The following is a 273,141-nucleotide window of genomic DNA, read 5'->3' as shown; positions in this document are numbered from 1 at the left end:
CTGCCTTCTTTTTTTACTTATCTGTTCTTTTGTGTTGACCAATGTCAGCCTGATCTTTCTTGTCTTGGATACCGAGACATAATATGTGTAATCTTCTTTTCCGAAGGTCCTCTACCAGTGAGCAATGTATGTGATACCCTTTGCATCATTTTGACATCATGCACTTTGCAATATGTTGGGTACATCAAGGAATTTGTGATAAAAAAAAAAAACAACAGTACTGTTTAATATTGATATGATTACCCTGTACCTTATTTACAGAACTCCTAGATTTATTTTGAAATTCAGCTGAATAAATAGTTGATAAAAGAAGTAATATCTTAACGTGAACTAACTCCAGAAGGACAATAGGAGAAGCTGAAGTTTTATTTCACTACAGTCTCTCCAGATTGATCTGCATTTTATACTCAGGATTATTAACAATTATTCAGAGAGTCATTGTTGTATTTCATGCTGGTAAAAAGCTTAATCTGAAAAGGCTGAAAATGTGCTCATCTTTTCTGAACCCACCTTGTAAACTTTAATCTAAATGGCTTCCACTAGTATAAAAGTTGAAATGATAGCAGCCAATAATATGGAACAATATTCATCAAAATGTGCCATGAAGATAATTCATTAGATTTTACAGGATAGTGAAAGTCACCAAGAAGTGTGTGTGTGTTTATATGGATAGTGTGCCAAAGCTGAAAAAAAAAACCATGTGTGATGAATGTTTCTTCCTTTGTACCAACCTACCCACTGAGCTGGTAATTATTCTTGTTTTTTATCTAATTATTGTAAGACAGCAAACAATCTTTTCTCCTGCTTCTGTCTCTTTCACAAATTGCAGAAAAGAAAGTCTATGTGTTCTGAATCAATTTTTAATTTCCTTCTATCCTTCACAATTAATTTAAAACATTACATTATATATACAGTAATTAATGCTCTTGAAAAAATAATACTGTTTTTATGAGACAGTTATACCAATTTCTTATTCCTTTATAACTGACAAAAATCTGAGTAAAAATCCATGAAAGTTAAAGTAAAAATCACATTTGTTCAATCTGTCAGAACATTCAGGAAGACAAGAAGAAATAGCTAATCCTTACTTCTCTCAAACACAGCAAGCTGATTATAAAATAACAGAGAAGGGCAATAATGGTAACTCAATTTGGATTCATAACTCTGAAAGACTTAACAAAATATGGCTTTACAAATCACAGTGCTTGAATTTCAAGAGAGCCGAAATACCACTAACACTATAAAATTCCATGTAGAGAATAGAACTTATTGATTTCCCTTTAAAAAATTATCTTTCTTGAATCATTTTGAATGGGCATCATCTATTTATAGATAACAGTATATAAAATCCATGAAACTTTATTTGTGGTATATATAACTGAATGAAATGAATATTAATTCTTTGAAACATAGGCAGCTTTTTTTCCCTGTATACTTGTACAGAGCACAGGGTTACCAGGACATTATGAAACCTTAGTAACAGTAGTAGCAGCACCGTTCATTTAGTATTCCTTGTGGTAAATTATATTCCTTCATAATTTACCTTATATTTTACAAAGTATCATATAAACTGCTTAATAAATGTATTAGAAAAATTCTCTAGCAGTAGTAGTATATATTCCTGTCAGTATATTAGTACTACTGTGTAATAGATTATCATTCTGTTCAAAGGAAAAAATGGATTTGTAGCAGAAAACAGCACATGCTTATTATGACAATATAAAAACCAAATCAGAGGAAAAGCAATGCTGAGAATTGCTTGTAGTTCTATGAATCTGAGTGCTACTGTTATTGAAACACTGACTTAAGATGATGTCCATGCTTGTAGAATATAGTATTTTTTTTTCTTATGATAGTAAAACCAGAATGAGATAGAAGACTGACAACAATCAGTAGCTAGAAATAAAATGAGAAGTAGAGAAATGTTCCAGAGAAGAAGATAGAGTAAAAGAAGAGGAGTATGAAAAAGCAGAGGTGGGAAAAAGTTGGAATGGTAGATGCACAGTAAAGGAAGAAAGCAAAGCCAACACACCAGAATTTTGAATAAAGATTTCTGTCTGAAGTTGCTTTAAGTTGCTCTATTCTTCTTAGGCAGGTACTGAAATCTTGCAGATTGCTACTGCTAGGGTTTTCAAACATCTCTCAGGTTTGTCATGGAGGTTTATGTCTTACCTGTAACCAATCATTATTCCTCCCATAGAAGATTATTATTTTTCTTTAGCTTACATAGAAATCTTACAGTTATCAAATTTGATTTATTCTATGTGAATTGTTTGTGTGTGGAAGATTTTGAAAAAGGCATTTACACAGTCTGCTAATAGCTCTGGCACTATAATATCGTCTCTCCATCAAATCGCTTTAATTCATATTACTAATATTCAAAATTGCCTTGGTACATCTAGATTAAAAGTAAATCAACTAACATCATAATGTCAGTCATCACTTTTGAAGTAGAATTATGAACATTTTGTGATATAATGCATCCAAAACATATACTAAACAAGATGAACAGAATCAAAAGCCAAAATGAAATGAGTCATGTATAAATGCTGGGAAACAACAAAGCAACCAGCATCCAGAACGGAATCCGGAGAAACCACATGGCTTGAAACAAAAGGAAAACAAGCTGGGTAATGGAAGGCATGCTGCGCAGAACAAGCAAATACAAACAGCGTACAGTCATATACAGAAATGACTGAAATAAGATATGAAACACAAGAAAAGAATTAATGAGGCAGGCAGAAAAATGAGGTCCTGAAGTGCCTAATAATAGCACTAAGAAGGGTGAAGGAAATGGAAGAACAGTGTGGCTAAAGCAAACATGCTGGACTGAGCCTATTATAATGTTGTTTTTGCTTGACACTTCTTTAAAACAGTGGAGTTTTTGTATAGGGGCCTAATTGTAGACATAAGGATAAGAAAACAAAATCTCTGCACCCTGATAATCTGTGAAAGAAATCCAAATAGAATATTGAACTCTGATTTTGGGAGCATGTACTCTGTAGAGGTATAGTGGTTTTGTTCTGGATTTTTTAAAATAAATGCTTTCTATTGTCAATGAAGCATCACGATGTCTCTCTGACAGAACAGAAGGGTAGGAAGAAGGAAGGGGAAGGGAAATGAAGGGGAAGGGGAAGGGGAAGGGGAAGGGGAAGGGGAAGGGGAAGGGGAAGGGAAGGGAAGGGAAGGGAAGGGAAGGGAAGGGAAGGGAAGGGAAGGGAAGGGAAGGGAAGGGAAGGGAAGGGAAGGGAAGGGAAGGGAAAAGGAAGGGAAAAGGAAGGGAAAAGGAAGGGAAAAGGAAGGAAAAAGGAAGGAAAAAGGAAGGAAAAAGGAAGGAAAAGAAGGAAAATACATGGGACTTTGCTTTTCTTACCTGTGTCAGTAAGTAAGAGTGGCTCAGCATTGTCTATTACCCTGCCATCTGCTACATAATGAGACACAGTCTGTGATCCAAACCTGTTTGTTTCAGAAATGGAGAAATAAATACTACCTTGTATTCTTTAAGAAAATTTAGATATACAGAGGCCACACTGAGACCTGTTTGCTTTAACTGTAGGGCTGATTAGTAAGTGTCATCTCATAGCAGCAGGTGCAAATAGATCATTTTGTCCAACTACCATCACATGCAAGTACTACCACAGCCATTATCATGGTTGTGCCAAATCTAACTTCCATGAGAGTGAAGTCTCACATAATCAGTAGCAGTCTGCATCTGCTAGTAAAGCTAATCAAAACCAAAAATTCAGTAAAGGAAAAGCTGTTCAATATTGGAAGCATTAATGGGACTAATTTCATGTTTCAATTTCTATAAATTCATTTTAATTTTATTTGCTTCCTGTTAATTGAGATTATACTTATTTATAATATTTGCAAAAAAACTTTGAAGAATTTTTCATTCAACTTAATCAAATATATCACTTGTGTTCTCTTTTATTTTTGGTTTTTTTGTTTTTTTTTGTGGAAACACAATATTTTTTATAAATACCAAACACTCCAAATGCATTGTTGATTCAAGTAAGCACTATGTATCACTCAGCTGTTCAGTTTGTAATACAGGCTCACTACCATACTCATTATTGTGAATTACACAATTTGCCTGGCTGGCCTTCATTAACTATCTGTCACTTAAACACTGATTTGTGTTTATATATAAAGTTAATCTTATAAAAGCACCTGAACCTGCACAGGAAACTTGGATTTATCTGTTTCTGCAAGACTTCAGTGATTGTTATGAAATAATGTTTTGCTTTAACTTTATTATTTTATTAATATATATGGATGACATCACATAATTGTATGCATGCAATAACAGAGATAATTTTTTCCCCTCTTTCTACTGCTTATTAGGTAAAATAATGGCTTTCTATGTCATAGCAAGTGGCTGATTTAATGAGACCTTGAACAGGATCAGCTTTTTAGATCATGCTTTTCACAAAGCAGTAGTTTCGGCCCAGAACTTTAAAGCTTCATTTTATTGCTTCAGGAAAGGTTGCCAGTTTCTTTTATAAGTTGTTTCTGAAACATTCAGGAAAATATATTTCAAAACCTGCAATATTTCAGCAATTTCACTCTAGTGCTCATAAAGCACTAGAGTCTAGTCTGAAAGAATCTGAAGGAGTAATGCGGTTTGAAAATAGATCATTTTTTCTTTTGAATTTTGAGAAATCATTTTTCTTCGTAGGTTTTGATCATTCATAATCTCTGATGGGAACAGAATCACTTGTAATTACTGCATTGTCATTATCAGATATGTGACATCACCAAGGTTTCCAAACAGCCATTTAAAAACATTTCAATGATATCTTACAAAGATTGTACTGTATTAACGGCTTGAAAACCAGTAATGTCAGAATCAGTGTCTCAAACTCTTGGGGAATACATTAAGCTCAGATTACAATGTTTGTACCTTCAAAATGTTTTCGTCTTTTTTCAGCTGTGTACTTACTCAAATTAGTTGGGCCTAGAGACTAGTATTTTTTCAGATTATTTTCCAGCCGAAGAGCTGTTTATCATAGCCTTGCTCTTCTGCTCTATGAAGAAAATTCACCCGACCATTGACTATATACTTTCCCCAGGCCAACAAAATTCTGCATGATGAAACTTGGAGATGAATTGCTCATTCTTGACGCTTTCCATGAAACAGTGCCATGAGCACACTCTGTGAGGCCAAGAAAAGTCACCAATCAATTTAACTTCTTTGGTGCACCGCCTGTTGAACTGAGATACCAGAGCCCTGTGGAGTTTGGGGTGGAGAACAGAGAACCATCTGGGCCATGAGGCAGAGTGGATTCAGATTTGTGTGCCTAAACGTAAAGCTTAGAGGGGGTTTTAAGTACCTTTATCTACAATAAGGATTTTGAAAAGTGATTCTGACTTGCCACCTGATCGTGGACGAGTCTAAATGGCAGAGGTTCTTAGATTCAGACTATTTCACTGATGCCTAAAGCTGTGCCATGACACACTTGGGGCTGCCCTATTTGGAACTGAGCCAGGACAAATGCTCAGAGCCTGTTTCAGAGTATTGTTTTGAAATTAGTCATGGTGGTCCCTTCTGTTTTCATATTAATTTCTGTTCGCCACCACAAAGGATATAAGCGCACATTTTATGGCTTTCTTAAGAGCTTGCCATGTATAGGCTCCTGTGGCTAGAACAGTAGGCTGATCAAGTTGTGCCTTCATGCAAGAGAAAAGGAGAGAGAATGTGCATTGTCCTGTGAATCAGGTGTCTGGAGACCTTGGACAGAAGCATGTCCTCAGGTCTTTCCTCTGAAAAAGGTTTCTCCTGTGCTCCTTCTTTTGACACGGATAAATGTGTAGGTTAAACTCTGCCAGCAGTGGTCCTATAAAAGGCCCATAGCAAAACCCTCTCTCAGCACACACATCTACACATAAACAGCATAAACATGCAGTGATATACCTCCATTCCTAAGGCTGTGCTTAGAGAAGATGAAAGCCTTACTAAGAGATCTCAAGAAGGATCTTCAGGCTCCTTCAGGAGCTAGTTCTAGCTGGAGATGACACCTCTGAAGGACAGGATTTCATCTGCATTAATGACAGAGGGTTACCTGTAGAGCAGCTGGTGGTGATACCCTGGTTGGGACCTCATCTGTTTGTCCCTGTTCCATGAGCAATACAGTATGTTCATGCATAACACTGGATTCTGGACTCATTCCTGGGGCTTTTACTTGTTTGTAAAGGAACAGTTCCAGCACTAAAGGAACTTCTCCACTCCTGCACATCTTTTTTCCCCTTCACTTCCTTTTCTTCTCCCCTTCCATTTCAGTTTCTTATATATCAAACAGGGATGTAGGACAGGCATATGTTTGTAAAGCAAAACGCTATCTTACAAAAAAAGAAGAATGTGAAGACACCAGCATAAAACTCTTGTTGTAATGGTGTGTCAGAGCAGTAGTACAATAGTAAACCATGGACTTGAAGTAGATTAAAATTAGGTGAATTCCAAAGTTCCCAGCAGATAAACTCGCCTTCCCTGCATTTTCCCTTAATTATCCTATCAAGTAAATGTATTAACCATTATTCCACTGGGAACATGCAATTTATCTAGATAGTTCTTGATTATTTTGGCCTGTGACTCCAAGTTAATTGAAGCAGATTTTCAAGCATTTAGCTGACATAGTGAGACTGTCAGTAATATCAATAAGGCTGACTGTAAACTAATCTTAATATAATTAAATCATATACTGCAGACCTCCTGCAAAATCTTCCTTTTAAAGTGAATTATTATTGAGATACCATGTTGGTGTTCACTGCAGGTATGTCTTATTAACCAGGATTAGAACCACTCTAGTGTCATCATGCACTGATAAGACCTACAGGTTAGGTGAGGAACTGTGGACAAATCCATGGCTTTCTGACTCTTGATAAAGATGTCGAGGAGTCTGAGATCCTCAACACCGTATTCACCATCCTCACTGCAATTTTTTTCTAGAAAGGAGAAAGGGTTCTACAAAATCTGTGAGCCTCCTCACGTTTCCAGAATAAACGCTGAATGTACTTCAAACATCTGAATCATATAAGTAAAGCCCTACTCTTTAATCTTCTTCTTCTAATAAAATAAAGCAAATATTTTTCACTAGAGATAATTAGTCTGTGCAGAGACTGCCTGCCTCCTAGGCAATTTATGCAAGGTTTCCATACCTATCCTCTGTTCTCCTAAATTGCATGGGCTGCTGAACAAAGAGGGGATGGGGATGGAGATGGGACTGGGAAAGGGCCAAGGTGTCTGGGCAGCCTCCCTGCTGCAGGGCACCAAGGGCCATCAGGGCATGACTCTGTGCTAGATGTGCTTCTGGTCTCTTTGGAGGCCAAAGCCAGTGATAAACTTGATCCCTCAGGGCTTTTTTTCATGTCGTTGTAAGCTCTCTACATACACAAGAGAACTAGCCTCATTTCTTATTTAAATAATGTAATTTTAACTAATGCTTTCATTATCTCAATTTGAGTTCCCACTTGCTAAATTCTTCCGACAGTAGGAATAGCACAAAGAGCACACTTTCTGGATTCACTGTTAGACAATTATCATTTTAAAAATAAGACCAAATGTGATCACTTCATTGCAATAGATGGAACAGATTTCCATTCATAATAACACATAATGTTTTTTGAGCAATTTGTATTATTTATCAGCTCTTGCTCTGCTTTTAGATTCTCAGAAGTCAGCATTTCAAATAAAGGATTCCTGCTCTTTGTTGCACTATATACAATTAAGCTCATTGGTCTCTGGATTGTGATGGGATCAATTAGCTATTCTTTCAGAAAATTGCTAGAATGATAGAAGTACCATGATAGAAAACAGAAGAATGCTTACTTAAATTAAACTTGCCTTCTAACCTGGTGTTATTATTATCAGTGGTAGCTGTAGCTGTGGAGCAGTTGTGATAAACACTGTAAATGTAGGTGTACTTACTTAATAAGAATAGGAAAATCAGCTTGCATATAATCAATACGCAGTAGCATATGCTTTCAAAGCTGCACAGAGGATAACTTGTAATGAAGATTTCCATAACTGTTACTTTCTGTTTCTCTTAAACCAATACTCATTACTGCTTAAATCTTCTTAAATATAGTATGAATTTTTATATAATCACCACTGAACAATTATTAATTTAAGCACCTTTGAAACATGAACAGCCATTTAGAATAACTATAGCATTTTCCAAAGAATTAAACCTCTAGTATAGACATATATAGAACTTTCAATTACATTTTATAGTGCCTATTGCAAACCATTTTGTTCTATTAGGAAGTCATATTCATTTTTGAGTAGTAGTGTCACTTTTATTGATCTTTATTGCTTTAGTCACTGCTGCCATAGCCTCTCTCCCTTGTTCAACAGAATATATCAGTGTAGTCCTTTCATTTGAATGAAGACATTATATTTTATCAGATGTTAAGGTATAAACAGTTGTTTCTGCTCCTGTAAAACTTACCTCTTTGGAGACTGACCAGTCACGCACAGATTTGTTGGGAAGCATTATGCATACATTTTCCAGGAAATATTGTTACTGCATGGATAATTTCACTATTATGCTATGCAGCTGCACATTATGATTAGGTGATAGAAACCAGTAATCACTGGCTCAACACTACATCATATTTTGGAATATATCTTTTTAGGACAGTTTGAGAATCAAGATAGTAGACATTCTCGGGGAGATACTTTTGACTAGGTGCCTTAGTCACTGCCTTGATTGTTGGTTTGAACAGAACATTGCACACTGTCTTCAACCCTCGAATTCGTGGAGAAAGGCTATTTATATTGTGTACTTTCTGTATACAATGGTGAAGAAGCAATCTCTGGAGAACAGCAGTACTACCATTGCTGAGTGAGATTTGGCTTTGCATAATTATCTGTGTGTGTTTCCTTTTGGATGCCACTTGTTCTGCTTAATCTTGCATTGCTTGCCAGATTGAGGTGAAAGCACAGTTAAGACCAGTGCTGTGTGGCATAATCTCTGTGCTGGCTCTGCAGACTTCCCAGTGAGTCACAAAGCTGTCCGTCAGCATTTTAAAATCTTTTCTTGGCTGTATCACAGCACAAAGAGCTTTTTCTCATGTTCCAAAGGAACATCAAACTGTTCAAAGTCAGGGTGTCAGCTTCTGCCTTCAATTCATAAACATAACTCAAACTGTACCATCTCAGAATTGCATTGGGCTGCAGAATGCGGTCTGTGCAAGCAACAGTTTAGACCATGTCAGCTGTAGGAAAGAATTACAGATTCATTTGAGTTGTAGATAAGTATTTATCATAGCAAGAATAATATCAAAGGTTGCACTGATTCCCTAACCTTTTATCTATTCAGTGAAATATATGTATGGATATGATAATCCATTTTTAATTTAGTATTCCCTTCGTTTTCCTGAATGTAGAGTGATTATAGTGGGCATCATTATCTTCAGACAAAACAGTCCATCTTTTCTGGATATTTGCAAATTACATACATATACTAAATGTACTTTGTCATTATATTACATAAGTTTTTCAACAAATACAGAGCCTGCTGAAGCTAAATTGCATCAGAAAACTTTCTGCTATTACACAGAAAGGACTGTATATTTAGGTATCTCATACATTATAAAATAAATGACTACTCTTGCAGCTCAGTAGATTGGTCTGGCCTTTAAGTTTCATTTACAATGATCCAGAATGCTGGTAATTAACTTGTGGAGCCAGTCCATGAATATACATTTGGAAGTATCTGCTATTTTGAAGAGGCAGATTTAAAGGGAAGAGGGCACAGAAAAGGGCACATTCATTTTTCTGTCGTGTTTTCATAGTCCAGAACATGCAATGAGATTGCTTTTGTATCTGGACAAATACATTTAAGAAAGACTACCATATGGATACTGAACAGCTGAGAAAGGACAGACATCTGGTGATATACTATTTAAAAAGATTTAAAGTTATTTTTTCTTACAAGTGCTATCTCATAGGGATAATATGAAAGAAAAGATATTGAAGACTTCTGAAGTTTTCTCACTTTCAACATTACATTTCTTGAGGTTTACTTCTTTGTATCTGGAAAAAACGTCCTGTGTATGCCAATATCCTACATTTTAACACTTCCATTCCCTTCCCACACTTCTTTAACCCAATTGATCTGTCTAAAAGCTGGTTCCTGCAAGGTACATAACATAGGGACTGTGAACCAAAAAAGTACTTATGCAAGTGCTAAACTGAAGCCAGCAGGATTAAAGTGTGTTCTTTGCCAAGAACCAAGATTCTGTGGAAATAGCACTCATGTACAGTGTTGCTGATAAGCAGTTAATTCCAGCTACTTCTGCTTATACAAGAAGTATATTTATTTACTATATTGCTCTTCCTGCTCCTGTAGGGGAAAAAAAAAAAAAAAAAGTAATTAAAAACTTGCTTTAAATGGTTGCTCAAGTAACAATACAAGTAATGGGAACAGTAAAAAACAAGAGCTACACATATCATTCACTCTAAAGAGCAGAAATGCTAACGAGAAAACTTTGCAACATTGATTGGACATTGTGAAAACGAAATTAAAAAAAAAAGAAAATTGGCACTGAGTTTGGACATTTTCTCTGTGGATAGATGTCACTGACAGAATCCAAAATGTTTTTAAAAATGATAATGATGACAGTGATAATATGCTTTTCTAAATGGCACTGGCAATCATGAATGATAAGCATACGGATCTACTTTTGCTCCAGCGGTCATTTAACAGAGTAAACAATGAAGTGAAGTCTTCGGTCTCCTTACCTACATGTCTGCTGAATAAGGGGTAGATCCAGTGTCAGTGATGGTCCTGGGAGGAAAGCAGTGGGATTGGTTTTTGTAAATTTTCGATCTGGACTGAAATAATGGGTGTAGAGAAAAGAACGAGGAAGGTGTGGGAAAATCTCTGTTACCTGTCACCTAAGGAAAACAGCTTACTGGACATGTCTGTGGAAGATGACCGGCTTCATGAGGGGAAGCTGAAAGAATAATTTACTACTCACAACTTAAAAAAAAAACAGTACTGGAATATACTTCTGTCATGGGCCACTCGATTATAACTCTGTGCTGAAACCACTGAGTAACCGTATCCTGCAAAAGAAAATATTTTATCAGGCTGAAAATTACCAACTCAGTGGAACCCTTTGCTTTGTCATACATTAGAATGTCTCTTCCAAATAATCACCAGCTAATTTCTCACTCTTATCAGGGCCCAGGTAAAACGGGCCTGTTGTCTAGAAATGCTAGCAGAATCACCAAGGTTGGAAAAGACTTTCAAGATCATCCAGTCCAACCTATTATCAATAGTTCTCACTTATCCGTGTCCCTCAATATGTCTTAAAGTTCCTTCAGCGTGTCCAGGGTTGGTGACTCGACCACGTCCCTGGGCAGCCCATTCCAGTGCCTGATCACTCCTTCACAGCCACGGCCTGGGACAACTCTGTTTGCTCCGTGTCATTACACAGTGCTCTCCTCTTCACCTCCTGGTGGAGGATAATTTCACCCTCACTTACAACAGAATCATGAGGACAATGATGTGCAGTGCAGGGACTGCATCTGAGCTGGGAGATGAGCAGTGTGAGGTGGGAAATGTCTCGCACTGAGGGACTGGGACATCGCAGCCATTGGGCACCATTAGCTGCCTGGCACTGCTGCCCAAAGCTGAAATGATCATTGCACCTTTTCCCTTCTTAATAATAAACATTTTTGCAAGCTCTTTTTCTTGCTTTTGTTTTTGCTTTCCTTTTTTTTTTTTCTTTTCTGTTTTTTTTTTCCTTTTCCTCTTTTCCTTTTTCTTTTTCTTTTTCTTTTTTTTAATTATTTTTCTTTTTCTTCTTTTTCTTCCCCCTTTCATTTTTTCCCCTTTTTTTCTCTGGTTTTACATAACTAAAGAATTGATAACAACATTCCCAGCCTGAAAATAATCATATTGTTTCTTTTTTAGACTTGAAGAATGGATTATAAATCTGGTAGCCTGTTTTATTTATTTATTTTTCCAATGGGAACTGTTAGTATAATGTGGGATGTAAGATCTCTGTGCACTCTTTTCCTCATAAAGTCCTAGGGAACTTAAAATTCATTCAGATGCACTTACTGAATTATGAGCATTGTGCCTATAAGACACAGATGGACACTTGCACTGTTTGTTTGCAGAATTATTGGTGTATCTATCTGTGTCAGTTACTGTGCAGACACTATCTGGACTGACAGATGAATAAGCTGAAAAAAATTGTATTGACATTAATAATGTCATGAGCTGTGAAAGCCTGTCACCTTACTGCACTTGCAGACACGTTCCTAAAAACTGACCAACATGGGAATCATAAAGCCATTTGGCCATTTAAACCAGAGATAAACTAGTGCAAACAGTCTATTAAACACATATGTGTTGTAAAACATAAGATCTCAAATGGGGTTAGTTAACACGGTATTATCTGTACATCATAGCTTATGTTTTTATGTGTACTGTAAAAACTAGTTATCCATTTTATTATATGTAATATTACAAATCCTGTACTTCACACAAAGTTGTTATTTTTTGTTATTATTTTTTGTTTGGTGGTGTTTGTTTTTTTTTTTCCCAAAATACCCCCTCAAACCACATCAGTAAATATCTTGATATAGATTTATTGTTAAACAAAAACTAACGGTTCAAAAACATACAGCACATCAAAAAGTGCCCCCCCCTACTTCTATTGTTACATAGTCAAAGCAATATATCTATAAGTCTTCAGGATTTTTGCTAGCAAAGTAGGTATGTAAGCCACGTGCTGAAAGGAGAGCTTGGGATCGTGGAGTTTAGCTCCTGGCTGCACCCAATGCCGTTCACATTTTGAAACCTGTATCCTGGAACATCGTTCAGCATCGTTGAACTGAGCTTGCACCTGAGTCCTTGATCACTGCTCTGAGGAGACTGTCCCATGCCCACCGCCCTGTGGTGCAGAGCCTTTCCCCGATCCCCAGCTGCCCTCCCCTGACACAGCTCCATGCCGTTCCCTCAGGCCCTGTCGCTGTCACACAGCGCTGCCCTCAGCTCCCTGCGAGGAGCTGCAGCTGCCACACGGCCTCCCCTCAGCCTGCTGTGCTTCACGCTGAACACACACAAGTACATAATACGTGTGCTTCCCTACACACTTCTCCATCTTTACAGCCTTCATTTGGAGACTCTGATAATTTGATGTCCTTTTTGTACTGTGACACCCAACCTGCACCCAGTGCTGGAGGTGAGGCTGCACAGCACAGAGCAGAGCAGACAACCCCTCTGTCTCCCGGTGGCAGTGCTGGGCCTGGTGCACCCCAGGGTACAGTTGGCCCTTTGGGCTGCCAGGGCACGCTGCTGACCAAGCCCACAGGTCCCTTTCCAGAGGGCTGCTCTCCAGCCTCTTGCCTTCCAATCTGTACATACAGCCAGGGTAGTCCCATCCCACATGTAGAATCCAGCACATGTTCTTGTTGAAAATCATGCAGTCGGTGATTGCCCAGCCCTCTTACCGGCTGGCTGAGAGTTGCAATTCTCTACAATAACATAATACCAGTTTGAATTACAATTTTTCCATGAATGTGCACAGAACTCAAATATTTGCTCATGCAAATCTAGTAAATCTAGGAGCTGTCTGAGCAAACATGAGCTACATGGGAGTGTTTTTTTAGAAAATCTGCTGAAAGATTCTAATCCAAGTCTCACTTTACTTTACAAAATACTCAAACTTCATGAAAACGAAAAACCAACATTTTCACACTCAGAGGCTAAATAAATAGGTGTTGATAAGTATTTGCCACTGAACTATTTATCAGGTTTAATACATCTTCTTTATTATATATTTATGTATTATAAATTTGTCTTTTTAGTTCACAGGCACATCCTATGAATCTTGCATTGCCCTTCTCCTATCCCTGCCTCTAATCCATCTGTCCCTCTTCTCCAGCTGCATTGAGTCTTGTCCTAATTTTTTTTTCTCTTTTCCTAAGAAATGCTTCAACTACCTTCTGATTCTCCTTCCATTTACAAAAAGGAAGAGATAAAAGTGTGGAAGTTCGAGACTGCACCTGCCTATTTCCATGAAAATATTTACCGCTTCCCTTCCTTTCTTGTCTTCCACCTCTCACACCCTCCTTTCTTCTATTCAATCTTCTCTCCCCTTCTTTTACCATATGGAATCTGGTAACAAATGAAGGCAATATCACTGAATGACCGATACAGATCAATATGCATTACATGTTTAGCAGGCTTTAAACTTGTCGCCAACTTTCTGTGTTGTACAGATAACTAGACCTCCTGAAGCACCAGGTGGAAGGGTACCATGTTCTGAAACAGTGTACCATGCAAAACTCGAGAGCCATTGTGTGTACTAAATGGATACAGAGTACAGATGTGGGGTGATAAATGTGACAGGATATTTTATATACTGCAGACTGACAACATTGCAGCAATGAGGAATGACACGTTTTGAACATCCTCCAGGCTACCTCCCTTCCACTGATTGTCTCAACAAGTGACTTCAACAATTTTTTTTCAAGTAGATAGAAGACCTTGCTGCTGTGAGTCATGAATTTCTGGCAGTTAGATAGTAACTACTCCCTACACTAGTGTTAGCATCAATGTCCGTGGGAGGAGTTCCTTTCTGGGGTGAGGGGATGAAGGAAGAGAATACAGAAGGGAAAACAAAGGCAACGATTTGCATGTTTGTGTGTGTATGTATGCCTGGGGCTGTGCACATAAATGTGTGTGCATATGCACATGACTGTATCCACAGGGATAGCTTTGGTCACTAGAAAATTCTCAAATTTTCAATGTTCAAATTCTGTAAAACACAACATGTTTCATGGAGTGTGTGAAAATTTCTTAACGAACAATGTATGGATTACTGGATGTAAACAGCAATGGAAATTTTTGCTTTTCTTGTTTTTTGAAGAGGTGATTTAGTCATTGAGGTGTTCTCTGTTTGGAAAAAAAAAGAAGTATTTTCTCAAGCATAATAAAAATTGCTCTAGTGTACCTGTTATACTTTTCTGCTATTATATTTGTAAACTATAATATCAGAAATACATCCAACTAAAGATGAAGACTCATGTATTCGGCAGTTCTCCATTATTCATTAAGTCCTTTATTTATGCTGTGCTTTGAATAGCCCTACTACCATTTACAGCACAAGTCCCCGTGATTGTTATGTGCTATAGGCTCACAGTGCTGTTTTGAGTTGCTGTTGGTAAGTCTCTGAAGAAAATTAGTCACTTTTACTACAAAGGTATTTGAACTTGCTTGTAACAATTTTCAAATCTGAATGGAAAGAGACAAGATTAACAGCTGTATCTGAAATTAAAGACATTGCTAAAGTATAGCTTTTTCTCCTCAGCTTCTGATATGCTTGTGGAAGAGCAATTGCTTTAGGTAAATATCACAGACTATTTTAATGGAGATATGAAACATCCAGACGTGCCATGTGTATTTATAGTTATGCATACTATGAAATGTATTTCTCAAGAGCTCATAAAAAAGTGAGAGAAGTAAGTGTGAAATCTGGATGACATCAGCCACGGCTTTTTATCATTTCTTGTTTTATGAATAGGCCAGCTAATAACAGAAATGTTTTAACAAAAATACTGACATGTATAGTCAATATTACTACATACATGTGTGGATATAGATGCATATAAATGTCAAACTACATATGTTTATATATTTGTAAATGTATGCCTGCATACCAAGAGAGAACTATACAGAAGCATAAATGTTTGCATTGTATGTATGGGTCTGCAGTGCTCATTCACACTCAAGTGTTTTGTCTGATCTGTCGACTGTTATACCAGTAACATGGTATAAGGCTTCTGAGTCTTTATTCAGATAATGTGTTTATTTTTAGTTTACACAAAAGCCCAAAAGCCACTTAAAAAAAAAAAAAAAAAAAAAAAAAGCAACATCAAAAAAAAAAAAAAAAAAAAACCTTCTGAAATCCTATGAACATTTTAGAATCTGAGTAATTTTATAATCATGTTTTTGAGTATGATCCGGAAAAACTTTTTTATCTTGAAGTCCTGTGAAGGATTGAATGATAAATATACTGCACCTTGGAGACAAAAGAGCTAGACAAAAGAGCTGTGAACTTTTCAAATGCTTTGGCAGCAAAGTGATTTATCAGAAACAGTAAAGGCCTTAAACATGTCATCCAACTTGAAGCAATTTCTCTCTTGGTGAACTTTTCTAAAAATCACACTATGTCTGTGCTGAATTAATCCATGGGATTTCAAGAACATAACACTGAGTTGAATATATCTCAGTATATCTAAACCTGTGATTTACCCTACACTTACAATCTAAAGGCTCTTACTAAAATTTTAAAGCTCAGAATCTTTCAACTGTGTTTCTGATAACCCAAGGATATATACCTCATGTAAGAGAAAATCTGCATAGAACAAAACTCTCTTCTTGATAGGTGCTTTCCACTAGTTTTTTATCTGGTTTTATAAAAAATATTAAAAATCAGTTCAACAGTGCTGTTTATTTATTTAGGTTGTACCTAACCTTCAGGTATGCTTGATTCTGCATGGGAGAAGATCTCATGCCCTGGAAGACCTACCTGACCTTCAAAGCATTGGAAGCAGGCACCTGTTATTGGGAATTATCACTATCTTATTGTGTTCTTCCCTTCATGTCTGAGTCTAGGATGCAGGCCTGAGACAAAATCCTGGGTCAAAAGGACATGATACTTAGACTGATTCAATATGACTCATTTTATGTTCTCATAGCCTGTTTGAACTCGCCTCAGCCCAAATACATCACTTCAGAGTGTGCTGCAGTTAATTAGTCCATTTTAGCTCAATCTTGGGAAAGCTAGACTTTCTGAAGATAGTATAAATTACTTCTAGAAAAGTACTTAGGAGACCTGCATTCCTCATTACTCTGTCATAGCCATCCTCAAAATGAGACACATGGTCAAGTTACAGGGGTCATGTCCTTCTGAAAAGATATTTGGCTGTATTTGGGAAAGATTTCTACCACTGATGTCTCTTTGGTCTTGTTCAGAAGACTGGATCTTATGAGTCAAAGGGTCCAGTTTAATGTATATGCCCCTTAAGGCTGAAACTCTTCTGAATGATAAAGACTTTACACCCTGAACTGCTGTTGTAAACTGTATGAAATCATGTAAATTTTGTGGTAATCATAAACACATATTAAGGCCTTACATATGGCTTTTGATAAAATGCAAAGATAATTTGGAGTAGGGATTGCTATTCATATGCTTGCACAAATAGAACCAAAACACTCATTACCATCAGGTAGAACAATGGCTAAAAATGTTGGTCAGTCTTGAAGTCTGTCAACAGCAGATATATGAACAAAACCACATGAACAACTGTTCGTGCAGAATAAGTTACTGAAGATGTCATGTGCAAGGTAGGCATTTATGTTGAAGTGCCCACTGGGTATGTATTGATTTGTTTGCTCAAGACTATAATTCTTGTCGTATGTCTACCTGCTGAAAAACTGGTTACTTAAGATTACTTTAGGAGAAAAAAAAAAAAGAAAAAAACACCAAAACCTACTACCTTTTTCCATAGAATCACACATTTAAAGGATGCTCTGCTCTCCACCTCTTGCTTATATTTTTCTGGAAACTTCTTCTTACAATTACAGGATACATTACAGACCCTCTTTAAAATGAACTTTGTCATTCTAACAAAAAGGGGAAGAAGAATAAGTGCTGCTGGGAAATCGTGACTAGCTTGAGAACTAAGTCTACATCTGTGCTGTGTGTTACTCCTATGCCTTAAGACTGTTTAGGCTTGCTTATGGAGATGGCATGAGGACCGTAACCTCCGTATGATGGAATTGAGATGACAGCCTTATCAAGATTATAGTTAGAAACTCACTCTTTTTTCAAGAAGTATTTGACTGTCACAAAGCAGGGAAGAAGACCGAGGAAAAGGAAGAAATTCTTTGTTCTGTTACTATGCATGTCTGAGGACTGCGATATCTCAAATGTTAGGCATTCCTACGCTTTAATAGTAGCTAGTGAGCCAAGTCTTTTATTACCCGTGAAGAGAATACAGGCATGTATAAAATAATGTTTGGACCCTGAGATGTGAAGGGGCTACTGCATCTCACCATGTGTCTCTGTCAAAAAGGGTACCATTGCCTTGCACGCTTTTCTAGTGGACTTATACAAACAGTATCCTGGGAATAGGCTTAAATTCATCTGTAAAACAGATGGAGCTCACAAAAGCATTATTCCTGTGTTTGGGATATTTGTGATCCTGAAAGATCACAATTTCTTTAAATGTGTTTCCTTAGAAGAAATGACTGCGAACTCAAACTGCTCAAGACAAAAACCTCACTGAAATTAATGTGAAACTGCAGTTAAATTGTATTCACATTCAAAACCACAAAGGATTATCAAAGCATTACGCCATGTAGGTGGAAATATTTTACGCATATGGTCTATAGCGTTTTGCTTACTATTACAGTAAAAACAGGTAGATACATAATGATTTCTTACATAAACATGTTACTTTCTGATCATTTGCAGTTGTCTTGCTTGTTTTCTTTCACTGCTATGCATCAGTTGATAAGAACATTTGGGCAACTGGTCATTTCAGAGAGTGAATTCTGCCCTATTAATGAAGTATTCAGTACTTGATAAATCCTTTCTGAAGCTGTTAAAAAATTGAAAAGCAATTATATTGTATATAAAAGGCAGCTTACTACAGTTTCCCAACAGATATATTGTATAAAGCCTGGACTTCAAAAACAAACAAACAAACAAAAAAACCCACAACAACAATAAAAAAAATTACCCACAATATGAACTGTTCTAATAATAATTTCTTGAAGGCACTGGTTACATATGTTTAGAAACCCCATCCTGTAGGAGCTACCTTTAATCCATTGTTTGATGTGGAGTATATTATGCAGATATCTTCAGAACAAACTGATGACAAATACCTTATTCTGAGTTGCTAACCATTATCTTATGCATTATCTATCTAAATTAGAAAAAAATGGGGATGATTATGGCACCTGCTTGCACAGAACTTTCTGCTTCATCAGTTCTTCTTTTTCCTTACTGTAGCTGTAGCAGAAATGCTAAGTCTCAGTTTGAAACAGTGATTGAGCACCTCCTAGGAAGGCAGGGCCAAGCCAGGGGAGCTCAGGTGCAAGCAGTGCACCTGAGTGACTGGACGGGGTGCAGCCAAGATCCACACCATCTCAGACCTCATTTGAGGTTTGGCAGTGGAAATGAGGATATCTTGTGCTGGAGATCCCTGCCTACCTGAGGCCTTCTGAAGTAGTAAGTATCCTTCAATTTTTTCAATGCAAATACAAGAGCACATACCCATTTGCTTAATGCGTTTGTGTAATAATTGCATGATACCGTAGCTAATTGGTTGCTGAAGCAGTTGATAGAAAATAAGATTTTTTGATTCACTGCCATATTTCCTTCTCCCTTCTCTCACCTCCACCCCTCCCCCTAAATTCACTGTAATAATAATTCATAGTAACATGGATTATCTGTAAATTACACCTGTAGGGTTACCATATATGCACATGTAATTCTTTTATATGTGTTTGAATTCATACACTATTGCCTATATTTAAAAGATGTCCTTAAAGACATTCTGGAAATCCTAATCCTGCAAAGGTCATGACAACTACATTTTCTCCTTAAGACATGAACAACAAAATAATAATAACAACTCAATTTATTCATATATAATGGCATTTGTACACAATTTTATAAAATGCCTCTGAAAGACATGAGTAATAGCAAGACAAAACCTTGCAGAAATGACAACAGTAATTTTAATGTAGGTAGAAATTAACAAGGTGAACTGACAGATTAGAAAGAAATGGAAGTTAAAATATAAAAGGGGCAAGCACAAAATCACCAAGGACGGAATAACTCCCTCAACCAATCCTCATAAGGCTTGTGCTTCAGATCCTTTACCAGCTTCATTGCATTTCTCTGAACAGGTTCCAGAGCCTCAATCTCTTTCTGGTAGTGAGGGGCCCAGAACTGAACACAGTACTCTAGGCTCAGCATCACCAGGGCTGAGTTCTGAGGGATGGTCTCTTCCCTGCTCCTGCTGGCAGCACTATTTCTGACATAAGTCAGGATGCCATTGGCCTTGGCCACCTGGGCACACTGCTGGCCCATGCTCAGCCAAGCATCTGTGCTTGGACCCCCAGGTCTGTTTCTTCTACACGGTCTTCAAGATGCTTAGTCCGAGAGCTGCAGAGTTACCCAGGGTTGTGGCCAAAGTGCAGGACTCAGAACTTGCTCTTGTTGACATTTGTTCCATTGCATCAGCCCAGCGACCCAGTCTGTCCAGATCGTTCTGTACATCTTTCCTTCTCTCAGACAGATCAACCATTCCTGCCAACTTGATGTCATCTGCAAACTTACTGAGGGTGCACTCAATGCCTTCTTCCTAGTCATCAATAAAAGTACAGAACAAGACAAGCCCCACTAGCGATTCCTGGGGAACACCACTTGTGAGCAGTTGCCAGCTGGATTTAACTTCATTCCCCAACATTCTCTGGGCCCACCCATCTAGACAGTTCTTTACCCAGCAAAGAGTGTACCTGTCCAAGTCATGGGCTGCCAGTATCTTCAGGACAATATTGCGGGAGACAGTGTTGAAGGCTTTGCCAAAGTCTAGATAGACTATATCCATAGCCTTTCCACCAGGTGGGTTACTTCATCAAAGGAAGAGATCAGGTTGATCAAGCAGGACTTGCCTTTCATGAACCCATGCTGGCTAGGCCTGATCCCCGGTTGTCCTGCACATGTGGTATGATCTTCCTCAAGATGATCTGCCCCATAACCTTTCCTGACACCAGGGTCAGGCTAACGGGCCTGTAGTTCTCAGGATCCTCTTTATGACCCTTCCTGTATATAGCAGTCATGTTGGTAAGACTCCAGTACTCCGGAACCTCTCTGATTGACCAAGAATGCTGATAAATGATGTTTCCATCATCTTGGCTATTATCCTGGATATCTATGACTTGGCTATCATGTCCACCAGCTCCCTCAGCACCCTCAGGTGAATCCCATGCAGCCCCATGAACTTGTGACAGTAGTCCAAGTGGAATAGTAGGTCTGTAATCGCTTCCACCTGAATCACCAGGGATTTATTCTGCTCTCCATCCCAGACTTCCACATCAAGATGTAGAGTACCCCAAGGATAACTGGTCTGGCTTTTAAAGTCAGATGTAAAGAAGGCATTTCCTTACCCTCGGTGGTTTCCCTGCTGCATCCAGTAAAGGCTGGAGATTTTCCTTAGACCTCCTCTTACTGTCAATATATTTGTAAAAATGTTTATTGTTCTCTTTTCTCCCCAGTGGTCAATTTGAGTTTAATCTGGGCTTTTGCCTTTCTAATTTTCTCCCTACACATCCTAATAACATCTTTGTATTCTCCCCCAGTCACCTGTCCTTTCTTCCACAGGAAGTAGATTCTCTTTTTCTCCTGGAGCCTCAGGAAAAGCTCTCTATTCATCCGTGCCTGTCTTCTTCCCTGCTGGCTAATAATACCACCAGGAGTAGTAGTACTAACCATAAAGAACATGTAAAGAAACTTGTGAAGGTGAGCATGGTCTGTGTTTTTTAAACATGAACAGAAGTGAAGGAGAGATTGAAAACAGGAGGTGTCAAAGGGGAATACAACTAATATATGTAGAACCAGATAGCAGGGAGTAGTTCTGCATATTCAAGAGGAAACCAAGAAGAGAACATGACAAGTGAAGTAGCAGCATAAGTCTATCAGTTGCCAGGTTAGGAAGGAGAAATTTTGTAAATGAGGAGGGAAACTTGCATTTGTTGCCATAAAGACTGGAAGACCCCATTGATGCAACGTTCTTCTCTGAAGGAGGATCTGGCTTCATTGTTATGAACACCTTAAAATTAGGGGTTAATGTTCTGAGTGGATTAGGACAGGAAATATTGAAGTATCTGTTTAACCTATGATAACAAAGAATTGCCATTCTTAAAGGAAACTATGTTCAAACATTTGGGACAGAGGAAGAAGAAGGACAGAAGGGCAGAATCACAGCTGTAATCTGTACAAGGAAGTCTCAGAAAATCTTGGCTGGACTAGGAAAACAGGTTAATGCTGTTTCTCCTCTATGTTCTCTATGTGTCCATTTCTCCTATATTCTATCTGTGCTGACAGGTGCAGCCTGCACCATACTGTGTGTTTCTGCCTTAGGGGAGGCTGATCTGGTCAAAGGCTGTCACACAGTAAATACTGACATTCCTCTTATCCTGTGCCCTTGACTCCACAAAGGCGCCAGGTCACCTTTCTTGTTCTCTCTTTAACACCTGTGGTCCTCTTCTTTAAGAAGAGACAGAAAGAGGTGAACCAAGAGCTGTCTGTCTATCTCTGTGCAGGTTTTCAGTCACCACTCCATGAACTTTGCTGACCAAAGCTTGTGGCTGAAATGGTCGTTGTGATTGCATCACACAGCACATGGAAGTTTCTGTCAGAGTGGGTCAGATGAGAAGGGGCCACCACATGCATAATGACACTACTGTAATAACAGAGTGGCAAAAAATATATTGGAAATGGGCAGGGACATAGCAAGAAGAATTTTGAACCTCATGAAGGTCATAAAGAGAAAAAGAATTGTTGCAACTCAGCAGAAATGTATGTTAGAAGAGAAGAAGAAACATCCATGTTCAACGTAAGAGCTACAGAATTTAAGAAAAACAAGACTATCAGAACTGGGAGAGCTGGCCAGGCCTTTACTGTTGGTGTATCATGAAGAGGGAGCTTCAGCAAGTGCTGATTCCTGACCACAAAACTGCATGAGAAGAAGAGGTGAAAATGAAAGATTGTTCTGTATGTCACTTACTTTGGAGAAAGGTAACTAACATTTGTTTATTTGAGTTAGATTATTTTTCTTGTTTTGGCTTTGTTTTACCTAAAATATTGCTACTGGTACTTTGCAGATCTTACATGCTTTTTCCTTTTGGTATGTGGATTTTCTTTTCAAAACTAAGTTAAGGTGTCTCCAACTGATGAAATTGAGTTCTTGAATGCACATACATATTTATGTGTTCACTTATCTGAAATGACTGTGGCTTGCTTTGCAGAACAGAGTAACTGAAGTCCAACCTGTCCATTTCAAATGACTGAATTTGACTAAATGGAATCAAATGAATTCACAAAATAGAAAAACAAAAGCATTCTGTTTCAAAATAATCTCAAAGTACAATGGAACATAGTTTAGATCATTACTCCTTAGTATTTGCAACATACTCTTAAGATGTGTGCAATATTTTGCAAATATAATATTCCAGAACTAGATTGTAATTTCTTCAATTATGTTAATACATTCACTGATTTATGTGATATTCTTCACTAAAGAAGAATAGAACAGACATGCACTAAACAATGCATGTCTGTTCCCCGTTCAAGCTTGTAATTTTTTAAGGTTATGATAGGGTAAAGTGCTTGATATTAAATTCTTACTGACAAATAAGGAGTAAGTTTATTTTATTGACAAAATTGCAATGTGGGCTGATTAATAAAAATATGACTTAGTGGGTTCTATGTCGTGTGTGTATAGGACCAGGGAGAATTTATGCAATTCTACATGGGGGATGCAGCGCACTGAACAAGTTTATGAGTTCTTATCAAGTGGAAATGAACACGATTTATGAGCTTCTCTATCAAGCATTGCTATTTGCAGTAGTAAAAATGGCCAGCTTTCCTGGCTGTGTTTTTCATATCCTTTGCTATGGAGAGTTGGGGAGATAGATAGAACTGCAGGGCTGCCATTGAATAGATACCTGAGTAGACAGCCTGGAGGAAGTGGCAAATTCAAACCTCATGAAATTCAGTAATTCTGTGCCCTCATATACAAGAAAAAAAAAGATCAAATGCAGTAATTCCAACAGAGAGCCACCAAGATAAACAGAGGCTGGAGCACATAACCCATGTAAAGAGGCAAAAGAAACTGGGTTCATCCAGCATCAAGAATAGAAGGCTTTCAGGGGGGCCTAAACACCAACCAACACCTGCAAAGTGTGTTGAGAAGATGAGCAGCAAAATCATGGTGGGAAGATATAATTTTTCCTGATAAACACATTCAAGTAATGGCACAGATCACCCAGAGAGGTTATGCAGTCTATCCTTACAGATTTTCAATACCCAATGGGCAGAAGCCATGGGCAAAATTTTTTACTTCAGAGGTGAACATATTCTGAGAAACTGAACCAGAGATCTGTACTCCCATACTGCCCAAATTATTTTTATCTTATATTATACATATAAGAATGAGCATTGAGTAAGGTGTGTACCTGCATGCCAAGGAATGCCTGTGAGGTACACTAGCAGCAGCAGCTCTTTCTTGCTTGCTTTTTGCCATAAAGAAGGATATAGATCACCTAGTGACTTCATTCCATTGTTTGTCATATGTAAGAGATGAGGTGTGAGAGACATCAATACATCAATTGGTTAGTAGTCATGGCCTTGCCATGCTTGTGTTTCAGCTGACTACATAAAAGGAAGAAAAACTGATGAGGTAGAAAGCTCTGTGCATTTTCAGTGTAAAGGGGAACACTATCTCTCAAAAACTTATCAGTTATGTAAAAATCACAGAGAGTCAACTCTGTCACTCAGTTTGAGAAACATGTAAAACATAGGAATCAGTAGGGATAGGGATAAGATCATAAGCATTCTGAGTCCAAGCCTTCAACCAGTAAAACTTCAACCAGTGACATGAAAGCAATTTGTGTCCTTTCTTTTAACATGTTTATACTCAGCAGCAGATGGGATCACAGAATCACAGGATTGTAGGGGCAAAGAATCCCTGGAGATCATCTAGTTAGACCTCCTGCAAATCCTATAGAAATGTGCAAGCAACCTTGTGCACTGTGAGCAAAGCCAGTGTAAAGATTGCCACCGATTTGTGTTGCATCCAAACAAGAACAGGCAAAAAAAGCATGTCTCTAAGTTTCAGAAAGTATTAACTGTTCATGGAGGATGGATTATTGTGGACTTGGTAAATGTGCAACTTTTATTTTCCCAAATGTGTCACCATTGCAAAGAAAAATCACTGAATGATTGAAGGTGAGGGAGGCCCAGTCTGCTGACTGAATACATGGCAGCCATGGACTGTGAGGTCACTGACCAAGGAGTTATGACAGTGATAGATGACTGTGACCTCACAGACCCTTGCTGTATAAATATGAGCTCTGGCATAGTCAAGTGTGGAATTGTGCTTGAACTCCAGTTAAGATTACCTACGAGACTTGGACCACTGAATGAAGCCTTGATTGGGCTGCGCTATGGGGTTTGGTGCTGCAGTTATTGGTGCCCATCCCACAGCAACAGCAGTGTTTCTGCAGCCCTGTCTGGCTCAGGCAGCTGGGGCCATGCAGGGTGTACTTGCAGCAGTGGAGGTGAGCAGTTCAGGAATGTGGCTCTAGGGCAGCTAGTAGGGAGCAGGTAATGAGGGGGGGTTGTGTTGAGAGATTGGGGTATCCCTGCTGCCTGCCCAGGGGATAGCAAGTGACTGTGGCCTCTATCTCTCAATTTGGAACTTCTTGACACCTCCTGCTCTCTGTAACACCACTGAGGGGAGCCGCTTTCTGACCTCAGATCTCCCCAGCACACCGTACAGCCGGGGGCCACAGAAGTGGCATCAGACTGGACCTGCCCATCTGTGGAAAAGTCAGGATGATGTGGCTAGGGCAGACCACTCTGCCCAGGGCAGAGATTGCTAGCCTGGGGGCTACAAAACACCCTGAAAAGGAAGGCTCACAGCAGCTTCCAGGATATGCCCCCACCCTGCAAATGGTGGCCCCAGCTGCAGCCACTAGACCAGCATCTGCCGGCCAGAGCGCAGGTCGTGGGGCTGGAGGCTCACAGAAACCTCTCACTTTGCTTCTGAGAGAAAACAAAAATTAGAAGTCTCTATTATAGAGAAGACAGTTGGGGTTGCTGTCCCTGCCCATACTGGATTCTCCCTCTTGTATTCCCCAATCAGAAATCAGTAGTCATGACAGTGCTAATAAAACAAACACGGGCCTCAACAAACAAAAGATGGACCTCATGTTCTTCTAATAATATTTCAGTCATCAGGACTAGGCTAATCTCCTCTCATACTGCCAGCTCCAGGACATAAATAATTAACTGCAGAAAAGATGCAATGCTTGTTCTTTTGTTGCTGTTGTTTTAATAAAATAATGAATCCTGACTCACGTGGCTCCTTTTTATTTTGATACCATCTATGCTGTGCAGCGTAAAGTAGGTGAAGGCACAGGTAGGATGACTGTAATTTGAAAAGACCATGGTGACACAGAAATTTACACAAAACAAGAGATCAGAAAGTAATTTGAGAATTGCTAAGCTTACATAGTCTTGAAACATGATCTTGAGTTGTATGTACTTTACACCATGATTCTTTAATGTCATATGCTTGTATTTGGGGAGCTTTCTTGCCTGCTTGGGTGAATGGCATGGCAACTTCCATACATTTTTCCACGGAAAACTGGATCTCACTGGACACACTACAGCAGTGAAAGAAGCGACTTTTCACAATAAAGCTAGAGAACAAATGGCTTATGAAGGCATGAGTATTTTTAGCAGCTGATGTTTCCTCCTGGTTCCTGTCCACATCATTGAACTCATGGCTATTTGCAAGCAGTCAATCAGAATCTGAATGGCTGGTGACAACTTAAATAAAGACCTGAACCAGTATTTAAACACTTAATTGCCCTGGAATTTCTTCTGTGAAAATTACAGTGTTTTTGGTTCTGATGTCCAATTTGTCTTGAACAAGGGGACTGCCCCTGAGGATCTTCCCCCACCCCCCCCTCCTCCCACCTCAAAAAAAAAAAAAAAAAAAAAAGTTTGGAGGCAATAGATAGGACAATTACTTGAGTTGTAAGAAAAAGGTTACAACTAGAAAACTTAAAATCACATTTCAAATGCTCAACTATACCTACTTAGGAAGTACATAGAGAACCATAACCAGGAAGAGGATTACTAATCTTTCTAATACATTTTATTATGTGCTTTTACAATGACAGCTATTTCAAAAGGTAGCTGAGAAATTAAGGGTAGTGCTCAATATTCCAAATGTTACATAAAGATTCCAGTCACCCTACAAAGGGAATCTCCTTACCTAAATCTATGCACTTCACTGAGCAAGTGTGTATTTTCAAAACTTGTACATTCGATTTTCAGGCAGAAGTAATCTTGTCTTCTTATGTTCTGTGGAAGGAGACTCAAAGATTCCAAGAGCTCAGCATGCTTTTCAGAGAGCATGACTGGTCAAATGCTACAAGCACATGTCTGGAGTACCTGCAAATATGGAATATAGAATCATAGAATCACTCAGGTTGGAAAAGACCTTTGAGATCATCGAGTCCAACCACAACCTAATGATACTACCTTAACTCTAACAACCCTCTGCTAAATCATGTCCCTGGGCACCACATCCATATGGGTTTTAAACACACACGAGGATGGTGACTCAGCCACCTCCCTGGGGAGCCTATTCCGGTGCTTAACAACCTTTTCTGTAAAGAAGTTTTTCCTGATATCCAACCTAAACTTACCGTGGTGCAACTTGAGGCCATTTCCCCTCGTCCTGTCACTTGTCACCGTGAGAGGAGACCAAACCCGCTCTCACTGTAAGCACATTTCAGATATTGGAAAAGAGTAATGATGTCTCCCCTCAGCCTCCTTTTCCCCAGACTGAACAGCCCCAGTTCCTTCAGTCTCTCCTCATAGGGATGGGCTCTTCATAGTCAACATTTTTGTCTTATAAACAAGGATTATGATAATCACTTAAAACAATGGCAAAATTCATGCATCCAGGAGCAAGCAAAGTCAAAGAAATGACTATGGCAAATCTTAGCTACATTTCTGAAGAGTTCTTTACCAGCTCAGTGCCAGCAAATACTCACTGGGATCGCTTGAAAGATAACACCATTTTAAAGTTCCATTCCAACAAACAGATTGTGTTGATATTGTCATTGTTATTAACGAAAATCTTGCTTGATGCAGTTTTCAAAAGTGGGTAAAAAAACATTTGGTACAAATGAAAATATACTCTGTAGTGTATTTAGGAGAGTAAGAAACAGTATGGCAACAGACTAGCAGGCAGAGTAAAAAAACTATTAATAACTTCTGATAAATGTTGCTCTCTTAAGTTAGATGTGATTCTTGCTCCAGTGGAGCATTTTTTGGAAAGAAGAAAGTTAATACAATACGATATACCAGAAAGAAAATTATACTGAAATAAGCAGAAAATAATTTAGCAGCAATCCAGCTCCTTAATGATTTTTTATTTTAAAAATAGAATAATCAATTTAAGGAAGATCTTGCTCCATCTTCTTTTACTACAGTTAATGGCTGAGTTAGATCTGTTTTTTATTCATTCTAAATAATACGTCTAAAGACCACTACATTAATGTAATTATACAAAAAGAACTGATTAATTGTGCACCTCTTCCTGCTTTCATAATCTTTGTCAAGTGAATGGAGTAATTTTGCCATTTACGTTTCTTATTACATCGTCATTAGAATGAGGTGCCAGAAGCACTTGGACTGTCTCAGATTTTATGAATTAAAATAGTGTGCCATATTGTAGTGACCTTTTTAACATTCTGCGTTTTTCTCTAGTCCTTGCTGTTTTTCCCTTTCTCCATTCTGTAATGGGGAATGTGAAATGACAAAGTATGAAGATGCACAGAGAACGAAACAGTACGCGTCATGAAAATACTTCAAAGGTGAATATCCCTGTAATGTTGTATCACAAGATGTAGACCTCAGAATGATGCAAGGCTGCAGATATGACAGCATGCTGTAACTAAGGAGTAGAAACCATTGCCATGGGATGCAAAGGATATGTAGAAGTGTTATGCATTTCTACACAAATCATGCCTACAACAAGTTGTACAAATGATTGCTAACAAACATTGGATAGGTGAAAAAATTGCTTTTTTGAGATTTAAATTAGTATCTGGCTGAAAGACATGAGGATGAAATCTTTGGGAAGGTAATTTATTTCACAGGCTCAGCAGAAGGCTCTTCTGCATTGAAATACCTCATGCTTGTCAGTCTTGGAGGCAATACTGAATGGACAAAGTGCAGTTTTAACTCATATTTAATGGCTAACAAAAACAGAGAGCCTATCACTGTATCTGAGTCAAACTGCACACAATCACAGTCCATCCATGACTTTGATGAGAGGAAAAAGATATCACCAAACAGCATAATCAATTATATGATTGCTAATATACAACCAGAAAACTGACAATTTGACTGCTAGCTACTGGTCTCATTCATCCTATCCTTCACAGATGAATGATAATGAAATAATGGTTGCAGAGATCATGAGTATACTTGATAAAATTTAAAGCTTCCTGATGAAAGAAAAAGATCAGCAGACTAACAGCAAATGCTAGCAAATGCTGAGCATTTTCAAGCAGAGACTCAGAATAGGCTTCTCCTACAGTACATATATGACTATGACAAGAGACACAGATCTAATATTTAATGGAAAATGCAAGTAACAGCAAAACTACCAAATGAATTTTATCCCTTTGACAGGGTACTCTCCCTGTTATGACAGCAGAACACTGCAAATGACAGGATCTTGGCTGATGGTGGGTGCAAGGGCAGGACTGGTGGGCAAGAGAAAGGAATGCATTGGACTCTCTTTATCACTGAAGGTGGGAGCAGGGAACTCTGCTGAGTCCATTGATGTCACTCTCTCTTCCTTGCAGATAAACAGTTTGCATTTCTGTTCACATCAAGGATTTTATATGCCGATACTAGCTCACCTTCCCGCTCCACTTCTAATCTCTTCTAGTATTCCAGCATCCTGTTTCATAGTAAATTCACTGAAAGCAAACCAAATAACGTGTTTAAAATACATGTATACATTTTAAAAGAATGTGAATTTAAAATTAAATGCAAAAATATGACAAAACTAAGTCCTATAATGACTATAACCTTGACAATTTATTTTAATAATCAAATTATATTCTACCTCTATGACCTTCCTCAGATAGGAAAGCTAAAGGCTGTATCTATGCACAGAATCAGGAAGCTGGGAAATGGTTTCTGAAATCACTGCAGGACACATGACTACATCCCAGAGCAATACCTTGCACAAGTACCTACAATTTCTGTCAGTCTTTCCAGCACTGCATATGTGGATACTTGGCAAAAATCAAATCTTTTTGTACCTCTGTATGAGGAAAATGTTTTGCCAAGACTTTCACTGCAGTGAACTAACTCATAAGTCATAGAGAATACTCACTTTTTTTCCCCATCTTGTGTAGTTTTTCAAAACCTTAGCATAGGTTGGAAACCGAAGATGCCCAGACTTCTAGTTCTTTGTTTCTCGGTGTTGAACACATAAAAGACTGTTGGATATGCTGGTCACACTCTAGCTGCGAGGGCACACTGCTAACTCCTGCTCAATCTGCTCACCAGCTCCTTTGGTAGAGCTGCTCTCTTGTCAGCTCCAAGTGCTTTTGCATTGTGTTATTCCAAACTTCATGCAAAACTTTGTGATTTTCTTTACTGATAGCCCCCTACGGTTTGGCTTGTAAAATTCTACGGGAAACAGCACAGAAAGTCAGGATAAATGACATCCATGTCTCTCCACCTTTACACAGCACTGGCTATTTCATCACGAAAGGCAATCAAACTGGTAAGGCACAAACTCCCATTTAGAGATCAACACTACCATAATTTTCTCTTCAAAAGGGAAGCAGGTATTCAGTTGTTGCTCCTTCTTCAATTTTCACATTTTTAGAATGTGCCAGTTTCCAGTAGCTTTTCTTAGAATGATTTTAAATGTTCTTTAAATTCTTAGAATGATTTGTACATTCCAAAGGAATTCATATTTCTATGAAAATGTATCGTGATCCAAATTGGTGAATGTAATTTTTAATAAAAAGAAATAAAGAAGAAAATACAAACTCAATAGAAATGAATAAACTGTTGAACATTTTGTAGAACAGTTTAAAAAAAAAGTGTGAACAAATATTTATGAAGCTATAGATTATTTAATTAAATAATTACAAGGTGTAATTTTTAGAAAAGAAAGAAACTAACATAACATTTTTTTCTTCAAATCAGTGTTTCAGTGTTTATATGATTTAATAGGAATGAATGAATACCCAGGAAAATTATTGAAGTATGTGATTCAAATAAAGGTTTTTTGTCTGTGGTTATCAATCAACTTACAATAAATGATTTCAGGTAAACATCTTCACCCGTCTTTTTAGCTGAAGATAACTTCTCTGTAATTTTATTTACCACCTCCTCCTATGTTTGTTTGTACCTTTTCATTTCTCTATCGGTAGCTTCTTATTGTAATGTTGTCCAGAGTAATTACCATGTCCTTCTGATCTAATGCAGTTAATTTACACTTAAGATGTACAAGTGGCTCATTTTTCCTCTTCAATGTGCATTACTGCAGCATTTATCATCACTGAATTCCCACCATTATTTCCAGTCCTCTTCATGAATCCCTGTAAAGTTCCTTGTGGCCTTTTCTGCCACAGCTAAATAAATTAGATACTTGTCTATGTACCGAACAAAACAAGAAATACACACACATCTATTTTTATCTTTGTCATAGTTACTTTGTCACTTCATAATCATTTCCCTTCCTAGCTTTTGTCTGAGACAGTAGGTAATCTTTTATCACCTACCTTTTTATAACATCTGCTTGTGAAGATCTCCTTAATTTACTTTTTAAAAGTTAGGTTCATTACCAGTCTTTTTTTTTTTAATTCATTTTTAATACACTTTTTGGTTTCAGAAGATTGCTGAAAAATCCCTGCCAATAATTAACTTATTCTTATAACACCATCTTACTGCCTACTTCTATATTCCCTTCTTACATTTTTTTAAAGCCATTTACCTCCTGCCTATCCACTGTGTACCTATACACAAGCATGATTTTTTGTATCTTGACCAATCTTGACCATATATTAACGTTGTTACTAATGTAACTTCATTACTATGCATGTATCATAGAGATAGTAATAACTCACCACTTTCTTCCTCATATGTAATGTAAATCTGCCCTCTTTTCATTTAAAGCCAAATCTTTTATTGCTACATTCCCCCCTAGCTTCTCTGTAGGCCACCTTCAAACACAGGAAGACAGCTATAATGCCTCCCCAGATCTTTCTGTTTCTGTTTCTACTAGAAACCCAACTCTTTTGTCCTGTTCTCATAAGAGAGCTCTTTTAGTGCTCTTCATGATCCTCTTGTGGACCCACTCAAAGGTCTAAGTCCTTCTTACACTGAGGGCCCCAGAGCTGCACACAGTACATCAGGTACTGATCTTGTGAGGGCAGAGCAGAGGAAGAAAATTAACCTCCCTCTCCCTACTGGCCAGTCCTCATGTGGTACAGTACAGGATAAGACTGGCTTTCTGGGCTGCAAGTACACACCCTGCTGGCTTATGTTGAGTTTTTCATCAGCAAACATCCCTGAGACTTTCTTCACAGAACTGCTCTCAAATCAACCTCCACCCAGCCTGTTCGTGCTTGGGATTGCCCAAGTGTAGGACCCTGCACTTGTCCTTGCTGAGCTTCATGCGGTTTGTGCAGACAGAATTTTCAAGCCTGACAAGTTCCTGTGGGTGACATTCATTCCCTCCAACCTGCTGACAATGCAACACATCTTAGTATCATCCAAAAGGACTGAGCTTTATTGTTTGTGTACTCTCGGCTGTAGTGGGCCTGATCAACCCACTGCACTTGGACAGAATCACAGAATCACCAAGGTTGAAAAAGACCTCCAAGATCATCAAGTACAACTGTACACATATCAATATTCCCCTCTAAACCATGTCCCTCAGTACAATATCTAAATGTTCCTTGAACGCCTCCCTGGGAGCCTGTTCCAGCATCTGACCACTCTCTCAGAGAAGTAGTATTTCCCAACATTCAAACTGAATCCCTGGTGCAACTTGATGCCATTCCCTCTAGTCTGTTTTTCTCACGGAGCCCCAGGAAAATTTGCCTGTTCATCCACACTGGTCTTCTTTCCCACTGGCTGTTCTTACAGCACAGGAGAATAGGCTGCTCCTGCACCTTTAAGACTTCATTCTTGAGCAGTGATCAGCGTTCCTGGATTCCTTTACTCTTCAGGTCTGAATTTCAAGTATCTCTCCCTACCAGCATCCTTAACAGTTCAGTTCTGCCATCCAGATGTCCAAGGCAGTAGTTTCATTGCCTGCCCTCCTATCTTCACCAAGAATCAAGATCTCTACCATTTTGTGGTTACTCTGCTCAAGACAGCTCCCAACCTTCACATCTCCCACCTCTATTTGCGAACAGCAGGTCTAGTGGGACATCCTCTGGTATGCTCCCTTACAAGTTGTTATCAGGAAGTACACCCTAGAAACCTCCTGGACTGCTTCTTCTGTGCTGCATTTTATTTCCAACATATATCAGGGAATTGAAGTCCCCCATGGGAACAAGGAATGGAGATCACATAACCTCTACCAGCTGTTTGTAGTACACCTCATCTGTCTCTTCATTCTGGTTAGGTGATCTATAACAGACCCTCACAAGATTCCCACCTTATTGACCCTCCCCCTGTTCTTTACCCATAAAGACCCAAACCTTATCATTCTTAGACCAAAGCTCAACAATGTCAAAGCACTCTAACATATGTGAGTGAGAACATATGGCAAGAGAGTCATGCCACCATCCCTCCTGAAGAGCTTATAGCCTTCCACTGCAGCACTCCAATTGTAGGATTGGGCCCATCATGTTTCAGTAATGCCAACTCAGTCATAGTTTGCCCACCACACAATGGCTTCCATTTCCTTCTGTCTGTTGCCCCTTCTGCGTGGATTAGAGTAGATGCACTTCAGCTGAACCCCTTGCCTCACCCCCTGTTCCAACATCATTCTCCTAGGCTCATCTCTAGCAGGCCTGGTTTTATCTCCTTCCCCCTTCAAATATAATTTAAAGCCCTCTGAACAAGCCCTGCCAGCTCCTGGGCTAGGATCCATCTCCCTCTTTGAGACAGGCGAGACGAATGCTCAGCACCAGGGCAGGTGCTCCACATGATCAAATAACCTCAAGTTCTTGTGTTTGTACCAGCCTCTCAGCCATGTATTTATGGGATAGGTTTTCCAGATCTTTTCAATATTCCTGCACTGAAGGGACAGAGGAAAATACGACCTCTATGCCCACTCCATCCAGTAACCATCCCACTCCTCTGAAGTCCTCTTTGAAAATCCTCAGACTTCTCTCAGCAACTTCATTGCTGCTGGCCTGAACTATCAATAAAGGCTAATAATCAGAGGGGCGAATCAGACTAGGAAGTTCCCTAGCAATATCCCTGATGCAGGCCCCAGGGAGGCAGCACATTTCCCTACAGATAGGGTCAGGCCAACACATAGAGCTCTCTGCTCCTCTCAGCAGGCAGTTGTCGAGGACAATCACCCTGCTGTCCCTTTTGGTTGAGGTACAGAGACAACCACCTTGTGCTAGACAACCTCACAGTTGGACCTCTCCCTCAAGTTCTACAGCCTGAAACCTATTACACAGGCACACCTGGGGAACCAAGGTAGGTTGGGATGGGAGTTGCCTGTGTTGCCAAGCTGAAACCCGTTTCCACTCCTCGTTTTCTCTTAAATTGCCTCCCTCTGCTTGAGGGCGGCAGGGCAGGGGGCCCACCACTGCTTAGGAGGTACCACCCTGGTGTCCTTCCCACAGCGTAACAGAATTACTCCACCAATCTATCTCCTGCTCACACTCTGATGCTCCTTAATCTCTCCACCTCCCCCTTGAGCCCTGCCACCACACTGAGCAGATCATCCACCTGCCCACACCTCACGCAGGTGAAATCCCCGCCTCCTTTCACCGGCAGCCACAGGCTCAGGCACTCCGCAACCAGAGACTTGAGCTGCCACACGTTTAGGCAGACGCTCCACTTGAGTCACCGCATTCATTCTTGCCAGAGCTTTCTGCCCAGTGGAGACCACGGCTAGATGTGCTGCCTGGGAGGCAGCCAGTAGGTGAGCGGGCCTGCCAAACGGCAGAGATACCCCGCCCTCCCTGTGCGAGCGCCCGCACTAACGGCCGCTCCACGCCCTCCTGAGGCACCGCGCCCAGTCCCCCGTCCCCTCTGGGTCTCCCCGCTCCCTGGTGGCAGGATTTTCCATAGCAGCTGATCCCGCTGCTGCCTCCGCCCCCGTGACGTCAGAATGCCGCTGCCACGTGGAGGGCAATGGCGGCCGGCAGCTGCTCCCAGACGGGGCTGCTCCCCAGCCACAAGGCAGGTTCTCTCTTCGGCACGGAATGCAGCCGAGTACCTTGCCAAAAAGCCCGGTACCGGCTGTTCTTCTGGGTCTGAACGATGCTATTGCTTAGTTTATTACTTGATTAAACTCATTATTCAAAAGGAGTGCAGATCCTAGCTTTAAACCAAATTGATGCTGTCGGATTTGTATGTGCTTGTATGTATATAGATATATGTGCAAAAAAGAGTCTTTCTGTAGAACTTCACAAAGTAACACTTAAATTTATCTATACTTCATGCATCTTTTCATTTAGCTAGAATTAACTACTTGTAAAAATTAATGCAGCTTGGTTGTAGTCAGGTATACTTCATTTCAGTAACTACAGCTTTACCACAAAACCACCTGTCTGAATTCTTCTGCTTGTAATTCTCTCCAAATAAGCATTCCCAATGACATGCTGAACATGTATCCGGGTTTTCTACATGGCCCAGTGGTCATCTGTACATAAAAATGAATTCCTGCTCTTTCTTCTTACATTCTAACCTACCCATCAGCCATACCCAGCTGTGAATGATGGTGGCAATTAGCATTTGCCCATAATCATGCAACATACTACATCATCTTATGCTTTAAATGAAAAATCCATGAATCTGTGCAGATTGGTTCCCAGTGTATCTGTTCATACTGCAATATTCTGCCCAGTTTACTCAGAGATGAGTATCCAGGTACAAATGCTACTGATCCTAAAGCGGGATTTGTCCCTTGCTAGCTCAGTTCCAGAGCACACATCAGTAAAACAGACCAAATCTGGAATTACTTCAGTTGGATTTACCCATGCCTTTGTAAAACAGTGGCTGAGGAAGGAAGTTAACTGTACTCCTAACTAGCGCAATTAAACAGAGGGGAATAGAAACTCTGCAAGGGGACTCAAAAGTCCCTGATCCTCACTAGGGAGCTTTTAAAATAGTCCAACACTCTTCACACTGTGTGTCTGCTGAGAATGATTTCCCCATTTCTCATTATGTATGAATGCCACTGCACTGTGCAGCTCCAGTGCACTGTTGATTAATAAGGTCAGAATTAAAAATTGAGTGCTTTCCTTTCCTTAGAATCTACTGAGCATTCTCTCACCAAGACTTTTTTTAAGACTTCCAGTGATCTGAAAAATAGAACTTACTGAAACAGAATTTATGTTTCTTAACTTATTAGATCCTGAGCACAGGGTGGTATTTTTATTTTTATTTTTCAGTGAGTATTAGATACTTGTTTTTTATTAGTTTACATGATATCCTATTAAAAAATACAAAATATGACAAAACCATTATTGACTCTCCAGAGAGACACTTATTTCAAAAACATAATCACTGTATATTCAGAAATCATTGTTTGCAGGAAGTATCTTGGCTTTATCCAAATTTTGAAAAAGCAACTCAATATTTTTCAAGTTTCACCATATCATCAACTGGGTGATAATGAAGGTATTTTAGATATTGTGAATAAAACTTCAGATTTCAAAACAGTGCCAAAATTATTTTTGACTGGTTACAAATGATGCAAACTCCTTCCTACCATTACATACAAGATTTTGCTTTTTTTATTCAACTACATTTTAAAGAGAATATTTACGAGCATATTATGGTATGGTTTTCATTAGTTCTTCCAAATAAAATACTGTGCCAATAATTACAAATATATATATATATTTCAGATTCCTGTTTTTTTTTTTTTTTTTTTTTTAACCTGAGGTTATGTAATTCTTAATACTGTGAGACTGAATATACCAGCTTTTAATATAACTAGTTTTGTACTTTCAGTTGTTTCATCTGTAAGTACCTAAGACTTTCAGCTTGAAAATTTCATGAAAAACAGATTGAAAACAGTAGCAGGTTGCTACAGGAGCAGAGAGATAATTGAAGTCTATATTCCTTATCAGCTTTTAAAGAACATCTTCTGAACATGGAGTTTGGGGGAATCACAGACTCAAAGGAAGGGACTTATGGATGTCATCTGGCCTCCTCTTCTGCTTGAAGCAGGATTATGGGAATACAAAAACTGGGCCAGTTTGGGCTTTTCCCTGGTAAATTTTGGAATGAAAATGGGCTTTCCACAGTCTCACTGAGTATTAATGAAGTTCAACCTCATCCCCAATATGAACTTCCAAACCAAAGCAGGATTGTTGCCCCATGTTTCTCCTTGTTTCTACATGAAGAATTTGGTTCAGTCATCTTTAAAGCATCTGCTCAGGTAGTTGTAAGAATATATTAAATAGCTTCTTATCATTCTTGCTAGACTAAATAAGCCCAGTTATCACTACTGCTCCTCCAGTGCCACATGATATTGTCCGTCTTGGTAGACGTCCAGCAGATTTCTTCCAGTTTCTCAACATGTTAATTGTACATAGGGCCAAAAACTGGACACCGACAGCCTTACTTTATCCATGTTGAAGAAGGTTTCTTATTCTAATGACCTGGATAATGGGATTGGGTGTATCTTCAGAAAGCTGATGGCAATAAACTAAGTGGTGAAGTTGTTACAATAGAAGGAAGGGATGATGTCCAAAGGGGCCTTGACAGGCTTGAAAAATGGGCCCACATGAACATGAGATTCCACAAAGCCAAATGCAAGGAACTGTGCTTGGGTCAAGTGCAATCTCAGACTATAAACAGACTGAGAGAAGAACTCATTAAGAACAGCCTTGTGGAGAAGGATGTGGGGGTTCTGGTGAATGAAAAGCTGAACATAAGCCAGCACACCACTTGCAGCCCAGAAGGCCAACTGTATTCTGTGCTGCGTTAAAAGAGAAATGGCCAGTAGGGAGAGGAATGTAACTCTTCCCCTCTCCTCTGCCCTCATAAGGTCTCATCTGGAGTACTGTAATCAGGTTTGGGATCCCCAGCATAAGAGAGCCATAGAACTTTTGGAACAGGTCCAGAGGAGGCACACAAAGATTATCAGTGGGCTAGAACCCCTCTCTTGCTAAGAGAGGTTAAAGGAGGACAGTTTGTTCAGTCTGGAGAGAACTCACTTCCAGTACTTAAATGAGCTTATTATGAATGGGAGAGTGACTGACTTTTTACATGGTCTGATACATACAGGACAAGGGGGAATAGTTTTAAGAGGGGAGATTGCGATTAGATACTAGAAGAATATTTTTTAGTATGAGGATGGTGAGGCATCAGAACAGGCTACCCAGAGAAGCTGTGGATGCCCTATCCCTCCAGGTGTTCAAGACAAGGTTGGATGGGGCCCTGGACCCAAGTGGGTGGCAAACTTGCCCATGGTAGAGGGGTTGGGAATGAATGGTCTTTCAGGTCCCTTCCAACCCAAGCTGTTCTGTGATTTTATGGCTCTATGATAGTGTATCAGGATCTTCTAGACTGTAGCTACATTTTTCTTTCTTTGTGATTAAAGTGCACTGCTGGCACATACTCTGTAATCTTTTCCATCTGGTTTGCTATGCATCCAGTTGATTCCAGTCTGAATAGATGGAAGGGATTTCCTGTTCCAGGTGCAGATTTTGACAGTCTTGTTGTGGAATCAATCTGTTTTCATCCAATCTTTACATTTTTTGGCCCCTCTGGACTAAAGCACTATTATTTGTTGTACCAGACACTCTCTGATATAGAACAGTCCACAGATTTTCTGTGGATGAGTTCTTTTGTGTTACCCAGGTCAAAGATTAAGTTATTGAACAGTATACGCCTCACTACACAAGGCTGAGTAGGTGTTCCAGCCAGATGTTGTGTTACTTCCTTAAGATTCCGGTTGTCCAGCCAATTTTCAGTCTATCTGACAACCTATCTGCCTAGTCTATCTTATCTCAGCTTCTGAATAGGAATGCTATCAAAGGCAGGGTCAAAAGTCTTACCAAATTAAAGCCACATTACAACTATCACCCTTCCCTCACTTATATGGTCAGTCAGTTCATTGTAAAGAACAATCAGCCTGATCAAGCTCTATTTTTCTTTGGCAAATCCATATTGACTTTTTCTGATTGCCTTCTTGTCCTTGTCAAACTAAATTTATCGAATAAACTTTTACTTTTTGATTAAACAGTGACTCAGAAAGACATTTGCAGATGACCAAATCAGCTTTCAGTTTGTGACAGATGAGAGTAGCACCCATTTTTCAATGAATCAGGTGTTTCCAGAGATAAGAGAGTTTCTGTGCTAGTTTGAAAGCCAGCTGTGAAGACTGACCACTGAACTTTGCAACTGATCTTTGAACTATATGAAAACACCTGACGTTCATAGTATAGCAAAGTGCCTGCTAATCACAGTAGTCAGATCATAATGATCTTAAAATAAAAAAGTGGATTGAATCAGCTGCAGAGACACATTACCAAAGCTATATCTCGCATAAATGCTGCACTACAACCTGATGTATGGGCCACTGGTTAACTCCTTGAATCATTTTCTTTGTTACTTCATTTATTATGGCTTTAAAATAAGAAAATCATTTTAATGCACCATTTTATATGCTACAGCCACAGCTATATATTTCTTGGTTGTCTAAAATTAACTGGTTAAACCAGGCAGTCCACAGTTGTTATTAAACTAAAACAAATGTGAATGGGAAATTATTTTACAGTATCACCATCTTGCAGGATTCAGGTAAATGCATAACATTAGAGGGAAAACAACATGATGCAGAACATGCTGTGCTTTATAATACAGCATTTCTGATGGCATATCAGCCACCATTGTCTCTAACGTTAGTAAGAATATTTTCAGAAGAGTAGGAAAACACTTCTCAGTGCTCTTGAATAATTCAGGTTTCTGATTCACATAAATCTGTTTGTAGAATTGACATAGACTGCCTTATCAGAAAATGGTAAATCAGAAAGTTATTTCTTAAATTAGTCACAAAGTCAAGCAAGAAACAAGGCAGAAAGTATGCTTTGCACTGATTCTAACCTCAGAGTTACATAATATCTGTATCTTTTCAGACCTTTCTGGTTATGAATAGCTTCTTCTGAAGATGCTGAGAAAATACTTTCCTCATTTTAATTTATTCATACAGTTCAGCCTTAAGACTAGTTCCACAATTATGAAAGCTACTGGGAATTTAAGAAACAGGCAGGTTTTTTTCCTTTCCTCACCTACATGATGAAAGCAAAAGAAGATAAGACATGCTGGCTTAAAAAAATACTGAGTGGGAATAATGACAGTTTCAGTTCCCTAAATATACATAATAATTTGTTTTCATCACACATCAATTCAAAATACAAACTATTAGGTATCTGTGTTATGTTGCACAGATTGTTTACAATGGTCATTCCAATGATTAATAAATTAACACTTAAAAAAAAAAAAAGACTCCACCTCATGTAGAATGTTTCTATAATTTCTACAGAAATAGATATAAACAAAGAAAAGTTAAGTACTTCATCAGGAAAATAGAGAAGCAGATAAAAATCATGTCAAATTGTAGAGTTGCTTTAACAAACATTACAGATCCTTTTCAGTAGTAAAAATTTTCATATTGGCTGTAAAGTCCATGTTAGCTGTAAACAATCTGTACAATGATTTTACCAGCAAATGAGAATCAGTCTTCCTTTGTAAAAGGAACCAAAAATTACTCATGAAAAACAAGATAATAATGTTCATTAAAGCAAGATTCCCTGCTTACTGTTTTAAATCATGATTAAAATGATTTAAATTCTCCTGCTCCAGTTCTTTCTTTGCAAGATTTTGTCCTTGCCATTGGAAATATGCAGAGAAACAAATGCTGAATACACATAATGTCATACTTTTGTAAGGTTTCCTGGAGACCACTAAAGATCCTAATATATTTCAAATTTAAAATGGCTGATCATTGTTGTAACCAAGGGAAAACACAGAGAAAATGCTTTGTCTTCTGTGATTCCATGATTCTGTGGTTATGGACTCAGCACACATTGATGAAGTAAGAAAAAGATCAACAGCATGGAGTAACATGTTTTTGTTACCAGGTCCTGCCCTTTTGTCTCATTGTGCAATAATGCAATTTCATGGAATTTCATTTCTTGGACACTGTTTTTGTTTTTGTTTTGTTTGTTTTTGTTTTTTTGTTTTCCCCTTCTCTTATTTATTTCAGTTAAGTTCCTTGCTGTTAGATTTTAGCTGATAGGTCAATCTAGCTCTTCAGAAGAAGTCTGAGTTCACTGTTGTGTTATAGGTATTCTCAAAAATTCCATGCTATTCTCTGGGAAATTCAAATGTTGCTTTTATTTACTCTCAGAAAAGCAGCCTACTGAACTTTCTCATTTGCAAGGTGACCAGATCCCATCAAAACAGCTAATGACTGCATATATTAGAATTAAATTCACCTTGGATGTGCTTTTCATTCCAAGTGGTAAGCTAGGTCTTTGCTTTCCCTCAGGGTAAACACATTGTCCTGACTTCCTCTCAGCAAGAAATAACAGTTGCAATTGTTTGGCTTTCATAGCTACTTACAGCAGAATGTGAATGGAATAGACGAGCTACAGGCATGTATATATAAAAATATATATGTGTGTGTATATAAAATATATGTATATATAATATTTAATTATATATATAATAAGTATATAATTTATATATTTAGCAGGTGGGTTCTGCAGAGGCTTCAGCATTGAGGCTACAGGCTTCCCTAAAAATTAGTAAAGTTAGACACATGCAGAAAGCTGGAAGAGTTTCAGGTACCAGCAATTACTGAGATGTCTGACTGAGGAGACCATGTTTTCCAAGGAATGACAAAGAAGTGAAGTGGAGCAAACAGTATAGGCTTCAGTGTAAGCAGAGACATTTGGAGTCACGGCAAACTCCAGAATGGATGTGGGAAGCACAGACTCAGCTCTTCGTGTCTCCAGCCCAATCTTTGAGAAATCCCTCCTAAATACTTGCGGCAAAGGTGTCAGACAAGGGGGCACAAGACCCCATGCACCTTCTACTTCCATTTCAGAGTGAGATGAAAATACCCATGGGCGTTTGACTTTCAGAGGTGGTTTACTTTTCCTGGCATTGATTAAGTAACTGTTAGAGTATAACAGTTAGCTTCTCAGAGTAAATTTACTGTAGGGCCATTATTAACTGTGTGCTATTTAAGTCCTTTGCCTTTAGCTAGCTATTTCTTCACTGGGCTAGAGATCCATTAAAAATCTTCACTGTTGTTAAAGCAAGGTGTTAACCCATAACATTTACTTTATACATGCCAGTCTGCAATGGCTGATGTGTAGCTGAGCAGAAGGAAAGCACTGCCGTTTTAACCTGCAGCTGTGAAAATAAGCAATGAGAACAACTGGTCTTGTAATTTCTCTTATTTTAATGTCCACATTTTAATGTCCTAACCTCTCAGTCTGGCACTTATTAACGTCTACTTCATATATGGATTTTAAAACGTTTAAATAATATTTATTTATAAATAAATATATATATATAAATATATAATATTTATAAATAATGTTCTCATAAATAATATATAAATAATGTTCTCATATAACTCCTCTGTAGGCCAAGTAAAGAACCATTTTACATTTTCTAAGATATGCTCGAGATCATGATGGAATTTCTGTGTCACAGACACTTTTGGATATTTTGCATTTGATTTTTTCTTCTGTATCAGATCTTACAAACTAAAAAGGAATGGAAGTACTGTTTTAAACTTCAAACTTTGGTTGCATTAAAAACATCCGATTCCTCCACCCCCAACAAAGTCTACATAGCTATACATAGACTTAAATAGTTTGGTTGCAAAATACACCAAATAATCTCGTGTGTCTATTTACCCCTTCTATTCATTGCACAGAGAACTAGATAGAATTTTCATTCTCCACTGTGTCATGTCTCTCAGGCATCCGACTAGCCAGGGCATTGTAAGTGTGCATTATCCATGGATGTTTGTTACCATTATGTTAAGCATTTGATTGTGTGGCCATTGCACATGCAGTACAGCACAAAATGCTGCTCTACAGCACGTTATTCTAGGTAACTCCAACTGTGAAAACAGTACAAGCAGTCCCTAAACCATACTGACACGAGTCCAGTTCTCCATAACGTTATATTAAATTAATATTTAAATACTGAATTGATGTTTAGGTGGACAAGCTGATGAACAAGTTATTTAATTTCACTGAATTTGTAAATTAAATGGAGAAATGTGACTACATTACAGTCTCAACTACAAAATCTATTTGACGCGATTTTATTTTTTACAGTGATTGTAATCATAAATCCCTGTGTCTAGTACGAAGCATGATATAAAACATAAGAAAAGAACACTTACTTCACAGAATTACTAAACTATTTTTATAAATTTCAATGGTGTAATATATTAAAAATCAAAATGGAAAAGTGGATAATTGCTTTATATTGCAATATAACCACTTTTATGTTTTCTGAAAGAAATACTGTGGAGAAAAGAACATGTCTGCTAACATTATGAGTTTCATCATTGTCTTTTGTTTGATTTTATTTTATTTCTCTTTTTCAGTTTTCTGGAGAAATTTTCTAGAGTGGCGAACTTTGCGCTGAGTTAAAACTTTGGCAAATTTACTCTCATGTTACCTTTTATCCTACAGGTCTTCACTTTTTGTATTAAGCAATTCTACTCCCAAAAGCTTTGTTTTCAATTTACAAAATTGTAAAGATCAGAATACTTCAGCGTAATATCCATATACATAACACTGTAAGCGAATAAAAGCAAATCAGTATGTCAAAATAATACACTTATTCAAAAGTTGAAAAATGTCAAGGCTGTTTATTAAGATTTTTTTTAATGCCTCCAGTTAAGAACAGGAACTTAAAGCACGTACTTATTTCCACATCATTAGAAAAGAAAAAAATCTTGAAAGAATCACAGAAAAACTCATGTGTTTCCTGAACAGAAGGAAAGTATATGCTCCTAATTTTAGGTACTGGCATAAATAAGTTTCAGTTTTTCTAACAAATCGTTTTTACGAATGATTTGAAATGTAAATATGAACCACTTGTGTACAGGTGTTGTAACTAAAGCTATGACATCTAAATAGCGGTATCATTAGCAGCTGTTGAGTATAGTCATTTTTTAAGAAGTAAAGCACTGTATTTTACTCCTTATGGTATCTACCTATATCTATCAGCTGTATCATTGGACGCTGTTAATTGGGTAATGTTATTAATCAGTTGTTCAGGCATAGAAATATAGCTGACACTAACATGAAGACCGGGTTCTCATTCATATTTATTTCTCGTGTATCTGAATTTCAATGAAAAAAAGATCATATTAAAATATAATAGAATTGAAGAGATTATTTCATGCTTATCTTGTATCAAACAAAATAAATTCAATTCAGGCTTACTTTCAGCCAATTTATTTTCTGTGATCAGTCATAACTATCAACAAGTGTATGCAGGCAAAATCTGAATTAGAGTTTACGAAATTCAATCACTAATTTTTAATTCAAACAATACCCCATGGCATATGTGGGCAATATATCCATTTATAGAGAGAGAGAGAGCAAGAAAGCTAGTCTAATTTTTTTGGTACACAGGTATTAAAATTTTGTAACAGATTTTTCACATGACATCTTGGGTACATTCTTACTGTGAACATCATATACCAAGAGATATGAAAGCGATTAACTAATTTACAGTGCACTAATTCTTTAGCTCCAGGAATTAAAATACATCCTTTCTGAAATGGGCTGAGTTGACAATCCAACTCAGAATTGAAACTTTGCTAGCCAGCTGCAGACGTGCTGTGAGGAAACAGGTAGATGGTTGCTAATGCTTCTAAAAATTGTGTCCTCCTTGGGAACGTTGGGGTTTCTATAAATGTGGTTAGTTATGAAACAGGGTTATATAAATTTGCATGGACTTATTTAGTCATAAAGTAATCACTTGAAACTACTGCAAGCGGGACAGTCCCTGTGTTATGTGCCTCTTGAAAATAACTATCTTAAGAGTATGTGATCAAAGTAGTCCATGAATGTTAGCACAGCACCTGTTTGACAGAAAATTACTCCTGTTCTACACTGTTCATCCTCTCATTTATCTGTTCCTTGTCCCCTCAAAAGAACATTTATTCAGTTTAAATTTAACAGACAACAACAACTAGTACTGTGAAAACATCTACTGGCAACCCCTGTTTAGCTGCACCTAGGCTATCCATACTGCTGCCAACAATCTGGCATCAGTCCATCTCATAGGTCTTGATAAACCTTCCCAGAAGTAGTGTGGAAATGAGAACGTGACAACAAGCTTGATAGGTGCCTGACATCCTGAGTGACAGCAAAGAGTCTGGGAGGCCAGCAAACACAAAGGAAACAGCAGATTGCAATTACCCCCATGTAGTTTGGATGGATGGCCTATCAGATTATGAAGCTGAGGCTGAATCCTTAGATGCAACAAACAACTGCTTTGCAGAGGAGTTAGATGGGGAACATCATCGGTCAAAACAACACCTCAGCTTGTTCTGAGCAGCATGCAAAACACTGTTTATGCAGCTGCATGACATCACAATCCAATGACATCATGTCATAGGATTCTTGCACTTAATGTCCATTGCAGAATCTACATGGGCAAAAAATCTTACATTTTTTTTCAAAGTGACAAAGTTACATAAAAATGAGACTTATTAAGAGAAAATAGAAAAGTCTTTACAAGATAAAAACTAAAAACTCCATAATGAAGATACAGTGCAAACACCAATAATCACAAATACAAAACAAAAGAAAACAATAGAAAATTTCTTGTAGGAAGCATTAAGTTTGCATGCTTGAATGGCAAATGGATTTAATAATCCAATATGGATTAAAAGAAGAAAAAAAAAAGGAAAGGATTGTGATTACTCTTAAATTTAGGATGCGAACTCAAGACAGATCTTAACTGAAGTTGAGAAACAGCAGGCAAAACTAGCAATAGGCACTGGGCTGGTAGATGACATTACAGAACATACAGGAAAAATGGACTAAACTGAACAATAACCAATTGTGAGGACCAGATTGTATTCACTCACCAGGTTTGACAGGGACACAAGGATTTGCCAGACATATAAGCGTAGAATCTTGATTAAAACTGCCTGTGTACTGAAGGACTGGAAGGTAGTTAATTTTCTGCAAACTATAAGATTCTAGCAAAGAGCTGGTGAGCTATAGACCTAACCCACATTACATGTATGAGACAAATGATCAAAAATATATCTAAAGAATAAAATTGGTGTGTGGATGTATCCAACAAATTGAGGAAGAATCAACACAACTTGGTACAGAGAAGCCACACCTCACACTACTACTGGAATTTCCTGAAAAGTTGAGTTCCCTGGTGACTGGAAAAAGGGTCATGTCACTCCCATTTATAAGAAAAGGAAGAAGGAGGACCCAGGGAACTACAGACTGGTGAGTCTCACTTCTGTTCCTGGGAAGATCATGGAGCAGATTCTCCTGGATGACATGCTAAATCACATGAGGAATGAACGTGTGATCTGCGACAGCCAGCACAGCTTCACCAGGGGAAGGTCATGAGTAACCAATCTGGTGGCCTTCTATGATGGGGTGACAGCACTAGTGGACAAGGGGAAGGTGATCAGTGCCATTTACCTGAAAGTGTACAGGGTCTTTGACATGGTCCCCCACCACATCCTTATCTCCAAACTGGAGAGATGTGGACTTGAAGGGTGGACCACCCAGTGGATAGGGAATTTGTTGGAAGGCCGCAGTCAAATGATAGTGATCAGTGTTGCTATGTCCAGATGGAGGCCTATAATGAGCGGTATCGCTCAGGGGACTATCATGGAATCGATGCTCTTTTACATCTTTATCAATGGCATCAGTGATGGAATTGAGTGCACAATCAGAAAGTTTGCTGATGACACCAAGCTGAGTGGTGTGGTTGACACAATGGAAGGATGGAATGCCATTCAGAGGGACCTCAGCACACTTGAAAGGTGGGCCAGGGTGAAAATAATGAGGTTCAACTCAACAAAGTACAAGGTTTTGCGCTTGGGCTGGAGGAATCCCAGGCATATATACAGATTGAGAGGAGCAGTCCTTGAGAGCAGCCCTGCAGAGAAGGACCTGGGGGTCCTTTTGGATGAAAAACTGAACATAAGCCAGCAGTGTGCTCATGCAGCTCAGAAAGCAAATGGTATCCTGGGCTCCATCAGAAGAGGGGTGGCCAGCAGGGAGGTTATTGTCCCTCTCTACTCTGCTCTTGTGAGGCCCCATCTGGAGTACTGTGTCCAGGTGTGGGGCGCCCAATACAAGAAAGACAGCTGTTAGAGAGGGTCCAGAGGAGGACCTCAAAGGTGATCAGAGGGCTAGAGCACCTCTGCTATGAAGACAGGCTGAGAGAGCTGGGCTTGTTCATCCTGGAGAAGAGAAGGCTGCAGGGTGACCTAATTGCAGCCTTCCAGGACCTAAAGGGAGCCTACAAACAGGACAGGAGTCAACTGGGTAGATAATGGCAGGACAAGGGGAAGTGATTTTAAGTTGAAGAAGGGAAGATTTAGGTTGGATATCAGGGGGAAGTTCTTTACAGAGAGAGTGGTGAGGTGCTGGAACAGGCTGCCCAGGGAGGTTGTGGATGCCCTGTCCCTGGAGGTGTTCGAGGCCAGATTGGATGGGGCCCTGGGCAGCCTGGTTTAGTATTAGATATGGAGGTTGGCAGCTCTGCCTGCAGCGGGGGGGTTGGAGCTGATGATCATTGAGGTCCCTTCCAAGCCAGGCAATTCTATGCTTCTATGAATCCACTCCATTCAGCATTGTGTACTCTGTGCAGTTGTTCAACCTGGAATAAAAAAGGCTCTGGGAGAAACTCATCAGTGTTTACAAATGCCTTGAGAGAAGGTGCAAAAAGGATGGAGCCAGCAATGTCCAGGGCCAGGACAAGATGCAGTGGTCACAAACTGGGACACGGGAGGTTTCCTTTGAGCACCAGGAAGCACTTCTGTGTCATGTATGTAATGAAGCACTAGCACAGGCTGCCCAGGGAGACTGTGGGGTCTCCTCCTTGGGGATCTCCAAAAGCCACTTGAACGTTGTTCTGACCTCCCTGTTCTGGGTGCCCCTGCTTCAGCAGGGGCTGGGTCAATTGGATCCAAAGCTTCCCACCAACTTCAGCCATTTTGTGAATCAAAGATCAGAGGGATATGGAAGTTCTAGAAGCAATCTGTCATGACAAAGAATGTGGGACTGCACATATTTAAAAGGTAGAAAAGGAAAGGTTGGTTTATGTACTCAGTTTTCAGACCTACTGAAAAAATGCTTGAAAGACCTCCTTATTACAACACAAACTTCAGCTTGTAGGACTTGCTTCAACACAATATCATGCAGAATGAAACTTTCCATGAATTTAATCAGTAATTCAAAAGATCTTTAATAGTTTGGAGCACTAGCTATTTAAAATAAATCCTTTGTTTTTGAAATACAAATTAGAAGAATTTCCAGTTTTCAAAAATCCTAGTCTTCACATGGGTAGGACTTTCTACATCGTTTGGAGAGGCTGTGTAGTTCAGGAAAATGAAGTATCTGAATATCAGTTTTTTACTGATAGCATCTAGTGCTTAAGACCACTCAGAAAAAAAAAAAAACCACAAAAACTAAGCTTATAATGATCTTTTTATTAATAAGTTTATGAATTCTTTATATCTTTTAAATCAGTTTTCACCTTTATTCAGATATAATTCAGGGAAATTCGGATACAGTTAGAGAAATGTCTTATCTTCCTTGAGCCATCAAAATCACCAATTAAATTTTTGCACCTCTGTGAAGTCAGGACTAGCACTTCAACTTTATGAAAGATCATTTTTTTTCGTGAGAATTCATACTCAACCACTTCTTATTATTGCTGATATTCCGTGATCTTCAAAGAAAGCTGCAGAGGATAAGTAATAACTTACAAAAAATCAAAGGAAAGTTTCAGAGAATCAGAAAGCTGTATGAAGGAGAATCAATCCTGATATGTCTGAATGCAGTTCTGCTTTCTCACTGTATGCACTGAAGCATATTGGTGTCAGGGCTCAAGCTCAGTGAAAGAAGTAGGAGTCACTCGCTGTTTTTGTTTCCATTGAAGGATGGATGCCACCAATGTAAGATTGCTAACCAGCTCATGGTCATCTTAGAGAAAATGATTTAGGAAGCACAGGCTGCTCTCAAATTCAACGACACTGTACATACCATGCTCTAGGAATTTCCACAGCCAATCTTTACATGTAACAAGGAGATATGTCTTTACCTTTCTTCTGTCAGCACTTACAGATTATGGAGATCTATGGGGAAATGAACAAATTTGTTCTTGCAGTTCTTATGGCTCTATCAGCCTACAAAGGATGCTACTTCTGTGTTCATAGAGCTTGCCATGGAGGAAAGACTTACAAGCAAAGGAAAATAATGTGGAATTTATGAGGTATAGCAAGAAGCCTGAAATTTGTGGGATCAAGCAGTAGACTGTATTTGAGAACTAAAACAGTTTAGCCAGTCTTTTTGTATTCCATCAAGATGAAAGATTAATAGCACTCCACTGTAAAGTTAAAAGGATGCAAAAAAAATGTCTTTCTCACTGTTTTTCTACTGAGATTAAATTTAGTGTGCAAGAACAACAGAAGCATGACATCCAATATTCTGAGAACAATGAACTTCATGCTTCCTCATTTGTTCAAGTGCCTAAATCAGTTGCATCAATACTTGAAATGAAAAAAATATCCCGAATCTTAAGCAGGTTTTCACCTAAATTTCAGGTCTCAGAAATATGGATCCAAAGCAAAAAATTGCATCGTGTTTAAATTGATGAATATTGAAAAATGTATAAAGCCCCTGAATTGTTTGCAAAGAGTCAATATCACTCAGGCAAAGAGGCACATAGAAGATTTATGTGGCTTTAATAGGAAATTAAACCAAAATTGATTCAACAAATTACCACATGTAAGAACAAGCTGAATAATTTAAAAAATCAATATGAATAATTTGAGTAATTGGAGAGTACAGAAGAAAATTGTTGCATAGGTTAATGTTTATTGCACATCTGTTTAGTGGCTATCTTGGAGCAACAATTGTTGATTTAAGATATGAATATTAGATAATGTTAAGGTATATGAGATAAGGGAGGTTAAGAAACATGGGAAGATAGTTGCTATCTTGCTAACAGTCTGAGAAACGAATTATACAGTGCGTTACTAATATCAGGAGTAAATTTTTGTGGAACAATGCCTGCAAAACTTATGTACCTTACTACTTTTCCTGCAGTTTCTGTGCAAGAAAAGAAGCTATGTATATAAAAGCTTTAAAATTTTCAGGACCTTATCCTTCAAATGTAAGTTTATCTGAATATTCTACCTATTGGACTTGGAGCAAGTACTACCATTTAGTAGCAAAGATGTACAAAAATAAATTCAAAGAATGAATGCACTCACTTGTTGGGTATTTTTTCAAAAAAAAAAAAAAAATTGTGTACTTTAGAATTTGGCTGCAGAATGGGATAAAATAACAACAAGACCAAGACCAAACAACAAGGATGAGACTCATTTCATATAAACATTCCTTTATTTCCACAGGCACTGAAAATTTATCTGTAATACTTCTAATTATTAAAAAAACATTTAATTGTAAATTATTTGGGATTTCAGAAAAGATATAAAAACTATGGTTTGCTATTGCAAAGTAGTACTTGGGCCTGAACTTCATATTGGCAAGTGATTTCTTCTATTTTTAATTCTTTAGGATTCCACTCAGAAAGAAGTGCTATAGCACATGCTCACAGAAACTTAGAAATACATATATATATTTACTTCTGTAGTCAAACAGCTAATTCAGTGTGGGGTTTCTTGTTTGTTTTTGTTTGTTTTGTATCCTACTACATAACGTATTAAGGCTTAAATCCTCTCTTCTGTCCACCCCACAGAGAGAAGAGAAAATCAAGTTGAATAATCATTTACAGTTTTCTATTATTCTGTGGAGGCAACAGCATGGATTTTTTATGAGCTTAATTTTAGGAAAGAGCCAAGACAAACAGTTAGGAAGGTTATAGGACATTCCCCAAATGCAAGGTGGAGTACGGTGAAAATAATCCATTACAAAGAGCTACAGTGGTGGGCTACAGTAGTTACTTTATTTAATTAAAACTGTGAAAGCCAAGAAAATGACAGGCCGGGGACTTGATTACAGTTTTTGGAAAATAATAGAAACAATGACACAGTCTGAACACCCGACATTAAAAAAAAAAAGCTTCAGATCTGAACAGGGATGTACTAATGCAGATTTTGAGATCTGTGCTGAATGTGATTATATTCAATGCAGATACAGCAGTCCACATTGGCACATCTGTTCATGTACCACTAGGCAGTAATTTATTAATGAACACTCACTACAAATTCCTGAAGGGGGAAAATAGATGTAGTACTGTTGTGCTTGAATACTTTAATTATCTTTCTGATTTAGTGAAAAATGTCTATCTGTATTTCATTAAGGCGCTTGTTTCTGTGCTTAAGAGCATCATCATAGCCACCAAAAATCAGAATACAACATGGAAAGCAAGAACAAGCTGAATTAGCTCTTGCCAATCTTGCTGATCTCAAAGCAAGGCTGCTTACCCCTGTGATGGCTCAGCTGAGAAGAAGTACAGAAGAGCTGCAGCAAGGGTGCAGCTGTGGGGTACACTGGAAGACAGAAAACTGAAGGAAGGCAGTCATAAATATCATCTGGCACAGAGATATTATAGAAAATAGTGTGCTGGCCAAGAATCAGTGTGCTTAAGTTCATCTTCACTCATCATAAACATTTTTTAAAAAGGAATCAAAGAAGTCAAAAGTTGGACAAAAGTTCAGGTTTAACTTGATTCTTTGCTTGTTTATGATATGTATTTTAAAAGAAATTGTGTGAAAATCTACTTTTGAAAGGTGCTTCGGCATATAATTTATTCTGCAGAAAAAGAATACTTCTGCACACACACACACACACACGTACAGTTTTTTTCTAAAGAGCTCACTCAGAATAAGCTTTCCATAAAAAAAGCAGGACAGTCACTTCAGGAGTGCACTCTCACAGCTATTTCCCTGGACACCCATCCCCTTCCTGGAGGGTTTCTTTTTTCATAGAAACATGGCTCAGTTTGGGATCCATTCTTCAAGGTGAAAATATATTCATCTTTAATAACATTCATCTCCCTGAATGTTCTTTTGTTTTGACTTTTTCTCTCTGAAGCTTGGCTAATTTCCACTACTTTTTCCTTTCAGGTCTACCATGCAGGAAAAGGAAAAGATATGCAACAAAGAGGAAGATATGGTATTGTTTTATTTTTTAAAAAATTGGACCTCCTAGATGTCATCATAAAAAAATTATATAGTCAAGTTCTCCCAGAAGTCTTCTGTCATGAAAACATGGCTTTCCAGAGACATGAAAGAACAAAATAAGAGTAAGGACTACCACAAACAAGACCGAAACAAACCACATGCCCTTTTTAAATTAAGCACCACAAAGTGGCACTTGAACAGCTTTATAAGGTATTGTATTTTACTTCTTTTTTTGTAGGACATGCAAGGTACTTTTCAGCTATAAGTGAATTTCATTGCTTTTATTCTATCTTATTATTATTCCTTTATTGCTGGTTTCTTTGTGGACATAACTGACCTTGAAGGTAGTATGTGGTTTCAAATGTACCTAGGTTTGCTGATAATGCTAAACTGGGCTAGACTGGTAAAACAGAGAGACCCAGCTGTTCAAAAATTATCAGATGGATTAGGCTTGGAGGCTAGCATGAGATTTGTAAGATAATGAAGCAAAAAGCGTTCTCAAAACAATCCTAGTTTATATGGACTAAAATAATAGAAGGTTCAGAACTTGGAATAAACAGACACTGTAGAAGAGATTGATGGTAATTAAGACTTGTACTTGTAGTTGTGCATTTTCACATGCTTGTTTTCTGGTCTCTGCAGTTCTTCTGAAAACACATGAAGAACATGAGCCAAAATCATGTCCCACATATAACATTAAAGCAAGGCCTCAACAGAAAACATGGAACTGAAGAGCTTAGGTATCTATTTTGTTCTCAAATTCCAAGCAATTTCTGGATTCATTTGAAACTGCACAACCTCTTCCAGCAGCACTGATTGATTTGCTCTCAAACCTTCACAGAGGGCTTGATCTTACAAAGATGATTAAATAGCTCAATCTAGCAGAAGGACAGGATATTTTTAGTGTACTCAGCATAATTTCTGAGGAACTCCTGAACCTACAAGCATCATGTTTGCTGATGGGCTACAAGAAAGCCACTGCACTCAGCAGTTGTTATTGTTCATACGATAACGTTTAGAACCCTCACTTGAACCAAATCTCACTTTGCAATGCACTAGATGAGCACCTCCAATTGACCCACTTAAAAATATTTGATTTATATGTGTAACTTCCAAGGACAAAGAAAGTCTGAAGATAACTCATCCTCTTGACAAACACGAAGAAGCAGTGCCGCTGCGCAGCTGGTGTTCCACGTCCTAGGCCAAAGTGACACAGGCCAGCTACCATAATTTAAGGCAGGTCTTACGGCCTCCTCCTGCTCCTGCGCTTTGTGTTCCCTCCCTGGCCCTCACAAGGGATCATGTCGCTCTCCAAGGCTGCTTCAGCTCATTGCTCCTGCTGCAAAAAGCCTGGCTTTTCATTACTCCATTTGCTGGATGTTTGGACAGCAAGGCTGGTCTGTCAAAAGGGCAGGGGGGGAAATAGGCCACCTCCCACATCTCCTTCCATTGGCAACCAGCCTGCACGTTGCACAGCCTGCTGGCAGCTTTGCACTTCTGGGCAGAAAAACAAACCTCTGCTCACAGGGTCAAGCGTCAGTGTTTTGTTGGCTGGTTTACAAATCATTATTTGAAATGTTGAGTCAGACAAAAGACTTGATCCATTTCTGCCGATTTGTGAAAGAAAAACCCAGTCTGTCCTTCTTCTCTTCAAGCTGTTAATCTACTTTGGTATCACCTAACTCATATATTTTTAAATATGAGAAATGTTCCGTGTCAGAAGGTATTACATAATTTAATTGGCAGGGTAGCAGAAATTTAAACAAATAGAAATACAATCTTATCTTTGTTAAAACAATACCATCTGGTCTTTCTGCTGTTTGGAGAACTAGCCTTAAAGGGCAGAAAAATGAAAGCCTTCAGTTTTACAAGCAGGGTGAAACTGAAAAATATTAGATGTGGTTGATTTTTTTAGATGATCTGATTTCAACCCTCCTGTCCTTCAATTAATCAGACAAAAAAAAAAAAAAAAGGCTTCTTACTTGCTACTACTGATGTTAATGGAAAACATTTTAAATATTTTGGTTCATGTAAAAGCAGTGAAATGTGATGAAAATAGCTAGGGAAGAAAAGAAATCATTCTTTGAAGAAATAGAGCTGTAAAAATAAATCTTTTTCAAAAGAACAAAAGCAAAAAAAAAATAAAAAATTCCTAAGGAGAATAACATTATCCTTATATTATAAGACACGCATAACCAGGATGTTTCAGTCTCCATACCATTCCCTGGGACCTTCCATTTGTTTGGCCAGTTTGGCCATTTCAATGAAAGATCTCTCACCACTGTAAAACATGACAAGTAGTACAGACAACACATGATTTTTAAAAGATTAAAAATATATTTTTTGAAGTCCAAGCAAAACTCATTTCCTGAATTGTACTGCACCTGTGGCAAGTTCAAATTCTGCTTCACCAGTAAGTGATAAAGACAGGTGAGAATTTACTACCGCGTTAATCTGTCAGATTTCTGATGCTGGATAACAAACAGGAGTACAGTACTAGTTCTTTGACCTGATTCTGAAAGCAACTGACCCAGCACATTCAGTCTAAGTTAGGGAATTGGCTCTAACACTGTTGGACAGGAGCAGGCAAGGCTGTTAACTCTGCTGCTCCATGTAGAAAATTCACAAAAATTGCTTTTCACCCTGAGAGTGAACAATGTTCTGGCTTAGCAACCTTCCTGAAACTGCTTGAGTGTTGGTTACTGTGGAGGCGTCGGATGCTCAGGGCCAGCTCTGCTCCCTGTGGGCCGCAGTAGCAGCTCTGTAGCTGGGACAAGTGTGAGCGAGGACCTGCAGGAGTGACAGACCTGAATAAAAGACACAAGAAGGGAGAGGCAGAAGAGGAGTTTTTACAGGGTAACTCGTTTCTGCCGGGATCATTATACATCTCAGTTTCATTCTCTTCACCTTGCACACTCATATTTAGTAGAATAATAAGAAGAAATAAGACAAATAGGCAAACATACATAGTGTATCTTCAAGTGGTGCTAGTGCACGGTGCACTGAGACATTCAGTACTGGATCTTGGTTTATTGGCAGCTTTATGTTTTCAGGGAAAGGTGGAGAACGATCAAGAGAAAATAACTTTACAGTTTCATTACAAATGCTGAGAAAGGGGAGATAGATCAAAGATTAATTTTGACATACCTTCAAAAGCACTTAAAATAAAGCAAACACTTTTCTAAATATAGTGGAAGGTTTTGTACAAAAATGGAAGAATTCAGTCTAAAGAAGTTTGGTGCCACTCTCTCCCAGAATGAAGATAAAATAACAGTAAATAAATACAGTTAGTAGGTACTGTGTTACAGAGTACTGAGAGACAATAACATATTTTGTCAGTAAAATTGAAATTTTAATTCCAATGAATTTTCATTTTGACATGACTCATCTTACTCATTTCTATCTTTACACTTGCTTAAAATTTATTTTACCATAAAATTTAAAGAAATATTTGATACTTTTTATTCTCTGACACAAAATAAATGCTAATTTAAACCAGAAAATAAAAGAAAATGGCATAAATATGATGTGAAATTCAAATTACAAAAGATAAATCTTCATTAGTGAAGAATGAACCATTTTGGATGAAATCATACTTGCAACATGATTAGTCTCTTCAGTAGTTGCAAACAAAACTTGATCTTCCTGCCCTTGTAGTTCTTGATGACAAAGACTTAGCTGCATTGCAACACTCATAAAACTGCCGTAGCAAATGGCAGTGTAAAGATAGGATAGTATCTCCCAGCACAGGAAATATTCTGGTCCACACTAATAGATCCAGCTCTTCCTCATGAGTACAAGCTGTGGCAAACACTGGTGGAAGAGAGGTATAGAGGCATGGGCAAATATAATAGATAGGGCTCAGCTGGAGCTGTGAGAGGCTCCTTATGCTCATTCGCTGTGCCTCTTTATGGAAAATGGCTCAAGCATGTGGTGCTGCTAGAAGGTGACTGGACAGTGGCACGTGGTTTTGAGAAGATTCTATGCATTCTTACTTATTAGTTATGTTATATGCCACTCAGTCCGTTTGAAGCCAGCACACAGCACATGGTTGTTGCTGAAGGCCAGACTCACAGAGGATAGGCAGTATCTGCCAAGGCTATGTGTATGGACAGGGGGAGGAGAAGCTGGAAAGCAGCCCTGCGCAAAGGGATCTTGGTGCTCAGGCTGATGGCAAATTGGAACTGAACCAGCAGAGTGCTTTGGCAGACCAAAGGGCCAACCGTACCCTGGCCCAGCACTGCCAGCTGGTGAGGGAAACGTTGTTCCACTCTACTCTCCACTGTGTAGCCACCTAGAGCACTGGGTGTGGGTTTGGATGCCACGGTCCATGGACATAAAAATATTAGAGAGCGCCCAAAGATAGGAAGAGGTCCTGACGGCAAAATGTGCGAGGAGCGGCTGAAGTTTCTTAGTTCATTCAGCCTAGAGGAACCTCTTTACATCTAATCTAAATTTCCCCTCTTTTATTTTAAAACCATTTCGTAGAATCATAGAATCACAAGATTGGAAACAACCTGCAAGATCATCCGGTGCAACTGTCCTCCCATTACCACTGCTACCACAAGCACTAAACCAGATCTCACAGCTCCTCATCCAGATGCCTCTTGAACACTGTCAGGGACAGCAACTCCACCACCTCCCTGAGCAGCCATTCCAGTGCCTGACAGCTCTCTGAGAGAAAGCTTTTCCTTATGTATCTAAATCTCCTCTGGTACAACTTGTGGCCATTTCCCCGTGTCCTCTTTGTTGCCGGGGAGAAGAGGCCAAACCCCTCCTCATCACAGCCTCCCTTTAGGAAGTTGTAGAGTGCAGTGAGGTCTCCTCTGAGCCTCCTCTTCTCCAGACTAATTTCCCCTTGCCCTATTACCATCTGCTTGTATAAAGAATTGCTGTTCCTCCTGTTTATAAGCTCCCTGTAAGTACTGGAAGGCAGCATAAGTTATATTAGGGAAACTGATAGAAATATAATTCATAAAAACAATAGAGAATTTTTGGTTATCTGCTTAGATTCTTGTGATGGGTGTTCATTTTTTATGTTAAGCATAATAAATTATTTTTAAACAATTTTAACGAGGACAATATTACAAGCATTGCAAGCAAGAATACATTTTAAAGAAAATCATAAACAAAGGTCTTCTCATTTTCATTTCATTATTTAGTGGGCAATATGCCTGTAGAAGTTTTTCATGTTCAGTAGATCAGCAACCCAAAGAACTGTATTTTTTGGTTAAGACTCACAAAATCTGATGGAGATTTCACTATTTCATCAGTGGAAACCTATCTTACTTGGAAAGTACTGAGTGGGCCTTTCTTTTATTATCTACCCCTTTGCTAAATGGTACTTTTAACAGGACAAAAAGGAAAACAGATGGACAAGATAAATGCAATTCATTAAGCAAAAGCTAGAAAACATACAGACATAACACAGGTCAATGCAATATGCTAGGATATTATTTATCATCTTATAAAGTTACTGTATCTGGATAACATCCAAAAGTCTGAATTGCAAGACTGCCATTTCTGCTGATCTTTTGAAGCACAGTGTAGTTTTCAGAATTCAAAAGTACAAAAGTATCAATCATGATTTATTCTGTTGCAGTGAAAATATAGGCATAGAGGATTATGCTTAGTCAATGAATACAAATATGAAACAGTTCTCTTCTAACTTTTTCTGTACAGTCTCCCCAAACCTTAAATACTAGTATTGACTTTCATCCTGTATCACTTTTCGCAGACAAGTCTTGCTGATTCAAATTCAGCCTCTTAGAATTACCTGGGTGCTAATACATACCTCCTTAGAAAGCTGCTTAGACATTGAGTAAAGTGTGAATCAGGTTTTAACAGCAGCATTTTTGTAAAGTCAAACTTAAGATCTGTTTAGGTTCATCAAATAAGTGATCCCAGAAGGAACACTGCACAATAAATGAAAAATATGTAGGGTGTTTGTCAAGAGCCTAAAAATCACACCTTTTTCCTCACATCAACCAACTTCAATGTTGGTGAAAAGTGCAAGGAATGCTATATTATTATATTCTTTTTCTCAGATTCTTTTTCCCATGCTGCTTGAATAATTCATTTCAGACTAAGAAAAACTTATTTGCTGTCTAGGAGGTTTTACCAGCAGATATGATGAAGCCAGCATCATTCTTCTAGTAGACCGTAATCAGAACTGGTTATCTCTCTCAGATTAATCAGGCCCTGGCAGAAAAGGAACATAGCAAAAGATACATGGCTTTGGGCAAGAATATGTTTGTGTCTCCTAGGAGGACATAGAATACAGTAACCTGTGGATCTTCTTCTCTGAGTTTTAAAATTGTTGTAATATATAGCCTAGCATTGACAAATCTGTCAGAGTACTTGGGCAAAATTCCAAGAAATCCCTCTATTTCCATTCTTTTTAGAGTCATTTATCTTCTTTAACGTATGTTGCTGCTAGTAACATGTATGCCATATTGATCAATGGAACTGTCTCTCATATACTGAAAGACTGATTGAATGGTAGCATTGGGAACGGTCCGGATTTTCAGACTAAAATGTAACTATCAGGTGACTCACTGCAAGGAGTGACATGTGTCTCTGGAAGAGAGAAGGATGGCTGAAGATGGCTTATGCCTAGGACAGTCATTATTGTGAAAAATATCCATCACTCTATTGCTGTGTGATTGCATTTCATAGCATTTGTGAGGCACAGGGGATACTCTAGCTCCGAGGCTAATGGCATGATAATCAATATGCTTGCTGACTTCAAGCAATCTGAGATATGCCAACATTATGCTCTGTGTCCAAAGTAAGCTTTAAGAGAATGGTTTGAGCACAATATTGTACAGTTAAAAAGGAAATTACTGTTTCAGAAAACATACATCTGAGTGTGTCTCAGGGTGAATAAAAACATTTTATTTTTATTTTATTATTTTATATTATTTAGTAATGGCTATCATCACAAAAGACACTGTTCAAGTAGGAAAAGCCAAGCCAAAGGCAAGGCAGGAGTGTGCTCAGCACCCAAGCAAGCTGCCAGCAATCACAGAAATTTAATACAGTAAAACAGGTTCTGAGGTGGCTTATGAGAAAGACATGAAAGAAGCTGAAGGTGGAGACGTGTAGCAGTCACAACTGGTCAGCCAGGAGGCCAAGTGAAGCCCTAGGAAAGGAGCTGCTGCACTTCTGATCTTGATTCATAGTGGCATGCTGAGAAATATATCAGCAGTGGAACTCATGTAGAAACATATCTTAGCATTGATGGCCAGCCTTTAGTACTTAGACAGTTTGGTCAGGTTATCAAGATGTTGGAGACTGGCTTCTGCCAGACTGCTGTCTGCTTTTTAATAGTCCAAGAAGAGCATAATTGCAACTGACAGTAAGTTTATTCATAGCACTTCTTATTGTCTGCCAGAGCTGGATGATAAGTATACTTCTAGGAAGACTGAAAATCTGATGAAGGACTTTACATAACCATGGACAGGAGTAATTTTTTTCTCTATTGTCAAGTGGCTGCTGTGTTGTCAGCCTGCTGATATTTTGATCAATAGTGCACTCTTGACATTTAAGTTTGTTGTTCTAAAAGATGCAAGGTCTCCTTGAGCACTCAGGATCTGTCTTTTCAACCCAAGTTTGACAGTATAAGAGAAGATAACTACTCAGCAAACATCTCCTCAAAATATATCTTATTTTCAACTCTTACCAAGGACTATGTTAAAATGAAAATAAATATCCAAGTTCAAACAAGACAACACATACAGCTGTCATTTTGAGAAGAAGGTGAAAAAAGGATTTTGAAGAAAATAAGCTGTCTATATTCATGAAGCAGACACTTCTCCATTATAGGTACTCAAATTTCCTTTTTACTGTATTTAGAGACGTTCCCAGTCATTTAACTCTTGCTCTCAACATCATTTGCATTTACATCTTTAACATTCTCTCACAAACATCTTTTTAAGGAGATCTCCCTGCCCAGATCAGATAATTGTCCATTATTACTGATAGGGAGGTAGCAGGATTCCAATTCGTCTTGTCAGAATATCTAAAAAAACATAACTCAGCAGGAATATCTCCTGAGAAATGCAATGTAACTGCGACATTTAATCCTACCGAGCAAAACCAGGTCCACACTAACTGAAATGCAGAAAACCCACAGAAGAGTCATGAAGTATTAACTTAAAAAGATAGTCTTATTTAGCCAAACTTCATTTTTCAAACTGGGGATGTTCCCTAAAATATTTCTCTTGCACTACCCTTGCTATTATAAACATAAAAGCTATTCTAAACAGTATTTTAATGCATAGCTTTCTAACTGCCAAGTAATTATGCATTGTTTTGCTGACTGCATCTGGCCTAACTCTTATAAATATATATGTACTTATTTCTAGATAAATGACAAGTTCTTTCCCTGTCAGAAAAATAGTTCTGTTTTGCAAGCCTGAAAATGCAACTATTTCTGAAATTTTTATTGAATTCAAAATAGTGTTTCAATCAAATATTATATGTTTACTGCAAGTGTTGAATAAGTTCACTCTGCTTTATTCATCTAGATTTTGAATCAAATTAAAGCCCTCAGGCTCATTTACGTTAGAAAAAAAAATCAAAGAAAGGAGATGAGGGCAACTACTATCATTTATATAAGGCATGCATGCACACAGTCATTTGATAGAAATTGGGAGTAATAAAAAAAATTGAAAACTGCTGTGGTCACAGCTGTATTCAATCTGCAGCCAAATCTGGATCAAAGGTTTACTCTTACATTCTTTTTTTTTCTTTTTTCCTCTGAGGAAATACTAATGTTTTGGTGGCTGTTTATTCATTTGGGTACTAGATAAAGCCAAAGGCAGCAAGAGGCTCTGTACAGACTTTTATATGTTACCTAAAGAAGCATTTTGATCTATACTTGTTGTTCAGTTGTAACTTGTTGATTTATTAATTAAGTAAAAAAAGCTGTAGCACTTGTTTCTCTCACAGAATTGAAGGTTATTACTCAATATACCTGTTTCTCTTAATGGTTAACCTAATCCCTGCTGGTAGGTAGTAATCCAATTTGAAACTTTTATTTTTATTGATACATTACTCCAAAAACAGTGACAAAAGGAACGTTTTCCTGAGATCTGCCACATTTATCTCTTCTTATTTGTCTCTTCTGAATAGTTTGAGGACATTTTCACAAGCCTGACCTAGGGACGAGCTTAGGAACTGGTCTTTCAGCTGCAAGGTGGAAAGAGAAATAACCAGTTTCTATTTCTTCTATCAGAATTTTTTTTTTTTTAAATGTGTTTTGAATATTTAATTGCATTCCGGGCTGAAGTTCTTTAGAATAGTTTATGTAGTTTCTCTCAATTTCACTAAGTTCTATACTTTTCGGATAATTACTTAGTTGCTTTTAAAACTGCATAAATGCATAAATGCTGTGTGGCTCAGAACTGTTCTGTTGTCTAATGTGATACTCAGTTTCCCTGAATTAATTTTGGAAGCTTTTCAGTGTATTCTATTCCTTTCAAAGAAATACTAATAGTCCAGAAATATATTGCTCTGTTCAACAATTATGACAGCTCGAATTCAGAATTCACATTGTTTCCTGGAAAAGTTGTCCCAGAAGGCAGAAGCTGTCTAGTGAATACCTCAGCTCTGCTGTGGCAGGATATATCAGAAGGACAGAATCATCAATAGCTTTCTATTTGTCATCATCTTACCCTTTAGCCCTTGCTTGTTTGCCAGTTAAAGTGCCTTACATTTTAAAGTGTAGTTTGATATTCAGCTTAAACCAGTATCTTTGTTCTCTTTCTCATGTCAACACAAGCATTACTAAAAAAATGACAGTCAGACTCAGAACACATCTGCCTGAAAACAAATTAATATTTATTTCATAGGTATAAGCTTCCTTCATTGCTTGATTGCATGGTCTGTATACCGTTGTGGTTTCTAGAGCTGCAGCACAGAACAGGTGATGAGAATTCAGGAACTGGATAAACAAAGAGATTGACTCTGTTAACATCTGTGCAGACTTAGGCAGACTTAAAATGTAACACAGGAGGCCAGTTGTCCTGTGCTGTGTGAACTTTATCCAGGAAAGTATAATTAGTTCACACAGCAAAGGACCACCCTTTTGAAATTAAGTAGAGGCGGAGAGGCTAGCCCTTAAATATCAGTTAACATACTGGTTATAATTAGCACTCACAGAAATTAAGTGCAAAATGCAAAGGGAGGATGTGTCTTAAAAAGCAGGGAAATAAAATTGTTCTGTCAAGAAACATAGTACGTAGTCAGGCTTTGCTGCCTCAGCTTAAATGTGAAAGCAATCCTAGAATAAGGCCATACTTTCTTAACTAATAGACGTATTTTTTTAAAACAGAATCCCTACAAACTTCTCTGATGACATTAAAAAGAGAGGCTTTTCTTACTAGGCTGTTAGGACTTCAAAACTGGTAGCACGTTACTACTTTCAGATTCACCACTTTCCTGCTTCCTGGATTAAAAAAAAAAAAAAAAACCAACACATTCAGCAAAACCTATCAAAGCAAACAAAAGAGAAAAAAAATATAAACAAAAACCATGGAAGATTACAGCTACATTATTCAACATAAGATAGTGACAGATTACTTATAGGTTCTTACAACAGAAATTAATATCTTTCAATTTTCTAAATACAAAAGAACCTTCAAGTGTTCACCCTTCTAATTTAGTGCTCATGCAGCTGAAGTAACAGATTAAATCCACCTTAAATCCTAATAAAAGCCTTGATTTTAAACTAAAAAGTGAAATTCCAAGATTACCTCTACACTGTATGCTATAAAATACTCAGATTGATAAGAGAATAGTCTGCTGCATCATTTACCCTTAATAAAACACTATAAGAATAGAAAAATATATTAATGATTTATATAGCTATTAATTTACATATCACACACTTCCATCCAATTACCGCAAATAATGTATTCATTTTCTTGGCATCAGTGAATTTAATCAGTGGCAAAGAGAAATGTGTCCATAGTCTGTAAGACATATAAACTGCAAAGCAAATACAGCAGAATAGTCATAGTCCATAATACACATGGTTTGAAGAGAGCATATAAACGAAAGGGGAACAACTGTTTACAAGGCTGGAGTGTGATAGGACAAGGGGGAATGGTTTTAAACTGAGACAGGGGAGGTTTAGGTTAGATATTAGGAGGAAGTTTTTCACTCAGAGGGTGGTGAGGCACTGGAACAGGTTGCCCAAGGAGGCTGTGGATGCCCCATCCCTGGAGGCATTCAAGGCCAGGCTGGATGTGGCTCTGGGCAGCCTGGTCTGCTGGTTGGAGACCCTGCACATAGCAGGGGTTTGAAACTAGATGATCATTGTGGTCCTTTTCAACGCAGGGCATCAAATGGTTTTATTATTCTGTTGTACAGAAGCAGCGAAATACTGCATGGGACTCCATAACTCAGATGTTGTGTTATTGCCATAAAACTTAAATGCAAAAGTGTAAATATTTATTTAATGGTTATCTGCAATTCCACCACAAGCCACAAATCCCTTCTAATGTGTTCTCATGTAAGCTCGTCCTACACAGCTGTTGAAGTTCTCTCACTATTCTGCGCGTTATTGGCACATAGTTACACTGTTTCTTAGCCAACTGACATACATTGAAATAACATTTCATGGTAAGGGCAGCAATAGTTTTCTAGATTTCCTGAAACCACAGCAGGCATAAACACCTGAAGTCTCATTTGTCAGTATACCAAGCACATTCATCAACAACATTGCTAGCTGTTTCATATGAGTGTATTTTGACTAATGCACCATGTAACATAACAAAAAACCAGACTTTTCTTCATGGAAAAGTTTAGAGCCCACACTCAAACATCCCAGGCAATTCCACTTGTTGTAGAGGCACTCTTTGTTTGGTTTAGAAACCTCGTACATTATCTATGTAGGCATGCTCATATGCTTCTATTCAGTCATTAAACCACTGTAAATGACAAGCTTCCACACCCCCATTTTCTCTGTTCTTTAAGCAAGATTTGCAATCTATGCTATCTGCTTCTAGCATAAAAATATAAAAAGTTTTGAAACACAAAATATACACAAATTTCTTAAAAGCTACATCACTTCTGAAAAACAGAGATATTGTTTTCCTAATAGTTACTATCCTAATAGTTACGGAGGCAAAAATTCATAATCTCAACCAGAGTAACTTCAATGAAATGATTCTTATCAACTTGATATGTTTCCTTCTTAAAGACAGGCATAAACATGCAAATTAAATACAAGACTTGCAAATGCAAGAATAAAATGATCGTGTGAACTTTTGTATGCAGATCAGACACCTGTATCACTTGTCATCACCTGTATCACTTGTCATCACCATGGTGAGTGCCAGTAGAGTCTTGCTGTCATTGGCAATGTGGTCATGGAGCAGACATGGTCATGTTGACAAGCATGTGATTACTTGTGATGCAGTTAGCATGCTGTGAAGAAAAAGCTATAGAATTCAATCCTCTCCCTGTTGCCTCCAGCAGAGAGGAGATTGAGAGATAATTTCCTCCCCATCATTCACACATTTTTGCTCACAGCAGAAAGAAAGAGATGAAAAAAGCTAAGGAGCTAATTAATCACTGCATAGAGAAATGCAACACCACCAGCAGAAAAGCTGAGATACAGTGTCAGGATGTTATCATAACTACTTAGTGATTTCTGTTTAATGCTATTTGATAATGAACTGAGGACTACTGGAGTTGAGGACCGTTGAAGTGTTTGATAGTGAAGATTTTTATTAGTTATTATTTTCAATCTGTTGTGCTGTGGGGGTGGAGGACACTACACTTATTAAATCCTAACATAGCAGAGTGATATTTTCTCAAAAATGTCACTACTTTTCCCTTTCTAGTCAGCTCTTCAAGGAAAAATAGAATTCTGTAATTACAAGGTTACTTGTCCTCACACTTGTATAAAGTTCAGAAATACTGGCAAACATTGATCAAGTACAGCAAAGAAACAAAGATTAAAAAAAAATACAATCCTACAAAATTAATAAAACTGGGCAATCGGGTACAAGACAGGCATCTAATTAAGGTTCCTCTGAAGTTCCATAGAGCTTATCTCCTGTTCCCCACAGGAAAGATAGACCAATAAATGCCACCACTGTGGAAAACAGTGCTTGTTCTTTATTACATGGTATGAAAGAAAAAAAGCAGACAAAATTAAGTCTCATTTGTCCTGCTGCCAACAGAACTTATTTTCATTCTCTACATTTTCCTAGCTTTTATTTATTTTTTTTTTTTTGCTTTCAAATTAAAACTCTGAAGTACTCCAATGTCGGATGCTATGTTGCAAAATTCTTTATTTACCTATCTCCCACAGAAATTATGGCACAAATTATGGCACAAATTATGTAGCACAAATCTTGCTGTAATTTTTTTTTTTTTTTCTTTCTGAATTGTGACATGAAACAGTGGAATAATGCAACCTAGTATTGTGTCTCTGTAAGATGTAGGCCATGTACATTGTCATATAATCAAGTTAGAACATGTTACAACACTCAATAAACTCCAGGTTTGTTCATTTGTTAATTCATTCATTCTCTCTCTCTCTCTCTCCCATTGATTAACACTTAAGCATCTTACAGATTTCTTTATAATCACTCTAAACACAAAAGTATGCTGGTGAAGGAGTGGTAGTAGGCAATTATTCTACAAGACAATGCATATTATTTGTGTTTTCCAATGTGTAGCAGTATTTTCATCTTGTTAATATTTTTTTTCCTATATTATTGTTGTCTTAAGTGCAATATGTTGCATGTGAAAATGCACATATACATTTAAAGCAAAATTTTCTGTTGAAATTTCAACCAGATATAGTGACTGCCATACTTCTTTCAACATCAGACAGCCTAGAGCAGCAACCAGTCATTGTGTAAAGTATTCCTGTTTGTAGACTGTGCTGGAACTGGTGGTGACAGAGTTCATCCTCTTCACTAGCAAACAGTGCCAGGTTTGTTCAGCTGAAATTAATTTTCAGGGCATCTATGAGATAAGCAGCATAAAAGGGAGCTGTTTTAATTTTTGAGGCACATCCAGGATGGCAAAAAGAATCAGTTTAGTCCGAAGAAATGTAACAATAAAAATCTATATTCTTAAGGTAGAATCAGAGTATGGCTTGGGTTGAACGAGACCAGAATCACAGAATAGTTAAAATTGGAAGATTTGGGATCATCTAGTCCAATTTTTTCCCATTTTTTTCCCAATATGCCCTTGGTATCGTTGATGCAGAAGAAGAGAAGAAGAGCAGAGGGTAACAGTTTGATGTGTGGACAAGCCTTGGGAAAGTTCTGAAGATGTCACATGTTCAAGCACCTGGCAGGCAATAAATATCTCCCGACAAGTAGTTCTGCAGATAGGTCCACCTCTTTCCTGCAACAGCAAGTCACCTACCACAATTAATCTTCACTTCTTTCAGGTGTTCCCACAAGGCACTAGGTCAAACTGCACAGCTGCCTCTCCTGAGGCCATGCTGACTTCCTTCTCAGACTGGACAGCACTAAACCCATTTCTCAACTGCAGGTCTACAGGAGGAGAAGCCTTTCTTCTCTTACATGAAGTGACCACGTTTCGGAATTTGTCAATATTTCACATGGCACAAACTTTGCAATAACTTCACTGGTGTGAGGAATTGGATCTCCTGAAGGTGAATAGAGAACAATGTTTCCCACTCATCTTCTCTAACAGTACGTGGTTGAGTTATTTACTCCTGCAACTCCCTGATCCAATGCCATAGTTTATCTAGAATAGCATACTTTCCACAGTACAGCTGACTGACAGGCCGGGCTTCACAGAGAAGCCCCAGGCACTCCATACAGCCTGAGACACATACACCTGAATCAAAAGTGTGTCTCTTTGAGTACAAGCTACTCAATGCAGCAACTCCAGAAGCTACAGGGGAAAGCGTTCTATGGTGCATCTGATGAAGTGTATGCTGCTGGAAATTAATAGAGCAAGTACGATTCCTTCCTGTACCTTCACACACCCTGCTGCATGTCCCCACTGTGCCGACTACTGCACCTGATTGCTGTGATCACTGTCTGTTCACTATACTCTGGGCCTGGCTCTTATATACGCCTCTGCCTAAGACTGACTCACTAGGTGCTTGACCCACCTTAATCAAGGACTGTTAGCAGCAGCTATATCTAGCTAGATCTCCTCCAAGGAGAAGCTAAGTTCTTCTGTAGTTGTCCTTGCCTAGGTCTCCTTTCCAGTTTGCAGTAATCATCCTCTAATTCCTCAGGATTCCCCAGCAAGATTTCACAACTTCCAATGAGATCCTCAGAATTTTTTAGCAGAAATCTGACACTTTTGCACAAACTGTTGTGTCTGCTTGCTGCCTCTTTGAGTTTGTTAAAATCTGCTGTCACCATGCTCATTGTAAATAATTTCTTCCTAATATTTAACCTAAACTATCCTCTTAGTTTAAAACCATTGCCCCTTGTTCTATCACTGCTCTCCCTGCCAAGAAGTCCCTCCCCAGCTTTCCCAAAAGCCCCTTTTAGACACTGCAGTAGATATGCAGCAAAGAGGTCTCCCCGGAGCTTCTCCAGGCTGAATGAACACTGCTACCTCAGTTTCTCTTCATAAGAAAGACTCTAATCATTCTCCTGGCCTTCTCTGGACCAAACTGAGCAGGTCCATGTTTTTGTGCTAGAGATTCCTGACCTGAATGCAGTACTTCAGGTGGGGCCTCATAAGAGAAAAGAAGAAGTAGTCAATTATCTTCCACAACCTGCTGGAAACCCCTCTTTTGATGTAGACCAGGATACATTTAGGTTTCTGGGCTGCAAGCAAGATTGATGGCTCATGCTGAGTTTCTCATCAAACAACACCTTAAAGTCCATCTCCTCTGAATTGCTCTCAATCCATTCTCCATCCAGCCTGCATTCATATTTAGGATTACCCCCACACAGATGGAGAGCCTTGAACATGGCATTGTTGAATCTCATAAAGTTCACACCAGCATACCTCTTGTCCTGTCAAGGTCTGTCCGGATGCTGTTCCTTCCTTCCAGCATGCTGACTGCATCATGTAGCCTGATGTTGCTGGAAAACCTGCTGAGGATATACTCAGTCCCACCATCCATGTCACTAACAAAGATGTTATATATACATGTTGCCAGTCCTCAAGGAATGCCACTTCAACACTGAGCTGCTGACCAAAGTTCTTTGAGTGGAACCATCCCACCAATTCCTTATCTATGACGTGTTCTATATGTCAAATCCATGGCTCTCCGATTTAGAGGCAAGGATATCATGTAAGACAGTGTCAAAAGTTTTACACAAGCCCAGGTAGATGATATCAGTTGATTTTTACATTTTGCCCAATTTTGTTTATCTTCTCCTTTTAAAACTTCATGGACTCTTAAGGATTGGGCTGCCCAACTTCTACTCTTAAATTAATTAATTGATTGATTGATTGATTGATTTTTGTTGCTTTGTACACAGCCTTACAGACAGCAGTTTTTCACAACCGTAAACTTGCCTAAATATTGTTTGATAGTCAAATGGCATAACCAAGAGAAAAATGTACTTCTCAAAGGTGACATTAATTTGTAAGATTCCTTTCCTGACGTGGATTTCAACTGACTTGAAAAGAGATCAAAGGAAAAAATAAGAACCAGAATATCATCAAAAAACATATCAGACTATATTTCTCCAATAGTGAATATTTGTTTTCATAGGCAGTAAACAACAATAAACATTAAATACATATATTTTGTTCCATATTGATGACATTGCTCCAAGAAAAATAGAATTTTTAATACATGTCATGATTTAATTAGTTTGTGCACACAGCAATAGAAGCATCTGACATATCCTTACTGATGTTTGTATTTGAAGTTACAATGAATTATCTCTTCTAATAAGGGCCTACATCTGTAGAAGTTGACAGATTTTCTACTAATGTGGACCATGAAATACGACATATCCATAAACTCACACACGTTCCAAAGCATAGCAAAATATTCAGTCACAGATGTACTCCTTGGCCACACTGGCTACTAGGCTGTTACTGCAGAAGCAATAAGAAGACAGCTGAGGATATGTACAGCTTTTCTCCTACAGCATATAGTTTAAAACTAATGTATTAAAACATTATTAAGGTTCCATAATACTCAGGTTTTTCTGCAGGTAAAAGTTCAAAAATGTATCTAAAAACCACTCTCCACAATCCCATAAGGAAGCCAAGCTCCTGAAAATCCTCATTTAGGGATGATGCATGACTCTAATGCATTTAGTCTTTATGTGAATAAAGAAGTCTATGATGTTTGACTGATTTTTTCTACATTGCAGGCTAAGTAAAATGGTAAAGATCATATTTTGTAACAAATGTATAACAGGAAAACATTAGCTTAGCTTGGCTTATATTAATTTATGTTAGCAGACATACAATGATAAAACATTTTCTGAAGTAAAACACTAATCTCACTTATAACTGGCCTTTTTACAAGTGTGACATTTATGCTCTGAAGAATATTTTTGTCACTGTTTTGTTTTGAATATTCATTAGATATTACTTAATTAAAAAATTTAACTGATGTTTCTATATGACTTCTTAAACTGTAGATATTGCTCTTTGCTTTGATGTTGCTAATGCAGAAAATTATCTCCATCCATTAATTGTTGCCTTATTCTCTTTAAGCTATGCTAATACATAAAGATTTGCAGTTGCCAGAATGGTTTCCCAGTTTTGGGTAATTCTGAGAATAATCAGAATGATGCTATATTCTTTGTCATTCATTAAACATTAACTTCCTATTACATTTTCTAGAGATGATATTTATTATATTTAGTGTATCTGGAGACACAGAAGGCTCCCTCCATCTGTTTTGGAGGTGTAAACTTACTATTATAAAATGCCTTTCATAACTATTTTTCTTGAGGGGAAGTTCTTTACAGAGAGTGATGAGGTGCTGGAACAGGCTGCCCAGAGAGGTTGTGGATGCCCTGTCCCTGGAAGTGTTCAAGGCCAGATTGGATGGGGCCCTGGGCAGCCTGGTCTAGAATTAAATGGGAAGGTTGGTGGCCCTGCATGCAGCATGGGGGTTGGAGATTCATGATCCTTGGGGTCCCTTCCAACCCTGGCAATTCCGTGATTCTGTGAAAAGCCCATGACAAATTTTGTGCTACAATGTTTGTATAGTCTTTCCTTAGCTTAGCTATGTTTTACCTTTAAAACCAATGCTATTTTGGTAATAATAAAGACTTCATTACTTCTGTGCTTCAAGTTTACATTATGTTCAATATGGAGTCAGTACTTACTTTGAGGAAAAAAAAAAAAAGAAGTATAGCTATATATGTATATATAGCTGCAGCAGATACATTCTTCATTTTTTTTCTTGTGTTTTCATTCTACTGTATTTTCAAGAGAATATCCATATAATTAAACAAAAACCTGAGTGAATAAAGAAAAAGCAGATATCAAACTGTAATTAGCAAAGAATGAAAGCACTGCTTGTTTTGTAAAATAAAATAAAATAAATGTTTAATGACTCTATTTCTCACTGATGAAAAAGCTTGCTGAACAATTTTTATTGCTTTTTATGTTTTTGTGTTGACCAGTACTTGTGATTTCTACTATGGAAGAACATCAGTAAGCTTTCATGTGGGTTCATCTGCGTTCATCCACACTCACAGTCCTCTGGAAAGGCAACTTATTGATTTCATCAGGCACCCTCATTCAAGCAACTTCATTGCTAGGTCCCTGAAAATCTAGCTATTCTGCTTCAACTCACAACAGTAGGGCTTAAGTAGTGGATTCAGTTCTCCAGAAGAAAAGGGCTTTGTTATGGCTAGAGGTCAAATTGGTCATCCATTAGGAAAAATGAATTGTATGGTTTATAAAAATCTGGAAGAGAGTAACAGACAGCATATGGTGAGAGGGAACAAACAGTTCTAATCTGACCGGTGAGAATGGTGTGCACTGTTATTAGCAGGTGTCAAGATAGACTAATAAAAATCCTTACACGGATTTGAAAGAGTCCAAACTCTTACATTTAGCCTTGTTTAGTCCTATCTGTTTTCAGTTTACTGAAACCTGACATACATAAATGAGATTAATTACTTAGCCTATCAGAACTACAAAAGTAATTGACTGGTAGCTTCCATGTTAACTTTCTGCCCAGATACAGTCTCTCTGAAACTACAGAATTTAACAAATTTTTTTGATAAAACAAAGGAGTACCACACCATTTTTTCCTCTCCAAATAAGAAAATGTTAAATAAAGACAGAAACTATAAACATATATTTAAAATCATACAGTCTAAGATTAGTTGGAGGCAAATTCAATATGTAAAATGTAAACGTTCTTAATAAAAATCAAATTTCTACATCAATTCTCTTCAGATGTGTTACCAAGAGAATGCCGACAGATTACATTAAATTTCTTCAAAGATATGCATTCTTTGCAAATAGATCTTGAAGAAAAAACAAAAGCAGAAATTTGCATTACAAAAGTATAAAGGACAAACAAAATGTCCTTTTGTTTTGCCCACATTTGCTCTATATTCCTTGTTTGTGTATTAGAACTACAGAAACCACCACAAGTTTAAGCAACTTCCCTACTCATACGTTTTCAACTGTACTTCAGCTGAAATTAGATGAGGCTTCACTAATTCCCCAGGGATCCCCTCAGCTATGCAGTGTATCAAGATCTATACTAGGCCAGTGCAGTCTAATTCTAAAGCCATGAGTTTAGATACAGACACATTTGTTTAAAATTTACATGACTTTGGTCCTTATTTTAATCACATCATCTAATACAGTGTTTAAAAGCCACGTACAAAAAGCAAGAAAAGAAATTTGATGTAGTTGAAAGCAATGCCTTATTTTGCTTCACCAGTTACTAATATTTCTGAAAAGAATAACTTGACTGATTGGAATGCTGATTGATTTTTTGCAGTCTGGAGCTTTACATATTCAATAAATGCAAAGACCAGCAAGTACTTCTACATGATACTAATACCAGGCAATGAGACACTGCAAATCTGTTTTCTGGTAGATTTTTCATTTGGATTTAAATAAAAGTGATCGATCTGACACTCAGGGAACATAAAATGAAAATAAATTAGCTTGACAGGAATGTGAAAGCTTATTGGTTTAAGTAAATAAACAAACACGTACACAAATAAATAAATAAAGGGGAGAAAAAGGAAAAAGGAAGAAAGAGAAGACAGGAAAGGAAAGGGGAAAACTGAAAAAGTGGGGAAGGGGGGAAAGGAAACCTGCCAAGGTAGCCAAATTTCCAAGTTCCTTAAGAAATTCCTAAGACCAATCGAAGTTTTCAAATACAAAATTTGTTGATTACTTGCTGCTTAGTTCAATTATTATGATTTTAAAACACAGTGACACACTTAATGAAGTTACAAGTATTTTAAAATAGACAGGCTAACTCTAAATTTCTTGATTTAAAAGTCATCAACTTGGTGTGGAAACAAATTTCTGTCAGTAAGTGCTTTTGCAGACTTTTGCTGTTTTTTTTTTTTTTTTTTTTTTTACAATCCTGATACCAGCAATAATTATAGCTTCTCTCCTAGAATGGAGTATACTTTTCTTTACCTGAAATTCTGTGATTATTACAAGTATAGAAGTTATCCAACTGGGGGGTACTCACACATCTATATTGCTATATAGAAGCTAAATATGTTGTGGCATGTATAGTGATTCATCTAAGCATGAACATGGAAGTAAAAGTAGTAAGCAGAAATACTTACAGAGATGCTATGAAAGTATGATGAGGTTTCTTAATGCAAGGTTTGTTAATGATTAATGTTTGTCCCTGGTTTCTGATATTACAGTAAAACAAAGCTGAACCTTGTCAGAGGTCACTAAGAATCAAATCAGTTCATCCAAGCTTGTCAGCAGACAGTGATTTTATCTAACCAGTTATGTTTAACCTGGAGGAAATGAGAACTATTGATTACCTTTGCACTGTTGTTTTTACTGTAGGCTACTTACAGTGAGACTTCCAGGATGAAGCATCAGCCTTTCTCCGATCCCACATCCCGAGTGCCACAACCTTTTCTTCTTGGTTTTCATTGTCTGCCTCCTTGTCTCTTCAGCTTGGATGTGGATGTCTGAAGTAGGGAAGCTGCTTCTTGGGCCATTTCCCTTGCAATTCAAAGGAGACATGCAGTAGCTCAAGAATAATTTGTCTGAGTCTGCAAAAGAGTATAATAGTGTTTGCAGGACCTAATGTCAGGGGTACATGTTAAGTAGAGCCTGGCAGTGAAAATTCAGAATCTTGGGGAACTTACTGTAGTTCTAAGACTTTCTTTTTTTTTTTTTCCCAAGAAAATGATACTGTACGGAGAATCCTCAGCTGCTGATTTCAGTGCACTGCCTTCTTACTGGGTATCAAAGGCATTTCAGAAGAGCCCCTCTCAGGCATGTTTTGAGCTGCTACCATCTGTTGGAAAAAATTAAAAGTTTACTGTGAACTATACAGTGCCTTTTTTCACAACGATGGTTTTCACCTATGCCTAACTCTCTTAACTTATTAGTGCCATGCATTTTCCTCCGTGAGTTGCTTTGACTAGGTCTATATTTCTTTGAAGAACTACCTTACTATTATACCAAAAGTTTTATGAAAGCCTAGAGTAAAAAAAGAAAGCAGAGTAGGCAGCACCAAAGGCTTCTTCCCTAGTCACAGACAGGCAGCTGAACCTGTGGCTGTGCCACTGACCAATTTCTGTTTGCTTATGTGGCTCTGAAAGGTCAACCACTGGGATGACAGTGACAGTTTTGTCCCCCCAAGATAAGACTTGGACTTGATGATCCATGTTGGTCAATTCCAGCTCAGGATATTTTATGGCTCTGAGTTAGCATGAAGTTGAAAGGAGTTACAAAAGTTATACCCATGCAATATTTTCATATTTTCTCCCTCCCTCCCTCCCTCCTTCCCTTCCTTCCTTTTCCTTCCTTCCTTTTCCTTCCTTCCTTTTCCTTCCTTCCTTCCTTCCTTCCTTCCTTCCTTCCTTCCTTCCTTCCTTCCTTCCTTCCTTCCTTCCTTCCTTCCTTCCTTCCTTCCTTCCTTCCTCCCTCCCTCCCTCCCTCCCTCCCTCCCTCCCTCCCTCCCTTCCTTCCTTCCTCCCTCCCTTCCTCCCTCCCTCCCTTCCTCCCTCCCTCCCTCCCTCCCTCCCTCCCTCCCTCCCTCCCTCCCTCCCTCCCTCCCTCCTTTCCTTCCTTCCTTCCTTCCTTCCTTCCTTCCTTCCTTCCTTCCTTCCTTCCTTCCTTCCTTCCTTCCTTCCTTCCTTCCTTCCTTCCTTCCTTCCTTCCTTCCTTCCTTCCTTCCTTCCTCCCCCCCTCCATCCCCCTCCCCTCCCTGTAGCAGTTGCTAATGGCTTCAGGCATATCTGTACTTGATAATAAATTTATTTACATGACTGCAATTACTGTCTAGCAGTTTTGCACAGGTCTATCCTAACCTCAGTACCCAGGTTCCCATCTTCCTCTAAATGGACAGATAAAAACACAAGCCTAAGTCTGAAGATACATGTATGTACATCATGATACTGTTGTAGCAGCACTTGAACTAGTCCCCTCAGACATATATACTATTACAGAGCTTTACAGCATAGGACCAGATACTACTTTCAGCACCACCCACGACAGCATTTAACATGATTCAATGCATAGCTTCACCCTCATCTTAAGCTGTGGACTCTCACTACTTGATGCGTACCATCAGAACAGTGAACAGACAGTACAGCTGTTAATTTCCTTACACTTAAGTAATATTCTAAGAAACTGTAATTTATTAAAAGCATTACTACTCTTCTCAAAATGCTTGTGAAGAAAGATTTAAGTTCATTGCTTCCATTAACTTCAGCTCCAAATGTGAGCACTGTGACCACAGGTCTGATCACTTGCATCTTTGGGAAGAACTCTAACAGCAGAGAATCCCTCACCTGCTCTGTGTAGCTGCCTTGGTCTGGGTGACTTAACACAAGAAATAAGCCCTGTAACAGAAATGGGAACAGCATCTGACTGTCTGTGGCACTCCTGTTGTCTCAGCCACCTGACCATTACTGTCTCTCCATGGTGCTCTTGTCTCATTCATCAAACCACTTCTGACCTTTTTAACAAGGGAAATAGAAGGTCTGCTGATGTCTGGTTTGTTCACAGTCCTGTCCTTCCCCATAGGTACCCTGTTCAAAGAATCAACAAACTATGACATGAAATAGATGAGGATATATATCTGATCAAGCAAAAGATGAGCAAAGGCTTCTCTGTGAACCGTAATAATACATATCCCAAATCCTGGAATAAATTTTTTGAAATCTCACGGTTACCCTACTGTAGATTTAAATACAATTTTCCTCTTGGGAAAGATAGATTTGGAGATAACATCTCACACAGATCACGGCAAAGTTGGATTTTTGATATCTGACAGTCAACGGATTATGGGCTGATTTGGCATGCTTCTGTGACTAGTGGGGTGGAGGGATCTGTGGATATGCACCCCGGAAAGGGATAAGGGAAAAGGATAGAGAGATGGGACTGAAACAAAACAGTGGCAACGATCTGAGGAGAAACAAACTAATTTACTAAATAAGATATCAGAATGCAAGATAGCACGCTATAATACAATACAGTACAATGTAATTAGAATTGAAGGTAATAAATCAAATATAATGAGAGAGTGTCTGAAAGCTGAAGGTCTTACACTAATGCTGAGGCGAGACATGTGGTTGGGATGGGCAGAAGGGAGGAGAGCCCAGTCCTGTGACTTTGCCAGGGATTTTCTCCCTTCTCTGAATGCAAAGTCCTCTGGGGTATGTAGTTCTGCTCTTCTGGGACAGGTACCCAGAACTGGAGCAGTAACTCTTTAACTCCCAGTGCACTACGTGATGTTACACCAATAATCAAAAATCATAAAACCATGACGCTGACCCGCACTAACAAATTGACATACGGAAAAAGAAGTGCTTCTATTTATTTTCTGTGTGCGTCTGCCACTAGAGGGGGAATAGAGCAAATGTGAGGAGGTAAGAGCCATGTGTTACTTACAGTCCTTTGCTTAGCAGAATGCTAAGTGTTTCAAAACTCCGGTGTTTTATTCCAGATTCTGCAGGAGACCCACCAGCACTGTCCCTCTGTTAGACTCCTGTACCCTTCCCCCGCTGGCTTTCACTCTCATCTAAACTTGTAGCTGTTCCTGGTCAGCGCTCCGTGCCATTTCTGCGTAGCCCCCACCTTTTCGTCCATCCCCTGTCCTGTCTCCACTGCACAGCTCCACCCTTCAGCCTTTTTTGTCTTCCCCGGCGTTACAAAAAACAGTCCTGAACCGAAACGCAGTCTGTGCGCAAAGCAGCGAGCAGCTCCCTGCTGCCACTCACCCCACGGTGCATTGCACCCCCACCTGTGCTGCAGGAGGACTGCGGTTCAGGGTCTGCACACCCTGAACCACCCAGTGCTGCTGCACAGTGGGAGAAGGGGAGGTGGGTGCTTTGGACGGCTGATCTGGGTCTGCAGGTTCCGTGAGACACTGCAACATGTTCTCGATACGGAAAAACTTAGTGAAGATTTGACCTTCTTGGATCCACTCAGAAGTCTGAATGTTATTGGTCAGATCTACAGTTTTGACAACTTTAGTGGGATTTTTTAATGAAAAAATAAAGAAAAGGAAAAAAAAAACGCCAGTGGCTTTCAGATTTCAGATCATGGGGATGTCAGAGCTGCTTGGCAAGAGCTCACGTACGCATTGCTAGAGCTTTCAGCACTGGTGTGGTTCTCATTAACAGGCAGCGTGTCCCAACTAGTTCCCCAAAGCGTTATTCAGACGCAGACGCTGGGCACGGACGCTTTCAAATCTCACAAAATCACATCCGTCAAAATTAGGAACTAAACATGGCCGCGGTGGAGGACAGGCACCCTCAGCGCTGGGGCCCCCACCGCCGAGCCACGAGGTGCATCTGCCGAAGCTTGTTCGAATGTGGAAAACATCGACCCAATCTGGAACTTGGGGCGATCCCATTCGCCTGCGTAACACTGTACGGGAGGAACAGCGTGAGCACACCGCGCAGCCCTCGTTCTGACAAGTCTCTGCCGAGCACCGGGCTGCCGTCGACCACGGCTACGGGCGAAGAACTCCCTTCCCCGTCCCTCTGCGGGCGGCGCCCCGGGGACAGCCCCCAGCTCCGGCCTTCCGCGCCGCTGCCCTCTGCGGGTAGGGCGCGGTGCCCGCGCGGCGGAGAAACAGCACTTCCACCCCGAAGGCCGCCGCTCGGCCCCAGGGCGGCGCGGTCCATTCCGACCCAACCGAGCCGCGGGGCGGGGAGCGGGGGCGGTGCCGCTCCCGTGACCCGCTCCCGGCACCGCCCACCCGCGCGGGGGCGGAGCGCGGCGCTCCGGCGGCGGCGGGGCCGGGTGGTGGCGGGCGGGGGTTGCTCTCGGCGCGGAGCGTGTGCGCGGCGGCGGCCCGCGGTGCTTCGGCGGCGGCAGCGCTCCGGCCGCGGGGCGGGGGAGGAGGTGCCAGACTCCGGCGCCGCTTGCCGGTGGCGAGGAGGAGCGGAGCGCCGGGAGGAGAAGGAGGAAGGGAAGCGGGGAGTAGCGGCGCTCGCTCGGCCCCGCGGCGTGCCGCCGCCACTTCCCTGCCGGGTGCAGCCCGAACCTGATCCGCTGCCGGAAACTGCCGGCTCGCCTCCGGCCGCGGCGCGGGGCTCCGGCGCGGGGGGCGACTTCTCGCACTTCTCCGGCGAGCGCTCGGGGCTGCCCCGCCGGAGGAGCGCCGTTGCCGCGGTGCCGCCGCCACCCGGCGCGGGGGCAGAACTTTCCCGCGGCTGCACCGTGCGGGGCGGCGGGAGCGCGGCGCGATGAAGCTGAGCCGGCAGTTCACGGTGTTGGGCAGCGCGGTGTTCTGCGTGGTGATCTTCTCCCTCTATCTGATGCTGGACCGGGGACACTTCGACCACCCCAAAAGCCCCCGCCGGGAGGGCACCTTTCCCAAGGTGAGCGCGGCGCCTTCGGGCCGCGGCGGGGCGAGGGCGAACGAGCGCCCTTCACGCCGCGAGGGGAGAGGGCGGAGGGGACGGGGAAGCGAAGCGGGGCGGGGGGGACGCCCGCTTCCTGCCCTCGAGCCGCTGTGCCGGGGGTAGCGGAGAAGGCGGCTGCGCTCCTCGGCGGCGGCGGGCGGGTGGGCCGGGTGGGCCGGCGGGGCAGGACGCGCGGTGCCGCCTCTGGGCGGCGCTGCCGAGCGCGGCGCGGGCAGGGAGGGGCGGCGCTGCCTCCGGCCGCGGCGGGGCCGAGGGGGGCGCGGGCTCCTCGCGAGCCGCGCTGGCAGCCGGGGAGGCTGGTAGCGAAAGGGGAGAACTGGAGGGCAAGGCGTCAACAGGTGGGCTGGGGGGAACGACGAGTTCGCTGGGGCCGCCGTTGTCACTGAGCGTTGGTGTGGAGCCGGAGGTGGCTCGCAGCCGGCAGCGCGGTGAGGCTGTTGGACGGAGCGTGTCCGAACAGCTCGCCTCCTCTTGGTGCCGGCAGGGGTGGAAAGCTAAAAGCAGCGTGGCTGTAGTGTTAAAACAGTTCTGTTTGCAACAGGAATTAAAGTATTTTGGAGAACACGCAGCATGCTGTGCAGGAGGACGGAACTGCTGCTTATAAAGAGTTTTGTGTTCTCGCAGTAGTAGACCCAAATTACAGGAAATTCTGAACTGCAGATACAGTTCATTTTGCTTTCTTGTATTTCTTCTGCTTGGGAAATTAAACTGGAAGTGTCTTAGTACAGCAATGAGGTATCAGGTGGAACTTGGAAGGCATGCCAAAAAAGTAACATCTTATTTTTCTGATGGAGTAACCAGCTTCTCGTCTAGTGCAAAGATAATAACTGACACCATTTTATTTTTGGCCAAGTTAAAAGCCTCGACTTCAGTGTAGGAAAGGACACAGCTCTGTTCAGCCTCTGCTTCTTGGAGTTGCAGTGCAGAGGTCAGCTACTGGCTGTTTTTGGAACTAGGAGAATGGGAGAGAAGCAGTGGAGAAGAAAGACCAGACTCTTGCAGCTGCATGTGCTTGGTCTGTAACTCCAGCAGGAAGGTAATTTGTGTGGTACCTGTAAAAGCTACTGTGAGTGCTGTTTTGGTGATGTGGTCACTGCCAGTATTAGCACAGCATCTCATGTCTTTGTATCACTAGTTGAGTTCAATCCTGGTAAAGAATAGAATAGGAAAGTATATCTTTTTTTATGTCGTGCTTTGGTTTCAAAAACTGAAGTGAATATGGAAGATCTACTGGATATGTTCGGTTTTCCATTGTCAGTATCTTGCAGTTGAAATTCCAACAGTGTAACATTGGTCTGGCGGTGTAGAGTCAGGTAAAGGAAGACATTTTACTGTCTGTCCTCCTTCCTCTCTTCTGACCCCGATTACTTTTTTCTGCCTTTTCCAAACAAATCCGTTTGAAGCTGGTTGCTCTCACTGCAGAATTCTCTGCCAGCACTGTTTCACTCCTTTTGGGTGAATAATTACCCTTTTCCTTCCTACTGCTTTATCCTTTGAGAAGGTTACATGTTAAGCTGATGGAACTTTTTTGCTGCCCTTTGGGTTCTGAATAGAATTTTTTTCACTGTTTTAAAAACTGGAATGCTTCTGAGCCCTATCATGCATCAGCTTAAAGTTGAAATGAAAGGTGAAGAAGGGCAAGGGGAGCTACCAAAAATTGAGAAGAATGTGCGGTTGTAGCTTACAGGAAAACTGTGTCACTGTAGCATTTCCAGAACGCTGTGTTCTGTATGGTAAGTGAAGCTACTCACAGATGTAAAAACTTCAAGCAGTTTTTGTTTGTGGAAAGCTTTGGCAGCAGCGTATTGCATGTTTGTGGATACAGGAGGACGTTTTTTTCATGATGACAAAGGTCAGTTTTTTTCATACTGGTTAGAAAAAGGAATTGAAATTTTTTATGACTTTTTTTGATAGCTTCACTTTATCTTTTTCTGATCTGATAATGTGTTAGTTTTTCAGCTTTGTTACAGCTCTGCCAGGAGACTCTGCATGTCCTGAAGGTTACCCTTCCTGTTTTACGTAACGTCAGAGGACAGAAGTGGGTACCCCTGGAAGCATCCTCTTCTCTAAGCTTATGAGTGTGTGTCTGTCTACACTTCCATTTCTGCCAGGATTAGAGCTGGGATTTTTAGCAGGCAGTGCCTGTTGATCTGCATTACTTAAATAATGTGGTACCTAGTACCAGTGGTAAAATGCTGATAATTACTGGTCAGATTTCATTTTCATAGTTTGTTCCAGATGCTGCTTGTTGCATGATCTCATGATAGTGTGCATCAGACTGAGACTTGTGAACCTGTCTTCTTTCAGCTGCATCTGCTGTTGTTCTCAAGGGCTGCTCTTCCTGAGCTTGATTTCTAGTTTGAGAGTTCAGGTAGTTGTTCAAGCATGCCGACAGAAATAATTGCCAAAATAATTTTGGGAGGAGATCTCCCAAGAAGCATAAATATCCCTAGGCAAATGCTTTTACATGTTCTCTAACTAAAATGCTTGAAAATGCTTTTTGCTGCTGTGTGAAAGAGAATCTGTGGTCTGACTCAGGAGGTGGTGATATCTTCTGTTCAGGGGCTGAATTTGCAAAAGCTCGCTTCAGTAGTCATTTTCAAAGTGAATGTTGTCCATGCACCGTTGTAAAGTGGCATTGTGGCAACTGTAAAAGAGCTTGAACTAATGAGATAATTTATAGCCTTGTCATCACTAATGGTTCATTTAAATCATATCAGAAGATCTGCGTGTTGCCGTATATAGGAAGTCCCTGAGAATTTTGGGAAGATTAGGTACCTACAGTATACAGAGATTAAGATTTGCCTCTCTTCTGATTCCAGCATATAACTTCATGGATCCTGTCTGATTATTGTAAATGTGTCATTCTTAATGTAGCCATATCACAAGCTCTGTCTTTATCTGGTAGATTTTTTGTAGCCACTGTAGGATCTCTTCTTGCTGTAATATACCATGGGCTCTGGTATTCTTCCCCAGGGGTTGTTTCTTTCCTCTCCTGTGCTATTTTTCTTTATTTTCCTTCAGTATCACTCTGATGTGGATCTCCAATGTCCAGAACTGTTACCATGACTGCTTCCCATTAATGCTCTGCTCAGGAAGAGCATTTGGCTTAAAATCTCCTTAGAGAGCTTATCAGCAGTTAATAATGACCTGCTCAAGACAGTTCAGGCATTGCTATGTACTTATTTTAACCTTCTCATTTTAGTCAGTGTTTTTACTATAATGGTTATGCTAGTTATATATGTTCTGGAGAGTAAGAGTAGAATTGCTGCTGCATACCTTTCCCATTTCTCCACTCCTTTAAGTAAACAAATAGAAGCTGCTGGGGAAAGTACCTCCTTTTGGTTAAGGAAAATGTCTGAAAACATCTGTGGCTGTGTGAATGGAGAGGAAAATGCTCCAGCTATCAGTTCTTTGCATTTAGAAAGCTAATGAAAGATCCTGAAAGTGAGAAGGACAAATTGTACAGCTGATTTGCATTCCTACTGTCCTGCCTCGAAATAGGATGCTTCCTGTCTCAAGGCACACAAGGATACTGTGTGTCCTAGCATCCTGTCTCAGGATAGGAATGATGTTTCTACATTGTGCAGAGACAAGCTTGAGGTGAAGGAATAACCTTAGATCCATTTTTGTATTATTGTTGAATCAGTCTGCAGCTCTTACCATTGTGTAAATCACCTAATGGAATTTACAAAGGAAAATTTAAAAAAAGTTACAGTGTATATTGCTTCTGTCTGTAATAACAGAGTTCTCTGAGATATCTTGTGACTGTCTGGTGAGGTTTTGGAACGGTGCTTAGTTCTTTGCTGTCTCTTGTTCTCTGAGTTTCAAGTACAGGGGATTCTTGGGCTAGATTGATACAGCTAAATATAAATTTCATTCAAATCAAGTTTGAAGAGGAGCAGCTTCATTTGAAGATCCAGTGTTACTGTATACAGATGAGTACCAAATACGAATAAGCACATATTAATCTATTTTCTATTTTGGATTCAAATAACTTTAATAAGCCTAACTGCTTATTTTCTCAACTAACTTTACCTTGAGCTAGGGTAAATCCATAAAAGCTGTTCATTTACAGAAGCTGATGGAGTATTTCTTTTGATTCTGAATTTTGCTTGACTTAAGCTTTAGAGAGCATGGTGTACTCTTAAGACAAAGACATACATTAAAAATCCAGTGTTTCTTAAATTAAGTGGAGAATTTATTTGGGGGCAAGAATATTTTTGCTTCAGAAATATGTCCTTGATATGATCTTCACTCTTGTGCCTGTGCAAATCAAAGCAGCAACACAACAGAGCATCCTCTCTTGCTACTTGGATGGTGATGCTCTGAGCTTGGAACGAAGCGGATTTTTTTTCTAATCATTTTCAGATAGCTTGCTTTTGGATTCTATGGGACACGTCCCCACCATGTGCAAAGATGTTTCTGGAAATATGTTTTTGAAACTCAGATCTGCCACAGTTCTGGTTGATAACAGGAATAGGATGAAGTAATTGCTCCTTTTTATCTTAAGTCTTCCCTTAAACTTTATCAGAAGGAAAACAAACGTATAGCAACTTCGATACTTAGTGTTTTGCTGCTTTTTTTTTAAACAGTTATTTGCTGAGTCAAATTCCTTCTGATAAACCCCTCCTATCTCCCAGTGCTTTATTATTTCAAACTTACTCTGATACTGTCATGTATGTGAAATGCTTTTACTGGCTCTGTAGCTGCATTGTCTTGAACAGAGATGATGAATACAGTTCTCTAAAAGCAGTTGGCTTGTTCTTTCATTTCCTATATCCTTCCAGCAAAGGATTAAGGCCTGGCTGTTGATGTTACTTCTAAAGCTTCTCTGCTGGCTTCCTGTTTTCAAAGCATCCACGTGATGCTTCATATATTTTTCAGCAAAAAATACAAGTAGTGATTATTGCACTGTGCAGTGTTATTTCATCTGTGCTTACCAGTTGTTTGGAGGTAATACCACCTGGCTAAAATATAAATCATAGTAGTTAGGAGCAGTAATAGGATGAAATTGGGGCCAAATACATGCCAGAAACACTGGCAGCTCTCTGAGTCTGAGGACTGAACAAAGGCATCTTGTGAGCTTTGCTCTGGAATTACTGGTAGGCTAGGAGTTCCTCTGCTGAAAGGCAGCCTGCCTTCAGTTAGCCTCAGTTTCCTTTAGGTGGCTGTAACTGTAGTGCATCATCAGCTTGTGCTCCATAGTTGCTGTGCCCCTTTTCTGTGCTGTACATACCTCAGCTCCCTTCAGTGTTAGCAAGTCTTTATGCCTTTTGCTTTTGAAATCACAGAATCATAGCATGTGAAGGACTGAAAGGGACTTCATATGCCAGAAATACTCAGCTGTAGTTTTGCTGGACATGTAGCGAAGTGAAATCAGTGGCTTACCTAAACTACAAATAGATACCTTTTGTTGCTTCGTGTTCTTATCATGATCTCGCAAAAATATTACAGCGAGCTCAGTTAGAATGGCTCTCTGAAGGCAGGAGATTTTGCCAAACCAGTCTGGTGGCCTTCTCTGATGGAATGACAGCATTGGTGCACAAAGAAACTGAAGTCATCATCATGGACTTCTGCAAGGCCTTTGACAGGGTCCAGTACCACATCTTTATATCTGAACTGGAGAGAGATGAATTCAAAAGACAGACTATTTGGTGAGTAAAGAAGTGTTTGGAAAGTTGCAGCCAGGGGGTTGTGTTAAATGGCTCTGTGTCCAGGTGGAAGCTGGTGACAAATGGTGTCTGCAAAGGATCCGTCTCAGGACCAGTGTTCTTCAGCAGTGGGAATGAGTGCATCCTGAGAAATTTTGCTGATAACTCTAAGCAGAGTTGTGCAGTTGGTACGATGGAAAGAATGCCATTCAAAAAGACCTGTATAGGCTTGAAAAGTGAGCCCATGTGACCCTAGTGAGGTTTAACAAGATCAAGTGCAAGGTGTTGCACTTGGGTCGTGGCAATCCCAGGTAAGAGTACAGACTGAGAGAAAAACTCATTGTGAGTGGCCCTGCAGAGTACCTGGGGATCCGGTAGACGAGAAACTGACAAGAGCCATAAGTATCCTGGGCTGCATCAAAAGAGGGGTGGCCAGCAGGGAGAAGGAGGTGATTATCTCTTTCTTTTCTGCACCTGTGAGGCCTTATCTGGAGTACTGCATCTAGGCTTGGGGCCCCAAAACAAGGAAGATATGGAGATGTTAGAGATGTCTAAACGAGGCCATGAAGATGATTCGAAGGCTTGAGCACCTTATGAAGAAAAGCTTTGAGAGACCGGTTTTTTACATGTTCTGATAATGATACAATGTGGGGGGAATGGCTTTAAAGTAAAAGAGGAAAGATAGGTTAGATGTTAGGAGGAAATTCTTTACTTAGAGGGAGATGGGGCATTGGCACAGGCTGCCCAGAAAAGCTGTGGATGCCCCATCCCTCGAGGTGTTCAAGGCTAGACTGGATGGGGCCCTGGAGTAGCGGTTAGCGACCCTGTCCATGGGAGTGTGGAACTGGAATGATCTTTAATGCTCCTTCCAACATAAGCCATTGTGTGAAATCGTTAAGAAGGTTATTTAGATAATTTTCACTAATAAAAGTAAGTCTTCTGCTCAGTTTAATAAATGCTATAAACCATCAGGCCTCCATTCAGCATCCGCTGTGGGCTGAACACACCCAGGGACTTCAAGCTGCTCCTCGCACCCCTTGCCCTCCTTCTCCACCTTCAGAGCCCTCCTTTGTATGCTCTCTGATAGTTTTATGTCTGTGGTTTGTGGCATCCAAACCCACACCCAGTGCTCCAGGCGAGGCTACGCAGTGTGGAGTAGAGTGGGGCAACCTTTCCCTCACTGGCGGTGCTGGGCCTGGTGCACCCAAGGGGCTGGTGGGCCCTTGGGGCTGCTGTGGCACACTGCTGGCTCCCGTTCAACTTGCTGTTGATCCTTCATTGCACACAATGTTTCATTGTGTTATTGGACTTACCTCTTTGTGCTGGGTAACAGTGTTCTCCTTTCTGGAGAGGGTCCTTACTACAGTATCAATTACAAATATCCTGGAACAAGTAGGAGACGGTGAGAAAGCAGGCTGTTCTGAAAAGTTTGGGTCTTGAAAAGATTAGAAGCGTGAAGAAATGTCACTCCTTCATACGATGGTAGGAGCAGATTGCTCAGTGCAGGTAATGTACTGATTAATCCACATTTTTTTTATTATTTCCACCCCTTCCCCCACCCCCCAAGTGGGTGGAGAATTAATCTGGGTTATCTTCACATTGGACTGAAACGAAATCTTCCAACCTTGTATAACTTTGGGGATGCTGAAGAGATGAGTGCTCGGGTGGAGCCATTCTACCCGAGCAGCTTTACCTAGCTTCAGTATTGCTAGATTTGTTGGTACTTTGCTCTACATAGAATCATAGAATATCCTGAGTACATGTAGTAGTATTTATCATCACTGTCAAGTGAGAGTTATGTTGCCTTTCTTACTTTTAAGTAAAATCTTTATTTGTATAGCCCTTCAACATTTGAAGATGGTAAAAATGCCTTTCATTTATCTCCAAAACTATTAAAAAGTAGTTGACTGGCTTTATAAGTCAAATGATTCATGTAATTTCACACTGCGTTTCCTTATGTAAAATAAGCATGTAGATTCATAGAGTGGTGTTTAGTTGTCTCCATTTAGACTGAGCAATAGTTATCCAGAAAGCATATTTCCCATTTTCTGTGTGGTTGAGTGTAACTCAAAGTCTTGGAAGAGAACTGCTTCTGTTCGAGGAAGAACTAATGCTGTAAACTCTGGGCAAAATCTGCTGATGCTTATGAATTGTACAGCAATCCATGTTTTGCTGTCAAGTATTTACAAAGCCATTTAGACTGCAGCATTTCAGGTACAATTGAGTAAGATAAATTTAATGCATCTCTGCTCAGTTATTAAAATAAAATAAAACTGTCCTCCACTTCCAATATGGGGAAAACTTTCTAACTTAATCTAGAAAAATACAGCTAGAGTATGATGTTAGTGATCAGTACAGATCCTATGTGTTTTATCTTCTGTTTTATCTTTTAATTAGACTTATCTGGTGCTCTCGTAACATGTTGCTAAACTGTTTTACTACTAGATTGATGTCAATCAACGGGCAACTAGCAAATGGGGCAGTGTAAGTCACTACCTTTCTCTATCAGTGCTGAAGCTGAATTCCATTTGTGTTATTTTCATCGTCTTGAAGATTTATTGTGTTTTTCATATTTATCTCAAATTCTACAGTAATTTCATTATCAAATACTACATTTTAAACATTGTCTACTCCTACCCACTAAAAATGAGTAAGGAGAAAAGGTGAATGTAGACTGGAGGAGGAAAAAAAAAAGCTTTTGGTAAGGGTTCTGTATGAAATTATGAACAAGAGAATGGATTCTTGACACTCTCATTTTTATACTAAATGAAATCTGGGATCCAATTTTAGTTTGTGATACTGCTGTTTCTTAAAGTTAAATCCAATGGCTGATATATTGTATAATGAAAATTGAAAATATCATCCAAATCTACAAAGACTTGGTTACCTGTCACTTTTAAATTGGATACTACATGAGGCTGTAGTTTAAATATTCTCAACTATAGCTTATTATTTGATGTTTTCCCTTCAAGCTGAATGTCCTGTTTGAAATGTTTGTAAAAGAGACGTGATATGTCTCATAGTCTTTGGAAAAGAAAGCAGATAGTTTTTATTAATGTCAGTTGTTAGTTTTCACCATGGGAGGTTAGGTAAAGATTTCTGTCCCTGAAGATGAAATAATTACATCTTAATATTATCATAAAATCACTGTTCTTCAGTGTTCTAGGTAGACTTGAACTCTCCACCTTAAAAATAAATTATTGATGGAAATTTATTATAATACATAAAATCATTACTTGAAGATGGATGGGAAAAAAATTACTATTTCTTTGGACACAAGAAGCAGGGAACTTAGTTTTAAAATATTTTTGCCATATAATACACTAAAATGCTTGAACATATAGATATTTTAGGGTTGAAAGTATAGAAATTTAAGCAAAACGTCTATCTTGTAAGAAACATAACGTGATCTCTGACTTTAGAAGTTTGTGCCAGAAGCTGGCAGTATATGCCAATGGAAGGATGAGTTTAAACACGCATTCAGTGTTATTTTTTTAAATGTTCTGTCTTTGTTGACTGCTTAGAAAGTACACAACTAGATGACATGAGGCAGATTAGTGGTGTAATCAGTGACAGGATAGTTAGTGGCCTGTTGGTAATCACTATAAGGCTCTTCACATGTAGGCATAAGTAAAATATTTCTAAAACATATGTGAATGAGAAGATTTAAACAGTTGCATGTTTTTACAGTTGCAGAAGAAGAGTATATAGTGGTGAGATAGGTGCAGATAACATTTTCACTGCTTAGTCATTTGATAATTTTGAGCTATAATCATATGCAGTAAAACAGGTAATAGCTACAGTAGATGATGGCTATATTTTAACTTTTTAAGAATCTAAATATCAGAGGCTATGTTGGGCAGCCTGTATAGTCTGAATGAGTATTATTTTTATATTGTTCTTTCAGAGTGGCATAACAGGATGTTATCTGAGTGTAGAAACTTTTCGTGTTTTTTTTTTACAGACTTTGAAAGGGAAAATACTGATTTTATAGAATGCGTACCTACATTATTTAATGTAGTTTGTGAAAGATTCGTTGTTTTTTCTGAGCCACTAGGGGGCATGAGACGACACTATTTTTTTTCTTCCTTTCCTGCGTCCTGTCATCTGCATATTGATCTCCTGTTCTTTGTTCATTTTATTTTGTAAGTTTCTAGTATTTGACTTCAGTCTGTCCTTAGATTCTAGGGTCTTTGCCCTACATCTCAGTTAACGTAATCTGGATCTATTGTCAAGATGCATTTTTGTCTTTTGAGAAACAGTAAGGTCTTACATGTGTTGTATTAAAAACTGTTACTGTTTACAGGATGCATAAAACTAAGAACAAAATGAAACAATGAATCAGCCTTTTTTGCACAGCCTGGAAAACGAGGGGGCAAACTTACCAACTGTAAAATTTAACAAAGACTAAAACTTATCTTCTGCATAATTACAAAGAACTGTAGAGATAAAATTACAGAAATGACTAGTAGAGCTCAAGACGATGACTGGTATCTTGTATTAGGGGACTCATTTTCCTACAGACTTCCGAAACTGAGCAGAATTTAAAATACAGTGCTCATCACAATTTTAAAAGAAGGTTTAATCCCTTGCAAATTACAGAAGTTGGAATTAGTTGACTTTTGAACTAGGCAATTTGTACATTAAGCAGAAAATGGAAGGCTCTTAAGTGAATGATTGTCATGGGGGGAAAACGTCTAATACACTGAGGCTATTGCTGATACTATTCTATTCTACTTCCTACTTTCCATAGGAAAGTGTTTAACTTGTCATTAGAAGCATAGATCACAGAACGATTGTCTGCTGAATGACTGTTATTTGTATTTTGTGTTATGGGTGAAACATAAACACTTGAATCAGCAGATGATTTTGTTGCAGTTACAACTTCTTGATGAAACAGCGTCAGACACTGTATATTTTGGGGTCTGGCCACAACTTTAAAAATAGAAAAAAAAAACCACTCAATTCCATTTTATCTTTTATTATTGTTAAGTTGAAATCTTTCTGAGGAAAGAAATAAATTATTATTAAGATTAAATAACCTTAAAAACATGTTAGGTGGTATGGCCTCTTCTGACTGTGGAAAAGCTAACACATTCATTGTTTGAAGAAAAAAAAAAAGCATACCCAAAGTGATTCGGAATGGATGGCTAGTAGGTCAAAGAGCAGTACCATTCTAGACATCTTCCTCGCTTATGCTATCTCTTGTACTCCAGTAGTGTGGTAATTAAATGCCATAAATTGCTTTGTGCTATAGGTCTGCACCTGTCCTTACAAGTTACTTGGGAGCTATGTTGACTTCTTTCAGTGTGTTGATGTTATCCTCTATCCTTCCTTTTGTGGTGTACAGTAGAATCATCTATGGAATCCTGTTCTCCAGCAACTGAATATGGTATTCTAAGTGCAGATGCTATTGGTTTGCTACTGTCTTTTATGGAACAGTATTGATTGTCTAATTATACAGATTATTAGAATATTCAGGCAGCTAAGGATATCTTTTTTTGTGCTTCTGTTAATTTCTCTCCACATTTCACTGAAAATAAAAAACGATATTTATTGAAACATCTCAGTTGTAGAGGAGAAAACATAAAAATGTATTTATGTCCTGTTAATTCCATCATGCGATGACTGTCTAAAAATAATGGCTTTCCCTTTGGTGTTCTGATGTGGTGGCAAGTGAAATTTTTTTTTTTGTATGTCTTTGATAGACATGAAAAATTTGATGTAGGCATATTTGGTACTTGAAACAACATGACCTCTTAGGAATATTTTTGTATCTCTTTTGCTATTTTTTCATGTTCTGAGAGTAGTTTTCTTGTGTTGATTTCTTCTTTATTTTGTCTTCATATAAAATAAAGAATATTTTTGTGATAATGTTACTACTGTGAAATTGATGTAAAATAAAAAATCAAGAATTAGTCTGAGAATTAATTAAATTTGCCTTCTTCTTTATACAGGGCCAGCTTTCAATATTGCAAGAAAAAATAGATCACCTGGAACGTCTTTTGGCAGAAAATAATGAGATTATTTCAAACATACGAGATTCTGTGATCAATCTGAGTGAATCAGTAAAAGATGGTCAAAAAAATCCAGTGGCTATAAACTTCAGTCAAGGTTCCCAGTCAGAGCTCTTTCCTTCTGCTCCCACTCTGCTTTCAGTTGATTCCGAGGATTGTTTGTTTGCTTCAAAAAGTGGAAGTCATAGTTCAGATGTGCAGGTAAGCAGAATGTCTTTCTTATTCTCCTAGCTGCCATTACCTCTTAGAATTCTGAAAACATCTATATACTGATAAAGGCCTGCAACTTAGCCCCCTACCTAAGATGTAATAGAACTGTTCGACTGACTGTTATTGTGTTTAACAGAAAATGTTATGAAACTGTTCCCTTTTATCTTCTCTAAACCGTCTAGAAACAAAATGTGATTATGATGACCCAGCATGTCAGCGTGCTTTAAAATTCTTAAAAGCAAACAATCGAAAATTAATCACTGCTTTTTGTTTATTGTTCAATATCTTCAGAAGTTCTTAGAGGCTCTCAGATTCATTCCTACTTCCTGAAATTCTTGTAAAGCTGATGTAGAATAATCTGGGAATATTAATCTTGATTTAAACAGGTTTTACCTTTTAGTGATAGATGTGTAGGTGGGTCTTGAAAAGAAGATGAAGCTTGATTAACAGCTGATCATTTGCAACAATTTCCAGTATTGTGCTCTATTTTGAATATTATTTGTGTATTTTGGCATTCTTGGGCATCTCCAGTTTGTATAGACGCTTTCCTCAGAAAGGAGGAACGTATCCCCTGTTGACTGGTTAGCTTGAACTGGTCAGGATGGAGTTTTTAAAAGTCAAATTTTTCAAGCTGAGTTTATTTCACTTTCTGGTGCTGCCTGTGAGTTCATTGACTCTTATGTATTCAGTTTTAATGCAGTGTTTCAGGAGTGCTAAGAATACTGTGTGAAGTTTGTGATCTGTACAGTTTTTGAGAATCTTGTGGGAGTGCTATAAATATTCATAGTACTCTAAAGCAAAGATTAAATTTTGAATTCCAGCTTTCTCTCATTCTATAAGTGGAAGTATTTCTATTGTAGGCAAAAGACAGTGGATTTAAGATGAATAAGTTTACACATCTGAACAGTTGTAACCTCTGATTTATCATTTATAACACCTTTCAGCTCTTCAGGGATAGGCATTTCCTTAATATGTCTCTCACGGAGAAAGATTTTTAAGGGTAGTAATATCTAACCTTTTGTGTTTGTACTGCATGTTAAGACTTATGCATTAGCATAACTTGTTTTCAGGACAGTGGATTGTTAACAGGTTGTTCCTCACACAGTCTTTCTTCATATTCAGTTTTTTTAGGTGCATTAGAAATAAGTTAAAGTGAATATGAATGTTTTGAATTTTGAGGTAAAATGTTTAGGCTTCAACTAAATGACCTGTTGACTTCTTATGATTAGAAAGTAAGTATTTTTTAACAGTTTGTTCTATCAAATAGTATTACTGTGCTCTGTGTATCTGTTGTAGCTTCCATGGAGATAAACAGGAGAGTTACTCTTGGAGCTACCTATGTAATTTGCTTTATGATAGTTTTACTCACTTCTAAGTCTATATACATGTATATACATAAGTAGCAGGAAATGTTCTCAATGCTGTTCTGGATTCTTACTTATACAGGCCGAGAATATCAGTGTATTTACCTTATAGTCATGGGGTTAGCAGCCATCTATTATTACGTAATTTTAATACTGCTTTATATGCAGTTTATTGTCTAATTTATTGCTAGTCTGATGTGTATTTCGGTTATCTAAAACCTTGGTGTTAGCAGATTTCTGGTAGCACCAGTTAAGTTAACTAATCTTAAGTTACTGTGTTTGAACAGCTGTATCATTTAATGACTCACCAAAGGTGATACAATCAGCAACCTCAGTTTATTTATTTTCATCTAGATTTTTATAAAGAGTAAGAAATTCTGAGCAGATTATTTGAAGAACATTTTTTTAATATTTTTAATTTTTAAACAGCTTATGAGTGTTAATTATGTGCTGTTAATATTTATGAACTTAGAACTGCAGATTTGGAACTTTATTCTTCTGTGCTTGTCTTCAAAGAGAATATACGACAAAGAAATGAGAGATTAGAAAGAAACGAGAGAACATAAATGAAATTTAATGTTTGGGTAATAATTGCTATAGAGAACGAATGCAGAAGATGCTTCACTGAATAAATCATGGGAATCCATTATAGTTATCCATAATGGACAGGCCATTGGGAGAACAGATTCAAATTTGGATTAAAAACCTGTAATATTTCTACGAGAAATATTACAAGGTTTTGTTATTCCAAGAGGTTTATTTTCTTTGCGTAAACTGGAGGAAACAGTGTACTAAAAACATGAGAAACAAAAAGTTCTTGGATAGTATTGGTGAAGGATGATTTTCAATGGCAAAATTGTAGAACAAGAAATGATACACTTAATAACTTACAACGCCCTTCCTACTTTGTGGTGTAGTAGAGATGGCTGCTGCGAAAAAATCATTCAACTGAGAGTTTAACTGATTGTGAGGTATGTCCTCTTTGTCCCCTTCAACCACTGAACCATCTAATATTGTGCATGGCAATGTTGCTCTGTTTAAAACTGAGCATTAGGTTTTTTGTTTGTTTTTTAAAGAGAAAAAAGTGACCTGAAGAAGCATGAAGAGTGTTTTTATTTTGTTAATTTGTACATTCACAACTTCTCTGGGTAATGTGTTTCAGTGCCTTATCACCCTGTAATTAAAGAATCTGTATATAATGTATAGCATAAATTCTCCCCTTTGTAGTTTAAAACCATTGCCTCTTGCCTTATCGCTGTCAGACAATGTAAAAATTTGTTCTGCCTCCTGTTATAAGCTCCCCTCAAGTAGGATGTAGTGAAGTCTCTCCAGAGCCTTCTCTTCTGCAGGCTGAACAAGCCCAGCTTCCTCCAGCTTTCTTTGCAGGGCAGATGTTCCAGCCCTCATATTCATGGCCCTCCTCTGGACCATGAAGTTCAGGGTCTGTGGTTTTTTTTTTCCCACGACCACATTCCTTAAGATCATGAACTCAATCAGGGCATTTTTGCTTGACTTCTCATTTGTTGAGCTCTTAAGCTTGGAATACGTGATTCTTGAGTATTAACCAGTGTTCTTGGATCCTTCTTCTCTTCAGGGCTTTGTCTGTTGAGACTCTTCCAAGCAAAAAGACTGAGGTCAGCTCTTTCGTAGTCAGGTCTTGTGTTCTTCCTTTTTTACACTTCTCATGACTTTGAACTCTAACGTCTCCACGGTCGTGTTTGACCATCCCCAAAAAGCCCCTCCTTTTTTGTGTGGGTGAGATTCAGCAGAGTACCTCCCATTACAGATTGTGATGGAGGCACTCCAGGAACTTCCTATTTGTTTCTGCCTTACTGTGTTGGTAATTGGCATGGGTGAGCTGCCCTGGGTTCTTGCAGCCTGGGCCTGCAAACATGGCAGTGCTCCCGTCTCTCTGCAGAGGGCCTTATCTGCTGATCTCCTTGTCAGGCAGGCTATACCAGTCACCCACTGCAATGCCATCTTTTCAATCCTTATGGACAGTCTCTCAGTTGGCTCCTTTGTCCATATATAGGCAGAACTCCATGCACTTGAGCTTTCTCATGTAATGGGTAATTCTCCTTCTTTGTCTTCCCAGTCTGTCTTTCCTCAGGAGCTTGTATTCCTTCATTTCAACACTGTAGTTTTCGGAGCCATCTCGCTTTGTCTCACTGTAGGCCCTTTGCTTGTTAACCTTGTCAGTTATTTCCTCCCTCACAGGACTGCTGACAGCTCTTTCTTACCCATCATTCCTAGCAGAAAGCTCTCCCTACCATGGGAGCCATTCTGCAGGCAAAGATCACTTTGTCCTGCCCAGTGAGAAGCATCCAATCTCTTCCAAGCAGAAACTGATCTGCAAACAGGTTCATAGAATCCCAAATCCTGTTGCCAGCACCATTTCTTCACCCAGTTATTGATCTCTGCTATCACATCTTTTCCTCTCAATATCAGGATTGAGAAGAATGCCACTTGGGCCTCCGTGTCCTTGACTACTGCCTCTAGAGCTCTGTATTCACTTCTGATATTATACAGTTTGCCCTTGGCAATATCATTTGTGACCATGGAAGAGCAACAAGGTGTACTAGTCAGGGAGCCGAGCAAGCTTAGAGCTCTGTAACAGCCTGCATCTGGACCCCTGGCAGGAAGCAGACCTCTCTAGATGGCACCCCAGACAGTTATTTCAGAGAACTCCAAGATCTGTTTCCTGAGTTGCAGCTCCCAGCTCTTGAACCATGTGAGCACAGTGTCAAATCCCTTTTTATCTAATATATATATTATATATATATATAGTTATATATCAATATATATTATATATTAATATATGTTATTATTATATATTGAGTATGTTGTGGACTATATGAATCTCGCAGAATGCAGAAACCTTTATGTGAAATTCAGGCATTGCACATGAGAAAGACTCATATGAATGTGTGTGCCTCCATGAATTGTTGCTTTTATAATAAATATATCTTTATGCTTGATACTTCAAAAGAATTTTTCAGTCTTAAGGCCTGTTATTGGTAACTGGCAAATTTGCGAAGTGTGCACTTCATTTTCTATGAAGGATGCATTTCATAGAAGAGTCATAGTTCTTGAAAATCAAATCCTAGAAAAGCAAGGAAATGTTTTTAGCCTAATATCCATATAACCCTTCCTTGTTCTCCTTGAACTGTCAAAACAAAATGTGTGTGCCTACTACTGTTGCACCTGTATTTTCTGTTAAACAATGTTGTTCAAAGGTGGAAGAAATGATGGGACCTCATCTCATGCAACTCAGATATTTAGTCAAGGCCCAGCTGAGGCACTGTTAGTTCTAGGTTTATGGTGGCTTATATTCCAACTTGTGTTTATGTGCATGCACAATCTTAGTCCTGAAAACAGTTTGTACTTTATTTAAATCTTATTTTTCTGAATGTATGCCTTTCCCTTAGATTGTTTTCTCAAACAGAGGTGAGATTTAGTCACTTTTTTTTTTTCTGAAAGCATGTGAAAACTGAGAATTCCAAGTGCTGTGGTTTTTTTGCTGTTAATTTTTCTTCCTAGGTCAGTCACAAAAAGCAGTTGTTTAACTTGAGTTGTTGGATCAGGTGTAGAAGTCTACCAAAAGAATAAAACTCTTTCTTAACTGCTGCTTTCAATTTTGCCTATTTCTTGGGAGTGCTGAGTAAATTTCATGCAGCTGACATTTGTTTTGGGCCCAACTAAGCCTCTGGCTTGATTTGTAAGTAAATAAAAAATTAGTTAAAAATTGCTTTTTTCCCTCTTTTTAATTCTTGACTGACTTGAGTATATTAGAATATAACTTCTAAAATGCATGTTTTTGCCAGATACACTGAATAAAATGAAAGGGGAAAGAAGTGTGGGTGTTGGATCAGTTATGTGCTCCAGCTGTGCAAATAAACAGATAAGAAATATATGGATCTAATCTGTGTTTTGAAAATGCTGAATACAGATTTCTAAAAAGCCTATGTTCTGAAAGCCAAAGGCAAAAGCAAAAAATGTAGTCTGATGGAAGTTGAAGCAGCAATTTTGGTATCTAAAGGAACTGGCTGAAGGTTGGCTTGGGGTAGGTAATCACTGTTTTCAACACTGACATATAGAAGAAACTGCTTAATAACAGAGCTGCTATGTTAACTGTCAAGGTTTTGACTTTCTTACAGTTACTGCTTTGTTGATGTCTTAAGATGTAGTCAGGTAAAAATATCCCATATAATGAGGGTTTTTTTTGGGGAGTTTATACATACTTAAAGTACAAACCCACAACATCTAAAGCTTTTAGAAACTGGAAATTCTTTTATTGTAGTTCATCTTGAAATAACTCGTACCTACCTTTTAGCTGCTGTAAGTGCAGCATTATAATGTGTGGTTAAGCAGTGTGTTTACACTGGCAATCACAAACACTGTATAATGTAGGAAGAAACAGCTTCCAGTGAAAGGCCTGAGATGGCTTCATGCAGAATCTTGTCTTTTTAGGTGGTTACCAAATCAAAATGCCTTACTGTGTTGGAACTTTACCTAAGTAACTTTACCTTACTCTTGTTAGAGTAACGTTTTTGCCTGTATTATCCTTCTCTGGCATTACAAATGTCTAATGCTACTGCATGTATTTTTAGTTCTCATTGGATCCCACATTTCCATTTCTTTTATCCCTAAACAGTAAAGTCAGTTTTTGCTTTACTAAATTCCTCATGTCTTCCACTTGCTCTCCATCCATCTTCCTGCCAGCTGAAATGTTCTTCTTTCAGTCCTTCACTTGCACCTTCTTTAAAGATATCTGCTCTGCTTGGAGGAAACTTCTGTTTGTCTTCTGTGTTTATAAACCCTGCATCAGGGCCAGGTATGAACATATCCTGTCTTCAAGGCAGGAAATTTTCTGTATGAACATTTTTGCACAACAGCTTTAAGCATCGAGGCCACATAGAAAATATGCTAGAATAATTGCTGTCTTAATGATCTTATAATCATAGAATTCTTAAGAGTTGGAAGGTACCTCTGAAGGCCATCTAGTCCAATTCCCCTTCAATGATCAGGCACACCACAGCTGGATCAGGTTGCCCAGGGCTATATCCAGCCTCACCTCAAAGTCTCCTTGTTCTGTCAACACAATCCCTGCTAAAGACTCTGTCCCCTTCTTTCTTGTAGCCCCCTTTAGATACTGAAAAGTAACTATCAGGTCACCTTTTTCTCCACCAGGCTGAACAGCCCTGGCTCTCAGCCTGTCCTCATAGGAGAGATGTTCCATTCTGTGGATCATTTTTGTGGCCTTTCTCTGGATGCACTCCAACAGGTCTATATCTTCCTTTACACAGTTTTGCAGTTTTGTTCTGAGATCGATGTTCTTTCTTAAATAGGAAAATGTAATTTATATCTTCCATGCTGATTCATTTCTCATCTTCTCACAAGGTTGTGAATATCATGAAATTTGTGTGCTGAGGAAAACAACAACAGAAAAAAACCCCAACATTTTATGCTCTTATAATTTCTGCCAACACTGTTGTAGCACAAGTTAAAATACCGTCTTGTTCTTTTTGGGATGGTATAAGATGGCAACTTGAAGTTCTCTTCTGTTCATGTTTTGAGTCTAATATTATGCAGTTCAAATTAACAAATCTGTAGTTTGCTCCGCTACAACTGCTGTGAAATTTAACTGAAATTGTTGAAATCCTTACCTTCTGCAAGTATTTTTTTGGCTTTAGTTATCACTTAAGTGCACAGCTCTGGAACGAACTTCATGGAATGAAACCTGTTGTTATAGATACATTGTGAATTGCTTTCAAGTTGAGGAAGACTATAAGCTAGCTAGCTTTGTAGGTGGCTTTTGTTTTGTTGATTTTTTTTTTTTTTTTTTGCATACTTATTGTGAAAATGCATCTAATTCTGTTTAGATTTTAAAGATGAATTCAAAAGATAATTTTTTGTTCAATTTTGTTGGGGAAAAATGTTAAATGATATCTTTATCTAAAACTGCTTAAATAATTCAAAAATACAAAGCTAATTTTGGAGGTGTGTAAGGAGCTTCATCTTATAATTTATTTCTCCCTTTGTAATGAACAGGCTGATCCAGTATTACTGCTGGTTTTTGAAGAAAAAAGCTTCAGTTTAATAGAATTTTTTAAATGAATTTCTGTTTTGTATTTATCCCTTTTTAGATGTTGGATGTCTATGACATTCTTCCTTTCGATAATCCAGATGGTGGAGTTTGGAAACAAGGATTTGATATTACCTACAATGAAAACGAATGGGATAATGAACCACTTCAAGTTTTTGTTGTGCCTCACTCACATAATGACCCAGGTAATACTTTCTGTTTGGGTATGTAGATGCTTTTGAATTAAGATACATGCTACCATTTCTATTGTAATGTAAGTGTTTTTGAGGCATGCTGCATAACTTGTTGCATCTAAGTTTAGCAAACAGAAATATAATGTTAATGCTGTTGACTTCAGTGAACAGCTTGTTACAGTAGACGTATTTGCATATATTAACTGGAGTTAGAACTTGAGTGCTGTTATTAGAGAAGGTGATGGAGATTTTCTGTGTTTATGTTGCTGATAAACACAGTTTATTCATTGGTGCATCAAATATGTGTTTTTATTTTGATTTCTTAGTGCAACTTGGATATTAAATCCTCAGCTGCTGCTAAAGGAATGTACTTTCTGGAAGATGTTGCACAGTCAAAAACCTCAGACTTGCCATTAAAACTTGCCCTATTCAACTGTCTCTGTCTCCTAGCGTAGGAAAACTATAGTAGGATAATATGAAGTCTGAATTTAAACTGAAATCTGACTAAAGACAGACAGCTAATTTGAATGTAAGTGACTTTGAATACACTAGATGCTCAGGAATAAAACAAAATGAAAGCTGTATTCTGAAGTGAGTGTTATCCAGTTATAACAGCTAAAATAGTCTACTGTAAAGCTACTCAGAGGAAGTCACAATACAAACTCTGATCCACATTCTTGTTGAACTGTCTTTAAACCTGTGTCAATGTGTTTCCTCTCTGGTTGTGCTCCTGAAAACTCTTCCAACAGAAGCTACACTGTGCAGTTGTCTAATTAATGTGAAACTATGCTATAAGAATGTGCAGCACTTTTTAAGTCTCTCAATTCTTTATAAAATGGGTTATGGAGTTTACCTTTCTCCTTTCTTTCTAATGATGCTAATAATATCATATTCTAACTGGAGAGAGTAGATTGGGATCCCATTAGAGGTCAGTTGCTAAGTGTCACCTCTATCTTCAGATGATTTTAGCTAGATTGAAAAAGAATCTCTGCACAAGGAGCTTGATGCTTGGGGGTTACACATAAAAGTTTAAAAGAGCTTTGCTTAAAACTTCTTAAGTGTCCATTCACATCATGAGGTTTGATAAAGGCTCAGTTATACTAATTTATCTTCAAGTGCAGTATATGACAGTGAAGGCTAAGAGCCTGCATTTTGAGTCAGTGTTTTCCTTGACTCTTTTCTATAGGTCAGGAGAAGAGACTTTTTTTGTCACTGAAAATTATCTTCCAGATCACTTATTCTGATGGACTTTTCCATACTTAAGCAGGAGATAGATGCTTGCATGTTCTAATGATAAGTATGCTGTTTTATAACTGCCTAACTAGATGTATAAGAATGCTAGATTCTGTCCTTTTCCTACTTTGAAGTACACTACTCTGTTTACTCTCCATACGAGTTCCATAACAGAGCAGTTTTTAACAAGGTCAGGGTTTTTCCTTGTGTAGATTTTTTTAAAACATAACCCTTGGTTCTTTTTCAACAGGTTTTAGTAATCCTGTTGTCTTTATTTTTATTGTTTTAACCTGTTCTCTAGACACTCCATCTGTAACTGTGTTCTGTGTAAGATCAGATTGGTTCTGATTGATTGTGTAAGATCAGATTGGTAAGGTCATGATTTCATTCTACTACCTGGACTGTCTAATCAATGCTTCATACAGAACTGAACAATTTATTTTGTTATTCTGGAAGGTCTCTTTGGACCTAACCTTCAGCTTTCTAACCTTCATTCTTTTCCTTAATCTTTATATCTACTGATAATAGAGTTATGGAAAGTCTTGGGTTAGAAAAAGCCTTAAAGATCATCTAGTTCCAACTCCCCTGCTGTGGAAAGGCTTGGAATACTCCAGATGGAGCCTCATTAGGGCAGAACAGGTGCAGCCCAGGCTACTGTTGGCCTTTTGGGCTTCAAGTATTTGCTGGTGATTTGTGTCCAGCCGTTTGGCTACCAGGACCTGCAAGTCCTTCTCTGTAGGGCTGTTATCAATGAGTTCTTCTCCCAGTCTGCACACACACATCTGGGATTACTGCAACTCAAGTACAACTCCTTGCACTTGGCTTTGCTGAACCTTATGAGGTCCTCATGAGACCTCAGGCTTGTCCAGAAAGAAGGGATGGCTTCCCTTCTTTCTATTATATCAGCTGCACTATTTGGCTTGATGTCATCTGCAGGCCTTGCTGAGGGTGTACTTGATCCCATTGTCTATGTCATTAATGCTGAAGATGTTAAGGAGTTAGCTGCCCCAGTACAAACCCTTGAGGAATACCAGTTATCACTGGTTCCACTTGGACATACTGCTGTTGGTCACAGCCTTTCAGAAGACTGCAACCATCCAACTAAATAGTCCAGCCTTTGCATTTGTATCTTTCTAACTTAAAGAGAAGGACATGGTGCAGTTCCATGTCAAAGGTCTTGTGAAAGCCAAGGTAGATGACATCCATTGCTTTTCCTTTGTCCACCAGTGCTGTTGTTGTATCATAGAAGGCCACCAGATCAGTCAGGTATGAGCTGCCCTTTAGTGAAGCTAAGCTTGGCTGTCTTGGATGAGCTCCTTGTCTCACGTGTGAGTTAATATAGCGTCCGGGGGATCTGCTCCTAATAAGAATTATTGGCTTGTATTATCCCAGGTCTTCAGAGTTATCTGATATGCTGCTATTTTTTTGGTTCCAGGAGAAAAAAAATGTTGGTAACACGTTGATGTTTGTAGATTTGTAGTTGCAGCTAAGCAGTCCTGTACAAAGCCAAGGCTATTTGCAGTGAAGGGCTCAAGAAGTTGCAAGGAAACAGAATTAGGACAACTGGCTTAAAGGGATATTCCATGCCATATGAGATAAAGCAGAAGGAGTTTTGAAGGAGGTGGGACTGCATCTTGCTCTTTTTCACTGCTCAGAAGGCTAGTTGGGCATTATTTATGGGATGGTTAGTAGTTGCTTGTGCATCATTTGTTATGTACATTTATGTGTGTGTGTATACATATATATAGTCATAATTATTATCCTTTTCCTCTTCTCTGTCTGAGTAAATAGTTTTATTTCAACCCATGAGTTCTACATTTTTCTGTCATGTTTGGATTGTTTGTTGTCTGTGGAGAAAGAAACCAAATGAGAGAGAAGCAAAAACATTTTTGAGTTGCCAGTATTATTAGATTTCTGAGACGGAATTTTGCCAATTCTTTGCCAGAGTTGGTCCTGCCAGCCTTTTCTTGATTAATTTCTTGTGTTGTCACTTACAAAACTTTCTTACCCTGAAAGTATGCAGTGTATCTGTCATTTCTTTAATTTTACATCTGAGTGGTGATGTCTTTTGGTGTGCTTGAAAGTTCAGTTTAATGAAGTTTTATCTGATTCTACCCTGCCTTCTCAGCAGTGCTCTGGACCACTTCCAAACACAGATGCATTGGTCATAATGAATTTTGCTTCTGAGATGGATTACCAGCAGTCAGTTGTTTATTTTGAAGGGAGTCAGTCGTTAAATCTGTAAGGTACTTGTTCTTCCAGCTCTCTGGAAGAAGTCCTCTGTGTGGTTGTCTCTTATATAATAACATTTGAGTAATTCTGTGAAGTTATGAGACCTGTCTCTTATTTCTGTTGTGATTTTTTTATTTTCCTACGTAGGGCATCCCTGAGGACTTGTCCAATATCTTGGCTGACATCAGAGATAACTTTCACCTTTCATCTTACTGGTGTTTTGTTTTGGCTAATACCTTTAATATTAATATCTAAGTGACATATTTCTTTAATATAAAATCTGTATTTAGGAAACCAAGAAATCATCATCTCCTTGTGCTTACAAGTCACAGTCAGATTTCTTAACTGATATAAAATAGCATTAGACTGAGATATAGTAATGGTATGTGTAGTTCCTTCCATCACTACAGGTGTGATTGTGTGACACTGATTATTGTTTGCTTTAGGTAAAGTGTGAAATGCCTTCTGGTGAAAAAGCTATAAGATAATGATGAACCTACATTGTAAAAACAAACATGAAAAATATTTACCAATAAGTAGTGTTGATTGGTAAAGATGTAACTAGAAGCCTATATTGTATTTTCTTATCTGAGAGTACTTTAGCTTTTCACATAACCAGTTATACCTCTGAAATCTGTAGCTGAAAGGCAAAGAAGCTACCCTGAAACAGAATCCTTGAGGAAAGAAAAGGTGGTTTTCAGTTCTGAGCTCTGTTTTTAGAGGCAACACAGACCATGTGTCTGAAACACTTGGAGATTAGATTCTGATAAATCTGGCTTGCCTTCTTCCATGAGAACACAACCAGGACCTGCAAAGTTAGATCTCTGTGATTCTTCCTTCAATGATAATATATGCATTAATTATTGGGAAAATAGGTATGAAAATGAGTACCTCTCATGCTTTGGATGAATTGCAGACATAATTGTGTTTCAGCTACTGGCAATCAATGAAGATCAGAGCACCTTGCTAACATGAAGTCAAAAGACATCAAAGATAACTGTCCAGCCCGTGTAGCATTTATTGCTGTATTGACTATGATCTTGATAATGTTTTTTTCAGTTAGTTATTATAGAATTGAGACTTGTGAACTTTGTAATACGTATGTGTACATATGATTTGAGTATTTGCTGGATGGGTTTGTTTCAGACATAATACAAGCAGCTCTTAACTAGACTTTAAAGCGATTAAAGCATTTCTTTTTCCCCCAGATTTCTGCCTGAGTAAAAAATATATGTGAAAATGTATGTGAATGTATATCAGGCCTAAAACTGCTTTGAGAAACTTCGTTACTATATCATCAGTACCTTTACCTTACTAGCAATCACAATAACTCCTTTTTCTTATTGAAGATTATCTCCATTTCTCAGGTGGCAATCTCTGTAGCTTTAAGAAATGGATTGAAGAATTTAGAAGAAAATTTAAGTGTCAGGTTTTAAAACACGTAGTTTCAGGATTGTTTTCAGTTTACCGGATCTCGATACAGTTTTCAGATGACTTAATTAAAGGCTGACATAGTTTTCCTGACATAATTAAAGGCTAATTAAGACTGCTCTTCTTAGCCATTAAAATATAAGAACAGGGTGATGTAATGGTGAACCAGAAATTAAATACCAGTTGAATAAAATCTGAGTTTATCTGTCAAAGTTTCAGAATGTAGACTGTGAAATTGAAAGTTTACTGATCGATGTGTTCAGGTTGTTTTCAACAGGAAGTTTAAAATACAATCATTTCTGTTCACTTAGACCTTAATAAATGGCCACGATGTTAAACAGGGAACTGTCTGTGGGGATTATGAAAAGATCATACACTATAAACTGAATGGTGAAGGCTTAATATTTCTCTGTGGAGGAGGATGAGGTCTAGGAATAGAAATGGCATTTGCAAAGCTGGGTGTTTATTTGATTTGTTTTGTGATGTTCTGAACTACAGGAATCTCAGTTTTTATTACTGGCTTCTTGGTATTTCTGTGGTTGCATGTAAGGTGGTAGGTAACTTTCAGGTAAAGAGGTTTTCTTTTCATTTTTATGTCAGGACAGTTCCACTGAAAGTTGACAGTACTGTTGCAGAGAGCATGCTTTTGATTAATGATCAGTGTAATTTTTCTTCCCATCTAAGGCACAAGGGCAGCAGATTTGTTATGTACACAGCAGAAATATGCCTTGCACTGTGTAAGCCAAACACGTTATTCTCTCTATACTTTTTTTAAGTACCTCATATTTCATGACAGATTTTGCTTTTGGTAATCAAATAAGTTGTTAGTTATGATTATGAAAGTATATATGTAGCAAGTATGGAATAATTCTTGGAATTTATTGAAGAAAAATCTTTTACAAGCTAAGAATGGTACTGGAAAATAAGAATACTCTTTTACCACTTCAGTATAAGGATTTCTCCTCCTGAACAGTATTACTAGGGAGAATAACTTTGGGTCAAGGTCATGTTCTGCTTATGAATTAGCATAAATGTTGCAGGTAGCTTTGTGTCATTTTCTGGTTTTACACTATGCCAAACACAAAAATGAGAATTAATCTTAAGATTGCTTTAACTTTTTCAGTTAACTTTACCTCAGAGACAACATACTTCATCAAGTTTTCTTTCCCATCCTTAGCCAAGGATTATTCATGGTTATTGGATAGGCACTTTTTTATGAAATTGAGGTCTTTGTGACGAACTTTTTTTTGGGCGGGAAAAAAAAAAGCAAAGCAATAAACTTGTTTACTTGCTTTAGTAAGTTTTGACATGAATGATATGAGATCTCTAAATAAAACGATTGATGCAGACTTTAAGGACTTTTGTTTTTAATTACTGGATTGACAAGCTTTTGGATTTTTTATTTCTAGTATTTGTATTCTTACTGAATGTTCCTGTGTGTGATTAGTTAAAAACATACACCATTTTAAAATTCTTGAAAGCACTGAACTTGTGGCTACGTGTCTGCCACTCTTGTCTTTTGTTCTTTTTTTTTTTTCAAGCTTTCCATGTTACCTAAAGCATGGATATAATGTGAATCTAGACATCCTCCTTCAGCTTTTTGTAATAGCTTTTTGTTTTCCAGGAACTGATTAATTTAGTATTAAACAGAATTATATGAATTAAAAAAAAAAAAACAAAAAACAAAAAATGGCACCAACATTTTTTAAAGTAATTTGAGTGTGCATCTTAAAGTTTCAAGAATTGAAGTTTCACTACTTTGTTGTTTTACAATTCTGGAAAGCTATACAGTGCTAACTGAAACTCAGTGGTTTTACTTAGTTGTGCAGTAAAATTGATAAATCACTCAAACTTCTTTTTTCTTTTTTTTTTTACAAAAAGTTCAGAAATGTGAATTTTAGGCTGATTTAATCTGATCTGCTGTAAATTAAGTTGGCAGTGCAAACTGCCCTCAAAAATGCATTTATCTAGTAACTCTTAGTATTCTAGCCATTCACTAGATACACTTTCATATTTTCAAGGTTGACCTCTGATTCTTAGCATGATGAGGCAAAGTGCTTTTACTTATATAGGTTACTTTTTGCATTATGCTAGCTTGTCTACTTCTGTTCTGATTTTTCTTTTGGAACTTTACCTGTATCTCTACTTGCATGCCCTGAAGTTTCAGGCAGGAATTGAGATGGGAAGTATGGAGAAATGCTTTAGAATTTTTTTGAATGTTATTTGTGTGATTTTGGGACATGACTCTTGGATTCTGTCAACCAGAAAAAAATGTGTAAACGTTAGGAAAAGTGGAAATAGAGGAAGTAAAACCCCAGCTAGATTATAATTTGTGGTAAGTGAAGAAAGCTGAATTTTTTTCACTTAAGTGGACAAATACAAGTGAGGCAATCCAAGGCTCTCTATTCCTCTATTCTTATGTCATATGCTTGCAGAAAAGAAAGTAACTGGCAAAGCCCTAAATAGTCATTAAGTCAAGAGTAGCATAAGAAAATTAAAGACAGTATTTTTTCTTATTTACAATTTTATTTTGAGAAAGATCACACTGTAAGTTTAAATTGAGAATTGTGACTTTGCTGATGTAAATATGTTTAATTTTGGCAATTGTAGATTTAAGCTGCTTCACTCTTTCCATAGTATTTTTTTTATTTTTTTTTTTGTGATCCAAATACACTGGTAAACCTTTTCTTTCAACTTAGGAATAAACGCTTAGCTTATGTGTAAACAAAGTATGAACTGGAGTGGTACTAAAATCTTAAGCAATGTTAGGGACTAAGAATGAATTAATATTTAAGGTGATAGTAGCATATAGGTAGCAATTGCCAGAGAATTTATTTATTGTTCTCTTCAGCTTCTGATACTTAGGTTTGAATGTTTATGGCTCCATGCAAAGTTGGACAGTCTCTGTAAGTAAAGGGTATAAGAACTATCGATTTAGAACTGAACGTATCAAGTGCAGGGTGTACCAGATGTACAGTAATGACATGTCAGGTGACTTTCTGATGACTTGCAACTAATTGTGTGAGCGCTTAAATTTTTCCTAAGACTGCCTGAAGATTCAGAGTACGAATTCTGCCTCTATAGCTTAGCTGAAAATATATTAAAAACAACTCTCCAACAATTTTTTTTTCCTACATTATAATGTAATTTTATGTCATTTGCTTTGTTATTTGTCCTTGTCATTCTTTATGTTGGTTTATTATTGAGATTTCTTATGATGTTTGGGACAACTAATTCAGTGTATGCTCCCTTTTATTTCCGCAATGTAGTCAAGTAATAAAAGCATGCTAAAATAGTTTATGATGATGACATATTTCTGCATATGAAGAACATAAAATGATTTGAATGGTTTCACCTCATTCTGCATGAAATCTGTGCTAATGTGAGAACATTATCCCTTGCAGAAGAAATTCCTAGTAAAAAGTTGTGAATTTGTAGCCTGCTACATGTAAATCATTTGATGCAAGTATCAATAAAGTATTTGGTTGTGAAAAGGTAAAATGGAGAAGATTATCAATTCTTTGAGTGAAAGCTTCTGTAACAAATTACTGATTGAAATAGATTGTGATTTTTTGCCAAATTCTTTGGCAGAATTTTGATTAAAACCAGCATAAAACTAAAATAAGTTCAGCTTGTTCTCTGCTTTTTTTTTTTTTTTTGGCCATTGTGAAATTGTAATTTACTGTCAGCTTTTTGTATTAAGCTTTCAAAACTTTTGAGTAAAAGTATATTCACATCTGGATTGAAAGCTCTCAAATTAACTTTCTTAACAAAATATAGTTTCTCCTTTAAATTTTATGTACGGAGAAACACAGATGTGGAGATTCTTCTAGATACAAAATATCTTGTTTCTTTGTTTCTTTGTTGGTGTTTTATTTTAAAGACATTGAACTAACACTTTTCCTCAGGAGTGCTATAATTTTCTTTTTAAGGTAGAAAACGGAAGTTTTTGGAAACTTGCAGCATTTTTGTTTATTCCAGAATACTTTTGTTTGAATTTGATCTTTCCGAACTTGAGTGCAACTTGAAAATCAGATTTCACCTCAAAGTCTGATGGTTATTTCTAGTTTCTGTACTTTAAATATATTTACAATTTGATGTAAACAGGAAAATAATGTTTTGTAGAGCAGTTCTTCCTAAGATTAATGCCATCTGTCTATTATCATGAAAATAAAGCAGAATAGAATCTGAATATTGATTTAGAGTTGTTATAATAACAAATACAGAGTTTATAATTATACTGAAATCTTTTTTTTTTTTTTTGCATTTATCCAACTATTTTGAAACAGTATTAACTAATTCCAGAACAGCTTAATGCTTATTGCTGGCACTGTCATATAATAGCAGTGACTTCACAGAATAAAAGCCAGGGGGAAAACTGATAATCAGCGTGAAATCATTAGGGTCAGATTTATCTGGATGAAGTCCTCACATCTCATGGAAATTTTCACAAAATCTTAAGATGTAGGTGCCACAGGGATAGTTTGCAGTATCACTTGTGTTCTTCTATACTTACTGTATATTACTGAAGCTCAGCTGCCAAGTCCCTTTTGGCAGCACACACATTCATAACAAGAGCTGGTATGAAGAGTTAGGAGTATTCTGCTCATGTGTTAAGTAGACAGGCTTATTTTCCCTCTCTCCCAATTGCAATTATGGAAAGAAAAATCTTCCAAGTTTTGTAGTGGAAGATGAATGTACTTTCTCATATAAGGTATTAGGTAAGGAATTTCATGGAAGGCTATGCAGTGTGAAGCCTGAGTGCATGGTTAATTAGATATGCATCACTGAGTTGATACATTTTAATAGTCATTGCTGATAGATATCTGGTAAATGATGCTGGAGTTGTGCAGCAGGGCCTGATGCTGCTTGGTTGCTTCCATTTTACTTCTTTACACCTGAGGCTGAGCAATACCATTAATCTCTTTGCATTTTCTCTTTAAGGTCCATGTATAATGTGTTGCTAGTAATTTTGCTATGTAAGATTTTTATATAAAGAAGAAATTCAAGGGCAATTACGGGGATGTGTATGATGGAATAAGTCAAAAACTAGGAAGACACCAGTTAACATATAGTTTTCTGAGAGAGATGAGGAAGCTTAATGGGAATTACCAAAGGATATGAATTTGCAGATATCTACATCTTCTTTTGATTTCTTCATTTCTGCTTAAATTATTTAAAAAAAATACACAAGTTAAAAATCTGCATATTCTCAGCTGATTGAAGTAGAATGCCTAATAATCTGCATATTTATAATACAAGAAAATAAAACAACTGAACTTTGTAAAAAACAAACAACTCCCCCTCCAAAACCAAAACAAAACATGAAGCCAACAAAAAACCCTCAGAATTTAGCACTACAAACTAACCATAGCATGTAAAACTCAGTTCAAGTTTTTGCAGGGAGTGGAAAGAAGATAGATCACTAAGACTTTTGAAAGCAACTTAAATTTTACTTTTTTTTTTTTTTGAACTTAGGTTGGCTGAAGACTTTTGATGATTACTTCAGAGATCAGACACAGCATATCTTAAATAACATGGTTATTAAACTGCAAGAAGACAACCGAAGGAAATTTATTTGGTCTGAAATTTCTTACTTTTCAAAATGGTGGGATGGAATAGATAGCCAGAGAAGGGATGCTGTTAAAAGGTTTGAACACTTTTGCTACTACTTACATTCCATATTGCATGTTTTCATACTTCATGTATACTTGACTACATTGTAAACTTTATATTTCACTTGTGATGCAAAATTACTAGAGCAAGTGCAGTACTCTAATACTGATTTTTTGGTTTTGTTTACTGTTTTCCAGTTAAAAATTAAAACTGTTACGAGAAATAGAAATCATAGATATGATTCTATGACAAATAGAGCCTCGTTACTGACTTGCTGAAAAACTGTCTAAAAGTTTCCATGTCCAATCATGAAGATGTCATTCAAATTGTTATTAAATTGTGATTGTAAGCCTAACTTCTTTATTTGGAGACATGTTCAAGTACTGACAATTGAATAAAAATAATCTTTCATGGTAGCGATTTATATATTTTTTTCCTTCAGTTATAAAACTGTTGTGAAATGAGATTGTTCCTTGTTAAATACATTTTTAAGACAAGTGGCACTTCCAATTGTACAATCTTACTCCTCTAATTTATTTTTAAAATCACAAGTTGAAATATAATAGAAAAGTAAATGGTTTGCCTAGGCACTGAAGTGAGAAAATATGCTCCTTGATAAAAGTAAGTAAGGATCTAGTTAAGAGTTTTGAAAGACATGTGTTTAATTTTTAATGTGCTTTGCTTCAAGACTGGATCCAACTGTCCATAGCTCACCTCTGTGATGCTCTTCTGCTCATACTCCCCCTTCAAGATGCATGGGGTGCAGTATACATTAGGGTTATAAAAGCTTCATAACTGCGAAGTTTATACAACCCTGAAAATCTTGAAAATGACATGTAAATACTTTTTAAACATATTTTTCTAATGCATGAATATATGTATGAATTCTTTTTTGAGATTGAAGAAATACTTTGGATCACTGTAAGAGGTAAATGATGTTAGGAAACTATGTGTTTTCTTCAAAGAAATTAGATATTAGTTTAAACTGCTGCAACAGTTAGGGAAAGTAAGAAATTCTGGAGCTTTTATGTATATAATAAACTTTGAAGCTTTATTAAGCTCTCTAAAACAATAAAAAGAGCAAAGGATGGGAGACGTTAGTAGCGCTTTAAATGTGGCATCTCACTCAATTGACCTCTAACACCATGACATGTACGCTATTTTATTTTTGTAATTTATGTATGAAATAGCTTATTTCCTGACTCGAAAAGAAAAAAAAAACTGCAGTAGAGCTGTAATTATTGTTGTACATAGACATCAAGAAATTCACAGTTTGTGTATTCATTTGTTCACTGTTTGAATAAAACAATATAGTCCAGTGATGAAAGTAGCATAATTTGGATTTTGTCATTGTGTCCCTTATAAATAACTATTGGATATTCAGAAATTGATTTTAAAAGTATATTTCCAGATGCAAGGTTTTGATCACAGTTTAATTTTCAGGTTAATAAAAGATGGGCAGTTTGAAATAGTAACAGGAGGATGGGTCATGCCCGATGAAGCTTCTTCGCATTACTTCACTTTAATTGACCAACTGATAGAAGGACATCAATGGCTAGAACGGAACTTGGGTATGTACACTGAACTAAAAGTTAACTGTATTGATACAGCTTTTTAAAAATATATCATGTGCTTAAGAGACTTTGCCTGCTCTGCTTCCCAGAAGTATTAAATCAGATCTTTGTAGTGAAAACCATAAGACTGACTCTAATATTTATAAGTGCAGTTTGCAGATAAAACAAACAAACAAAAAAAAACTTCCTAGATGAAGTGTACTTAAATTATATTCTGTCCTGACGTGTTTTAGTGGTCTTAGGAAGTGGTATTTTGGAAAATGGTGACAGGTTTTCACATTCTTTGAAAATTATTCTTCTGTTTGGGTCTATTCTGCACTCAGTATATTAATTGGATTTCTATGTAAGATTACTAAAAAATAATCTTAGAGTAACTGTAAAACCTAAATTTAAAATCAAAATTGTTTGCGTTAAAAAAAGTAAATAAATAAGGACAACACATTCACTTTCAGAACTTTGAGGAATTATTGAGTAAGGTATTTTTGGCTTACTTCTGTAAGAAGAGATAATCTCTTCTACAGGGGAATTATTTATTTAGTGGTGGACAGCAAACCTCTCTAGAGCACTCTTTCTTAAACTGCAGCTTCCACTATTATGTCTCACAATTAGGAGACTGGAGGTTGAAAGTTTACTATAGCAAAAAGATAATATACTCCCTTCTGCTTTCGTTCTTTCTTCTTTTTTTGTCTTTTTTTTTTTTTATGAGAAGGTAAAAATGTATTCAAAGGAGCCACACTGAAGAATTATTTAAACAAGAGGTAGATACAACTTCTTTACTTGCTAGTATGAAATTAAATTAAAAGGCAGTAGTAACCACTATGATTCTAATGTTTGCCAGCCTGGTAAATTAATTCATTTTGAAAGAAAAAAGTCCCAAAGCAAATGTAGATTAAAATTATTTAAATTACACTGACTGAAAGTCACATCATGTTTTCATCTGTTTTCATCGGTTCATTTTCTTTCAGCGTTCCTTTCCAATTGTAACATCTGGAAATGACTTAAATGAGAAAGAAGTTTAATTATGTTTCCACGTAAAGCTGTTTGAGACAAAATGAAAGTAGTATAACAATATGGGGTACTAATCTCAGGTTTTTTTTTAATGCAGTTAGACAGGCTTGCCTCAAGGATATTTGATTTTTTTCATAAGTAATTATCTGTTTAATTCTAGATACTTGATTTTAAGGTGTGTACTGCAGGAGGCTTAGTACCCAGCTGTATATTTTATTTTATCTTCTTTGAAATTCTGTATTTAATGGTCTGATTTGAACAATATTGGTTCATGTTTCTTTCAGTGAATGGTAAGAATTTTTTCATCCGCTTTAACTTTTTACCTTGTCAACAGGAGTAAAACCAAAGTCTGGTTGGGCAGTTGATCCCTTTGGGCATTCACCAACAATGGCCTATCTTCTGAAACGTGCAGGATTTTCAAAAATGCTTATACAGAGAGTTCATTACTCAGTTAAAAAATATTTTGCAACTCGGAAGACACTAGAATTCTTTTGGAGACAAAACTGGGGTATGTGTGTTTTCCTTTCTGTCAATGTGTATATTTTGTTTATACAGGGAAAATGTGGCGATAACTTGAATAAATACTCTGAAAAATCTTTACAGACAGGTTGCTTAGAGTAGTTAGTCTAGGTTTACAAAAAAATTGAAGTTCCATTAAAAAAGAAATAGACTATTAATTTTATTTGAGGATAGTTTTTATAACAAAAAGGAAAAGTGAATACCTGAACATTAGAGAAGGGATGAAAGCTGAAGTTTTTCTGTTGGTTGTCTTATCTTACTGTTTCTTCACTTTTGAATGTGTTTTTATTTCATTTTCCTTCTCCCATCTCTTTTGCACAATATATGGGGAGGGGAAAAGTGTTTCATGGGTTTTTTTAATGTTTTTTTTTCCTATTTCCCACTTAAAAACTTTGAATGAAAGTTCACCTTCCTTTCAAGTATATAAAAAAGTACACTTTACTTTTAAAATATATGAAAGCAATTACACTTAAATTACATGTTATACAGTTTGAAAGGTTTCATACTTAATGTGGTCTTAGAAAATTGTCTTAGAAAACTGATATGTGTTTAAATGACTGTGCTTTTCCATTTGAATCTTTTGTTGTGTTTAGTATTCTTTTTCAAGTTTTTATAAGCTGTTTGGTGAAGGTATGCAATCAAGTTTTTTTTCTTTTTTAAAATAAACTGATATGTCACTATTTTGTCAGTACAGAGCGTAACAAGTTTGTTTTATACGTGCTATTACAAGGTAGTGATGATTCTGAAGTTTTATGGTACCTGTATGTTGTTAATCAGATATTGTAATGAGAAGGTACTCAGGGAAGGCAATCTGCTGTGCAAGCAAACTTTTCCTGAGGAAAACATAAAAGTGTGAAATAAATAGTCCTTTAGAAACAATTCAGAGTTTTTAATGTTGGTATACACCACTCATTTAATAGATGACTTAACTGACCTGCCCATTTAAAATGATTGCATGCATAAATCATGTGTATGCTAATAGTATAGTGTTTAGATTTCAGAAGAAGGCTATTCAAAAGAGATCACAGATCAAAGTTCAAAGCATGTTCATCTGACATAATATGTACCTGAGGTGAAGATAACTGCTGTAGTTGAAAAGTAAATACATATATTAATGGATAATTGCCTTTAAAGTTATAACAAAGTAATACTAAAATAAGAGTATTTAATTAAAGGTCTGAAGTGGGATGACAAAGACTTAAGGTTTTGGAGAGTATTTAGTTATGTATTATTGACATATTTTTCTTAGTATACAGGTTTTTGGTACATCAGCAGCATTCATAAAATGCTTGAAGTGCATAGTGAAGTAAACAGCATTTGGAAGTTTTACCACATGAACAAACTGAGGGATCATTTAAGATCTGAAGGAACTTAAGGTTTTCTTTGATAATACATTTTGGAATACCTTCTTTTGAGAAGGACAAAGTTTGTATACAGCTCTAATGCTAGTGGGACAAACTTTAGAATGGACTGACTAATTGGAAAATTTAAGAATTCAGAAGTGATCTCAAGCTTACATAGGAGTATATGCACTTCTATTTAAAAGTACCTAACATGTATTTTACAAGTCTGTGGAACCATACAGGTAATGTAATGAAGTCACGTGTTCCAGAAATCCAGATGTTGTCAAAGCTCATCAATTCAGTTGTGCTGAAGAGAGTAACATCATATTTATTTATTTATTTATTTATTTTGAGGGAGGCTGTTGCATCATTTTATTTATTTTTGTGTAGTTTCTTCTTTTTGTTTGCTTGAAGTTCAAAAGTATTTTTATTCACCTCTCTAATTCTGGAAATAGTCAGCTTCGTGTGAGTGGGAAAAATCCCAAACATCTTCTTCATATATTTCCAAACCACTTGTGTTTTGTTGGGATTCCATTTGTGTTGAATCCATTTTTAGCCTTTATTATTATGTCAAGCCTACACATAAAAGTTTCTGCTCTACGTAGAATTCAGATATGGATATTCAAAGCAATAAATTGTCTTGGTTTTGGATTGAGACAGTGGAACTGATTTCGTTCTGGCAAATTAAGAATTAAGTAAAGGTGTGCTCTATTTATTTAATTCCAGATTTGGGATCCAGTACAGATATCCTTTGCCATATGATGCCTTTCTATAGCTATGATATTCCTCATACTTGTGGTCCAGATCCAAAAATCTGCTGCCAGTTTGATTTCAAACGTCTTCCTGGAGGAAGAGTAAGCTGTCCATGGAGAGTTCCACCTGAAGCCATTCACTCTGGAAACATTCAACACAGGTATAATTTTTTCATATTCTAAAGAAAATAACTTAAAAACCAGACAAACGAAAAATTGTGCTGGTCTAAGATGACAACTATGATTAGATTGGTGAATTTATGTAGTTCTTAAGTTAAAAACGTAATGGGAAAATAATACCTAGTATTTGCTCTTAAGTTCAAAGTATAGTAGACACTGAAGTTTGAAAATAGATGATAATTAAGGAAGACGCATTTCATTTCTTCTGTTCCATTTCCTGTCATGTGAGTTTACAAGTTCTATAAGCTCTGGTAAATCCTGGTTGTAGGCATGCTAAATTTTTTCTGTTTTCCTGTTCACTTGGGCCTTGCTGACAATGTACTGCAGTACGTCCAGTTAAACTTGTATGTATTTGATAATGAAACAAGAAGAGGAAAAAAAAAGTTCAAAATGTCTCTGGCAGAATGTCACTTCAGTTTATCTCACTGTTTCAAATACTTGCCCCATTCTCTGCCCACACCCCACCCCATTCACTCTGGTTCTGAACACCTCAGCAATCAGGCAGTTAAGTTGTTGCAGTTTATTGTTTTGTTTTCTGAGATTTTTTTTAGCTTTTTTTTTTATTTAATAACTTTGAAGAAGTTTTATGTTGATATCAGAAACTATAAAAATAATCTTGAATTTGCATCAACTTTTCTGATAGTTGTTCTCTTTTTGAATGAAAGTTCTTTCCTTACCACTATTTACCATTTTTACTGCATTTTCTTAAATACAAGTCAAAATTATCAACTAATTTGATGCATCTGTACTTGGTCAGGACTGTACTGTCAGTATCACTGGGCATTCACTGATACAGCTCTGAAGTGTCAGTATTATGCAAGTTGAAGTGGGTATGAATGAGTTATTTAGCTCCTTCAGTATCAGAATAATGGTTTGTGGTCCTAGTTGCAGAAATTTTTTGAAACTTTCTGAAGTATATTTACGAAACAGAAAAAGCCACAGTCATAGAGGTAGTACTGTGTGTACTTATCAGATAACTTTATTGTTCTTTATTTTGTGTTTCTGTAGTTTTGGCCCACTTTAATGTGGGCCAAAGCCATATTTCATAAGTTTTTTATAGTATTTAAGCTTATACTATAGAAAATGTGGAACGTTGTTAGAGAGTTTATCTTAAAGGAAATGGAATCCAAGTCCACATTTGGAAAACTCTGGTAAGTATGTGCCGAATAACTGATGAAAGCAGCATGGAGAAAGAGAGGTTTCCTGAAATTTGACTGTAAACTTATATAATGCTCTAATTAAGATTGGTCCAATTCCCCTACTTCTATATTCATTTTGAATATTCCACTGTGAAAGGGCTTTCAGTACAAAATCTAACTAGTAGTTATGTAACATGTGGATCACTGTAATTTTTGTGAATTCAAGATGGTTTACCTCCTTCCAGTGGAAGACATAAGGGATAGCGGGGATAGCGCAGTTCAGTATTCTGTAACTGCAGTACAGTGAGATATTTTCCCATGGAATGTCCTCACATGACTTGGCAATCTGCGGCCTAGGTTTCCTAATGTAAATGCTTGAACTGAATCTATGTCCTGTGTCTTGTGTGTCCTGTTTAAAAACTAAACATATTCAGGTGCAATCCAGTTCAGAAAAAAATGAGTTGTTTTGATACTGTTAATTAAATTCCAAAGTTTTATGTATCTGTTTACTGTTTTGAAACTAAATAAATCGTAAGATGGAACTGCTAAAGTTTTTTTTTTGCGGGAAGACTGTATTCTGTGGTCCTGTTTACTGTCTTCAGGCCTTGTGACACATCTGTGAGTACAAGAGAAGTCTATGAAGGTGTTTAAAATTATTGCAAATTGCTGACTATGACAGCTTTAAGAATAGCAGAGTTACTTTAAAGTTTTAGTCTAGATGCTGGTGATTAAAGTGAGCTACTGTCATCAGAAATGTGATTTGTAACGTTAAAAAAGTTACATATATCACAACTGTCATGTTTTAGAACTAGAAATGATGATAGGAAAAAAGTAATTTTATTTGAAAGTAGAAAGGCGATGAGAGAGCAATAGTTATGATAGAGTATAGATAAAATTTTCAGTTACTGAGTGTTTATCATTAGTAAGGAAAAGCTCACGTGTATTTAGGTCCCTGTTACATAAAGAAAAATCTTGATTATGTGACTCAATTGGTTGCAACAAATGTATGTGCGAGTGGCAAATGGTTTAACAAATACTTGAAATGTGCAGGCTATGGGAATAATATAGAGAGACAGGCTGCAATGCAGTTTGAGCTTTTTTTTTTTTAAGTTTCAACTTAGCTGGGAGCTTCCAAGATGCCACTTTTGCATAACAATCTAAACTAGACCTTGTGTAAGAAATGGTTCTTTCATTATGTTACACGGAACTGATAAAAGATGAGTGGCAAATATTTTGTGAAGGTATGATGAGGTTGAAGTATTTCAAGTATGGTCTCAGAAACTTAGTTTTCAGTAGATAATTGGCAACTACAGATACATTCTAGTGTCTTAGCATGGAAATGCAACAGGTTGGTAGACACTGTCTAAGGGGAAAATGAAACAGACTCATTGTCTTTGTGTTCAGAGCCTGGCTTCTTTACGTCTGTGACACTAAAAAGAGCATAGGAATTTCCACTTCAATAGTGTAGTTTCAAATAACTCTTATTAAACTACAGGAAATACTGGTTTCCTAGAAAATGCTAGCAGAATTACTCATATTTAAAGAAAATGTTGCAATATTGTAAAAAACAAACTTTTCTGATTGGGCCTGTTTAACAGAAGTTTTACAGTTCTCTATGAAGAAGAGATGGGAGAAATACAGGAGTAATTGGAAAATCTATATGTCATAAGCTTTCCAAGGCAAAGGTTTATAGCACAGTCATATCTTGAGTGAAAAAATATAGGAGTTCTATACTACATGGAGCTGAATAAGGTAGTATTTGATACATTAAATTTAGAGGTAGGGTTTACAGTAGCGACCTTTAATCAATGCCAGAATTGCAATTAAATTGATAAGACATTTCAAATATCCCAATGGGATTGCTTTTTATTTCAGTACTGTTATGGCTTTACGTGCATTCTAAAGAAATATTTGATGGAGAAGATAGGCCTAGAAGATGTTGGATTTATCACTGCCCTGGAAGTTAATTGCAATTAAAGCAAGGAATGAGAGAGCTGCCTAATTGAAAGCCTGTCCTTTTTAAATTACACCTCAGAACAGCATTGGTTGTAAAGATTGTACATGCCTAGTCTTTCAACTGTACCCTCATCTATATGTTGAAGTTCTAGCTTTTGAGCAAGCAACTTGTACTTAAGTTAAAAGATTAGTCATACTTGCAAGAAATACAGTTTTCTTTTCCCCCCTCTTCTTGAATGGAAATGAATTGTTTTGTTTGAGGAAGCATAGCTTGTTGTGATGAACATCTCTTTCCCATCTATAGATATAGGAAAGAATTAGAACTGCAAAAATGTACGCTCTGTACTCTATAGGCACAGAAAATGGGCTTTGTTTCTCTTCCCCTACTGCTCAGAAGCAACTCTGGTCCTTCAGCTTTTTCCTCTTTATAATTGATGACATTGCTCAATGTGGAACTGGCGAGTAGAATTCAATTGCTTTTGTGGCACTGGTGTTTGTATTTGATCTCAGATTCTTGATTCTTGAGTAGGGGGTACTTACCATGCATAAACATGTCCTTCACAAATTCACCTGAATAGCAAATTGCAGATTAAGTAGTTTTGTTTTCTAGTTGAGATCATAGAGCAAAGAGTGAGACCCTGGCGCTTGATGTGCTGTATGGGCTTAAGTCGTGACTTCACAGTCCCTGTTATGTTGGAATAGCTATTAGCTGCTGCAAAATTACTTGTGATTTCCACAGGTGGGTGGCTGCTGCTCCTCCTTTGATAACAGCAGGAAAACCATCCTTGTCAATTGTTTTTATTGTTGATGTTGTTACTGACTTGGCTTATTAATATTATATTGATATATTGAGAAATGCATTATGTGTTTTGTCAATAATTACAGGAATTTTTAACTATTTAAGAAACCAGTAAAATGGTGTTGCTTCTTCTATAATATAACTGTTGTTACATGGCTAGACAAAGTTTATCATGACTAATCCATATGGTTTTCACATTTTTATTCAGAAGGGTAGAATAAACATATCTCAAAGTCTACCTAATATCTTGCTTAGGGACCAGAAAGTGAAACTTTCTAATCTGCTTTTTTTTTTCTATGAAAGTATTTTTCATCTTCTGCAAGTTCTGCCTGCAGGTTTTTGATGACACTTTCTCACTACTGCCTTTGAGAACGATTTAGGAAGTTATTAGAGAACAATTTCTCCTGAAACAGAATTTTTAGTAGAAGATATACTTGACATGCTACATGAGATTTTTTCATTGGTACTTTGTAATGGAACTAGTTTGCACTGGATCCCACTACTCCCCTAAAAATATCTGGGTATCCTACAGGTGAAAGCACTTCGAGGTAATGGCAAATAACACTAATGAATTCTGCAGTGAATTTGGAAAAACGAACAAACAAAAAACTACAGGAAAACACTGAGGAGAGATACCAAGGGCAAATAAACCAGTAATTTACCTTTCCTGAAGTCCTGTACTTTTCAAGAGGCTCTAAAACGTTTTTCTAACAATAGAGTGTAATGAAAAATACAGTCTGGCTTCTTATAAGGTAGAATTACCAAATTTTCTGTTATGTCAGTTGTTGTATATGTTGTATGAGAAGGAAGACTTCACATTTAAATCAGCATCCTGTTGAATGTCATGGAAAATATTGATCAACACTTGGTAATATTGATAAATATTTGGTAATCTGAACTATAAAGTATGCTATAGTAAAGAGAGAGAGGGGAGGTAGAAGCAGAGTTGTTAGTTGTTTGTAATCTCATGTTGGCAGAACTGTAGCTATTCAACTGAAGGTTTTGTGCTGATGTCGTCCTCCCATCACTGTACATTCAGATGTGTTTACTCAGTATTTATAAAATTGAATAAGAAAATGAACAAACTCTGACTTGTTGATCAAATATGGGCTTATGGATTTCAGAGGTGTTTCAGTTATTACAGAAATGTTTATATTTTGAGTACAAATTCAATGTAGATGATGGTAGAACATCTGTTAAAATTCTGGGAGAAAAAGATTATTGGAATCCGGAATTAGCTGCTATTTTCAATTTAAAACTTCATCTCATTCCTAATTCTGTTCTTTCTCGGATGTTACTATAATTTGTGCTCCCTAATAAAATTATTTCCACATCTTTAATTACAGAGGATAAACAACTGAAGATTTTGGTATTGACCTTTTCAATAAACCAGACTTCATACTTCGTAACTCCTACTATTCTTAATCTGCTACTTAATGACAGAAGTATATTTTCCTTGTCAAAGAACTGAGTAGATGCCAAATGAGAATTTCACTGCTTTTTCTTTTTTTTTTTTTTAATTGCTTGGTTGCTTTTGTGTGTTGGGTTTTTTGTTTTTTTAAGGCTGTTTTTGAGGTTAAGAGGGCTTGACTCTAAGACAGGAAGGAAGTTGGCTGAAGGGAAAACAGTGGTTATTAATAGCAGTCTTCCAAAAGAAATTTTTTTTGCAAGGCTGAAGTTACTCCAAGATTAATTTATAGGCAGTTATTCTGTCAAGGCTGTGGAGGTATGAATTAAGGTGTCTAAGTGAATTACAGGAGGGGATGGGAAGAGCTTGCTTATTATTTTTAATAAGGTCTGGAAAGGATTAGGATTGTTATCTAAATATAAAGCAGGTAAGCATAATTTAAACTGTTAGTTCTGACACGGGAGCAAATTGATGCAGACTAACCTACTGTTTAAGATCTTGATATGCTTTTTGGAAGATTTAATTAGCACAGTTTCAGCAGCGCAATTGGTTGAATGTGATGCCCCAATAGAGGGAATTGCATCTAGCTTTTAATTACTAAGTGAAACAGTATGTTATGTGTTTTTTAGAGTCACCGTAATGCGTAGCTTGATGTCAAATAATTGTTTCAAATACTTATCTTTATTCTTCTGTTTTCTGAATTATATTATTTTTCTTTTTCAAAGGGCTTGGATGATTTTAGATCAATACAGAAAGAAGTCAAAGCTTTTCCGTACTAAAGTTCTGCTGGCTCCACTAGGGGATGATTTTCGTTATGCTGAGAGCTCAGAATGGGATCAGCAGTACCAGAACTATCAGAAGTTGTTTGATTATATGAATGCTCATCCTGAATTGCATGTTAAGGTAAATACAAATCTTCCTCATGTTTGTGCAGAAAACTGTTTCTCAGATTCTGAAATACTGAGTATTTACTAGTAATTTTGAAGCAAAACATTCCCAGTAATGCTACCTGCTTGAAAATTCTAAGTAATATTCAAACTAGATTACTTTCATTTCAGAGTTCAAGTTTAGTTATTTTAAGGCTCACAGGGTTTGTCTTTGTTATTTGAACTGATTTGATTTTCTTACTGGAAGTTCAGAAAACCTATGTCACTATGCTTGGGTCCTCTTGTTTATTACAGCACTGTAGGACATAGAAACAAAAAAAGTTTACTGAAATGCGATTGCTTGCACATATTTTTACTATTAAAATAATACTGTTTAATACAGTAAAATCTGTGATTAACCTGATTACAGAAGTAGTGAATTATCAGATGAAATTATCCATATTCTTTCATTCTACTGTGTAAACTGTGTACTTCAAAGTCTTCTACAGTATATTCTTTCTGAAGGCTGTTAAATTTTCATCACTTCTTAACATGGGACTAAGAGGTAGTGGAGCACAATCTTGGTTTTTCTTATGTATGAAGTGAGAGCGCTTTTTTTTCCCCATATTTAATCTTTTTAAACCTGGTCTACCTTTTTCACTTCTTTTTCAGTTTGTGCATACAGTATATACCCTACCTTCTCTCAAATCTCCCCCATTACCTTAATCCCAGAGGTTTGAGTAGTATATTAGTTCTTCCTGCCAGCTTCTTGACCAGTATTCTGTGTAAGAAGGATGATTTGTTGGGCTCACAGCTGACAGCTTGTCAGCATTGTCTCCTATGAGGTATGGGTGACATGGCAAATGTGAATGTTTACTGTGGAAGGGGATAGACCTGGAAAATACTCTTTGATCATCTTGCAATCACTATCTTGACTACATTGAGCAAGTAGTTATTCTTTGGGCACTAACAGCAATAGATTTTCTGTTGTCTCATTTCCTACTGATCAGAGCTATGTGAATTCATCACTAGTGCAAAAGCTGTGGGCTCTGCGTCTGGTATTGTTCTTCAAGGACCATTTCTGTAAGGTTCTGCTCAGGAGTCTGCTATTATGGTTTCTAGGAGTCTACTTAATTAGCCCTTGCTTGTCCACCTGAATTAATACCTTGGGAATCACAAGAAGTAACAAGCCCTTTTTCTGGTTTTTAAAACTTAAAAACAAAAATAAATTTAATACTCTTATTTATCAGGTGTACTGCGTCCAGACCTGGGGCCTCCAGTACAAGAAAGATGTGGAGCTCTTGGAACAGGTCCGGAGGAGGACCACTAAGATGATCAGAGGGCTGGAGAACCTCTCCCATGAGGAAAGGTTGAGGGAATTGGAATTGTTTAGCTTGGAGAAGAGAAGGCTCCGGGCAGACCTCATTGTGGCCTTCCAGTACTTGAAAGGAGCTTATAAACAGGAGGGGGAACGGCTGTTTACGAGGGTGGAGAGTGACAGGACAAGGAGGAATGGTTTTAAACTGAGACAGGGGAGCTTTAGGTCAGATATTAGGAGGAAGTTTTTCACCCATAGGGTGGTGATGCACTGGAACAGGCTGCCCAAGGAGGTTGTGGATGCCCCATCCCTGGAGGCATTCAAGGCCAGGCTGGATGTGGCTCTGGGCAGCCTGGGCTGCTGGTTGGTGACCCTGCACATAGCAGGGGGTTGGAACGAGATGACCATTGTGGTCGTTCTCAGTCCGGGCCATTTTATGATTCAAACAATCAATACCTAAGATGCTTTGTATGGATGCAGCACTATTAGCCCTACTTTCCATCTCCTTATTTATTTAGTTTTTTGCTTCTTTCTTTCCTTCTTTTTATCTTCCTTCCTTTCTTTCTTTTTTAAATATGTTGGCATCATTTATGCATGTGAATATGATCTTAGCAGCAGAACTTGCACCCTGCATCCTCTGCTGCACCTTCCCGAGTGAACTTAAACTTCATGGCCAACTTCCTAAGAACTTAGAGTGAATAGAGAGTTCACTGTCCTGCCTTAAGAGCTCTGATGACTAGGATTTTATTGGTTGCACAAGGTACTGTCTTTTCTGCCTTTGTAGCCCTCAAGCTTGCAGGTACTGTCTTTTGATCATGTCAGATCTCAATAAACAATTTCTTTAAATGTAGGTTAAAAAAAACCGCAACAAACTATTGACATTCATTTTTAATTTTCTGATCAGCAGTCACTTGGAGTTCTACATATAGTATAGATTCTAGATTTTGGTGTATTACATTTAGTTTCTTGTTTAGTCTAGATGTCAACTTAGATAGTACTGAGGAAATACTTTGCTCATGTATTAGACTTACACAAGAGAATACTTTTACTCCTTTTTGAGAATTAGTTTTTATTTTGGATACTAGTGTATATTTAAAATGGAAAAAAAGCTTTTCATATTTCTTGAACATGAAATTCATGAAGGACTTCTGAAAGAATCATTACTCTTGTCTGAAAAGCGTGCAGGGAAATATTATAGCTTAATTTCTGTTATAATTCTTCTTAAAGACTGACATATTCCTGGAATGTGTGCATATCGTTCTCTTCATATGTCTTAATAAAGAAACTGGAACTATAGTCATTTTAATTTTCTTCCAGGCCCAGTTTGGAACTTTATCGGATTACTTTGAAGCTCTTCACAAAGAAAGTAATTTGGGTGAAAGGAGCAGCAGCTCATTTTTCCCTGTATTAAGTGGAGACTTTTTCACCTATGCAGACAGGGATCATCACTATTGGAGTGGATATTTTACATCACGACCCTTCTATAAACGACTGGATAGAGTCTTGGAATCCTACTTACGGTAAATACTGTTATCCAATAAGTATATAACATGTCATTTAATATGTTGTGAGAGAGGTGAATGTGTAAATAAATGTTTTGGATAGACAGAAAACTAATTGGAAATCTGTTTTTTAAATTTAGTTACAGGAAGGATAGCACAGTAGCCTTCCAGTAATGATGAGTTAATATACCTGAAATTTCATCAGTCCACAGAAATACAGTGATATTTTTTTGATCCAAACAAGTAATTTACTCATACGTACTATGCAAGTGACCATCAAGTCCTGAATCCAACAGGTTGCATACTTTTTACTTCTGTATTTGATCTGGATAAATGTCAAATCTGTCCTTCCTCAAAGCTGTGGAAAGATTTCAGAGGCAGTTTAAAAGTAGTCAAGAACATTGTGTTATCTCAGACTGTCAGGATTGCCTTGCTGTGATAAGTGTTTGCATTTTTTTAAAAGAAAAATAATTATTGCTCTATTAACATGGTAATTAAATGGGTTTTTTTGGTAGTCTTTTGGACCTTTTGGAGTATAGTTATTAGAATGCAGCCTCTTTTTCAGATCAGACCCTTTTGGGCTATAGAAAATATGTAGAGTGATGAATGATCCTTGAAGTATTTCTGAACACATATTTTTGTGTTGCAGTGGCAGTGGTGGAGGGAAGGTGTAATATATAGGATTTCAGAGAACCTGAAATCTAGTAAAGTGTAGACTTCACAGACTTGAGATACATCTTGTAAATGATCTGTAAGGTTTCTCAATCTTGTAATTAACATGGCTTTTTTAGCCTTCTGTCTGAACTCAAGGAATACAGAGTAACAGATCTGAGGAAAAATAATGAAGAAGTGGAAGCAAGAGCAAGGCTTAAGAAATTTGAAATTGAGGGCCTGAAACTTAAAAAGGTGTTTGGGAAGAGAAGATGTAACAAAACTTGAGAAGTATTGCATTGAATAGGAAGAAGTTAAGAAATTTCACAAATTTCAAAACATTGAGGATGGAAACTGAAGACAGCCAGCAAAGAGGAGAAAAATAAGACCAAAGTTGTAAGGAATGGTAAAGAACAAGAAGTTTTCCTCAGCAGGATAATGTAAAAATACTATAGTAAAGATGACGAAGTTACTTCTGCAGTATTTTGGTTTTTGAAAATTATCAATGCATATGCCTAAAGCTCATTAAAATGATGCTCTTTTTTCATGTTTCGTGTTTATATCATCTCGATGCTGAAATGTTTTCAGTGTTGGCTTAGTATTTTCTTATTGCTTGTGTCATCTAGCAATTGTGTACCTGATCACCAGCTGTTCTAAGTCTTCCTCTTCCTGTTGTGGGAGTATTTCATTCTTCATGTTGCTTTTCAAAATGTCGTCTTGCACAATTTTTATTTTTCATGAAAAATATCTTTTTATCTCTTTACGGACTCATTTTTCAAAATGGAAACAGTCCTCTTGAAATGTAAGGACTTGAGTCACAACAATTTTAGTAGGTGTCAGTGGTTTACGGGCTGGTTCAGCCCAGTTCCGCGACTAGCGGGGCGGAGGGATCCGCAGATCCGCGCCTCCGGAAAAAGGGAACAGGGGACCCCAAAATAATTAAAAACAGCGGCAACGATCTGAGGAGAAACAAACTAATTTACTAAATATATTATCGGAATGCAAGATAACACTGTAATACAATATAATTAAAATTGAAGCTAATAAATCAAATATAATGAGAGAGAGAATGTCCGAAGGGTGGATAGGCCTCACCACAACGCGGAGAGCTGAGGTGAGATGCGCAGTCCAGTTGAGCAGCAGGGAGAAAAGGGAGGAGAGCCGACGAAGAGCAGGCTAAGAAGAGTGCATCAGGTGACCTTGCCAGGAGTTGTATCTCGAGACTCTCTGTGACCGCAAAGTCCCCTGGGGAATGTAGTTCTTCTATTCTTCCAGGCAGGTACCCAGAGCTTGAGCACCAACAGTTAAACTCCCACTGCCCCACATGATGTTATGATGTGGAATACCGAAAACCAAAAATCACAAAACCATGACAGTAGGATATGGTGTGCTTGCAACGAGTGTTCACAATATAATTAGATTTCTATTTTAGCTTTCTTTTTAGCTTTTCTTTTTCTATGTACCCGTGATTTTAAGAGTGTTTGCAGTCTTAATTTTATTATCAGAAAATAGTTACACTTGATTAAATGAACTTACTGAGAAGAGGCAATTTGAAATTGAGATATCTGGCTAAGGTTTCTCAAAAAAAAGTTGCGTAATGGGATGGTCAGAGGTAATAAAGGTCTTCAAAATTTTTTCATCGGGCCACCCCAGCTGTAAAAAAATATATATATATATATACATATATATATATATTACCTTCCTCTTTCTTCTTCCCCTCATTTTATAAGTTTGTTCATTTAAAAATTATGGAATAGTTCAGTTCCAAAAGATCTGCAATTATCATCAGGTCAAACTGCCTGACCGTTCAGGTCTAACCAAAACTTATAGCACAGAAGAACGATTGAGGGCATTGTCCAAATGTCTCCTGAACACTGAGAAGCATGGAGCATCAACTGTCTCTCTAGAAAGCTTCTTCCAGTAGTTGACTACCTGCATGGTAAAGAAATTTTCTTAATGCAGAGTCTGACACCTCCTCGCAGTGCGGCTTTGTGCTGTTTCCTTCCTGACATCAATTCCCAGGAGTAGAGCCCAGCATCTACCTGTGCTTCCCCTTCTCAGGTTGCTGCAAAGAGCAGTGAGGTCACGTCTTGGCTTGTTCTTCACCAAACTGGACAGCCCAATGTCCTCAGCCTCTTCTCACAGGACATGCTTCTCATCCCTAATACCAGATTTGTGTGTATATCTGTCTGTCTGCAGAGCCTGGGTTATGTGCCTTGAGACGAGGCCCTGCAAGCTGTGCTTAGGTGTCCTTCAAGAAGGCCTTGACAATAGTAAACCATCTCAATCTTTATTTCTACTTCTGTGCATAAGTTATTTTTAAGTTGTGTGTAAGCAGTGATTAAAGTAGTATTCTTATTAACAATTTATTAATATTTATTATTAAATAATTGATTTATTAATGTTAGAGAAAAAATCTCACATCCCAATAGATGGCCTTGCACACGTTTTAATACATGTATACTGAACTTCAGAGGTGTATACACTTAAAGTCTGAGATGGAAAAGTATAAAACAAAAAGCTCTCCTTGTTTTTTTTTTTCTTGAAATTACTGCTTCTCTTTCCTTAACTGTATAAACATTCAAGAAAAAATAATTCTGTCCAGGTTTGCAGACTACAGTATTGCTGGCAATGTAACAAAATATCAAATGGATACAAGCTCATAATTTAAAAATTTTGAGCTTAGTTGTACAAAAGCATTTTTATGCCCGATCTGAGTTGGAAAAAATATCTGTGTTGCCATGTTGTTATATTGATAGTTTAATTATTTGTCAAATATTTTGAAAGGTGTTGTAAAGCAGATAAGTTCTATTTCACTGATAACTAATATGAAGATTATAGAAAAGCATATTAATTGCTTTTCTTTTGTTAAAGTTCTCATGTTTTAGTCAATCCCAGGGTGTGTGTATATGTGTAGATATACAAAACTTCTATGATCCTAAATACTGTTATATTCCAGAAGTTTTCTGTATGTCTTAAATTCTTAACTGCTTATCTCCATGGTTGCATTTTCTAGATCCACAAAAGCTCAGTGTTCTAGTGATTTATAGCAAGTAATCATGGTTTTTGTGTTGTTAGATCTTTAATTGGATTTAATGCACTTTTCATAAGGTGAAAAAGACAAAGCTATAGATCTATATGCCTGTTTGCTTTTCTTTGGTGAGCTATTATCAGATGGCTGCTGGCATCCTTCTTTCTGTAGCCCTACAACTATATTAGGTGCTATGGGACTCCAAATTATAGTCCCTTCCACATTCTTATCCTTCTTGGAAAAAAGTATTTTGCTGTCTGATGCTAGACTGTGAAGTGAGAGCCGTATTCTGAGAGAGTGGCTTTACAGCATAGATTTGCTAGTCTTATTACTGGGTCCTGTGGTCAAAGCCTGTTGAACTTACCAGATGTTTATTAGTTCACTTTTACTTACTAGATAAAAATGAAGAAGGTGAAGTGAGCTGGGAATAGTTCAAACTTGAGCTTTTGTATTGTTCACTGCAAGACCTTTACTGCCATGCTTTTTTTTGTTTTTGATGAATGTAAAAGCTTAATATTTAGTTTGTTTGTAGTTAAATGTCTGTAGTTCAGGCAAATGTTTTGAGAGAAAATCTCAAAATCCATCTGCTGCCTTCTGTTGAAAAAAGCTTAAAAATATTATTCAAATTGGATCATATAAATTTCAGTAATTATCTCTTTCTACCATGAAAAATTGTCAACCTCTGTAAGTCATTTTCTGTATGTTATTGCATTGTGAGAAATGAAAACTTGGGGAAGCAAATCAGGTCAGAAGTCTCCATTTGCACTTGTCAGATAATTATTTTAGATTTTGCAGAGTAGTTTTAAACAGTAGATTTAATCTTCATTATGCTCAACTGAGCTTTTTTAAAAATATATTTTGCTAGCGCTGCTAGGAGGTAGTTTTTCTTCAAATTCTAGCAGAACATAGCAACTTCTCAGCTTTTAAAATTGGACATATTAAGTGTAGAGGCTAAAATAGGTCAAAGCGAGTCATTTACAGAAATCTTGATTATTAACATATTGTTTTTATTGAAAATGTAGGAAATTGAAATACAAAATTGTATTTTATATTTTTATACTCAGGTGCAATATGCAGGTGAAATTGTGACTTGATATTTTTGTATTAAAATACTTACAAAGGCTGTGAAAATTCAGTTCTGGCAGATGGAATAAAAATAACTTTGGGTATTTGGCAGCTTAATTCAAGTAAAATACCTACTGAGATCTGAAATGTTCATGTGATCTAATAAAAAATGGACCAAGAATAAACTGGCTAATTTTGATCTTGTTTGATATAAAAAATATTTTTTTCTGTGCTAACAGAACACTTCATCAGAACTTGAAATGTTGCGAGTGTTGTGCTTTTGTAACAAACAAACACCTAACAATTTTAGGAGCTTACAAAGTGGGCATTTGCAAGGCATTTAAGAAATTAAAAAAAAAAAAAAAAAAAAGATTTTCTTAGGAATGTTTTATTTTTTAGTTTAATTTCATTATAAATAATAAGATAATGAGAACTAATCTATCAGTATTTTTCTTCTTAAAAGAAAACAGCCTTGTTTAACACTGGTAGTGGGCAAAATTCATTGCCTGAGATTCATGTTTGTTATGATGGATTAAGGATTTAATTTCAATTTAGCTTTATCACAGCTTTGTTCTTCTCAAATATTTTATGTGCATCTACTTTATTCATCTTTGTTTTTCAATAGTTAAGTTGCTATTTTGTGTGAATTGCTTTCAAGTTTATTTCTGATATTTACAACTTTACGCCATTAAAATATTTATCCATGTAGGAGAGTAAGTTAACTTCAACAGCTGCAGAAGCTGCTAAATATACAGATGAATCTAAACTTTTGTTTTTAAGAATTTAACCAAAGCATGTTGGCTCTTGTACCTGGAAAGGTTTTCATCCTTCTATAGCCTCTGTGTATCACCTGTAAGAACAAGATGTATAAATGCTTGTATAGATGGCTAGAAAAGGCCACATCTTGAGAGTTCAGAAACTCCTGGTGAAATCATTTATTTATTTAAGTTACATAGAAAGATAAAGATAAATGGCTATAAACTTTGAGAAATCAGTCAAGTAATACTTCGTTTATTCTGTGTTCTTTCAAGTTGAATTACAGACTGAAATTACTACAAAATAGGTAATTTTTAAGTAACTCTCTTAGTCGTGCTTCTAGTATGCTTTGGTTTGAAATAGAAGTGAGAAATATTAATGGTTTATATGACTTTCATAGGGAGATTTTTGAAAGATGTAAATTCTTACTTCCAAGTTAAAGATTTTTAAACTAGAATATTACTATTAGTTTCTCTTCTGGGTATCTTCTTAGACCATTGGACCATTCTACTGTTTAAAATAACATTGAAACCTGAAAGGAAAAATCTGTATCTAAAAGACTGATCTCTTAATTAGATCTGTAAAGCAGAATCACATCTTTTTCTGAACCATAACTTCTTGTTTCCTTTAACTGTGAGGAAAGTTCATTTTTAAAAACAGAACGCTAATATTGTAGGAAAAGGAGATAAGAAAAAGTTAACAGATGATATCCAAAATACTTACCGGTACCTTTGTTAGGTATTCAGAATGACTGGCAATTACAGTATTTTTGTAAAATAAATTCATACTGATCTGTATATCTCACATTTCTGAAAATCTTATGCTATTTTATAGTAATATAATTTTAGTCTATCACTGACAAGCATTGCAGAAAACTTAGAAGATGTAAAGCTAGTTGATGATGATGTGCAGTCAGGATTTTTAACTGTTTGAAGCTAGCAGCAAGCTGAAAGGTACTAAATTAACGTTTAAAGATCTCGTGGAGCCAGGTGTGATTAAAGATGTGTCAATGCAAGTTTATTGCTCAGGTAAAGTGTGTCTTGCATTTTGCTTTTTAAACTTTTAAAAGTATTTCATTTTTCTCTACAATTTCAGAGCAGCTGAGATCCTTTACTCCCTGGCTTTGATACAGTCCCATAAATACAACAAGATGAACGTATTTCCTTCAGTGAATAACTATAAATTGCTGACAGAAGCTAGGCGGAACCTTGGACTATTTCAGCATCATGATGCTATTACAGGAACATCAAAAGATTGGGTAGTTGTGGATTATGGCACTAGGTAATTTAATATAGATGTATACACTTAAATCTCATTTTCCTATTACTTTTTTTACAAAATGGTTTGTTTTAAAGAGGTACACATTTACTACAGTTTGTAAAATGCTCAGTTCTAAAAGTGTGATATTATCAGTTACAGTAATGTCTGCATTTTATTGTATAAGAGAGTTGTTGCTTGTTGGAATGTAAAGCATTACTGAATTTGATTGTTGGTTGATAGTTCAGCATGTCTCTTAAATTGATTATTATTAATTACTATTCAAGTTGCCTTTAAGATAATCTTTGAACCTACTGAGTTCATGGGGAATATTCTTAAATTTCAAAAAACTATTGATTTATCTATAAAAACAGATTACAACATATGAATTAGTGCAATGCACTCCATTGTGAGAGATAAAACAAAAGGTTTTCTTCACTTTACAATTAAAATTACACAGCTCTATGTTTAAGAATCTTTAAACTTTGTATCAGTTGAGATACAAAGTGGCAGAGATGGTAATCATTTAAATGAATTATTTTTGTGTTCCTGATGGTTTCTTTAACCCTGCTTAAATACAGTCTTTACTGAGAACAACTTTTCAGGCCAGTCTTCACTTCAGATATTGGAAATGAAAAGTATAAAACACAAACTTCCCTAAGATTTTCATTTTATGAAATAATGGTATGTTGGGGGCATACGTTTTGTGGTATAATACTGGAGTGGAAATTACATTTTCAGGATGCAAACTAGGAATATAATCGAATTCAGCATAAAGGACAGGAAACAATTTCTGAAAACTAATGCTATTTCAAAAATTTAAACAGGCTTTTCCATTCTCTAATGAACTTGAAGAAAGTGATAATTGACTCTGCTCATATTCTTATCCTGAAGGACAAAGGTGCTTATAATTATGATGTATCAACTCCATTCCTTAAGATGGTAAGCTATATTTCTTCATTTTCTCTAAAAAAAAGAGTACTCTTTTCAATACAGCTGAGTGGCCTGGGAAAGGTCAGATTGAAATTTGCTGCTAATAATTATTCAAGACCCCACTTCTTACCACTGTTCATTCTGAAGATGTTGGAAAATAAAAGGTGAAAACTTCAACTGTTGATGCTGAAAAGAAGTTCACAGCTTAAATAATTGGGCTTATTATATTCCATGTTTTGAATGACATAGTTAAATTGAGTATTTATATTTTCTGGCAAGTTGCATTTATTGGTAATTTCAGGAGTATAGATAGAATGCATGAATACATAATGCTATGCAGTCCTGTAATCTGACACAGCTGGTTACTTAATTTTTTTTTCTTACTATATTTTCTATCTTGAATAGAAGTATAAACCAGATTTTCAGGACAAAGTCTAGATAAGTCTTGTGCTTTTTTTCTTTATCTGAGCTCACTGTAAACAAGAATCTACTGAAGTTAGTCAGCAGTGGATGTCTATACATCATTTTGAGACTTTCTTTAAGAGAACGCCCTAAAGAAGAAGGGTACTTGCTAATACTGTTTATTTTCAGTATTCTTAATTTTTCCCCTTTCCAAACACATGCTGTCCACTTTTATGGCTAGATAATCTTAGGAATTGTTACACCTGCATTAGATTGAAAATGAGATTCTTTTATTTGTTAATGTATATGTGTATATATAGTATACTATATATTGTGTATAACTAAAGCATGTCATAAGCCTAATATTCCCATACTTCTGTGGATATTTCATAGAATCATACGATGGCTTGGGTTGGAAGGGACCTCAACGATCATGAAGTTCCAACTCCCCCTGCCATAGGCAGGGTTGCCAACCTCTAGATAAGTACTACATCAGATTGCCCAGGGCCCATCCAACATGGCCTTAAACACCTCCAGGGATGGGGCAACTTCTCTGCACTTTGCCACTCTCTCAGTAAAAAACTTCCCCCTCACATCTAATCGAAATCTCCGTTCTTTAGTTTAGAACCACCCCCTCTTGTCCTGTCACTATCTTGCCATGTAAAAAGTTGATTTCCCTCATGTTTCTAAACTCCCTTTAAATATTGGAAGGCTGCAGTGAAATCTTCCTGCAGTCTTCTTTCTTCCAGGCTGAATAAGCCCAGTACCTTCGGTTTGTCTCCATAGGAGAAGTTCTCCAGCCCTTGGATCATCCTTGTGGCCCTCCCTCTGCACCTTCTCCAAAAGCTCCACTGTTTCCTGTGATGGGAACCCAGACTTGGATGCAGTACTCCAGCTGGGTCCTTACAAGGATAGAGTTGAAGAGTTGTCTTGCTGGTCACCTGTCTTTTGCTGTAGCCCAGCATACTCTTGGCATATGGTCCGCAAGAGCACACTGCTGACTCAAATCTAGCTTTTTACCCTTTAAGTACAGACACCACCATTAGATATGCATTTTGATCAGCCATGAACAAGAGCCCGCGTGCTGTGCTCATAAAAATCTGTACCAGTGGACCTGCTTTTGCTATCATCACTACTGAAATGCATCACCAACCACCTCACTGTGCTCACATCCACGATTTGGTTTCCATAAATGTCCAGTTGAAAGTCATCTAGTCATCTGGTCCAGCTCTTCTGCGATGAGCGAGAACAAATCCAGTGCTACATCAGGTAGCTCAGGGCCTGATCCATCCTCACCTCCCTCACTGTATAAGTCTTTTTCCTTATGTCTAAACTAGATCTATCCTCCTTATGCTTGAAAATATTTTCTCTTGTTTTATCCCAACAGACCCCGCTGAAGATTCTCTCTCTGTATATTATACATAATACATATTGTATATAACTAATATTTATTAGTATATTCAAAAGCTAATTCATAAATGTTACCTTGTAGGATGATGTTCAGTCTTCCCAAGATTCTTTGCCACACAAGACAGTTATAAAGCTGACATCGCAACCAAGGTAAATAATTCATATGTTATTTAGTGTCTGAGATTCTTCTTGTAATATGTGTTTTCTCCACTAACTGGTAGTTTTTATGCTCTTCCATTGTTTTCTGATTTTCCTTTTAAATAAAAGTACAGTGCAGTTTAGCATCTTATACTGATGTTATTTCATCTGTTTGAAGAGGACAACATTCTTTCAGTATATGGAAGTTTCTCCCATTGCATTGATTCATCTGCAGCAAGTGAAGTAATCTGATTACTGTATGCTTTACCAGCATTGTAATTCTTAATAAATTATGATTGAGAGCAGCAAAATATTAACTGAACATAATTACAGATGGTTGGATTGCATTGTGAATTTTTGTAAGACCTAAAAATCACAATGTATAAATATATATCTCTAAAGAGTCATTTTTGAAGCTATGTTTTCTCTTACTTCTAAGTCTTCACTGTAGTAAAGATTCTTGCTTCTTTATTTATATCTTATTCTAGAGCATTCAATTGTAAGTGATATCCTCCTTTCCCTATAAATATTCAGTATACAAACTCAAATAACTTAGACATTCATTAAGACTGATACATCTAAATAAACTGAGTAAGATGTATGGATATGAGAGCTGCTATGTTTATCCATAAAATAATAAAAGGCTATTTTGTTCTTACAGAGCAAGTGATTTAATATTAATTTAAAAGTAGTGAATGTTGTTTTTCCAATCTTAGTATCTAATTTCCCTGTTTCTGGCAGACAACAAGCTAATAAAACTTGCTTGCCTAACTCATGAAGGTGACAGACTATTATAACTGCTGCTATTCAGAGATTCCAAAAAAATGAGTTAAGTTTGGTCCTTGTGAGCCTTTGGAGGATGCTTCAGTCCTCTGAAGTTAAATGCATGTAATGCGTGTGTATGTATGCGCAGTTTTTATATGAATTTGTCTCTGGGACAGTCATGTAAACTTGCAAACTTTTTTTTAGTAGGAATTTTTGTCTCTGTGAATTGGATAGATGTTAAATAGCTTATTTTAAATTTGTTGTCCAAAATGGTTTATAAAAAAAAAAAAAGTAGATGCCTATTTATTTAACTATTTTTTTTCAAATTTTTTGAAACATCTCTCTAAGAATCTTTGCTAGTAGAGCGTTATATATATTGTAATAAACATTTGCTTGGCTGGAAGCAAGTTGTTCTTGCCATTTGAGTATAATTTGAACACTTCTGCTTTCTCTGCCTGGTTTAGATGTTGAAATTTCACCTACCTTGCTCCTGTTCCCTGGCAGGTTTTTTGTTTGCATCCAGTGTGCCACGTGTCTCTCTGCATAGCATGCTTAAGTAATTTTTTTTTTCCCTTTTGGATGTCAAAACATTTCAAGTAATTCCTTTTTTATTTGTAGTTATACATTAAGTAGATAAACTTGTTAAACTTCTTTATTATGAAATTGAGATTATCCTAGGAACCTTTTACTGTTGTGCTCTGAACTTGTCTTAGCTTTCTAAGAAAAAGATAATGTTGAAATAGTTTCACTAATTTTTTAACTTTCTTGGTATTCTGAAGATACCATAAAGTCATGTAGTTCACCTTCCGGACAGCGTGAAATCAGAGCTATGGGTGATCAAATATAGAGATAAAAAAAAAAAAATTGTAAATGGCAGGAGAAAAATGACAAGGTAATATTGTTATTGCTGCCTGAAAACCTGCTTCCTTTTTGTGATGATTTCCTGTTTTGAAACACTTTAGGATAATGCTTAAGTATACGGTACTGTATGTTTCCTTTGCACTTAAGGTTTTCGTTGGAATATATGTATACTTCATGTTTTCTCTTTTAAACATGAGCTTAGTCTCGTATCTCTGATTGTATTCTGAAACTCTATTAATAGTATTACCATTGTGAAAGGTGATATGTTAGCTAAGACAATAACTTTTGATTGTGTATATATATGAATGTTACAATTGTCTGTGTGATTTATCTAGGGAGCTGTTTTATTCCAATACAATCTGAAATGCAAATTGATAAATTATTATTGAGGATTTCTCTGTTAAAAACTCAGATACTGAAATTTCTAAAATCAATTGATTTTCCAATTAGAAGTTTTATTATCACTATTGTTCCTGTCTGTAGCATAAAATCTTTAAATTTCTTGCCCTTCCAGAGTTCTAATATGCCATTACTGGGGACAGAGGTTAGGTCAGTGTAATTGATGAAATGTTACTTCTCTTTAACTGGCTGAGTATTTAGCTGTCTGTAGTTTTGCATTTCCATGTCAAGATCTTTAAAAATACCTATATACTCAATTAATCATTCTTACAGTATTTTGATTCATGTCATAGATTTACAGAAATAGACTCTCGATAGGATGCTCCAGAGATTTTTTCATTTGAACCTCAGTAATTAGTCTTGATATTGTCAATTTCAAATCTGATATTCAACAGAAAAGTAACTGATTGTTGCCTCTTTCTTGTCCAGTCTTTCTTTTATTTCTTAGTTCTTCTCACTTTTCGTGATAGCTAAATTCAGTCATAAATGCAGAAAACTGATTGGACAGACGGCACGCAAGAGCTCATACAACTTGACTGCATGGAAAAATAGAAGAGAAATAAGTCTGATTTTCAGTAGTTATTGTTCTAGTACAAAGTTCCTTCAAGTTGTGTAAATGAGAAATGTCTTTTGAGTTAGTTCCAAGAAGGTATCACTTCTAGTATATTTGGTGTTATTTTACACCTCGCCTATACATCTCATTTGTCTGTAGAGTGCTTTTGCCACCTTTTTTCTGAATCTGTATCTTTAACAAAAAAAAAAAGGTTTTGATTTTTTTTTTAATGGAGTGTTTAAAATTTTACTGTTTGGAGCACTGAAGTGGTCCTGTGATCAGACATTTGAGTGCTGAAATTATAGCCTAGTGAATTAACTAAACCCTTTTAAATGCTTAATGAACTGCGGGGAAAGAGCCACCAAACTCTGAAACACTCATTAAATACTAGATATTAATGAAGTAAAATTTTGACAGCAGTCCTCTATTCCGCTTACCTATGTAATTCTTTGTGTAATTATGGCTACTTGAATGGTGTTTTATGAACAAGGTTACTTGGATGAGAATTCAGTTGAAAAGATCTGTAATCACCTTTGCTGATGCTGTTAATTCAGTACTGTTCCACTTAAAGGGAATAATAGAACAGAAGATAGAAGAAAAGCAAATAGAAGAAAAAAGAAACCACACGTAACTGAAAGAATTTTTTAAATTCTGACATTACTTTTAGAAACACTAGATCTCAATGTAATACTTGTAGATTTAGTGGGCTGACAGGTTTTTTGGACAGCTTTTTTGCTGCTTTAATGCATATGGACAGCGAAAATGTCTATTTAGTAAACATGTTGTCATTGAGTGAAAGAAGACTGAGCAATAGAATTAAAATGGAGGTTCAAGGAGAGGCAAAAAGAGTTTACTCTGATTGAAAGGCTTTTCAAAATCAGGAGTATGAAAACTTGCAGGTCCTGTGATGTGTTCTGAAAGGTTTTAGGATCAATCTCACCCTGTGTGATATTCTCATGCTTGATTCGGGATTTCATTAGGGTCTAGCATTTGATGTATTTTACATTTTGTTAGTTTCTCCTTAGCAGGCACAGCATTTATTGTTTTTCAGTTCTATTTAAAATGCATGGACTTCCCATGGTTAGCTTGGACTTCTGCTACTTCTCCAACAGTTTAAAATAAAGAACTGTGTGTACTGTTATTTTAATTTTTTTATGTGTGAAGCTAGCAAAAAGCTGTTCTCTCTATGATTTGTCACCTGCTCTTTTCCTTGTGGGGAATTCATGGAAATGGCTCCCTGGTTATGTTGATCCTTTCCCTACTTGTTTTTATGACTGAATGAGGGAACCCAGTGTGATTAAGACTCTCAGGAATTCAAAGGAAATCAGTAAAGTTTAAACCATTGTTGTTATTTTTTCTCCTAGAGCAGAGACTTTTCAAAAGGAGATGCTACTTAATGTGTCTGAATCCTTCAGTTTACTTCCTTTAAATAGCAAATAAAGCTGAAGTTGATGGTATTCATGCCATGCTCTGCATGGGAGACTTGATGTCATTATTTAATGTATAAACAAAAAGAAGCTTTCTGGTTTTTGAAAAACTGTGGCTTCCATCTGGAAAATAAAGCTTTCTCAAGATAATATCCAACTAGATGTGGAACTACTTTTATTCTGCTGTGAAATTAACAATTTCTATAAGAAGCCTTAGGGACAGATTCTGTGCATGTGCTGTTCAGGTTTTGCATCATACTTCTGTTAAGAGTACTGCTCTGAAATATAATCCTTGCTTCCTGGGGCAAGTCTGCCAGAGGTCGTGTTTTCTAAATGGCAGGAGACTGTCACGGAAGGATTAACTTCTTGCCACCAGTTTGGCTGTCATTATTGCTGAGGGGTATATTAATGTGGGTGGCAAGATTTCCCAGTCATTTGTTTACTTTATTTCCTGGAGACAGGATTGCATGCTAATACAATACATGACCAAATGCCTGAATTGGTTCTCTGTATCAGCTTGAATTTTTTAGTATAATTTTTTGGCACAAAATGGTTAACCTAAGAGAGAATCCAAGAGTATTGTTTCTGAACAGGATATACTACTGTATTTATACTCTGATCAGTGATTTCTTTGAAGATCTTTTAAAGAACCAACTATTTTAGTGATATCCAGTTTGTGAGAGAAAGGTTCTTTTTTTTTTTTTTTTCCAAATTGAGGAGATGAAATAATCTGTGCCATTATCCTTGTTTCAATATCTGGTAACAGGCTGTGTTATCAGATATTAATTGACAAGGTTTTGACATAAATTGTGTCCATCCTATCACGTACACTTCTTTTTAATTCTAGTTTAAGATTTTGCAGGTTCATGAATTCAGCTGATGAGTATATCCACTGCTTTCTCAACATTTTGTCGTTCTGTATAATTAAAGCTGAGTTAATACGTGCAATACATGATAAAAAAAAAAAATGCATGTACAAAAGTTAAAGCTTGTACAAAGCCTCACTTGGCATCATGTATGTTGCTGCATTTTGTTAGAAGATGTCAGGAAGAAATTTAACTGAAATGGAAATCTTGTTGGCATGAATTGATAATAAGAAAAGCTAGTCTCATGATGTCATGCAATTGATTGAAGCTTCAGGAGCAACAGAACTTAGCTTCTTTCTGAGCTAAGAAGGTCACCATGGATTGGAATAGTATTTTAATACTCTTGTTTGGCAACTTTAACTTCGTAAGATTGGTTTTTTTTTTAACAAAAATGACATGTTTCTACAGTCTAAGCAGATATTTAGTGTAGTTTCAGGGACAGAATGTTCTGACAGCATTTGACATTTCAATCAAATAAATTTTAATTACATTTTACGTGTTCATGAGTTCTCAGGTGAGGTACATATATATGTATGTATTCCTATGTGTCCCTAGTTAAGTATTAAAACATTTGGTGGGAGGGGGAAAGACAGCTGAAACAAGGATATTTAAAATTATCAGTGGTGGAGTGGGAAATCTTTAAAGAAAACAAGGAAGAATACAGTGGCATTTAAAATGAAGCAAAAAATACTTTGTAAGAGTTTATATGCTGTTAATAAGCATTCTTCTTCCCCATGAGAAACACTACCCTTTTCATTTTTAATTGGATGAAGTAGTGATAACAGTACGCTCGAACTTATGTTCTCATTATAACTTTTGTGTTGTTATCTGTGAGGGAGGAGGATAGGATGAATGGTCATTTAATGAAGCCTTAAGAGAGTTTTATTCTGTTAATAACTCTTAATTAAGCTTTTGTGTTCTTAGCATAGTAGTGCAAGCAGGCCAGAAACTAGAAAATCATTTGAGATAATATACGAGGAGTTATGTTTTTAGTTTCTAAGTTAGGACTGCTTAAGATGAAGATAGCCTAATTATTTTTTTAAATATATTTAAGTGCTAATCTCAGTGCTCAGCTATGGCTGATCAGTTTGCTAGATTTCAGGTGACCTGAAGTTATCATTAGCAGATTCTGTATGTTATAAACTCAAGATCATTTTGACTCAACACATATTTAGGTTTTTATGAACAACAATCTGGTGCAAAAAAGCAGAGAGGAACTTAGCTGACAAAAGGTGACTCAGACGTCTGAGTTGTGAAATATTAGTTGACATCAACATGAGATAAATGTCTAGGTAAAAACCATTCTAGTAGGAACAGTGATTTTGAAACAGAAAGTAAAAAGCAGGTAAAATCACTGGGCTTCATAGGTGGAATATGGCTGTGCAACAGTCTTTGTGATCAAAAAGGGCAAATTCTTCATTGACAGTCAGATAGGAGAGGGGATGAAAGGTGTAGAAGAGTTAACATCACCTTAATTCTCACTCCTCCTTTAATGTTACAAGAGTTTTTCAGAGATTTCAACTTTTATTGTATTGAGTTTTCTACTGTTTGTGTGCATTATACATGGGCTTCTTGGAACTGGCACCTGAAGGAGCACTGTCATTTTATTAGAACTTTTATTTGGGAACTCTGAAGCAAAACAAACTAAGGGATGAGGGTCTGCTTTGATGTAATGCATAGATCTTAAAAAAACTGAGAACTATGATTCATTTCTGAATTGTTGAAAAATTTTATTATTTATTGAGAAGAAAAAGGCAGCTTTTATTTCCAGTTATTTATACTCAGAAGCTTTTTGTGGAATTGATCTTTATTTTTCCAAACTCAGTTTTGACTGTCATGTCGCTGAGTTCATGCTCAAGAAATTACATTTCAAACATTTAGACATAATTTTTTTTGTTGCATTTCAGTTTCTTACTGTTGATACACCAACAAGTAATTTTGTTTACTGTTTTTTGAAATTGCATTTGCAAAGTTAGACCAGAAAACTAGATGATACACTTTGTAGTATTTTATCTTTGTAGTTTCTCAAAACTGTTCTAGTATTTCCAGCGTGATGTATAGCATTTCAGCAATTTTTGTTTGGGTAGTAGTGGTAGTGTGAAGTTATCTTTATCAGATAATTGTATTCGATGCTTAAGTTCCTTTAATAATTAACATTAAATATTAAAAAGAAAAATTCTGCAATTAGATGTTAAATAATTTTCTGAATTTCACTGGAAACACTGTAAAGAAAGCATAATATGAAAGGCATTAATAATAGGCTAAAAATCAAAAAAAGAATAGCTTAAAAATGAAACAATGCAACAACAACAACAAAAGGCTTTAAAAAACAAACAAACAACAACAACAACAACAAGCAAATAACCAGTGATCACTATGAAGGAATATGCTAGTAAAGAACTAAATACCTCTGAAAAACTTGGATTGTACGCACATGCTTGTTGTAAGGGTTTTGGAAGCAGAAGTCACTCTTTTCCAGATTGTTCCAATACTTGTGTGTTATTTCTTTTTTTTCTTCCCCCAGGCTCTGGCCTCTCCAACCTTTTTATTGGAGTTACTTTGAGGCAATACTATAGTTAGTCCAAGTCTGTCAAGGCACAGTCTGAAGTGATATGGCATAATTAAGTCTTTCTGTTCTTCTGAACCAGATTTTTTTTCCCTTTTAAATGCAGATTTATAAAGCCTACACTACAAGAAGAACAAGGAAAGGATTTTAGTGAAGGCACTTCCTGATCCTGAAAAAGTCAGGGGGCTTCAAGCCCATCTTGGACTTCAGACCTCACAACTTTGTGGTAAAAGAAAAATTTTAAATAGTGCCTTTGGACTTGATCCTTTTATCCTTAATTGGAGAGTAGTGTTGTGCTCCAAATTAGGTAATGTGTGCCACTAGAATCCATCCAAGTCACAGGAAATACGTGTATCTGGCGTATGTAGAAGGTACACAGAATTTTACAAGTCATGTCTTAGGTTGATGTTGGTTTTCTGTGTGTGTATGTGTGTTCTCAAAGTTTATAGTTCTTACTGTGCTGTGGTTTGTGTTTATTGTAAGTGCTGTTTACTTGAGGGTGTCCAATAGTTTATTCTTCAGAAAGCCACTCAAAGGTTGCATTCTTCGTAAGAGTAGAGGGATTAAATACTTGTAGCCTACTTAATTTTTTGCCTTTTGCATGAGCTGTGGATATAATAAATATGTCTCTGTATAGTTGCAGGACAAATTGATAGGTGTGTGAGTTCTCTTACCTTGTTAATGACTGTAGAAACGACTTTTTGTTTGTCAATAAGAAGGCGTTAATGGAGTATTCACAATTCTGAAATATCAGGATAAGAATCTTAGAATCTTTTATTAAGCACAGAATCACTGTTTTTAATTATTTGTATGTTAATCAGAACTGTCAGTCTTTAAGGCTTCTACTGAAAATATGTAATTTTAACAATTTTGCATTAGCTCATTCACCACTGAATGATTGTGATATTACTTAATTTACAGATAGTATCTCTTCGTGTCACCAGTTTCATTCTGTAATGAAAAGTTGACTTACGAATTATGGTTCCTATTTTCACTTGTTTTTATACCTTTTGAGAACAACACAAATTCTATTGTATGTCTGAAATTTCAATTTTCTACCAGTTCTTCTGCAAGATCTCATCATAAACATAAAACAGGTTTCATTTTATGAAGAGAAAAATCTTAATATCTGTTTGTATTATTTACTTTATTGTAGATATCTTAGACATTCTCTAAGAGTTTCATTGGATTACGATGAGAATTATAGCTGAGATATGAATTCATTTTTGTTGTATTTGTAACAATATTGATAGTCTAAAATTCAGAACCTTAAATTTACAAGAAGCACAGATGGATGTGGTACAGAGCATATCACTAGGCATATCTTGTTAAGTAAGCTGATAAATATTTTTCAACTTTATATGGTCATAGATTGATTTAAGTTGAGTAAGTCCTCTAAAATGATCAAGTCCAACTTTTAAATTAATCTAACTCTGCCAAGTCTGCCACTAAGCCATGATCCTTAAACCCCACATCTACATGTCTTTGAAATGCCTCTTGAGATTCTCAACTATTCTTCTCAGCTAATACCCTGGGCAGGCTGTCCCAAGGTTTTACAGCCATTTCAGTGAAGATTTTTTTCTTTTATCCAAACTAAACCTCTCATGGCACATGTTGAAGTCATTCCTGTTGATTTCTATTGTTTGGGAGAAGAGAGAGACCTTGCTACAACCTCCTTTCAGGTAGTTGTAGAGCCTCCCATTCTTTGGGCTAAGTAATCTATGTTCCCTCAGCTGTACTCGTAAGTGCTGTTTACTAGATCCTTCACCAGAGTCAATGAAAAGTCCCTTGAGAAGCTATGAGAATCAGAGAGGAACTTGTCTTTTCTCTGACAGAGTATGGTAAGACTGTTTGCTTAACTTCTCAGACCACTCATACTTGTGTGTATTCGAGTTATATCCTTTGTTATCCAGCAGAAGAAGGTGGACGTGTTCAGTGTTTGTTTTTTTTTTTGTGAAAAGTGAGGCCAAAACTAAGCAATAAATGAATTCTTTTGATCAGATCATAAAATCACAAAATGCTTTCATTTATATCTATCATATGCTAATAAAATAGAATTTCAATCGAGTATAAAATTTGAAGTCATACTGGGAACAATCGGTATGAGATTAGAATTTAAAACTTTCGTAAACTGGAAACAGTTTTGTAATCAAGCAATTGAATGGAACAGATAAATGGAAGTACATGTCACATGGAAAAACAGTGTAGACTAATCAACTAGCCATTATGGAAGCAGGAGGGGACTATGCATTAAAGAATATCACAGATTCAGAGAGCAATATTTGTGTGGTGTAAAAGGCCATTTTGCCTTCGGGTGGTTTATATGGAAACGTTTTGTGTAAAATAAAGCAGAAATACTCTGTTATACTTCAGATGATGAAAGATTCGGCAAAAATGGGGTATCTAGGTTTTAAAAATGTGAAGAAATGAATGTGTGGGAATGCTTAGCAGAAAAACGAGTAATAATCTGAAGAAACCATACTAAGTGTTTTATGACTATCATCTGTTCAGCTCCAACAGTCTAATAATTGGAAACATGAGACTTTACTTACAGACTGTTAGAAAGACACTCAGTTATATTATGATTGCAGTGGAAGAAAGGAAGAGATGTTTGGAAGAAGTGTTTAATTTGAAGTAATGAAGTAATATATATCACCAAAATGGGTGGTAGACCTGCAGATCAGTATAGACAACTATGGACATTTTCTGGAGTAGTAGCTGCAGCATTTCTCATATATGGTTTTGCTGAATTCCTCTTTAAGAGGTCAAACTGAAGCAAACTCCAGACCAATGGTATCCTGGGCTCCATCAGAAGAGGGGTGGCCAGCAGGGACAGGAAGGTGATTGTCCCTCGCTACTCTGCCCTTGTGAAGACCCATCTGAAGTACAGCGTCCAGGTCTGGGGCACCCAATACAGGAAAGATGTGGAGCTGCTGGAGAAGGTCCAGAGGAGGGCCACAAAGATAATCGGAGGGCTGAAGCATCTCCACTACAAATACAGGCTGAGGGAGCTGGGTTTGTTCATCCTGGAAAAGGTGAAAGTTGAGAGGAGACCTCATTGCAGCCTTTCTAGTACTTAAAAGGGGATAGTAAAAAGAAGTGGAATCAGCTTTTTACTCAGGTAGATACTGATGGGACAAAAGGAATGGTTTTAAGCTCAAGGAGGGAAGGCTTAGATTGGATGTCAGGAGGAAGTTTTTTACTGAGAGAGTGGTGAGGTGCTGGAACAGGCTGCCCTTGAGAGGTTGCGGATCCTCTGTCCCTGGAGGTGTTCAAGATCAGGTTGGATGGGGCACTGGGCAACCTGGTCTAGTACCAGATCTGGAGGTTGGTGGTCCTGCTGTGGCAGGGGAGTTGGAACTTGATGATCCTTGGGGTCTGTTCCAACCCAAGCCATTCAGTGATTCAGGTTTTATTAATACATTTGTCTTTTTTCTCTTGAAGTTACTCTTCAGACTTACAAAACAGCATATTTTGCAGTAACCAGTATGCTATAATGTCATTAATCTGTTTTGTACAAACCATCTTTAATTAGATCAATCAGAATAACGAGAGGAACAGAGTTTTTGTTGAGAACTGGTTGTTCTAATGACAAATCGACTCTACTTATAAATGCTGTCCTTGATGCATCTGCAAAATAATGCAAAATAAATCTGCATTAATGCAAAGTAAATTGCCTGCTTAGAATAAATACTTTTTCTTCTGGCAAACTTCATTTTCACACTTGACAGATATATTTACTATGAAGGAAGAGTGTTTCTTCTTCTCATGAAAGAGCTGCCTGAGTAACTGTATTGCATCTTAAATGTTTCCAGAGTTAGACATTTATTTTTTTTTTTACTGTAGACAGATAAATTTCTGATCAGCTGAGTAATAACTACTAACATTATCAGCGAGAAATGCCATTGCATATTTCCTTACACACTAGAAAATTCTGGATTGTCACTTTACCCCTCCCCATTTATATATGTTGCATATATACCATACCTATGTGTACATATTCAGCTGTATTTATAAAAGAAATATCCTAAATCTCTTAACGTCAGACTTCTATAGTTAAGCTGGAATAGTTTGACACAGAAATAATTTTTTTCCCTTCTGTGAAGAAAAAAAGAAAAAAAGTAAAATCAACATGGAAACAACTTTTTGATATTGTGTTATTCTGTGTTTGGGTGTTACTGTTTTTTCTTTCTTTCCTGGATATAAATTAGAAAGAAATTTTTTTTTTGATAGGTAACAAAATTTGGACAGATATCCACAAATATCTCTGCAAAAATACATTCACTATTTTGTTACAGACTTAAGAACTTCAAAATTATCTGATAAATTGATTTCTTTATTTTTTTATTCGGTTTGCCATTTAAAAGCAGATTATGATCCAAATGGTATTGATGGTAGTTTAAGATATAGGGGCTTATACTTCATTGCTTTGTGTTATGCAAATTGAAAAAAGTGTGTTTTTCATGAATCTGCATTTCAGATTCATGTTGCAGATGGGGAAAAGATTTTAAATTATACCTGCAGAGTCAAATTTTCTTTGAAACAAACATGAATCAGATGTAAATGACTTCTTAAGCTGTACTAGACTCGTGATTTTTCATACATGAGATTTTGAATGACTTCCTCTGAAACTTCGTTAGCTCACTTTCTTATTAAATAAGTTTTGATTAGGACTAAAAGATATCTTGAAATACTGTAAAATGTGTAATACTTTTAAAGCTCAGTTTAGAAACTGACGGAGTTGTAGGAAAAAAACATTAATCTTTTTTGAAATTATTATTTTTCTTCTTTTATTACTTTATAGTAGAAATGCATGCAAACTTGAGCGGCTCTGGAGAAAACAGTGATAAAGTAACCCGTAACCCAAAAAGTCACTTCAGGTATACTTTTGACTAGGGAGGTCTTGACTCTCATGTTAAAGACGATAAGAATTGTGAACACAACCAAGTAACTCAATACATGTTTGTTTTTTTATTTATGTCCAGTGTTTTGTGTAGATATTCAGTGATCTGTAGTTCTGAAACAGAGGGAGTATGCTTATTTTTTTCAAAGCTTTTTTCCATGTCTTTTTTAAAACAAAAAGAAAGCTTTTTTTTTGCATAATACAAGAATCCTTTTCGGATTTCAGGATTTTTAGTTTCATCCTATGTTAAAAATCAGTGGATTATATGTTTTCTTGGGCTTCTGTGCAAGAATCATGGAAGCCTTTAAGGAGAAGTCACACACTTTTGCAGTGCACAGACTTTTAAGTAGATGAGCTTGACCGCTGTCACCAGAGAAGTGGACTGTGTGACTACTTTTCTCGTGCTTTTTTATTACTTTTAAATATATATATTTATATGTATATATGCATATATATATATATCTTTAATTTTTAGATTCCAACAAAGTCACGCAGTTCGGAACTATTTCATGGTGTTTTTGGCAGCTACCATTGCAGATGGTGCCTTGCAAAATTTCAGTACTAATTCCCAGTTCATCAATTCATTTCTCCCTTATGCTTTAACAGTGTTCACTCTAGACAATGTTACTTGACTAACTCACTTACCTTAAACTAATCCTTTCTTACATATTTTCCAGTATAGACCAGTTTTGTTTCTCTTCTGGCCTACCGTTTGCTGTCTGGACAGTTTTCATTGTTTTACCATTCCACTGAGCTGACTGAGTTGAGTGAATTCCAGCTTCATTTCAAATTCTGAAATCTCAGTATATCAAGAACCTTTCAGCGACAAGATCTCCAAATACCTTTCTAGTTGAATTCTGGGCTCTAACCACCACTACTTCTATTTTTTTTTCTGAACTTAAACATATACGGAAATGATTCAATCCATTTTTAGGACTTCAGATATTTTAATGTGGCTTCATAATTTTCACCTCACACTCTTCAGCTTTGACTTTTGAGCTTAACATAGCTTACATGTTTCTGTTTATTCTTACTCATTTTTCAGTGCAAGACTAGTTATATAGTCTATTTGCCTTTTTGGGGTTGTATCTTTTCTCAATTTTGGATGTACTTTTAGCAGTTCTCTGGGTTTTTTTCATCACTTAATGAAATGGAAAGACACTAACAAGCTTCAGAAGTTTTGTTCATACAATTTTGCTGAGCATATTGTAGTCAGTGGAATGAATCTGATGTGTTATCATGAGAAATACTCTAATTCATATATGAAGATTTATGAGACACTTCAGTAAAATTGGTCAGAGTATTAACTCAAATATCTAGGTAATTGTAGATCTTCAAAATAAACTTGCATAACTGAGTAACACAGGCTGATATCCTTAGCTATTGTACGTTGTAGTGTCTTGAAGAGGTGGTGGTTGAAAGAATGCTTTGTCACTTCCCTTCTAGTGTTTAATATTAATTCTGGTTTCTCACATCAGTTGAAGACATCACTTATGAAGGCAGCATTAAATGATTGGTAATTGTTGGAAGTTTTACCAGTGAATGTATACATGTGTTGATATGTATATTATATATATATATAAACATATGTTTATGCACATCAGTGAAGCAAAATACTAATGGTTTTTAAATACAGTAACTTTTTGGTTTAAAAAAAAAAAATTGCTGTTCTGAACTTCTCAAAGACCATGACTAAAGTTGTTAAGAAATCTAGATCTACATTTTCCACATTTTACCTATAGATATAGCTAAACTCCTTTGTGTGTATTCTTGATAATTTATTTAAGTATGTGAAGAAAGAATTGGAGTTAGCTATGGCTGTGAAAATATTTCACAGCAAATTTAATTTTTAGTACAGAAGAAACTATTCAAAATTTTCTTTGAAACTTGAATGTACTTGTTTAGGAGAAGAGTTTATTACTGCCATATGGTATGTTAACTAGGAAAAACCATCATGCATATATGAATAAAACATATATGAATATATATCTTTTACATATGAATAAAATATATAATATATATATTTTATATATGACTAAAAGATATTCACTCTGGATTTCAAAGACTCAGGTAAATATAGGATTAAAAAAATTGATGGTGTATCTTTCAAAAAACGTCTTATAGGCAGGTGGCAGAATTTGCTTTTTGGAAATTGCAAATATTTGTACATCAGATATTTATTCCATTAAGGATTAAGAGCTCAGGTCTGTGTCTGTTTCTTATTTTTGAGAACGAGTAAATTGAGAGCAGTTTACTCCACTGCTGCTTTTGTTGTGCAGGTGGAGTATATGGTCTCTCTGTGAAACAGTTTGCCATGGTTATATTTGTAAAAAGTTGCATGATTTAATTTTACTTCAATACAGTTTATCGTAAAATAGCTTCAGAATTCATTTGCTTCTGGAATAAATGAATGAAATGCTGATTATCAGTTTAGGCATACTTGTGTTTCTTGAAGTAATTTTTTTTTCTAAATTTTTTCAGTAGGCATTAAAAAAATCGTAGAATCATACAGTGTCCTGGGTTGAGAAGGACCACAATGATCATCTCGTTCCAACCCCCTGCTATGTGCAGGGTCACCAACCACCAGACCAGGCTGCCCAGAGCCACATCCAGCCTGGCCTTGAATGCCTCCAGGGATGGGGCATCCACAGCCTCCTTGGGCAACCTGTTCCAGTGCATCACCACCCTCTGGGTGAAAAACTTCCTCCTAATATCTGACCTAAATCTCCCCTGTCTCAGTTTAAAACCATTTCCACTTGTCCTATCACTATCCACCTTGTAAACAGCCGTTCCCCCTCCTGTTTATACGCTCCCTTCAAGTACTGGGAGGCCACAATGAGGTCTCCCCGGAGCCTTCTCTCCTCCAAGCTAAACAAGTCCAGTTCCCTCAACCTTTCCTCATGGGAGAGGTGCTCCAGCCCTCTGATCATCTTAGTGGCCCTTCTCTGGACCTGTTCCAACAGTTCCATATCCTTCAGGTACTGGGGGCCCCAGGCCCAGATGCAGTACTTCAGATGAGGCCTCACAAGAGCTGAGTAGAGGGAGACAATCACTTCCCTCTCCCTGCCAGCCACCCCTTTTTTAACACAGCCCAGAACACAGTTGGCCTTCTGGGCTGCAAGCGCACACTGCTGGCTCATGTCCAGCTTCTCATCCACCAGAACCCCCAAGTCTTTCTCTGCAGGGCTGCTCTCAAGGAGATCTTCCCCCAGTCTGTATAAATACCTGGGATTGCTCTGACCAACTGCAGCACCTTGCACTTGGCCTCGTTGAACCTCATTAGGTTTTCATGGGCCCACTTCTCCAGCCTGTCCCCGTCTGTGTCTGTCTGGCACTCGATGCCATCGTCTGTGTCATTGATGAAGATGATGAAGAGCACTGGTCCCAAGACCAACCCCTGAGGGACACTGCTTGTGACTGGCCTCCACCCTGACACAGAATCATTAATCAGAACCCTTTGGCTGCAACTGGCCAACTAATTCTTAATCCATTGAGCAGTCCATCTTTCAAATCTGTACCTCTCCAATTTAGAGAGCAAGATGTGGTGAGGGACCATGTCAAAGGCTTTGCAGAAGTCCACGTGGATGACATTGTTACCCTTCCCCTGTCCACTGATGCCATCACTCCATCATAGAAGGCCACCAGATTGGTCAGGCAAGATCTGCCCTTGGTGAAACCAAAAGATTTCTTTCTCAGTCTCCAGCTTTTATTTTGACAAAAGATATGAGGTTTGTTAGTTTTCTCGGTGCTGTTTCCAAAGACTGAATAATAGTTTGCTGCTTTGGAACTTCTCATTCTTGCCTTCAAATCTGGTGTAGAAGACCTTTACCTACTATCATATTGTTTCTCTAAGTAATGTAAACTTAACTTGTTAAGCAGTTATAGGCTGCATTTGTGGGTGACATTCTGTGTAATGATACAGCTTAACTGAAACATGTAGCTTTTTTGTTTTCATACGGAACTGAAAATAGTGGATTGTTATTTAATAACAAACCTTGGATAGTACCTCAGAAATATCACAAATTATGTTAGTCAGTGCTTTCACATATGCACAATATTTATTATCCTACTGAGTATAAATACTTCTGTCTTATTGGAAAAAAAAAAATACTGTCATCTTGACAAGATTCCTATATCTCTGCTTCTGAAAGTCTGTCCTATCACTAGTACCTTTTATGGCTGCGTCAATTTACGTAGTACACTTAAAATACATTGATTCAAGAGGCTGTGAAACATAAGGAACTTGACCCAAGAGGCTTTTTATCCAAATATCTAACAGTATATGTCGTCAGATGAAATATGGTGATTATATGCCAGTTGTTAAGATATGGGGCTTTTGATATGGGAAATTGCTGGGAATATTTTCACATAAAAATCCTTTTTATGTAGTGGATAACTTGCTTTTAGTGCAGTCATATAGTATTACTGAAAACGAATTGTAAATCTAAGTTAAAATTTTACTTACAAGATTTCCCATGTATAGAAAGAATATTTCTATAATGTTCTGATAGATGAGAATGATGATATACTATGAGCTTTGGTGCTGCATCTCTTAGATTTGTAATGTTCCTGACAATTTGTACGGTCTTCTGTCACAGTAGGTGAAAAGTACTTAAAAAAGAAATGTTTCACTAATCTGTTTGGGCTGTGTCTGTTTTTTTTTGTTTTTTTGTTTTAAATCTTCTTTGATCTTCTTACTTCTAGGATATTTAATAGTTTTGTTTTAGATTGCTTTTAATTTCACAACCATTATAAAAACAATTATATTAAAGTTTAAAATCTTCAATGAAGCAAGAGTGTATTAATAACCTACCCATATCTAGAGAAGGCTGTCACAAAGTCATGCAGAAGTTGTTAAGGACATCAAAAGCTCACCTGGAATAATATTAACTATTGTCTCGTTTACTAGGAGTCCTCAACATGAAACTGGGCCAAAGAAGTGTCCCATTGTGCTTTTGGTGTTAGTTGGCAGCTTACCATGGCTAGATAAAAGGAAAATAATTGATATGGACAGCAGTCACAGTTTAACAGTAATTCAGTACATTCACTAATTCAGTACAGGAAGCTTCAAGTTAGGAGTTAAACAGATGGGTTTTTTTGATATTTTTTTTTATAGGTAGCTATTTATGCGAGGTTATTTGAAGCATCTTAGTACCAAGAAACCGATTATAGCCTCTGATTTTTGTTTATTCAACAACTGAGAAGTTGAAGTTGAGCTTTCCCTCTGATTATGAAGTAATAGGGTGGTATTGTTGAACAGTGAGATCGAAAAAAGGAGACAGATTTTGATGCAAATGGAAGGAGGGAGCCAGTGCAAAGTGGGAAGAGGTAGCCTGGTCAGTGTTCATAAGGATTTTCAGTATCAGTGGAGCAAAACTGCATTTGTTAAGATTAAAGTAATATTGTAATAAATCAAAATGAAAGCGCAGCGTGGAAGGAGGGTGGATGAGTTAAAGCAACCTATACTGCTAAAGCAATATAAAGGAGCAAGGATGTTCCTTTGCACCTGTATTACATCTGTAGTTTAATGGTGGATTAAATTTTGGTGAAGATTGTACGTATAAGTAGTTTCTCTCAAAATGAGGAGTTAAAATTTGTGCTTCCTCCTTAACTCTAAGCAGTTTGCTGCTGTCTCTCAGTCCTGAAATCTTGCTATTTTACTATATCCAGTGTGTAACCTCAGTATTTCTCTGTCCTTGCCTGCTCAACTTTGCTGAAATTACATCAAAACTGCCAGCAGAACTCCCTTTCCTTGTGCTTGTGTAAGGAGCCACCTCAGCTGACTTAGTTGGGGAAGAAAATGGTTTAAATGGTTTAGCTGTGTATAAGTAATTTATTCCTTGGATGTTAATAAAGTTTGAAGATGATAATTGAATTTGAAGTTAAGATACAAGAGAGAACGATGGAAGAAAAGGTATGAGAAAAGAAAGAAAACCATTCACAAAATCCTGAGAAATTTGTATATAAAATGGCAGAGAGAATAGAGAGATTCTACTTCAGAAATTCTGAAGGAAGGATTTCATAATTATGAGGGAAGTATTGTGGAACCCAACAAAAGATAAGATTTCATGAAGAAGTAAAGTTTGTTTTACAGTGGGAACGTCAAGAAGGTTGTTGTTTCTCACATGTGTTGAAGAAGTAATTATGAATGTTGGCAAGAACGTTTTTTATTGTCAAAGGCAATGAACAGAAATGAACAGAGAGAAGCATCAGGGAAAAATTATAAATTGCATTCTCTTGGAGGTTGGTAATGAAAAGATGAGAAATACAATGGTAGTCTTAGAAATGTGTGAGGTACAAATGTTCTGGTACCATTTTATTTTTCAGTATCTAACTATGTGTGAAACGGTAAGGAAAGAAAAAAAGCTTTACAATTGCTCTTTTCATTTCAAGTTAAATTATTTTGGTTAATGACCTAAACGGTGTGCCAAAATGAAAGAGCAAGCCTAAGATTACATTTTACAAATTATTTGTTCTGTACTCACCTAAAAGATTTTGTAGAATTGTTGCTTAGGTTGGAAGAGACCTTAAAGATCATCTAGTTCCAACCATGGGCGGGTTTGGGGTTTGGCACTAATTCAGTATATAAGCACTCAGTTTTCATAGGGAATTCTGGTAAATTATAATTTAAATAATTATGAACTTTCCTTTATACCAAAGGTAAACTAGCTTCCTTGAAGAATATGAATCAGATATATTCGTTGATAAGTTATGTTTAAGGGTAGTTAAGATTTTAACAGCTCAGCCTGAAAAATCCACTTGAAATAACCTATATATTAATACTTCAGCTATTTATAGAAAGAATCTGGTAGTTATGATGTGAAAGCCATCTATTTTGATTGTACAGTGTTTTCAAAATTGTTTTTGTATCTGGAAAATAAGAGCTTTAAGGAAGGAACCTTCCAAGAATTGATGTCAAATATCCATTGTTTCCTGGTTGTTTGGCATATTTATTTGTTGTGATATGTACCTGTTGTTCTAACATTGTTTTGAACCTCTCTATGTAACATTTATGTGTAATAGTATTAAACCTGAAGAAGGAGGCTTCTTTGCCAAAAGGTAATTTGACAGATTTACTTTTTCAGGTATCTTTTGATATATAATCCTACTGAACAAGAGAGGTTCTCAGTGGTTTCGGTCATCGTGAGTTCACCCAGAGTTAAATTATTATCTCCTTTGGGAAAACCTGTTACTGTCCAGATTAGTGCTGTTTGGGATGGAGCAACTACAGTATCACATGAAGCCTATCAGGTATGCTGCTTTAAGTGAAAAAAATGTATATATTTTTTTTTATTTGACAGATACTGTAGATCAACAGTAAAATAAAGTGAAACGTTAATGTAAATTAATGTAATAATGTAAATTTAAGTATTGTCATTTCTCTCTTCTGTAGGTAATGACATTAATTTAGGGAAAAAAGCATTTTTAACATTAAATTAAAATCTTTCTTAAGCTGATAAATTATTGAACTTCTACTTACTCTGAAAGTAATGCCTCCTATTTATCTCCACGGAATCTACAACAGATACAGAGAGTACTATGACATTATTAAATACTGCAAATTCTCAGCTACAAAACATCCTTTTTCAACATAGTCACCAGCATTACCTATGCATTTTTGCCAGCAATGAAGAGCCTGCATACCTTGCTTATAAAAATCGTATGGCTATCTGAAACATGTCTTTCATGTTGCTATTGTTTACTGTGGAAACACACCAAAGATAATTCAATTATTTTTTTCTGAGTTGTTCTCTGACAAGATTAATTGTTGGTATCTAATGCTATGTGGTAATTAGACAGGATAAAGAAAAAAAAAATAGCTGTCAGGAACTCAAACTCTAAACAAACTGTTTTGAGCGGGTTAGCTTTGATTATGACTCTTCTGTGCAGGTGACTTTGTATTCCTAAACGAATAGAAACAAAGTATAAGACAGTTGCCTTAATTTCCTGTTCAAATTCTGGATTTTTACTTGCATTTTTGGTTACATGTAGCGTTCATATTCAGTTGATTTGCAACATACATCTGTAATAAGTAGCATATTTGCTCAGAACTGCACATCACATATTCAAAATCATTGCATTGTGTAAGTGATCTTGATATTAAGCAAGTCACTAATAGGTACTTTTGTTTGTTAATTCTTCACGTATTCGAGATTTTAATTTTGGAATACCAGTTATAATTTCATGTTCATTTACTTGTAGCAACAGGAGTCATTTTGAGCATATCTTTACTATAAGAAGTTGATATTTTCATCTTTATAGTAATGGCTTTCTCTTTGTTCACAATAGATCTCTTTCTTGGCACATCTACCACCTTTGGGGCTTGGAGTTTACCAGCTTTTGGAAGTTCCAAATTCAGAAGGAATTTTAGCAGACTATAATATATATATGAGCGGAAGGGATAGTGTGCAGGAGAAGCCAGACAGATTTTTCAAGATAAAAGAGATGCAAAATTCTGTGGATAATATAATTTTAGAAAATTCTTACGTGAAACTATGGTTTTCTGGAACATCTGGATTACTGGAGGTATGTTGCATAAGAGTTCAAAACACTGTTATCTTTGTAAGAATTTTTGTTCTTTTTTGTGGAAACTTAACTCTGCCAAACTATTTCAACCATGATTCTCTGTCCTTAGAAAATAAATACAAAAGAAGATGGTAAAAACCATCAAATGAAGGTGGAATTTGCTTGGTATGGAACTACCAGTAATCGTGATAAGAGTGGAGCTTATCTCTTCTTACCAGATGGAGACGCCAAGGTAAAACTTTTCTTTGCACAGAGATTCTAATCTTACAGTATTTTGAAGCCTTCTGCATATTTAACTTAGATAAATAGTTTTTTGCTAACATTGAGATACATCTGTGTGACTTTATATAGTCATGTCAGTTATTGAAATTATTGGTATGACTTTATTCTTCACAGTCCTGAATTTGGATTTAAAAACAAAAGGAAAGAAAAGCAGTAATTTCAAAGTGCAAAAATATGCAAAATATTTGATTCACTAAGGAATTTAAGATGCTGGACTTTACAAGAAGTTGAGCAGGATGTGACTATTCACAGTCTGTTATATCACTTTCAGGTTGTACGTTGAAATGTATAGGAGATACTGATTGATCAGTATTTGCACTTTTCCAATTCTCCTGATTTCTTGGTGATGATTGAGGAGCTTCCAGCTCAGAGTGTAGTATTTTTTAACTGAGATTTGTGCATGTAGCTTAATATAGTAGTTAAGATGCAGAGTCTCAGGTGATGAATACATACAGAGAGAGTAGCAAACCAAACATCTGTTTTGGTTAAGGTGCCTATTTGCCTATCACAATTTTAACTACTTAATTATTGGAAGGTAAGAGTACATTCCTACTGGTTTTCTAGTTGGAAATTCAGAAATTACAGTGTTTTTAAGCTGGCTTTAAATAACCAAAAGAAATCCACTGTAGCACTTTTGGAATGGGAATGTTGGTATTTCAGAAAATAAATGATAAAAATAATGAACTGTTGTAAGAAGCTTGGTAGTTTGCAACATATGTCCTTTGCACATATTCTTCTGGGGAGGTTAAAGTTAAATGTATAAAATAGATTTAGATTTGAGTTGGCCCCTATTGGAAATATGAGGCGGTAACCATTCTGTTGTATTATGCATGAATCAGCCTACAGCTGGACAGAATCATTTCCTTTTCTCTTAGCAGTCTCACCTAGAAACATTCTGTTTAAGATCTGCCAGTTGGTAGTTTTGATTTACATGTTTGTATCCATTATGTTCAACAGAGCTCAATCTTAAATTCCAAATGTCATAGATTTCGGTTGATAAATGCCCAAACAATACATAAAAGCACTTTTTAAAAAAAAAAGAATTATCTTTCATCAGCTATATTTTCAAACTCTTGACTGTATTAATTTAAATGCTACTTTGTCTTTTGCTTAAAAACTGTCATGAGTAAAGAAATGTGTTATATGAGTACAGTGCAGCTAGAAAATAATATACACACTGGATTTTTAGAATAGAACTAGATTTTTACATAACATAAAGTGTGGTATGTTCAGATTTTTGTAGAATAAAAATGAAATCATGATACTTTAAAAAATTCTACTTCTTCCATATACAAGCAGGATCATTTGGTTAGAATTTTAATAACAAGAATTATCCCACTGGGAATAACAATGTGATTTTATTGTAGTTTCTAAAACATCTTCAACTAATACTTGCTTTCTTAAAAGAAATGCCATCTGTTCAGGATTCTCAGTGCGAGGTGGATTAACTAGCACTTCCTAAGTCCTAATGAGAAGTGGCATGATAATGTATAAGCAGTTTTCTTGATCGAGGGTAGGTGATACTTTCCTTCTTTTTTTCCATGTTTTACAAAAAAATTTGCAAAAAGCATGTCATAAAATCATTAATGATGGAAAAGGTCCATGACATCATCAAACCCAATTATCCACCTAACATTACAAGTCCACTGCTAAAGCACGTCCCTAAGTGCTGCATCCATATGTCTCTTAAATACCTCCAAGAATGGCAACTCCACCACTTCTCTGGGCAGCCTCTTCCAGTGCCTAAGCTCTTTTTCTGGGAAGAAATTCATCCTGATATCCAGTCAAAACCTTCCACAATGCAACCTTAGGCCATTTCATTGAGTCCTGTTCCTTATCACCTGGGAAAAGTTTGACAGCCAGGTGCTGCACACAGTGGTTAGCCTTGTAGAATGCTGTAAAATTGGATGCAGTTCATTAACTTTAGCCTATCCAGATCCTTCTGTAGAGCCTTTCTACCCTCAAACAGGTGAACACTGCCACCCAACTTGGTGTCATTGACAATCTCACTGAGGATTCACCCAGTCCCCGACAATGCCAGGATCGTTGATAAAGGATTAAACAAAGCCAGTGCCAATACTGAGAAATGTTACTTGTGACCATTCATGACTAATCTTTTGTAACTTCATTCACATCAACCCTTTGGGTCTAGCCATCCGGCCTGTTTTTTACCCAGCAGATGGAGCATCTGCATCCAGTTTCTCTGGGAGAAAGCTGTGTGTGAAACACTTTGCTGAAGTCCAAGTAAGCTACACCCACAGCTTTTTCCTCATCCACTAAGTGGATTATCTTGTCATAGGAGATTGGTCAGACAGGACCTGCCTTTTGTAAACCCATGCTGTTTGGTTTTGTTCAGCTGGTTGTCCCCTATTTATCCTTCCTGCCCTTCCTGTAGATGCACGTCACTTTGGCAACCTGTAGTCATCTGGGACCTCCCCACTTAGCTGAGACCACTGGTACGTTTTTGAAAGTGGCTTGGCAGTTATGCCAGCTCTTTTTTTCCCCTTACGTGGATCCCATCTGGAGTCTTAGATCTGTGGGTGTCCAAGTAGTGTAGCAAAATGTCATCAGCAAACTTGATGAGAGGTGCAGTCAATCCTGTCGTCTGTGTCACTGATAAGGATGTTAAAGATTACTGGTCCGAAGATTGCCAGCCTCCACCAGGACATGAAGCCATTGACCATAACCCTCTGGCTGTGACCTTCTAACCAATTCCTTATCTTGCAACTGTAGAGAGATACCACAGTACTCATCTTGCACATATGTATTTTCTGCAAAGTAAAGCAGAAGCAAAAGATAATGGGGAAAATACAGGCTGTATCTTAAATTCTGAATGTCAGTGCTGCTGACATTTTTGCTGACTGACAGTATTCCAGCATTTGGAGGAGAGGACCTTTTTGTCACACATCACAACAAATACACAGTAATACATCCCGTTTATGAATTGAAAACGTTCTTCTCTGCTTTTGTGAAAGATGATGAACTGTGTAAATCTGTTTGATCTGGGGTGAAACATCACTGTTCTGTAAGCAGGCTAAACTTGTTCACTGTATTTTGTTTTATGTATTTAAGACAAATCAATTTACGATTACCTACTCACAGGCTGTGGTCAACATCAGTAAGGAACAGAACAAAGCGGTTTTTCCTAGAGTCAGAGCTAACTGTTTGTGGGATCGATGTGAGTTGTTCTTTTTCTTGCTTTACAGAATAATTTTTCAATAAAATAGACTTCTTAGATATGCCCAAGCTGGGAAATTGTCTCTCAGGCAGCTGTGCCTATGCACATATATATGTACCGTGCATACTTATGTACACCCAGAATTTATAATAATAGATGTTTTTATCATACAGGATCTCTAGCGCTGGAGTTTTTCACTATGTCCAGTTCCCTTTCTTGCTTTGTCTCTGTGGTTGGACTTGATTTCCTGATTATAGTCTCTAGCTTTTACAGCAGCAGCTGCTGCTACTAGTTTTTAAAAAAATGCTTTCTTTAATGACAGATCCCTTTTTGTGTCTATCAGGACTACCTATTGCATTTACTTGTCAGATAAAATGAATCTACATTATCTAACTGCTTAGCCCTTGAAGCCCAAGGAAAAGATAACAGTATCTGCATTTTTATTAGCCAGATTAGGATGTTCTGCTGTACAAATGGAGAGACTGTCCATTTAGAATATTAGTCTATATCCTTCTTTAGATCTTCCCTCTGAAACAGGTAGAGGCCTATTCCTCAAGCATAGGATCCTGTCTCTGAATGCCTTCCTTGTTTTTGCATGCCTGATAACAGGAAATGAAAAGTATGTAGGGCCAGTTAGCTGGAGAATGCTCACAGTACTCCAGTATCAGCTCCCTTTGAAGTGTCTTTTCTCTCCTTGGTGATATGCATTTCCTTTAAGGATCACAAGTATCACTTAGAGATCTGCCCTACATGGTGCTTTTTTGTTTTTTGAAGTACTAAAATTGCTGTTGTTTCTCTCGTACCATGTATTCTTAAAATAGTTCTTAGCATTCATGGCATTTTATTTGTTTTCTGAAACACTTGTATGCACTGCCATGTGAATCGTAATGAACTACTGAGAAGCCATTTTCCTTGACTTTGTTTTGACTTCTTGCTTTAAGCCTCAAGCATATCAAGAGCAATTGAGTCTGCCTGGAAGCTTTCCTCTGGACATTTTTGGTGCAGAAGTCATGTGCTATACCAGTCCTGTGCCAGAAATTTATAGGCTACATTAATGTTAGTAGTAGATGGTTAGTAGTACTTCAGTTGACTTCAGTGGAGAAGTCTTACTAGCCATATTTCATGCCTTCAAGCTATAACATGCCATGCCAGCTTCTATGAAAGCCAATAAACCTTTACACGAAGGCAAGTGTCCAGTCATTCCTCTCCAACTGGCACTTCAGCACAGAGGTCTTGCTGGGTAGCTTAGGATACCGCTGGGACCGGCGACATACTGTTCTGCTCTAAATAGTCTCCCTTTAAATTTCTACCTCACCATTTTTTCATCTTCCAAGAGCAAGCTGTTATATTTCTCTGGAAAATTGGTACTCAAAAATGGTTTCTCGACCCATGATTCTATTATCCTGTTTCTGAAAACATGGCTAAACAAAACCTGTCACAAAAGGCTGCTGAGCCTTGGACAATGAAGCTGATACCAAGGAAGCTGGGGGAATCGGGTATTATGGCTGCTATTCTTTTTAACTGTTTAAGAAATGAAGTTTTGAGACTGTACATGAGCTTTGAAAATAGTTCTGTAGTTGTTTGTTCCCTTCATTTAGAAAGTGTCTGAACAGCAAGAGACCTATTTTTGCATCTCAAATCTTCAGATCAAATATATCTTTGTTTTTCAAAGTCACGATCTGTTCACAAGCCTTTGTGCATCTCACTAGGGAAATTTACAGTGGTACTAGACTAATTGTTCATTCAGTGCATAGAGTTCCCCTGCTTAAAGGTCTAATTCATTGAAGTATTTTCAGTACAGCAAATCTGGTCACTATGTCTTTACAGGTTCTGAATGCAGTGTGCTTCCAGATGGCTTCTAAGATTCTCTTCCTAGGATTAGTGCTTTTCTAAGTGATAAGTATGCATTAGGAGTGTTCCTTGTTCCCTCAGTACCATACTTGTTCAAGTTTCCTATTTCCCCAACAATCAGAAAGCAGCAAGCATCCTTGAGGACTTTTGGTTTATTTTTCCACAAGTTATTTAGGAAAAAAGTCTGAACCCCTCTTCACCATAACCTCCTGTTAGGTAGTTGTAGAGATTGATAAGATCTCCCATGAGCTGCAAACTAAACAACCCCAGTTCCCTCACAGCTGTTTCCCATCAGACTTGTGTTCCAGACCCAGCTTCATTGCCCTTCCCTGGACATGGTTCAGGGCCTCGGTGTCTTTCTTGTAGTGAGCCCATTGATTGGAAGAGCTGATATGAATATATGTACAGCTTGGAGACTGGCATATGAATTTGTTGCATTGCCTCAGAACCTGAGAACTGTTAAGTGCATCTCATTTCAGCTTTCTACTGGTATTGGAACAGTGTATTTTGATAATAGTTGTCAGTATTGCCATCATGTTTTATGCTAACAGGTTAGTTGGTATAATATTCCTCTAGGTTTTTTTTATTAAAAAAAAAAAAGAATCTACTTTTAGTAAGTTCACAGACTTACTACAAATAGCATCTCTCCATTTTACTGCTTTGTTTTTAGATAAATTGCAGGGCTTGGAACTCATAATCCCTACTGAGAAATATTCTTTCAAACAAAGAAATAAGGCCATAATTTAAGTATTACTTCGCTCACAGAATGTATGTTGCAGACTGCTGCTTATGTAATTAGTGTTCTCCTCTGCAGTAATTGGTAAGGTTATTTGCGTGACCTGAAGACCACAGGTTTCTCATTTTCTGGTAGTTCTCTTGGCTTTTTGCCAAACTGAGGATCTTCTTGCCCTAACCACCATGGAGGATTTGGTAAGGTTTAGTTATTCCTGCACAGTAATGATGTTTTAATCTAAACGTGTTTTAGGAGGAAGTAGTCACAGCTTATCTGGGTTGGTCTTTTCTGCTTGCATGATAGATAAACAGAGATAGCAATCTCTTCTGCAAGGGGTATAGGAGAGATACAGTTTCCAGTGACTGATCTTGTCAGTTTTTCAAGACAAGAGAATCCAAAACCTAGCTCATATTCTAAGCTGAGGCCTGATCTTCAGACATTTGTTATCATAGAACACTATGGCTTTCTTACCCTTTTAATACTTAACTCCTCCTGTATTTCTGATCTAGTAAATGTATTTTTCATGACATTCTGTCTGTTCTACTGACAGACTAAGACACTTTAGAATTTGCCTAGCATTTTCTCAGATCAATTGTTGAATAGCTTTGTTTCCTCATAAGGGTTTCTGTACTGCTTAACTGTATAAAATGTTGGTGTTAGTTGAACATATGGTAAGAATATTTTCTTCATGAAATAATACGTGTTACCAGAGTCTAAGAAACTGAGTCCTCTACAGGACTGTTGTATGAAGCATTACTATAGTTGATAGCTGCAGAGTTGCCTCTTGGAACTCTGGCAGTGTTTTTGTTTAACACTTGGGGGTTTTTTTTGTTGTTGTTTTTTGTTTGTTTTTCCTTAAGCTTTAACGATAAACATGTGACTGGAAAGTCTCTGAAAGTCTTTCATGTTCTTTTTTATGCAGTACTTCATGAAATCTCTGTGAATATACAAAGGAGCATGTTGCACTATATCTACCTGTATTTATTCTTCTCTGTCATGTTGTGTATGTATATGTACTTGTACTTGTGATTTTTTTGTCTTCCTCAAGATACTTTTGATCTTTGGAGTTATTGCCCTGTCTGTCTTCTGATAACAGTGTGCATGTAGAAGGAAAACAGTCACTCATTAATGGCTTTCTGTTGACATTCATCAGAATACTTTTCAAGTATATTTTTCTTTTTTTTCAATATAATGTTTTTAATGTGCTGTTTCTGTCTGGTACTTCCACAAATACTGTCTTTTTTTCTTTTTTGCTTAATTCTCATTTTATTCATTTTCTCTTTTACTTTTTTTTTTCTTTTACCAATTTTTACCTTTTTCACCTGAAGAAGATAAATCCAGAGAGATGTGTTCTTCCAGTATTTAAAGGGACTATAAACAAGATGGAAACAGATTTTTTATTTGGTCTGACAGTGATAGTATAAGGGAGAATAGTTTTAAACTAAATGAGGTTAAATTCAGGTTGGGTATTAGGAAGAAATTCTTCACTCAGAATGTGGTGAGGCGCTGGGACAGACTGTAAAGAGAAACTGTGGATGTCCCATCGCAGGAAGAGGTGTTGAAGGCCAGACTGAATGGGGCCCTGGGCAGCCTGATCCAGTGGATGGCAACTCTGTGCCCGCATCAGGTGGGTTGGAACTGGATGATCTTGAAGGTCCTGTCCAACCCAAGCATTTCTATATTTCTGTACTTTTTTAAAGCATATAGCGTATACAGTCTAGTTTGAAATCAACTCGTTTTAAACCACATGCTTAGCTGAGTCTTGGCATATGTTGGCAAGACCAGTGTGACTAAATAGTTACACTGCTTTGATAACCATTTAGCTAGACTTTGAGAGAGGAAACACACTCTCACTTGACTTTTCCTACCTTTTCCCTGTTCTACCCTGAGTTCCAGGGAGCCCCCCAATCAGAGCAACTGTAGGTGCTTTTGACTTGCACTACCCCTTCTATTTTCAGAAAGATATGCATGCAGATCTGTAAGGCAGTGCAAAGGAAGCTGTAGGATGTGTACCACTGATACAGTAACCTGTGGTCCGACAGAAGACAGTTAAACCTCCTTCTCCCATAGATGATGAAACTATGGTATTTGATTGCTGATTAGCAAATATAATTTTGCTATCATTAAGCTCATAGATATTATAGTAGTATAGTACATTTCGTAATAGTATAGTACTGGGTTTGTAGGTCTTGTATCCATTAATCGTTATAGAATGCCTTTAAGATATGTTACGATGGTTGTCCTAATTTCAACTAAAGGAAAAATACGACTTAAAATAAAATTTTAAATAAATAAAATTTGGTGAATTTATGACCAACAGTGATTAATTTTTTGCAGGTTTTTAGGATACAGTGTAAATTATTTGAAAACAACCATAAAAGAAAAGACAAAAAAAAGCCATGAAATACTTAAATTTATGCACACCATTTTATGCAAAATTTTAAAATAAATAATTTTGTTTGTTTGTTTTTCAGCCTTATATTTTTACAGATCCACCTACTGTAAGAGTTGCTCATGGAAGAATTTTCTCAGAAGTTGTATGTTTTTTCCACCATGTGACACATACCATGCGACTCTATAATGTCCAGGGTAAGAGCTGTAAACTCGATCTCCCTCACTGAATTCTCTTTAGTTATTTTTCAACATTCTGATCTTGTGTGTGAATAAAACTTCTGGCCTGTTACAAAAACATTCAGATTGAATTCTTAACTGGGTACAGTACAATGAATATGATCCTTTTGTGAGCCTTTTCCTAGTCATTAAGCTAACATGCTTAAACATTAAAATTTCTTGGAGATCTCTCAGTATTAGGAAATCTTACAGTGTAGATTATCAATAGAAGGTTCCAAATCTTTGTTGGGCCATCTGAGTACTATATGTAGTTACAAGTTATGAAAATGAAAAACTGTATAATGTATTTTGGTGATGATTAAAAATAAAAAAAAAAATGTTAATTTTCTTCATAGCTTCAGACTTACTGGCATAGGTGCAGTGTCGTCTCTAAAATCACAAAGAATGGCAACTTATCTGAGACCAACACTGATATCAAAGTAATTCTAGATCAAACTCTAGATCACCTCCCTTATGAATACAGTCCAAGCTTATTGGTAATTTGTTGAAAATTCTGAAGAAAAATGTTTACACAAGATAATTTTAACATGATCAATATGTAAAAAGGGACAGGGAATAAAGACTCTCTAGTCTAAATGTACCGAGTTGCTGAAAATGCGTGAAGGAAGTTATTTTGATATGTGGATTTCAGTAAACTAAACTGTCAAGCAAGAAGGCAAATTGCATAAGAAGGTTGTTTAAGGTAGTAAAGGAGAGAGAAAATATCTGAATGAATCTCTGAATGAGGTTGTTTTGGAATAATATTTCTTTATAATATTCCTTTTTCTTTAATCTGTTAGGAACCTGCTAGAATTGTTACACTTTCACAGTTCACAAGAAATGAAAATCTTGCTAGCCATTTCCTAATGCCTAAGTTTTTCTCTCGAGTGCACTAATTAGCTATGGTTTTTTTGTTTGTTTGTTTTTGTTTTTTGTTGTTGTTGGGTTTTTTTGGCAATTTGTGATTCGTAACATTGTTTCCAGTAATTACATCATTACCTATCCAGTCATTATATCGAAGTCCTGTACTATATTTCCAGCTGTTACAAGGAAAGATTACAACTTTTTAAATACAGTTTCACTTTACTTTTGTTGTGTGTTTTTAATGTGGATTTCTTCATATGAAATGGCCTTTTGACTTTACATCATTGTTGTAGTGAGGTCGGTTTTATTGGCTTTGTAAGGAAAGCTATTTATATAGTGTTACTTTATTTAAGGAAGGTATCTTAAAGTCTCAGTGCATATATAAAATAAAAAAGCAAGTGGATAGAAATATACCTGTGTGCTCGTGTATAAGCCTTCATTTTCTTTTTAAATAAACATGGTAATCCTATTATAATTACCTACTTGGAAAGGGGTACAAAGCCTAAGCAATTGGCTAATCCAGTTTGACAGGAGTTCTAAGTTTAAATTTAAATGGTTTATTTTCTTTCCATTAGCATCTGTGGTTGATATCAGTGTAATTTTGTTATATTTTCATCAGGCTACTTATGTTTTATTATGTTCCATAATTGTATTTTCACTTTAGCTCAAATTATGAAATACGGAAGAACTGGCTGTAAATCATGCTATATTCATTTTAAAATTGTAAACTGAAATCTTGTATCCTTGTTCATTGTCCATATTGTTTAATGGTCTTATTGCAAAATATTTGGAAAAGCCATGATTAAAAGCAAAAAGAGTGGAACACATGGATCCACCTTGCACACACCAGGCCTGGTAAAACAGATTTACCTAAAACCAAACACTTTTCAGTTAGTACTGTGGTATAATCACCATTGATAAATATTAGCTTTTTAACAGCTGCTGGTACTAATGAAGGTAAAGTTCAGATTTTAAGAAAGAAAAATGAGGAAACAAATACAGACTTTAATACCTTTCTCGTCTCATCTTGCAACATCAAAAACCTGACTATATTTTAAACACAGAACATAAAAACCGAAAGACACTTCCAGCATTCCATTCTTGAAAATTTCAGGGTGTTTAAGAATTTGCTAAAGACCTAGCTGAGGAACATACATCTTCTCAAATTAAACTGCCATCTGTACTGGAAAATTATATGTGTAGGAACAAAGAGATTGTACTAACCTCTGTGTGCTTAAGGACCTAGGAATTTTGTTGTGAACATGTTTTGCCCTTTTGCATAAGGGCAAAAGCATTTGACTGCTTAGGAACCCAAACCATGATGATGTTGCCCATGAATAAACTTAACATACAGTCAACAGTTGAAAAAAAGGAAGAATTCAGTAGCTAAGGTTTTAAATCTTCAAATTCTAAAGGACTGAACTAATCAGTCTCTCATTTTCTACTATCCTGTTCACAACCTTTCAGGCAAGCACCATATCAAGTATCAAGAGTATCAAGAGAAATTTTTCTGTTCTGTGTGGCACATTCCTTTTTAGCTCCTAGTTCTGTTAAACTATAGGAAGTGTGGTCTTAAGCTGTTTGAAAAAAGTCAGATTTTGGAAGAGGTATGCAACTTCCAGCATATGACACTGGGAAAGTCTTACTGAGCATCTGTCTGCATGTTCAGATAGTTAATTTTTCCTTTAATAAAATGGGCAACCGTTACTGTTAGCAAAGATTTGCATCCTGATTGTCAGCATATTCAGTGTGTGTTTCTGTCTTTCACTTTCCTTACAGAAGATTCTGTTCATTTTGCTTAAAACACATCAAGATGCTGTGAACAATTCTTTTTCCACCATATTAGCTATTGCAATGGTATTTTCTATTGATTTATCAGAACCTCCACTGATTCTTATCATGAATATTCTAATTATTTAAGTTCTGTTTCTGTTCAAGGTTTGACACTGACTATTTAATGAGTTCTGAATTAGAAGCATTTCTGTGTCATGTGGTACGTAACTGACCTGGCTTAAAATGCCATTTAGATATGAAAGGAAAAATAGTAGGGGAAAACTGTATCATATTCTATGATCACTGGAATTCTTATACCTGGCAATAGCTTTTAAAAATTTTAAGTTATTGAAAAGTGTCTTTTTTCATTTAGGTTTGGAAGGCCAGTCTCTTGAGGTTTCCAATATTGTGGATATCAGAGGAGAATATAATCGTGAACTTGCAATGAGAATTTCATCTGACATAAACAGTCAAAATAGATTCTATACTGATCTTAATGGATATCAGGTAATTATTCTCTACTAATCCTAAAAGGCTAAGATCTCAGTTTTCAACTAATTTTAAAGAATGAATCGTATTAATCAAACGCTCATGTTGCAGTCAACTTTATCACTTAAAAGAGAAAAGACTTTTAGAATGTATCCCTATTATAAAATTAGTTTAGATGAGATGATGTAGCAATTGTTTTCTTTCAGATTGCAAAGTTCATTAACTATACCTCTGTATCCTTTAGAAAACAAGAAGTGTAATAGAGCAATACACAATAAGCCTTTCTGCTGTTCTTCTAATACCTTGTGTGCCTTTTCCCCTTCATCTATTTGATTTGGGCCTTTGGTCTTACACAAAGCATAAGTGTACTTCCCAGTAGAGTTACTGAGAGTAACCTAGAGAGCAAATATTTGATGCTGTGATAGAAACAAGTAGATGGTGCATTTTCAGAGTGTAATAATACACACTATTGTAATACATCTGATCAAATAGAACGACTGTTTTTCTTGGACTTCGAAGCACAGACAAAAGAAAGAGTATTTTTTTTCCCTGACCTTCCTTCCGTGCTAAAAGTTGTTACTGTGAATATACTAAAAGCATGCCTGCTGTTCTGCCTGTTAGTGTGTAGAGCTGCATTTTGCTAGAGACAGTGAATATTTAAAAATGAAAGTAATTTGAATACTATTATTCATTTTCATGTACCATAAAGGAATTCCTCCAGTGCTTAAATAAGTCCCCATTATATACCAACAATTGCTTCTTCTGCTATCTTGAATCTATTCACTGCTGGCTCTCTACACGAGAAAATATTTTCTCTCATTCTATAGCTGATTATTCTTTTTTTTTTTTTTTTTTTTGTACATTCCCTTGATGAATCTTTCAGTTTTGAAAAAGTGTTCTTTGATCTGAAAGTACATTGAAGTTATCATTTCCAAATAGGTAGTTTTAGCCACAAATCTCCAAAAAGCTAAATAATACAGTTGAGTGGATACTTTGGTGCTGGCTGTCAATCATCTCTTCTAAAGCACATGGGATTGATGTCTGAGAATGTCTTTGAAATTCAAATGGATAAAAAATATATTTTATCAAAATCTGTTTGTACTGTAGATCCAGCCCAGACTGACGATGAGCAAATTGCCTCTTCAAGCAAATATCTATCCTATGACTACAATGACTTATATCCAAGATTCTGGTTTTCGTTTGACACTTCATTCAGCTCAGTCTCTAGGTGTTGCAAGCTTGAAAAATGGTAAGTAAGAGATAGATATTACAAAGATCTGTTTCATTATTATCTGAAATAGTCAGTTCATTCAGAGATTACTACGTTAGTATACCTACTCATATTTGAAGAAAACAAGTAAGTTTCTCCAGCTTTTAAAATATGTCTATAGAGGAAGAGCTGGGGATTGTTCCCATGTGAGATCCTGTCATCTTCATTTAAAAATATGTCTCAAATTAGAGGAAAGTGATCATGAAAATGACAAAATGATCTAGAAGTTATCAGAGTCAGGTATATTTCATCCAAGAATGCTGATGAAACTCAAGGATGAAACAGCATCATTAAATGGTTTCTACTCTTTTCTACTGCTCTGATAAGAGAGGGCTGAAGATGGATGAAGTGATGTTGTCTGTGTTTTCTTCATCTGATTTTAAAGTAGAGGGCTTAAAGTGCAAGTGATATAGACTAATGTCCCTATCAAAAAAAAAAACATCGGCAGGTTTTTGAAAGATTAGAATTGTTGAAATGAAGAATAAGAATTACCTCTGGTGAAAATCAACGTTACATCTTTTAAAGGAAAGTAATACCTCACAAACTTAATGGAGTTATTTGAAAGAGTTGATGAATATGTTGACAAGAAAGAAATAAAGCAGCCAACCAGAAACTCTGCCAAAACTTACTTCCAATTTTCTTTTCAATAAACTCCCATCTTAATGTCCATTCTGACAGACTGTGGATACCATCCTACAATGGCAGAAATATTAGTAAGCCTTATTCATTTTAGGGCAGAGAGTTTTTATATGTTGGCATTTTCATTAAGTAAATAGGCGATGAAGACTAAGTCTTCAGAAACTCAATTGTTTGAAATAGAGCCTGTATTTGTGCTTTGGCTTAGTCTATGCATCACAAAATTACATGCAGCCTGCAATATGCAGAGAAATCCTCTGTCTTTCTTCAAGTTAGGGGAGTTGAGGTGGTGCTGTATGCAGTATTTCAGATAAACATCAGGGAGAAATTGTCTTTCTGTGAGCATTATTTTAATCCAGTTGAGGACATTAGAAATTTTTCCCCTAATCCAGTTATATCAAAGAGCAAAAGATGTATCCCATACTTGTTAGTGGTATTAATCATTTAATTGTCTGACTCTTTTTAGCAAACTGTTATGTCACGTAAGGTCCAAGAACTAGTTAACAACATTAAATATTTACTTTGCATCCACTAGAAGAAGACGAATGTATTCATCTCACTTGTTATCATTAAATAATGTTTTACAAAATTATCGTGTTCACCATATTACTCCTGAGGATATTTGAGACTCCTTAATAAATAACAAAAATGAAGCTGAAAGTTCTTTGGCTGTGCTCAGTATTTTGTGCCAATTTTTTTGAAGGATCCTGGATGAAAAATCAAAAGCATTACTATTGAAGCAGATGCCTTAAGTAGCAGACAGTACATCTCGAGGCATAACTCACCATTTGAATTCTTCTGAACAGCTGATTTATTTCTTATATCCCCTTCCTGTATTAGAGAGGCAGTTTCTTACTATGAAACAGTTAACTCATATACTGTTAGACAGTCCCAGCAGTGTGGAGTTGGATTTCTTACTGAATGGCTATCAGTCTCCAGTATCAGCTTCGAAGAGACTTGATCAAAACCCATAAAATGCATTTGCTATGTCTTTATTGCTACTTTTCTGGCTCTCTTTCCATCTGTGGGATTGGATGTGTAATCTTTCTTTTAATGTTAGATGTTGAACATCATTCACAATATAAGTTGCATCCAGTTCTGCTCTAATTCAGTATTTAGTTGATTATCCTGCTTGCGCTAGGAAAGACCACCTCTAACTAGATCACATCTACCACTGTGAAATGGCCTTCCCTGCAGGCTAATGGATAATTAATGGAGTAGCAGCAATCACTTATGTCCTGAAGCCTCACAAAATACTTTTAATTCCATTTTAAGCCAGAAGTTTTAGCATCTTTTGTTCTTCAACCCATTTTTGAGATGGTTTTTACCTGACTTCAGCGGTGCTGGTTATTTTGTTCTTGTGTTGTGTTCACAATGAGCTGCATTTTGTCACCTGTCACCATCCTAGCTTCTTAAAGAATGCTGGAAACTTGTTTGTATCATTTCAGATCTTAATCTCCTAAGCATTCTTTGAGGACTTTGATGAAAATTTATCATGTATTTGTTCTCCTTACTGTGGTTCTATCTTTTTTCAGAAACATGCTACATTTGTCTTTCAACCTATGTTCATACTGCAATTTATGATAACTTACTAAACTGAGTTACAATCCTAGCTTTATTTCATAGTACTAAATATGATGTTTTTTATAGATTTCCATCTAAATTCCGATTTGGGTACACAAAATTTGTTGCTTTTTGATGTTTTGTTGGGTTATTTTTGTGAGGGAAAGGAAGAACAAGTATTTAGGAAGATAGGAGATGTATAATAACCTCAATATGCTGAGCTGCATTCCCTCTGGAGTTACAAATATATAAATAAACAAACTTATCTTCCATAAGGGTATTTATGATTTAACATCATGAGAAAAGAGGTATTCTCAATGGCAGTGCTATAATTCAGTGTATAAAGTCAGATATTTATACTTAGATTTCATCTGGTATTTTCCTTTTTCCCTCAAGTAAAAAAAATGCTTCTATTATAATATTTACTATTAGTATTGCCTACCTGCTTTTTTTAAAAAACAATTTAAATAAAAAGAAGTGTAATGTTTTATGTAGCATTAGATGAAACATTTTACAATGCATTAGCTGATGTTCCAATACAAAGGATCTCTCTGCAGCTACTCAAGGTGACTTCTCGTGATATTTGATGCACCAAGCATCCTTGTTGCAAGAAATGGTTAACAGTTTTTCATACTAAATTTCAGTATGGAGAACTATGTCAGAAAATTCACCAAACCTTCTACCGGATTATACACTAAAATTTTGGAAGATTACAGCCAAAATCATAGAGTATTCTTATTATCAGTCCTAACAATTTGAATCTACTATTAATCCTCCATATGAACGAGAAAAATTGTGATTTTTATAATTTATATTTCAGAATATTTTTCTGTATTTAATAGAAACCTAACATACTTCTATTAGCACTACAATTCTTATATTGTATTTTCAGGCCAATTGGAAGTAATCATGGATCGTCGACTTATGCAGGATGACAACCGTGGCCTTGGACAAGGTGTCCAAGATAACAAGATTACAGCTAATGTCTTCCGGCTTCTGCTAGAAAGAAGGCATGGAACAGATGTGGTAGGAATTACTGCCTGGATTTTTCTGTCTGGTTAAGACATGAATTTTTATTTCTGTTGTAAAACTAGTGAGCTTAGTAAAGAAGTCTTTCAGTGAGCAGTAGAACTAAGAAACTAGGAGAAGTCCCAGCTTCTCTGGGGAGTTTTCTGAGATTGCTTGCACATTCTCATCATAAGCTCCACATCTTTAACAGTTTATCACAGAAATACCTCCTTTCTTATCCTTGCCTTCTGCCCTGATCTGTCACCTGGATAAGAGGTGATAAGTATTTGATATGTTTTGGAGATTGTATGTATATTGATTGCATTGCTAGCAAGCCAGTTAAAACAGTTAACTTTATACTTCAGTGCATCACTGAGGTACTGTTGTGAATGTTTCTTCTTTAAATATGTATTGGCTGTTATTTCTGTTTTTCCAAGAACCTTGTAGGAGATTGGTAGTTAGTGAGACTTTTTCTTACCAGAATTTAATGAAATTGAAACAGTGGTGAAAAATAATTTGTAATGAATGGGTGGAATGAAACTGAACTTAAATTTATTGGGAAATATTTAGATCTAGATGCAAGTCTCCTCAGTTCACTCTGGTTTTGGGAAAATAGAGACCAAAAAAAACCTTTTTTTTCTTGTACATCTTGTTTTAGTGTTTTATATATTAATCTTTTCAGTTAACTGTTCTTTCCACTTTTCTCCTTTCTACCATTAGAAAAGGATAAAATGAAAAGTACATTTTTGTACTGAGATTGTAGAATCATGATGACAGCACTGAGTAGATTTTGAAATCGTCACATGACTTAAGATGAGTAGTTGTGTACTGAATTGCTAATGAATATGCAGATAAATGGAAATAAATTCTGTTTTATGATGGGTATCACCAAGCACTGTGAGAGGTTGATAATATCAAGCCTAGAGCTAATTTCCAACATGACTGACATTTTTTTCAGGTTGTACATATCACTATAATTTTCTAGTTTCTCATCCTGTGTAACATAGGCAGTACACTAACAGTTACCAGTGTTGTTTGGAAATAGTTGATCCACTGAAGTGCTGGAAACATTCTAGCTTTGACAGCAATGGTTATTACGCAGGTTAATCTATCTTAGCAAGAAGAGACCTGCAGAGAGATCTATGCTGCCTCATTAAACTTTTTAGTACCCAGGGTAATAATATTAATTAAATTAATTGTTTAATTAAAATAATTAAATTAAAGTGTGAAGCAAGTAAATTACAATTATTGAACACAGAAAGCAATTTTAATATAGCAAGTAGTATTAGGGGACTACAGGAGTAGCGTGCCATTAGTGCCATGGTGCTTGCATCTGCACTGTGTGCACTACAGCTATTTTCCACAGAATCATAAAATGCTTTCATAGGTACTTCTGGAAGTCTTACTGTCCAGACTTTGCTCAAAACAGACCTACTTCTATATCAGAAGAGGCTTAAAAATGATTCAAAGGACTAATCATTGATTCAGACTGTGATGGTGATCTGAAGGGTTGTAACACCCCTGTTGCATACTTGTAAGGGAGCTTCTTTGTTACTTTTCCTCTAAAAGAAAACTAGTGCATGCACACTCAGACTCCTCTGCAAAATAACATGGGTTATTTTATATTTAGTGGGATGTTAATTGTGATTGATCATCAGTTTGAACTCAGAACTGCCTTTTTCTGATGTTAGATCTGGAATTCCTCAGTAGTGTATTTTAGCTTTCTGATTCTTGAAAATTTTCCAAACATCTGTGATGTTTTCTGACTCCTGTAACTTCCAGATGTGTTGAAATAAGGAAGAGGGAGTACTTCCCTGTCTCAGTGTTTTCTAAAATATGCAAATATTTTTTTGGGCATTGTTACTCAGGAGGTTGTTGTTAGAATCATTTAATAATAGCCCTGTCAGAAGAGATTATATGCAGTTTATGTATGTGATGGGATGAACTCTGTGACTCATACACTGACCTTAATTTTGTTGTCAAGACCTATCTTGTTATTTACTTAAGGAACAGTGGAAGAAAGGAGAGATCTCTGATCACTTGGCATCTTTGTCAGTACAGGCTTTTCCTAAAGCGGTTTCCAATTTAATTCTCTCTCTTCTCAAAAAAGTTCTTATGGGTAGGAGTCTTTCTGCTCTTTGGGAAACTTCTACTTGGGAAGAGGAATGCAATTGAAGTGTAGGATATGAAAATTCTTTAAGATGAACTGAAATAAATGTGCATCTCTTTAATCTAGTTGCTGTAGCTTAATCCCAGTGTTTCCTGGATGCTGTCTGTTGAATTTTAGCTCATCTCACCAATAATAGGTATTCTACCTCCATGCAGATGGCTTCAGGTTAGTTTAACTGATTTTGTCCCGTGCCCTGAATTTGGATACTACAAAAAATGTATTAACTGACAGTATTGTACATTAAGTAAGCTGTGTACCTAGCAAGAGTTGGACAAATCCCATTTCACTTTCAATTACACTCATCTGATTTACTGCTAACTTTGTCTCTGAGCCCTCTATTGGTGTTATTAATATGCTTTGATACAAATTCTAGATACATCTTCTCCTAGATGTAACTATTTCTGCTTATGTTCATTTTGTCCTTGCAAGCATTGATTGGCTCTGTGCATCTTTTTGACTTTTTTCTCCTCATATTCATTTCTCTTTTTTCCTCAGATCGTTCAGCAAGAATCAAATGCATTTTATTTTTAAAGGGATCATTATGTTACCTGAAAATGAAACAGAGCATAATTGTCAGTACCTGTCTGTCAAAACACTAAATGCTGTTTTATTTTTGAAAATATAGTCTTTATTTTATATTTATTATAAAATTCATTAAAAATAAACCTTAGTGCCTTTTTATTTCCAAGCCTCAATGTTTTATATTAGTATAAGAATAGGAATCGCACATAATTTGTATGAAGAAGTAATATATTTATTTCATCAATTGCATTGTTGGAGAAAAAGATGCTATTCCAAGCAGACATGTTCTTCTTCATGTTTGAATTTTGTACCTTAGCTTGACCTGTTCAGCTTTTATAACTGGATTTTAGTGTAGTTTCAAGCAAAGAGCCAGTAGCTCAAAAATCTGCTATGATGTGGGGAAGGTTTTTAGAGAAACAGTTTTACAGGCAGTTAATAAAATCACAAATATGTGGCAGTCATATAATCAAACTCTTTTTTCTCCATCACATACAACTGTTCTTTTTTCTTATTAAGTAACTGTCAGTACTACTTTCTCTGAAAATATATGTCTGATTATGTAACTATTTGTCTGATTATTGATTGTACTTGCCTCTTATATGAAGTGCTATTTATAATGCATATACAAACTTCATGCAGTAGCTATTTACTGTACACTGCTGTTCATTGCCATACTTTAGCAAGTAATTGTGAATGGTTTTGGGCTGCTTCGTCCCAGTTCCATAACTAATGGAGCAGAGGGACCCACTGACCCGCACCACGGGAGAGGGGGAAGGGAAAAATGGGAAAAGGTAGGGAGATGGGCCTAGAAATAAAAACAGTGGCTAAGAGAGAAAACTAATTTGCTAAGTATGATAGTGGAATGTGAGATAACACAATATAATACAATATAATTGGAAATGAAGCCAGTAAATCAAATAAAATGAGAGAGAGAGTGTTCAAAACCAAGGGCCTTACTCTAACACTGAAGGCATGACAGCAAGGGAGCACATATTGCAGAGATAAGCAGTAAAAGAAGGGACAGTCTCGTGAAGCATTTTTATCTTTCCCTCTAAATAGAAAATGGAAACAAAACAGTAAAATCTTCTGGGATATGTAGTTCTCTTCTAAGAACCAGTTACCTGGAAATATTGACAATCCACAGAACTGGAGCATTAATTCTTTAACTCCTGGTGCGCTACCTGATGTTATGATGTGAAATACCAGTAACAAAAATCATAAAACTATGACAGTACAAACACATCTGCAGTGAATTATATTATTTTCTTGGGTTGTTTTCATTTATCTTCTTTTATGTATACTTGTCTGCCAATTTAGGGAGCCTACAAACAGGAGGGGAATCAACTCTTTGAAAGGGTTGATAACTGCAGGACGAAGGGAAATGGTTTTAAGTTGAGGGAGGGGAGATCATGGTTGGATGTCAGGGGGAATTCTTTACAGAGAGAGTGGTGAGGTGCTGGAACAGGCTGCCCAGAGCAGTTGTGGATGCCCCGTCCCTGGAGGTGTTCCAAGGCCAGATTAGATGAGGCCCTGGGCAGCCTGGTCTAGCATTAGGTGGGAAGGTTAGTGGCCCTGCATGTGGCAGGGGGTTGGAGATTCATGATCCTTGAGGTCCCTTCCAACCCTGGCCATTCTGTGATTCTGTGAATTCTTTTTAGAAAGATAATATTTTATTTCAGTAGTACGTTTAGTATTAAAGCTTGGTTTCTCCATTCCTAGCCAATGTAACTGGACAAAGTAGGAAAGTATGTCTCTTTGGAAGCTACTCTGAGTTGGTGCAATTTGAAATCTAAACTTTGCTGTATGTCCTGTTCTAGGATGGCCTGGTCATTTTCTCTGCAAGTTCTTATGGTAGAACAGAGTTCTTCATTAAGGAAGGAGAGATGCTGCAAGCCAGGCTTCTTTTCCTTATATTCTCAAATAAAATAACTCCTAATGGTATGATCTGTTTGCATGTGGAACAGGTAGTTTCTATCAACAAGAAGAAATTCCCATCAGCAGCAAATTTCCAATGCAAATAGCTTCAATGGAGATAAAAAATAGGAGATACTGGTCTGTATTATTCTTCTGTCGTCATGATTGCTTTGGCAAGCTACTTCCTCATCATAGGACAACTCCAGAAAATTTCTGATCTGTGTTCTGTCATCCTCTGGGACAGCAGAAATTCATCCCAGTCAGCTGGAAGCAGTATCTTGCACAGTGTCCCTTCCACATCTCTGGCATGTGTTATTTCTTTGGATATTAAGTCAATTCTTCTTACTCTTGCACCATTACTGGAAAACACAAACACTAAGAATAATATAAAATAAATCAAACTGAAGGGAGAAGCTATGAATGAAGTATAAAATTCTTTCATTGTTCAAAATGTGTGCCTTTTGTGCAATTGTATGGATGGCCTCATACTTGTCAAACACTAAGTGTTATGGTATACTTCTCGTCATGGTGGCTAGTTAATTTTTTTTTGCTCTTTTGTAGCTGTTTGTTCTACAAATAATCTATTTATAGAATGTGATTGATATTATGGCATCTGACTAAAGATTAATTGAATTAAACACAAAGACCTTATGGTGATCAAGGGAACAGCAGAAAATGAGAGCAACCCCAGGAACCTACTTAGAGAGTAATGCGGAACACTGAACTGACTACTCTTGAGACCACTGAAGAAAGTCACTTAGTTTCTCACTGGTGTGAATTTCAACAACATGATTCAGCAGAAATCACTTTATTAAGACTAAGGAGGTGATTACCTGTAAGTATGCAAGATTTGAGGGATTGGAAAGGGGAAGAACTCTGTTTTAAAACAAAGCACACACAAAAAAAGGCTTAGTATAGTGGTATTGAGGGGAAGAAACGTAAGCAGAGTAGGATTGAAAATGAGTAATGCAGGAATTAGATGGAAAAGGGGAATAAAAGGGTCTGTGCTTGGTTACTACAGGCAATTCTATTTCTGTGTGAATGCCTCATCTACTCTGAGCCTATGAGAACAGTTAGACAGTTTCAGATCAGTCTAAGAAATGAGTAGGAGATCTACTGGAGAAAAAGACCGTGAGACTGAGAGAAAAAAACAACAGAACTGGCTGCCAGTTACTGGGAAGATCCTTATTCTGTGTGTGCATGTGAGCTGCTAGCAAACTTGAAGCTTATGTGTAAGGAACCTGTACCAGAAATGATGTAAAGTCTGATATAGTGAGTGGTTAAGAGGCCTAAGATTCAAGCCTGGATATCAGACAGACTTAAAGTTCACACTTCAGGCATCAGTGGATGTTAAGTTAATACAGTGATGATGTTTCACCAGTGAACTTTAGACCTCATCAGCTGTAGGATCAAGTCAAGTCTATTCCGTTTATCTTTGAGTGCTCTGTGGGTTCTGTTAAAGGCTCTGTTTTCATTTGCGTGGCTAGCCAAGAAAGTGGTGTGTGTCTGTGTGTGCCAATTGAGGGTACAGGTCTTGCTTCTGCATGGAGTGGCAAAACAGGACCACAGCAGTCTTTTGTCTTTTGAACTAGGATAAGAGTGGTCTTAGACACCACCAAATTTGAGTCTAATGGGCCGGGGAAAAATAAATTCCCTGAGGACAAAGTATGTGCTAATTTGTAGAAGACATGGGTTTCCTCACTTGCAGTCTTAGTTTCAGCTCTGCTGGTGTGAACACTTTGTGGTCATTTTAGAGTGACTCTGAACCAACTTGCAACCTCATGGATATCTGACAGGGCCTCATAATTTTTGTTGTTTATGATGAATCTTCAGGGACCCCTTTCACCTTGTGTTTTTAGTGTAGCCTCCAAATAAATATAGTGAAAATTCTCCATTCTCACAGGTAAAGACCTAGCATGGTCCTTATGTTACTAAATTAAGTAAGGATTTTTGTCCCCCAGGATTTCAGGAAAGACTTAGTGCTTCACTATAGCAGAAAATAATCTGCATTAGTATTCTTGTTCAGAGGCTTTATAAGATTTCAGGACAGCTTTATGTTCAGAAGTCAAGTTCTTGGCTGATACTTCTGATGGCAGTTTATCCAAATTTCCCTAAGAGCATAATTCATTGTAGATGACCTGTTCTTTTATAAGAATTTGCATATTGCTCGGCTGAAGAATCTTTTGCAATCTCAAGATCTTAACTGTTCCAAAATCAGGGAAGGTCTTATCACCTTGCCTGATTTTTACTCAATCATAGTGTGTCTTTACTACCACTGGCAAGGGTGAAAACTGCAAGAAGTGATGGACAGTATTTTCTTCAACATGTGATTGCATTCGCCAAAGTTTTTTCTGTTGTACTTCTTGAAGTGGATGAAAGTTTGGAGGTCCATTGTAGGCTAAGGAAGATCTGAATATGCTTTTCACAAATGGATAATTCAAAACTGTGAATAATCTAGTTGCTTCAGAAGGGAGATTGATGTAAGTATGTAAACATGCAAGATCCTTTTATCCAGTCTGCATTAGCGTCTAATTGCTATTTGTTCTACTATCAGTGTAAACTCCATGTAATATTCATATTGCCTTCTCAAAAACACTAGCTTTTATGGATACAGTAAATTCTAGCTCTAGACAGAGAGGGAAAGGAATACCTGAACATCCATATTTGGATGACTTTCTAGTGAAATCAGAACTTGATGTGATCATTTTTTTGTGTGCAATTTTGTATAAGTTTAAAGAAAGTGCGTTGGATTTTTATATCCAGGCTGTCTTGAATGTATAGCCTACTATAAAGATGAAACAATTTAGTGCTTGATGTCAGAGTCATGAATTTGACTAAAATCAGTTCCAAAGAAAATCTGAATTTTCAGGCAAAGCTGGGAGCTACAGGTCAGTGTGCAGGAAGTTCGCATAATCTCTTCACTCTTCCAGTTTTCAGATACTTTATAAGTGGAAAACACTTTACATAGGTAAGGATTCATGAGTTTTTTTTTTTTTTCTTTGTAATGTATGTATTTAAAGATAAAGCAGCAGTACTTAACTGTCATGGATTTTTGCCATATTGATATAGTCAGTGATATTATCTGTCATTATGCCTATAAACATGTTATTATGTTATCACCTGTATAGTTTCCTACATTGAGGCAGTATCTCAGCTGACACAGAAACAGATTGTCAGTTTTTGAATTTCACAGAAAAACAAATTTTTCTTTCGTTGTTTGTCTTTGAGAAGCCTTAAGTTCTTTAGCTGACCATCTCAGTTGCTGTCTGTTGCTAGGTTATGATGGAGAAATATTTAATAACATTGCCTTTGTTTTGTAACTAGAAATGCTCTGAAGAGTCTTTTTACTTCACAGATTGTATTTTCCAGCTCAGGAACATTCTTCTGCCAGTGAATTTTCATAATCTATGAAAGTTAATTAAATTTGTTTCTTCACACAACATGAAAAGAAGTCAAAGGGTGTTTCCTTTCAGGAATAGTACAAATGTTTTCATCTGCATTCCTTCATTTTGCAGGACCAGAATTCTATTTCTTTCTAGATTTTATTGGATTGCACTGAGATCTAAAGTCACTATCTACATTTCGGCAGCTCAGTCAGATTGTTTGGATGCTCGTGTAGTTTTAGAGTTTTTATTTATGTGGAAATATCTTTCCATGTTTGCGCTGTTCTTCATAGAGAAGTATCTAAAGGAAAACTGAATAATCAAGATTTGTGATTTGATATTCCGTCTGCCCCGGCTTGCTTTCCTTAATTTTTTGCATAGGAAATTTAAGATTACTTGTCTTTGAAAAGTTAATTGTTTCTCTGTTAGCTCAGTTTGAAGTCCAATTATCAGCTGTTTCAGTTTTACTGTATTCTATTCTGTTCATTCTTCCTTTCAATTACTAAGTGATTTCTGAAGAGTTTAATTAGTGTTTTTTTTCCCCTCTAATTAAAGACCCCAGTTCTTCAATTTAAACTCTTAACAGAAAAGTGTTTGAGACTTTTCTTAATGTGTTCCATTCTCCTTTTATTGATGGAATAGCTCTTGTCTGCTATAAGGGCACATGCTAGAAATGAGGCCATCTTTAGAATTTGTTGCACACTGTAACATAGTGTTATATTGGAGTCTGTTTTGCTTAATTGTTGTGTTGTAGTAGTAGTAGTTGTTGTTGTTGTTTTGTTTTTAGCATGAATATGAAAATTCAGAATTATTCACCTTACTTTTGATTACAAAGAAAGAACCAATATGAGGATTTGTGTACATCTTTGTAAAATCATTGCAGGGTTACATTTCAAAGCAGATTGTTTCCAATTGGATAATTGTATGTGAGTGTGCTACAAGGTGATTTTTAGTTTGATTAGAAGAAATTAAGCCAGCTGTATCAGTGGCATTTGTCAGAATCTTGCCAATATATAATGCTTACAAAGCTGCCAGTGGAGCTCAGTTCCAAAGTTTGACTGTTGAACATTGTCACTGAAGTTGAGGAAATAATGTCAGTTCTGAGAGAACAGTACTCTGAAAGTAATGCCTCCTGTTTTATTATGTTTGCCCACGATGTCAGAGGCAGATGTTGGTGGTATGGCAGTAAAAGTTAAACCTTACCACCAATATTCTGTTATATTGTTGCTATATGACAGATGGCAGAGAGGAGCAGTCTGGCACTATGGTGTCTGGCATGGAAGTGTGTATGAAGCAAAGGTGGGTCATTGAATTCCTCCCTGTGGAAATAATGGCATCTGTTGGCATTCATTGATCCTTGCAGAACATTTATGGAACACAGGCTCGTATTCATCACTGGCAAAAATGCATAGCTATATTGAAAAATAGTGTAGCTGAGAATTTGCTGTATCAAATAGTTTTACAGTGCTCTTTGTCATAGTTTCCATGGAAAAAATAGTAGGTGTTACTTTTATTACTCCTGCTAACCTTAGATAAGGCTTTGAAGGGTTCAGACCTAGTGGATTGGCCACATATTCTCTTAGAATAATGCAATTGGAAGGAACCTACACAGATCCAGACAATAGCCTGAATGCTTCAGAGCTAACCAGAAGTTAATTAAAACCATGTTATCAAGGGCATTGTGCAAATGCCTCCTGAACACTGACAGGTATGGAACATCTGCTGCCTCTCTAGGAAGAGTAGTCCAGAGGTTCACTACTCTCATGTTAAAGAAATCGTTTCAATTCTCAGTCTGAACCTTCTCTGGCTCTGCTTTGTGCCATTCCCACATGTCCTGCCATAAGCTCCCAGGAGCAAAGCCCAACTGCTCCCTCTGCTTCCCGTCCTCAGGAGGCTGCCAAGAGCAGTGAGATCACCACTTGGCCTCCTCTTCTCCAGGCTGGACAGCCCAGTGTCCTCAGCCTTTCCTCACAGGAGATGCCTGCCAGCCCTGTACCAACTTTGCTGCCCTTTCAAGAACCATTTTTGTACTTTTCATGTTTTGTAGCCCAGCACAGTGTTAAACGTGAGGCTGCACCATCACGAAGCACAATGGAGAATCTCCTGTTTTGCCCAGCTGGCTGTGCTGTGTTTAATCCATTATGTGGTATTTCCTTTCTGACTGCCAGGGCACACTGCTGCTTATGCTGAGGACCTTTCCTGCTGAGCTGCTCTCCAGTCACTTGTCTCCCATGTGTGCTTTTATCTCACATTGCTCTATCCCAGGTGCAGCACCAGCCATTTAACTTCTGTGGAATTTTGTGCCACCGGTAACTGTCCAGTGCTCCAGTATATCTAGATTCCTTTGCAAGACCTCTCAGCCCTCATGAGAGTCAGCCTTTCCTAGACATGGCTGAGAATTCGCCACATATTTATACAATGAGCCCTCTCTTACTCTTAAGTCAACCAATACACAATTTTGTCTCCTGTTATTTCCCTTTTTCTCCAGATTTAGGAAGAGGTTTTAACTCATGGATGTCACACTTGTCTGATATGTATTTTTCTATACATGGAACAGAAGCATTCTGTAAATTCTCACTTCTGTACATGTCAGATGACCTGAGCACTGTAGTTCCATTCCTAAAGTGATAGTTGATTGAATGAGTTATTAGGTACCGTTTCAGTAATGAATTATGGCTCTTCTCCAACTGTGTGGGATGTGCAGTGAAAATTTGCATGTAGGTAAAACGTGGAAAAAAAATTGGGGCGTACAACTCGTACTTCGATGTGTTTATACTGTATGTTTGGCAGTGGTCAAAACCAGGGGAAGAAATGGAAGAACTGGAGTTCTAGCAAAGTCTGTGTTGTGAAATGCTTTGGAGTATGCATTGCCTATAGTCAAAAAGTACATACGAAAAACTAATCTCAAACGACTGTGATTGCAGGACGGTGCTTTTGTCTTCTCCTGCCCTCCAGTATTGTGGCTGGAATTAGGATGAATTTATTATTCAACTAATTCATGTGCCATTTTTATGATACTTAAGGATGCTACTTTTAAAGTTGTCCGATGCATCTAAACAGGTTCTTTTACAGGAAAAAAAAAAAAGATTGAAGAATAATAAGAAAACTGGTGATAAACTGTTGTAACTGACTTCAGCACCTTGATGGGAAAACAGTTAACAGCATTTTTTTTTGAGGTCAAACAGTGATCTTCTACTTGAAAAAAACACAAATGTGTATATTATCCTTGTGGGTTTAGGAGTCCATGCAGTCACTTGAACAGAAGGCTTCTTTTAGGTTTAATTGTATTTTGAGCAAGTCTGCTCATATTTTAATCAGAAAAGTGGAAAATAATGTCAAAAAAAAAAAAAAATTGCCCGTGAATGCTGACCTATATAAAATAATTTTAAAAATGAAGGTAACTGTAGAATCGCAGAAGGACTTCAAAGTGATTAAGCATGCAGTAAAATAGTAGATGAAGTTCAGTGTAGATAAATGCAGTGATGCACGTGGGGGAACTCCTTTACAACTACTAACTTTTTCAATTTATGGAAAGCAATTTTTGGGATCATAATAAATCCATAAAAAGATTAACCTCAATGCTTAGTAGCTACCAAACAAGCAAATTGATTTGTAAATCAGGAGGATCTCCTCTTACTACTAAAGGCAACTTGCAGGTGATCAGAAGTTTCCAGAAGTTGTTGAATTGACATTCTATAGAGTAAGAGTTCCTCTTAAATTAGTGGAATCATTAGTAAGGGAAATGGGTTTAGAAGTTCAGATGTTGGTATAGTAACTTGATTCGATAACTGTTTTCTCTTATATTTTACAGAATGAAGAGAAGGCATCAGTCAGTTTTCCCTCACTTCTTAGCCATATGACGTCTTCTTTCTTAAATCATCCTGTAATTCCAATGACAACAAATGCAGATTCAGGTGTCCCAGAGATGCTGAATACTTTTTCTCCACTCATGTCATCTATGCCTTGTGATATGAATATAGTTAATCTGAGGACAATCCAATCAAAGGTAAGATCAAGCAGCTTTTTAATCAGCGGTTTTATTAATGTAGTCCAATCAAGTGCTTTACTCTAGAAAAGTAGCTTATGAATTTCATACATTATATGTATTATACATTATTTGATACATTATATAATGTATTTGATACATTATATATATCATAACTATATTGTGATGGCTTATTTTTGTTAATTCTGCAAGAATTGTGATTACACAGTGGTCACGAAGGATTGTGATATAGAAGAACTACTTTTTCACAACGTACTAAAATGCACAGTACATTATTCTGTCTCTGGAGAGGGCATATTTTCATAAATTTATCACAGTTTGAGCAAAGAAAGGTTTCTTAGATCAAATACTTCAGCTTCTTCTGTATTAAGAATTAAATTTAAGTTCAGTAAACCTTGCTCTGAGTATACTAGTTTTTGCTTTTTAAATAGCATCTTGTTAAGCCTGATTCTATTTGATGGACCTGATGAAAAATCTACCACGTCTTAACATCCACTGGAATAAATTCTTACAGTACTCTTAGAATTCAGTGCAAGACCTTCTTTTAATTACACTAATATCAACCCACCCAGGCTTCTTATGAAACTTTTCTCTGCTATGTTTTAAAAACAAAACCCAGGTAGTTCCTGAATTTCAGCTGGAACAGAATTGTTTTTCTTCTATCAGAGACACTTCTACCAGAGTGTCTGGTATAAGGTTTGGTTCCAAGAGAAAAACAATGTTGATGGCACACTGATGTTTATAATTATTGCTAAGTAGTGTTGTACAGAGCCAAGATCATTCCAGTTTCTCAGCTCATACTAACAAGGGGCTGGGAGGAGACAGAATCAGAACAGCTGACTTAAATTGGCCAAAGGGGTATTCATGATATCATGCAGAAGGAAAGATTTGAAGTGGGTGGAAGTTCATGTGGCTTTCTTCGACTGCTTGGGGGACTAGCTGGGCATTGGTGGTGATTTACTGATTGTTCATCACTTATTATATACTTTCGTGTATATATATATATATATATATATATTTGTCATATTTATTACTGTTATCTTCTTCTCTGTCTTAGTGAATTGTTTCATCTCAACCTATGAATTCTACTTCATTCTTTTTTCCTTTTGATCGTCTCCCCCATCCCACTGAGAAGCTGGGGGGGACTGAGCAAAGGACTGTATGGTGCTTAGCCTCCTGCAGGGTTAAACCACAACAATTTGGCATATCTTTTTGATTTTTGTTTTGTAAACATTTTTCTGTTATATAAGCTGTAGAGAGAGAATTCTTTGTTTTCAGCTTTTGAACACTTTTTAAAATATGGTTATTTGAATTTTATGCAGAACTGCGATATCGCTCACCAATTTTACCATCGATGAAATCCTTTTCAATTCTTCCATACTTAAATACTTACAGTCTAGAGTTGTCCTTTCTCTTGTGGAGTCTCCATTGTGACTGAGGTAGAACTGCTCATCTCTACTGACATCGGATCCTATTCATAGTGTCTGCAAAACTAATTTATCAGTTGATCATTTTCAGTCTCAATCATAATTTTAGAATTTAATCAGTTCACTTTTCCATACTTTCTGTTAGTATTTAATTCTCATGTGAACTCCTTCTGCTATTATTTTCTTGTTTTCAATTACAAAGTGAAGTAACTCTTGATTCTAGGGGTCTAATGCCCTTGAAGAGTTGCAAGGAAGCTTTGTATTAAATTAAACTTGTATTAAATTAACCTTCCACAATGGAACCTTAGGCCATTTCATTGAGTCCTGTTCCTTATCACCTGGGAAAAGTTTGACAGCCAGGTGCTGCACACAGTGGTTAGCCTTGTAGAATGCTGTAAAATTGGATGCAGTTCATTAACCTTAGCCTATCCAGATCCTTCTATAGAGCCTTTCTACCCTCAAACAGGTGAACACTGCCACCCAACTTGGTGTCACTGACAAACTCACTGAAGATTCACCCAATCCCCGACAATGACAGGATCATTGATAAAGGTGTTAAACAAAGCTGGTGCCAATACTGAGTCCTTAGGAATGCCACTTGTGACAAGCTGCCAGCCAGGTTTAACTCCATTCACAACAACCCTTTGGGCCTAGCCATCCAGCCTGTTCTTTAGCCAGCATCTGCATCCAGTTTCTGGGAGAAAGCTGTGTATCAAACAATTTGCTGAAGTCCAGGCTACACCCACAGCCTTTTCCTCATCCACTAAGCAGATCATCTTGTCACAGAAAGAGATTGGTCAGACAGGACCTGCCTTTTGTAAACCCATGCTGTCTGGCTTTGTTCAGCTGGTTGTCCTGCACATGCCATATGATGGCACTTGAGATGGTCTGCTCCATCACCTTCCCTGGTTCCAAGATCACAGTGACTTGCCAGTTATTAATCCCCTATTTCTCCTTCCTGCCTTTCCTGTAGATGCACGTCACTTTGGCAACCTGTAGCCTTCTGGGAACTCCCACTTACTGAGACTGTTGGTACATTTTTGAAAGTGTCTTGGCAGGTACTTACGCCAGCTCTTTTTGCCCCCTTACATGGATCCAGTCTGGAGTCTTAGATCTGTGGGTGTCCAAGTGGTGTAGTAAAATCATGCCATAGGATCATAGGACAGCCTGGGCTGTAAGGAACCTCAAAATTCTCTCATTGCTCATGCCTGTACTGCTCATGCCCACATGAAACAAAAGCAGGTAGATAATAGTCAGTGGGCAGTCAGCTTGATATTGTCTTGAGAATGGGTCAGGATGTGTCATGGGGTACCTCCATATCTTTCCACTAAGAGTCATTTACTATCACACATCACCTTTTCTTTGTTGTAGTGATTGTTACACAAGGAGCAGAATTTCAAGAAATGATATCATAACAATTTCACAAAAAGGGTACTAAATTAATATATATATTTAAAATTTAAGGTAGAAATTCATGAAAATACATTAAAACGTAAATGAGAAAAAGGGAAATTCTCACTTCACTTTAAACTCCTTCCATGTGGGGTGAAAAATGCCATTGAGTGTGATCCCATCATGCAGGAGTCTAACACCATATATCTTGTTTGACAAAGATTTTGCCTACTATAAGTGGGCAGGACATTGAGATTTAAAAACTGAGTGCAATTGTCCCCTTATATCAAATATAAATGCTTTTTGTTGTGCAAGATTAAGGATGTTTATGTTTTCTAGACATTGAGAAATTTGTTACAGGTTTTCATACAGCTAGCACAGCCATGTTTAGAAAGTGTATGTGACATAAGTTAGGTTCATTTTTGCTCATACATTGTCTTAGTTGATATAAGGATAAGTTAAAGTAGATGTGGAAACTGTGGCAGCTTGCTCAGTCTTACACCTCTTTTAGTAATGGATTATGGATGCTTTGTGCATACTAAGTCCTAGGAAGTGTAAAATCTTGAGTACTGTTATCAAAGCTCTCTTCCCAAAGGCACCATTAATTACCTCTATGTTTTAAACATTTTGAATCTTAATTAAGGTAATATTTAATTTTAAAAGCTTAAGAAGTGAAATTTTTTATACTGTCAGTTATACTGTAGTTGTTATGCAGGTGACTACAAGGTAATTCTACCGAAGACAGATGAAGTTTTGATACTTACTTAACTATCTTGTCATTCTTAACATCAATTAACCCCATCAAAAGTCAGGCTTTTTTAGTATGAATTTTAATACATCTCTAATCTGATGTTTAGACAGTAATATTTTCTGTGCATAAAAATGTCTGCTTTTAAGTGCAGCACTTTTCCATGTGGCTGGCAAAGTGACAAAGTTAGGCATTACATAGTTGCAAACTGAAAATAATCTTGATGCATCATTATTATTAATTTAATCTTGGAAGTGGAGCCGCTGTTTCAGTAAACAATGTAAGAACTTTTTCAGCAACCGTAGATATTAAGTAGGCATATTAAACTTGTTTAAATTGTTTTACCATGGATATCATTTGTTAATTAACAGTATGATTTTAGGTGGTTAAGAGCTGTGTTATTCATGAAAATCTTCTCAAACTGAGATGTGCTTTGGTTTTGTAAACCATGCAACATTTTTACACGTCAGCATTTTACTGCAAAATATCATATTTCAGGTCCACGTACTGTTGGGTACATTTTTGTTGTTCTAAAGGGAGAACTTGCTTAAAAAAAAAAAAAACACACACCTGAATTTATCATTTTGTTATCTGAATTATATTTAAAACTGTGAATTTGTAGTACTGTGAAGCTATGTCATGCTGTATTTCAAAGAAACTGGTTCAAGTTATTGTTCCAAGATCTACACTATTAGAAGAAACTTGATATCGATCTGAACATCTAATCTATTGATATTGTTTATTTGTTGCACCTCAGAGAGATAAAGCTTCACAAAATGTCTAATGCTTGTTGACTTAGGCTTCTCCAAGGCAATAGATCTTATTGAAGTAACAAAAATGAATGTGACTGTGAGAGAGATTACTGGGAAAAAATGTCAGTGCACAACTCAAGTTAAATAAGGTTTTAAAAAACAAACAAAAAGACTTACACCACTTTATTAAATATTTAATAAAATAAAGGGCTGAAGAACTAAAATAGAAGATACATACAATGAAATAAATTACATGCTAGAAAATAAATGACAGGTAAGTATAGTGATACAACAAACGGCTTGTGGCATTTAGGAAAACTCATTGCAGGCCACTTGTGGGTGCTGTGAAGATAGTGTGCCTGCATATACATCAATAATGTGAAGTAGAATTTCATTTGTTACTCTTACTGTACAATTTCTTTTTTTTTTTTTTGTGCCTTATTGTGTTTACAAAAAGTTTCCCAATCATGGGAAGCTTTCCATATTCAAGGATATGACTGTTTTCTGAAAAATACGTGTCAAAACAAGATTCTGACTTCAAGTATTTATGTGACTGTTTGTCCTAAATGATTTTAGAAATTTATTCCAAATCAGAAATTTGAGATTTTTGGATTACTCTGTGATGCCTATTGAGGCTCAAGAGCACCACATGTGTTATCTGTACTTATTTAATATTCGTATGCTACTGTGTGATTTCACACATTCTAAGCCATGTGAGATTTTATGGGGCAGATTTGCAAAAGGAAAATTTGATACAACATAGTCACAGTATTTAAAGCTAGCTATTGTAATTACTTTTACCTGTTGTAATATGCTTTCTAATTTCTTTTATTTTTGCCATATAATTTTCCTGGGAAGCCGATAAGTAAAACTATGATAGAGACACTTAAATTCTGAGTCTTCTTGTGCATGTGAATTTATTGAGTTCTGAATTTTTTTGTTCACCACTTAAATTCACATTTGATAGTATCTTTGTATGTAAGATCACTATGCTATTTAGTAATTTTTATGTTTAATCTTATAGACAATAAAAAAAACACGTTCAGTTCAGGCTGAACATTATTTAAGGCATAAGTGGTTCCATCATTTTAAGGTAATGACAATCTTACAAGGTCTTAAAATGTCTTGGTGGCTCTGCAGCTTTCTGAGTAACTTTTGTTTTGTTTGCAGACAGATACTGAGCCGTCTGATGAAGCTGCTCTGATTCTTCACAGAAAGGGATTTGATTGTAGGTTTTCAAACAGAGATGTGGGTCTGCTCTGTTCCACCACTCAGGGAAAGGTATACTGATATTCTATGGATATTCTACCTTGAAAGTACTGCAATAACAGTGATATTTAAAGTAAATTATTGTTGAAGTGTAAGTTGATATTTCTTGAGAAATACAGAATTATAGCTAAGTTTATCTTGAAATCTACTTTCCATTTAATAAGGATCTGGTTCTGCTGTTGCGTGGAAATTACTATGTAAGCAAGTTAACTTTTTAGGTCAAATTTAGTCTTACTAACTTCCTGAAAGTGCAGTTTTGCTAAAACAGCAGTATTTCTCAAACATTTTTTGAATGTTATAGTATGAGCAACTTTACCAAAGAGAGTCATTTTAAAAATTCTGAAGTGTCTTCTTTTGAATAGTTTTTTTTCTTAACTTATCTGCAAGTCATATGACTTTGAAAAGTTCCTTACTACAGCATATAAAGTGTACAAATATCTGAGTGTTTTGCAAATGCTATTGAATTGGTGTGATATGTACAAGCAATTACCTGTAAATCATACAGCTTTGTTGTAAATGATACCATGGGCAGTAGGTTGGATAATAATTTCTAAAATCTCTAAAATTTTTTACAGCAAATCTTGAAACCGATTTAGAATATTGTTGAAGAATTGCTTTTTTTTTTTTTTTTTTAGGTACAAGGAGAATTTTAATCCAAATTTTTCTGATTGTGTTTTAAATATTCTGGTTTACCTTACTTGCTTTGAAATATGGCAAACAAGCACTACGTAAGAAGACTGAATCAAGTGTATAGAGTTTGGGGCATTACAGAAATAGTCAGTCATTTTGGTGCAAGAATTGTTGTGCTGATAATTGTAAAGGATATTTGACTAGCATTTTGGAGATTAAATTGAACTAAAGTTTAAGGTACGTAATGTATTTTCTAATTTATTTATTTATTTTCTGCAGGTAAAGGTGCATAAACTCTTCAACAAATTCCATGTGGAAAGTCTTACACCTGCATCTTTATCTTTGATGCATTCACCTCCAGATGCCAGAAATATAAGTGAAATAAATATGAGTTCTATGGAGATAAATACATTCCGGATTCGACTAAGATGAAGTCTGGATGTAATACTCAGATAGAGAAGAGGAATCTGCAATTATCTCCTCAAAATTTTACGTGCAATAAGAAGCACATTGTTATTATTCCAGCTTCTGGATACTGTGAGAAAAACATGCATTGTCTATTTTTTTTTTTTTACCAACACAGTGAAAAGCCATGTTGCAAGCAACTTTATTTTTTTTCATAAAATACCAACATCAGTATAAGTTAACACATTAGTGCAGCAAGTGAAGAAATTTATAAGGATGTTAACCTCTCAACAGATTAAATCTCAGGTTAAATGCTGATTATGTTTCTGGTGTTTTAATTTTCATAAGAAGGGGATTGGGTTTTAAACAGCTTTCTTTGCAGATTGCTGATAAATTTATGTATAAATAATTCAGTGTAGAAAGCCCTGATTCAACTTTGAAACAAAACACAATAAAATGTACTTGTTACTAGCTGATTTCCAAAAACTTGCAGTCGTTTATATAAATGACAGTAATGTCAAATTATTCCACAATTAATTTCAATTTACTCAACGAAAAGGGGATCTTTAATTGTGGTAAAATGAAAGCCTGCAGTACTTGTGACAAGTGGTGGTAGATTTTAATATATCTGCCATTCACCTGAATTATGTAAATAGGAAAACATGAACCTACGAAATAATTTTGCAATGGAAACATTTAATAAAATTCCCTTTTTGTTACTTGACACACTGGGATATGTGCAATTATTCCATTATACATGATGAGAAATGTCCATGCTTATCATGATTACAAGATTTTTTATAAAACTCATTTAGATATCAATGTTCTCTGAAGTGAGTTTTCTATTTCAAGATTACCATATCAAGATAAATGTGCCTTATTTTTTGATATGTCTTGTTAAAATTTTGGTGTCTATGTTAATGTTTTTTGGGGAAAGGTAGTTTATATAATACTTAAGCTGTGTATCTCCTGTTTGACAATGCTGGCCACACTCTGATCTATGTCCTCCTGCACCAAGTTTGTACTATCTTATTCTGAGCTACTATTTGAATGTATTAATATGATGTCATAATATGAAATGGACAAAAATTACTGTAAAATCTAAATTCAGCTGCTTTCAAGTAAATTGCAATTTGACGCAGAAAGTTGATAGTAAGCAAGACATAGTTTGCAAACCCATCAAAACATGTGCTTGCCTGTCACAGTCTCCGTGACCTGTGCATTCAGAATCATGTGCCTATATTTTAAGCATAATTTTTCAAACTTGTAACCTCAGTTACACTGCCAGTGTTCACATGTTCACATTACTGAAGAATGGAGTCTTACTTTTAGCTTTATTTCCACATATTAACTAATTCATATTTAGTGCTGAAGCCATTCAAGTGTGAAAAATACTCCCTAAGTAGAGCTACTGTTTACAGTTAACATTAACATACACTTAAGTGTTATCCCATTTACTAGTCTTCATATATATCTTCTTATCTTTTCCATCTCTTGTTTATGCCTTTCAAACTTCATTGCTTATCTTCAATACTATTGCATGGAAAGTCATTGTAACTGGTAAAAAGATGTGCTATTTTCTAACTCTAATAATACCTACTGTATTTAATACCATCATTATTGATCCATGATTTATTAGATGATATCTTGTAGCTACAGGCTATCTTAAAAGAAAATGAAAGTGAAGTTCTAATTTTGTGCATTGTCATGGGTTGGGTCTCCATCAGGATTGCTTAGATTTGCCCTTTTTGATTCAATCTACTGTATATTCTGTAGTTAGTGGAAAATTTAGCAGGATCTGGTGCAGGTTATGTCAAAAATATAGGAACCACTAACCACAAGTGAAAGAATCAGACAGATCCAAGAAATTGATGTTTTCATGCAATAAACATGTACTGTAAGTTTTTCTGAGCTATAGTAATCGAAAATGCTTCTGTTGTTGTTGGAAGTCAAAGCTTGGTAGACTGCCAGCAGAAGGTTCTCATAATGTTTATTTTCTTGCATCGTTAGAATTAAAATGCTTCAGAGACTTTTGTTTGTTCTGTGCAAGAGAGCTTTCAAAATATTTCAAGTTTTGTGAAGCAGAAGGGTAAAATTTTGATGCAATAATGTTTTGAAGTATTTTACCATTGGAGTTGCTTCCAAAAGATCACATAGCTTTGTACCTTTCATCATCAGCTGTACAATCGTGATGCCTGTGTCTTTCTTAACCAGGAGATTTAGTCATTGTTCTCTTATTTTGCATTGCTTTTTGTGTAGTAACAGAACAGCCTTCAATCTAGAATTTAGACATTCCTGAAATCTGTAACAAGTCAAAACTCCGAAGTCTGAAAATAAATTTTACGTTAATTGGTTCAGAATGTGACTATTGATTCTTTTTTTCCAACAGTTCGTAGTATCACCTTAGACTGAGTTTTTTGCTATGAGATTCCCTGCATAATCACCTTTCAACTTGATTATATTCTTTTCTATTTTGTAGCTGCTGGTTGTAAAACTACTGGTTAAGAAAACCAAACATCCTTCCTTTCATCCACGATGATTTTAAAGACAATGCTGAATAAAAAAAATAAAAAGATTTAAATCTTGTAATTACTTTCCATACAGTAATACCTGTATCGATTTTTTTTTACGTTCCTCTTAAATGTCTTTGTTTTTACTTACTCATGTTGTCTGAAACAAACTGATTTAAATTGAAGGTTTTTGATATTTTCTCTTCGAAGGTTTTATATCTTATGGGGATATGTAAAATAAGATCTCTAATAAAAGATAATGTTATTGTGAGATGTGTGCAGTGTTGTTAATGTCTTAGCAATAACTAGTTTAAAAACAAAAGTAATCTTAGCATACTGTAAGGAGTTTCATACATCAATAGCAAGTGAGAATTAGGATTATATGTAGTGAGATGTGCTGCTGATGAAAATGCCAAGACTAAATTCAGAAATCTAAACACGTGACTACAAGAGATGGGAAAGTGATGATTGTGTCTTCCTTCAAAAAAGAAACCTTGCACTGATTTAAAATAATGAAAGTGTAAAATTGCTGATTTTTTTGTTTAATTTGAATTAATTTTATTACTACTTACAGCATTTGAGAGTAATGGAATGAAAGCTGTTCTTGTAAATAAAGAAATACTCCATTAGAAAATACAGTGAAACTAACAGTTCAACTGTTACATTAGACTGAATTCTTTTAATAAAATAATATAAAGCTAATATACTGTAATTACATATTACAACTTGAGCAGGCATAGGTGTATTGCAGATTTGCTTCCCAAAGTATTGGAGCCAGAGAATAACGGGTTGCAAAGACAGCTAGTATAAATTTCTCAGTGCTTGAAGCTAATTGATGCTGGACGGGATGGTTTTAGCTATAAAAAGTATACATGCAAGGGTATCATATAAGTCCTCAAGATTTTAAAGCTTGTATTTCTGGATAAAGAATAAAAACACAAGATGTCTATTTGCAGTGGCAATGATGGGTTTAGATCCAATCTGAAGTACCACATCACCTTGCTATATCATCCTGCCCTGAAATTGACTGATACCATCATGCCCATCTGGACAGTGTATTCCAGTTACAGGTAAAATCTTTCTGAAATTTACTTTACTGTATTTCATGTATACATGGGTACAAAATATTTTAAAATAGTAGATTCTACATTTCTCTACATGTCTGTAGTGATATGGATACTTAGATACTTTGCTCTAATGGAGCAAAGAGGATCGTGCTTGGGAGTCGTCTTGCATGTAGCCTTTACTGTTTGGGGGAGAACACATCACCAGCAAATATGCTGTGCATAGGGACTGTTTTGAATCATCCTGCAGCTTCCCTTCTGGGTCTAGGTTGTGTTAGCATAAAGTTCAAGTCAATTAATCCTTGACACTGTGCCTTCCTTATCCTTCAGGAAGGACAGATTAGGACTTGAACTTCTGTCCTAAATACCCACAGTGAGACTCAAACTGAAAAAATTGTGCATGCCCTAGAGATAAGAATGCTGCAGCTACAGACATTCTAAATCAGGCCCTGCTCCTGCAGCTCTATACACTTCATCTGGGTACTCCTGTGTAATATGGCAAAATGTCACTTCATATGGCTGTCTCTCAGGAAGTGTTTTTGATAACAGAATATATTTTCTTATGACATTAAAAGAAAAAAAAAAAAAAAGGTAGTCTGATATACAAGGTAAACTGAGATGCTAAAGTGTTTGATTCCTTTGGAAAGAAAATACATAAAATGCATTTCACAGAGCTGTGACCAGACAATTAGGTTGTGTTTGTCCTAAATTAGTCCTGATTTGTCCCATTTAAAAATTAATAATAATAATAGTAATCACCTGTTCTCTTATCTATGTGTAAACTGTTCACAGATTTTTTCCAAGTTCATGACAATGTCTTCTTGGATAAGACTTTATCTATTACTCAATGATCGGTCATTAAGATGCTCCATACATTTTCCTACACATCAACTGTCTTGTAGAACTGCAAAAAGCAAGCAATCGTGTACTGAGAATGAATTTTTACAGTAGGGGTTATATTACAGGCAAAATATCTGAAACTGTTGGAACCTGACATCTTCTTCTACAATACAGAACATAGGTAAGCTCTTTTCAAAACAAAGACAACTGGAAATTTTTTAGGAAAAATAGATGACCTGTAAGCAGGACCTCACTCTGTTAGAGCAAAATTGAGAAACAACCATAAAATAATAAACCAGTCTAGACACATTAAACAGAGAGGATCAGCAGTCTGATTGTGCTGGAATGGAAAGTTATCTAGAAGATAGATGATGTTAACATTCTGAACAATTTTGAGTTTTCTAGCAGAAAAGAACCTCAATGATTTCAGCAGGAAAATATCATTATAAGAAAATAAGCAGTTCCAGATAAATATCAGTTAAATGCAATCAGTAATGCTGATGCCAGTTAAATGCCAATTCCGGTTAAATGCCAGTTCTGGTTAAATGCCATCAGTAATACTGTAAATCTACAGCAGTCATTCACAGATCTCATGAAGACTTGAGGAGAAAGGAAATTTTCTCTCATTCCATTATCTTTGAGAAAATTCCTTGATGACTTATTTGGCATGGTGGCCAACAGACGTAGTTGTGAAAATTAGCAAAAAGTAATTTAAAAGGTAATAATAATGTTCCACTCCTCTTTCAATGCAGCCCAGGGTTTTGTTGGCCTTCTGAGCTGCAAGGACACATTGCTGCTGACTCAAGTCTTTTCTGCAGAGTTGTCTTTGAGGAGTTCTTTTCCCAGTCTGTAAATGTCTGAGATTGCCCTGACTAAGATGCAGTCCCTCGCACTTGGCCTTGCTGAACCTCATTAGTTTCCCATGGACTGATTTGACTCACATGGAGTCAATTTCTCAAGCCTGTCCTTTGGATTCCTTGCTGTTGTGTCAACTGCACCACTCAGCTTGGTGTCATCAGCAAACTTGCTGAGGGTGCAGTCGATTCCACTTTCTATGTCATTGATAAAGATGCTAAAGATCACTTATCCCTCAATGGACTTATGAATCCACCTGGACATAGAACTGTTGACCACAACCATTTGGCTGTGACCATGCATGCAATTCTGTCTCAATTCTGTCTCAAATCCATCTCTCTCCAATTCAAAGACAAGAATGTGGTGCATGACCACGACAAAGACCTTGCACAAGACCAGTTACCCTTTTTTTGTCCACCCATGCTGTCACTCCACCCAATTGGTCAGGCACAATCAGCTGTTAGTGAAGCCATGTTTGTTGTCTCAGATCACCTCTTCATCTTGTACATGCCTTTACATCTTTTCCAGGAGGATCTGTTCCATGATCTTCCCAGCCCACACTGCCTCCACTCTTAGCCTCTTTAATGACCTCCTCTGCTCAGTAACACTTCACCTCTGATTGTTCTGTCCAAAACTTGAACCACAAAGTCATCCTGAATGAACTCCAGGAGTCTCCTGGACTATTTGCAGCCCACTGTGTTGCTTTCACAGCAGACATCCGGGTGGCTGAAATCCTCCATCAGAATAAGAACATGCAAGCACAGCTTGTTGTATCTAAAGTAAAGAGATCTTATCCACACCCTCCTCTTAATCGGGTGGTCTGTAGTCTACTACAGACCACATATGTTCCTTATTGGTCCAGTCCTTGATTTTTACCCACAAGCTCTCAAACTGTTCAAGGCTGTTGCTCAGATTCTTCTCAATCTATCCATTTCTCAACTTAGCAAATAGCTATCACTCCCCTCTAATAAATTCATAAAATCAGAACCATAGAATGAATTCATAAATTCATAAAATCAGAACCATAGAATGGCTTAGCTTGGACGGGACCCCAAGGATCATCAAGTTCCAACTCCCCTGCCACAGCAGGGCCACCAACCTCCAGATCTGGTACTAGAACAGGTTGCCCAGTGCCCCATCCAACCTGATCTTGAACACCTCCAGGGACAGAGGATCCACAGCCTCTCAGGGCAGCCTGTTCCAGCACCTCACCACTCTCTCAGTAAATAACTTCCTCTTGACATCCAACCTAAACCTTCCCTCCTTGAGCTTAAAACCATTCCCCCTTGTCCTGTCACTGTCTGCTCTTGTAAGAAGTTGATTCACCTTCTTTTTATTATCCCCTTTTAAATACTGGAAGGCTGCAATGAGGTCTCCTTGCAGTCTTCTCCAGTCTGAACAAGCCCAGCTCCCTCAACGTGTATTTATAGTGGAGGTGCTCCAGCCCTCTGATTATCTTTATGGCTCTCCTCTGGACCTTCTCCAGCATCTCCACATCTTTCCTGTATTGAGCACCCCAGACCTGGACACAGTACTCTATCTGGGTCCTCACGAGATCAGAGTAGCAAGGGACAATCACCTCCCTGTCCCTGCTGGCAACCCTTCTTCTGGTGGAGTCCAGGATGCCATTGGCCTTCTGGGCAGAAAAAGCACAGTTCTGCTCATGTTCAGTTTTTCATCCACCAGGACCCCAAGTTCTTCTCTGCAGGGCTATTCTCAGGGAGTTCTCTTAGTCTGTATACATACCTGGGATTACTCCAACCCAAATGCAAACCCTTCCACTTTACTGTGTTGAACCTCATTAAGTTCACACAGGCCCACCTTTCAAGTTTGCTGAGGTCCCTCTGGATGGCATCCCTTCCTTCTAGCACGTCAACTGCACCACTTAGCTTGTTGTCACTGGCAGACCTGCTGAGGCTGCAGTCAATTCCATCATCGATGGAATTGATGAAGATGTTGAAGAGCACAGGTCCCAGGACCTCTTGGAGACACCACTCCAGCCTCCACCTGGACATAGTGCCATTCATCACAATCCTGTCTATGGCCTTCCAACTAATTCCTTATCCACTAAATAGTCCACCCCTCAAATCCGTATTTCTTCAATTTAGTGATAAGGATGTGGTGGGCGACCATGTCAAAGGCCTTGCACAATTCCAGGCAGATGGCATTGATTTCCTTCCCTTTGTCCATTGATGTCATCACTCCATCATAGAAGGCCACCAGATTGATCAGGCATGAGTTTCCCTTGGTAAAACCATGCTGGATCACCTGCTAATCCCCCCATGAACACTACTGATTTGGCAATGAGAAAGAATCAGCAAAAGCTGAAATGTAACTGTAAAACAAGCTTCATTAAATGATTTTTGCACAGAGATTCACAACCTATTCACTTAATTAGTATCAAAATACACAAAATGAGTAATGAATTTTCAAAAGGATGTGAAGATTCAACAGAAATTGGGCCACTGAAATATGAGCCAAGATAATAATTGTGTTAAGCTGGGTTTTATTATAGTTAATAATTGTGTAATTAGTGCACGGAAAGATGCCATATTGTCATGGTTTTATGATTTTTGTTATGGGTATTCCACATCATAACATCATAATCCCCTTTCCTGAGGCATGGATCTCTGTGTTGCTTCACTCCATTAGTCATTTCCCTTACAGGATAAGTGAAGAGTGACTGAAATAAGAAACCACTGTTTTGGGAGAATTTAGCAGCAGATCTGGATCAGAAACGAATCTCTGATCAGAAATAAATCTCTGTCATTCGTTTGTTTTGTCTGGGGGTTTGACAAGTAGTTACCAGGTTGCGGCATTTTTATTTATAATGTATGAAGTACGAAGCAGTGAACGTGTAAAAGCTAATCTAGAGGAAAAGGCAGCTATGGATTTCTTCCTTAATGATGGAACGGAAAAAAGAATAAGTACTCCCAACCAAGTAATACAGAGCAATCTTCTATATCCAAGACAAAATAATAGCTACTGTTCGTTTGTCTAACTTGAGACTGGTATGAGTGTCAATGTTAAAGTGCTACAACCTAAGTATGTGTCAGTAGGAAAAGGGGGGGGAAAAAAGCAACGAGATCTTATTGAACAAGACTACATCCAAACTTTGTAAGGATTCTTCCTCACTTCTTGGCATCAATTCTGTGTTTAAATTAAAAACACAGAAAAAACAGTACCTCTATCCCCCACACATCTATTTTATCCAGTCTATGGGAATGTCCTGTCATCTCTGTCAAGATTTCTAGAATTCCACAGTATAAGGTCAATAAAACTCCAGTTCACATATTTACTGCAAACTATGGTCAAATTTTACCAGTTTTACCAGGCTTTTTAGACATGCCCAGTTTCATATCGGTACTGCCTAAGTCTTTAGGTTGCCAAAGCCTTGTGAACGTGGTGACAGATTGAATTTTTGATAAGCAGGTCACAGAGTGACTGGGTTGGAAAGGTGGTAGCAGTGGTGTAATGGCAGATGTGGAAGTATGGGTAGTGAAGCTAGACTTTATAATTTCTCTAAAAATGAGGACAATCACCAATTCAATGTCACTTGACTTGGTCCAGAGTGGACACTGAAATTCAGAGGATTTTTCTCAACTGGCACTGATAAATGCTGATTTTGCACAGATCAAGTTTGTGTTCTACACTTGGCTTTAAAAGTAGGTATTGGCAAATGGAAACCAATACAAAGGACAAAGGAAAAATGTTTTCATGGCAATTCCAGATCTCTGACAATAAAAAGTGATTTCTCTTATCTTTCATAATGCTTCATACTATGTTTCAAGGCTCTTCCTTGTTTGCTGAAAGGTGGTACTTTGGTACAGCCTTTGAACAAGACCCCATGTTGTAGCAGGTGCCTGTGGAAATTGGTTTTGGAGATTGATATAATAATTTAGTTGGAGTAAAGACTCTAAGACAAAATAGGCTCTCTCTCTATTCTTCCTATCACTCAAGGCTGGGCTGTTGTTGAAAGCTGCTGAAATCACTTCTTTGTCCATGAACAGCCTCACTCTTGCAGCTGAACAGAATCACAGTTTTTTATTTAGTACTTGATTTAATGAAAACATGGGAGCATTTTACTGATCATCACCCAAAACAGTAAGCTGTGTGACTACCACCTGCATAATGCTAAAGCTTTGATTTGCACTGAAACACCAGGCTTCCTGTTGGAAGAGCATGTCGTCTGGCAGCATAAGAGAAATGCTCTTCGGAGAATCAATTGCTGAAAAGCTAGTAAGTCATGATGCAGATTCACATTGCTGTTCGTGAGTTAATTTTCCTCCAGGAGAGAAGTCCAACACATTTGCTCATGTACATGACGTTTTCCCAGGTGCGGAGGTAGGTACAGCCAACAGTGTTGAGCTACAGAGCACATGAGGAGGGAACTGGGTCCCCACACTTAGGTAGTAGTGGCTATGAGCAGCTGTGCCAGGCAGGCAGGTGGCACTCAGCTCTAGAAAGCAGATTGCTGGTCTCCCCCAACAACTTGCTGATATTATTTGCTTTTGGCAATAGTTACACTTTGCGCGGTCAGAATCGGAGTCTAGTTAGACTAAGTCAAGTTAAAATGGCAAAAAAAAGATAATTTGCTTTAAACTCAAACAGGACTGTCCGTAGCTTCCATCAGCAAAGAAACACGACTCAAAATCACAGTTTTTAAACGAACACTTTTGTACTTTCTCATACTTCCCGAGTATTTAATGTGTTAAATATTCACTACATAATGTTTTGAATGTTTAACTTATTCTGCAAGAATTGGTGCATTATAGTATAGGATCAGTGAATCTGTGCTCTGCCAGAAACCTTTTCAAATGTGTGTAACTCCTTTTTAAAGCAAAAAGGAGAACACAAACCCACTCACCCACCTAAGCTACCAACCAACCAAAATCATAAAAGTCCTCAGTTAAAAGTTATGTGCTTATTATATTGTTTAGCAGAGCAATTGCAGTGATTTTTTCCAGCGTATACTTTTTTTATTCTGTAGTGTTCAGCCACTTTTCTTGTTTGTCACTTAATTTTACAAAATAACTTTATTTCACGAGGAGGTACAACTACTAGGAAATCATGTCTTTTTTTTTTTTTTTTTCTTTCCCCAACATAAAATGTTGTTAGGATCTTTTTAAAAAAAAATGAAAATATTTTAAATTTTATGTAATACCTGTACAATGTTCTACCTTCTTGATCATTACAAAATCTTTAATTAATACAGAAATCTATTTCTGTTGGTCTTTCCTTTGCAACTTATGTAAATTAGAGTGCCACTTAGAGATTCAATCTTTAACTAGAAATATTGCATTTCCAATTTATAAATAGATTATTTTCACCATTCTACTGGAGTTTAGGCAAGAGAAGCATTTGCACGGAATTCTTGTTGCCATGACAATAGTTTTGGTCTCTCTTTTACTTGGAAGAGCTTGCTTTCTTTTCTCAAGCCTGATACTCTGCTTGCTCTTCCTTCTCCAATCCTCACATGAAGAAAGACAACATTAGTGGCAGACTAATAACAAACAGGATAAGAAAACATTTGATCGTAAGTATGCCTTCAAATACAGTTGAGAAAATGATGTGAATGCAAAATCCTTAAAATGTAGTCTACAGTTGGCCAAGCTTGCCTGTCTATGCATCTCTGTATTCCTAAAAAAGGTCAATGTAGTTCACTGAAGGCCATGCTAATTTTGGTATAATTTTCACTGTAATTTAGGATGTGATGAGGTCTGTGTCTGAACCCAGCTGCACAAATTAAAATTTTATTTACATTTCTGAAGATCTACTGAAGCTTTGACACCTCAGACAATAGGGACATTTGCACACTTTCTGCATTGTTCAGTATTCAAACATTTCCTGTTAAGACCAGCAGTCAGCTGGAGAAGTGCTATCTTCACCTTCATCTGAAAAACCATGGCTCTGGCCACTTCCCTTCTTATTACTCCAAAGCAAATGCAATTATGAATTTAGGAAAGAATGTTTTACCATTTTTGCTTCAATGACTTCTGAGTTTTTACCCATGTTCTTTATCTCATAGAATGTAGCATACTGACAAAAATCTCTGAGTTTTCTCAGTGGCACCACTCTGTACGTGTGCATTGTTGCAGTTCTTCCAGCAGAACATGGCAATAGCTCCCCTAGTGCAGACTACATGCACATCTTGCTCTTTATCAGTTATTTTACTAGTAGTTGCATGTTTGTTTTCCCAGTAATTTGTTACCACTTGCAAACATTTTCCTGAGAATATTGTGTAAAGTAAACCACCTATGTCAAAAACCCCACCTGTAAAAGATCCTAAAAAGTGTCTGAAAAACTAAGAATAATAATCAGTGCCTGCTAACTGAAGTGAAGGTTAGTTGTTGGGTTCACAGAGGTACAGACAGGTCATGTTCTATACAGGCAACAGTATTAATCTTCTGTTCATATCCAAAATAAATTGCATTTGTAGATGAATCTGGCTGCCAAACCACTTTAATATTGATATATCTGACTTCCTAGCTTCACAGATATAGCTAAAAGCTATAGTTTGCAATAGCAGAGACAGAAAGACCCTATGCATATGTGATCACAGCCATTCATGTCATTAAAAATCAGTTGTAGATCAAAAAAAACTGGATGATTTGCACATCCAGTGTGCTGCAAACATCTCCAGTGCTTGCTGTGTTGGAAAAATGGCATTCTTCATTGCATTTTCCTTTCCAAAATTATGTCTGATGTAAGTTGCTATAACCTCTGTGGAACGCGTATATTCTGCTGCTCAAAGATGCTAATGGCATTGTTCTTTAGCATGAGAAGGCTCTTGGATCCTGCTAAACTTAGCCCACATTTGTTCATTCTCTCAAGATGACAGAGCTCTCTATTGTTTAAAACCACTATCCTGACTTCAGCAGCTATGCTGAAGATCGCGCTATGTTTAGGTTGTTATGCAAGTGGTCTAAAGAGAACCTGTTTTGTTTGCATTTTCTTATCTGAGGGAGAGTCTACTGTGTGTTTTCCCTGAGAAACCCCAGCTCACTAGGTAGCAAGCTCAGTTTTCTACTCATTTCAGATAGTCATACATTTCCAGCTATTTCAACTAGTCTTTCATGGTGATAGAATTCTGCAGCTGCAGACTGACAGGACTATCTGAATTGGTTTGAAGTATATCTGTAGTCTTGAATTTGTTCTCCAGATGCTTCCTGGAGTTTATAGGGATTCAGACTTGGATATGTCACTGTTAAGTTGAAGGGTTTAGTTTAAGGGCCATAGAGGTAAGAAAGCTCTTAATTCCATGCAATTCAGTGAAGTCCTCTCAGAGCATTTATTCTCTTTACTTGTTCTACTATTCTAATGTGCCTTTTTCAGTGAGTTTAATTCTGCTAAATTCGTCTACAAATATTGAAGGAAAACGTACTGGAAAAGCTATTCTAAGAAGTACTCTCTTGCATGGAAGAGAATATTTCTGACAAGTCAAATTGTTTTATATTGGATTAGGATATGTTTTAGAATTCACAATGAAGCCATCTTAGATACAATCAATTATAGTTACAGAACAAACATTTTAATTTGGATGTTAATTTGTGGTAAGATACACAAGATATGCCACGCTTAGAAGTCATGAGATTCTCAGCAAGTTTGTTTCTATTCACTTATATTGCTAGGAGTAAGGACATTAGGCTGTGAATTTTAAGATTCTTCCCTTACACACATCAAAAATATATTGTCCCTCTGCCAGTACACAAAGCTCTTCCAGCTCTGCCAACCTCCTCTGTAAGAGTAAGGCCAGCTCTAAAGACTTGAAAAGTGCTTTTGGAGACTCAATTGATTCTCCTATTTTACTGAAAGCTACACTATTTAAAAGCAGAACAGCTTTTGATCCTCCACGAAAAGAACTGACACTAACTACTCTTTTTGTATTTTTTGATTTCTTACTTTTTTTTTATTAGCTTCATAAATAACATTCGTTAATATTAAGCTGTTGGATACTGAAGCTTTCATTTGTTATAGGTGAGAGTCAGAATATTGCCTGTTGTAGATGACATCTGTTCCTTAGCTGGGAATACACAGGGTAGCAGGGAAGGAGGATAATATTATGAATAAATGTGCATATGCAGCATAATTAAGGGAAGCATCTTGGCTCGAATGGCTAAGTTGAAGAATCTAAATTTGCAAATTTTCTTTCATCTGAATGAATATTCAAAGGAGATACTTGTCTCATGAATATTTCCCAGGGACCAAAGACTTAAAATATATAGAATTTTTAAAGAACGTATACACACCTGGATACCCTCACTTCACTTTTTCCTTGTAGTTATTGAAAGTGATGAAATATGAGAAGTGATGCCAGCTAGAAACAGTGGCCTGCTGTATGACAGTCAGAAAAGGTGGCTTTTTTCAGGACTGAGATCTTAAAAATTCTGATGTATGATCAATTGTGATGGCTAGCATGATGGCTGTGGAGGAGCATGGTTAAGTAGTAGTGTATACTTAAGAAAATTAATGTGGACTACAGTAAAAATCTATCCAAGTATTCTACTTGTATGCCACTTACCATGAGATTGTTTAGCAGCTCAAGCATCTCCCTACTGCTGCTTATATTTTCCATCTGTGTTATGGTATGCTGTGATTTCCATGTGCTTACAAACAACGCAATTAGGGAATTTACCCAGTTCCAAAAGGATGTAGATTAGCTAACTAATGGTGTAGACTGATAATTGGATGTAAAGATCATGATGGGTAATTCCAAATTACCTGGAGATCACTTTCTATAAGGTTAGTGATTCCAGTTTCCCTCATTGGTAAAAGTGGTTTAACGTGGCTCTTCTCTCGTGCTAAAGGGATTTCATCCCTTAAATGCCTAGGGCCCATCACTTTTTTTTTTTTTTTTGTCTGATTTGATAGCCTGATTGAATTGTGCTGAAATAAATCACTCATTAATTCATCTGAGAGTAGATAATGTCCTTTAAGTCATGCTCTCTGATGTTACTAGTGAACACATATGAACCAGACTTCTCTGGGAATGTTCATCACCAGAAAGTGGACTGATAAGTATCAGTTTGGTATAAGCTGCCTTAATTGTTGAACTGCTTTGTTAGACAGACTGTGAGGTTCTCTATTGCACAGAGACACCCATCTCTTCTCAGATGCTTGGCTGAAACTCTCTGTCATTCGTATTAAAACTGATCCATACTTCCTATGTTTGCTTCAGGTTTTCCTAATTCTTAAATGTCATTATTTTTCTTTATCGTTACCCACAGCTTTATAATTTGACCCAGCATCTTTCACAGTTAAGCTCATCAATGAGATCTGCTTCTGAAGACAACAATAAGCAGAATGGACATACGCCTATTTTTCACCACATGCAACATTTTTTTGTGGAGCCTGAGCACAAACCAAAACTCCCAGCAAATCGTTTTTGAGAACAGCAGATAAAGGCTGCTCTACCCAACAAGTTTTGTGAATATTCCTCAATGTGACTATATCCAGAGGTAATTATTCCAAATTTTTTTTTTTTTTTTAGGTCTTCTAATAGTAATGAGTCTTAGGAAAAGGTTTGAATGAAAAGAGAGGGCAATGCCTTATTTATTGCATGAAAGATTCATTAATTTTCCAATAGTCTTATTAGGTAGTTCATGTCAACATTTGCATCTCACGACCAATAGAAAGAGTACAAATCTATTGGTTGCTAAGTTGCTTATCTTTGTGTATGCTAAATAAACAACTAATTTTAATTGATCTCTTCTGATTTTAAACTAATTTGAGTGTTTTTTTTTTTAAATTTTCATTTCAATCTGTTATTATGATGTAAAGAAATCTTCTCTTAAGTTTCTATCCTTAAAGAAAGAATTTTATTTTGATATTTATACTTTTTATTTCAGGCCTTTCAGGTGTCTTCCTCATTTGATGGTGAGATGAATGTGACATGCACAATCAAACACAGAACAAATAATGTCTACTCAGAGTTTTTTCTTTCTATATGCTGCATTTCTTCGAATGGGGAAATTATCAGAAAAAACATGCAGTATGAAGGACAGTGGGAAACATCTTTTTGTCATTTGATGATATTCCTCTGGTATCAAATCTCTCTGGCTTGAACATTCTCCATCTTCAGCAGCTTCAGCTGAATGAAGATTAAATTCTTCTTAATATTTATATTGTCTTTGGATCTCTTTGAAACTAGAGTCTTTCCTGTGAACTAACTCTGACATTTGCTGTAACACATCGTCAGGAATATGTTAAATGAACTTCCAACGACATTGATAGAGTTGATATTAAAGCACCTTCCCTTAAACATATCTTCTATACTGACATGCAGATATCTTTAGTCAGACACATGTTTTCATTCTGGACTTGCATACATTTGTTGAAGTTTTTTTCTCTAAATTGTATGTTTCCATATTCTTTTGGCACTACAAAAACTATTCAGGATCAAGAATTGTAATCTAAACACTAGAAACCAGACAACGGGACAGGGAGACAAATTTTGGTGTGGCAAAATGCACATGTGAGAAGTTGTTTATTGATATATACACAATCAGAAACTTCAACTAGCATTTCTTGAGGAAAGAAATCCAGGAGGCACTGTACATTTCCCTGAAAATGCCAGTTCCAGCGCACGGTAGCAGGCAAGAGGGAGAACAAAACACTGGTCTTTATTGCTAGATGGTAAGTCAAAGAAAAAAAAAAAAACAGAAAATGCTGTTGTGATTTGAACAGATCAATCACATGCTACTATCTTAAATATTGCCTGCAATTTCAGATATTTAATTTTTAAGAGGCTATATTGGAACTGGAAAAAATATAGGATGTCTAACGTGAATTATAAGACTAAATTCTGTGTGAGGAAAAGGAGTAATCCTCAAAATAGAATAGAAAATAATCAAATGGCAGAACTGAAAGACATTAGTAAAATTATGAATCTCTAAATGCCGTGAACACAGTAGATAGGAAGTAACTTACTATCTTTTTATGTAAGAAGAAGTGTGTAGCATAGCATGTAATCATTGGGTAAAAGATTTAAAACAAAAACAGAAGTAGAACAACTAGTCTAAAATCTTAGTCTTAGGAACCTTAAAATGGCTTGGGTCAGAAAGGACTTTAAAGATAATCCTTAAAGTTCCAATGCCCTGCCAAGGGCAGGGTTGCCATTCACCAAGTCGGGCTGCCCAGGACAACTCAACCTAGCCTTGAACACCTCCAGGGATGGGCACCCACAACTTCTCCAGGCAACACGTTCCAGTGCCTCACCACTCTCTGAGTAAAAAACTTCCGCTTAACATCTAACCTAAATCTCACTCTTTTACTTTAAAATAAGTCCCTCTTGTCCTAGAACTATCAGATCATGTAAAAAGTTGTTCTCCATCTTTTTTATAAACCCTCTTTGCTTGAAAATCATGATGAGGTCTTCACAGAGCCTTCTCTTCACTAAGCTAAATAATCCCAGCTCTCTCAATCTTTCTTCATTCTAGAGGTGCTCCAGCCTCTTGATCTTCGTCATGGCCATCTTCTGGACCAACTACAACAGCTTCACATCCCTGTTGTGCTGGGGGCCTCAGTCCTCACCCAGTACTCCTTGCAAGAACAGAGTAGAAGGGAACAATCAGCTCTCCCTGCTGACTGCACCTTTTCTGATGCAGTCCAGGACATCTTGGCTGTAAGGACACTGCTGGCTCACGTCTAGCTTTTTGTCCACTAGAACCTGCAAGTTCTTCTCTGTGGGGCTGCTCTCAATGAGTTCTTCTTGCAGTCTGTACTCATATATGGGACTGCCCAGACCCAAGCACCTTGCCCTCGGCATTGTTGAACTCCATTATTTCTCCTATTTCTCCTATGAACTCCTATTTCTCAAGCTTGCCTAGGTCCCTTTGGATGGCATCATTACATTCGCTGTGGGGCCAAAATATGCCAGAAGCACACAAAAGATACATCGTCTTAAAACATATAATTGAAGATGGACCAAATGTTGCTCTTGTGTTGTTCTGTTTGTTTGTTTGTTTGTTTAATTCATGCTTTCATAAGAAGAAGAAAACTTTTCAGGCTATGCACATAGAATGCTGACTGACTAAAAAGAAAAGCTGTTTCAGGTGAAATTTCAGCTAAAATAAATGTCAACAGAAAGACAGTGTAGAAGTAGTATTGATTTAAGATTATTCATACACTAATAAAATAGTGTAGAATATCTGGATAATTCATAGTTAGTTTCCCCCAAAACTTTATTTGATAGCTTGAGGCAACTGAGTTGTTTGAGTCTGTAGCATTCTTCACCATTCTTTGTCTTGGAATTAATGTCTTCTCCTAACCTGTCAGAAGTCTGGACAGTCATGTTTCTTTTCAGTTTGACATAACATATTTGTATGCTTCCATTCCTTGACTCAGTGTCCGTCTGATATGTGACCAGGTATGTCTGACTACCTGAACTTTCTTCATGGAATGCATGTCTGGTAATGTCACGGTGAGTATACTGAGAGCCCCTGGGGAAAAAAGGATGATAGGAAAGAGACTGCAGCTTCCCCCAAATATTCTTCAGCCTCCCAAAAAGAAACTGTCAAGTCTGTGTCCTGTTTCCTTTCCACATGTAAGGTGGCTTGGGAAGAACAGTGGCAGAGAGTGGGCTGAAAGCCAAACAGCTTTGGCAGCAGCATCTTATCATGGAACGAAAAGAATTCCATATGGCCTTTTTCATGTTGTAGCTGGAACTGAGCCATGACCTGATAAAACAGGAATATATGGCACTGTTATATTGCATTAGTATACTCATACTTGGTTTCCCAAGGTCATTGATTAGCACATTTAAATTACATCATTTCTAAAACTAATACTTAATGAAGTTCCTAATTGCCTTTCTCCAGCCCAGTAGTTCCTCTTTCATCACAGGTCTGTGTTATCTCCCTTTCAGGCAGTTCCTTGTTCACTTTTAAAGTTCAAATATTAATTCCCAATTCTTGCTAATGCAGAATACATTCAAGCTGTTTCATTTCATCAATTATATATCCATAGATACCTGTATTTATTTCTCTGTCTCCAAAAGATGATAAAAGCTTTTTTGTTCTACGCTAAGTCCTGTAATACTTGAGCTAACCTTAATATGATTCGTTAGTAATTGTTAAAAAAATAGCATGGCAAGTAATAGCAAAGTGAGAGATGTAAAAATTTAATGCTGCCATTATTCAACTGAAAGGAAATTCACTTAATATAGTTCATTATAGTTGATGAAATGATCTGCTTGCCATAATATAGTCGAGATTATGGATTGGGAATTCAAAAGCTCAATGCTCAGACCATTTGAATAATTTTGTGGGTAAACTTGAGTAAATAGGATTGAATCTCTTCCATATTCCTGCTGGCACATGATGCTCTGCTGTATCTTGAGGCACAAAACAAGGCCAGCACAGGGCAGATTCCATCCCCACTTCATCCAGTCAAATAAGCCTAAGGCATCTGTGCATACAAAAAACAACTGTGCAAAGGACTCAAGTGATTCTAGCAGGCTTGAAGGGAATTGGATGGCGCACAGCTGAGAATTAAAAAAAAAAAAAAAAAAAAAAAATTGAACAAAGAAAAAAACAACAAACCCCCCACACATTTTCCTTGTAAAATTAGAGTAAATCTTCATTTCTTTTATTTATTTGTTGCTATCTTAGCAGCTATATTATAGCACTGCATGGGAGTCAGCGCTCTACATGTGTGTTCAAGGGCAGGATTCTCAGTCTCTCTGTAGACGATTTTGGAAAGAGGACCCACAGTCTATATAGTGTTAGTTTCACCTCTACTTGTTTATTTCTCTTTACAATCCAGGTGACTTAATCTGAGTTTTGTTTTGGACAAGCTCTTTACAAAAGTGTTGTTCAAGATTGGTGAAAGGTGAATGCAAAATTTACAATTGTATTCTGAATGAGATATGTATCACCAGGGCTTCATAAAAAAAAAAAAAAAAAAAAAAATCCCTTGTAAGAATGTAAAACTTGTAAAAAAAAAAGGAATTTACAAATGTTGAATTTGATCGTGTATCTCCAAAAGGCTTGGAGATGAGGTTTAGGTTTACTTTGAATAATTTATGACACGCATATGATTCTACTTGGTTAAAATATCATCACTATAGCAAATAAACGTATTACAGATCTCTACAAAGACTCTTTTTGTAAGAGAAGTAATCCTTTGTTGTTGTTTTTTCTATCCCTTTTTGGCAGCAGCTCAGACTTTTCAACCTAAGATCTTCCAACCTAGCATTTTAACCTACTAAACACAGCACAGTTGGAACAAAACTCCTAGCACCATGAGGGAAAAATCATTTGTTGATGGAGAGCTTTTTTTTATTTTCAGCAAAAAGGGTAGAGGTATGCATATTTATAAATGAAATTGACTTCAATGAGCTTCTGAGGAGAAGCAGAACAGCTGCCATACAGATTTTGAAAATGCCACCATTTGACAAATGTGCAACATAAGCACAATGACTTCAACAAAATTAACTTTAAATTTTCCATCAGCAAGAGAAGAAAAAGTTCAAGATTAGTTATGCATTAAACAATCAATTCATGGGGACTAATTGAAGAAGGGAAGACCTTGAAATGGAAGTCATACAAAAAAAAGGAAACTGATTAGTCTTTATATTTATGTCTCTGTTGAGTAGAACTCTGTTTTTTTGCCATTCATTTAATAAAAAACTACGTGTCCAAATCTGAAATTCCTGAAATAATGAATGCCTCCTTACTAGAAACTAAACACTCAGAATATCTTTTTGTGTGTACATCTGTACAAATACATAAAGATTTGCTTATAAGCAAAGCCAAGGAGCTTCTTAGATTTTATTGCTATTTGTTTATTATTTTTTTTATTGCTATCTCAGTTTGTACTGAGAAGTGTGTATTAAAAGCTCGGGGATTCTTCTGTGCATAGAGGAGATCTTTAAATTAGAGTACAAGGAACAGGTAGTATTTAAACTGCAAGTTTTGTAGGAGGAATATGTATTTCAGGCTATATAAGTTATATCTTTTTTTTACAGAAAAAAAATAATTAATTTTGACTAAGGATTAGCCAAACTGCATTCCTTGTAGAGATTAGTAAAATGTGCAACCAGATGCTCTGATTATTATATCACTAATTTGTAGCAAACTTTTTTTTTTTCCTTTCTTTTTTTATGTTCCATGAGTTAAATATTTTCTTATAAGATTTCAACAATTTAAGAACCTTACGTTCTGCTTCAATTCAGGCAAACCACCATGCAGTTTTAAAATTAGAATGCCATCTCTTAAAGTATGACAACAGTTTTGTACAAGAAAGTAGAACATTTTTCAAAACAGACACAGTGAAGTAGCTGTGGGTTAGTAGGCATCAAAGGCACATCCTGAGTGCTTCCAAAGGCATCCAGTTTTCTCTTTGTGAATGGGTTTATGTGATCTGCTGGTATCCCAATTAAGACACTCCCATACTGCATCTAGCTGAGTAAAAACCTGAAAAACTTCTGAAAATTTTAGGGCACAGCTGTGACAGGCATGACACTGGAGAGAATCACAGCTTGAAGTAAATACCTTGTCTTTCTTTACCCATTTCAGCATTAAAAGTTTCCTACCACTGTGCAACTGGCTGTTTTCATAACTGGGGGAAGTCTAAGTGCAGCATTTTTTCAGCCTGGCTTCAGACATAAAGCTTAGCCTACAGAGGATAAAGGACTAGAAGCATTAAGCAGCTACTGAATCCAAGAGGGCAATGAATTTAAAAGGGGATAAGAAAATGGCCTGAGTAAAAAGTTGAAGGCTCGCTGACAAAGAAATGTATATGCATAATGAAGATGAGTGGAGGATTTTTATTGGTGACACACTCTGTATCTGAAAAGATCAAAAGACAGAAAAATATCCAAACTTCATATAAATGTAAAATATAATGACAGTGTATTTAATCAGAAAGAAACAATGTGAAGCTACAAAAATCAGTGACATAATTTAATAGCAAAGAGATTAATAATACCCTGGAAGGGGACTAGATCTTGATTAGGTCCAAAACAACAAAAGAAATTTCGGAGGAGCAAGGAAGAGAAAGAAAAACTGAAAACCTCAGTATGAGTTTTGACATAGCAATTTATTGAGCATCAGAAATAATCCACACTGGAATGTCATTCATAAAATGTAGGCACCACTCCAAAGCAACAAGAATGGTTAAAAAAATTAGAAAGAGATCTGAAATATCACACATAAATAAACCTAATTTTAAATGACAAAGCTCAGAATCAGAAAGCACTAGAAGTACTAGCTTGAGAGGACATGGAAGCCAGGACATTGATCAGCATTCACATGAATTTTGAAAGTGTCGTGGATTTATTATTTTTGTTTTCAGTATTCCACATCATAACATCATGTAAAGCACTGGGAGTTAAGAGTTAATGTCCCACTTCTGTGGGCCACCAACTTTCCAAATACCTGGCTCTCAGAAGAGAAGAACTACATACCCAGAGGACTTTCTGTTCAGAAAGAAAGATAAAGCTCCTGGCAAGTCTCAGGGCTCTCTTTTCTTCCTGTCTGGCAGTGTATGTGCTCCCCAGCCATTTTGCCTTTAATTCAGAGTAAGGCCTTTGATTTTGGACGCTCTCTTATTTTATTTGATTTGTTGGCCTCAATTCTAATTATACATTGTATTATACTGTGTTATCTTGCATTCTGGTATCACATTTAGTATATAAACTTTCCTCCTCAGATCACTGCCACTGTTCTGTTTTTAGGCCCATCTCCCCTCTCCCTACCCTTCCCCTTTTCCCCCTTCCCCTTTTCCAGGAGTGTGATTCTGTGAGTCCCCTGATCCATTAGTCACAAAACCAGGCTGAACTGGCCCATGAATTATTGACATTCCCTCCCCTTTTTGGGCCAGTAAACCTATGGGCCTGCTGTCCCCCTATCACAGACATAGATCTAGAGATAACTCTGTGATAGCAAGAAACAGAATTATATAATTTTAAGAGAGTCTGCAAAAGCTTGTAAGATATGTCCAAAATTCAAAGCTGGCGATAATACAACAAATTCTCTACAAAATCTGAAAGGAAATAAGTTATTAAATGACATTTAGTAGGACACTGATATTCTGGCCTTGCCAGAAGAGATACTTCAAAAAACAAAAAACAAATCAAGAACAACAAAACCAAACAACAACAAAAAGGTGGAATGTATAGGTATTATGCAGGGAGTTTTATAAAAAAAGTGTACCTAAGACAGAAATAACTCCCAGAATAAAAAGCCTAAGAGTAAGAACAATACAGCTATTTCCATCAGGAATGCTTTTCCTCCAGCAAAGATCCCTTAGAACAGTATTGATTATAAGAAGCAAGCCTAAACTAGCTGATCTGCACAGTAATCTCTGGATGCTACCTTGGGCTGATGTCCTGTGGACATTAAACGGAAACCTTTATGCAAGATAAAAGAAGCTGAAGGAGTTAAATGAGGTAGCAGCAGTGGTCATGAACAATTCCAGGAAGAACAATTTCATTTGTGTACAGATGACTCCAAAAGGCATATTAGCATAATCCTCTTACTGGCAGTGTGAAAACAGCTGCTCAAAACTGAAGACCACTGGTCTCTATATGAGGCAAGAGGACAGAAATGTAATGCCATAAATGGACAGGAGCTATCTGAATGCAAAACGCTTAAAGACTTTAAAGGAGGCAAGAATTTTCCCAAATGGAACAAAAATCTCAATTTGCTATTGCCAGTAGGGGAATTGCAGACTGTTACTCTTTATCCTTCCCTGCTTTTCCCCCTGAGAGAAAAAGGTAAGGATTCTTTTCCCTTACTACAGGTTGACATTAATATTTAAAAGCAGTAAGAATAAAAACTCTCTCATTTGGAATTCACTTTAATTTCTCAAAATTCTTCCTAGTCCATGCCATTCTTTTAAGTGTCCCAGTTAAAAACATCTACACTTGTGGGCAATAATGTAGAAGAGTTCAATCACAATACAGATTAACTTATTTAATAAAAGTAAGCCAAAACCCAAAGCATGAATTACAGCAGATTAAGGTAGTGCTTTGCAGAGACCACGAGGAGACCATAATGATCTTTAGCATGGGCAGCTGAGAAAGTATGTTTCTGAAATATTTTGCCAGCTGAAGAAGACATGTTTTGATATATAAGTGAAAGTTGGCTTAACACTAGAAAAGAGATTCATAATATATCATGGAAGGATTTAAGTAAAAGGATGAATAAAGACCTTTAGAGATCAGAAATCCTGAAAAGGTTTAAGAGTATTTTATTGTAGTCCTACATGAACAAAGCTGAAATGTCTGCACAGCGCTATAACCAAAAATGCCAGTTTTTTAAGAGCACTCTCTGTAGCAAAGATAGGAGGATCTTATTTAGATTATTTGAAAAAAAAATATATTGTCTAGGATATTATTTTCACTTATTTGTGAAAATATTCCTATGATCATGATCATGCAAGAAAGTGGGAGAAAGTGCATCACAAGTCGCTGTCAGTAAGGTTAATCACAGCAGTCATAGAATCACAGAATAGCCTGGGTTGAAAAGGACCACCGTGATCATCTCGTTCCAACCCCCTGCTATGTGTGGTCTTCTGGGCTGCAAGCACACACTGCTGGCTCATGTCCAGCTTCTTGTCCACCAGGATCCCCAAGACCTTCTCTACAGGGCTGCTCTCAAGGGCTCTTTGCCCAGTCTGCATAACTACCTGGGATTGCCCCAGCCCAAGTGCAATGCCTTGCACTTGGCCTTGTTGAACCTCATTAAGTTCACATGGGCCTCCACAAAATATTACAGAATATCATGGATGGTAAGGGACACACAAGGATCATAAACTCCAACACCTGCATCCATATGGGACCACTTGAAAAATCAAACTGTAGTTGTGATAGATTCCAAATGCTCCCTGAATTCTGACACTGGGGGCCGTATCCACTGCCCTGGGCAGCCCGTTCTACACCCACCACCCTGTGGTGCAGACCCTCTCCCTGACTCCCAGCTGCCCCTCCCCTGACACAGCTCCATGCTGTTCCCTCAGGCCCCTTTGCTGTCACACAGAGCAGAGCTCAGCGCTGCCCTCCGCTCCCTGAGAGGAGCTGCAGGCTGCTATGAAGCCTCCTCTCAGCCTCTCTGCTCTGGGCTGAACACACCAAGAGACCTCACAGACCCTTCTCCACCTTCATAGCCCTCCTTTGGACACTCTCTAATAGCTTTTTGTCCTTTTCATACTCTGACATCCAAATTGCACACAGGCTGGAGGTGAGGCTGCACAGTGCAGAACGGAGTGGACAACCCCTCCCCTCTCCTGGTGGCACTGCTGGGCCTGGTGCACCCAAGGGTATGGTTGGCCCTTTGGGCTGCCAGAGCACACTGTTGGCTCATGTTCATCCTGAGCCAAAGCCCCCAGATCTCTTTCCATGGAAGGAGATTCTATTCTCATTCTACTTTTGTCCTACTCTCCAAATTCTTGTCCCCCAGTCTGTACATATATTCAGAGTTGTCCTGTGTAGAATCTTGTATTTGTTAACTTTCATGTGGTTGGTGACTGCCATGCCCTCCAATTCTTCAAGATCTCTCTACAACACCTCTCTACTCCTGAAGGAGTCAAATGCTCCTCCTGATTTACAGTTGTCCACAAACTTAGTTTGCGCTAAACTTTGTATCCAAATTATTGAAGAACAGTACCTAAAATGAAACCCTGTGGAACCCCACAGGCTGGCGACCAATCTGATATAACCTCATTTACTGTACCTCCTGGAACCTGATTCATCAGCCAATTGCTCACCCATTGTGTTTTATCTTTGTTTAACTTCATGCTTGACAGAAGGTTACTATGAGACAGTACTGAAAACTGTGCTGAAATTAAAATAGATTGCATCAACTGTCTTCCCTTGATCAACGAGATGGGTAACCTCGTCATAAAATAAATTGTTTGTTGAAGAAAATGCATTGTCTTCAGACTGCATTGTCTTTCAGTTTTCCAATAACTCTCAGAATAATCTCCATAATTTTGCCAGGCACCAAAGTGAGATTGACAGGCCCATAGTTACCAAGGGCTTCTTTCCTGCCATTTCTTGCACTTTCTTACTTTTTCTCGTCTTTTCTTGCCTAACAAGCCAGTTTCTCACCCAAGCAATGGTTAAGATCCTATCTTCATCTTCTCGATTTCACAAATGCTTTGAAAATGAGAAATGTAGAGAGTGTGTATAATGTGTAATGTCTGTAAATACAAAAACCATATTTCATCAGCATATATCATCAAGGTCTTTCAGACATGCCCGTAGGAACTGGATGATACTTTGCCAATGAAGCTATTATCTATCGTCATGTGTAAGTAGGGCACAGAGACTAATCCTTTTCAGGGTTACAAACACAACTGATCCACTGAAATAAGGCACAAAGTGTTCTTGGCCATAAATGCACCAGACGCGAATCTACTCTGTTAGAATCATGGTGACTCGCACACTTTGACATGTATGTCCATGCTAGGTTTAAAACAGGCAATTTTGGAAACAGTGTAGTGAAAACATCATAGATTCCAGGGTGAAGAAATGTAACATCTTGAGCAGATCACTGAAATTTCTGGTGTGTTTGCATTGACAGCAATAATTACACAATACAACCATGTAGATGAAGTCTAGAATGGGCATGCCCGCATGTGTTTCAATCACAGCTTCAATTTCAGTGTAGACGTAGGATAAGTTGGTGGAAGTATAAAAGAATTAGATGAAAGCATCTACTTTGAGACAAAGAAAATAGTAAGAAAAGTCTGTACAAACAAAAGCTGTAGGGTAATTGTAATAAGGGATTGGGGTTTAGGTGTAGGCAGGATCACAACATGCAGTGATTTAAAAGGAAGGGAAAGGCAGAACAAAATGTATTGAAGGGAAAAATCTAGTGCAAACTTGAAAAAGACATGGTCAAACAAGGCTTTTACTGTGAGAGATTTTTTTTTTCTCTAAAAGTGGAATTGAAAGAAACAAGCGTAGATAACCACATGAGATCTTAGTAACAGGACTGTGACCAAGCTGTGTGATGTGAAAAACAGACTGTGAACTTTCTTCGGACACAATCTCTTCATTTAAAATCTTTTGTCTAGAAGCCTGTGGGTTTCCTCAAAATGAGATTTCTAGGATAAAAATTTTCATCTTTTTACTTTACAAGAATTTATTCCTTTATTCTAACCAAAAAGACAAGATACAGTCCAGAGCTTTACTGATGTGTAATAATGAGTAAAAAAGAATAAAGTGCCCATCTCAGGCTTTTGCAATACTATTAATATGAAGAGTTCATAGAGGAATGCCATCAAAAGAAGGCAGGTCAAAGGTATAAAGCTTTCAGCAATCTTAAAAGAGTACAGAATTTTCATCCACTCCCTTCCCTGGTTGCTTGACATTTTGATGGTAAAAAAAGCTATCTCTAGTTTCCAGGTACATATTGTAGAGGGAAAAACTAATATGCTGGTTCGATCAGAATAATAGTAAAGCTCAGAGCACAGCTTCTTAGTGAATGTACACAATATTGTACAGAAAAATCCAGTGAAGTAAGAAGAAGCAATTGTGTGAATTAAAAGGAAAAATGGGCCAAGGTATTTTGGTGGTAATTACAGTTATCAATAATAGGACATGGCATATTGAAGTGAAACCTTGCAGAGAGATCAGAATCTTATTTTACACTATCTTTGAAAAGCTTATATATATATAAATTCTGTGTAGTTCTTTCTACATTTGAATGTTAATCAGAAAAGCTTCAAAAAACAAAATTTCTATCAGTGGCTTAAATTCATCCATACTCATTAGATGTTCAATTAGCTGAAACAAACTTTTCATTTTATGCCAAAAAGCTTAATTTAATTTTCCCAGGATAAGCAGTTAACCATATCTGTTAAGCTATGAATTTTTTAGAAATTACTTCAGTGTAGTGAAGCAAAAACTAATAAATGTTGGAAAGCTACAGGCAGACATTAAACATTATTTATCCTGGATCTAAGGGTACTTACTTGAATTATTTGTGTAAAAAAACCTAACCCAGTATTAAATTCCATGCTACACAGTGGCTCATTGATATAAAATGTCACTAATATTGGGGCAAAATAACCTTCCTTTTATATTGCAGGAGAGTAGCTTTCTGCTTTACAGTGTTCCAGAAAGAATGTGGATTTATAGGTGCCTGACAGAGGACTTTTTACAGCAGCTGACACAGCTGACACTCAAAGATTAGCAAATAATTTCTTTCCAAAGGAGTAGATAGTCTCTCCCTCTATAGGTTTTTATAGAAAAGCAAAGTGTTTTGTAATTAATTAGGTTTCTATTCAGTATAAAGACAGATGAATTAATCTAAATTTTGGTGAAAAGCAGAAGCCTTGCTAAAATAAAGCAGGCAACTTTCCTAATCTTTTTTTTTTTTTTTTAATTTTCTTTGAAAACTAAAATCAAATTAGAAAATAAAAACAAAGTAGCTGCATGTACTGACAGACTATAGTTCCAATCTCTCTAAGAAAACAGCTTCAAAACAGCCATTTCTCATATGATCATAAAGCAATCCTAACTGGATTGTATTTTTACAAAGACTTGGAAAGTTTGGCTGCTTTATTTTATGCCCCTCTATAAAAATATTGCATTAAACCAAATTAACACTAATAAATGTACTTCAGCCAAAATCTTTAAAACATGAAGAGACAGATCAATTTCAAACACTTGGTCAGTGGAAAATTACTGTTCTGATGCCAAATAACCAACGCCACCCTCAAGAGTGCATTGGCTGTACATTAGCTTATCTCTCTATCATGACCTGGGGCAGCACTATGTATTTTCTTCAGTCCATGAAAGACTCCTTCAAGTGATCACAATCACTGCAAATTTAAAGCAGTTCTGGCAAACTCTATTTAACCAATGTAATATATGTGAGCTCAGAATCATAGTGTCGTAGAATCATAGTGTCACAGAATCAGAGAGCCATAGAATCATAGAATTATAGGATTGCTGGTGTTGGAAGGAAATGTAAAGATTACCTAGTTCCAATCCTCTGCCATAGGTAGGGTTGGTACCTTCTGTATCAGGCCTTCCAGGGCCTCCTTCAACATCGCCTTGAACACCTGCAGTGATGAGGCATCCACAATTCTCCAGGTAGCTTGTTCACCACTTAACATCTAAACTAAATCTCTCCTCTTTTAGTTTATAACCATTCCTCCTTGTCCTATTACTATCAGATCACATAAGGAGTCGTTCTTGTTCCTGTCTATAAGCTCCTCGCAAATACTGGAAGGCCACAATGAAGTCTCTACAGAGCCTTCTTTTCTCCAGGCTGAACAAGCTCAATTTCTCAATCTTTCATCACCAGAGAGGAGCTCCAGCCCTCTAATCACCTTCTTGGCACTCTTCTGCTATAATGAGTCCATATCTTTCCTGAGCTGAGTGCCCAGCAAACAGTACTCTCTATGGGACTTATACCTGCAAACAGTACTCTATATGGGACCTGATGAGGGTAGAGCAGAGTGGAGCAGTCGCCTCTCTCACCCTGTTGGCTACCATTCTGATGATGCAGCCCAGACTGCAGTTTGCTTTCTGGGCTGCAAGCTTGTGCTGCTGGCTTGTGTTCTGCTTTTTGTCCACCAGCACTCTGAAATCATTCTCTGTAGAGCTGTTCTCAATGAGTTCTTCTCCCAGTCTGTACATGTATCCAGGATTGTTCTTACCCAGGTGCAGCACCATACACTTGGCCCTGATGAACTTCATTAATTTCTCAAGTTCTCACTTTTTGAGCCTGTCCAGGTCCTTTTCCTTCTTTCCTTTTAATTTATCAACTGCAGCACTCAGCTTGTTGTCATCAGAAAACTTGCTAAAGGTGCACTCAATCTGTCATCTAGGTAGTTGATACAGACATTATAGAATATTGGTCCCAAGATGGATCACCGTGGACAACATTTGTCACCAGTCTCCTGTTGAATATACCACTGTTGGCCACAACCTTTTGGCTGTGACCATCCACGGAGTTTTGTGTCAAATGAATAGTTAACTCTTTAGATCCATGTCCATAGTTAACTCAAAGTCCACGTGAAAGGCTTCTCTGACTCCAGGCAGATAACATTAATTGCTCTTCCTTTATGTGCTGATGCTGTCACTCCACGACAGAAGGCCTCTGGATTGGTCAGTCATGCATGATCAGCCCCTGGTGAAGCCATACTGGCTGTCTTGGTTCACTTTCTTATCTTGCTTGTGCCTTAACATAGCTACCAGGAGAATCTGCTCCATGATCTTCCCACGCACAGAGGTGAGGCTTGTAGTGCCTTGGCTCTTCCTTTCTTCCTTTCCTAAAAATGGGATGAAATGATTCCCTTTTTGCAGTTCAGACTTTTCTTGACAGCCATGGCTTTTTGAATACGATTGAGAGAGGCCTGGCAAACACATCAGTCAGATCCCTTTGGATCTTAGGATGTATGTCATCTAACTTCATGAGGAGGTCTCTGACTTGCTCTGCTTTTACAGTAGGAGGAATATTGCTCCCCTGACCACTTCCTAGAGGTTCAAGGACATGTGAAGAAAAGCAAGCTGACTGCCACTGAAGACTGAGGCAAAGAACTCATTGAATAGCTCAGATTTCTCTATATTTGTTAAAGCTATTTCTTCCTTCCCATCTATCATTGCCTTCTCTGATCAATGTACCTATACCAATGTAGGACTCCTTGTTATTTTTCACCTCCTTCGCCGAGTTCAATTCCATGTATAATTTGGCTTTCTTGATCCTGTCTTTGAATGTATGGATGGCATCCTTGTAGTCTTCCCAGGCTAGGGAAGGCACCTGTTTCCACTCCCTGTGTATTTCCTTCCTTTCCCTCAGTTTAACCAGAAAGGCGTCCTCAAAGACTTTCCAGTTCTGTTTCTTTCCTATGTCCTTAAGGACAGCTTCCCAGGGGATCCAGTTCAATTCCTTAAACAGATCCAACTTTGCTCTCCTGCAGTTCAGGATCTTGACTGTTTTTTATTGTTGTTGTTTGGTTTTTTTTTTTTTTTGCCAAACTCCTATTCCTGGAGATCATAAACTCAGTCAACTACACTACATCATGATCACTATTGCCCAGACTGTTTCCAGTCTTAACCTCTTTAATGATCTCCTCTGAACTGGTGAGCATCAGGTCCAGTAATACTTCACCTGTGATTATTCTGTCCAGTACTTGAACCAAAAAGTTTTCTACAATAGCCAACAGGGGTCTCTTGGATTGCTTGCAGCCACTTTTCCAGCAGATATCTGGCTGATTGAAATCCCCCATCAGGATGAGAGTCTGTGAGTGCAGCATCTATAGTAGCTGAAGTAGGAAGGCCTCATCCAGAGATTGCCCTTGGCCAGGAGGCCTGTAGTAGACCCTTACTACCATATGTCCTTTATTGGTCTGGTCCATAATTTTAATACACAAGCACTCAACCGGTTAATGGCTGTTTCTCAGAGGCAGCTCCATCACAGTTTATTCACCTTTTAACATAGTGGGCAACTCCCCCACCCCTTCTGACCTATCTATCCCTTCTAAAAACCTTGTAGATACCAAACATGATATTCCAGTTGGGCAGTTTAACTCACTATATTACTGTGATAGCAATCAGGTTATATAGTTTTCTAACTGTACTCCTCCTGTTTATTTCCTCTGCTCTGTGTATTAGTACAGAGGTACATTAGCTGGTCTTTTGGCCACTCTATGAGCAGCACAGCAGCTACATGTCTAAAGTTGCTCCTACTAAGTCACCAGCTGTTCCTTTATAAGTATTCAGATGATGATTTCTCCTAGAAAGTTTTTCTCTGATGAATACACATTGAGAATCAAGTCTTTACTATGACTGTATTAATCTACTTGCCCTAAATACTTTTGTACTTGATGCAGTGTAGGCAATCAAGAAACATTTGAGCTCTTGCTGTTCCATTTCCTTGCACCATTTCAGAAGCTTTGTTTTGAAGCTGTGTCTAGAATTGAGCTCCACAAGTTGATGCCCATTCACAGAAAACAGCTTTCTGAGAACTGTAGGTGTCTACAAGTTTGGGTAGCTCCTGTGTGGAGTCCAGAGGTGTCTACATATTAGACTTATGCATACTAGATCACATACAATTTCTTCAGATCTACCTAGGTATAATCCAAGCACTCCCACTATCTAGTTATTGTCAAATATCCAGATTTCTCTACTGACCACTTGTAAATTTGATCTGAAGTAAGATTTACACAAAAAACAGCACTTACAGGAATCTTCTGTTCGTAATTCATTAACTTTAGTGAGTGCAGTCAAGAGTAGAGTGCAATCTATCTTTGATTAAAAATAAGTTAGGCATTGCATACCTAAAGTGATAAAAGAGGTTTTAAGCCCCTAATTCAGGAAGAAAGATGCACTTGGTGATATCAGGTAGCAGTAGGTATCAAACAAAATTCTTTATGCTATATAAACTGTAATAAGCTTGGGGAGATCCTTGACTCATGATGTTGCTGTTTTTTTTTAAAGACTGGATAACTTTTAGGCCATTAATTACATTCATAGTCATAGATAACTTAATTATGCAGGAGTAATCAAGCTCCTTGCTTCAGGGTTTAAACAAATTACCATGAGGGATACTTGCATCTTGTGGGCAGCATTGCATACTTGGAATGCTCATGTGAGGCTCTTCTTTTCAGAAATAGTATGACCAGAAACTGACTTATTTTGTATGAAAATTCTTTTCTGCATTGCAGTCTATCACACTGCTGAATAAATGAAGTATGACCGCTACCTATAAGGCTTTTTTTTCTAATTTAGGAAGAAAAGAAAGATGATAAACCGAACAAATTTAACCATCTAGTGTTTCATAAACCTGCTGTCACAATTTAATTCATGATTTATCAGCACTATATCTCTTAAGTATGTGGAAATTATCAGCTTTCCATAGTGGTCTGAAAGGGATTTTCTCACTGTGAAACAACAGTTTTCTCCAGAATAAGCTGCATGTTTGTACCCTTGACAGTAAAGTACTACAGTTACGTATTTTTACATAAATCAAATAAGGTACTTAAAAGCTTTTCCTTTGGTGTAAAAACCTGAACCTTTGAAGTATACTTTGACTGTGGAATAGAATGCTTCAGAGTACACGAATACACTGGCAAGAACTGATGTGTTCTGTAAAGAGTCTGTTTCTAGCAGAGGAATATGAGAAACTAGAAGTGGATTCTCTCTCCAAAATGATAAGGAAGATGAGAAGGAGAACGATGACACTTCAGTTTTATCAAGAGGCCTTCTAGTATCTTTATCTGTGTTCTTTAATTTTTGAAATACTATTTTTTAAGGAAATGACTTCCTAGGAACTGAGCAATATTAAAGAAAATACTCAAGTGTATCCTTTTTTCTTATAGCAATACAATATTTCTAGGGTGATAATTTAGAAAACATAGTGATTACAAGTGGGGAAATTGATCAGAAGAGTTCAAAAATGGAACTGAAAATTGAAGATCTGGATTTTTGTGAAATCTTAAGTTACTAAACTCTTTATCTCACTGTTCTTTAACACAAAACAAAATATTAATTCTTACTGAATTTCGAGAGTTTCAACTCACGTATCATGTATCTTTACAAGTATTTTGAGATGCAAAAATTGAAAATATTCTGAATGCCAAAATGTGGATATAATTATAAAAAGTCTTTATAAAATATTTCAAAATGCATATTACATTTGTAATGAAATGCCAAATTATGTGCACCTCTTAGATGGGAGGACTCTGCTTCCACAGAAAGTAATAGAAATTAATAAGCAGACTGCTGCAAGTTAGACAGCAGATGGTATTGTCTTAATATTCTCAAACAAGATACTTAATAAGATTCATATTTCCTCCTCTTTGAAAAGGATTCACTATGTTTCTCTCTATCGACAGGCACTATATGGGGCCAAAACTTTTAATGTATAAGTGATTTTTAATTGAGTTTTAATTCTAACTGCCTTGGCAATCTTTATAAAGGAGTCCTAATAAACTGGTTAAAAAAAGATCAAAAGATGTGATTCTGCCCCTCTACTCTGCTCTCATGAGACTCCACCTGGAGTACTGCATCCAGTTCTGGTGACCCCAACACAAGAAAGACATGGAGTTGTTGGAGCAGGGCCAGAGAAGAGATGTAAGGATGAGGGCTGGAGCACCTCCTTTACAAGGACAGGCTTAGAGAGCTGGGACTCTTCAGCTTGGAGAAGGGAAGGCTCTGAGGAGACCTTATAGAGGCCTGCCAATACCTGAAGGGGGCCTACAGGAAAGCTGAGCAGGGACTTTTTATAAGGGCGGGTAGCAACAGGGTAAGGGGAAATGGTTTTAACCTGGAAGAAGGTAGATTTAGACAAGATATTAGGAAGAAATTCTCAACTGTGAGGATGGTGAGACACTGGAACAGGTTGCCGAGTAGTTGTGAATGAATGACCCCTTCCTGGTAGCATTCAAGGCCAGGCTGGATGGAGCTTTGAGCAACCTGCTGTAGAGGTAGGTCCCTCTATGGCCCTGCCTATGGCAAGGTGGTTGGAACTAGATGATCTTAAAAGCTCCTTCCCAACATAACTGTTCTATTATTCTGTAATTCTAAGATTGACAGAGTTTCAGCCTGAGCTCCAGTCGGAGGAGACTCAGTGGCAGACAGGACCCATAGCAGAGGACTGCATGCCCATATTCCATCTTGAACATGAACCCCAAGTATATTTATAAGAGAAACTGATTCTTGATTAGAGCTCAAAAGCATATATGTTAGTACTCTCCTAAAGTTGCAAGGGTGAAGAACACAAGCTGTTCATGAAGACTTACATCTCTGCTAACTTAATATCAAAAAAAAGATACTTAAACTGAATAATCAGAGCTGTGTTTGAAGCAACAGTTTTAGCAAGTAATTACATGCTCCTGGACACTCACTGGAAAAAGTGAGTTATATGTCTAAAAATGATATACAGCTGTAGCTGTATAGGAACAAGCATCTTCTCCAAAAATTTGAGCTGGTTCTCAAAATTTTACTTCTGAAATGGACAGAAACAATATCTATTTTACTTAACTTTGGAAGAATATAGTGATTATTGTATAGAGCCTGATTCTTCCTTATTACAGGCATTCTGTGGACTTTCCAGATCATTTGCCACTTTCATATTTTCCATCTGAATGATTTTCTTTGCTTGCACATGTAGAGACAACATGAAATCTTCAAAGTTATTGGCATGCATACCTTCTCATGTATTGAGACTGGACAGTAGATTCAGACAGGATTTGTAATATACCAGTAATTGAGAAGCGAAAGAAGGAAAAATGCAGCATTTTTATCTGTTTTGATTTATCAAAGGAAATTCTTTCTTTCATTAGTTGCAGTCATCTGCTTTGTCTTCCAGTGAATTACCCCACATTCTATGATGTGAAGTTTCTACAGCATCTGTGGAAACTTGACAATCCTCCCCTACTCTTATCTAGGCAACATAAATGCCTTGTTCCATGTGCTGAAATAATCTCTCTACCTCCAGATTGACACTATGTACTCTGCAAGTGATTTTTAATCTTTCTTAGGTTTATCTTGGAGCATGATGGTCGATAGCATACACTTATGCAGTATAAAATTTCTTCCAGATCTGGATTTTGAGGATGCAAAAATCCATAACAAAAAAACAATAGAACAGAACTGAAGCTTCTCTTTTCAGAAATCTGACACTTTCAGGTTTTGCAGGGTGTTTGTAATGGAGAACTCAGAAGACTAACTCGTATTGTTGTGGATTCAGGGAAAGACCATTATTATACCAAAATATCTAACTTGTACATTCAGCCAGTGAATTCTGGTCAATTTTATTCGTAATTTTATTTGTATAACTTTTTTTTTTTTTTTCAGGACACATTCTAAGCAAAAACTTCTACAATTTTCAAGAAAGGTTTGTGTTTATTTTTTCATATATATATATTTTTTTTCTGAATTGTTTGATTTTCTTTTCTTCCTACCTGTGATGGGTAGTCTTCAGCATTCCTGAGCATGTAAGAAACTGGAGTTGGCTGTTCCGAATGCTGAAATCAGATTGACACACTGACACCACAACAATGTCAATTGTTATGGTGGAATAAAATAATTAAGACATGAAGCAAGACAAAATATGTTTTCTGTTAATTGAGCCCATTTTCTCTGGTTCTTCATTTTTGCAGTCATGTTTAATATACTGTTTAACATGAATCAAGTAATCACGTGACTAAACAGTAAACATACTAAAAGTTGAGCATTGTAATGACACTATTTGGCTTTGAAAGCATTGGCATGATGCTTCTCTTCTCAGAATGACGTTTGCATAAAAATCAGATTTTGTATCTTCAACTGTATGTGCCTTTTGGTTGTGTTTGTGAAGGACATTAGTACAAACCACAGGGCCCTAGGTGCTGGTTCAGTGTGTGACAGACTGTCCACATCACACAGCACAGTGCTCATGAGCTTTGGCACAATGTTGAACTGAAGGAACTACACCAGTTGTTTTGGAAGATAGCTTACGCTACATTTGCCCAGGGTTACTGCAGCATGCTTCTTTCCATGATACAGACATACCCTTAGGTATACACAAACAAAACATTTTCTTTCCAATTTTCATTTCTAAATATAGCTGTGGTAGCAAGAAACAAGGCTCAGAAAGTCCTCCAGTGTTGTGTCTGTACTATGATTTAATCATTTTTGCAACCTTGTGTAATCTTCTTAATTTCAAACATTTCTGTTGTTGTCTTTGTAATTCAGCAACCAATAAAAATAGGTTTTACCACCTACAATGTCAGTTTCTGAAAATGCTCACATTTACAAGAGGCTATTAACTATCTAGTAATTGTAATAATAGCTGCATTTATAAAGCACAGACACATAAGTACCAGTTACACCAGGTGTAGTTCTGTTCCATCATTTATAGAAATTTACACTGACATTATTTAAGTCACATTTCGTACGCATTTTGTTTTCAGTTAGTGCAACAGCTCTCCAAATTATCCCGTCTAATTTTGATCATGTCATACAATAATGTTTAAATACTACACCAAAAAGAATTACAGCTCATAAACCAGTCTGTAATCTTCCATTTCTGTGTCAGATTGAGCTCACTGATATCACAGTCAAAGCAAAATCTCTTGTTTTGTGTGGCAATTACACAAGAACATAAAGAGTATACAGAATATATATTACAAAACTGATTTATGACTCTGGATAACACGCTTGTTTAATGAAATGGTTTCCCAGAGATCCTTCTGAGGACGTTGTTTTGAAATTACAATTGAGTTGCAGAAACACCACTAATACACAATCACAGAATTGTAGAGGTTTTGAAGGGACCTCTGGAGATCATTAAATCCATCTGCTTGATAAAGCATGTTCCCTAATGTAGGTTACACAGAAAAATGTCCAGGAGGGTTTTGTCTATCTCCAGACAGGAAGATTCCACAGCCTCTCTGAGCAGCCTGTTCCATTGCTCTGTAACCCTCACAGTAAAGAAATTTGTCCTCGTGTTTGTGTGGAACTTCCTACATTACAGTCTGTTCCCATTGCCCCTTGTTGTGTCACTGGGCACTGTTGAAAAGAGCCTGTCCCCATCTTCTTGACTCTCACCATTTAGATATTTTTAATCACTGACAGGACTCCCCCCTCAGCTTTCTCTTCTCCAGGCTGAACAGCCTCATGCCTCTAAGCCTGTCCTCAAAACTCAGATGTTCCAGCTCATCTGGTCATCTTTGTCACCCTCCATTGGACTCTCTCTAGAAGTTCCCTGTCTTTCTTGAACTGGAGATCTCAGAACTGGACATAGTATTCCAGATGTGGTCTCACTAGGGCAGAATTGTCCCAGTTTTAAGTGTTAATCATGTGATACCACTCCCTTCCCTTGGGAGAAATGATGGGGGGAAAAGGAGGAGGAAAAATCAAAATAAAACTGGAGGAGAGATTGAGTCCACCCAAATTTTTATAGGCAGTCCCTTCCTCACTTGCCTCCTGGAAAAGACCAAAGAGCTCTTGCTCCATCAACTGGAATCGGAAATCATGTGGAAGCTTCTGGGAAATGCAGTACATCTCAGTATATCTTCTCCTTGTAGAGTCAGAACTTATGCGAGACTGCTAGAGACAAATAGGAAACATCTCCACGGTACACCATGTCTTTGTACCCCACAGCTTCTTGCATGACATTATGATAAAGAATACTGATAAAACCAGAACAAAAGTAGAGGGGAAGGACCACATCCCTCAACCTGCTGGCCACGCTCTTTTTAATGCACCCCAAAATACCATTGGCCTTCTTGGCCACAGGGGCATACTGCTGGCTCATGGCCAACCTGTTGTCCTGCAGGACACCCAGGTCCTTCTCCACAGAGCTCCTCTCCAGCAAGTTATCCCTTAATCTGTACAGATGCATGTTGTTATTTCTTCCCAGGTATAGGACTGTACAGTTGCTCTTGTTGAATATCATGAGGCTCCTCTCTGCCTAACTTTCAGCCCGTACAGGTCTCACTGAATGGCAGCACAGACTTCCAGTGTGTTAGCCATTCGTCCCAGCTTTGTATCTTCATGAGGGTGCAGGCTATCCTTCTGTTGAGGTTATTGACAAAGATGTTGAGCAAAACTAGACCTAGCACTGACCCATGGGAAATGCTACACGTTGCAGGCTTCAAACCAGACTCTGAACATCTATCTGATCATAACCCTTTGACCTCTGCCACTCCTCCAACTTTCAATCCACCTCACTATTCATTCATTTATACCCCACACTTACTAAGTTTCATTAGCTTAGTAATTATATTATGGGAGACACTGTCAAAAGACTTACTGAAGTTAAGGTACTCAGCATCCTCTGCTTTTTCCTCATCTCCCCATGGCATCATAGAAGGCTACAAGGTTGGTCAAGTATGATTTCTTTGGTCAATCCATGTTGACAACTCCTGATAACCTTCTTCTCTTCCACTTGCTTGGAGATGACATCCAGAATAAGCTGTTCTGTCACCTTCTCAGGGATGGAGTTGAGGCTAACTGGCTTGTAGTTGACTGGATCCTCCTTTTTGCCCTTTTTGAAGACTGGAATGATGTTGTCTTTCCTCCAATCTTCAGGCACCTCTCTCATTTTCCAGAACTGGTCTTGAGCTTCGAAGAAGAAGTGGTGCTTGAATGTCAATCAACTCTCTTGGGCCTTCCCAACTTCCAATGCTAAAGCACCCGCAATATATTTTACATATGTAATTCTGTTCTTCTTTGGACTGTCTTTTTAATAAAGAGTGAGAAAAATGGGGCCTTTAAAATGAATTTTATTATCTTCAGTACCTATTCTGAATATCTCAAAACAAAATGATGAGCAATCCAAATATTAAACTGTTCACATAGGAAATGAGCTATTTAAAATTTTAATGAACATCCCTGGCATGAATATTTCCTTATCTTCTCATATTTTTTTTTCTTATTATTCATATTGCATAAACTAAAATAAGGCTGGATTAGCCTTAGTAGAATGTTAAAAAAATCTTTTCTGTGTGTTATGAAGAGTCTGACACAAAGTTCACTGAGCAGAATAAATTTTTTCTACTGTTTTCAGTGGGGTTTGGATGAATCCTTATGACAACATTATTTTTGGTTTTCTCATTGTTTGTGCTTTATGATGAATCAGATATGTACTAACAAATTACCTTCTTGAATGTTAGTGCTATATTTAAATGCCGAAAGGGCAATTATTGTTAATTTTAATGACTGGTTTTGACTGTCTCAAGATAATTCAAATAGATAGGCTTGTTTTATTATTCCAGGCATAAAAAGACAGCATAAAAACATAGTAGTCCTGATATAATTCTGGTTTCAGTATTTTGGCTTGTGTCCTTAAACATTTTCACTCAGCCTGTGATAAGCTTTTGCACCTCAGGCTATGTTTTCTCAACAGAAGATGAAAAAACCTGTGGATTGTGTCTGAAACAAAAATACTTTCTTATGATCAAAACAAGGAAAGGTGCCTCCTCACCATGCAAGCAGTGCATCTCAAGGGCATTCTAGTAACATCTGTATTCTGTTTCTGAAATCTATTTTGATGACAGTGACAACACTGCATGGTGTCTGCCTCTCTCACTGCTTAACAAGAAGCTGCAAAAGAGTGCTTGAGTGCCCGGGAAGCCTGGGGTTTATACAGTGTACACACTGTAAGCTTTCTCAGCCTGCAGTCCATTTCAGAGGTGCACATGCGTCAAGGTTATTCTGCTGACAGCCTTATAACGTTGGCACATGGAGCGATAGGGGGAACCAGGTCTGTGTGCACAGGTGACTGCACAGGCAGCCAACCTATCAAGAAATGGCCTGCTGCACACATACAGTTTCACAGGCTTGCTAAGTGTTGTCTTCATTAGAGAGCAAGGAGAGTGCATGCAATCCAGGGCTCATTTACAGAGAAGGCAAAGGAGCAATACTCATTTAGCAAGCACAAAATGTGCCTGTGCCAAAAGAGAAAGGGTGTTCAGTACCTGCAGACGTTATGCAGATTGAACTGGGGGGTTGTGTACACAGGTGGGGCAGGTCTGGATGGGAGCTTAGTGGTAGACCTGAGCAGAAGGATGCTTGTGAGAGGGCATTTGTGTAAATGTGGGAGGGAGCAATATGGGAGAGCAGATAAGTTTAACAGTATTGTGGACATTTGTAGTAGGTAGAGGGAAAATAAGAAGTCTACGGTATGAGCATAGATCACTGGATGTGAGAGAACAGCTACACTAGTCCTCTCTATGTCCCTGTGGTGTGCTATCTGGGGCACCAGTTTACACTGCAATTCACCATTTTTAACTGCTGAAGTTGTTGGCTACCTTTGAGCTGCACCCCAGTTGTTCTCCTTCAGGAAAAGATGGTTCCACACATTCTTGCAGCAGCTGTACTGGCAGTTAAATTTGGTTGCAGTCAGTTAAATTAACATTATCTTTCAAATCTGAATTAATCAGATTTCAATTTGAAGTCACTGGGTCTTTGAAAAAGTTACAAACCTCCCCTCTGAAGTGAGGACATTGAGGCCTAAATTTTATCCTGGATTAATGACCAAACCTGATCAGTATCTGCAACATTACAGAGGTTTTGAAGATAAATTTCTAGAGATTTTGCCTGAGGAAAATACTGTACAGTAGAATCTATTCCAAAGGTGAACAACTTCTAAATCTTGTAGCAGGGATAATTTAGCTATATCAAGAGAAAATATAAAAGGAATCAGAGTCATAATCTTAAAGGCATCTGTGGTGTCAGAAATTTAATATCTCATGGGATCCATTCTAGTATGTCCATGAGTGAAACTAGCAGCCCGATTATGTTCTTGTTGAATTCAGGGGGAAAAGGAGCAGCCCCTAAATTTGTTAGTATGCAAAGGGCAGTTTTCAGGATAGTCCAAATAGTCCTTTCAGTGTGCTGCCTTTTGACATCTTCCTGCAGAGTATCCTGGCAACAGTAGCAGTTCTGACAAACAAAAGCCATGCAGACATTGCTGAATCCCATCAGAATTACAATGACTTTCCAATTCAGTGTTGGTTGAAACAGTTGTTTAAATATGTGATGTTCTAAAGTTGACAGAATAATATGGAAAACCCAAGAATAAATATGGTACTTAGCAATACTGCATTAGGATGTATTTGGAACAAGTAGCAAAGAAACATACACATGTAATGGACTAAATAAATATAATTCTTCTAATGGCAGGCTAGTGATCTTAATTCAGTTTTCTCAAGTATGCAGTTTTGACTGTGAAGTAAAACGTGGAGAAAAGTCTTCCACAAAGCACAGAACCAGTTTGTAAACTGAAATTCCCATAAGGTCAAAAAATGACTACTTTTTAAGAAATGGCAGTTAAACACTGCTCTTACTTAATGCATTAATATCTAGAGTGGCAAAGGCATTCTGCTATCTGGCTTCTTTTAAACACTTTTAAAGAATGATCATTATGTAGTAAATACGAAGGCAAAGAAAAGCAGCCAAGTGCTTTATACCACTCAGGATCTACAAGAGGTGAAAATGAGATACCTAGACTTATGAAATGAATTTTCCAGTTTTGTTTGTTTTTAATCCATCCCACTGGCACCAATAAGAAGAGGAAAGGTAAATTTCAGTCAGATAGCTATGTTTCTAGAACAAAGAAGGACATTTGGGGATTATATTTTACACAGTCTGCAATAACACATTCTTGATTGACCTATTCATTACATCTGTGCTGAGCATACCATGACACATGAATTTAACAATATAATCCCAACCAGATGGATCAGATATTACATGCATAATGCTACCACTGGGTTCTTTGAAGTATGATCATTTTTCTATCAATTTTCTACTATTATTCCTTCAACTTTTTCTTTTCTACTGATTCATATAAGATAACCTGAGGCTTCAGGGTGCTCCAGGTACACCCTGGAGTCCAATGACATAGCAGCTCGGTGGACATATACTTCATCTAATACTGGATGAGCTGCATCAGACCCAAGTTACCAACAAGGCAGTTTGCTCAGCTGAAATACACTGTGATAGACAGATGATGCAGGAATGCACTGACAACCATTCAGGAGTCTCCCAAAGAATGGCTGCTTCAACATCCAGATTAGAATGCAGCAAGCAAGCAAGAAGCCCCTATATCAATGGCCAATTTGAGGTCCCCAGAGTAAACAGTGTTGTTGAAAATGAGTTTTTCATCCCTCTGCCCAAGGGACAGAAATGACTGATATCACTTTTTAGGCGAGAAAAAGAATTAGACGGCAGCATGGAAAGGAATTTTCTAGCTGCAATGTGTGCAGCTTATTCACTAACCTAGCAAATCCTTTGTGAATTCTGTGTAAGCGTCTTTAGTATAAGTCTATTGTACATTCATTTTATTTAAACATACTGGTTTTGGTCTTACTTTAAAGTTGTGATACCTAAACACTACTTACATATGAATGACGTGACTGAATTAATTACTAAGAAGCTAGATTAAGTTCTGCAGCCATTCAGCTTGGGGACCTGGTTCAGAGCATGGCCAACGTGGCTGAAATCCTTTTCTGATCAAGACAGTTCTAGGCTGCAATCTAACAATGCAAGTATCATTAGAAATGCTAGACTGAAAAAGAAATTAAAATAATTTGCTTATTGATGTTATCTGCAGAATAAAGAAAAATTTTTTCAGAGATCTACTCTGCAGGTAAATAATGATAGAAATATATGAGTTGTTGCCACAGTTGTCTGACATTGAGGGTGTTAATTTCTGCCTTGAGTGCAGCTGTGAAACTCACAGCAAGTATTCACAACCAGGATGTCGAAGGAGCTTTACAAATTGCAGATCAAATACGGGATGTTTGTTGTGGCACAGAACAAATTTTAGAAAGAGGAAAAGAATATCTCCTTTCTTTGCATTTGACTGTTTATGCTGTTATTCTCTAACAGATGACCTTTCAGGTAAGCTCAGAAATTCTGGAAAGTCTTTTTTTCTTTGAGTTCAGTGAAGGCAGACTATGTAAATATAGTGAGCACTACCTATGTAATGACTTCCCAATTACAGTTAATGGACGTCAGAAGTCTCCTGGGTCGCTTACAGTTCACTGTGTTTCTTTGCTAGCAGATAACTGGGTTGTTGAAATCTCGCATCAGGATGAATGCCTGTGATCATGAAACTCATGCTGAACTGCCATGAGCAGCACCTCCAGGTCTCTTCCTGCTGAACTGCTCTCCAGCTCCTTGTTTCTCAGTCTATATTTGGCATTGCCACCAAGGAGACAGCTGAGAGAACTGAGCCCCAGGGAGAACTACTAGGGCTTGGCCACCAGCCTGATGTAGACTCATTCACTACAAACCTGTGAGCTCTAATATTCATCCAGTTCATCACCCACTGATCTGTGAACCTGTTTATCTCGTACACAACTATTCATCCAGAAGGATGCCAAGAGAGGTGGTATCAAAAGCCTTTCTGAAAAAAGAGAAAGGTTATAGAAAGATGATGTCTACTGCCTTCCTTGTGTTCACCGAGAGGGGTGACCTTATCATAAAGGAGATCAAATTACTAAATCAGGACTTTCCCTAGATGAAATTTTATTGACTATACCTGATTATCTTTAAATGCCTTTCGGTGTTCCCTAGAACAATCTTCTGCTTTAAAATTTTATCTAATGCATGAAATACCTAATTATTCTTGCAGCTTCTGCAAGTTCTGGACTTCTATATTGATCAACCAAATCAAGTTTCATGTGACATCTATAGTTTAAGTTTTTTGTTTCTTTAATGTAATCATGAGTATCAGTCTCTGTGCACAGAATATGAGACAGTATGTTTTGAGTGCTGAGTTATGTCCAAATTCATCCTGGTCTTTAGTCTGCTTGCTAGGAGCAAAACAAACAAACAAAGAAACATTTTGTTGTTACCAACAAAAAAGGATCAGCTACTTGAGGTGACGTGGAATCATCTGGTAGACATATCCATCTGCTGAGCTACTGTAGTCTACTTCAGTCTATTTGGGAGGGTTGACAGGAGTCCTGTGGGTCTGGGGTTAGCTCATAGACTGCAAGTCAGAAACTGTCAGGTATCCAGCTTCAGAATGAGCCTGCCACTGGGGCTGCCCCTGGGGCAAAGTTTGAGGCTGGCTTTTCCTTTCAAGTAATAGTAGTTCCCATGGGTTTCCTTAGAAGAAACCTTGGATTTATTGAAAGGTAATTGAAACTGTGATGCTCCATGTGAAACAATTAAGTCTCAACAAATTACAATTGAGGTACTGTGTACCGAGCTGAATATTTACTTCATTGCATTGGAAATGATAGGCAGAAACAGGGGAGTATCATGAAGTTTGCTCTAGGTGGGTCCCAAGAATGCTTAAGCAGGATCAGAAAGATCACTGTATGCAAGTTTCTCAGGACCTATTGAATCAATGCAAGGCTGAAAGTGACAGTTTCCTGGATCATATCATTATCAGTAACAAGACATGATGTCACCAGTGTCACCCAGAGTTAAAAAAGCAGTATACTTAATGGCAACAACTGAATTCCTCATAAAAAAAACTTCGGGAAGCAGCCCTTAGTGGATACCTTGATGGGCACTATCTTTTGGGATAGGAAAGAGATGATCCTTTGAATTTCCTGGGACCTGGGCAAACCATCAGCTCTAAACTGTGTAGTGTAATGCTGACTAAACTGAAGGCCAAAACTTCCAGAGTTGAAGGGCCCCTAGCATTTTGAAGTGTATGGAGTACATTGCCAGTCTTGGCTGGATGTTTTCCCATAACTGCTGTATAATCGGGATTTGGCATCATCTGACATCCACATGTTCAGGCTCATGAAAATTGGAGTGCATGGGCAACATTTTCCTGGCAACAATGTTGTCATAGCAGCACCCCAGAGGTGCACATTTTTACAAGAGCAACATGCAGGCTCTTGTTCATTGCACATGAAAACGCATAGCTAATGGTCGTGACTATGTTCAAAAACAGTGTTTTGTAGCTGAGAATTTGTTATTGTGCTCTTTGTATCTGTTGTAATTTCCATGGAAATAAATAGGCATTACTTTAAAGGCTACCTGTATGTTTATGGCTGATTTGCATAGGAAGGCATTCTCGTTTTGAATATGAAATTGCCCTGCATTCTCACATATGTATGTAATTGCAGAATATTTAAACCTAAAACTAGTGGATTTGAAGTTGGATGGAGGGAATGAGACAGTAATGATCCTAATCTCACATGATTCCAAATATCTACCCAGATCGCAGTCATGTTGCTTATCATTCTGTAATCCTAGCCTGAGTTATCCTATGGTAGATTTGAAGAAATTTTAATTGGTTCCTGTATTTTTGGCATGCTCGTTTATTCCCTAACAGATTGATCTTGAAATTGTGCCAAAATCTTAAGAAAAATCACATAGCTGATTTTTTTTTTCCAGAAGTGGACAACAGTGCCTATGTTCCTGTGACTGTATCTTCATTAAAAACAACAACAAAATAATAACCAGTAAACAGTTCTACTACATGTACATGTACATCATCTTCTATCCTGAGCATCCCCCCATATCGCAGTCTGTCCCCTGATCCTTCCCCAGATTAATATATTTATGCAAGTTCTTAGCAGGTTTTAATTCTGTAAGCAGTTTTACAGTAACAAAAAACAATTGTACTTCATCCTCTTTTCTGACGTATAGTCAGTTCCCCTTCTGTACAGAGAATATCTCCAGACTCCACTTCATGAATACACAACAAATATGCCAGTCCTAATAGCAAAAAAATGCAGTGCTGGCTTCTGGAGACCCTGGAGCTGGCTATTAAAACTTCTGGGAAGTCTGCTAATCATATCTGTACAGAATAGTTACAGGTTTATTACTTCCTCGTCAATATTATTGGGTAATATCCATCTTTTTTCACTTGATCTAATAGTTTCTTACATGACATTGTGTTAAATTCTTCCTCTGAATTGCAAAGGAAAGAGACCTCAGTATTTTCCCTATCTAGAATACTAATTATTTTTACCCATGAAAAATGCTCAGTGACATAATCTGCCTTTTTTAACTGTGATGCATTGTTCTTTTTACACTTTCCCATAAATTTTCAAGGGAAGACTAATTTCATTCCTACCTACTGTAGAGGCCAAAGCTGTTGACCAGGGCTATTGGTTTCCCAGATCATTTCTTTTCCCTTAACAGTGCTATTTCCCTTCCTTTTCTCCCTTTTTATTTTTTGGAAGCCAAAAATAGTTCTCCCAAACCATGTACTATTTTCCGTTTTGTTGGTATATTTCCCTGGAACGAAAGACTCTTCATAAATTCTCACTACTGGATATGTTGTTTTGTTTCCTTGCTCTTTCAGACTTCCAGAATAAAAAATAACCAGTCCTCCAGTGGAAGAAAAAAAATGTTGATGTTTATGTTGTTATTCGTTTTCTCAAGTAAAAGTATTTGTTTGACCAATTCTCACTAAGCATTTCCTCTCCACCCTCCCAAAAAAAAGGAATAGAATTTTTTCACTCCAACATTGCTTTCCAGAAAGAAAACCATCAAACAGAATTTTCATCTTTTTAAAATATTTTTTTTAAAAAAAAAAAAAGATAGCTTTTTTTGAATATAGTTTTTCATTGCACGTATTGTAAGCTATTAGTTGACTTAATTTAGAAATTTGTAGGAGGACACCAAAAGCTTAACAAGAATAAATGCACATTTATATGAGTGCATGCATTCAGTAACCACTAGGTTACAGACTCTTTGCTGCTTCAATCACGACTCACAGGCAAATAGGTCAAGATGGGCATCAGGCTCAAAAGAGGTCCTTGCAGAGCCTGCTGCCTGCCTCCCTGAATACAGGAGCTTAGCTGAGCAATGGAGTAGCCAGCTCCCTTGCCCACAGGTCTCCAGGCTGTGTGTCAGAGGTATACTGACACCTCTATGCTGTCCTGGTCAAGAAATAAGATAGAATAAGGATTTGTTTGTAGTGAGTGCTGGTGATGGATAGGTGAAAACTAGGTGGATTTGTGGGAAGGAAAAGTATTTAGTAGGAAGAAGCAAAAGGACATGCATTCCTTCTTGCTGGCTAAGCCTCAGCATACACAAAGACTTCTAGTTGTAGTTTACCAAGAGAGATGCTGCTCCCTTGCAGATTAGGTTTGGGAATTAAAATAACTCTTGTGGTAAAATAAGCATGTGTATAAGCTATTCTGGCAGCTGTAGTTTTAGAAAAGTATGAATTTAAGGTAGCTGAAACTATAATCTGCCAGGGTCTGAACATCATCAAAGAAAAAGCCACGTGCTGCTCAGTGCTTCTGCTGCAGATCAGTGCTGCCTTTTTTTTCACAGCAGACCTGGGAGATTAGTCACTAGTTTGCAACAGAGCAGCTATATTCTGCAGTATTGAATTCCACTCCAGGAGAACTGTAGCTCATGATGGTATGATCACTTGTGGATCATTTTGCCTCTGTGCATGATTCTGATGCTCCTATGATCTCTAACCCCTTACTTACTTTCAACTGCAATAGTGACAGACATTATTTTGTGTGGTGTGTTGCATAATATGGAATGTTGCTAAGTAGTAACTGGAAAGATACAAGGTCTTTACAAATCTTTTTCTGAAAGATGGGATTTCTGGGCTGATCAGAAATTCTCCAGAATTATCTGTGTTTCATTGTCTGAATGAAAGGATGTATTGTGAACAGTTCTGCTGGGGATTTCCAGGAGTGATGAACAAGCCAATATTTTCATTATTCTCTAGATGGTGGAAGAGAAAGCATAGTAACAACACTTGTGAGCCATGAAAAATCAGGAGGGACTGAAAAGGACATTGAAAAATTAAAAATATTATTGACAAAATGGAGGCATAGCCCCCTCAACTCCAAAAACCACAGAGAACTGAATATTCCTTAAAACTATACAATTTTTAGTTATCTTGACCTTAGTTGTGTATGAGAACTTCTTATGCATAAAGTTCAGGTCATGGAGTATTTTAAAGAAACTGTGTTAAAATACCTATAAGAGAATTCAGCATGTATCTTAACAAGGGCTTTAAAACTATCTCCACTTATGAAAGAAACTTATTTACAAGCACATAAGACTGAGCCTTAAATACATAGTGGACTGATAGGGTGACCTGGAGTATACTGTACTGTACCTGTGCTTCAGTCAGGCATTTAAAGAAAGAGCTAAAGACATAAATGTAAAGTGGGCAATACTTAGAAGAGGCTCCTAGCTCTCTGTGCTTCCAGACAGAAATTAAAGTGGTGATAGAAATGTTCTAAAGACAACTGAAAGCTGGCCTCTTCTTACTCAGTACTAACAGGTATCTAGTTGTGGCTTAATGGCAAGGAACAATGAGCAATCATTTTCTCATGAGCGAGGAATAAATTCTTGCCACATCCTCATATTTCCTGAATAAAACTCTTTCTGTCTTGGCTTGGAAAACTCTCAAAAGCCATTATGAGTGGTCTGATCTTGCTGTAGCGTCTCAGAGTGCCAAGATCTGTTAGGTCTGACTAGAAAAGTCCATCTCTTTCAAGCTTCTGTTGTTTTGTTACACTTTAAAGGATGCTTTATAGACTAGTTTATCAATTATGGTTATTAGAAAGCTCATTTACACACTTCAAGATATAAAGCAATTTTGCTGGAGTCTCCAGCTACAAGGAAGCAGCTTTATCATACCCATATCATACCCTTTATCATACCATACATAAAGGCTGCAGCTCAAGCCTGTGTGAAACCAGTGATTGTGATAATGTGTCCTCAGCGTGAAGATATGCTGCCAGAAGAAAGATTTTCAGTAGGTTTAGGTCATTTTCTTTTTGTTCTTTGCTGAGAAACTCTGTAGAACTGTTAGACTCTTCACACCAAGTGCATGTCATCAGGGAAGTTTCCTGCGTGGACCTCCTTCCAAAAGAGGAATATAGCCTGGAGACAGAAGCTCACGGGCTGGAGATGGCACAAGTCTCAGCTGGTTAAATGCTTGTGAGGCTGAGGAATCAGCTTGTCTGCTTAACAACGTTAATCACTGTACAAGGGCCTGATGAAAATAAATAAATATACTCACTCCGAAATTTAGATGTTGATTGCCTCAAAGGAGCCCAAAGGGAAATTAGAAATTCTGTCTTCAGAGCAGAGCTTGCAAAATGTTATAACTATGCGTGAACAATGAACTAAACATAAAATATTTAACAGCTGCTTTTTAAGTAAGTGTCATCCATCCTGTATAGTGAATAAATCTGTGATGGATACCTAGGAAGGAAAATACATGTGATCATATGTTTAACTATACCATACTTTATATTAATTGAGAGTTGCAATTGTGCTGTGCAGGAACTTCAATTTTAATCTAGAGTATTTCCTGAAATCGGAAAATCATAGACTGGCTTGTGTTGGAAGGGTCCTTAAAGACTGTGCAGTTCCAATTTCTTGCCATGGACAGGTTGCTACCTACCATACCAGGCTGTACAGCATCCCATCCAACCTGGCCTTGAATGCTTCCAGGATTGGAGCATCCAAAGCTTCTCCCAGCAGCCTGTACCAGTGCCTCACCATCATCTGAGTAAATAATTTCTTCCTAACATCTAATTTAACCTGCCTTCTTTTAGTTTATAGCTATTGCTCCTTCTCTTGGTTGTGCAACTTAACAAAAGTTTCAGCATGAATTGTGAGGGTGTCTTTACAGACAATTTTCCTTTAATGATAATTTTATTTTTTTCCTCTTTGCATGGTAAATGGAGCTCTAAAAATGTTGTAATTCAAAATGTTGTAACATTTTCGACTTCTCTTGGCTAGTCAGGCTTTGTACATCCCACTCCAGAACACACAAATCAGTTCCCTACCTGCGTCCAGCTACAGATTATAATAATCTCTGGAGTTTTGTAGGCAAGGAGTTGCTTTTCTGCTAGTGCATATGTAAGAAAATAGGGTGGCTTCAGTTAGCTACTATTTACTGTGTATGTGTTGTGTAATGTATTATGCAAATGTGTTCTTTTAAACATTAATTTGAGGTAGCCTGGAAAAATGCCAGTATTCTTACAGTTAGTTAAGAAACTGCTCTTTGATAAGGTTATTTGCTAATTTTGATAAATTATTATTGCAATCCATAAGAAACAATTCAATCTTATCATTGCAAATACAAGTTTTCATGTACTTTATTCACTTCAGTTTTTATTAAAATTGCTTCAACTTGCTCAGTGAATAATTGACTAAGTAAAAGCCTGCATTTGGGTTAGCAGCATTTTCTTACTTATATAACTGCAAATAAATTCTGGCCCCCTGGGTTCACTGTGGGACTTAATGCTCAGATTTTTGGGAATGATAGATGAAAACAATGCTATATAGGCTGAGGCCAACCAGTGTTATGAGGGCTTGATCTTGAAATGTTGCACTGCATAGTTGTATCTGGAAATACAGAAGCCTGATTATCTCTGATGGGGTCTAACTGTGACTAATGTGGTAAGTGAAACTGGGGCACTTACTTGGAAAAGATAGAAATTATCTTTGTGGTTTGGCTGCTTGTGGTAAAGCAATGAGTGTAGAAAGATTCTATTAAGCAGTTGAAAGTCAGAGGAAACACAGATCACAAAGTAACTAAATTAGCTTTGACAGCTACATAGCAAAGCACATGAACTGATTTTTCCTGGAGTGTCTGCTTAATTTGTGGCTAGGTTAGCTACCTCATTAAGAAATACATTATCTGTATGGTAGAACACTAAAATCAGTATGAAGGTACAATGAGCACTTCTATACATTTCTGGGAGCTGTAGATCATTGATATTTCTTTCTACAACATGCTTCAATGCTCTTCACCCTACTGCCTCGTGCCTATCACTTAGGAGAATGCCAATCCTATCTGTTTAAGGCTAGTTGCCCTGTTTGGTCAGGAGTCAGACAAGATCTTCCAGGAATACATACTATAGGAAAATAGCTGAATGTAAAGCAATTAAATAAGTTTTAGGAAAAATATTTAATGAATGGAGCAAATGCCAGTAATAATCGACTGTGCTTATCTTGCTGTGTTTGGACGTCGAAAGTATCAAAGATTTGAGGGTTCAGCTAATGCTAATACTCATGACTGAATAGGTGGTGAGGAAGGAAAGGGGATGTAGTCTCATAAAAACATTTTGTCACTGATCTTCATTATCTGAAGTGGTCATTCTAGGTAAGCATTTACTACTGCAAAAACGTTAATGCAGATTCTACTGCTCAGTAGAATGACAGAGGCATTAAAGCATAAGACTCTGCCATCCAAATGATACATGGGAATGTGGTTGAGAGATGTGCAGTCTGAGCAGTTAATTTCCAGTGAAGGTCTTCCATGAAAATCCTGATGACTGCCAGTGCACACATATTTCTGTAAATATTAATGCTGAACGCCTCTGGTTGTGAATACACCAGTAAAATATGTCCACTTTAAAAAATAAAGGCTTGTTTCTCAAACTGCACATACAACATGTGTGTAATGATTATGTGAGTTTGCTACAACTGTGCCCAGAAAATGTGTGTGTATGAGCATGTGTATTTGTAGAGGGTCAACTGTTTGTAACTGTTCTATTTTAATCAAGTAGAAATCCTTGTTCTGCAAAGCAATAGGCAATTCCTGTCTATTCCAAGTAGGCAAGAAAAATGCAACGTAAGTATTCACTATGTCATTTGTACAAAGCTATTATACATGGAATAATACTCTGCAGCTATTTTCTCTGTTTGAGGTAATTTTTACTTTGAAACTTTATTAATTTTCATTTCTGTATTAAACAAGAGTGATGAGATAAGGGGAATTAAACAAATGGTCTTCTTGGTTGAGGAAGGAGGAATTTTATTGATGTGACTTCAGGTGCTGCCAATAAAACTTCCCACATGCAGTGTAATGGCAAAGATAGATATTTGTTGCTTGTTCTTCTGCCATCTGACAGAAATTGTATTCCTTCTTGGCAAACTGGCAATAAAGAGTGATGAAATTTTTTTTTCTGTTTCCTATCACTGTTACATGTAAAAAATGCAAACTGATGAGCAATAGGACTCTGAAGACTTGTTATAGGAAAAGAGGGCTTTGTAATGTTCACATGCACTACTTCTGCTTCAGTTTGTCTCATTTCTATCTCTTCAGGCCAACTGTGCATCCCGTAAGTTGTTCTTTCCTGGCTCCTAGATACTATCTAGGAGTATCATTATTGAAGATTTTTTTCCCCCAGTCTTCACATACCTTGCTGCCCTCAATTCCTATCATTTTTGGAAATGTCCAGCATACAACTAGACAAAAGCATAACGTGATATATAAATTATTGGCTGATGAATCTGTCTCAAAAGGTTATAGTAAATGGGGTTACATAAGGCTAGTAGCCAGTGGAATTCCACAGAGCTCCAGTTTGTGGACAGTTATCTCTAATGTTTTCAGCAAAGACTTGGATACGTGACTAGAAGGCACACTAAGTAAGTTTGCAGATGACACTCAAGAGGTGCTGTTGTGTCCCTTGAGTGTAGAGGGATCTAGAAGACAGATTAGAGACCTGGGAGATAACTATCACATCAAGTTTAACAGGAGCAAGTGATCAGTTCTTCTGAACCTGATATGGGTGAACCCTGTCTATGTGTACCAACTGGCAGAAGATAGAGTACGAGAAGTGTTTGAACAATACTCTCAAATACAGGATTTGACTCTTGGGTGGTCCTGTGTGGAACCAGTAGCTAGACTGAATAATCACAGAATCACAGAATTACATGGGTTGGAAGGGACCTTTTGAGATCATTGAGTCCAACCCCCCTGCCAAAGCTGGCTTCCTAGACCAGGTGGGCCTCAACCTCCCTGGGCAGCCTGTTCCAGTGCACCATCACCCTCACTTTGAAGAAGTTCCTTTGCATATTGGTGCAGAACTTCCTATGCTCCAGTTTATGTCTGTTTCCCCTTGTCCTGTCCCCACAGACCACTGAAAAGAGGTTGGCCTTATCCCTATGACTCCCAGTCTTAAGACTGTGGGGTAAAACGTGGCTGTGAGTGATTCACCAAGGACTCAACAGTTGCTTTGACAGGCCTTATCGCCATGAAGCCTTGGGAGTCTGTAAGCTAAAATAAGGAATAGACAGTCTTAAAGGGTAAACAAGATGCTCTGGTTACACTGTCCTACTGGAATGCACAGTATCTTGTCATGTCTGGGGAAACTGAGAAACTTTTTGTCTGTTATCTCTACTGCTTGATAGAATCTCCACCCAATGTATTGTTAGTGAATTTTCCGCTTGTTAGTGTAGGATATGTAAGATGTATGCTGAACACAACAAAACATACTCTACCTTCTGATGCCAAAATAACTGAAAGCTCTCTAACTGGACTGAACACCAACAAAGCTGTTTATAACCATTAATCAGATCCCCTCTCGGCATTCTTTTCCCAGGCTGAACAGACCCAGGTCACTCAGCCTTCCCTCATAAGGGAGTTGCTTCAGGCTGTCTATCATTTTTGTGGTTTTCTGCTGGACTCTCTCCATGAGATCCATGTCTTCTTTGTACCGAAGAGCCCAGCACTGGATACAGTACTCCAGGTGAGACCTGACCAGTGCAGAGTAGAGGGGGAGGATTCCCTCCCTTGACCTGCTGGCCACACTCCTTTTAATGCACCCCAGGAAAAGATCGTCCTATCCTCTCTACTCTGGTCCTTAGCCTAATTCTGAAGAACAGCATAGAACCTGAAACTTTTCAAATTGTTTGGCTGAAGGTGAATAACCAGAATTTTTCAGCTTCAGTGGTTAAACTTGTCAGACATAAAGTAAATATAAGAAGGTTTGATTGGATATATCACTAGAATTCAGTAATGCTTGTGAAAAAAATGCAAAAAAAAAAAAATTCTTGAGTACAAAAGAGTCCTTGTTTCAGTGCAAAAAATAGAAATATTGAAATTCAGTAGCAGTTATAATTTATTATTCATAATCAGATGCTCAGAGATTCTGAATTACACGCAGAAACACTCACTTAAATTATCCAGGAGTATACAAAATCCTAACAAGGTTAGTTTGAATTGTTTATGATCAGACACACAAAGGCACTAATTCTTCTATGTTTATGATGTATGAACATAAAAAAATACATTATTACTAAAATTGACCAACGAACCAGGAATTTGAACTGATTTCAAGCTCAGTTTCATGCTTTGTACTGTATCTCTTTTGTTATATTTTTTTAGACTTGCATAGTACATAACTTAAACAAAATTATAATTTCTCTAAATTTAGGTTTGCTGTATATATTCACTTGCACTCCTGAACCAATAACACAGTATTTGTCCTTCTGCAGTCGGTATTTATAACATGAAAAGAATAAAAGTCTGAATGTTTGATTCTTGTGAAGTTATGATAGTTCAACATTTGTTTGTGTATTGATATGAGATTAAAAGTTTAATACATCCAAACTTTTGAGTGATAAAAACCAGAGAATTTTGCAACACAACTTTTGTTTGAGGACTGCAAGGGAAAAATAAATACATTAAACATTTCAATTGAGAGTTCTCCAACTGTTCTATTTATTTCAGCATACAGTTGAGAGAAACAATGAGTTATAATAGCCATCAGTATAGTGCTGTAATAAAAACAAAACAAATCTAAACAACAACTTATAAACAAAACCACTTTAATTTAAAGAGTTATAGCCACCAAGGTAGCATCTTTTGATAACATATTGCAAAAGTCTGTACTGAGAAATCAATAAAATAACATATTTTGGATTGTATCCTAAAAAGTTAAACATCTTTTTTTTAATGGTTTAATAAAAAGCAAAGAATACATCAGTTATAAATAAAGGTACCTAATACCAGTCTTCTCCTAAAAAAAAAAAAAGGAGAAAAAAGCAGTTTTTTCCTTGCATGAAATATGAGAAATATAGATATAATTTTCCTAAATTCTTTAAACATTAATTTTTGAATTTATGTGCATACCTCTGGAATAATTAATGTTAATGCTTCCCTTCCTCTGCAGAGGAAAATATATCTATTTGCACATATTTATTATTTGAGATGTAGACTACACTTTCCTTCTAATTATTTCTAACTTGAAAAGAATGATCTTTCCATTTCTACCTTTGTGTACAGAATGTGGTGGGTGCTGATATACTGTTGATCAATATTTGATGTAAATTATTTTTTAGGTAAGTTATCCCAGATATGTACTGATGCTTTTGGTTTTTCTTCACTGTGTTTCTTTAATGTACTACGGCTTTTCCAGAACAAGTTTTGAAAGAAAGCTTAAAAATGAACTTGATATTCACTCATGATGAATTTCACTCTGCATGGTTAGTGTTCTTACACTGAGTAAAACACTCAGGTATATAATTTAAAATTCATAATGGTAATAGCTATTTATGTAATTTGTTTTACTGTTTGGGAAACAGATAATATAACTCCTACTGTATATATGAGTGACACAATACAAATGAAGTGTTCTAAACAATGTGCCTACCAGAAATTATTAACTGTGTTCACCAATAATTTTGAAAAATCTGAATAATGAATAATGAATGTCTGTGTATATTGCCATTTATTAGTAGCCAATTTGTGAGGAAACAGGAAAATTTATCAAATAAATTGTGCATTAAAGATCACATATTCTGCTTTCCTTGAGTATGGGCTTAGCTTCAATAAATCCATACTTTCAAAATCCCAGAGCTCTTTTTGGCTACTCTTTACTATTTTTTCAAACTGTTCAAATTTATTGTTTCCTCAGTATTAATTTTATAATAATAGAATGATGCTTCACTCCTGACTTTGAGAAGTATCTAGATGTTGTGAAATCATCGTTTTCTAAGAGCGAGATTTATCTTCTTGTGTTAGACATCATGAAACATTGGTTAGAATTGTCAATTTCTGATTGTTCATAATTGACAAGTTAGACTCATTTAAATTGAAATTGCTTTGTGTTGTAATGTTTTAATGATGTATATAAACTTTAGAGAGATTCAGGAGGAAAAATATTTTCATCAAAACCTGAAGAACATTAAGCTATCTAGAGCTGTCAAGTAGTTTTTAATATTGCTTTCATTGCTTACAGCACCTCTCTCTATATTGTCACTAACCTGTCTGATTATTTTTTTTAAATAACCTGGCTATCAGTGGTTCATTTCTGAAATAATTTCCTTTGCATTAAAAAATGGCAATATTAATAAAATTAAACCCAAGTACACTATTAAATCATTTCTTTTAACACCTTTCACTTTAAGGTTGGCTTAGAGCTTTGAATATTATACACAAAGACTAATCTTGTCATACCTATAGACATACCTGTAGCAAAAGTAAAGCTGGTTAAAATCCATCTAAGATTAAGCCTGGGTTGGGTTGATATACTTCCTTACTAGCATCATATATCCTGAAAACTGCAAATGCTGAATCAATACTTTTTTATCATTTTAGCTTGAATACTATTTCTGCTGTGTTTGTACTGGATTTAGACAGAAATACATGCTATTGGTATATCACAGGAGGTAACATTTGTAACTTAAGAACTGGTCCCAACTTACAGGGCTATTGGCCTAGAAGGAAAGTGACCTAAAAAAGATCTTATATTGCTATGGTTTGTGAATTTATTTTCTCAGTGTTCCCTTTCTTGGTGTTCTTGCTAACACTTGCTGTGTGCTTTCACCTTCAAAATTGTCTGAATCAATATTCAGAAGACACATATGGATGCTATCTATATAAACTCTTATTCCTGTCTCACCTCTGCTGTCAACACATCCATTTTAAGGGAAAGAAAATTGACAAAACTTTATAATTCAATTTATTGCAAATAATGGTTAAAATATTTGCTTAACTCTACTTGAAAGTCATTACTTCCCTCATGTATTTTGATGGCAGAAACACATCGATATTTACTGCTCTTTCTTCATTCAGATCTGCAGTTGAAATTTCTCACAAATATTAAAATAAAAATCTCAATCTAAATATTTCAGATTTATGATAATCTCAGTTCTTTATCATTTTAAATTTCATTTTGGAATGTTTGCTTTCTTTGAAAATAAAATATATAGTAATAATAGTGCTGTGGGAAGTAATTAATTCCTACTGTAGTTATAGACATTTTGTCATCTTTGTGGCTCTCTGCTGTACTCTTCCTAGGAGATCCCTGTACTTTTTTATCTGCGAGCCCAGAACTGGACCCAGTATTGTAAACATGGCTTCACAAGGGCAAAGTATGGGAGGAGAATCACCTCAACTGACATGCAGGCCACACTCTTTATAGTGCATGCCAGGAGATCATTGGACTTCTCGGCTACAAGGGCACACTACTTGCTCATGACCAACCTGTTGTCCACCAGAATACCCAGGTCTTTCTCTGCAGAGCTCATCTCTCATGCAGTAATGCATTAATGTAGTTATTTTGCATTCTGAGGTCATTATTTTACCAGATCTGATCACAATATTACAGAAAAAAATGTGGTAAGTAAAATATAAATGGGTGTATATTCTGTGTACCAAAAATACTTATGAAAATATTGGGATTATTTTAAATTGATATTCTTCAGTGTACTTGAATAGGTTGAATGGGTTTTATTTTACAAAGTATAGTACATTTTTTTTAAGTAAGTTGTGATTTGGAACAAATAATTTAATTTTGTAACAGTTATTACAAAACAGATCGGGGTGATCCAGTTAACTTTTCCATGGTAAATCACGATATCATGCGAATGTTCTAAGTACAATATAAAAGTGACTTTTGTATTGAACTTTTTCAAATTGCTTCAATTCATTTCTCCTGAACATACATGTTTCTGTTGTATGCAGCAATGTTATACAAATCTAAAATCTGTATTTCCTGAAATTTAACAGTATGCAGTAATAAATTATGGAATTATAATTCACACTATCTACTTCAAATCCTCAGTTTGGAAAATGCAGAAATCAAAATCTGCAGTGTTATGGAGCTGTCATGAAGATTAGTATGGCAGTAACTTGAACGTTTGCTTTGACATCAGCATTATGTCATGCTAAATTAGCATTTCTAATCTTAAATATTTTTTGAGACTCAACAGATACATTTTCACTAATCTCTTTTACACTAAAACAGAAGTACTTTCTGGATAAGAGTTGCATTTGTTATTTAGTAATTTGCCCTATAGAGCCATGATGGCCATTTTAGAATTAGTGCTAGATCTGGATACGTGAAAAACCCAGTACTTTTAGTGTCTCCCTTCTAGGAGAAACTATAATGACTTCATAAAAAACTACTGTATCAGGAGTTTTGCCAGCAAGTCATAGCAGTTCAGTTCTGAATATAATTGGTTTTGTAAATTTTAGCAGCTGTAGTATATCAAGATTTTAATTTACCGGGGGAAATAGCTGCTCAACCACGCAGTATATGTGACATTGACTTGATCCTGATATGATTTATGAGGTGATAACTTTGATTCGATTGCTGGTAGGCTCGTCGTAATTCACTGAAAGGTGACTGATTGGACGTACAGTGGTTAAACTTAAAAGGTTATTTCTCTTTTGATTCTTCTCTTAGTTTGAGAGAGAATCCATACAGTTAAAAGAAGGATATCACTGAAACCGATTGTATCTCTGATGTTGGAATGAACTTTCAAAGTGTGACCCCTGTACAAAATGTTTGCTTTGATAAATGTATCCAATTCCTATTCTGATAAGAGATGTACCTTAACATATATTTATAGTTTTCCTTGGGTTTTTGTACAGGATCAACTCAAACATCATTTTAATTTTAAATATGTCACAGAATTTTACCATTTCAACTTCTTAAGTAATAAAACACTTCACTGTGACCTGGAATTTTATTTCTTCTGTCACTTTACTAGCAAGAATGCTTTGCTTATATATACCAAAGCACTGCTGTATTTCCAGACTGCCTACAGAGGTTTTTAAACCAGCTATATAAATACCATTTACAGTTTTTAAACTTGAAGGTCTTTGCTAGTGAAAAAATATAAAATAAATAATAAATAAATTATAATATAAAACTCATGACATATGATAGAACATGATATCATATCATATCATATCAAAATATATTCAACACATTTAAAAATGTGGGATTTCTTCATGAAATCATATTTCAACTACATAAGATAAATATATATATTATATATATAGCCAAAATAATATAAAAATACTGAAGAACATTATAAACTCACAACTCTTAGTTTATACACCACACCTGACATATTATCTTTGCAATAGTTGTAGTTATATTCCATAGCCATTAATTGAGCATTTATAGCTGTTACGTAAATTTCTTGCAGATGTAGAAAGGTAGTTATCAAATTCAGGTTTATGAATATCTAATTAATAATTAAAAAAATAAGCAGATTTTGATCTTTCAGTAAACCCTTCCTCAGAATGAGTTAATCATTTCGTGATGCTATTATTTTCTTTTCTGGCTTTTTTTCTTTATTTTTTTTTAACTAAGAAAACCAGATATATCTTATTTATTAATAAAATATGATGACTTACTGTTGTAGTTTTACATTTAAGGCTTCTGAGAAGCAAATTGCAAATCAAGAAAACAGAAAAAAATGCACACTTTTTCAGCTAGAAGTATCAATAAGAATGAATGATTTGCATGCCATTGCTATAGCAGATATTTTTTCCCACTATAAAAACTATCCAAGACAGCCAGCATGGCTTCACCAAGGGCAAATCATGCCTGACCAATCTGGTGGCCTTCTATGATGGAGTGATGGCTTCAGTGGATGGGGGAAGGTCAGTGGATGTCATCTACCTGGACTTCCGCAAGGCCTTTGACATGGTCCCTCACCACATCCTGCTCTCTAAAGTGGAGAGGTGTGGATTTGAAGGACGGACTGTTGGAGGGATTAGGAATTGGCTGGCTGGACGCAGCCAAAGGGTTCTGATCAATGGCTCTGTGTCAGGGTGGAGGCCGGTCACAAGTGTTGTCCAAGTGAAGGCCAACTGTGTTCTGGGCTGCATTAAAAAAGGGGTGGTCAGCAGGCAAAAGGGGGTGATTGTGTCCCTCTACTCAGATCTCACAAGGCCCCATCTGCGCACTGCATCCGGGGCCCCAGTACAGGAAGGATGTGGAGTTCTTGGAATGGGTCCAAAGGAGGGCCACTAAGATGATCAGAGGGCTGGAGCACCTCTCTTGTGAGGAAAGGTTGAGGGAACTGGACTTGTTTAGCTTGGAGAAGAGAAGGCTCCGGGGAGACCTCATTGTGGCCTTGCAGTACTTGAAAGGAGCAAATAAACAGGAGGGGGAATGGCTGTTTACAAGGATGGAGAGTGACAGGACAAGGGGGAATGGTTTTAAACTGAGACAGGGGAGCTTTAGGTCAGATATTAGGAGGAAGTTTTTCACCCAGAGGGTGGTGAGGCACTGGAACAGGTTGCCCAAGGAGGCTGTGGATGCCCCATCCCTGGAGGCATTCAAGGCCAGGCTGGATGTGGCTCTGGGCAGCCTGGGCTGCTGGTTGGCGACTCTGCACGTAGCAGGGAGGCTGAAACGAGATGATCATTGTGGTCCTTCCTTTTGACTCTAACTACTGTATTGTGGCACTAAGCCACAGGCTTAGGTTTCCAGAGGTCAGGCCAGAGAAGGATACAATAGTTTTCTTGCAACAAATAACGCTAATTTGAAAACTATGGCTGGACTGTTTTATTATACCTGCTGTATAATTCAGATTTGGCACTTTCTGACTTCCATCTGTTCAGTCTCATGAAAGATGGACTGCATAGGCAATATTTTCCCAGCAACAGTGCTGTCATACCAGCAATGAAACAGTGGGTCACTTCCACTGGTGCAGATTTTTATGAGACTGACATGAAGACTCTTGTTCATTGCTGGCAAAAATGCACAGATAATGGTGATGACTGAGACAGATAATTTGTGGCTGAGAATTTGTTCTATCAAATAGTGTTGCTATGCTCTTTCTATCTGCTGAAGTTTCTGTGGAAATAAGAGGAGATATTATTTTTTGAGCTACCTATTTTTTTCTTCTTTTTGGATAGATGAGGCAATCTGTATTGGTAGTTCAGCATGCATTTATCAAGAGACACTTTACCCTCCAAATTTAATTTTGTTTGATTTTCACAACTTTCCATGGATATCCAGTATGGCCCTTATACTGTCTTTTTAAAAAACTAATTTAATGCATGTTTATAGATCAATATCCCCGGTGGCTGGAATACCCTTTTTGTTTACTGAAAATCCACAACAAAATGCAGTGAGTGCAAAATTTTAGCTGGTTTCCTCATACATACAAACAAAGGGCTGAAATGACAGTCTCTAAATAACAGTATTTTATGTTCATTCATATTTAGGACTGAGTATTGAATCTACCAAGAAGGTATATTTATGTAGCATGGTTGTATTTGTAATGTGTAGCTAATCCATTTCTACTGAGTGCTGAGCAGCCTTCTTATGGTAAGCATCTATGAATTACTACTGAACTGAGATGAATTTGAAGCAGAGTTTAATGATGACGTAGAGCATCCAGTCTTATGACTCGTTTATTTACTGTAGGTTGAAGTCTGGACATAGAGCTAATCCAGAGTCATAAAAAAATGTAATTAGAAGGAAACTCTTTTCATCATTTTTGCTATGTCAATCTGTCCAGATTCAAAGTTAAGATGCAGGATCCATAAACGGTACAAACTTGTGAGGAAAAAATAGTCTTTATATGATTCAGTAGTCAGCTCTATTTTCAAAACTCATTTAAAATTTTAAAATGATTTGAAAATGATCACAATGCAGGGATACCTTCCAGGTCGAATATTCATGGTATTATCCCACTGAATTTTGGAAAGCATCCAAGAGTGGAGATTCCACAGCTCCTCTGAGCAAACTGTCCCTGTACTCAGTTTTCCTCTCCATGGAAGTGTTTTCCCTTAGCTGTGGTTATCATTTTCTTCATCGTAGCTTTTAGTCATTGCCTTCTCTGTTTACATCTGAGAAATTTGCATCTATAACACCCTGAGGTGATACATAGCTAAGGACAAAAATAACATATCATATCTCCCACTGGATCTTACTTGATATCAAAGTTCCCTTTTTTTTTTTTTTTTTTTTTTTTGTATTCTTTATTTTTTCATTGAGTTATAGACAAACGGCTTTGTGGATTTAGCTTGAGAATTGCACCCTTGCTTCCTGATCTGAAAAATGTCACAAGCAACACTGTGTAGCAATATTGTAAATGAGTATGTGGTAAAGCAGCACTGTAGGAGGAGAGAAAGAGATGAAGCATTTCAATAGCTAAAGAAGATATAAGTGCATGAAAGGGTGTAATATCCAGTCATTAAATTTTTTGTTGTTCTCTGATATAGAAGTGATTTTAACTCATCCTATTTATTTCCTGTGCTTTATAATGAAGAAAAAATACAAAAAGGAATTCTGCTTGCACGTGCTGCAGAAAAGAGTAGATCTGTCATTTTAAAGACAGCATTAATGTTTCAAGTATCTGTAGAGATCTGCTGTCCATACATGTGTATGGAATAGGTAGTCTAATTGTTTCATTCATAGCTGCAGAATATGCATTCTCTTCCTTGGTGACAGCAAACGTCATGTTGTTTCTTATTCACTGTATTTCTTGGAGAATATCAGAGTTGAATATCAATCACAGAAGCAACTGTTTGCATTAAACATTTCTTTCTCTTCTCCTGCTAGAAGTGATTTATTGTCATGCTTGACAATGCCTGTGTTTGTGTCATGTCAATGCTGTCCGGAATCTTTTTCTTGTAATTCAGTAGTGTTTGAGCACTCATCACTTTTAAATGTATTGCTTAACCTTCACATTATTGAAATTCTTCAAACTGGCAGCGATACAACTTCTCTGAAGGATTTGAAATTTTTAAAGCCTTGATTAAACAAATTGTCAGATCATCTATATATCTGCAGGTTACTTCTGACTGCTCATGTGTTTTTGTCCATTAGGAAATAAAAGATGATTTTTTCAGAAAAGAGAAAGAAAAAAATAGCTACTCAGAGTATAGAAATATTTTAAAATAAATATATATGGACAACAGTAGCAAGGGGGCGACTAATATTTGTAATCTATTTTTATAATATGAAAATGAAAATATATGCTATTTGGATCAGTTTACTCTTGTGGACTGAGGAGTTGGCTTTCTTATATATTTTCATCAGCTTTTTTTCTCTCTCATTCTTCATTAAATTGCAGATAATTCCCACTCTCGGTGAGTTTCAGGGTTTTTTGTTTGGTTGGTTTTGTGTTGTTTTTTTTTTTTTCTTTCAACCAGTGTAAGAGAGTCTTTTATTCTTGCTCTTCTTTTTCTGACAGAGATCCATAATTTCTCTTCAAACTGAATGCAAATATAATCATGCCACGAATCTAGACAGCGCCATTGTCCACAGAGATGAAAGCTGGAACATTTCAGTAATAAAAGCATAAATTCTGAAATCTGAGCTAATGTAGATGCTTTTCTTAACTATTTTACCTATTATAGCATTTTAGCTGCATTTTTCTCTTAATGGCAGCCTTATAGTCATTACTCATTTAGTTTGCCTTTTTTTCTTTTGTTTACTTTCTTTTCTTTCCTTCATTTTTTAACTTCATTTCACTGACAGTCCCCTAGCTTTTCTGTTCTTCTTTTTACTTCTTCATCTTTTTGATGTCATGTATCCGATGGCAAAGGAAAAATAATAAAGTCAAAGAAAAAAAAAAAAGAAAAATAGAAAACAGAAAAAAGACAAAGAATTTTTTTCTTGTTATCCCTTTTTTTTTTTTTTTTTTCCCATCAGCATATCATCTGCATATTCCTATCATTTCTTTTGCATATACATTCTTTCTTATCTTCCCCACAGTGTTCTTGTAGCTGAAGGGACAACACATATATCATCCTGCTGCCTTTTCTCATCATCAGCTAGAAAAGTGGAAAAAAAAAACTAACTGTCTTAACTGTCTTATGTGTTTCGATGCCCAGTTTTCTACACAAAGCATCATTGTCACCTATTCCCTTTTTCATTTTCCAGAAGATCTGTGTTTGATCTGAATATCTCAGAACATAGAACAACTTTTTTATTGGGAGGCATGACACAGCTTCTTTTTCTGCAAACTTTTCAAGTTTTAGTCTTTTAGTCTGTTGTGTAGGACACTAATGATACTGCTCTCTACTTCAAGGATAGTACTTATCCTAAACTTATCTTTAGACAAGTGTTTGATTTACTTATTTCTGTGGTTCACTTCACCTATTCTCTCAGTAGTGAGTGCAAGGAAACAATTCTGTGGAGGAGAATCTTTGCAAGCCAGAAAAGGGATCTCTACTTTTCTCAAGATGATACTTTTAGGATTTGTAAGCCTCATTCAGAATTTGTGTATTTCCTCTGACTTCCTATTTCTTTTAGTGTGTGCTATCTTTCTACTGATTTCATGTGTTCAAGCAGTTATCATGAAAATATCCTGAAATAGTTGTGAAGCAGCATTGTTTTTACTTACTTCTTCCTAGAAGCATGTAGTGCATACCACTCCCACATTGCTCAGCATGGAGCAGGGTACTTGTTCTTGGTTTGTGCAATCGTGAACATTATACTTGGCCTGTTTGATTTTAGCTGAAAGGGGTGTGGCAGACTTTTTGTTGTTGTTATTATGCTTTGCTTTGTTTTGTTTTTGCCATACTTCTTCAGTGCCCTCTGTTTTTGTTAAGAGTCCTAGACTGCTCAACTGTTGTTTAAAAATAACCTGTTTCATACTTTTAGCTTGAGCAACAAGAAAGTTTGAGTACATTCCAGTTCTACTTAATCCTTTCTAAGATAAAGGTATTACCAAAACTGCAGATAATATTCATGGTTCATATGCACCACGGAATTATGCAGTAATGATGTTCTCTTTTTTATATATTAATCCTTTCTTGACTTTGGATTTGCTTGTTCATTAGTTATTTTATCTCTGCTGATCACTGAACTGAAGTTTTCACAGAATTGCTTATCCTATTACTCAAGAGCAGAGTTTGGTGTTTAATGGACAGTTAAGAACAATTATAATTCCACTTCACATGTGGAAATCTTCCTCCACACTGCCTTCTGCGAAGTTTCACATTTAGCCACAATGAATCTCATCAGTCATTTATATTGTTAGATTCTTTGGTTATGTAAAAGACAGTTCCTTTCGTGTCAGTACTTAACGATTATGACAGTGAATAACAAAGCCATCAGAAAACTCCATGAGCCCATTGCTCAGCCCCCTTTTTCAGGACGTTTATGAAAACGTGGTCAGCCAAATATACTTTCAGAACCTAAGCAATTAATCTTTATGGTCTGTTTCTTGTCTCATCCATACAAAGACATATCTTATATCCTGACGCTTATATCATGACTGCTTACTTTGTTAAAAAGTCTTTAAATCAATTAGGTCAATCTTGTTTGAATGGGTCATAAAGCATGCAGAAAATTCAAATATATTTGTAAATTTCCTATTACAAATGCCATGTTCTTTTAGTAAGATCGTATATCCAGGTTCTCATTCACTACTGTTTCTTGATTTACCCCATGCACCTTTCTGTAGTTCTGTTTGAATCAAGTATTGAGCTGAGTCCTACTGTGGGAATCCTCATAGTTTCTTCTCTGAAGGCAGATGCAGAAAATTCAGGGATCTGGACAAGCTAGAAAAGTGGACCTATGAGGAACGAATTATATTAAAAAAGGTGTAGTGCAAGGTGCTGCACTTGTGTGAGGGCAATCCCAGATATGTGGGAGAATTCGTTTAGAGCAGCCCTATGGAGAAGGACTTGGGTGTCCTAGCGAATGAAAAGCTGGACATGAGCCAGAAGCTCAGAAGCCCAACTGTATCTTGGGCTGCATCCAACTGAATCCAGATCTGGGCCCCACTAGTATAAAGATGTGGAGTAGTTGGAGTGGGTTTAGAGGATGACCATGAAGATGTTCAAAGAGCTGGAGTATGTCTCCTATGAAGAAAAGCTGAGTGTTTGTTCAGCTTGGAGAAGTCTTGTAGGAGATTTCATTGTGGCCTTCCAGTATTTAAAGAGAGCTTATAAACAGGAGAGAGACCAACATTTTACATGGTCTGATAGTGATAGGACAAGGTAGAATTATTTTAAAATCACAGAGGGGAGATTTAGATTATAAATTATGAGGAAATTCCTTACTCAGAGGGCAGTGAAGCACTGGCACAAGAAAGTTGTAAATGCCCCATCCCTGGAGGTGTTCAAGGCCAGGTGGATTGGGTTCTGGACAGCCTGATCTAGTGGTTGGCAACCATATACACGGCAGGGGGGGTTTATAAATGAATGTTCTTTAAGATCTCTTTCAATCCAAACCATTCTACAATTCCACGAGTTTATTTGGCTGCAAATATGAATGTATTCAAAGAAATAAGGAAAGTGATTTTATGCTTTTCTCAGGACTCTGAATTTCAGCCTCACAGCAAGCTGCAAGTTCACAAGCCCGAGCAAGAAATAAGATTTCACATGTGCACCAACCTTCAACATGTCCTGATTTATTTCTTTGGGGCAGTGTTCAGAATGCTGGCTGTTCTTATTTCTGAGCTAGCCTCCTTACTCACCCTCAAGGATTTTTGTTTGCCAAAGTCAGTTTCATGTATTGCAGTTCTGTACCCAATTATCTATTACGCTTTCCAGTGCTCAACATCACAGTGCCTAAGGCCCTTTATCGATGCCTGTGCTGGGAATTTATAACATAAGATTTTGGCATATAACAGGGTTTTGTCATTTGAAAAGATAGAAGATGTGAGTTAGCAGCTGGACATCCTGACTGATCACAGAATAACTGTGAACTCTCAGCAGGAAGCAGGCTTGAAAAAGCAAGTATGACCCCAAGGTATAAGACAGAATTTCTAAGAGATAGAAAAATATTAATGTTGTTGTTCAGGGCTTGGGTGAGAGGTTTCTTCCTTCATGTACAGTTCTGTTTTCTAGTATACTCAAAAACAAATGAAAAAGACCTATGCTGATGTAGATGGAGGTGGTTGGGGTGATAGAAAAACTTAATCGCTAACTTATAAGAAATCAGTTTATTAAGGCAACTGAGAATGGGTATAAGGACATCAAAGACATATGGGTACACAATCCATGAATTAATTTTAAATACTGCATGAATCTGCATTACAATTAGATACCTCCATTTCTAGAGCAACTTTTCACCAACATGCCGCCTCTCTATAAAACAAATAAACAAAAACATAAGTCCTTAATTATTTTTTTTCTTCAAAGTGCATCAGACACACTTAGCACTTGTGATATCAGAGGTCTGCACTGGAAGATCCGTTAAGTTTATTCTAGTCATTAGTTCCTGCTGCACCATGAAGACTTCCAGGTTTCTTTTCTGTGACAGATATTGTCAAACAGTATATCACCAATAGCTGTGATTTTGTTTTCTATTATCAAATGAAAGAATTTGAATGAACTTGTTTTATCTACAGTAGTTTTTAGCTTTTAAATATGCATAAAAGATTATTGTAGTTCTACATGCTTTCTTGTGGTGTTTTCTAGTCTACCTGGGCTATGAAACTTGACTGATAAGCAAAACAAGGCCTGGAGATCAACCCAGACCTACTCTGATGTGTTTTTTGTTTTTTTTTTGTTGAGATTTCCGTCTGGCTTTGCTTTTTCCTTTTTATTTTTATTTTTTTCCTTTTGTTTGGTCAAACTTGTGCAACTCGGCTTTAGGATTATCTGGGTGTCTACACAAAATATTTCTAGTAATTTCTACAGCAACTGGATTAATTGTTGCTTTTGGGGACATAATCCAAACTCATTTTGATGAAAAGTTGGATATCGGATTGCCAGTGCTTTTACTTTTCTGCTGAGCAAACAATTAATACTACAAAGATTTTGACAATGTACAATCTAAAGTTTGAATATTGAAGTTTCTCAGGGTTTTATAGATGGGGATTAATCTCATCCAGGCTTTCGCATACTGTATATTTCATCTTCATGGTGATGTTATTCAGCTTTTATATGTTTAAGGGAGAAATTAAAATTCTGGTGTCTTTCATTAAAGAAAATATTAAGGTCTTTTGCACTGGATTCTCTAAGATTTAGTTGTCTGAGAGCCAGGCAGTGTGCCCATCACTGATGATCTTTGAGTCCTTTTCAACCCAGGCTATTCAGAATGACTAGTTCTGTGATGATGTAGAAAAGCAGGTGTCATAAGGGAATCACTCTTATTTTTGCTCATAATCTTGGAAGATATTTGGTGCCTTATAAATATTTGCAGAATTATTGTAATAAAACTTGTTATTTAGAGCATGCCTTAATATTTTGTCATGCATAATTTAGTATCTTTTAGAATGAATATAATTGCTAGGTCTTTGCAAATATTATTTATATTGAGCTAAAAGGATAGGAAGAAGCAACTGTGTTCTAGTCTCTGGATTTCTGTAATATCTCCGCTGCTGCCATAGAGTAAAATTTAAACAAACAGTCATGATCACAGTATGAATGGCATAGCATATATTTCATGCTAATCCAGTTTTAGAGTACTTTGTGAATGTAGTCATTATTTATACATTCTTTGGCTCAGCTAGTTTGTTTCTTCTTGAATGAACAGCTTCATATCACAGAAATGAAAACAGCTTTGGAGAGAAGAGCATCTCTCAACACCTAGCCAGCACAAAATCCCTAAAATAAAATAGATCTTTTTTTGTTGTAGCTTACCATACTTAATACCTTACCTTACTTAGCTTAATGCAAAATATCTTTAGCATCTGTCAGACTTCAGCCTACCAAGCAAACATACAGTCTTTTAGTAGGTTAGACAGACTTGACTTATTCAAGTTTGTTCTAATACTCATGTTTTTCAAAGCATCTCATGATAATTACCTTGATTCTGGTGAGAATTTGAATACTTTCCGTCATGGCAAAACAAACAAACAAACAATAATTATCATTATTTTCTCATATTTATTACCTAAATTCCACAGAAAATTTGCGTGAGAACTTCATGCCAGTAAGATAAATATTTGTTACAAGTGACTGTTTGTTATTTCAAAACTGTGCAATTTGCTGCATTTAAGTTTTTAATGAACTTCAACATGAAATATTTCTCAAGAAATTACCTTTGTTTTCCCAGAATTTATTATAATAATGTGCAATAGTATGAGAAAGTATAAATGTTAGTTAATATCTTGTTTATTAAAAGACTATAAAGACAGAATACTTCATAGCCTTTAGTAATGAATTTCAAGAGTAAAAACATGCAAAAGTTCTCAGGGATTTCTAGTTTATTAATGCACTACATGATGTAAATACAAGAAAATGAATACTCCATTATTTCAATTTAGAAAAGAAAAATAAAAATCTGTCCGTTCAGTCAGAACCAAGCATAACTATACTGTAAGCTTTTGTTATGTTTGTAATGTACTGTAGAATTCAATAAAGTTCACACCTTCCTTGTTACACCTTTTACTTGAGGAAGGACTTTAAATTTAAGCTACTCATTTTTTTACTGATTTAAAAATTTTCAGGTAACCTAATTAGAATGCAAACCTGTTCTATAATAAATACATTATAAACATGCATTTTTCTTAGTCATTGTCAATAAAGTCATTGTATTGTTACTAAAACCTTAAATACAAATAGTTAATATAAGACAAAAAACAAATCATTTGAACAGTAATTTAAAATAATTTAATCTATTGTATTTATTCAGAGCCACTTAGTTGAGATAACTTGCAGAAATCCTTTTTGAATTTGTTTTGAATTTGTTTAGAGTTACTTTTTTCATCTTCTGTCTGATATAAACATGAGTACAATGCATTGAGACAAATTTTCTATGATTAAGCACTTAATTCTATTGCACTTGCATTATCCTGTTTAGGAATTGTTACATATAACATTGTGTGACAAATAACAATTACTGATATAATGAACGAGAAAAATTAATATCAATGGAACAGCACATGATCAACACAAAAAACAAATTCACAATCATGTCTGAGGTATCTTTACTATTTTCTAGCCCTTTTCAAGTATATAACACAGTATTAAATTAAGCACGGACATCCAACACGATGCAGTGTCTGAAACTAACAGTTTCTGATCCTGGTAGTAAGTTTCCACATTTAAAAGATAGCTAGAGAATATGGAGTTACAATCATCTGATATTCATAGCTGACTGCCTTCAAGACAGACTTTGGAATGGCATCTTCCTCAGGAAGCTTGAAGAAATGTTTTGAAGCAGAAGATACCAGCTCTTTTTGATCCCAGTAAGAAAAGTATCTGGACTCTGTGAAGTATCACTTCAAATGCCATTTGTAGGAGCTAATGCTATACAGAAAGAATGTAGTATAGTCACTTTATATGTTGGTAACTCCAAATCACACAGCATGGAACTAGCCTCCAGTTAGAGTGCAGCATGTTGTATAGATCTCATCAATGAAAGTGTACCTCATTTTGGCTTTTTGAGCTCTTGCAGGATTTTCTTATAGAATTTCTTATAGAATTGTGCTCTCTATAAATATTATTTCAATAAAAGTGGGAGTCCCTGAATGTTCTCTAGAACCAAGAATGACATCTTCAAGGCTCATTACAGTCTGAAACAGAAATTAATTGTGACTTGGTTGAATGAGACCAAGGTTTCTACATAAAATTGTGCAGTAATAGGGAAACTTTCACAGAGGAAAAATATAGTTGTCTTTTTTTTTTTTTTTAACAGATTTCTATATGAAAATAAATTGCTTATATTTAATTATCTTCTTTCTGAGATTGCAGCTATAATTACATTTAATCTTTCTGAGTAAGAATGGAGCAAAAGCCACGTACAACAGTAAAAGTGACTGCTGTTATGTCAGGCAGTATATTGTTGTATCCAGACCAGCTGAAATAAAACAGAAATTATGGTATAATAATGATGAGTCACTAGAGATCTATTGCTGGAACATCTCTCTTTTTTTTTTCCTTTAGGAAAATATCTTAGAATCTTAGAATCTTCCAGTTTCTTCATAAGCATTGTGCTTTCTAGTGAAGAAATGCTGAAAGTCCTCAAATTTCACTGCATTAATGTAGATCTCTATCTCTCCTTGCTGCTTACTCTTGGGAATTGCTTTTGTTCTTCACTAGAAGTGACACAGTCTGTGTGCAGTGTATTCAACCTGAATTGCACATGAAAGTGGTTCAAGGGGCTAGATATATCAGGGGACATACATTCAAGCTGGAAAGCATCTATAGAGAAAATACCAAATGCAGCAAAAAAAGTCTGTGCCTGTGACAGGAATTCTTTTATGAGTTTGATTTCTTTCTCTTTCTCTTTCTCTCTCTCTCTCTCTCTCTCTCTCTCTCTCTCTCTCCCCCCTTCCTCCCTCCCTTCCTCCCTCCTCCTGTCCTTCCTTCCTTCCTTCCTTCCTTCCTTCCTTCCTTCCTTCCTTCCTTCCTTCCTTCCTTCCTTCCCTCCTTCCCTCCTTCCTTCCTTCCTTCCTTCCTTCCTTCCTTCCTTCCTTCCTTCCTTCCTTCCTTCCTTCCTTCCTTCCTTCCTTCCTTCCTTCCTTCCCTCCTTCCCTCCTTCCCTCCTTCCCTCCTTCCTTCCTTCCTTCCTTCCTTCCTTCCTTCCTTCCTTCCTTCCCTCCTTCCCTCCTTCCCTCCTTCCCTCCTTCCCTCCTTCCTTCCTTCCTTCCTTCCTTCCTTCCTTCCTTCCTTCCTTCCTTCCTTCCTTCCTTCCTTCCTTCCTTCCTTCCTTCCCTCCTTCCCTCCTTCCCTCCTTCCCTCCTTCCCTCCTTCCCTCCTTCCCTCCTTCCTTCCCTCCTTCCCTCCTTCCTTCCCTCCTTCTCTCCTTCCTTCCCTCCTTCCCTCCTTCCTTCCCTCCTTCCCTCCTTCCCTCCTTCCCTCCTTCCTTCCCTCCTTCCCTCCTTCCCTCCTTCCTTCCCTCCTTCCTCCCCCCCTCCCCCCCTCCCTCCCTCCCTTTCCTTCCTTCCTTCCTTCCTTCCTTCCTTCCTTCCTTCCTTCCTTCCTTCCTTCCTTCCTTCCTTCCTTCCTTCCTTCCTTCCTTCCTTCCTTCTTTCCTTCCTTCCTTCCTTCCTTCCTTCCCTGCCTCCCTGCCTCCCTGCCATATTTATTCAGTGGAAAAAGCCAGAATTTACTTCTTCAACTCTTTGGTTTTTCATTTATCAAAGATTTTTCATTCCACAGTTATCCCCTACTACACTCTCATCTTTCTATTTCTCATGAAGCTGGAAATTGTCGTGGATGTTTACTTAGGAACTGACAAGTAGGTAGCACAGGCAACATGAAGACAGACTCAGAAATACCCTTTATTCAATCTTATATTATTGCATGGTCAGTGTATTTTCATGTATATGGTTTTTAAACATGACACAGCAAAATTGATATAGGACTGAATTGGCATAGCTGAATTTAGACAAATGCAGTTGCAGTTCTATCTTTGTTAGCAGTATGCTGGTAGTCCCTAGGTCTGCATCATGTTTGTACTGTGGAGAGCTAAATCTGATGTACAACGCACTTCCAAATCCAGATGTCACCGTGGCCAGTCGGCCTTCATGTGCACAAGCTGTTCTTGCTTTTCCCCTGAGGACTCCTATCATACTGAGGAATAGCTGCCTCATGTATATTGCAAGCCTACCTCATGTAATTTTTGGCTGTTTATTCATATTATCAAGATAATGTAAAATAGCTATAGTGTTTGGCTTTTCCTCTAAAATTAATGTAAGGCCATTCAGCTTATTTCTACCATCATGACTGAACAGACAAGATAAATGCTGCTGTCTTTGTAGCTATCTGCTCTGCCTGAGGACACAAGAGCATAGTGACTGTGCTTGCATTTTTCAGACTTGCATCATACCTGACTACACAAGGGTTCAGGATAGTCCTAGTGGGCTTTGTTTAGTTTCTACTCTTTGCCCTTGAACAACCGATTAATAGCTTACCTCCAAGAGGCAATCTTTAACCTAGGCAACCTCTAGACATTCTCCACGGTAGCTTTCATTGCTGTTCCTGCCTAGTATTTGTGCTGCAGTGGATGCAAGTTATGTTCTTTATTGTTAAGGATCTGCAGCGCTACTACTTTCAGTGTGTTGATTTGTTTGTTCTTTTCTTACTTACTTGTTATTTTAAAGTTGAGAGCATGAAAAGAATGGTCTGTATGCTTTATATGAGAAAGACTATGTAGAGATAATGCAATGATCCTTGAAGGCACGAATCTCAGAGTTCAAACTTATTGAAAGCTTTTTAGTTTTGACAATGTGAAGAGTGACATTTTTCATAGATGTATTATTTAATGTATCTTAAGGAATAAAGAGTTTAAATTTGCCTCATAAAAATTATGAGCCGTCTGAAAACAGCAGGTATTTCATTTTGAAGGGCTGATATCATCAACAAAATGCAGATTTGTCTTCCTGTGATGTTAGGAAAAATACTGATATATCATATCAATGCAGGAAACAGAAAATTTAAATGCATTTTAAATTTAAATCTGATGCTGATGCTGACTGCTATTACGAGCAGGTGATGTGTTTCATGTACAGTAGTGTTCCACTTTTTCTTCATTTTTGTGCACCTTTAGATGTTAAAACAGTGCTGTGTACAATTTTAAAGGCAGGAAGTGCATCTGACAGCTGTATTTGCTTCTGTTTCACACCAGCTTGCAGTATTTTAGTCTATAGTACCGGTAGTGGCATTGGAATACTTGCAGGCATGTCTTTAGAATTCCAATTCTTGTTTTCACTGCTTCTCTTTACTTTAGCAATAGACACAGAATTTGCATCTCAAGAAATAGTTGGGTATTTTTTAATATCCTTCACTGAACATCTTTTCCCTAGCGCATACCTTTGCTACTATGGGGCTATGTATGCAATGTAAGATGCCAAGGACTAAGGAATAAAGATTGATATATGTGAAAGAGCTATATGAGGACTAGTGTTCTCCAGAGAGAGTTCTCAAGCCAAGTGTATTTGCAGCCTGTCAATGTCTGTTGGCAGATTGAGATACCCAGACACACTGAGGTCTCAGAAACATGGATTTTTGAGTGATTTCTCACTGCTGCTTCTTCTGCAGCTATCCAGAAGATCATTTTTCAGCTGCATTTTTAAACACATGTCTTTCTTCTGTTTCTGAACAAAAGCAAACAAATTAACCCTCTGGGACTTAAGAACAAGGCAAACCAGATGTTATTTCTTAAAACAAGATTATGTATTTAATTCCCACATGAGCATGTTTTATCACATCATGACTTCAACAGCCTAAAAGGACAAGAAGGAACACTAGAGCTTATTATTTCCCTTGTTTTTGTGCTGCCTGTTATTTATATTTAGCAAGGCCACTATGTGTGCATGGTGTCTGCCTGTTGTAAAATATCACCATTGCTCCTAGTAAAGAACTTTCTTATTCTTCTGAGATCTTGCTTTCTATTGTTGGACTGCATCTGCCAGGAAAATAAAAATTATGAATAGTAGGAAACTGGGAGTACTGCAGTTTGATTCATATTTCTCCCTCTACTACATGATGTCATTTTATACAAGATTGAGTCAGAAGAATGGGGGAAGTTTTTCAGTGCTTAAGTGCTTTTGATAAGATAGGAAATACACCATATAGCCCTGTTTCTTTGCTAGGCTGAGACACTGAGGGTGGATGTGCATACTGTTGCTAGGATAAAATGATCACGTGAATGTTTTCCATAATGTAATTAATATTAATTTTGAAATGTGACATTATTATTATCTTGCAGTTTATGCCTCTAATAGATAAATCCCTCACATAAGTCACCTAGTGTGGGGCAAAGGAAATAAAAGAAGGAACAGAAGGAATAATGAAAAAGCTACAACAGAAGAGAGCAGACTGCAGCGAGAGAGATTAACTGGTTCTGTCTTGGTTTATTGTCTTTTGAATAGACCAAAGGAGAATTAATGATGCAAGACAGTTTTGATTGATAAATCAGAATATCAATCCATTTGGCATAAGACGTGTGGGAGGAGAGGATCAATAAAGGAAAAATGGAGTTTCTGTGGTCCCCAGATGGCTGATGAAAGTAATTTTAACTTTTGCCTTTCCTAACACATAATGGTTTATGCATTTTAGATATGTTTGTAGCAATGCTTATTAGAAATGTGTAGTCAAACACATAATCTTCTTAAGATTTTCCCAGAAGTTGCAGGTCTAAGGAAACCTTTTATAATTCTCTTCTCACATATGGCACCTGAATTCCTCACTTATTTTCTTTATAGCTATCAAGAGTCTTGGGATAATCATTACAGATAAACAGACTTAATTAATTGTAACAAATGAGGTTAAAATACCTTTTAGGAAAGACCTAAATTAATAGAGAAAACAACTGTTGTGCTGTCAGCTCCATTGTGGGCATAATCATCGTCTCTTGAAATCTGTCAAGATGTGAGAAAATATTGAAGATATTGTAAAAAAAACTTGTCAAGATATATTCTTAGCTAATCAGAGCCCTTTTGCACAAATATGCCTTTACAGTCAGAGCATACATAAGGCTGTCAAGTTATAAAAAACCGCTAAGATTATCAAGCCATAAAAAAAGCAAAACCCTAATGAGCAAACAGCACCCTCCCACACATTATAATAAGTTTAATGATATAAGTGATGGCATTTGAACATTGAGATTGCACCTGAATCAGTAGGGGTGAAAAGCTTTTGTTATTCTAGGCATGAAAGGGGATGGAGTCCTCCCTCCTTTTATTCATGTAAATGTCACCCCTCAAATTTGCTGTGTATGCTAACAGCCTGCATTTTCTTTAGGTTTTTTTCTGTAATTGACAGTTGTTCTTAAAAGTGGCTACAGGACAATCCCTACCTATCCTTATGCTCCTTGTCTAGGTCTATCATTTCCTTTCCAGAAGTGAAGTGTAAGAAAATATGAACTTGAATGACTGACTTGGACTCTCATAATGCTGCAAAAGCAAAATTTTTTTATTTCATCAACATGTGCAAGTATATGCATTACAAATATAGTAATTTGGAATGATATAGTGATTGCTACTGTATCAGTATGGACAACTCCTAAAAATAAGAATTTTTTTGGACAAAGTGGTAGTAATGAAATTCACTCACAAGAGGACAAAGAAAGACATACTACCATGAATCGATTCAGAATTGATTTTAGAGAACATTGCTGGAAGCTTTTATGTTTGTCTTCGAGTGAAACCATATGTGTCATGGCTTTATGATTTTTGGTTATCGGTATTACACATCACAGCATCATGTAGTGCACTGGGAGTTAAAGAGTTAACGCTCCAGTTCCAGGTACCTGTCTCAGAAGAGGAGCTACCTCTTCCAGAAGACTGTTTGCTGTTCTGTTACTGTTTCTGCTCAGAGGGAAAAGATAAAAAGCAGGCAGATCCTTTTCCCTGCCCCCTTTTCGTTGTCTGGCTTGTCTCTGTTGCGGGTGCCATCTCATCACAGCATTAGAGTAAGGGCTTTGGCTTTTGGACGCTCTCATTTTATTTGATTTCTTAGCTTCGATTCTAATTATATTGTATTATAGCATGTTATCTTGCATTCTGATATCTTATTTAGTAAATTAGTTTGTTTCTCCCCAGATTGTTGCTGCTGTTATGTTTCTAGGGACATCTCTCTACCTTTTTGCCCTTTTTTCCCTTATCCCTGTCCCAAGGCATGGGTCTGGGTGTTCCCCTACCCTGCTAGTCACAGAACTGAGCTGAACCAGCCCATCAACCATGGGCAAAATGGGATCTCCCTCACCTACAGATTTAGAAAACAAAGCTGACTGAAAATAACCACAGAACCACGGAATCAGAGAATCAGCAAGGTTGGAAAAGACCTACAAGATCATCCAGTCCAACCGTTCATTTATCACCAGTAGTTCTCACTAATCTGTGTCCCTCAACACGATGTCTAAACATTCCTTGAACATCTTCAGGGTTGGTGACTCCACCACCTCCCTGGGCAGCCCAATCCTGTGCCTGACCACTCTTTTGGAGAATAAGTATTTCTTAACATCCAACCTGAATATCCTCTGGTGCAACTTGAGGCCATTCCCTCTAGTCCTATCACCAGTTACTTGAGGGAAGAGGCTGACTCCCATCCAACAACCTCCCTACATGTAGTTACAGAGAATGACGAGGCCTCCTCTTCTCCAAACTAAACAATCCCAGCTCCCTCAGTTGCTTCTTATCAGACCAGTGCTCCAGACCCCTCACCAGCTTCACTGACCATTTTTGGACACACTCCACAGCCTCTGTGCCTTTCTTGCAGTGAGGGACCCAAAACTGAATACAGTACTCAAAGTGCAGCCTTGCCAGGGCTAAGTACAGGGGTACAATTCCTTCCCTGTTCCTGCTGGCAACACTATTTCTGATACAAGAGAACATGCCACTGGCCTTCTTGGCCACCTGAACACACTGCTGGCTCATGGTCAGCCAAGTATCAGTCAATATTCTCAGGTCTGTTTCCTCCACGCAGTCTTCTAGCCACTCTGCCCCTAGCTTGGAATGTTGCCTGAGGCTGTTGCAGCCAAAGTGCAGGGCTCGACAATTGATTGTGTCCCATTGGCTTCATGCAGTTTTATTGTATAACTGATATCTATGTAAGAGTCAAACTAAATCAATGAAATACATATTTACATCCACATCAGAGGATATAGCAGGTAGGATATATGAGTAGACGATGCGAGCAAAGTTTTCCTGGACAGACAATTCCTAACAGTTATATTTAACTGTTGACCCAAAGCTGAATGCCAGCAGATTAAGTTTATCTCTAAATTATAAAGAAGAATTGTACAATCTGTAAATTTGTTCCTGTCTATGCCTATAAATCACTTTGTAAGATCAGGAAATTTATCTAATTTTTCTATGCCTGAGTTTGTCTACATGAAAAATGAACAAAAACAATTGCTGAGAAGAAGTGTTAGATCTTAACTTACATCTTTTTGCTTGAAGGGTCTGGAAGCCTTTACTTCACTCATGATGTATTTAGTGGCTTTGTAATACCAGCATATGCACATTAGTCTTATCTACATCTCTGTGGGAAAGTAAGGTTGATGTCTAGACTGTTCTGGCCAAATAACTGAAGTATGATGGATGTTTTACCCACCACCTGAAGTTTTGCAAAAAGAGAGGTAGGTGACGACTTGCTTTTCGGACAGAGCACAAATATTGGTCTAGAGCTACAGGAGGTTCAGAGGTTTCTACATCTACTGTCACAAGGTGCATAGATGATTAAATCCTAGGATATTGAACAAACTTGTATCAGAAGTTCTGTAATTTTTCTCTCCTTATGGTGCTGCACTTGGAAATTTAGACTACTTTTTTGTCTTACGATGTTTAATTGGTTCCATTTATATTATTTCTGTTTCTCTTTCTTATTAATTATGAAGACCTGGAAGAGAGGCTACTTACGCAATTATAATAAAAGCAGTGTTAAATTCCACTAGAGATGTACTATTCCTGCCAAATTATTAAAAAAGTTTGTGAAATGATGCAACATTTGTGCATTTGTTCATACGTTTCATGTGTTCTCTTGTAACTGCATGCTATCCATAGATTCCTTGCTTCATCCATTGATTGAAACCATCCATAAACTGGATGTCTTTTCTGTTATAATACTGTCATTCTGCAGTGTGTGTCTTTATGTCTTATTTATTGAAATCTACTGACACTTTTCTTTGAGTATGAAAATCACTAGTATTCTCATCTGCTTTTCTTCAATGTCAGTACAGAAAAGTTCATGGAGACAGTTTATTTTCCTTATCCTTCAAGAAGGAGTGAGTGTTGTTAGTGGAATTTACATGATAGAAGCTGAAAGGCAAACAGGTAAGACTTCTGAACTCCTAATGGACAATGTTCAGAGCGGGATGTGTGCCACCCTCTCAGTTCTCTGTACTGCTCTTGTTGACTCTGACTGTGCTAGTAAGCATCAATAAACAATGTATGGTCCAAGCACCAAACAGTTAGTAACTGCAGATATTTTGAATCAAGCAATTTGCCAGACGTTATCTAGGCATGGTTTGTGTGGTAGGAGGGTTAAAATCCAATTTTGCGTGGCAATATTTTACACGCTTACCTTTGATTGACACAAATTTTAAGGCCAGAAAAGACCATTAGATCCCCTAGTCACATATGTCCTATATATTACAGAACACTGAATTTCATCCAGCGACTTCAGACTAAGTACATTTTCTGGAAAGGTGCCTAGCTTTGATTTGAGAACACCAAGTAATGGACAATCTACCAGTCCCTGTGGGGGATTGTTCCAGCTTTTAATCACCTGCACTGTTAAATTTTTTACTTTGTTCCTATTTTGAATTTGTCTTTCTTCCTTTTCTATCCATCAGTTTCTGTCTTTTCCTGCTAGATTAAAGAGTTTTAACTTCATTATAATAGTGTTTATACACTGTAATCAACCTACCTGGCATGCTTTTTTTTTTTTTTTTTTTTTTTTTTTTTTTTAAATAGCTTAAACAGCCTGATATTTTTAAGTCACCAGCACATGATAATTATGAAGCCTGGAAGATTCTGTAGCTTTTTCCTGCATCATCTCCAAATTTTTCTGAGACACTTTTTAAAAAGTAAATCTGTGCAGAAGGCAGTTTGCCAGTATCAATCTCACTGGTGCTATCTAGAGGCATAAAATCTCCATTGCTCTTTACTATTCTTCCTCCATCCATGGTCTGTTGAGGTTTATACTAACTTGTATTTACATTTTACTGGAAACACTTTTTGGTTTGTTTGTCCAAATGTGTTGAATGTGATCTTGAATTTCTTTCTCAGACTTGATGCTGTCAGGAAATAGTTTTTCATTGCACAGGTATGCTCTGTATTCTTGGGGGCAAGAGAAGGAAGGAAGTTCTCATGTCTTTCTAAAGAAACACAGTGAGATCCAGCACTGCTCTCCTTGTCTTCCCCTCTTGTGTAACGTGCATTGGTTTCCTCAGTGCTGTTTAACACATATTTCTGAATCATGCTTAGAAATACAGGTTTTTATATTAGTCACCACTAGAAACTGACTGTGTTTAATACCAAATATTTATTTCCTAATACACATTCCTGAATCATGCTTAGAAATACAGGCTTTTATATTACACACCTCTAGAAACTGACTGTGTTTAATACCAAACATTTATTTCCAGCTGCTTTTGTGAATAATCAATTACCTAATCTTGATATATATTTTTTTAATGTATGCTTTACTGGTACTGTGGAACAGTAATTAGTTAATGAAAGAGCCATAGGTACAAAGTCAAGAACCCCATAGATGTATCTGTGAAAAAAGTTCAGCAGCCTGAATCTGAACAAATATCAAATTTGATTTTTATTTAGAACTTTTTTTTTTCTTTGCCCTTAGGTAATCTTGGTTAACCTTGATTACATTGTTTTAATATAATTTTTAAGTGACAGAATCCCCTCCTAGCTTTTCTATTATATATCCCAGTGTGGCATAACTAACTAAGCACATTTTCCCACTGGAATATTCTTACTATTTTCTGAATCCTCCAAGGTGTTTCTAATATCTCAAAATGTAATGTAATGTCTGGAAAATTCTTCAGACAACTTGCTAATAGTGTATGTGAAAGTCACACAGACCTACTGATGTAAAACTGCCTAATTTTAATTGATTCTCTATGATAATCCCCTTCGTTATTAAAAGTTAGAAAAAGCTTCATCATTATTTTGTAGCATTAGGATTGTGCTTCTTTCCAAATCCTGAGCACTACTTTTTCTGCATCATTATTTACAATTTTATGTTCTCGTCTGATAAAATATTTATATTATCTATTTCACTTATACTCTACAAGTGTTTTTCTTTAAGTCATGTCAGCCAATGTTTTTCCCTTGTGTTTTCTTCTTCTTGTATATTTGATATTTACTTTTCTTTTTTTGATTTTTTTTTAATCTTTGAGTTTCTCATTATACTGTTTTCCTGACACCAATCTTGCCCATTCACTGCAGCACATTCTGGACTCTGTAGCAGAATAAACTGTTGTTATGCAAGTAAGTTTTGTTCATTCCACATTATGAAAAGTACTGATGTGTAATGAAGGATGACCTCACAATGCATGAATACAGAAAACCATATTAAGTTTTGACTGGTCTCACTACTTTTGACTTCCTTTTCTTGACAAGCACTTCTTTACCAGTCTGATATTTTACCAGTATTTTGAATTTTTTTTTTTTTCCTGACAGTTTTTTTTTTTTTTTTTTTTTTTAAGATATCAAAACAGAAGCAGGTCTCCAAAAATACATTCTTTGAGCTTATAGTGACAAGCGGCAGTGATTAGCAGAACATTTCTTCTCCATAAGGATATGGGAATACCTGAGTGCAATATGTATGCTGCCTTCTTTGTAAGCCACAGAGAGCTTGAATCACAGTATAAGCATGAGAGGTGGAAAACACAAATTGACTTGAATCTTTGTTAATGATTTTCCTTTGATGTCCTCAAGCCTGGTAACAGTGAATTGTAGGAGGCTAAGTGTCCATTCTAGATTTTTACTTAGATCCTGGGAAGGGGAATTCAATGAGACCAAGTCCTTGCTGTTCATTCTGGATGAGGCTGCTTTCCTTCTCCATTTCTTTGCTATGCTCCATTCTGTGTCCTTCCCAAGTTCTTACTCTGTCTCTTTGCTTTGAGGCTTCTCATACCTATTTATTTCTCTTCTAGTAAAGCCTTGTTTTCTGTATTCTTTTTTTTATCCCTTTTCTACCACTGCTTTTTATTTTGATCCTTTTCCCTTCACTGGTTTCACTAGTCAATCTACAACTTCCTCTGCCACTCTTTCTCCTTAGAATCTCATTTTCACTGCATGTTGGCAGTTCTTTTTACAAGTTGTCATGGCATGCAGGGGAACATAAAGGGCTTATAGGAGTCCATCAGCACTATAGTGGATGGTAGAAGAGGGAAGTAGGAAGCTTTTTGCAGCATTAGGGTACTTCAACATTTGTTTAGTGCAAGTCTTTGAAAAGTGAACAGTATTCTCCATCGTCTAATTGTGCCTATATTTATTAAACTCTGTTAACATTGATTTTTACTTGTGCAAGAGGAAAGGGGAAGTAAATGAAAAGGCATTAAATCAAAGCAAAAATTCATTTAAAAAAAACCCCACAAAATAAATAAAAAGCAACAATAAAAAACAAACCACAAATAAACCTTTACTACTGTATTTCACATACTCTCTTTCAAAATTCTTAAATATACAAAAAAGTAGAAAGAATGTTCAAAAAGAACAGCAAGAATCTTTAAAATATTCAAGAAGACCACAACATGTTTCCATAAACATTTTCTTTGAAACGAATAGCCTAAACTGTTCAAAATTTACACTTCTGTCTGTGTGTAATAAATTGGTCATGTGAGTATAAAACAGTTTTAATTTTGGAAAACAGAACTGAAGATAACACGAAATTTCTTTAGCCAAAGATGCTAGTACTTCTATAAAGTTCCATAAAGATATTACATTTTTATTAAGAATGGGTAAATACTGAAATACTTGGCTTTTGTATACAAATGCTTACTGTCTTGCTTATGTTGGTGTTCTGCTAGTAGCTTGTAAATCACCATCTGCATGGCAGTCTGACACCATGTATTTGTAAAAAAGGAATAATAATCATCAAAAAAACAAAGAAATCTGAATTGTTTTGATGCTTTTTAAAAACAGAAGTAATAAATTAAAAATACTTATATTAGTCTAGGAGTAAGTGTCAGGAGATAATGAATTACATATGCATCATCTCCTGAAAGGCGTTGTAATTGATCTTCCCCTTCAGAAAAGTCCTCTCAAAAGTACTGAAATCCTAAACTTAGCATTACAAGGCTAGATTTCCAAAGCTTTTGTCCTGGCCACATTTAGACTGCAAGATATGCGTAAGCATGTTAACTCTAATTAACTTATGTAGCCATAATGCCTTACCTTCAAAACAGGGATGCATTCAAATACTTTGAATTCTTGGACCATAGATACTTAAGAGCAAGAAGCTGAAACACCAGACCTTATGTGAATAATTTTAATGGCTATGGAAAATCAGTATTTCGTGTTTTAAAAATTGAAACAATTAATAAGAGAACAAATAACTCATGAGTCATTAAAATAGATCATCAAAGAAAATTAGGAACTCTATGAACTATGACAAAATTAGTGTCTTTTTTAATTAACTGTAGTTCTTGGCTGAGGCTTTAGATAACACTTCATGAAATGTATTGGATGAATATATTAAATTACAAAAGTACAATGCAAATTGACATTGGGATATATAATAATAACAATGGAGATACCTTCACCAGAGATAGGAGCAAATACATATGCATGTGCATGTATGTGTGCACATGGATTTTTGTGAAAATGCGTGTGTCTGTATCAGGTTCACTCCCACCACTGATGACATTCTCTTCTTTGCGCATGTGAATATTTGTGAAGGAGGACAAAATTAACTTTTCCTTTGGGAAAGTAGAGGGCCTTAGGGGAATATAAATGGCTTGTAGATAAATTCTAATGAACTGGCTGTGTCATGCATAATAAACTTGACTATCCTCTTATAAAAATTGAGTGAGGAACTGAAGGACATTGTTCATGGAGAATGGGTGAAATGACTGAAAATTGGAGGGAACCGAACGTCACTCTAGTCTTCAAAAAGGCCAAGGAGGATCTAGGAGACTACAAGCTAAACAACCTCCCCTCCATTCCTGGGAAGGTGATGGAACAGCTTGTTCTGGATGTTATCTCCAAGTATGTTATCAGGAGTAATCAACATGGAGGAAGGGGAAATTATGTTTGAACAACCTCATAGTCTTCTCTGATGCTATGGGGAGAGCAGTGAATGTGGTGTATCTTGACTTCTGTAAGGCTAATGATACTGTCCCCCACAAAATTCTTTTAATGACACTTAGTAAGCATGAGATAGATGAGCAGACAGTGGAGTGGATTGAGAATTGGCCTACTGACAGTGCTCAGAGTGTTGCCACCAGCAGCACAGAGTCTGGATGGAGGCCTGTGACTAGTATACCCCAGGGATCCAATCTTGACAAATATCTATACTAATGACCCGAATGAAGGGACAGTGTGCATGTTTGTTATAGTATGAAGTGGGAAGGAGTGCTGCCCTGCAGTAAGACTTGGACAGGTGGGAGAGTTGGGCAGAGAAGAATGTGATGACGTTCAACACGGGCAAGTTTAGAGTCTTGTACCTGGGAAAGAAAGACCATATACATCAGTACAGGCCAGGGGCTGGCCTGCAGGAAAGAAATCTGCAGAGAAGGACCTGGGTGTCCTGATGGACAGCAGGTTGGCCATGAGCCAGAAGTGCGTCTCTGTAGCAAAGAAGGCCAATATTATCCTGGGATGCATTACAAAGAGTGTGGCCAGTAAATTGGTGTAGTTTGTTCTGCCCTCTACTCTGCCGTGGTGACCACATTTAGAATATTAATTCTTGTTCCGAGACCCCAGTCAAGAAAGACAGTGACTTTCAAGAAAGACTACAATAAAGGACCACAAAGATGATTAGGGATCTGGACCATCTGCCTTATGAGAACAGGCTGAGAGACCTGAGATTGTTCAGCGTGGAGAAGCCTAAGGGGGGGATCTTTTCAACGTTTATAAATATCTAAAAGGGTAGGAGTCAAGTGGATGGAGTCAGGCTCTTTTCAGTGGTGCCTAACAACAGAACAAGGGGAAATAGGCACAAGGTTGAACATATAAGTTCCATAAAAACCAGAAGAGAAACTTCTTTACTGTATGAGTGACAGAGCACCGGAACAGGCTGCTCAGAGAGGCTATGGAGTCTTATTCCCTGGAGATACTCAAAACCCTCCTGCGATATTCAAAACCTACTCTGGGGAACAGACTTTATCAGATTGTTCAACTAAATGAACTCCAGAAGTCCCTTCAAAACCCTACAATTCTGTGATTCTCTGATGGAAAAAGATTCTCTTTCTTCATTTCTCTTACCTTTTAATCTTTCCATCTCAGATCTCATTGTCACCTTCTCTCAAGTCCTTTCTAAGCTCCTTTCCATCATGCAGGTTCTCTCCTTCTGCTATGACTTTCTGCTCTCTCTTCTACAATGATTTGCTAATATGAATATTGGTAAGACTGGAAGAGGTAAGAACAATGAAAAGAAGTATAACTTTTGGTGTTTGGTGAAGCTTATTTCATGCGAGCTTTCCTTACGTGTTTCTTGGATAATGAACCTGCAAAACATTCAGAGTACTATTTCATTCCAATGCATTATTCTGTAGCATTCTGTTTTTGTCTGTATATAACTGTCCTATTTTCATAAAAACGCTATTTAAATGTGCAATTCAATTTGAATAAGCATTTGAAATAAATAATTGCACTCTTGCTGTTTCTACTGAGTGCCCTCCCATTATTATGAAACAGAATTATGCAGCAGAGAAAAAAACCTGACAGTTTGTCATAGTAATCATGAATGTAATAGTATGACAATGGACAGAAAGAGATCTGGAAGGGAAAAA

At 37.1% G+C, this 273,141-nt stretch overlaps 1 protein-coding gene and 2 long non-coding RNA genes across 7 annotated transcripts; 1 reads left to right on the top strand and 2 right to left on the bottom strand.

The window, feature by feature from the left end:
- Window positions 1-24,309: 24,309 nt before the first annotated feature.
- LOC149912671 (uncharacterized) lies at window positions 24,310-36,108 on the bottom strand. 2 transcript variants are annotated; one of them, XR_016461967.1, is made up of 4 exons: window positions 34,820-36,108; window positions 29,784-29,843; window positions 27,116-27,294; window positions 24,310-26,498 (listed from the first exon to the last, which is right to left on the bottom strand). It is a non-coding gene; the product is annotated as an uncharacterized LOC149912671 (long non-coding RNA). The 2 variants fall into 2 exon arrangements; XR_016461966.1 differs by lacking the exon at window positions 24,310-26,498 and having other exon boundaries at window positions 26,893-27,294.
- A 26,177-nt stretch (window positions 36,109-62,285) lies between these two features.
- Window positions 62,286-76,862, bottom strand: LOC116234844 (uncharacterized). Of its 3 annotated transcripts, XR_016461810.1 has the most exons (7): window positions 76,475-76,862; window positions 73,720-73,871; window positions 73,421-73,623; window positions 68,429-70,858; window positions 64,767-66,442; window positions 62,839-62,903; window positions 62,286-62,399 (listed from the first exon to the last, which is right to left on the bottom strand). It is a non-coding gene; the product is annotated as an uncharacterized LOC116234844 (long non-coding RNA). The 3 variants fall into 3 exon arrangements; XR_004168212.2 differs by lacking the exon at window positions 64,767-66,442; XR_016461809.1 differs by lacking the exons at window positions 64,767-66,442; window positions 68,429-70,858.
- Window positions 76,863-77,834: 972 nt separating this feature from the next.
- On the top strand, window positions 77,835-188,456 carry MAN2A1 (mannosidase alpha class 2A member 1). 2 transcript variants are annotated; one of them, XM_031602663.2, is made up of 22 exons: window positions 77,835-78,414; window positions 90,071-90,331; window positions 97,851-97,995; window positions 108,358-108,529; window positions 109,939-110,066; window positions 111,412-111,585; window positions 113,666-113,852; window positions 119,899-120,076; window positions 122,675-122,877; window positions 129,458-129,643; window positions 130,447-130,561; window positions 132,447-132,514; window positions 151,928-152,093; window positions 153,132-153,368; window positions 153,478-153,600; window positions 161,887-162,001; window positions 165,033-165,166; window positions 166,256-166,397; window positions 169,510-169,643; window positions 181,426-181,620; window positions 187,110-187,220; window positions 188,118-188,456. In XM_031602663.2, the coding sequence occupies exons 1-22, from the start codon at window positions 78,280-78,282 to the stop codon at window positions 188,268-188,270; spliced, it is 3,462 nt and encodes a 1,153-aa protein (XP_031458523.2). In that variant the 5' UTR covers window positions 77,835-78,279; the 3' UTR covers window positions 188,271-188,456. The 2 variants fall into 2 exon arrangements, with proteins under 2 accessions (XP_031458523.2, XP_089986733.1); XM_090130607.1 differs by lacking the exons at window positions 77,835-78,414; window positions 90,071-90,331 and adding an exon at window positions 92,205-94,435.
- The last annotated feature ends 84,685 nt before the right edge of the window (window positions 188,457-273,141 follow it).

Source organism: Phasianus colchicus, chromosome Z (assembly GCF_987193195.1).
Source record: "Phasianus colchicus chromosome Z, bPhaCol1.hap1.1, whole genome shotgun sequence".
Lineage (NCBI taxonomy): Eukaryota > Metazoa > Chordata > Aves > Galliformes > Phasianidae > Phasianus > Phasianus colchicus.
Note: the sequence above shows the minus strand (reverse complement) of the source record. Positions and strands in the feature narration are given on the sequence as shown.

What these genes read in the sequence shown, in the direction of transcription:
- MAN2A1 (XM_031602663.2), top strand. Translation starts at nt 78,280, where the DNA reads ATGAAGCTGAGCCGGCAGTTCACGGTGTTGGGCAGCGCGGTGTTCTGC. An exon ending in TCACTCACATAATGACCCAG is followed by an intron (nt 97,996 to 108,357) that starts GTAATACTTTCT and finishes TTTTGAACTTAG; the next exon opens with GTTGGCTGAAGACTTTTGAT. An exon ending in GTTGTGGATTATGGCACTAG is followed by an intron (nt 129,644 to 130,446) that starts GTAATTTAATAT and finishes AAATTTAAACAG; the next exon opens with GCTTTTCCATTCTCTAATGA.